Below are 288,358 nucleotides of genomic sequence, written 5' to 3' on the forward strand. Positions count from 1 at the left end.
AGACATGGGGGAAAGACATAATTGTTTTGTGGGTTGTCACAAACATGCTTACAAGGGAAAATAAAAATCAGGTCATCTTGCTTTCTTAAGAATGCTGATCTGAATGCAAAATTTGGATGCCACAGAATCACACTGCTTATTCAGATAGATGCCAAGAACAAAGCTTAACCCTTCTGAACTCAGGATGAATTTCTCTTGGCTAGAAAAGTGGTCTCTTCTCAAGCTCTGGAATATTTTCAGTGTCACACGAAGGAAAAATTAAGATCTTTGAAGAGGAGAGAGATGAGGGGGGCACTTAAGCTCTAAATTTTGAATGTGGTTAACACAATACTATGGCATCTTGAACGGTATAGCATCTCTATTCCAAAGTGGTAAGGATATTATGAGATTCAGCTTCCAGTTCTAGCCATTCCAGACTTTTAAAATACCCCCTTATTTCTGATCACATCCACCTAAATAAAGTAAAAAAAAAAAATTATTTTTAATGTAGCTAGGAATACTATTTGAACTTAGAATTTGCCATAGCCAGAGTATACAAACAGTTAAAACAAAGAGGGAGGGAGGAAGGAGGGAGGAAAGAAATGCAGCAGGATGGTGCTAGTCTCATGTTCAGAATTAAAGGACAAACCAAATCACCATATACAGAAAAATCAAGTCTAAATGAACAAAATGAGAAATAAATGAAAACTCACAGTCTTCAATATTACCTCTAAAAATATAGTTTCTGCAAATAAGAGGTATGAGAATGTTGCCCAAAACGTAAACCGTTCAAATCGTTTTCTTGGCTTCTGTTTCTTTCTAAGATGAGGGTAAAAATTACATCACAGGGTTGTTGAAAGAATGGAATGATGTAATGTATATACAGGGTCTGCCTTAGTACTTGGCACCTACTAAGCATTTCATCATTTTTTTAATGCTTTTCAAAGCCGAGTTCAAGAGGTCCTTTAGAACTCTCGTTCTTATTGTCCATCTGATTGAGGGAGCAGAGCTATTTATTGAGGACCAACTGTGCGTTCATTACTCTACAAGGCACTGTGTACAGTGGGGTGTGTGGGTGCTACCCATGTGTCATTAGGCATGAAATGGTAAGAGCAATGCTTCTCCTAACCTCCGATTATTGCCACCAGGGCTTATCTTTAATGGTGTGATACAGCAAACGTCATGGTGTCTACTTCTCCACCTGATCACAGAATCTGTTTCAGCTCAGATGCCAATAAGGAAGTGAATCTTGCTACCAAAGGGCATTCACAATGCCCTCCCTTTCTCCATGGAGAAGTGGAATTCAACACTGGAAGAGAAGAGGTGGGAAGCTAAGAACAGAAAGGGAAGCCATGCCAGCATTCACAAGAAGAGCGGGCAGCCAGCGCTTCTGGTTGAGTGTGGCAGAAGCTACCTCCTCAAAGCTACGTTAAAAATGACAGCACTTAAAGACAATGGAGCGAGTGTATGCAAACAAGACAGACACGGACCCCTGTACAGGAAGACGTCCACCAAGCCATGGGAACAGGTGTGGTAGTCACAGATGATGGGTACAGGGGTTGGTCCTCCCATATCAGTCTTACTGGTCACCAGTAATTCCACAAAGAGGGTTCTCAGTCCTGGGATGCCGTGCAATCACATGTGAAACCTGCTTGGTTGCACCCCCGCCCAACCTAATCTGGGTCTCTGGAGATGATGCCGTGCATTTCATAAGTTTCAAAGCCAGTATCCTGCCTTCTGACCACCACCTTCAAGTCTTCCACATCTTTCCTGCCTTCATTCTCCTTATATCTGTCTTTGAGCTTAAAGAGACCTCCAGGTCCTGGACCCTTCCATTTCCCCATACCCCCCGGTCTCTCTTCCTTTCTAGCCCAGCCTGAAGTCTATATTGGTCTGAGGTCTTCAGAGAAGCAGAAAAAAATTAAATAGAAGTTAGATAGATAGATAGATAGATAGATAGATAGATAGATAGATAGATAGATATGGATAAAGGATACATTGGCAAGTAGCAGGCAAGCTGGAGACTGGGGAGAGCCGGGGTGTTCTAGTGCGAGGACAGGAGAAGACTGATATTCCAGTTCAAGCTCTCCAGCAGGCACCGTTCCCTCTTACTCAGCCTTTTTGTTCTATTCAGGTCTTCAAATGATTGGATGAGGCCCACACACATCACGGAGGGCATCTGCTTTACATGGTCTATCACTCAAATGCTAATCTCATTCAAAAATACCTCACGGACACCAAAGTCAGATACTTAGGATTCATCTTCAATTTTTTCCCTCTCCTTCAGTCACCCATATCCCATCAGTCTTGCCAGATTTATACCCTATCTCTTGAATCCACACATTTTTCGTCATTCCCCATGGTTGTTTTTTTATGAGGTCATCATTTTTTTTTTCTTGACTGAAATTACTTCTTAATTTATCTACCTGCTTCCCATGGATTGATCTGCTATCCCCACTGCAACCAGAGAAATCAATCTACAGTGCAAATCTGACGATTCACTCCCCATGTCCAACCTGTCAGTGGCTTCCTGGATGAGACGGAGTAAGCTGCGTGGCTCACAGGACCCTCCATAATCTCATGCCTGCCTACCACTCACCCCCATCTGACCCCAGACCCTGTCTCAAGCTTTATGTACCATCAAGACCACAAACACCAAACTGTTCCTTGTCTCTGTGTCTTTTCTTCTTGTTGATTTCATATTCCTCCAATCCTCTTCTTAGAGTTGCTTTTCCCTCACGATTCCGAAATTCTAGCATCACCTCCTAAAGAGGACTTTTCCCGACTCTTCTAGGCTGAGTTAGGTTCCTTTCTTCCAGGCTCCCAGAATGTGCTGGCCAGCACTTGGCACAGTGCCCAATGCGCAGTTGGCATTTCCATCGACATTTGTTGAGTGCATAAATGAACACATAAACAATCCATTATGGCTAATAGCTGCACTGATTGAGGTGAGAAAAGGGTGTTACAGAAGCACAATGGAGGGCCCCTCACCCCCCTGGAGAGTCAAGGAGGCTCTGTGAGAAGGAGCAGCACATCTGAGCTTGGGAGGTGACCTCGAGGAAGGACAGGAATTTTGTACTGGGCACAAAAGTGGAGTCAGGTTCATCGGCATGTCACCTCTGCAGTCGCACAGGGAGCCTGCTTGCTTTCATGTTCTGCCGCCATTTTGAAATTCTTCATTGTGGAACATGGAGACCTGAGTTTTCATTTTGCACTGAGTCCCCCTCTTAGGTACCTGATAGTGCAGATAAGACTAGCTTGTCCAAAGGCAGCGGGGACATGAGAGCACAGGAACAAGAGCTCATCAGAAGATCAGAAAGTAGCTCCAGTCTGGCTGTGTTCCTCCAAGCCAGACACTTAACCACAGTAAGAATGCATGTTTTCTTCCCGGTGCATCTTGATCTATTTATAAATGTTTAGAGTTTAGGAGGGAAACACCAAATCCACATTTCCAAGCTTTTCTCTGCTTAATACTTAAACGTGCATATCATGGGGAAAATCAAATCCATATGGCTCAGATTCATTTACACTTTGTTCATCAGAATGGCCTCCTACTCCCTCCCCATGAGGGCTATCTCATGTCCAAGAAGCCATCTAAGTTTTCTTGGAGCTTTTGGGTTTAAAGAAAAGGATTTTGAAAAATCTGAATCTGACTCAAGAAAACTGTATTTAAACCTCAAAAGGTCCAATTACATTTGGCAACTCTAAATCTCCCAGTTCAAAGGGTCACTCAGCTTGGCTCCGTCAGTCCCAAGTCACCCCAATATCCCTGTGGCAGGCACAGCCCCCAAGGAGGGCCATTTCCTCCCGAGCAGGAGACAGTACCTGGATTGTACATTTAGAACTAGAAGCGCAGAGGAAATCAGATCGGTTGCTTCTTGAGAAAAAATAAGCCTCTCACTCACACTGCTGCAATTAGAATCACAAATCTTTAGGACTGAAAGGGATAACTGAGGCCATCTGCAATAATAACTACCATCTGGACAGCACTTTACACTTGCTAAATTGCTTTCACCCTCATTTTCTTATCTAATCCCTACAGCTATTTTCTAAGAGAGGTACTGTCATCATCACCCTCAATTCCATAGCTAGGAAAATATGGCTTAGAAAGGTTATGCGGATTACCCAATCTCACAGAGACAACAACAGGGATACCAGGACTCAGACTCGTGACCTTGACACTCCCTCTGGGACTGTCCCTTACCCCACTCTCCACTTCACAGGACGAAACGAGGTTAGCAAGGTCCAAGCCCTCCCAGTCTTGCCAGTGACCTTCAGCATGGAGAAGGTGACAGAGCTCTAACACCCGCCTCCCCACCTGGCATCCTTTCTACTTCTCTCGGAGCCTCTTTTCTCTCTTTATTGGAAGAAGTCAGGAAAGAAAGAAGCTTATCTCTTTTCATCCCTGTTCAAAAAAATGGTTTCATTGTTTCTGACATTGCAAACACCGCTCCCTTAGAAATAACAGAGCGATTTACTTAATGTTATTCTTCCAATTCTTACAACAACCTGGTAAAGTAGATATTCTATAAGCTATCCTCCTCAAAGAGGAAACTGAAGGTCAGAGAGGGTAAATAATAGCCCCCTGTGACATAAATGGTAAATAGCTAACAGTGCCAAGACTTAAATCGAAGTTTTCTGGAATCAAGCCTAAAGATCTTTTCTCTAAGCCACATTAATGGCATTTGGCTCTGATCCCATGAGGACAACCAGTGGCAAAAATGAAGCTGATAGAGGGAAAAAGGGAGAGGGGAAAGATACCGCCAAAGTCCTGCAAATGAGAGAGATTACTATTTGACTTGCCTGTTTGGCCAGGATTATTAAAAACTTCAGGAAAATCTTACACATAAGGAGTAAGACAGAGTCTGGTTTAGAGAAAAATTTGAGGAGTACACATGTGTCTGCATACCTAAGATACCATTTTCCTCTTTCAAGTATATGCAAACGAAGCTATAAATTAGTACTAATCAGTACCCATGAGGTGAATTAATTAAAAAGTTATAATTCACAAGAGGCCTACATTACGTGATAACATGTCACCAAAGCTTATGAATATGAAAATTAATTACTTGGCCCAGATGTTGAAGGAATGCTTACTTTCTTGAGCTCTTGGTCTGAAGCGTCCACTTTTTTTATACAGCATTGGAATCTAAGATTATTGTGTGTTTACTAAATTATTATCTTAAACAGCCACCATTTATTAATTTATAAATATTCAGTGCTTAGCTGTGCTAGCTGTTTTAGACACATCATTTCATTTAACCTTCACAACAACTATATAAGATGGACATAATTATCATTTTGTATGTACTAAAAAAAATAGGCTCTAAGATTTAAGAAGCCAAGGTCACACAAATTGAGTGAAAAACTGAATATACAAACTTGTGTTTGACCAGTTCTGCCCATGGCAATAGCCCTTATTTCAAATGAACCCCTATGACAATTATGGTTTACTAAACTTCTAATGACTGAGAATTTATTCCATTTGTAAACCATTTGGCTTTGCCTGTTTTTCATTCAAAGCTTAGGGATACACTTGAATCTCAAATCCACACAAGTCTATTTGTTTCCATTCTATGTATTCATTCCTAACTTATTTCTTAATTCCACTTTAACCAAAACCAAAATCAAATGTTTCTTCCTGGTGGGTAGTACAAATATAGAACCAAATTCCAGTCACCATGGTGAGGGCTGGGGGAGCAAAATGAGCATAAATAAGTCATATCCACATAGTCCCTTAACCTCACTGTGTACAGCTGCAGAAAAAAAGGAGGTAAAAAAATGGAATTTTAAAAATCTGCATGCCATGTGGTTTTGAGTTTTTAAGATGTTTAAACTTTTTAATAGTATGTTTTTATTTTCTACTATAAACATTTTGTAATAGAAAAATGCACTTTAAATTATAATGCACTTGTTAAAATTATGAATGATAAGTTGGCTGGGTATAGAACTTTTGAATCACAATCCTTCTCCCATATTTTGTAAATGTTGTTCTGTTAATTGCCTTCATCCAATGTTGCAGAGAGAAATTTGAGGTCTCCTTGACTTTTTTCCACTGTACTTGTTGGGATTTTTGTTCCCTTTCTGTCAGAAGTTTTCTAGGATTCTTTTGTTATCCATGGAATTCAATATTTTCACCTGGGTATGTCAAGATGTTTGTTAGATTATATTAAGTCTTTCTGAGAAAGTTCACATGATAGTTTCACAACTTACTTTATTTTCATAAAATTTTTACTCTGGACAATTTTGAATAATATTTCTGATTTGTTCTTTAGGCCCAATTGTTCATTTTTCTAGTCCATGTTTACATCATCTTTCCTCTGGTCTTTTATCTCTGTCATGTTTTTCTCCATTGAAGTTTCACTCGTGAATTTTGTCTTCTACCATTTAGTTCTGTCTGACTCTGAATTTCTACTTTGCTATTATTTATTTCCTTACCTTATTTTCTGGAGTCTCTTTTATCCCAATAAAGAAAAGGCAATTTCAGTCAAACTAGAATGTTATGTATTGGGAGACTTAACATCCTTAAGTTTATCTATAGAAATAAATCTAGAAAACTAAATGGAACATTACAGGGGAAGGAATGGGGAATAGTAGAAATCAAAAGAGGCAAGCCATGTAATAAAATATATTAAAATTAATTTAAAAACTAAAATTAATAGAAACAAAAAGGTGGTAGTCCGCTGCCAATATAGGCAGGTAAATCAATGGGACAGTATAATTTTTGCTTACTCTTCAGAATGTATTTCAGCTAGAAGGAAAACACCACGGCAATGACGATGAAACTCCTAGCTAACAATTTAGGGAGAAAATACCATGGCAGAACCCTTATATTTTATAACCTAACTTCTAGATGAAGTAAAGATTTTATTTTTTAAAATACATAAAAATGCTTAGATAACATTGATGAATTTTTACATAATCTTCATATACAAGGAGACGTTTTAAGTATTTCACAAAAGATAACAACCAAGCAAAATCTGACAAATTTAACTGTATGGAAATCAATTTGAAAAATAAACAGTCAAGGCAATGGGAAAAGATACAATGAGAAATTCACATACACACACACACACACACACACACACACACACACACACACACATACAACATGAGCAAGAAATACAAATGGCCAAAAATTTAAGAAAAACATTTACCTTCACTATAATCAGAGCATTATAAACCAAAGGAAACTCTTAACATGCTCTCAACTTTTATCTCTTGCTTCATAGTTTCTATTTCACACATTTGTAAAATGTAAAACCAAGATTTGATTGGAGAGCCCTGGAACACCTGAAGTTAGCAGAACTTGCTGAAGATCAGTTAGAGAGGATAAACGTGACATAGAAGAACATAACTGTGTCCCACACTAAAAACTACAACAGGCAGGACTAGGCTCAGAGGACAGAAAACTCACTGTGGACTGATGGAGTCAAAGAAGACATTCAGCAAAACGACCCTTGTATTTGACCTAGATAAAAGGAAACACCAACACAAAGGACTTGGGCGTACTCCAGACTCAGCAACCTGCTTCACGTGAACAAGATGGCTATGAATTAAGAAAAGGTAACTGGGCATTAGGAAATTAATTCAGTCTAGATTGCAAGAAAATGTGTTTGTGCATCATGTTTTACAGCTCAAGAAAAGTCCTTTGATACATTATTTTCACATAATCTTCCAATAACCCTTCTATTAGGCAATGAAGAGGCCATTACCCTCATTTTAAAGAGAGGAAACTGAGGCTTAGAGAGATAGGATACTTTACGAGCAGTGGCCTACTAGATACAACTGGAGGAGGTACTTAGCCCCATTTCACAGGAGAAACCTTCCTTTTTCTTCACCACCCCTGTTGCCATGTGGGATAAAAATAACCAGTTCCATGTTTCTACATGTCAAAGCTGCACTGGGTTCAAAGAGTAGATTCTCATCCAATTTTCAAGTAGTTGGGCTAAGGAACAACAACTCACATTAGATGTAAAATGTTAGCAGACAAGAATTTTCTTAAAGAATCCAGATGCTCTTGCAACCAAAGAAAACCCTTCGGTTATATCTGGATCCTGTTCTGGAAAGAGTAGGGAAACACTGTCATGACAGTATAAAAGTGGCTGCCACAAGGGCATCATAAATCAGAATACACTTACTGGGGGCATGTCCCCGAGCATGGCAGAACTTGCTGTATTAATAGTGCTTACATTGGGCCTCAGTTTCTCCAGGTACAAAACTAAAGGTGACATCCTGTCTAAATTCCCTTCCAGCTGTGACCCTCAGAGGTACCACAGTTTAAGCAGGAAGTAGGCACACACTCCGAGAAGAATAAAATGAGCAAAGGGGACTGGAAACAATGGAATGATAAGGAGTGGCCAAAGGAATCAGGAACTGGAAATGAGAAGATAGGAGGGGGCAGAACTGATATCTGCAGGACTGTCATAGAAAAGACTAACTCAATTCATATCATGTGGCCACAAACAGAGAAATTGAAACTGATGGGTGAAAGCCCAGGGAGTCAGGACTTGCTAACAAGTAGAGCCATCCAAAGATGAAACCAGCAGCTCTCAAGGAAGGGAAAGAGAAGGGGGAGAAGGAAAAGATTATCTGCACTTCTGTTTGGTCTTTGACATGCATGACCTCTGGCGCCTACCACACTCTTTTTCTCCTGGGCATTATCAACCCCTTTTTCCAGGTTAGAAAACTGTTACTCAGAAAGAACAGGGGTAGTGAGTTACTGAATGCCCCAGCAGGGAGGTGTTGAAACAGAGGATGAAATACCAATTTGAATGTATTTAGGCATCACATAGAGAAGGCTGGAGAAAGAGGTCTTTGTGGTCCCTTCCAGCCAGGAAATCCCATGATTCTACTGTGTTTGGGAGCTATTTCCCAATGAAAATACTGAATGGAAAGCAAAGCCCCACTGGTACTCAGCCACCAGCACCATGAATGACCACACCGTCGCAGCCGCCACCGCCATCAGCAGCAGCAGCAACAGCAGCAATATTTTCGGTACCAGCATCTATTACACACTGGGGACCAGCATAAGCTATAATGAGAGATACTGATGTTGTGAAATACAATGGCTGTCAAGGTAAGTATCTCTGTCACCATTTCGCAGATGAGAAAACTGACCTTCAAAGATGCAATTTATTTACAAAAAGTCATCCAGCAAGTAAATGGCACAGCTCAGGCTCAGGCCCACTCACATCTGATGCCAAAGCTGGTGCTGTGTGCAGCCTACTCCTGCTATCTCCCTAAGTCTTCCTGCATCTGCAGTGCCAATATCCCACCTGAGCATAGAATATGCCACATTAGGAAGGAGAGGATCTGGTGCTGGAGCTTTAAAAACGTGTTTCCAGAAATGTGCTCTTCTGCATGTAGCTATCACCACAGGTATTAATTACTTCAGTGGCTACTGCACTCCTTGGGAAACATCAAGACCTTGATGGCATGATGAGAATCAGCCTGGCTTCTCAGCCCACTGTAGCTCTGGAATGTGGCTCCAGGACACTGGCCATGCCATGGGAAAGCCCTACCCACAGAACCCCATGAAGGAAAGCTGCTATCTTGCAGAGTGTGGCACGTTTGAAAGTCTCATCCCCCCAATGCCATATTCCCCACTCGGGATGCTGACTTTGCTTGCCTTCCTTGCAAGGTACGAAGGCCATCAGTAACTTTCCCCAAGCTCAGCACTTTTTCCGACTCTCTGGCTCTTTCAGCTGAGGCTGCAACGTTGAACATGTAGTTTTGTAAATTAATTCTTTGAAGATTCACTCTTGTCAGCTAACTTTTCTCACTGCAATAAGCCAAGGAAGTCACTTACTAGCAACTGAATTTTCCACTTTCATGTCCTCCTGAGCCTTTTTAATTTAAGACAGTGTTCCAAAACCTTTATTCAGCAAAACTCACCAGTTATATACAGGAATCCCAAAAATGTTCACTTAAAATAAATGAGAAAAGTGATAATCCCATCTTGGCCTTTTTTTTTTTTTTTTTTTTTTGGATTAAAAAAAGAAAAGAAAAGAAAAGAAAAGTGGATAGATCATCTGGGCTGAGAAAGGAGGCAGAAGATGAGTAAGTCCTCAGGTAGCATACAACTCAAAACAATCTGTTTTTCAATTTTATTCTCCTCTCCAGCCTCAATTCAGCAGTCATTTATGCCCCGCAAACACTGTGCCAGGCTCAAAATGGGTGTCCCTACAGGTAAGAACTAAGAAGAAAGAGCCTCAGCCTTGGCCCTCCAAGAGTTCACAAAAATCCACCCAGGGGCAGAGCAGACAGTCTTATAAGTGCAGGGTTCCTGGGAGCAGCTCTGGGCTAGGAGGCTTCAGTCATGGGTTTTAATCTTGAGTGCATCTCTAACTTGCTCCCTAAATTCTGACAAGCCACTTCCTTTCTCTAAGTCTCCACTTACCCATCTATTAAAACAACTTCAGAAGAAATCATTTCCAGTCAAGATGGCAGAGTAGGTAAACACTAGGCTTACCTCCTCTAGCAACCACATCAAAATTACAACTAAACTACAGGAAAACCATCACTGAGAACGACCTGAAGTCTATCTGAAGCAAAGTCCTACAAATAGGGACATACAGAAGAAACCACCTCAAGACTCGTAGGAGGGACAGAGACACGGAACGGGCTGGTCCCACACCCATGTGTGACCATTTAAAATCCAGAGGACTTAGCAGCAGAGATCCCCCACAAAAGAGCAAGGGTTTCGATGCCAGGGAAAGAAGTCCCCATAACTTCTGTCTGTAAAAACCAGCAGAGATTGTGGCTGAATGAGACGGAGGGCGGCTGGAGTCCTAGGTGCACGGACTTACCGACAGAATCACTGGCTCTGAGCTCCAGGTCTGGGCAGCAGCAGGAAAGGCGGCAGACATATGGGAGCAGGGGGCACTGAGCTGTCTGGCTTCAGAAGCAGGCCTGGACGGGCAGCTTTCTCCTGGACGGAGGAGCAGGCGGAGGACGTTGTGACGTTGTTGAGCCGCCCCCTCCCTGCGTGCAGATGCACACATGCAGACGTCACATCTGAGTCTCCATCAAACTGGCGTTTGCCCCGCTCTGGTGATTCTGAGACCCCGCTTTCTGAGACCCAACTTTCGAGCACAGCCAAGCCCCTTCCAGTGGCTTTTCCACACAAACCACCCGCCTTGATTCACGCTGCAGACTTTCCTAAAATCTCTCAAAGGTTCACAAAACCCAAACAAGCAGCACCTGGCTTCAGTATATCCTGTGCCTCTGGCTGAGCAGCTCTAAACCCGGCTCTAGCGATAGCAGGCCTTTGTTCGTGGCTTGGTCTCTCAAGGCACCTCCAAGTACAGTGCTGGCAGCGGCCCTCTGTGAATTGCTTTGTGGCTCATGCCAAGTGGCCCCGGGCAGGGCACAGGCTGCAGCTAAACTTGACCTGCAGCAGGTCCCCTCCCAGGAGGCCCCAAGGCTGGCATGCCCAGCGGCCTCCTTCAGACTCAGTTGGAACATCACCAGGCTGCCTCCAAGGACAACACACCCAAAGAGCAGACTAGGCAGGCACCAAAGCCCCACCAAAGCAAACCCTGCTCTGTAGGCTCAGCTCCTGCATAACAGCTCCTCCACTGTAGTCATGGCCAGTCCTCACAACTAATCAGCCTGAGCGTCAATCCCTCCTATTTAGGGTTTCCAGGTGGGAATTCCCGCCCTTTCTCAGGAATTGTTTTCACTTCTCCGTTCCTGAATCCTGAGAAAAGTTGGTCAGGAAATCAGGAAAATCGGCTCCTTGAAGCCAGGTGGTTGGTAGTATTGGCCGCCACTTTGTGGAAACAATTCATTGTGGAGAACAGAAAGTTTATTCGGGAATGGGAAAGCGAAAAACATTCCTGAGAACGGGCAGGAACTCCCGCCTGGAAACCCTACTCCTGTTGATCTGCAAACAGCAACCAAGGCTCAACTACAACAGGAAGGCACACACAACCCGCACAGAGGGACACACCTGGAGCACCCAGCTCTGGTGACCAGGGAGACTGCACCACTGGGCCCCACAGGACACCTTCTAAATAAGTCCACTCTACTAAAACTGGGAGGCATAGCAGCCCGACCTAATACATAGAAACAAACATAGAGAGGCAGCCAACATGGGGAGAAAAAGAAACATGTCCCAAATAAAAGAACAGAAAAAGAACTAAACAAAATAGAGACAAGCAATCTACCAGACACAGAGTTCAAAACACTCGTTATAAGGATGCTCAATGATCTCAGGAAGAACTTCAACAAAGAGATAGGGAACATAAAAAAGAACCAGTCAGAAATAAAAAATACAATCACTGAAATGAAGAATAAATTGGAGGGAATCAATGAAGAATAAATTGGGTGGAATCAGTGATTTAGAAGATAAGGTAGCAGAAAAGACCTAATCAGAACAGCAAGAAGAAAAAAGAATCCAAAAAATGGGACAGTTTAAGAGACCTCTGGGACATTAAATGTACCAACATTCGTATCATAAGGGTACCACAAGGAGAAGAGAGAGACCAAGGAATTGAAAACCTATTTGAAGAAATAATGATGGAAAACTTCCCTAACCTGGCAAAGGAAATGGATATTCAAGCCCAGAAAGCAGAGTCCCAAACAAGATGAACCCAAAGAGGCCCACACCAAGACACATAATAATTACAATGACAAAGGTTAAAAACAAATCTTAAAAACATCAAGAGAAAGGCAGTTAGTTACCTATAAGGGAGCATCCATAAGACTGTCAGCTGATTTCTCAACAGAAACTTTGCAGACAAGAAGGGATTGGCAGGAAATACTCAAAGTGATGAAAAATAAGGACCTACAATCAAGATTACTCTAGCCAGCAAACCTATCTTTTAACATTGAAGGAGAGATAAAGAGCTTTCCAGACAAGAAAAAGCTAACATCACCAACTCAGTATTAGAAAAAAATCTCAGAGGGACTGCTCTAAGATGGAAATAAATAAATAAATAAATAAATAAATAAATAAATAAAATATATATGTGTGTATATATATATATGAGATAAAATGGCAATAACTACATATCTACGAACAATTACTTTAAATGTAAATAGACTAAATGCTCCAATCAAAAGACATAGAGTGGCTGAAAGGATAAGAAAACAAGACCCGTACATATGCTGCCTATAAGAGACTCACATCAGATCGAAAGACAGACAGACTAAAAGTAAAGGGTGGAAAAAAATATTCCATACAAATGGAAACAAACAAAAAGAAAAATGGGTAGCAATACTTATTCCAGACAAAATGGACTTTAAAACAAAGGCTATACCAAATGACAAAGAAAAGACCCAGTAATCCCACTTCTGGGTAATTATCCAAAGAAACCCAAACTGCTACTTAAAGGGGACGTGTGTATCAATATGTTCATTGCAGCATTACTTACAATAGACAAGATATGAAGGCAACCTGCATGTTCCTGACTGGATGAATGGATAAAAAATAGATGCTACATAATATACAATGGAATATTACCCAGCCATAAAAAATATTTGAAATTTTGCCATCTCCAACAACATGCATGGACCTAGAGGGCGTATTGTTAAGTGTAGTAAGTCAAAGACAAATGTCATATGATTTCACTTATAAGTGGAATCTAAAGAATAAAACAAACAAATGAAACAGAAACAAACTCATAGATACTGAAAACATTTTGATGGTTGCCAGATGGGAGGAGGATTGGGGAGGTGGGTGAGAAAGGGGAAGGGATTAAGAACTACAAAGTGGTTGTTACACAGCAGTCATGGGTATGTAGGGCATAGCATAAGGAATATAGTCAATAATATTGTAATAACTACGTATGGTGTCAGATGGGTACTAGGTTTATCAGGGTGATAGATAGGAGGGGGGTTGGGGACAGGGTGAAAAAAATGAAGGGATTAATAGAAATACATATTGGTAGTCACAAAATAGTCATGGGGATGTAAAGTAAAACATAAGGAATATAGTCAGTGATATGATAATAGCTATGTATAGTGCCAGGCGGGTACTAGACTAGTCGAGGGGGGTCCCTTCTTAAATTATACAAATGACTAACCACTATGCTGTATGCCTGAAATTAGTATGAAATAATATTGAATGTCAACTGTAATTGAAAAAATAAAACAGAGGGGAAAGGGGAATAAAGGGTTCAAATTTCCAGATACAAAACAAAGAAGTCTTGGGTATATAATGCACAGCATGGGGAATATAGTCAATAATATTCTGATAGCATGGTACAGTGCCAGATGGTTGCTGGACTTACCATGGTGGTCACCTCTTTAGGTGTATAAATGTTGACTCAGGATGGTGTACCCCTGATACTAATATAACATTGTACGTTAGCTATATTTTAATAAAAATCTTTAGAAATTAAAAAAAAAACCCTTCAGAAGAGCACCTTCTTCATCATCACAAGAAGTTTCACATTTGTTTACAAAATTTTCATCCATAATTTGCCCACAATCTCTCTAAAATGGGTAGCAAATTCCAAATAGGGAAGTAACTGACACGTAGTATGCAAACTTTATTAAACTCTAAGTTTTTTCCTCTTGTTTACCAAATAATAATATTAATCGGTTTCCCCCTCTTATTTACCAAGAGTTACACTATGATCACTACCAAGGTTAATTAAAATGTAGATTTGCTGATGCTTCCATTTCCTGAATTTCCAAACAAATACTTTAGAGAAGTTTAGCAATTGCATAATTACCCATAATGTACTTTATATACTAGAGGCATCTCATGTGGGCTTTGTATTAAGTGAATCATAGCAATGTTGTTTTGAAGGAATAATAGTTCAGTTAACTCCATTGTTACTGAGTAATTTACACTTAGTTAGAAAACCAAGAAGGTCATTTGCAATTGTGTGCATTGAAATCTCCCATATCTTGGTTGGTTGCACAATATGCTTTTCATTATTTCACAATGTCTTGAAGAATGGAACTAATAAAGCTGATATTTCATGGTGTAGGGTGCAGACTAGCAGTTTGCTGTAATGTTTCAGCTCACAATTCCATTTATACAAGGAACAGATTAATCTATTCAACTAGACAAAAAGCCCACCCAAGGTTTCACTGTGCAGGTGAGGGATAAAAAACTGCCTCACTGCTATTTTCTTCCAGAATTAATGCAACCAATTGACATATCTCCTAAGCAAGCATGACAGAGCCATAGGTTGATGGATTTAATTCCCATTCGAGGAAAACCATGAATTAATTCAGTTATGTTCAGTAAGCCAAAATATTGCAGCCATTAGGGAATCCTTTAGGAGAAATGGTTTGATTTCTTTGTTCCTACGCAGTCAGTAGTAAGTGGAAGGCTTGATCTCATGATCCACCCACTTTATGGCACGTTAGCAAAGAGCTATTTGTGCACAAGCATGCCCCACAAGACAGGCAAATGAACCCTGAGTGCTGGCAAAAATCACCAAAATCTGATTCGCAATGCCTTGTTTCCCCGAAAATAAGACCTAGCCAGACAATCAGCTCTCATGCGTCTTTTGGAGCAAAAATTAATATAAGACCGGTCTTATTTTACTATAATGTAAGACAGGGTCTTTAATATAATATAATATAATATAATATAATATAATATAATATAATATAATATAATATAATATAATATAATATAATATAATATGATACCGGGTCTTATATTAATTTTTGCTCCAAAAGACACATTAGAGCTGATTGTTCGGGTAGGTCTTATTTTTGGGAAAACACGGTGCCAGAATTTCACCTAATCACCAAGAAATTCTTGTCACATAATCTGTTCTACCCTCACCCCAGGATAAGCTTTTTAAGTCATAAACTCTGTGAAGGGGAGCAGACTTTGTCACCCAAAAATATGCCTCTTTGGGACACTGAACTGGTTATTTTTGAGAAACAAAAGACTCAGAAAGAATCTTTGACCTTCCCCTCACTGCCTAAAAGCATTTGGACAGAGGACCTCTCCAGGAAGAGAGCTATCACCATAGATAACTATAGTTTAATATGAACTATCTGTGACAGACAGGGAGGGACCTAGCAGGCCCGTTTGGTCAACGCCCTCTCTGTGCCACATTGTTTAGGATGGCCCAGCGAACATTTGTTTACCAAACATTGCTTTTCCATCCACTTGCGAATTGGCTTCCTCCACTTTGAAGTCCCGAACCACAACTCCCCGCTTCTTCCTTCTCCTTAGCTCAAGAAAGCATATAAGCCTCAACGGCCCATCTGTCCTTGGGGTTTCTGTTCTTATGGGACCCCCAGACACACATACATAATTCAATTTGATTCTTTTCTCCTGTTAATCTATCTTACGTCATTTTAATTGTTCGACCAGCTAGAAGAACTAAGAGGAAGAAATCCTCCACGCACACACACACACACACACACACACGCAACTAAAAGGGCAAAGCCTGTCTCTGCTCTGCATTCATTCAGCTAAATCCACCTTCTTTCATGCATTTCCTCAGACATCATTTACAAATATTTACAGGCACTTTTCCTGCACTCTGCAAGAGGTTTTCATAGACCAAACCTCATCTCTTCCACATACTCTACCTGCCCATGCAGGTGGAGTTTCTTGTTTTCATCATTAGTTTTTATATTTTCACTCCTTTCCAGCAATGTTGGGTCATGTGCTTGCTAACAAAGCAAAGCACAGCATAACTACAGCTGGAGAAAACAAACTCTGGGTGGGTGATGCTGTTGCCCAAATCACCGGGTGCCTTAGTCTATACTGGTGGCAATAACAAGAATACCAGACACTGGGTGGCTTATAAACAACAGAAATTTACTTCTCATAGTTTTGGAGGCTGAAGTTCAAGGTCAAAGTAATGACAGTTTTTCCTGGATCACCACCTTCTTCCAATGTGTCCTCAAATGGAAGGGAGAAGGGAGCTCTCTGGGGTCTCCGTTATAAGGGCACTGATCCGATTCATGAGGGCTCTATCCTCATGACCTAATCACCTCCAAAAGACCCAATTCCAAATACCGTCACATTGGAGATGAAGTTTCAACATATGGAGTTTGGGGGAACACAAATATTCAGTCTATTGTGCCTGGTTTAGTAGTTATAGAGCTAAGGTAGGATTCCAGGTACTGTACCAAATTATTTCAGGCACCATAGCCTTCCTGACATTATAGCATTCTTGTCTCATGGGCTCTAACAAGAGTATTATAGAAAACATACCCTGGACACTGTCCAGCACACTCACACATATAAATAAATGGGTAGTCCTCAATGAGCACGGACTATCTGCCAGGAACTGTTCTAAGTGCTTTATCATCCAGCCCTTACAACAATTGAGTTACATCGCTAGTATTACCCTCATTCAAGAGATGAGAACAGTGAGTCACAGAGGGGTTAAGTAATTTCCTCAAGGTCACACAGCTAGGAAATAGCAAAGTTGAGATTCAAACTCAAGTGGTCTGGCTCCAGAGTCTGTGCTTTAACCTTTACACTATCCTGCTTCAAGAATTCCTCCATCAACATGAAGGCCCTTTATTGGCATAAGCAACCCTTTACTAAATGTCTCTTGTGCACCAGCACTGAGCAGGGCCAGGGCACCCAAGAGTTAATGAGACAGTGTGATCCTTTCTGCGCTAGAATTTATAACACACTGGCAGAGGCATATATTAAACAAGAGCTATGAATGAAAAAAACAGTGAGAAAAAAATAATTTTTCGTTCAGAAAATGGTTCTTTGGATCTAATCTGATGAAATTCAGCACTAAAGAGAAATATAACTGCAGTGGGAATGACACAGATTCTCTGCTCATAGTTCACTTACTCAGCCTGGGTTTGCATCTCAACTTGGATCCTCACTAACTTTGTGGCTTTGAATGAGTTACTCCTTTGAAATACCATATTCTCATCTATAAAACGGAAGTAATGATAGCAGTAATAACGTCATGGGTTTCTGTGATCATTCAAGAGTGTACAGAAGACACCTAGCAGAGTCGTTGCTACACAGCACATACTGAACACAGGTCTGTCCTTTCTTTCTCATCATTAGCCCATCAGCCAAACCAGCCAAACCTGGTGTCAGCGGGAGCAGCTGCCAATGGGAGCATTACAGCTCAGTCACCCTCACCCAAATCAGCTCTGCCAGGCATGTGACCTTATCAATAATTCTCTGAAATAGAACAATCCCAGTGTTAACTGCGAATCCAGCATTGTCTGGGCAAAATAAAGCCATCTACCTTTCGGAATCCACCCTCGGGGAGTAGATGTCAGCATGAGCTTGGTTCAGCTGCAGTAACATCATGACCAACCGGGATATTCAGCTGTGTGGCATCCTCATTCAGGGACCCAGGCTGACAGAAGGTCCCTTCCATGTCCAGAATGTCTGAGACTGGATAAAGCAAAATGGCAACAAGAACACTGGCTCCAGGCTTCTGCTCAGAAGTGATACATATCACTTCTGCCCACATTGATTGCCCATAACAAGTCACATGGCCACAGCTAATTTCAAGGGGTCAGGGAAGTGTAATCCTACTGAGCGCCTGGAATAACAAGAAACAGTCTGTGTACAGCTGCAATGACCCCACAAACACACAGAGTTTATAAAGATACCGTGCCTGGAGTCTGCACAAGCCTGTTTCTCTTCCCGGAAGGTTCTCTTCCGGGAAGGCTAGGAGGAAGCTGCTCCCTTCTGAGCACGTCTGGTGGCTGCCCAGCAGCCGCCTCACCCTGGGGCAGCTCCCCAGGACGACCCAGAGCTTCTTAAACATTTCCTACCGGCAAGGAAGGCAGAGCTCAAACCTCTGCACATTTGAGCACCAAGAGGCCTCCACCAGTGGCCGATTTCTTTGAAGCCTTATGTTTACCCCAGAAGTCCATGGGACTTTTGCATCCTACTCCATTGCATACTACTGTGTGTTTTAATATCAAAATCAATGCTTATAGAAGTTGTGCAGTGCTTCTCCTGTGTTTTTACATCACCACTAACCCAGTACCTCATGCACCTGGAAAAGCTCAGTAACAGATCCCTGACATTCCAAAAAATTATTCTTGAAATGTTCACAAATTGCCAAGCTCCTTAAACTGTCACCTTCTCACTTGGATAGCTTTTCTTTTTCTGGATAAAAATTCTACACACCGTTTACTGAGAACTTACTTAGTGTCAACCAGGTGGCTCGCATTAGCTCTTTCCATACTAAGAGCAGTTCTCTGAGAAAGGCACAGCATGACTGTGGTTTCTACCAGCGATGGGAAGCAGAGGCTCAGGAAGGTCGGTGACTTGTCAGAGCCACAGAATTAGTGGCAGACAGGGCATGTGAATCCAGTTCTGAATGGCTCTGAATCACCCCATCGTTTTTCACTATAATCATATTTCCTCTTTGTTTCAGCTAAGAAATCAACCTCAGATCTCCATGAATGCAAAACAGAACCTGCGAGACCGATTGTATTTCCTCCCGTGTTTAGTGCATAATCTTGGGGACAACCTCATCAAGAACAAACCTCATCAAGGATCTCTTTGGGGGACAAACATCATCAAGAACCAAGTCTTTCTTACTTTGCAAGAATCACTATGAAGCTCCACTGAAATACAGGGGCTGGCCAGTGACAGCCCTGCTCATCAACCTGCTAAGTAATTCATTGTCATGGCCACTGGGATTGAAATCCACACCACGGGGACAATAGAAACTACTACATCATACGTATCTTTGGAGTGTGTGGGGATGAGTCCAACCAGGATTGTTTGTGAGAGGATGGTACCTGCTTCTGGTCAGGATGATGAGAGCAAAGGGCAGAGGGTCAGAAGAAAAGCCGGAGTCAAGTGCAGTTTTTCTGATGGGCTCAGCAACACCACAGGCTCCACAGGGCCTTTGCTGATCAGCTTTGTGTCAGTTAAACGGGGACCCTGAGGCAGGTCACCCAGGCTCAGCTGGAGGGGAGATGTCACTCTGGAGATCAGCTTCAGCTGTCAGTTCTGGTTCCAAAGACAGACAGCCTTTCTGAACATTGTTCTGCTAAGTGGCAAAGCTACACTGTCTCACATTTTTAAAGAGAAGGATCAAAAATGACATCGTAAACATAAAAGCAATAGTTGTTATAAAAACAAAAAGAAAAGAAAGATAGATTCAACAATAAAAAATTTTAAATCCCTCTATGTCAAAAAATAAAAACTTCCTGGGGCGGCCAGAGGCTCAGTTAGTTAGAGCACGAGCTCTCAGCAACAAGGTTGCCGGTTCAATTCCCTCATGGGATGGTGGGCTGCGGCCCCTGCAACTAAGATTGAGGACAGCAACTGGACCTGGAGCTGAGCTGAGCCCTCCACAAGTAGATTGAAGGACAATGACTTGGAGCTGATGGGCCCTGGAGAAACACACTGTTCCCCAATATTCCCCAATAAAAATTGTTTTTAAAAAATTTTAAAAAAATAAAAACTTCCTCAAACAAAATTAAAAGGCAAATAACACCCTAAAAGGGAAAATATTTGTATCTTAGATAATAGTATGTTGATAACATTAATATAGGGCAATTCATACAAATTGATTTAAATTGTGTGTCTTTTTTTAAGGAAAAAGACATTCATAGAAGAACTATCAATGGTCAACAAGCATTTCTAAAATGTATATTCTTGCTGGTCACCAGAAACACAAATTAACATAAGGTACCATTTTTTCTCTGATCTTTTTTCTCTTTTTAAGAGAATACTTAGGGCTTTCGAGTGTGCCACAATGCCGATCCTTTCCCACAGGGCCCTGGGAGAGTAAATGCCAGGAAAGCAATTTAGCAATATGTATTGAAAGCCCTACAAATGTTATCTTCTGTGATCCACTAATTCACTTCTGGGAATCTATTCTAGGAAAATCATCAGAAATGTGGATAAAGATTTATATTCCGGAATTTTCAACAAAATATTATTTATAGTAACAAAACAAAACAAGGAAGGAAGGAAGAAAGAAAGAAAGAAAGAAAGAAAGAAAGAAAGAAAGAAAGAAAGAAAGAAAGAAAGAAAGAAAGAAAGAAAGAGAAGCAACCTAAAACAACAGAAAGATAAATAAATAAAAGGCGGGGTAAGGTTAAATAAAATACGGTGGGGAGATATGACAATATGACAGAGTATTAAAAAGTATCACATTTTCAAGAATTATTTGATGACATGAGGAAGTGCTTATACTGTCAATAAAAATGGCAGGCTTTGATATTATTCTTTTAGTTTTTAAAAGAAAATAGTACACAAATATATATTCACACATAGTCACGCACTCATACATATGCTCATAAGACAGGAGGAAACATACTAAAATGTTAACAGTAATTATCCCTGAATGGTACATTACAGATGATTTTTTTCCTTCTTTAGACTTTTTTTATAGTTCCCAAATTTTCCAAACTAACATAATACATACATATACTGGGGGTGCCAAAAAAATGTACACGAGTGGACACTTTGGTCAACGTTGCTCAAGCAGTAGTTCGCCGTCATCAGAAGTGTCTGGAGGCTGATGGGCACTCTGAGCACCTCTTGTCATTGCAGAAGTCAAACGTGACTTGTGTTCATCTTTTGTTATCGGTCTATATTGAGTCTTACAATTTTAACACAGTTTCTTTCCTTTCTTAAAATGTATATACATTTTTTGGCACCCTCTGTGTATCTATCATACTCTATGCATTTTTATACATTTTTATAAAAAGTCTTTTGAAGACTGAATATGATAGATTTAAAAATTTGCCACAAACTATCTCCCTCCCAAAATCCATGCCTTTGGGCCGCGATGTACCACACAGATTCTGAGCTAGCCATCTGATTTAGCAAGTGAGTTGTTAGCTATTGTGATGTAAACAGAGATGTCAAAGGCATTTGCAGGCTGGAGCTTGTCTTAACTAGCTGCCTGGGAATTTTTCCACTGCATGAAGGAGCCTCAGGTAGTCTGTTGGAGGATGAAACATGTGGCCTTGTTACACCCATTGCTCCAGCAACAAATCAGCCTTAACCTCCAAAAACAGAGCTGCCTAGCCAATCAGCAGATGCATGGGTGAGCCCAGCACGCCTCGGCAGAAAAACCAGCCAGCTGAGCCTGGCCCAAGTTGCCAACCCATGGAATCATCACATAAATAAATTGTTGTTTTAATCCACGAAGATTTGGGGTGATTTGTTATTCAACAAAAACTAAATGACATAGGAGAAAAAAAATGTTCTCTGGTAATAGAGTTGAAAAATTCTGGGTTTCTCCACTGGGTACATCATTTGACCTCTCTGTGACTTCATTTTGTTATAGGAATAATACCACATGCTTCTCTGGATAGTTACAAGAATAAACAAATTAACATACATGAAAGCAGCTGACATACAAAGAGGCTAAAAAATATATATGAGATGCATCTGAATTATTATTAATTGTTGGGGATTAAGAAAGAAGCATTTAAGAACATGAAGAATAGATGAATTACGATACATCCTTTTCCACAGCTTAGGAGTGGGTAAAAAATATTATTTTAGTAGTCAGAGGATTTCATTATTATGAGCAATGGATAAACAAAGTCTTGGGCTGGAATTTGGGAGCATGAGTTTTATATACTAACTCTTCCATTGACTTGGAATATGACATAGGATGCCTTTTGCATCACAATTAATTCCTAAGAGATGGTCCCTCAGGTTGAGCCAATTACAGCAGGGCAAGGGAAGAGCTCAGCAAGGTTATTTCAGATCTAAAGCTTGAAGTCCAGTCTCCTTCCTTGGATGTTTCCTGATTGGGGTCAACTTCTCCTCCACTCACAGCCCAACTCACCCCGATACGCTTAACACTCCAGCCAAATAAAACAGCTCGATAGTGTCAGGACATGGTACAGGGCTGTTGTACCTTGCTTATGCTGTTCCTCTGCTTGGAATGTCTTTTCCTATAATCAAACTCCTGCCGTCCTTCAAGATGACCCCAGGAAGACTCTTCGGAGCTGCCAGCCAAAAGCACCTCCTGCCCTTGGGTTCCCACAGCGATTCATCTTAGGTCAGGTTCTCTAGAAGCAGAGGCTAAGACAGGGGTCTTTGTACAAGTGGTTTATTAAGGGACGGCTCTCAGGAGGACCCTTAAGGAGGAGAGAGAAACAGGACAGGGCCAAAAAAGCTAAGCAAAGTTGTGGGCTCAGCTGAAGTCTGTGTGGAACATGAATGAAGCCAGAGTTGTCCCACCTGGAAGCAAGGAATCTGTCTGGTCTTCTCTATCCCCATATCAGCCAACCATTGGCTGGAAGCCATCTTCAGGAAGAGAGCAGAAACCTCCCAGCAGTCCCAGGGGAGCATCTACTATCCAAGGCAATTCTCACGGGAAGCGAGCAGCCATAGCCAAGAAGGAACTATCAGGTAAAGAGACCTAGAAGGGTGGCAGTGCTCTCTACTGCAGTCCACCCCCTAAACCACCCAAATGCCCCTGCCTCTCACATGAAGTTCACTCCGTGGAGGCACAGCTCCTTCCGGGTTCTGACTGATCGTAATTCCTGGGGAAACTTACCAGAGAGAGCCTGCTTCACTGGTCCCAAGGGCATGTCTGAACCTCTCATCTCCGTCCTCCACCACCCACACTGAATGTCCCTCCACGTGAGCTAGGGTGGTGATCTATGTGGGTTTTCCTGAGGGAGAGGGAGACCCCGATCTTCACCTATGGGGCTCTGAGCCCTGGGCACCCTGCCCTTAGTAGGCCACAGCTGTGGAACCTGCCCCTTTACTGTTAAAATTGGGTGGATGCCCAAGGGATCATCTCAATGCCAAGCATACTTCTCCCTGCCCTCATTATGCAGCAGCAGCCCCCCCATTTCCTCATGATGATCAGAGGCCCTGCCCTACCAGTAGAGCACCTTTCTTTGCCTGAAGATGATTGGCACAAAGAGGCCAAAATGACTGGCAGCAGCAGTAGCACTGAGTTTACTGGGCTCTTGCTCTCGTCCCTGGTGGTAACATCTCCACTCTGAGACCCAAGACCTCTAGCCTCAGAGCGGGAAGCTGCAGCGGACCGGAAGCACGAACTCCCACGTCGGCCTCTGGGGGCGCTGCTGAGCAGAGCCACACCTGCCTTCCTTTCTCGGTGCTTGGACCCACGTATTCTAATTATTCCACAGCATGTCCCACTTCAAGGACTAGACTTGTGTTTGTCTTCTCATGCCCCCTTGGCCAAGGACTCCTTGAGGACAAGGACTATTTTTACTGGTTTCCGTACATATAATAACTCACGTTGGCTGGCATACAGTAAGGGTGACGAGTAGAGAAGAGTGCTTTCTTATACCATATAAATCTGGATGGTCTGACTCACATTCCTCCAACAAAATATCAAGGCTATGGTCCTAATACCTGATACAGAGACAATTGGTCCACATGTTAAATTGGGACCATTCCAGGATACCTGCAAAACAAAGAGTTAATTTGTTTTTTGTTTAGGGTAACTCATTAAAGAGCGGGCAAAGTTAAATATACCACCAGCAGTATTCATGTGGTCAGGAAGAGGGAGGGGGACACCACAGGCCAGGGGTTCAGGGGCCATGACCCTGGAGGAAATCAAACTTTGAAGATGAGACCCATCTCTGTGACAGGCAAGGCTCCCCTTCTGTGGGCATCAGGGCTGAGAGAGGGTCACCTGGGGTCACAGCAATGTCAGGTCTCCGTCCCCAGGACCACAATCTGTTGGAGCTCTGGAAGTGGGGGTAACTGCTGGACGAGAACCAGCTCCCTGGCCACCATCAACCCTGAGTATCCTGCCTCGGCCGGAGGGGCCTGGAAAGGAAGCAGAGGCAGAAGAATTGGGAAAGGTCTAAAAACCACAGGAGTCTGATGAATAAAGTCAAGAGGCTGCCCAGTGATGCAATACATGGGAGACAAAAAAAAAGAAAAAGAGAAAAAAGAACACTCCAATCCTACCCAGGAGTATTCATCATTCAGCGTGACCTTCCAGGAATCTGCTGACAGACACAAAGTGTTTTGTGTGACTTTCTGCCTGGGACCTGGAATGACTGAGAAGGGGAGGAAGGCAGGGAAGGGGGCTGGAGTGTGGCAGAGTGGGAGGGGGGCGGGGTGGCCTTGTTCCTGGCATGGGGTTCTTGGGCACCATCTGCTGGTAGCGTGGGGAACCACACCCATCTCCCTGACCAAACAAAGTAAAACCATGTTTTGAGAGAAGCTACGTGGCGGAGAGAGGAACACAACGCATTTCCACCTATGATGAGCCAGATGCTTCCACATGCCTTTCCTCTCCTTTGAAGGTTACATTCCTGTGTGGTGAGAATTGCTATGCTAGGTTTGCAGATGGGAAACTGAGGTTCAAGGAGAGGATTCATTTCACCGAGAGCAAAAATTGATAAATTCATTGTCATTAAAGAATCGTTCCTTCCTGAACTCAGAGGGGCTGAAACAGTTCTGGAGCATAAATGCTCGCTTGAGTGACTGACTGAATAAGGCTTGAGTAACTTATCTTTTTGTAATTTGTCTGTATGAGCCCAACTAAACAGCAAAAAGTAAATGCAAAAATGAGGGTGGCAGCTGTGTTTGTAGATGGCGTTCAGGAAATGCCCTGGGCATTTCCTGCCTCCAAGATTACAAACTACTTCAAAGCCTGGGCTGGGTTTTATCCCCTTTTGACCTCTTCCTAGCACCTAGCTGTCCTGCAGAGGCCACATAAGGAAGAGGGAAAGATCAAGCTTCATAGGCAGGTACCGGATTTTAAAGAGACTGGAACCAGTCCAAGGTGATAGGTAACAGGCCACCACTGAGGGTTCCGACACAACATTTGATATTGGGACAGTTTTTCTTCAGCTACCCCCTTGTTTCCTGTCCTAGACAAGGACCCTTCTTCCACTCAAATGTTCAGGCATGTCAAGTCTCTCCATGTTGGGCCCTATCGACTCCTCCAGCCGTTCCCTTCTAACCACCACACGCCCTCCACACACACCCTTCCCCTAAACACAGAAACACACCTACAAATCCGTACTCCTACACACAGGCAAAAATAGCACCAGTCACGGACTCTAGCACGGTGAGCCTTCACATCCCCAGACACACGGGCATCTGTCACTTCTCTGAACCTTTGCAATACTCTGATTCCTCTTGTTCTCTCTGGCTGGGATGACTATCTGCCTCAAACTCTTATTCAACCTTCAAGTCTCATTTCCAATACCCCCCTTGTGAAACCTCAACCCCAACCCCATTCACCCAGCGATTTTGTCTGTATTTTACTGCAACCCAGACAGCACTGTCTTAATCTGAGCATGCCCTAGATGTAGACACTCAGTAACTGTGTATGGAATGACTGAATGAATGAATGAGCACAAGCTTTTTATAAACCCTCTGAGAAAGAGAAAAGGAGTTGAAGCCAACTTGAAAGGGAACCTGCATGCCATCAGCCACGAGAATCCCAAATGCGGACACAGGCAGCTCTCAACACTTTGGTCTGATGTGAGGCCTCTCCACCGGTGTGACTGCCTTTCTGGAAGGGGAAGAAGGGACGTGGAACCACGCACAACGATGCGTAGTCAAAGAGGAAAGTGACCCTCACAGAACGGCAGCGTGTCAGAAGGACTGACACTCAGAAGCCTCAGTACCCAGCACACCTCCCGCATAGAACTGGTCCAGCACTGGGCACACATGTGTTGGGCTCAGACTCTGAGCTCTCTCGATATTTTACCTAGAAAAGTTTCCTGGGCCAGGAGAACAGGACCATAGCTGTTTACTAAATGAATGGTTTAAAAATCAGAGGATAAAAGTGACCAAAACCAATGGTAAATCCATTCATCTGAGATGTTCATTCCTGTCCCAAGACCCTACGTTCCAGATCGCAATGCCCCTCCCCCCCCACCCAGGGCAGACAGAAGGACGCCAACATGGAGTGACCGTCTACTGTGCACCAGCTGCCTGACGTGCACAACATGGCTTCAAGGTAGATGTCACCATGCTTTTCTGAGAGATGAGGACAGAGGCTCAGGGAAGCAAACGACCTTGGCCCAGGGCTCCTTCCAGCCTAGCCACTTTCTAGCCCTGTGATGGAGGGTGAATTAATTGACCCCCTCGAGCCTCGGTTTCCTCATCCATAAAATGCTGACCATAATACCTGTTTGAAGCATTCCTGTGAGGATTAGCATAAATAGCTATATTAGATAAAATAGATAGAATAAGTAGGTACAATAACGAGATACATAGAATAACTGTAAACAGAAACCCACTATAGAATGAGTATATTATTCGGCTGCATAGTGAGTACTCAATAAGCAAAACTAAATTTGTTAATAGTATCTTGACCCTAGACTTACTTTTTGTGTGACTTTGGTCAGGATGTTTATTTTCTGGGCCCTAGAGTTTTCGTCTGGAAATTAGAAATAACGCCTCCCTAGCAATCCTGTGAGACTATGACTCAAAGTCATAGATGGGAAACCCTCGAGCATGCCATGTGGCAAAATATGATTTCCTGCTATCACTTTTCTATTAGACAGGAGGAGCTTGGGAGAGCAAGAGTCTCATATGAGCTGTCGCTCCCTGTGGCACCAGGGAGCCAAGGAGCTGCCCCAAATAGATTCTGGGATTCCATTTGAGTCCCAAAGCAATTTTAAGAAATGACCCAACAGGTGATGTTCACCACACCTACTATGCGTCAGGCTCTGAGATAACTGTTCCCTGGCTTGGTCCCAGGCCAGCTCCGGAAAGCAGAACTTTCCATGAGGGAGCGACAAACCTGTCAGCAGGAGCTGGGGATGCCTCCCCAGAAACAGATCAGCCCTTCTCAGGCTGCGGGCACTCGTCCAGGGAGCGCTGGGCACACAGCTGCAGCTGGAGGCCGGCCGGGCCAGTGCACACTTGTCCATTGTGTCAGGAACCAGCGGGAGAAACAGTATCCGCTCTGAGATGCACGGAGCTGCTGCCAGCCTCCCTCTCCAGGTGCTGCCCACAGGGAACCTTTTCAGAGGCCTTTCAGGGACAACCAAGAGCTGTTCTTCATGTGTTCACTGCAGGGCATCAGACCTTCCCACGGGTCTCCTTTCAGCGTTTGCTTCAATAAATTCGCACATGGAATTCACATAAGGACAGTAATAGGCGATGCCTTGGGAGGAATGTATATAGCTGCCTATTTGAGTTCCATCTTCTTTGTGTGAGGCCGCCCATCCTGGCCCCAGGTGTCATCGGTAATAGGTGCAATCTGTCCCCTTCAGATAAGAGCAGACAATCATACACCATTAGAGCCAGAAGGAGACTTAAAATTCACCTAAACCAGCGATTCGCAAACTTCAGGTTCTGTTAGAACCACCCCCAAGGGCCTGGTACACAGAATCCTGCCCTTCGTGCTCCTCGGCTGACTCAACACGTCTGGGGGAAGGCCTGAGAATTTGCGTTTCTAGTGAGCTCCCAGGTGATGTGGAGGCTGACGCTGCCAGCCCAGAGACCGCACTTGGAGAAAGAGTGGTCCAGGCCAACCCACTCACTCCATGGTGGAGAAACAGAAGCCCAGAGAGGGGAAGAGACTTGCCCAAGGTGACACCAGGCGTGGGGAGCAGGTCTCCTGACATGCAGGGCAGTTCTTAGTCCACCAGCCCAGAGCCCTTCAAACTTGTCTTCGCTGTGCGTGTCCCAGTAGATGCTCACATCTCCACACGCTACCACCAGAGAATAATACCAGAAGGGAAAATAGGGATTGGCTGGGACCCATCTAGTGCGTCTTCAAAAAGTGGTCCCAGGGGCGTAAAAGGTGAAGGGGTGAAGAAATACAAATTGTAGTTACAAAATAGTCACAGGGATGTAAAGTCAAACATAGAGAATATCATCAATAATGTTGCTACAACTATGTGCAGTGCCAGGTGGGTGCTCGACTAATCAGGGAGTCCCTGCATAAATTACACAAATGTCTAACCACTATGCTGTACGCCTGAAACTAATACAAAATAATACTGAATGTCAACTGGAATGGAAAAAAATAAATAGTTGATTTTTAAAAAATGGTCGCCAGATATTTTGGCAGAGGAAACAGAGCATGCGATGGCACGGCCAGAGCCAGGCGATGGGAACAACACCGTGTCAGTGTGAGTGCGGGGGACAGGGAACAGTGAAAGACGGGTGAGCGAGCTCCACAGCAGCCCCGCCCCTGCAGCCCACCTGGCCGGGTCCTGATCCTTGTGAGAGATCCATCATGCCCAACTGCTGCTCCTGTCCATCTGTCCCTTCATTGACCATCAGCGGGTCTCTGGAAGCTGGCCCGACAGCTGGTGGATGCCAGTGGCAGGGCCTCACTATCTCGATGCAGAGAAACAGCCTGGCTCTGGCACCGAGTCCCAGGGTTTTACACCTACAGCCATCACTCTCCGTCCCTTGAGGGTGGTTTTGACCGTTAGATTGTAAGAAGCATGAAGCACCTATCACAGTGCCTGACATAGAAGAGGTGCTTAGGAAACCATGGTCACGGTAACTCATCACCTCACCCGGCCCAGGAACGGGGTCTCTTCCCTTGCGGTTCTCATCCTGGGCCAGATGCTGCCTCAGCAGATTTTTACTACATGCCCAAACAGAAAAATAGCAGAGAATTAGAGACCACCTCCTCTAATCAGATGAAAACTCAGGAAAGGGCCTTCTGAGGTTGTTCTGCAGATCTGAGGGGTCAGGCCCATGCAAGTAGAAGGAAGCGCAGAGTTGACACCTGGACTCTTCCTGCGGGTGGGTCAGTGTTTCCAAGGGCCTCTTCAGTCAAGCCTGCTGGAAACCTCTATCCTACGTCTGCTGCCTTCAGTACTGAGACACTGAGGCAGAGAGCCACCTGGTCTGTCTGTCCTCATGGCCAGAGCCAGGATGAGGGAACCTGCAGAGGTGTGGGGACCCCGCTGAGCGTAAGAGCCTCAAAAGTTTACAATGAGACCAAAGGAACTGTCTGTCTGAGAACACGGCGTTAAGGAATGGCATACAGCCTCCAACCTGAGGCTCAGTGAACAGGTGAGAGAGGGAGCATGAACTTTCAAGACAGGCTTTTCCCTGAAGCAGCCAGAAAACATGTCTCTTATCTTGGAAGAGCAGCGTCAAAAAGTTAGACCGAGGAGAAGGTAGGGGAGAGAAGCCCAATGAGCTCCTCAAACATCTCTGCATGGGTCAGCCTGGGGAAGGGATGGCTGGGAGCTGCGAAGCTGCTAAGAGAACACCGTAAAATCACATTTTTATGTAAGCATTGTTTTACAGTTCAGTTTATCAACAAGGACATGCGAGTGTTGTTTTATAATTTTTGTCTTTCCCTAACTTGGGTTTTTTTTTTTTTTAATGTAGAAACGACTCTGTTAAATCGATGCATATAATACTCATTAAATAAACAGCAAATACTTAGAATACACTTAGTAGGTGCCAGGCACTGCTTCTAATATTCATAAACAATAACTCATTTAACCTGCAAAACAACCTACAACAATCAGCCCTGTTTTGAAGATGAAGGAGCTGAGGCACATAGTGGTTAAGTCACGTGCCCAAGGACACAGCAATTACCCAGGCAGTCTGCCTCCGGAGTCACTGCTTTGAACCATGACTTACTTACGCCCTGGGGCGGTGGTGTATCCATCTGGTCTAACAGGCCTTCAGCAGATGCTGCATAGACAAGTACATAATGAAGAGATTTGGGGGGAACAAATCCACATATCAGTTTGAAAAAACACAGTGCAAGAAGAATCTAATATTGATTGAATACCTACTCTCTGTTGGATTATATATATCTATATATATCTATATATCTATATCTATATCTGTATATAGATGTATATATTACATATATACCAAGGGTGCCAAAAAATGCATATACATGACTTGTATTCATTTTTTATTATCAGTATATATTGCTACAAATTTAATATAGTTTCTTCCTTTCTTAAAATGTGTACACATTTTTTGGCACCCTCTGTGTGTGTGTGTGTGTGTGTGTGTGTGTGTAATATATATTAAATTACCTAATTATATATAATATATAATCTAATTTTTTTTATCTGCAGAACGACTCAATGAAGAAATACCAGCCTTATTTTACAGAAGCAGAAACTGAGACTCAGAGAGGCTTAATAACATGCCTGAAGCCATTCTCCCAGTATTCTCCAGTGTCAGAAGAAAAAATGAGAGTCTTTGAAATGGGGAAATGCAGATGACTAGATGTTCTTTCTAGACAAACTTCCAAGAGATCTACACCTTCTGTACACATTTGTGCTATTTTTACCACTCTGTAAATTGTAGAAAACTGATAGTAATGCAAATAATTATTGTCCGTGGAAATGCAAATGAATTTTGGTCCTTGGAGATGCGATTGATTATTGCTCTGTGGACTCTGAATTGTTTTGCATCTATTTGCAAATTCATTTTCTATTCCTGACTGCCTGTATTTGTATGTTCTTTGAATTCTCCATTGAACTTGTTTGTACATTTTACTAGTTTCCTCATTAATTAATGAGTTAAATAAAATCCTTGACATGTATTCATTAAATATTTCGGTGAGTCATGATTTTACCTTTATTTTAATTGTAGCACCAATTAGAATTCAAATCCAAGTTTGTTCATTCTTTTCAATTAATTATATACACACATACACACACACACATACACATACACATCACTGCTGATCACAAGTTCTTGATCATTAAGCTCTCTGTCAAAGGCAAACTAAGCTTGGTTAAAAGCAACACAAATTTAAATAGCTCTTTCAAAAATTGTGTTTTTTCAATATTGTCTATCATGGACTGAATTATTAATGTCTGATTTGAGTAATATGGCAGGTCATCCATCAGGCACAGCCCTGATTCCTATTACAGCATGTATCCCAGTCCTTTTTATTTCTGTGCTTGCCTGCCTCCATCTCCACCAGATCCACAGGTCACGAGCCATGTGTTTTCATGTTTCTCCCAGACTACGCTGTGGCCCAGTGTGAAGTGGCATATGGTCAGTGCCAAATAATGCAGGTTGGATGGAATCAAATTGAACTGAACTAGACCTGAGCTCAGCCTCCTACATCTATACAGCAATCCTTGTCTTCCCAGAGGAGAGATCCAAGATGGCGGGTAGATAAATACTGTGTCTGCTTCCTCCCAGGAACATATTAAAACTACAGCTAAATCATAGAACAATCAACCTGAAGAACCATCTGAAGTCTAGCTAAACTAGACTTAGTTTTATAACTAAGGATATAAAGAAGAACCCAAGTCAAGCCTGGTAGGAGGGGCAGAGATGCAAAACGGGCCAGTCCCAAAGCTTTGTGTGGCGATTGAGAATCAGGTGGGATATGTTTCCCACAAAAGTTCCCCTCCAGAGGACCGGAAGACCCGACCCACACACCAGGCTCCCCAGCCCAGAGTACTGGTGCTGGGAAGAGGAGATCCCACAACATGAGGAGCTCCCACAAAAGGAGCTCTAGCTGTGAAAAAAAGAGGATTCTGACCATCTGGGTGGGATGGAAGGCTACAGGAAACCAACGTCCTCTTCAATGGCCCAAGCACAGACTCACTCACTGGCAGGCACTCACCCTAGGCTCTGACAAAGGGATGGTGACGGGGGCATATTGGAGGCACATGAGGGCCACATGAGGTGTGTGCCTTCGAAGCAAGAACCAGAAGACAGTCGCCATTTTCCCTGTGTGGGTTCCTTTGCCTGAGCAGCCAATAGCCAGGCACCATCTTTCCTGTGTTGAACCCTCCCGCACATGACCAAATCTGAAACCCCACAGACAATCAGCCTGAGGGGCAATCCCACCCACTGACATGTCAATAGCAATCAATGCTCAACTGTAACAGGAAGGCACACACAACCCACATAAGGGACAATCCTGGAGCATCTGGAACAGGTGACCAGGGAGAGTGTGCCAGGGCCCCACAGGGCACCTAATACATAAGGCCACCCGACCAAGACTGGGAGACATAGCAGATCTATCTAATATTTAGAAACAAACACAGAGAAGCAGATAAAAGGAAGAAACAAAGAAAGACTTCCCAAATGAAAGAACAGGAGAAAACTCCAGAAAAAGAACTAAACAAAATGGAGGCAAGCAACCTAACAGAGACAGAATTCAAAACAATGGTTATAAGGATGCTCAAGGAACTTAGTGAGAACTTCAACAGAGAGATAACAAGCATAAAAAAGAACCAGTCAGAAGTGAAGAATACAATAACTAAAATGAAGAATGTACTAGAAGGAATCACCAGCAGAATGGATGAAGCAAAGGATCGAATCAGCAATTTAGAAGACAAGGTAGCAGATACCCAATCAGAACAGCAAAAGGCAAAAAGAATCCAGAGAAATGAATATAGTTTAAGAGACCTCTAGGACAACATCAAGTGTAACAACATTCGCATCATAAGGGCGCCAGAAGGAGAAAAGAGAAAGGGATCGAGAACCCATTTGAAGAAAGAATGACTGAAAACTTTCCTAACCTGTTGAAGGAAATAGACATAGAAGCCCAGGAAGTGCAGAGTCCCAAACAAGACACAAACTGGCCGACACCAAGACACATTATAATTAAAATGGTAAAGGTGAAAGACAAAAAAGAGAATCCTAAAAGCAGCAAGAGAAAGGCAACTAGTAACTCACTAAGGAGCTCCGATGAGATCGTCAGCTGATTTCTCAACAAAAACTTTGCAGATCAGAATGGATTGACACAAAATATTCAACGTGATGTAAAGTAAGAACCTACAACCAAGATTATCTACCTAGCCTGGCTATCATTTAAAATCTAAAGACAGGTAAAGAGCTTTCCAGACAAGAAAAAGCTGAAGGAGTTCACCACCGAACCAGTATTACAAGGAATATTACAGGGACTTCTTTAAGACAGAAAAAATATATATACGAGTAATAAAATGGCAATAGCTACATATCTATCAAAAACTATTTTTCAAATTTATTTTATTAAATGTATTGGGGTGACAATGGTTAGTAAAATTATGTGGGTTTCCAGTGAACAATTATTTTCAATGTAAATGGATTAAAGGCTCCAGTCAAAAGACATAGGAGGGCTGAATGGATAAGAAAAAAATCCCTTAACATATGCTGTCTATAAGAGACTCACTTCAGATTGAAAGACACACATACTGAAAATAAAGGGATGGAAACAACATGAAAATGGAAACAACAAAAAAACCTGGGTTAGCAATACTTACGCCAGACAAAATAGACTTTAAAACAAAAGCTATAACAAGAGACAAAGAAGAACCCAGTAATCCCACTTCTGGGTAATTATCCGGAGAAAATCAAAACACTACTTCAAGGGGACATGTGCATCCATATATTCATTGCAGCATTGCTTACAATGGCCAAGATGTGGAGGCAGCCTGGGTGTCCCTCGTTGAGTGAATGGATAAAGAGGAGGTGGTACATACATACAATTGAGTGTTGCTCAGCATGGAAGGGAAAGGGTTCTTGCCATCTGCAGTGGCATGGATGAACCTAGAGGGTACTGTGCTGAGTGGAGTATGCCAGACAGAGACAGATGCAATGTGATTTGCTTATATGTGGAATCTAAAGAACAAACTACACAAAACAGAAACAAACTCATAGATACAGAGAACATTTTGATGGCTGCCACAATGGAGGAGAGTTGGGAAGTTGGGTGAAAAAAGGGGAAGGGATTAAGAAGTACAAATTGGTTATTACAAAGTAGTTATGGGAATGTAGGATACAGCATAAGGAATATAGTCAATAATATTGTAATAATTATGTATGGTGTCAAGGGTACTAGATTTGTTGGGGTGACAGATGGGAGGGGGTTGGGAGGTAGTGTGAAAAAGGTGAAGGGATTAAGAAATACAAATTGATAGTGACAAAATAGTCAGCAGGATGTAAAGGGAATATAGTCAAAGATATGGTAATAAGTATGTATAGTGCCAGGTGGGTACTAGGCTAGTTAGTGGGATCACCTCTTAAATTATATAAATGTCTAACAACTATACACCTAAAATTAATATAATATTGAATGTCAACTATAATTGAAAAAATTTAAAAGCGGAGGGAAGGTGAAGGGGAATAAGAAGTCCAAATTTCCAGGTATAGAACAAATAAGTCAGAAGAATGTGATGTACAGCCTGGGGCATACGGCCAACACCACTGGGATAGCAGGCCATGTCAAGTCATTGCTGGGCTTCTCACGGTGATCACTTCTTTAAGTATGTAAATGTTGAATAACTATGGTGTACCTTGAAACAAATACAATACTGTATGTTAGCTATATTTTTAATAAAAATCTTTTAAAAAAAGAAAAAGAAATCCTTGTCTTCCCAGAATGCCAGGTTCTATAGAATGGTCATACAGAGATACTCTACTGAGAAATCTGGGGAAATACCAGGTTTTTTCCCTACACACACACACACACACACACACACACACACACACACACTAAATGATATAGTGTGGCTTTAATGGAACAAATTCTGGAGTCAGACAGCTCTCAACTCAAGTCCTAGCTATTCCATACTTCTCAGAGTTTCAGCCTTATCTGATAGTTAATTTTATGCATCAACTTGGCTAAACTGTGGTGCCCAGATATTTGGTCAAACACCAATCCACCAATGCTGTGAAGGTATTTAAATGTGATTCCTGTTTAAAACAGTCGACTTTGAGTCAAGCAGATGACCCTCCATAGTGTGGGTGGGCCTCACCCAATCAGTTGAAGGCCTTAAGAGAAAATAACTGAGGTCCCCTGAGCAAGAGGGTCTTCTGCCTCCAGACTGCTTTTGAATGCATTCTCCAGACTTGGGGCGAAACTTCAACTCCTCCCTGGGTCCTAGCCTGCCAGACTGCCCTGCAAATTTCAGACTTACAGTCCCAACAGCAGTATGAACCAATTCCTTTATCTCTCTTCCTCTCTCTTTCTTTGACAGTCTCTCTCCAGATAAAAGAGCATTAAATGACAGTCCAGCGATGAATTGTGCAGAACCGGGCTTTCTGGGATGTTGTGAAATGATAAGAAATTTACTTTTGCAGACATAGCGACAGCCTGGCTAGTGTCCTGCAGATAAATGAAGGGCCAAAGGAAACTAAAACGCATCACAGTGTATCTCCTGCCTTCTGCTGTGTGGCCCCCTCACTTCCAATAGGTGTCAGCATCTCTGACTAAATAAATAGAAAATACAATGCCACCACAGAGGGGATATTTACCTGGAGTAGGGGGGCTGTCAAAGCGATAACCCATCTGAAATGTTGCACAACTAAAAAAAAAAAAAATCAAAGATGATTTGCTGAAATGTATAGCTTTGGAGGACTACTTACCACCCCCAGAAAGTTAGTGGGTCGGTCGGAATAGCATCTGGAAATTTCAGGGCACCCACAGGTCCTCAGGCTGTTCCATCTGATCGACTGCTGTCGTCAGACCCTGGGATGCATTCCCTGACTGGACTGCATTCAATGATGCATGTGTGTCTATGACGGCAACTGTCCTCCTAAGGGTACATCACTCCCCGAGCTGTGACACCCCTCCTGCAACTCCTACTGCTATCCCATGTGTATCACCACAGGCTCTGAAATGGGAAAGAACAGGGTTATGTTATCTCCAAGTCGCATTTCTCCCTATCCTGGAAATTCACCCCATCCTATATCACTTTATAAACAAGCTCAGCCATGTTGTCTAACGTAGCCCTGGAGGGATTACACAGTGATGCCCAAATACACATTGAAGAATGTGTAAATTCTTTCCCTTTTTTAAATTTCCACATAGGAATTAAAGGCCAAAGAAATTGAAGTCTAAAATAATTCTCCTGTCAAATTTCTCCTTTCTGTTCAATGTTAGCAAGAGGGGTTCCTAATGGAAACGGATTTAGGATGGATTTCTTCTGAAGCCGCTGCTTCCCAAGCCCCTGCCAAGGAAAGGACGTAATTCTGTTAGCACCTGCAAAGCCAAAGAGATCCAGTGCCACGTCTCCTGCATGTCCCGTTTTTCCAAAGAGCCATTAAGAACCACAAGATTATCCCAACACCACCCCCACACGCACAACATTTAGAAACGCAGGCGAATTCCAGGCCCTTAGAAAACTCTGGGGGCAGGACCAGATCGCACTGCAGTTCCGATCTCAGCCAAACCCCATTACAGAGTCTTCGGAGAAGTAGAATAAATGGAAAATATACGAACAAGTGAAATATTCTTGGTTTCCGCCTCACCAGAATGCCAGTGAGTCTGGCCAGTCGTTGGATGTATTTCATCTATAAACACGAATTCAACAGGAAGATTTCACCTTTGAGAAGGTTGGTGGTGGTCGTTGCAAATCAACGGCTCCAGGCAGTCGCATTTAAGATCCTGCTGTCTTCCCGCAAACTTCAGAAACTCGAAGTCTCTGTATCTTATTAGCGGCTCCCTTCTGCTTCTACAAATCTCTTTATTTCTGATTCCCCAGATGTTGCTGGCAGCCCAGGGCTGAAGCATGTACCAGACCCGTGTCCACTCCCTCCTGTCAGCACAGCACACCAACTATGGTTAGCTTTTTGTTTCTTGATAATTCCATTTTGGTTCTTTTCTCTGAGTTACTCAAGAAGATGAATGGATACCCCTTGTAAAACAACTCCTTCCCCAGGCTCAAAAGGTCTTTATCTTTTTCTTGATAAAAGCCACCATCATTCTGCTGTGGTTGAACCCACAGTCTGGGTTTTTCAATTCTACTACAATCAGAGTATACGATGCAAGCACTTCCGAGCCAAGCTGCGCCTACTGGAGTGGGACATAGACATCAGTGGTTTTTAAAAATCCACCCCCTTATTAATTCTACTTCTACAACCAAGATTGACAATCCCTGTTTGTGAGACCAAGAAGGTTCTCTGCTCTAATACCTCACACAGCATCAGCCTCAGCTGTAAGAGGAAAGCAGGACGCGTTAGGGGATAGCTAGCCACCTCTGCCACACGTCCCCAAACTCGCTGTCCCTGCCCTATTTTCACAGGAAGCCCCAGGCCGATTCACATTTCCACCAGGATATTCTACATCAGGAGTTCAGCAGCTGCGCATGAGTGTCTCCACTGTATTGTTAACTATTGTGATTGTGCGAGAGAAACACAGAAAGCAAAGAACAGGAGGCAGGAGAAGGACACGATTCACTTAATCCTGGGCCCCACGTGCTGCTTCATCGGCTCACACTCTGCTGTGTCCACTTGGCGGGGAGGGTCCCACAGCACTTTGGCGAGTCTTCCAGTCCAGCCAGGAAACAGTGTGAGTATTTGACAGAAGCTGCCGTTGCTCATGTTCCATTCCCTCTCCCAAGCACAATTGAGTCCGTGCAGATATTTCTGAATTGAAAGATCAAGCTCTGCTTGGACAGAGGAACCAACCTGGTCTTGTTTGCATGGGTTCCTGGTCAAAACAGGAAGTACGTACCCCATTTTTCAAAATGAGTCAGCTTTTGAAAAAAGCGAAGGCACTATGTAGGACACAGCACAGTTCAGTCCTGGGGAAGACGTGGAAGCTGCTTCAAGTCTTTCTCAGGGCCTGTTCCCTGCTCTGTGTCCTGTCGTTGCTATCAGCTATCTGATGTGCAGGGTTCTGGAGGCTGGCTCATGCAGTGGGCACACAGTGTGGCGACAGTGCTGATCCTCGCCCACGTCCCCTACGTTGTCCCAGGGGCCACCCATACATTGCCATCCTTGGTGGACGCAGTGGGACAGAGGCTGAAGACTTAAAAGTATGCTGAATTTGGAGTCCTGAGTTCAGCACTGCCCTTGGCTTGTCAGGAGACCTTTGACAAATCACAATGTCTCTCAACATCAATTTTCTCCTCAATTAGACAGTGGATGACTGTAAAAGGTGACCTGAAACAGCAGTAACAATAATACTCAGGGCTGTGCCATATCTTCTAGTTTCCAAAGCACAGGCACACCCATTACTTTATGCCATTGTGTGCTTCGTGACAACCAGCAGACGATTTATGAAGGAGTCCCCATCCTGTTGTGTGAATCTGCACCAGTTCGTTAGCATTCAGTGTAGATGGAAATGTGTAATTAGGACGTTTTCATCACTGTGTTTTGTAGATGATGGAAACGGTGGCCCCTCGAGCTCAAAAAATCAGAAGAATCAAGTTAACAAATGAAACATAAAACACGAATACCTCTGTTATAAACCCAAATCCCACATCGTTTCACTGGCTTTAACACACCATTTTCCACTGCATAACATTCATGTTACTTTGCATTTTATCCACCCTATCGTTTTATGTGCACTGAATTGTAAATGCATTTTGGTTTTACTTAATGTATAAGGGTGATTGTTTTATGCTTGTACATACTTAAGTAAAATTATAGAAGAATAGTCTAGCTCAACACTAACATTCTGAAGATGACTATATCCTGCGAATGGGAGAAAAAGGGCTACATTGTTGTTTGTCCACGTAACACAGGCTGTCTCCTCCTGAGAAATTCACCTTTCCGGTACCATACACTGATTTCTGTGGAAAGTCCAGATGAAAACTATTTTACTGTATATACGTATCTCTTGTGTGCTGTATGAAAGTACACAAACTTTTGTCCAGAACTGTCTTAATAAATCAGAAGTGAACCGCCTCACTCAACCAGAAAATGCTATTTATTTTTAGGACAGCCCTGAAATATGGATCAAAAAGACAAAGAACAAAAGTGAAACGGTCCAGCCACTCTGGAAGGAAAAATATGAAGTTCCCAAATGAATGTGTTACTTGAAAATACAAACCATTTCTTCTTATGCTTGGCTCTGTCATCCATCTCGGAAAAGGATGTTTTTACAATCAGAGCAGAAATATGACTGGCTGCCTGCATTTACATTTCTTTGTTGCAAAATGAATGTAACTTGTTTGGATTCCAACAGTGGAGAAAGCAGCAGAAGTAGTGGTTACTTTCCAAAGTGAAACTTAAAACCACAATCTCCGGTGCACAAAAGGCAGAATGAGTCACCGGAAGAGGCCACTTGCTTGCAAAACTCATTAAAAGCAATGCAGGGCTGAATGGACTTCCTGCACCAGTGAAAAGATCGCTGGCATCAGGACAGCACCTCCAGGCTCTGACAATTTGGGGGAGAAAGGGAGCCATCAGGAATCTGGGCACAGCCCAGGTCTGCTGGTTCACATGCACTGAGCTGCTCCACCTGGTGACAGGCGGAATTTCTTCCCAGCCAGGACCCCGCTCACACTGAGATGCCCAGGAAGGTGGCTAGGGCCGGCAGCTGTGCATCGAAGGTTCAGGACATCTTGTGACTCAATCAAGCCCCTGTATTGGGTTTCCAGGCGCCTCCCTCCTTCAGCAGATCCTTTCTGTGGCTCTGGTCAGGCAAGATTCAAGTCAGACGTCAGCAGCCGCAATACAGAAGCAGCTTCCTGGGACCAGGACCCAGGCCTCAGGTGTACCACCTGGAACTTGCGTGTGCATTGGTATCTGGGAAGGATCCGTTAACACAGATATGGGCCGCACACCCCGTTTGATCCAGAAGGTCGCGGGCGGGGCCCAAGAACATGCTTTTCTAACAAGCGACGGGACGCTGGAGCTGCAGGCCCCAAGACTACACTCTGAGAACCACAAACCTAAACGGTTCTCAGACCTGAACAACAGCCACAAACTGCTCCCTCCTCCAAGCCAGTCAGTGATGTCTGACCTTGAGCTGTACCAATTGGAGGCACTTTGGTACCCGTTCAGTCAGTCCCTTAAGGAATCCTTCCCCCTCCCCACAAGCCCACAACACACCTGGCTTCTCTCCAAGGTAAGCTCTATGGGGAGAGGCCTTCATCAAGCCCAGACAATGTCTTTAAGAGCTGTGCCTCCAAACCAAAAAGGATTGTGCCCCCAGGTGGCCATTTGAGGCCTGCTGACTTTCAGAACTTCTGTCTGGTCCTATTCTAGATTCCTTCAGGCACCAAGCCTTCTTGCAGTAGTAATGTCATTTTACCACCTTCGATTGCAGCAGCAGCAGCAGCAGCAGCTGGCAAGGGGTCAGAAGCAAGGAGATCCTAATAGCATTTCAACCACCTTCTCTTCGTTTAGGCTAGAGATGGGAGGCCCACCCACCCTCCCTGCCCTGCTCAATGGGATGAGAACAGCACAGCTTAGAGGTACCCGTGGGAGAAAGGGGGGAAGTGGGAGCAGTTGGGGATCACCAGATCCAATACGACAGCTTATGCTAATTTTTATTTTACAGATAAGTTTACAATCTGAAATGGAGTTGGAATAAATCTGATATTCAACCAAACGAGAGGGTTCGTTTTGTTTTCAGAATACACAAGCATGAATTCTCCAGAGGCCCGGAGGTGAACTGTTTGGGTCTGGGCTTCACGGGGAGCTCAGCCTGGTATCCTGTGTGGCCATCTTTTAAGCATTTAGGGGCCAAGGCTCTTACAATTATTCCAAAAACACTTAGGCTGAAGCAGGTAAATCAATAGGACGTCTCAGGCATGTCGATAATGCACAAAATCAATAGGAATTATGACAGTTTTTAAGTGATCTGGGCGAAGCAGTCAAGGGTTTTGATGGGTTTGTTCAAAATGAAAAATGAATCAATATACCACAGAGAAGGAAGAGTCCAGAAACTGAGGACACCGAATGTGAGGCAAGGAAACTGAACTGTTTGTACTTTTATTTTCTGTATGTTACTCTAGGGACTTACATCTTAAAAAAGCCTTTCTTGCTGACGAGAGAGTGGCTAGCCTTTTCTTAAGAGGTAGCAAAGGGCCCGACTGGAGCATGCCTGGGATATGCATGACCCCCTTTCTGGCCTGTGCACCCCAGCAGGCAACATTCTCCTGCCTTCATCACCCCAGGACCAGGGCCAGGCAGCAGACACCAGCCCGATCGCTTAGAGGCCCCTGGAATTCGTCAGCCTAGCCAATCCCAAACTGCTCACCCTGCCCGGCCCTGCCTTTCCTGCACGAACCCCAATAAAGCCTCGGCTGTCCCCTCACTCCTGTCTTCTGCCTCCTGATCACCCTGGTGCTTCCCGACGCGGCCCTGCCTGGCATGGCGTGGCCTGCCTCCCGTTCCTCGGACCTGTGAGTATAAGAAACTTGGTTTTCCTGAGCCTCGCCTGTGTCGTCTCTCATGGCCACAGGTGATTAACCATCTCATAAAAGTACACAGAGCAGAACCCGCTTATGTAATAGACACGTGGGAAGCACTGATTTCGGGCCAGGCCCTGGAAGCACTCCATGTACAACGTGTAAGTGAAACCACCCCGTTCCCAAGTCAATCCCCTCAGGTGGGATGCACCTGGGGTGTAGCCCTCTCCTTTTCGTCTGTACCCTCCTTCCCTCCCAAGTGCACACGGAAGGCGGGTATTTTACCAAAGGCATCAGAAAAGACTGGCTCTTTTATTCCACGTATTCCAAACAGTTCATAGCCTTAACTTTTTTTGGTTTTTTTGAGAATAAAATAATCTGTTTGATATCACACACTAGAAAATCAGCAACTTAATCACTTACCAAAAACCATTTAAAATTCACACGCGTCATTTTCAGAGAAGTCTTTCATCGATCTCGTTTATTACAATATTTTCTAGCTTTGCAGCCAGCACAACACAATGAAGTAGTACAGTGATTTTTATCATTGCACCAGCATATACACATACAGACCAAGTGCTATAAATAAAAATATATTTAAAGTAGTGCTGCAAACCTAAAATTGAAAACGGAAATTCTCTTTGGAGATGCAATCATTTCTCTAAAGTACCAGGTACATATATTTTTCTCCATCACAATGTGGTGAACATTTGATGACCCGTCACTAGGAAGTGACTCGTTTCCTTAGCACAGCCTGGAAACGTGTGATCCAAGGACAGGGCTCCAGCACGTGACCATGAGTTGTTGGTTATAGTTGTGTAAACACAGATAAACCAACCCACATATGTGTGAGTGCTGCCCGTGGCCACATCTCGTTTTCCAAAGCCACAGGCAGGTGTGAATGTTACAGCCTCTCTGGGGGTCCCACTCTGAACTTGACACGGATGTGAGTCTGACTTTCTGGAAGGCAGGCGTGCTCTGGCTCAGCGTGCAGTGCTGTGGAAGCTTAGGGGGACTGCTCTCACAGCTGCATGGAGCGAGGACTACAGCCGCTTGTCCTGCCGAGGGCAAGGGCAGGAGGGATTCATGAGCCACTCGCAGCCAAACTCCTCCCAGCGTGAGAAGACACTCTGTCAGCCTCCGCAAACCTACTTACTTCCCAACAGTTCAAATTCACCCCCCAAACACCCCCGTGACAGAAAGAATCAATGCAGCCTCTAAAGCTCACTAATGAATAAGCCCAGAGTGGTGAAGGCAGGACTATTTTTCCTTATTTTTAGTGCCTCCAAAAGGGAAACTGCACATGCGTGTTTACATTTCCATGCAAATGTGCGATCGACTACACACGTATGTCTGCCATTCTCTGTGGGGCACACGGACCGTTCAGAAAAGGCATCCACTGCTAACAGCCCACCAACTAAACGGAGACAACACCTCTGCGTCTTCTTTCACAGAAAGAGTAGAATTTCGTTCAACTGTTCCATTGTTTTTTGCCTCCCTTGACTCTAACAAGGCCATTTAAATAGGAAAGCATTTCAATCATTGGAGCAAAATGCTCTTTAGAAAAATAATATTTCAAAAAGTAAAGCAAAAATCTTTTACCAAAATAATTCTTTCACTTTTCGAATTGTTCTCTCCACAAGCCAATTTAATAAACAAGTAAGAGAATCATCTTCTACCGGCTTAAAAAAGTGTCCCTCAAATTATTACTTGCACTCCCCCTTGGGTGGAGAAAGCTAAGGAAAATAAAGAGTGTCACTCATAAATCTCAAAAGAAGGTCAGTGTTGTAAGATATATAGAATAAGGCTCTTTGGATAGTCTAACGTATATCTTTTTAATGTATTAGTGACAGTTATAATAGAAAGAATATGGCTAAAATGCTTATAACAGTAACCCAGAGTAAAGTAATAAATAATAATATCTACAGAGAATATAATTTAACTTCTTGAAACTATTTCCTTAAAACCAACCAGTTTCCTTTGAGAGCCCTAATTACCATTTGGCATCAGCTCTGTTCAAGCCCACGTTCTCAGCACCACCTTGCTGATAAAAGGCTGCTGGCACAGTGTCTTAGTAATATTTACTACAGTCTCAACTTAAGGCATTGCAAAGTTACAGAGAGCTAGACAAAGCACATTCGAAACCAAATCTCTGCCACAGATGCATTAAGGCATCAAAAACTCCAGCCTTGAGCCACAAAAAAAAGGGGGGCAAGGAGGGAAGATCCCATTTACGTAGGTTATGTTCAACCAAAGGAATTAAAGAACTTATCACCTAAAAAATTAGACCAGTCGGCACATACTGCAAGGGAACATCCACGAGGCCAAAACCCAGGTTTGGAATCCCATCCGAGACCCCAGACTCACGTCACGTGACCCCGCACAGCCCCCTCACCGTGCACTGAACAGGTGGTACGAACTGCCATAGTGGAAACATGCCCCCTACTCTACCAAAAGTCATGCACATCTGGTGTTCCTCAGGTGCTGCTGTCATCAGCGGGCCCCGTAGCAGCCAGCTCTGCCCCGCTTGCACAGGCCACAGTGCCGTGAGCCAGTGACGCTGGGGCAGGCCAGAAGCGCAGGGTCGCCACTGGCTTTATGCCACACTGAGGAATGCCCTCCACACATAAATGCATCCGACTCCTGGCCTGTAAAGTACACCGTTCATATGTCACTCAGAAATGTCAGCCCCCGGGGCAGCGGGGAAGGACACAATGCATCTCAGCTCTCACTGCTGGTAAGCAAATGACTGCACACCAGGCTCCTGAGCTCTGCTCCTCGGCCCCCAAAACCTATCCTTTAATGGGGGGCCCGGTCTTCGTATGATAGCTGGAGGTTGCTTGGAACACATCATGCTGAGGCAGAACGAACATCCTGGTTTTCAAAAGGTGGCAGTGGCTCTCTCCAAAAGGTGAAATTACTGAAAGTGTCTGAGCAGGGGAAGTCCGAAGAATGGCTTCTTTTCAGCAATGGGAAAACGTGGTCAACCACTTCACAGAGTCTCACATACCTGGAAGGAAATGGACAACGTCACTGCCCTGAGGAACACCGGCCACGCTCCCCGGGCTGTGCCTGGAAGTCAGGAGACATCTACGACCCCGAGGAACAGACTTCAGGGGTTAACACAACAGAGGGTGTTCTACAATAATTCCTCACCAATTTATAGGAAATCAAAGAGGGTACCAAGCAGGAGTCAGAGAAGGCTCCAAGGGCGAGGCAGGTGGGACCTAACTTGGCACGAAGGACTGAGAAGAAGGGCAGAGCAGAAGCAAAGGGGGACAGGAATAAGTCAGTCAGCATGGCAGAGGGACAGCCACCTGCTGCAGAGCTCACATGTGGGCAGCTGCGGTACCAAGCTGAGACTGCTCCATGTGCCATGAAAAGACTCTGGGCCCTGGGGTTAAGAAGACACGGATTTGACCTTCGGCTCTGCCATTTACTAACTGTGTGACCTTGGGCAAATGGCTTTATCTCTCTAAGCCACAATATCCTCAGCTGTAAAGGGAAGGAAGCAAACACTATGCCAAAGTATACATAACGAGAGTCAAGTTAAATAATGTATGCAACAGTGAAATAAAGCATACTGGACGCTCAATAAATGTATTCAACAGTACATTGTTAACATTAGGAAAAAATTAGTCCTGGCTAATTATTGGCCTTAGGAAGTAAAGGCCTCATTGGCAGGAGGTTCAAGAGACCTGGGATCCACTCCTGCCTTACTGCTGTGGAACCTGGGGCAAGTGTCTCACCCTCTCTGGGCCTCAGGCCCTTCGTCTTTCTAGAGTATGGACTGGAACAGATCCGTGTTTCTCAATGCTCCCTGCAACTCCGTTCCTCTATTTTCTGTTTATTCCCAAGAAGTTGTTGCATATTAGTTTCTGTGGCCTATTCTACAAAAAGCAAGTTGCTGAACTGAATATGCATTTTCAGACCTCCAGGCGCCTCCAACCAGAAACTGTGACAAGCCCAGGCCTCTCCGCATGTCCCCCGAGTCCTCCCTCAGTCACTGGGTCCCTCTCCAGTTCCAGTTTGCTGAGAACCCAAAGGGGCTTTCTGCATATACAAACTCCAGGAATTAGAATGTTCTGAGGCACAAAATAACTTAGAAATAGGGAGGTATGTGTGTATTTAATAAAGGACCTCCAAAGGGCTTTTAAGAAACATGCTTGCACAAAATGGAAAATAAAACCATCTCTTAACAAGCAAGAATTATGTCTTTCCTGGGGATTGAAACAAATGTTTAAAATACCTCCTGGCTTTAAGACCTACTTGTCTGAGTTTTGTGGCTATGGGAGGTGGCTGTCCTCACAGGGAGCAGCTCAGCGCTCGCCACCAGGGTGTGGTGGCACGAGACCCAAACCCGCTGGGAGCTCCATCATGTGGCTCTGTTGGAGCCACCTTCCCCGCACAGGGCTCCTTTGGGGGCATAAATGCAAAGAAAGAGAGCAGGGGCACCCCACCCCGCAAGGGGGCCTACCCTCTCAAGATATTTCAGACGAATTCTCAGAAACAGTGTCCCAGGTTCTGAGGGGCAGAACCTTGGAAATGGCCGTACCAGGTTCAGTGCCAGACAAAAGCATGTGCTTTCCTGGGGAAGGAGAGTCACTCTCTCACAGGAATAGCCACCTCTCCCAGTCCAGCCGTAAGACAGTATGGAAGGTTTTCTCCCACTCAGAGATACACCCTGGGCCAAGGCCCAGGCGAGGTGTCATTTTAACTCCAGAGTCTGTGAATCGGAGAGGCTCAGCGACCTCCTGGGCAAACCCTCGTAGATGCTGGAGTCCCTCTTCCCAGGCCTCTTACGACAAGACCTGCCACTCACTCGACTGCTGCCTGGCAGAAACCTTCGTCGTTTCCGGGCAGTGTCTCATCGCTTGAGAGTTCTTTTGAACCCTAAATAAAAACCCACCAGCTCTTCCCCAGATGGAGGAAAGCCTGTCACATGGGAATGTGCTGGGCTGGGGAATGACAGTGGACGGGAACTGTGACATTGGCAGGGGTGACCACTTAGCACTTGGAGGAAGAAGAAACTACTAGGTCGGTCCCCTGCCGCTGCTCTTCTGGGGCTGCCCTGATTAACCTGGCTTAGACTCCAGCTCGTACCAGGAGCACCTTCAAAGTGAAAATCTGCTCTGGGGAACCTAGATCTCTAATCTACCTGAAGCCACAGGAGACACCTGGAGGAGACCCAGCCTCGCCCATTCCAACTCTTCCACCTGACGGAGGCTCCAGCAGGCCCCCTGGGGTCACTGGGGCCAGAAGCTGGTATCTGGGTCTGCACAGATCGGGCCAAAAGAGGGGCAGCCTCTGTAATGGACGAGGCAGGGGGACGCCTGTCTGCCTGATGTCACCCAGGGGGCAAAGCTCCCAACACATGGGATGAGGAAACACTCTCCCTTCTAAGAAGTTAGGAACCCAAAGTGAGATACATCAAGGTCAAAAAGAGATTCTACAGCCAACTAGGACACCTCATTACAAGCAGTCACCCACTGCCTCCAGGAAACTGGGCTGCAACCAAAACTATGGAAGGAATTCTTACAATTACACAGCAGCTTCTGGTGAGATTATTATTACAGGCCAGGATGTGAAGGGATGTACAGTTCCTCATCTTTAAATACAGCCTCACATGATATTTCAATTTAGATACATTTTTAATTCGCATTCTAGGCTTTCAAACCTAACTTGGCAAATCGAAACTACTAGTTTTCAAATTCATTCAATTCCAACTCTGTAGCAGAATGTAACCACTAGTTTAAATGTTTGACCCAGACCGGATCTGATTTAATCCAGATTGTCCAAAAACTAAATTTTGGACAAAGTAGAAGGAGTTAAAATATACTTTCCTTGTAAGAATTGAAAATTAAAATTTAGGCAACAGAGGACCAAGAGTTATACTGTAAACAGCAGAAGAAGAGCATTTCGAGATTAAGCTGGTGGTGACACGGTGGTGACAACGCAGTAATCACATGGAATGCAGGGATACTCACGAGGAGATGTTGGTCTTTGCGTGCTCCTGCACGAGCTCTCCTTTGGGATTGACAGTGAATATTCTGTTCAAAGACACTCCTACTTGCTTGTACGAATACACGTCCTGTGTTTGGTAAGGTGTTAGGAAAAAAAGAGCTTGTTGTAAATGCAAATCCATGATATTTTGGATTTGATATGATATTACAAAATTCTCATTAACCAGAACTAATTTTCATCAACCAGCTAGTGTAGAGAAAGTCTATCTCTGGATGTGAAACTATTAATATTAAATTAGTTTTCCCTCCTGGGCCCCAGTTTGTTTATCTATTCAGGAATGGAATTAAAAAATGGACCACCCGTCACACCCCCTGCAGTCCTAATAGTTTCTTACTGGGAAGAATTAGGAAAATTTTCTTACTGGGAAGTTAGCACCCAACCCTATTCTCCAGAACACTGAACTTTCCAGCAAATTGGGGCGGTACACACACAACCTCCAAGCGTTTCTTTGACCGTATGAAACAATACAGTGGTCCGCCCTTATCCACCGGGGATATGTTCCAAGAGCCCCTGTGGGTGCCTGAAATTGCAGATAGTATCAAACCCCTAGATATGCTATTTTTGTTCCTATACATACATAGCTATGATAAAGTTTAATTTGTAAATTTGTAAACAGTGAGAGATTAATAACAATAAGCAATAATAAAATAGAACAATTATAACAATATACTGTAATAAAAGTTACGTGAATGTGGCGTTATTAAGTAAAATAAGGGTGACTTGAACGCAAGCCCTGTGATACCTCAACAGTGACCTGATGACCCAGCGAGAGGGCGACTCAGTGACTAACCTAACAGGCGGGTGGCGTCCACAGTGAGGACGTCGGACAAAGGGATGACTGGTCCTGGGTGGGGCAGAGCGGGCCTTCGTGAGATTTCATCACACTACTCAGAACCACACACAAGTTAAAACGTATGAACTGTTTATTTCTGGAATTTTCCATTTAATATTTCCAGACTGTGGTTGACCAGAGGTAACTGAAACCACAGAAAGCGAAACTATGGATAAGTGGGTACGACTGTACTCTTAAAACTTGCAACACTCAATTCACCACTGTGCTAAGGATTGGCTTTGCGGATCCTTTCTGGTAGGGAGGGTATAATCCTATTTAGTGTTCTTGTTTTTTTACTAATTTAGCAAGTAATTTAGAATTTGACGTTCCTAGGCCCACATTTCATGCTTCAAACTGAAAGTCACTAACCAACCTTCAAAGAAAGCTAGAGTCCATGAAACGATTTACCATCTCCTTGCCTTTAGACGTAGGCAAACGGCCCTTCACCAGCTCTTTCTAGTAGGATTAAGAGTCTGGCTTCACATAACCCCAGGCCAGCCTTCCAGATGACTGCTGTCAAAAAAGACAGGACTTCCCAGAGCTCTCAGATCCCCCATCTACTACTTACAGCCGGTCGGTTTCCAAAAGCAGCATAAAAAGGTTCTGTATTGGGAAAAAACAGGTTCTTGATGTCTGTCAAACACTGTACTTTAAACTTTTCTGGCTTCTTTTCAATCACTTCTCTGTTAAAACAAACAAATAAATAATGGATCAGCATGAAAGGATAAGCTTCATTAGATTCAAACTATTTTTAACTGTCGAAGATGCCATGACACTAAAAACACTCATCTCTTCAGGGGTTAAATATACATCAGTCAGCTCAGCTGTCCCCGAAGAGCTCTAAACAGAAAGGGAATCGTACTTGCAAATCGTCGCACAAAGAAAACGCTGAAGTCAAGGGATTTCACCTGAGACGTGCCCCAGCCACCCAAAGAAGAAAGAACTCTAGAGCATAGAAAAAGAGAGAACAGCCCCAAGCTCGTTTTATGAGGCTAGCATAACCTCAAAATCAAAACATGAAGAAAAATATAAGCAAAGTCTTGTTCATGAACGTCAGTGTAAAATTCTAAATAATTTTTAAAAACTTCATTAAAATATAGTAGAGAAGACCTAAATAAATGAAGAAGCTTACCGTATAATTGAACTGGAAGATTCGATATTACAAGGAGATACTAATTCTCCCTAACTTGATCTATTGTAATTTCAATCAAATTCTGAACAGGTTTTTGTCTGTATATTTTCATGGAACTTGATTCTAATGGCTACACAGAAGAGCAAAGGCCAGAAGCAGAAGCACACATTTACGGACACTTGATGTATGACCACAGTGATAATTCAAAGCAGGGGGAAAGGGCAGTCTTTTCAGTGAATGGTGTTGGAACAACTGAATAGCCCTATAAGGAGAAAGAAAAAAAAGGAAACGGACCCCCTCCTGTACTTTATGTACAAAAATCAATTCCAGTGGATTATTGGTCTCATTGTGAAAAGCAACACCTTTAGAGAAAAGGTAGGAGACTATCTTTATGCCCACAGATCAGAGAAGACTTTTTTTTATTGGAGAATATTGGGAACAGTGTGATTTTCCAGGACTCATCAGCTCCAAGTCAAGTCGTTGTTTTCAATCTAGTTGTGGAGGGTGCAGCTCACTGGCCCATGTGGGAATCGAACTGGCCACCTTGGTGTTATGAGCACCGCACTCTAACCAACTGAGCCATCCAGCCGTCCCCAGGGAAGCCTTTTTTAATACACACACACACACACACACACACACACACACACACACACACAAAGCACAAACCACAGTGGTGATAATATGTTCAACTACACGAAACCAAGAATTTATGTTCATCAAAAGCCATAAACTGGGGAAAGACATTTGCAGCACTCCTAACAAAAGCTCCGTATATAGAATCTATAATGCACTCTTACAAATCAAAAAGAAAATGGAGGAAAGACCTGAGCAAGCACTTCACAGATGAAGCCCAAATGGCCAGCAAACGTATGAAGAGAGACATTTCATACCCACCAGACTAGCAAAAATGTAAATGGCTGACAACATGTTGGCAAGAAAGCAGAGCAAGTGGAACACTTGCACACGCTGTCGGGGCACAAAGCGGTTCAGCTTCTCTGGAAAACAGCTTGGAATGACCTAATAAAGCTGAATACGTGTATGCTCCGTGGCCTAGAAATTTCACTCCTAAGTGTGTACCTTGGAGCAACTATCACATGTGTCTCCAGAGGACACACACAGGAAGCACTGCTTTTAATAGCAAAAGACTAGAAATGATTCAAGTCCCCATTGACAGTACAAAGGACAAATGAACTGTGGAGGATTTGTATGTCAGGACACTACACAGAAGTCAAAACGAATGAGTTAACAGGGACACTCAGCAATCTTGGGAACATAATATTGAGTGAAAAGGGCAAGCTCCAGGAGAATATATGAATCGTCTATATAAAGTCCCCAAGTGTGCACAATTAAACATATTGGTTAGGATTACAAACATATGTGATAAAACTATTGAGAAAAACGAGGGATGATTAACACAAGATTCAGGGATAATGGTTACCATGACCCCGAGGGGGCAGGGATGAGAGCGACTGGGACTTCAGACGTAACGACATGTCCTTCAGCTCTAACGGGGTTATGGGTACGCGGGTGCTCGCTGTTTGCTTATCCTTTATACCTTGCATGTTTGAGAAACATTCTCTGTACCCACTCAGAACGTAATTTAGAAGGTGATGGTGATGGTGATGGTGAAGGTGACGGTGACGGTGACGGTGATGGTGACGATGACGACACAGCGCCAAACTGAGTGTTGAAAGACCCAAAGGCCTGTCCTGGCTCTGCACTGACTTCTGTGAACTCCAGAGCCCTCTTTAAGACCAAGGGCCTTACATTTTTATCTCAGGACTCTAATAAGTGTGCGAGTGACTGTATGATTTTTTTTACTGAGACATAATTGACATATAACATTAGTTTCAGGCAAACACCATCAATGACTTGCTAAATGTATATATTGCAAAATGATCACCACAGTGAGTCTAGCTTACATCCATCACCGCACACAGCTATCACTTGTTTTTCTTGTGATGAGAACATTTAAGATCGACTTTCTTAGCAACGATCGTATGATTTTTAAGTCTCAAAGTTCAGTCCACTGGGGGGAAATCATATAAAATCAACTTCCTGCTTCAATCTCTCTTTCTCTCGCTCTCGCTCTTGCTCTCTCTCTCTCTCTCTCTACACACACACACACACACACACACACACACACACACACATACACACACACACACTCACAGTTACTGCCTAACTAACTCCGGAAGCTCAAATCCGTCCAGTCACCCAGAGTCATGAGAATTAACAAAGGTTAATCTGTGTAACCCTGTCTGTCTATCTCTCCTCAGTGACACCCCTTCCTCATGAGAGGGGAGCCACACTTCTTAGGAATGTGCATTGTACTAATAGAGTGTTTGTCAAAATGATCTGAAGAGCTCTGTCACCACAACCACACAGGGCAGGTAACTAAAGAAAAATCACACGACTGAAAGCCAATTTCTACCTCAACAGGAGAAGCTCGTGAACCAAAAGATTAGGTGTGTGAAATAGTAGATTCTCTCAACCTCTTCAGACGTATTTCCTAGAATCACAGTACTTTAGTCCTGAAAGAACCATGGAGATCCTCTAACCCAACCGGGTCATCTAGCAGTTAAAGAAACAGACCCGGGAAGGGGTAGCACCTGCTTGTCACACCAGTAATTAGTCGCCAACAGCGTCAGCACGCGGGGCCCCGCGGGGCCCACAACAGAACTCTCTCTGTACCCCATGCTGAGAGCTTCTTTCTGCCGCCTGTGCTCCACGCACATCCACCCACCACACTTCTCGTTTGTTCCAATTTAAACCCAGGCAGTATAGTCAGAGCTGTACCCAGTTAAAGTCTCTCGCTCGGGAAGGTCACCCGTGCTCACGGCAGACTTACCCATCAATTCTAGAAAATCTGCAGGACAGCTGCACGCAGAATGGTGCTGGCTAGAATGCACTGCTAGGAAGGACCGGGCTGTGCCATGGCCATAGGAGCACCGCCGGCTCCCGAGAGCTTTAGCTTTCTTTTTTTAAATAATTCCTCACAAGGAAAAAGTAACAGATCTTGGACAAATATATTTAAATAAGGAAAAACCGAAAAGGATCACCTTCAATCATATTTAGTGGTGGGACAGTAAAAATGTCAACTTTTTACTTTGCCTAGCAGAGCCATAGTATGTAAAACATCCTACTCAGAAGCTTGTTGCAAACTGTAGACACAACTCAGGGACATCTCATTAAAATAGTAGGATTTCTCTTGAGATCTACAGTCATCACAGCTCTTAGGACTTGAAATACACTATGTTTTAATCTGTTTTAACCCATAGTTTTAACCTGAATTTTCTCCCCAGAATGTGTACGTTTCAATGTGAGATCTTTTTCTACAGGAAAACGAAAACAAAAACAAACCACTACTCACACAAAACAAAGCTGTGATGGAAAGTGTAGCTCTAGAGCTGAAGCAAAATACTCAAGAGCAATCAGCATGGTGTTTGGGCCCATCTGGATGTTTGCACTATTTGCATGGCTGGCAGCAACAAGCCGCTAATCTGGTCCTCCGCTGAGGCAAAATCACGACAAAGCTTTTCATTGGATGTTCAAGACACAACTACAGGAGACTTACCAGCCTCTGGCTGCACCGCCGTCCTGTTGTGACACAGTGCACTGTGCTCTGAGAGCGACGGGGGGGGGGGGGGGGGGGGGGGGGGCTGCCCTGGGCTCCACCTGCCCCACCCCTCACAGCCGCAGGGAAGCGCGGGGCTCCCCTCCCCCACTCCAGGAGGCCCGACTCTGGCTTGGCCACCTCAGTGCAGCCAAGCGGATGAAGGGGGCCTGTGATCGGACACTGGCTAGTGGCCTGTTAGTGGCCCCTTACAATCAACAGTGTGACCAGAACTCCCAGAATAGACGAGTATCATGGGAGTCCCAGGCCAGGTGGGCGGGGGCGGCTGGTAGAAGGGCTACTTCACCCAGCCTAGGTCCCCATTGGACGGAATGCAAGTTGATTCTTTCAGACCCAGCCAGGCAAGCGGCACGTGCTAAGCCTCAAAGGGGAGACTATCACTCTGGAGAGAGTTCGACACAACAGAGTTCTAGAGACTGGAGAGAAGTGACACTGGATGGGAGGGCAGGGCAGGTCGTGACGTCACGGGATGCGGAGCTGACCGATCTGGACACTGTCTGGAGAACCACAACGAGCCCGTGACGGGTGCGGACAGGGTCAGCCCCGCATTTTACGACACTTTTTCCGGTGCCCACTACGAAGCGGGGACATCGTGGGGAAGACCAGTTAAGAGGCTTCTTGCAAAACCTCCAGGTTGGAAGAGAGCGGGCCTGACCGGCGCAGATCCGGGGCGAGCGGGGACAGGCCGAGCGCCCTACCTGTGCAAGGCGGAGAACAGACTGCTGGGGCTCAGCAGCAGGGGCCCCTGCGGCAGCACGGTGCCCCGCTCGTTGACCCAGTGCAGGTAGCCCCTCGTCATGTCCGCCATCCCGATGGCACGCGCTGAACAGTAGAGAAACTTATATCCGTTTCTGAAAGAGACAAAGCGTTCACATTTAACGGCCTCACCAAAGGGGACCCGTGTGCATTCCCAAACCCTGATCTGTGTCTGCTTCCTGAAGAACAGAACTGGGGCAAGTTCCCTCGTAGGTGAGAGGCCACATTCCAGGAAATGCGATTGTGAATGCGTGTCCTCGTCATTTACCAAGCAGTTCACTGGGCTTCAGCCTCCGAATATGTTAGTCATGTTCCCCCTGTTTCACCACTAGGGAAACTACAGCTTTGACGCATCAAACCGGCCAGGCTGCCTGCACCTGTGCTGCTCAGACTCGCTGCCTGTGCCCCACTGTCACCTGCCAGTTCACAGACCTCGTGCCAGCTCTGAGCCCATCCCGACCCGCCCCCCCCCCACACACACACACACACTCACACTCACCATCAAATTCCCCCTCCATTCGATAATTCCCGTTGGCACATAAATGTACTCTGACCTCTCTCATCTCAGCCTAAAAACAACCCATGCAAAAACCACCATCAAAAAGCTCTCCTTTGGTTTTACCTCTCCAGGTCGAATCCCATTTCTCTGTTCCCCTTTCTAGCAAAATTCTTTCAAAGAGCTGTGAATCTGCGCTGACTGCCTCCTCACTGTGTTTTCTCTCTCTCGTTCCCATCTCACTGCCCCTGTTGTCAAGGTCACCTGTGATCTTGGCACTTTGCCAAATCCGGGCATGGCTTCTCAGTTCTCCCATGAACAGATTTCCCGGTAGCGTCTGACGCAGGCAGGTCATCAATATTCCTCCCTCTACAACCCCTTCTTCCCCTGGCTTCCAGGACCCCACAATCTCCTGGTTCACACCTCTTCACTAGCTGTTTCTTCCCAAACAAGTCTCTGTGGCTCTAAATGTGGCTCTTCCCAGCCTCTTAAATGTCCAAGTGTTCTGGGGTCCTAGGGCCTCATTGCTTCTCACCACACTCACTCCCGAGAGGACCTCACCCACTTCTGTGGCTTTAAATGCCATGTCTAAATGGAGGCAGTGGTAAACACTTGTGATACCATGACGTAATAAATGTATATTTGGTCTTCATCCCCGGTTCCTGGCACAGAGCTTCTAAAACCCTTGGAATTTCCTGATTGCGGGAATAAGAGCATCTCTCCATTATTTATAACAGGCCCCTTTCATCCACACCTGAGTTTATGCTAACGAGGTGCCTCAAGAAGGATGGGGGCTTGTTGCCAAACGAAAAAAAGCCATGAGATTAGAGGTCTACAACTTTCAGCCCCACCCCCCCAAATTCTGGGGAGGAAGGAAGGGTTGGAGACTTAGTTCAATCACCAGTGGCCAGTAATTGAATCAACCGTGCTTAAACAGTGAAGCCTCCATAAAACCCCTAAACACTGGGGTTCAGAGAGCTTCCGGCTTGGTGAATGGATCCACGTGCTGAGAAGGTCGTACACCCAACTCCAGCGGGGGCAGGACCCTTCCTGACCGCTCCCTATGTACCTCTTCACCTGGCCGTTCCTTTGTATCCTTTCTAACAAGCCAGTACATGTGTTTCCCTAAACTGAGCCATCAAAGCAAATTATCAAACCTGAGGAGGGGGTTGTGGGAACCGCGATCTGTAGCCACGTTGGGCAGAAGTGTGGGTAAGCGGGGGGCCTGCTACTTACGACTGGCGTCTGAAGTAGGGGCAGCCTTGTGGCGACTCTCACCTCCATTCCTGCCCCAGCCTGAACCTTCGCCCTGCCCCAAACCCCTCTAAAGTCTTGCCATCGCTCTCAGGGATAATCCAAATTCTTTGCCATGAGCTACGAGGAAGGCCAGTGAGACCTGGTCCCTGCGTTTCTCTCAACCTCATGGCACCCGGCTCCCCACCCCGTGTCCTCGCCGCTCCTCCTACTCCACGCTCGTTCCTGCACTGGGCAGCTGCACGTGCTGGTCCCGCTGCCTCAACACTCTTCCCCCAGACCATCAGGGCTCCCTCACGCCCTCCCCTCATGCAGGTCTCTGCTCAGACAGCACCTCCTCAGAGGGCCCTTCCATTGTCCCTCTATTTAATAAAACACACCCTCCCTCACCCTCACCCCAGGCACGGATCCCTCGCTCTGTTTCTTTCTCCCCATGGCACTAATCACTGATATTACCTCGTGGTCCCTTGTTTAAAGGTATGTCTCATTAATCTGCACACTCCCTGCGGGTGGGGACCCAATCTCATTCCTTGCTGGAACCCCTGTGTCCAAAACACTGTGTGTCGTGCAGTAGACACTCAGGAACTACTTGCTGAATGAGCGAGTACAAACTACCCTCTTCCCATCCGACTTCTTGCTTCTCTGTGAATATCTTATGCTGACCAAACGACTGGCTCAATAACATGTTCTTTAAAACAAGAACCAGGAAAGTTTTAAGACAAAGATAATCTAGAAATATCAGCTTGTATGGAATACAGGGCTGCATCTGAAAATCAAGCAATGTTTTTAATTAAACATCTTTGTATCTTAGCTGTCTAATTAATATAACCTTTAAAAAAAAAATCACTATTTTTGTATATAGCTCTTCACACCAAAGCCGAAAAGCTCCACCTGCAGGCTCTGCAATGCTGATTTTATTCAGAACTCGCTTTGCAAATACCTTTCCTGGTCTGACCATGCCACCGCGTTATTCTCACCACGCAAGTGTTCTGCTCCTAAGGCCATTACTAAACTCAACTGGAAAATCAGCTCTAGGACTATCTGAGGGGGACACGCTTGTTGGTGGCAGCTGGGGTTACCTTTCCGGACCTTTGACCCCATGAAAGCTGTCGGAAATACCAAGTGCTCCCATTAAATGCTCAGGTAGCACCAAGTTGCCACAGCTAACTCTCAGTGGTGTCCCTCGTGGTAAGAGGCCCCGCTCAGAAGGGCGGCAGTAGCAGGACACGCTCCGCCCACCAAGGCGCACGCCCTAGGCACTCCGCATCAGGCCCCGGGCTGGGTTGGCGGTGCACAGGGGATCAGCACAGACTGCCCTGTGGGGACAGAGAGCGCCGAGGGGAAACCAACGATGACACGTGACACAGCAAAGGTGGACACAAGGAATCCCACGGTGGGAAGGCTGCACCTGCCTGAGCAGGCACCCGAGAGCAGAGGTGCAACACACACGTGGATGGTGCTGGTCACTCTGCTGCGTCAGCCGTTGACGCGGGGCTCTGGGGAGACACCAAAAAATGAAGAGCCTTCCATGTCCAGGCTTGGGACAGATGGCTTCTCCTTCTGTCCGTCTCTACGTCCCTGCCCAAACACTTAGTCCAGAGAGATATTAAAACAGCTTGAAAAGATCACCTTTAGAAGTATATTCCAAGATACACTTCTAGATTGGAGTTTCTCAACTACTGATATTTTGGACACACGTATAGGTAGCTGCTGGGGGGCATCTCTATAACACTGCATCATAGGGTACTTAGCAGCCTCCGTGGACTCCACACACTAGGTGCCAGTGGCACGCCCCAGTCATGACACTCAAAAATGCCTCCAGACATTGCCACGTGTCCCAAGGGGGGGAAACTCGCCCTCAGCTGAGAGCCACTGTTGGATAGAAAAGGGACCTCTGTAGCCCCTGCTGCAGTCCTAGAAGGGTACTCGCCCGCTGCCCCAAGGAAGGAAAGCTCTGTGCCAGACTCAGGTTTGCTCTCAGCTGGCCTCACGGCCTCTGCCATCTGGTGCCAGCCAACTTTCCCGGTTCACCTACACCCGCCCCGTCCTCTGCACCTAAGCCTCCCTTTCCATGACCCCACCACACACTTGGTCATGTCCCAGGCCCCTCCTGTCACTCCTGCTTCCCCGCCCCACCCCCACCCCCGTGGTGACCTCGCCTCTCCCGAAACCCTACTCATTGGACAAGGCTCAGCTCAGGAGTACCGTCTCACTGAAACCTTCCTTGAATCCTCACCTCTCCAACCAGAATTCATCTCTCCTCCACGTATGTCTATGAAATCTGCGTTTCTCCTTACACCTCCCTCCACCGCCTTGTTTGGGGGACACAACTGCCCTCCTATGTGCCACAAACTCCATGAAAGGAGAGGCACCCAGCACGGACAGCCCTGCTGCACAGCAGGTGTGCAACCAGTCAGTGAAAGCCTGTGGTTCTGAGCGAGGCGAGGCTGGGAAAAGCCAACACCCAGCGAGCGACACACACACACACACACACATACACACACACACACACCCCAACCGCACAACCCGGAGCAGAGCATTTGGGGCGAGCAGTGCCTGAAGGGATCCAGCCTGATGTCCTCATTTTAGAGAAGAGGAAACCGCAGCTCCGACGGGGGAAGGAGGTCCCAGCGTCTGTGCTGAGCTAGCGGCTGTTGCCCCTCACGTAGGGGCCCTGACTCAATAACCTACCAGGACCTGCGGTGAAAGAAAGGAGTAACTGCTGTGGGAGGGAGAGGGAAAAAGATCCCAACCGTCTACTAATGACCATTTTCAGTGTCCTGGCTTCAAAGGGCACACAGCTTAGGCCACAGATGAGCTCATCCACCTATGGAAACACAGAGCACATTCATTCTCGCTAAGTCTCGGAGACGCTGATTTCTGGTTACATGAATACAAAAACACGAGGTGTGATCACAAAATACAGTGAATGTTTAAATAAACAAAATCATTACAGTAAAAGACACATTGCCGTTAATCCCCCTCAAAATACTCCCCCTTCACCTCAGACACACGTATCCCACCGTTCTTGCCACTTTCTGAAGCAGTTCTGGACGTCCTCTTCCGTGGGTGTCTTTAGTTGCGCTGTCATGGCTGCCTCGATGTCCTGAATCGTTTATTTTTCATGGTCATTCTGACTTGGGGGAAGAGCCAGAAGTCACACGGTGCCAGATCCGGTGAATAAGGTGGATGAGGACACACCGGATGTTTTTATTTGACAGAAATTGCTGTACCAGAAGCCATGTGTGACACAGAGCTTTGTCATGATGGAGGATGAAGTAAAGACACTCACGAAAGAGACTTCCAGAACTGCTTCAGAAAGTGGCAAGAATGGTGGGATTAGTGTGTTCAAAGCAAGGGGGAGTATTTTGAGGGGGGTTAACGGCAATGTGTCTTTTACCGTAATACATTTTTTTATTTAAAAATTCACCATGTTTTGTGATCACACCTCATATATATCATGTAAGGTAGAAAATCAGAGCAACTATTGTTCAAAGTTAGCCCCCAAAAGATCCACTGGCTCGATGTAGATATTTTAGGAAATGTCCTTCTTTCCTTTCCTTCTACTTACTGAATATAGTTGAGCATGAGGGAGTTTCATATATCTTCCATTTGTATCTGCTCTAGTTCTTTTTAGTCAATAACCAAGTAAGCTTTTTAAAATCAATAAACAAGCAAGCTTTACATCCTCTCTGCGAACAAGGTAATAATTGGCCTGACAGGTAATTTCTCACAGGCTGACCGCATTCAAACAAGTAATTACATTCGGCAAAATATGTAAATAAAATGGCCCTCATCTTCTGTTATTTCCAGGCAAGTGGCTATCTGCAAGCCTGCTTTTTCCATTAGCCAAATCCTGCAGCACATAAAATTCAAGAGGGACCCGAATTCAAGGAAAGCAGTATCAGCAAAGAGTGATCAGTCTCCAAATCCTAAATTAAGTGGCATCTTCTTCCTGGTACTCTGTCAGGCTAAACATTTTTCTAAATATGCCTCTGGGTAATCACAAATTTGACTTCCAAAGACATGACCTGGACTCATTTAGGAGCGAGTGACAAGCTTTACCAGTTCTTTGCCCCTGCACTTCTCCCATTCTTTGCCCGTAAGACCTTGGAGGAGATGGCATGTTGCACACTGCCAGGGCTGTGCCTCCAGCCAGCCGTCAGCTGCGGAAGCCTTTCACCGTGTCCAGCCTGGGCTAGGACTCCATGATGGGACCAAGGCCACCAAGCCAGGCAGAGCCCCTGGGTGTCAATAAAAGACTCAGGGAAGCCAGAGGAGAAAAGAGCTGCCCGGGTCGCCGATTCTGGACTGCAAAGGCTTCGTGAGGACTGCAGCATCTGAGCTGGACATTACAAGCTGACAAAAATGTGGAGGCAAACATCAGAGGTAAAGGCACGCCAAGCAGAGGCCATCATATGAGGAAAGGCGGGACGATGGGAACATGAGGCATGGAGTGGGGACCACCACCGGCCTGGATCAGAGCAGGAAGGTCTGGGAAGCAGCAGCAGAAAAGGAGGACCTAGCAGAAGGCGAAGACCTGAAACCGCCGGGTTTCCAAAGCCACAGCACGGAGCTCACACCTCCTCCTCCAGGTGCTCTGAGAGGAGCCGCGCTGGGTTAGAGCCGCTGCTCCAAGGGGCCCGAGCATCACTGGTCTGGCTGCTGGGTGTCACTGAGGACACACGTCGAATTCAGTAATCAAATAAGCATCCTTCCTCCCCACCAAAACAAAAACACAAGGGACTATTCTCAGAGCCTCGCCAACACATCTCCCTCATTCTAAACCAGCCGACCAAAGAAACGAAGGATCAGGTGTTCTCTGGTAAGCTACACATCTTTATTTTTCAAGAAGATATCTTTTCTGGGAAAATCCAGAAGAGACAAATCAAGAACCCCACCCGACCCCCCCTAAAAAAAAAGCAACTGTGCCTTTTTAAAATAAAGTTACAGTAAAGACAGGCATCGATTTATCTTCCCAAAATCAAAATGATTCAAGCTGTGAAGTACTCAGCAACCTGACCCAGGAGGGTTTCTTTCAACCAAAAATAGATCCAATTTTCAGTGTCATGCGAGTCACTGAAAAATTAGGGGATTAATCCTTCTGAACAAACGTCAGTCCATGGTTGTGTACAAAAGCGCAGGCGAGAGAGGGGACTGTGCAGAGGGCCATTTGGCAACACTGACCAAATCTAATCTTCAGATGTGCTCATGCTTGGCCCAGCAGTCCTACTTGACAGCAGCCCTTCCCACGTGTGTGCGCCTTCTTTATTTATTTATACGTTCATTATGCATAATAAACAGGATACGTAAACACTTAGTACATCACTGTTGGAAATTGTGGGAAACACTGCAGACTGCCTGCCACGGTCATCAGCAGAGGGCTGGTTACATACAGTAAGGTTTATCCGGACCATAGAGCTTGTGCAGCAGTCAAGAAGGGGGAAGCCTGACATGTAACAAAACATGAAGGATACATTATTTAATAATGTGAGCGCGTGTGTGTCGGGGCAGGGAGACTGTGTAAACGAACTTTAAGTACAGCAAGACAGACCCCAACTGTTCACAGTAGTTCCACTTGTAGGGAGTGGATTCGCTCGGCGCTCAAGTAGGAAGAAGATACGACCTTTGTACTTTTAAATTTCTCCAATTTTTCTTATTTCTCTCTCTCTTTTTCTTTTTTTAAAGAAGAATGTATTATTTGGTAATTTTTTAAAGATGAAATCTAGAAAACTAAGGTCACACAAATGATCTGGGCATCTGAGAAATCAGAAGCCTTTGATCCCACCAGGATATAAGGTCTGCCCCCAGCCATTTGTCTCCCACTGGAGCTTAAGATCCAGGCAGCCAGAGACTGTATCTACTTCATTGTCATCCCAAGCACCTGTCACAAGCCCAGCCACTCAACAGGCACTCCCTGCCGCCACCACCACCACTGACATGGGCCAGAGGTGAGTGCATCAGGCTGCGAGTCACGGGCCTGGGTTTCCATCCTGTCACTCAGCGGCTGGGTCACTTTCTCAGCTTCCTCCCCATGCAAAGAGGGGCTGTCCTGAGTCAGCCTGAGGCACCGCCCCGCTCCAGCTAGTGGAGAACAGGATGCACGGGAGGGCGAGCTTTCGCTCTAGTCCACAGTAAGATGAAGGCAGTGTGATGAAGCGCAAGCCAGTAAGGGGTGGGGCGGGGAGCCCCAGTGGGCTCTGAACCTGGAGCCAGACTAGAGCAGAAGCAATGGACTTGCACTTGGGTTTTCATGAGTTCTGCCTGTTAGCAGTTATGGGAATTTAGACAAATCACTGTAACTCTCTGAGTTCATTTCACTCATCTAATGATATTACTGATTACTTGCTTTTCAGAATTACTATAAGATGTAAGCGAAGTGACACACGTGCCCAACAGGAGGTCGCAGCTTAAGATCTACTGTCCCCACTGACGCGTGGGGTGTGGGCCCCAGAGCAGCTGCTGGCCTGTGTCTTGGCCGCTCAGCGGAGCGCCCCCCAGACCACAGGGCCGGCACCATAGCTAAAGCCTGCTTGAAATCTGCACCTTTTTTGCGTAAAATAAATCTCTTGGCGTATATCAGACTACAGTTTCTTCACCTGATTATCTTTGCCTTTCCTCTGTGTGAGATAAACCTCAGTCCCTCGCCTGACGCTGCCTCGTCCTTCTCTCTCCATCAACGTTTGATTCATTTATCACTTCCTTTCTTGTCTCTTGGCATTGAATTCCAATTTGCAGTTGGTGGGATTCACCGTGTGCTCAGGACGCCCCACTGCCACCCCTGCACCCCTCTCGTAAGTCACCCCAGCAGTCAAGATTCTGGGTGCAGAGTGCCGTGGGCACCAGCAGCGCGTGGGGGTGGGCACGCTGCACTGTACTTACTGGCTCACTTTGTGGTACAGCTTAGCTATGCCTTGGTGGGTCCAATCCTTCCCGAGGGTGGGCAAAATGTGGCCGAGAGTATCTGACCTAAACAAGGAGAGAGGGGGAAGGACAACATAAAGAGGGCATCACAAAAGCGGGGTGTGGGGGAGTCTAGTCCAATTCACGCATCATAAGTGCCTCATAAAAAAAAAAAATGCCAACAAGACCCACAACTTCCTTTCTGGACAGAAAGCTCGGAACTAAAGTCATCAGAGGAGAAGGCTCACAGAGGGATGTGTTAATACACGAATGGACTGAGCATGTGTCAAGTCCTTGACTTGCTAAATCAAAGTGAAGGGCCGTCCAGAAAGGCGCGCCCTTCAGAGGTGTCCACATGAGCACCAAGACCGGAAGCTGACACCCAGGTGGAAACAGCTAGCAAGCCCTAAGGGCGGCTGCCAGATTCAAGGAACGAAGACTCCTTGAGCAACCCCACTGCACAGAAACTGAACTGCACGAGCCCCACGATGCCATAGAAAGAGGACTGAAACGCTGGCTCCAGGCCCAGGGGTCCCACGGCCCCGAGTCAGCGGGACCTACCTGGTGATTGTCCCGTCGATATCAGAAATGATAACTTTATCGTCCCAGTTCCACAAATAGATGGTACCCTCGCAGCGACACGTGCCTTGATACTGTGTGGTGACGCTGAAAACCACGTCATTGGGGCCATTCTTCAACTTTAAGCTTTTCTGAAAAACATGAACTCAGTGTCCTCTTGAGGGGAAGGCCCAGGTGGAGAGATACTTGACTTCTATGAGGAACAGGATTAGGAGTTTTGTTTTTTTTTTCCAAATCACTGCCCTAGGCCACTGTGCGATTCTTTCTCTCCCTATCTTGCTCTCCGCGAGGAGGGTTTTTTCCAGGTTCTGGGCAAGCTGAGATCCAGCTCTCCTTGCAGACCCACTTGCAATGCAGCTCACACACTTTCCTCACCAGCCTCCTACTTCCAAGGGTAACGCTAATTTGACCCCATATTTCTGGATGAGAATCACCAGAAAGAGTTAAGTGACAGGCTAGCAGACTCAGCAAAATAAACCATAATTTCAGAATAGGTCACACTTACTACTCCGTGACTAAATATGAAGGGCCATGCCAGGGGAGACAAATTTAAGCCAAGTGTGGAAATATGTTTCCCTAAGTAGACACGTTTTTAATAGTTTTTATACTGACACAAATTGAAGGCAAACAGTCTCGGTTATCAGACACATCTCATGTCCAAACGCATGTAGTCTAGACCCAGGGAAATCGCACCAGATGCTGCCACACTTCAGCTCTCCCCCAGTGCCGCTGGTTGGAACCACTCGCCACACAGCTACACAGGGCTGCAGAGATGCATGCATGGCATACATGGGTGTCTGGGCTGTCTGGCATCTCTTCTCATTAAACACCATCACGACGAAGCCTGGGATCCTTGCTCACTGACTGCTCATGAAAAACAGGGTCCAGGGAACGAGGGTCATGCACCCACGCAAAAAGGTCATTGTGACCATCATGGGCCCTGCCACCTGCAATTCTCTAAATCCCATCACAAGTGTTTGATTTAGGAAATGCATTTGAGGAAATAACAAACTTATCTCTAAAAGTGGCAACACCCCTACAGGATTTTTGGTCTATCAGTCATTTACACCTCAGGATAAATTAGATCCATCAGGCTACCTTCCACTAACACTTGAAAACAGGAACCTCCAGGGCTGCATCAGAGAGGACAAAGGGGAAATGATACTGAGACAGCCTGGTCAGGTGCTGACGTCGGGGTGGAAACATGGGGTACCAAGGGGAGGGGGGAGGGTAGCCAGAGGGCAGCAGGCACTCCGGGATAGAAAAAGTGTCAGCAAGTACAAATGGGAGCCAGAGAGCAGGAGACCATCACACATTTGGGTGGCTGTGCCTTGGCCAGTGCCCAAAACAAGGGAAGAACAGGACACTCACCAGCTGCTCTGAGGTGAGCCGGAGGGTCTTCTTGTAGCTGACGTTGGACAACAGAGGGAGGTGGTTTGCACTTGATGGCTTGGCAGCTGCATGCTCTTCATCACTTGAGGATGATTCATGCTTTATTCTAGAACACACAGTGACGTAATCACCAATTAGGAAATGCATCTGGGTAGCCATTAAAAATGCATTAGGCCGGAATCAATGACGGAGCCAACGGGTTCTCTCCTTAGCACGGCCTCCTGGGTGGTCATTTACCATCTGCCCTTACATTTATCAATGAACTCGCACTAAATTCCCATTCATTCAGCTCTTGCATTATTCAGCTGGGGCTGCCTCTCCTCATTCACTTCCCTATTTACCAGCTATCATCACTATATTTTAAACGAAGAGGCTCCCCTTCCTGATGAGAAGGGTTGGAGTCCCTCCTTGCCTAGAAGGAGGCTCACAAACGTTCTCCTCCCCATCTGCAGGCCAAGCACAAGGAGCCCACATTTCTACGTGTCTGACAGATCAGCACCCTGGGTCTTCCTCTCCAAACACACAATTCCAAATAATGAGGGCACTCTAGGACTCGCTAGAGGGTGCCAGAGCACAGCAGGACGACGCGCCAACCCTCCCCCAGCCTGAGCAGGCTGCCCTGGGAGCAAGCGCTGCCTCCGACCAGCCGGCACAGAACCCAAGGCCAAGGCTTCAGGCTCCTCTAGCCTTTCCCGTTTGCTGGGGGGGGCTGAGAGGTGCAGGTGGGAAGTAGGCTCATTTTCTTTAAATAGCGCATATGGAGCGTATCAGTAATTAGTTGTTCCCTAGATTAAAATCCTGCTGTGGATTTTAACCCCCAACCCAACAATATCAGCTCTGCTTTCCAGGACCATTATCTTTAAAAATGCCTTAACTCGTACAAAGTGCTTACTAAATGTTTGTTAGGCTAAGTGGAAAAGGCTGAGTGGCCCCCAAGCAGGCATATTCTACCTCCTCGGGGACACGCCTTTCTGCAAAGCTTCCTTCCGGCACATCCCTCTATGCAAGACTTGTAGGCGCACACCGGAGCTGTCTTCTTATGAGCTCTTCTCTTAGTGCTAACGTCCTTACCCTCTGGCCTCCTGTGTTCCCCTTGCCTCCCTTCCCTTCTACTGCAAATTTATCAGCTACCTCCTCTGCAACCTGTTGCTATCGTCCTCCATGTGTGTTCCTACAATGCAATACTGCCCCAAAGTAGGGGAGACGTGAGCGAGGACTCCGTGACACTGCAGCCCTGCTTCTGTTATTTCTACCACCTCTCCCCATGTGGCGAATGAGCTGCCCCTCCGTAAGCACCCGCCCCCAGGGGCCCAGGAGAGGCAGCCTGTGGGCTGCGGGCTGGTGAACTGGAGCTCATTGAACCAACATTCATGTGCACTGTGCCGGGTGTTGTCCACACAGCAAAGAACCTGGCCCCGACTCTACCAGGGCTTCCGTCTACACTGTCACAACACAGCAGGACCAGTGCTATGAAAGGAAAGCAGAGGGCGCCACAGGAGCAGCTGGACTGAGGGCCTGGGAGCTACACAGAACGACTGAGCTGGATACACAGACTTGGCCATGCCCGGGACACAGCCCTGTGAATAAGCCGCAGGTTAGAATCCTGGTTGGTCCGCGGTAGGGCTAAGCCACACGTGGGTGAATCCACACCCGTGACATTGCCACTGATTTTATGGAGAATGAAAAACGGCATAGCAGTTAATCTGAGAAACCCAGGTTTGAAGGCCACAGGAACTTCAGGCTGTGTTACCTAGCACAAAGCACGTCTTTTCTTTCAGCCCTGATTTTCTTATTTTAAAATGCAGAAAAACAAACTGCATCCCACTCAGCAAAAAACTCCAGATGCGTGGATGCAGTCAGACAGCCTGTAGAGCCGGCCCGGGAGACACGAGTCCCAGGAAAGGCCTGGCAACCTGAGATTCCTCTCTGGGTCTCAGTGGCTCATCTGTAATATGACATGTTCCAACAAGAGTCCTGTCTAATTCCGACCCCCACGGATCCTATGAACAATGCTGCTCCTTCTGAAACAACAACCCAGAGGCTTTCAGACAGACGGGAAGACACAGTCCGGGAGCCCCTCGGCCTGACAAGCGCCTGGGTGGGAACCAGAAGGAGACGAGGCTCCAGGCCCCTCACTGAATCGGAAAATGTTTATGTTCCTTCCAAACAGTTTGGAGTGAAATGAGATCCAAATGTGAACTAGAGCTCTTAGTGACAACAGATTGATGTGTGCCTCTGCTGGTCGGGTGCGGGAGCAAGGAGGAATTGCTGTTATTCCATCTGCTGCTTAAAAAAAAAAAAATTCTAAAACCGTGCAGCATGCCATGTTTGCAGGAACACAGAAAGGAAAACACAGATACAAAAACTAAAATGAGACTGACACAGCCAGCTGCTGGTCGTTCCGGCTGAGGACGAGTATACGGTCATTTGTGGACTTGCCACCCCGTGTGGAACGGCCTGGCTCCCGCCCCAGCCCCCCTCCCAACCCACTCTCGCAATGGCTCATTAAATGTTGCTCACTTTACAGCATCTGCAAGAAGCCACAAAACAAAAGGGCTCATCTCGCTTGAAAGCCTATAGCTGTGAACGTCTAAGCTAGCACTTGTCACAGTGTACATTTTTCAAACGGTATTTTAATGATTTGTATGGTGACAAGCTGTTTGCTCAATTATGAGACTTCGGGGACTGTCCTGTCAATCAAGTCTGTCAATTAGGAAAGTACTCCTACACCTTTTTTTTTTTTTAGTCAACTGTATGAATCTAATTAGGAGACTAAAAGTCTAAGATGCCAGTAAAAATTAAAAGATTTACACTTCTCAACAAGAACTTTATGTTAAAACTTTTCAGAATCTCAATTCCTTTTCACAAGAGTCATTCTCCCTTTTTCAGGTTTAATAAAGAGGAGTCGTGTGACTAATTCAGCATGATGATTTAAACTATTTAACTGAGAAAAGCATTTTTGTCAACATTGAGTAGGATTGTATCAGGCAGTAAGAAAATCCAAAATGCTTCAAATAAACCACGCCAGCTGGTGTCCCAACTTGGGAAGAGCTGAAGTGTCTCGCTGTGCCCCCGCCTTGAGCCCACCCAGCGTCCTCGCGGGCCCTCCAGGCCGCTGCGGGAACAGGGAAGGGTAACAGTGGTGGCACCAGGCCCTCAGTGTGCCCGGCCTTGCAGCATCTGTCATCATGTTCCGTCCCCTTTCAACTTCTTCCCGCCTCAGGCCCATCTTCCTCTAGGACAAAGACGGGCAGATCGTGCGTGGAACTTGGCAGATGTCCCATGGTGGGCCACACCTCGGAGTGTATCTTAAAACATTTGAAACTGCTCGGTTAGGATGAGCACGGGCCCTCCAGGTCACCACAGAGCCAGTTTCCCGACTTCCCACACAGCCTCTGCAGGCACATCCCCTGGGGCCTGTCAGGCTTTGCATTCCAGATCTCTTTCCCCGTGAAGCTGTTGTGGGGGTTAAATGAGCCAACATCTGCAGTGTTGGGGTCCTTCTCATCCCCCTTTCACAAATGAAGGAAGACACACTGAGTGAGGGGTTGACGAAGTCGCCAAAGGTCACACACGAAGGTTGACAAAGTCCCTTCTCTTACGTCTTGCCTGTGCTACCTCTCGTGTTTGGAAATTACTGCCAGGACAGAGAGAGTTCTTAAAAAGAATTCCAGGAGAGCAGGACGTTCCTCATGCAGCTAAAGCGCTGGTTTAAACTGCTTCGGGCAGGTTTGCGACTTTGCTCATGTCCCCTCTCGTGACCTTGACGGTCTCCTGTGCAGCTTCCCCCCGCCCCCGGCTGCTCCGGGCAGGAATAGTCTCCTTGTTCCTTTGCTCAGACACGATAAGCAGCTTGCCTGAAGCCAGGATTCCCAACCAGGTCTTCCCGACTCTAAACCTGCTGCTTCCCTCTAGTAGCGGTAAACAGCCACTTACTGAAAATCTCATGCTTAATATATCGCTTCGAAGGACTGCAGGTTCTTATCCTGTCCTCCCATCTTGAACACACCTGCCATCTCCCTTCCAAGACCACTCAAAGCCAAACTCAAAATTCTTGCTGGGAAAGTATCCAAATAATCATGCTTGAGAGTCCTTCCCCAGACGTGAGCGTGCGATGCAGGAGGAAGGGAAAAGGGACCACAAGGTCTGTCAACCCTGCTCCCCTGTTGCGTGCAGATGGGCAGGGGGTCAGGGGCGTCCCCCAGGAGAACAGAAAGGGCGTCCCCCGCTAACATTCCCACCAGGAGTGGGCGGGACCACTTAGGGTCATCTTCAAAAACAGTTTTATCGGGACCTTCACACTCTTCTCCACAGAGAACAACAGAGAAATCAGATTGTTTCCTGCTTGCCACCTATCCCGGGTTCCTACACATATTTCCAACAGTGAATTCCAGAAACAAAATAGTTTACGATAGAGAGCTTTGGCCAGCAGTCTGAGGACTTGAAATGAAGGCCCCCCTCCTACAAATCCACAACATATTGGGACAATCTCCTCAGTTCAGTAATAGCTCAACAAGATACACGCACCACCTGCTGGGTCAGGCACTGGTTTGGCCTCCCAGGTACAAAAATGATCAAGATACACATCTTGCCTTCAATTAATTTGTTAGTATTTTCTGCCTGCTGAGTAAGAAACGCAATCCTGGGTTTCTTAAGCACAGAAACACTGTGAAGGAGAGGTAATATGTAAAAGGCAATATGCTCACTCAGGGTCCGTACATACCGCGTTTCCCCGAAAATAAGACCTCGCCGGACAACCAGCTCTAATGCGTCTTTTGGAGCAAAAATAATGTAAGACCCGGTATTATACTATATTATATATCATATCATATCGCATCATATCATATTATATCATATCATATTATATGAGACAAAGTCTTATATTATAGCAAAATAAGACCAGGTCTTATATTAACTTTTGCTCCAAAAGACGCATTAGAGCTGATTGTCCGGCGAGGTCTTATTTTCGGGGAAACACAGTAGCAGCAACGTCATAATTAGTGGGTGATGGCATTGCCTTCAGAGTATGGCTCCCCCCAAAATCCCATACAAATACATTAACCTGAAGACGAAACCCTGCAAATGTTGATCAGTGTTATCAAAACCTCATGTCTCCTATGCCGAGTTCATATGAGTCCATAGCAATACTTAGAAAAGTAGCAACGTAAGTCCCAGGAAGTATTTAAACTACAGAGAGGGGCAAGTTTCTTCAGAAGGAAAACTTATGTCCATTCTACTATTAACACTAGTGTTAATCATCACCGGTTTATTACCACTTCTCTATACTGACGGCTGTCACATGCCAACACCATGCGAAGCGTTCTGGTTACAGTATCTCACTTGAGTCTCATAATTACTTTGAAAATTCAATAGCTAAGGGAGCGACTGCCTCCATTTGATTAGTGGGAAACCAAGTTAAACTGCTCCAGGTCATTGAGTAAATGACAGAGCCAGGGCTAGAACCCAGGTCTGCCACCCAGGTGCACGCGGGTCCCGGTGAGTGCTGTTCGGTGAATCCTACTGGCATCTGCTGGGTCTGGGCCATGACCTTGGACACAGAAAGGAGCTGCCGCACCCCAGGTGGACTTGCACTGTACCTGGCGGCCATGCTGAGCTGTGACGGCTGCTCCCCCGTATTGTGACTTTTTCCAGCCAAGCACTGCTCCGGCTTACTTTCCTGGAGGAGAAGACGAAGAGTCAGGGGCACGCCACAGAGAAGCACCTGCACAACAGCTGGGGTTTCACGATGGGCTCCCCAAAGTCTACAGCAGGGCCCCAACTGCCTTCCCCAAAAGCACAACCCTCAGGGAAGGCAGGGCCCTGTCACTCCTTTGCTTAAAAGTATACAATTAAGCTGAGAAATATTTTGGACAGAAATGAGTCTGTTTTCCTTAAGTGTTTGTGGCACCAAACCAAACTTCATAATCACTGTAGCTTATGCAAATGCTTTATCAAGGGCTGCTTGGATACCCAAGGGCTTTCAAAATATTTTCTTATAGCTGCTGATAGAAATGCCTGAAAATATTTTCACACCATATTTTGCTTGGGAAAATGTGGACGCATTCTCTCTTTCTCAATACCGTATACTTTTAATAGAAAATGCTCCTCTGAGGTACTAGAAAGAGCTTCGGAATTCTAAGAGATCTGAGCTCAGTCCTGCTTCTCACTCTTGAGATCCTTGGGCAGGTCATGGAATCTTTCAGAGCCTTATTTCCTCACCTGTGAAACGGGGGTGATAATATCCATCTCCTAACGCTGCTGTGAGGGCTACAGAGGTGCTAACATGTTTCCCTGAAAATAAGACCTAACCAGACAATCAGCTCTAATGTGTCTTTTGGAGCAAAACTTAATATAAGGCCGGTCTTATCTTACTATAATATAAGACCGGGTCTTATATAATTAATATAATATAATATACCGGGTCTTATATTAATTTTTGCTCTAAAAGACACATTAGAGCTGATTGTCCAGCTAGGTCTTATTTTCGGGGAAATGGTACACGTCAGCACAGAGCCCAGCCCACAGTAGACAAGGGAGGAGGAAGACACCACCATCCCCAGGGGCCACGGGAAGCCATCAGAGGCCAGACACAAGTGTCAACGGACGAAGGATATACAATTAACCTCATTATTTATGGTCGTTTGGTCAGGAGGGAGGTAGGTCAGGAAGTTTTTCATATTAATAAAGAAAATGAGTGACATAAACAATATAACTGGGTGACCATCTTAACATACGATGAGGACAACTATTTTCAAATATTCTTTGGCTTTTTATAAGCACACAAGTAATTGATATGATAACATGCCTGGTAATTTTTAAGTTATTTATTGAGGCAGGTAACTTAGCCACCACTACTAACAATTTTTTATCAGACGAGTTAAAAATGCTAGTGTTAATCATCACCATTCATCACTCTGTCTAGTGCTCTTAAATATATATATATACACATATATCTGAAATAAGCGTATTTCAGGTTTTTTATGAAATATTTAATTTCATAACTGTTCCTTATTTCATGCTGGCATTCCCCTTAGTTCAAACTGGTGAGAATCTGAATATTCCACAATAAATAGGTCTTTGAAATAGCCTTCTGCCTAAATTCTAGAACATTCTGCTCCCTCATAAGGGAACCTGAAAAACTCAGGTAGGCTAACAGAAAATGTGACAGAACCATTTTATCTTGATAAAAACCTTCCAACAGACTTTTTCCCTTTGAACTAACGGAATGAATAAATAAATTGAGCTCACTGGGGTTTCTTCTACTATTATAATAACCAACTGGACTGTTGTCCTTGGGGTTTCTTCCTACTACATTCCAAAAGTAACCAGCATTCCCTCAACAAATATTCGCTGAACCCCTGCTCCGCATCCACTATGGACCTCAGGGAGAAGCCAGGGATCAAAGCCACACACGGTCTCAGCCTTCATGGAGCGTGGGGTCTGAAGGGAAAAGAGATATTACTCAAACAGTCAAACTAATATGTGTATAATTCCAAACTCTGGCAAAGTTCATGAAGGAAAAATTCCCAGGCAGAGCTATGAGAACAGAGAACAGCAGACCAGGCTAATCTGCAGAGAAAGGGACATTTGAGATGCTGGTTAATTAAATGAAGAGATATGAGAGGGATCCTAAGAGCACTAGACAGAAAATACCATATGCAAAGGTCCTGGGGTAGCATGTACTTTCAGCCAGTGAAGCTAAAGTACAGAGGGCAGGGGGAACATGGTAAAAGATGAGGCTAAAGAGGGAGGCGGGGACTAGGGTACACAAGGCCTGTGACCATGGTAAGGATACTGGTCTTGATTACAAGAACCCTGGGAACCCACTAAAACCCTTTAAGCAAGGAATAACATAAATTGGACCAGTATCCTAAATAGACCAATGTAACTACAGTATAGAGAATGAAGAAGAAAGGGAAGAACGGATACAAACAGTCCACTTGAAAGTGATCCTGGGAGAAATAATGGTAGGTTAGATTTGTGGGAGTGAAGCTGAAGAGAAAAGGAAAATCTGAGAAATATTTACGATGACAAATTGATAAGCCTCAGAGATGGATTGAATATGAGAAGCGAGGAATAAGGAAGTATCTAGCGTAAGGAAGTGTCTAGCCTATGGATGGACAGTGGTACCATTTTCTGATGATGGTCCAATGAAGGAATTCACAAGAATATTGTGAATTCAATTTTAGAAATGACAAGTGTGGATCCCTTGAAGTGAAGCAGACAAATGGAGATGTCTGTCTAGTTAACTATTTGATAAATGGACATAGAATACAAAAGAATGTCTGGCTTGGAAATAAAAATGGAGTTATCGCATAGGCATGGCTGAGCCTGCCGAGGGAAAAGTAGGCAAAAGGAAGAGAAGGCCCCAGGACAGCCCTCACAGAGCCCCTTGTGGAGCCTAAGCCAGAGGAGGAAAGCCAGGTGGACATAGTGGCATGGAAGTCAAGCAAAGAAAATGCTTCAAGAAATAGGTTGGGAGGTAGACAACGATCTGAAAAAAAGTATAGGCATTTATAGAAAATGGAAACCAGAGCCATGTATATTTAGACATGCCTCTTAAGTGAAATGACTAATGAGAATTAGTCTATGGTTGTAAGTGTACCTCACTAAAATTATCCTCACAAGCAGAAGGAAAATATTTAACTTAAAAAAATAATAATAATTTAAACTATCAGGTCGAATCCCTCCTTTTTACAGACGAAGAACCATTCCAGAGGAAGAGTGACTCGACCATGGTCTCTGAGCTAAGAGGTAACGGGGCAAGGAAAGGGAGCCCAGCTCTCTGCTCAGCTTTCCAGACCCTTCTTCTCTGCCTTCCTCACATACTGTGATGCCCTTCCCCATTTGGGGGCAGAGCTGGCTCCTGCAAACTCAGTGTTATGGCTTATGCTTATTTCTCTGACATTAACAGCTTGAAAAACTCCACTACACAATGCCAAAATTTACTGAGCTAAGTAGAAACACTCTATTGTTTTCCACGCTTACCTCCTTGATTGTGGTATTTCTTCCCCTCCATGAAAACCACCATCTTCCTCCCTTTCTGGGCATCTTATCCCTCATGATAGATTCCACTGTGGCCTGTTTTAAATGTATGGTAACATAAATAATGGAACAAAAAAAAAGATCAACTCAGCACATTCAAACCAAAAGACACACACATGCAAATTAAAGTAAGATTACAAAAAATAAAAATAAAAATAATAATAATAATCAAGAGAAAACTCAACATACTATTTGCGAATTAAAAATTTTTGAGAAGCAAAACCTAATGGCATCCAAAACTACACTAAGGTAACTTAAGCATGAAGACTTAAAAAGATGTTAAAGGAATAAACAAACAACAACAAAATAAAACATAACAACAAAAAAAGAAAGCATTGAAAGTCATTAGCGATTAGTAAGACCAGAAGGTTTCCAATTAAAGTGGCTTACTGGTTATGATATTGTTACTACCAATCTGATGATTATAAAATAAAAAATGAAATGATTAATATGGGCTATAGGGTAAAAGAGTCTTAAACAAAAGCTAAAATGCACAGGATGTTTTTAGTAAATGTAAATTCCCAAATTTTTGACAAACTGAACATTAATAGATGCATTTAAAAGCTCAAGTGTTAAAAAGAAAATTCAGACACTTGCCCTAAATAAATGGAAGTTTAATGGGGGGAAGATTAAATATTAACTAATAATTTTCTAAGTATTTTCCAAGAACAAAATATCTATCTTGAGGCTAATCCCAGTACCAAGGTAAATGCTATCTAATTTTCTCTCCTTGGTTTATAGCACTATCAGGGAGCTGATATATCAGCTAATAATGAAAGAAAGATCTGGGGTGGACAGTTAGCTCAGCTGGTTAGAGCGTGGTGCTAATAACACCAAGGTTGCTGGTTCAATCCCCGCATGGGCCACTGTGACCTGCACTCTCCTTAAAAAAAAAAAAAAAAAAAAAAGATTTAGTCTTTCAACCAAATAGGTTGCAGGTACGTGGAAAGATAAATAATTCACGTATTTAGCCTGCAGTGTGCTTTTTACCATTTAAAACATCCCCACCTGATACAAGAGAAATCCTGCGTACACTAAAATACAAACCACACATACCCTATTCACAAATAGAACAATCCATAAAGATCTCAATTACCTTGGTCCTCCTAATTCATCCATAAATGTAACAGAACTCCAATTTTGAAAAAACAAAACAAAACAAAAAAACCTAGACAAACTGATTCTGAAGTTCATTGGAAAACCAAACAAAAATAGCCAAGAAAATCCTCAGATAGAAGAGTAATAAGAAGGCACAAGCCTTACTAAATATTAAAATATATTTAAAACTACAGTAATTAAAAGAATGCAGAGTTCGTACATGAATAAACATATCAATGGAACAGAAGACAAAGTCCAAAAACAAATCCAAATGCATCGAGAAATATAAAAGATGATAAAGGTGCGAATGCCTGTCAGTGAGGCAAGAGTTATCTAATGAACGGTCTGGGATAATGAGGGAGCTGCCGTGTTTCCCCGAAAATAAGACCTCGCCGGACCATCAGCTCTAATGCGTCTTTTGGAGCAAAAATTAATATCAGACCCAGTCTCGTATTATATTATAAGGCTGGGTCTTATATTATATTAAAATAAGACCGGGTCTTATATTAATCTTTGCTCTAAAAGACGCATTAGAGCTGATGGTCCAGCTAGGTATTATTTTTGGGGAAACACGGTACGCCAACCTGCTAGTTGCCTCTATGGGTACATCATCTCCTTCCTTCCTTTCTTCTTTCCTTCCTTCCTTCCCAACACATCCAAAACTCTGTTTAAGAATCACACTACAATATATTCCGGGAAGGCAGGCTTAATTCCAGAGGCTGAACCTCAGGTGGTTTACACCATTCATAGTCATCCCACTGTTTTGCCAACAACTGGTTTGGGGGTGGTCATGTGACCAAGTTGTGACCAATGAAATGTGAGAAGTCTGTCTCCATCCTTCCTATTGTAGATGTGGTTGTATAAGGAGTTAATGTGTAGAATAGTCATCTTGTGATCATGAAGGGAAAGTCAAGAAAATCACAGAGAAGCTAACCCAAATTCACCACGCTGGGAACTATCAACTTCTAAGATTTTTATTAGGTACGATGATAAACTCCTAAAAACTCCTATTATTTAAGCTACTTGTAGTCACTATGTTTCCTGCAACCAAAGCATACTGATTCAATAACCAGCTAAGAAAAAATTGATTTGGTTCCGGATACCTCCCCCATTACTCTCAAAATACAATCTGGATAGATCAAAGATTTAAGAAAGTACTTGAAGAAGAGACAGGGCACATTTTCACAAGGTTTGGAAATGGGGAAGCAGGGCCATGTCAAGTGTGACACAAAACCCAACAGTTGTAAAAGACTGAAAATTTCTACACATAAAAATAATTACAAATTAGGTAAATACCATAAACAAAGTCAAAAAATTATTGACAACTTGTAAAAAGATTAGGATGGATTTCTTTATGTTTAGGAGCCGTGTGTATTTCCTTTTCTGTGAACTAATTCCTTTAACAGTATTTCCATTGCACTGGCCTTTTCTCTGATTTGTAAGAGTTGAAACATGTAATGCAAAAATGCGTCCCAGGCCATGGATACCAGGCAGCGAGCACGGGCAAAACAAAACCCATCTGGAAAAGCATGCCCTCCGCCCAGTGCAGAGAGAATACTTACAAATAAAGTACCCCCAAAATGAGGTCACAATCCCCAAATCCCAACACACACACACACACACACACACACACACACACACACAAGCAAGCATACACTACACACAATCAAATCAGACTTTCCAGAACCTCAGACATCAGGGTTCTCTGACAGACTACAACATCCAGAGCAGCACAAAGCACTTGCTAAGTGTGCAAAGGATACGTGTGTAAGACATGGACTCTGCAGCGCAAAGAACGTGTAGGAAGACACAGCATTGAAAAAACAAACAATTCCAGGCGAGTGTCTAGTGAGTCGTCAGGAGGAGGACGAGAGCAGTGGCTGCTGGGGAGCCTCGGCCAAGCCACCCTCCGCGTCGCACCCTCTCACCGGCTCTCACGTGCAGCCAGGAGCCGCCCAGGCCCGGCACTCATGGGCCTTGTTTCCTGGCTGAGCCACGCCTGACTAGGGCATCTGGCGTGCTGCGTCCCTGGCCCCGCCCCTCGTCATCCCTGGGCTCTGACACCTGGGCATCCATCTGCTCTGCCCGCACTTATGTCCCTAGCACGGCAGGTGTTGCGAAAGGAAGCCCAGAGGAGGCAGGACTTGGTGGCAGTGCCAGGACTGGGAGGTTTTGCCTTGATGAGCAGGAGGGGGACGGACATTCAAGGTGCAAGAGACGCAAGCGAAACAGATTTGAAACCCCTGACGTTTACACTCATGAACTTCCAAAGAGCACAGTGTAATTAACTTTGTGGTTCTTAAAAAAAAAAATGTGAAATTCCGAGCACCCAGATCCATCATTCTTCTTTCTCATGTTAGAGCTCACCTTTGGCAAAGGTTTCTGGAAGGCTTGCATTGCCAGGAGCAGCGGTGCTGCTGTTGTCCAATTATAGTATCTACATAAAACAATAAAACAAATGTCAAAACAGCAAGGCTCAGCCTGAAACCTCATGGAAAGCTCTGGAACTCCAGTCTGGTCCTTAACGAGCCCAATACTTTGCCAGCACCACTCGCCCCCCCGACATGTCCCACCCTTGCATGGGCCCCTCTCCAGCTAATCCGGCAGCGACCACACTGACGGGCCAAGCAGCTGTCCGGGCAGAGGTAGCGGGAGAGCCCTGCAGGCCACCAGAGAGCAGCCCAAGCTCCACGTGTCTGGAGCCACCGACGTGCCTGTGGCCTGTCTTGCCACACTTCAGGGAAAGGCAACGAGCTACCCTAAGGGAATACATAAACATCCATGACTGCCTCTTAGGAAGAAAAGTTTGCCGGCAGTCTACAAAAACACCTACACATCCCCTGAGCTCACACAAAGGAAGTTCCAAGGGCCGGATTCACCGTCTACTCTGTCACATCCGAGGGCAATCCGGGCCTAAGTCCTACAGGCCCGTGACGCGACCCGGTGGGTAGAAAATCCAGCACAATGAACATTAAAATCTCCAAGATGAATCATCACTGATGTCAGCTTACCAACCAATTATACAGCAATGCAGTCTTCTGTCAGTAGTGACAGTCGTCAATTTTTTAAAAGGCTTACAAAATATAAATATATATAAAATGATTTCTAAGGTCTCGTCTAGGTCTCTGTATTTGAAAAACTAAAACTGACAGGGTATCGTGCAACGGCCAAAATGACTTTCAAGAGAAACTTACTTATTCCCGATCTTTACCACAAGATTGGGGTCATCGATGAGGGCAGGGTTGTCCACAAACTGTTGGTATGACACGGCTTGTTCCAGAAATGCATCTGTGAAAGCAAGCGTGGGGGAGTGGGGAAACATAAAGAACATGTGGTTCAAAAACTAGGCCTATTTTCACTTGCTCACGTCTACAGGTAAATTTTCTTAAGAGTTTATACATTCCACCTGTGCAGCTAATTCTTAAAATGTATTTGTAAAGGGGGCTTCAGTTTGCTTGGGGGCCGTGTCTGTGCAGAAATGAAGGGAGGCGGGCATCTGCGGATGTGGGGAGCGTGTCCTTAGTCAGGGCACACACGTTTACGCAGGGGCAGGTGTGTGGGAAACACAGGTAACAGATGAACAGTAAGCAGGGCTTGGCAACCAGGAGACCCGGGTGGAAGTCACATTTACTGCTGTAACCTTGGGCGAGTGATTGATCTCCCCAAGCCTCCGTTCCATCCTCCGTCACATCTGGGGCTAACAGCCGTGCCCACTTTCTCGGTGGCTGTGGGGATGGATGAGGTTGTGAATGGAAGGTACAGTGTCCTGCCTGAAAAAGGGCCCACTCAGTGTCAGCAGGTGGGATTCTGACCACTGTCACCTACAGAAAGTGCGGAGGGCAGCATGAGGCCCAGCCGCTGACCCAGCCCCACCACACTCAGAGCGGGCAAGAAGGCCACAGGGTCAGGAGGCAGCCTTGCTTCAGTTCATCATCATCATCAGGGTGATGGATTAGCTGGTCCAGGCACCAGGATAAGGGCCCGAGTCTTTGCAAGTAAAGAAATTCACAAAGCCTCGCAGGGACTTCAGGGTGGAGACAGGAGTCCAGGATGGCATCTCGGGGCAGAAGGGGAGGTGGGGCTCATGAGTGGCAGGGGTAAGAAGGGCACGACCTTACCCCATTCCCTGCTAGAGATTCAGACCATTGCAGGGTGGGAGGGATGAAAAAGAGAGAACAGTGGAGGTGGGAGGGGTGGAAGAGGGACAGCCCGGTCTCCTCGGGGAGTCTGTGAGTTGGCAACGACTGGCTGCATTGACTAGGGGTCTTGGGCCACCTCGCCACGTGACCATCATGAGACACTGGGAAATCACGTTACAAACATGACGGTGCTATGGAGTCACTCTCCCCCAGGCCACCCCGCAGAGTGCCCTTCAGATCCAGTTGGAAAGCATCCCTGGACTCACAGACGTCCCTCCCTCCCCCAAGACCCCACAGCATTCTTGCACCCTTCCGATGCACTGTATTCTCAACATCCTACCGTCCCCACCGGGACGCGTGCTCCTACACATCTGCAGGACTGGCATGCGGCCAGGGCACACACACCGCGCTCAGCAAACATGCCTAACGACGAGCGGCCCTGATGGCCCTGATACTGCCTGAAGCCACGTGTGAACAACAGAACCCTGAGGTCAGCCAAGTGCAAGCCAGCAACATGTAGGTCATGAGCAATGATGAGTCACTTGTTCTGTCACTAACCACACAAGTGAAAGCGACTTCTGACATGAAGGAAGCACAGAAGCCCAAGCTTCTGGACGTTCCGACCAGCTGCCACAAGAGGGCGCTCTCGGCCTGAAAACCAGCTCCCATGCCTGGCGCAGTACCTTTGGTTATCTCCCTGTTGTCACTGAGGCCCCCGCAGAGCGAGATGGCGATGGATGGCAGGTCCCTCAGGCCATCTGAGGTGCTCTCCACGCCACTGTCAATGCCAGAGCTACCCATGGACTGTGGGGACTGGTTGGCTGACCGGGATCCGTTGTCTGCATGTTTGGGAATCCCAGAAGGATCTCCACTGAAAGGAGTAAGAGAGGAAGGTGTTCTGAGGATTCTCCTTGTCTGGGTCTCACACAGACATCACGTGACTCCAGCAATCTGCTACCCCTCAGAGTAGCAAATGACTTCATCCTAGTACAGACTGTTCATTAAAGCATCATGACAAACAGAGACAAGTTACATGAATTACGTTAGGAGAGAAAACTATCTTTTGCCTATTACATCCCCTGTAGCCCCTCCCAAACCCATGTGAAATGAACTGAAGACAAAACACACTGTCCTAAGAGGCCACAGTTCTGCGCTTTCACCCTCCAAAGAGCTGGCCCTCCCTACGAATCCCTGGAGAACCGAAAATGGAGACGCCTCTTGGAGAGGGAAAGAACCAAGCGGTGACCTGCTTTTTGCCTCTGGTTTTGGTTGTGGGCTAGTGACCCTGCGACATAACCTCAGTGTCATCAGGGGTGCTGGCCTTGTGCCTGCGTTCCTGTTCAGAACACGGAAAGCCAGCCACACAGAGATACCCACACACTGACGTCTACAGAGAAAGTTGCTTTTCACAGCAAAATGGCATCCTCCCACTGCCTTTTCTTACTTTCTAATCAAATAGAAGGAAAAAGTGGCTCCACACAGATAACAATTCAGACTGTAGAAAATGATATGAGGAAAGAAGGAAACGTTACTTTTTGGGAAAGTACAGGGCAGCCACTTCGGGATCCATGTCTGTGAGGTCATCCAGGTAGACGCCATCTGCACCAAGGTGTCTGCTCCGTTTGTCTGCAAGAGCAAGTGGGTCCAGTCAGAAACAACCCATGGGCTTCCGGGTGTCTCCAGAAAGAGCTGTTAAGCGTGGCGTGCAAATTTGCTCCGAAGTGCCCAAACTGGCCAAAGAACCCCACTGGCAGAAGTCGTCAGCAGCGCGTCAATACGGCAGAGGCAGGCACCGGGTCTGTATGTGGTGCCATCATTCACCAACTGCGTGACTTTGATCAAGTTACGTAACTGCTACGCCTCAGCCCCCATCTGTGAAGTGTCTGAATGCACTAAGCCATCATCACTACATTAAGGTGATCACCACGATTCTTACTATTACTATTATTACTAATGATAAAGCTTTCATTAAGCACGTCCCCATCAATACGCTGGAGCACAGCATCCTAAGCGGTGCCGTCAGTCACTGTGCACCATGGCTGCAGACTTCCTATTGACTTCTGGCCGAGAATGACGTCACTGGTTCACATAAATCGAGAAGACTGTGGCTAACAGATTAGGTTTGACATCATCACTGCTGACAGGCACACTGCTGTGTGCACTGAACTAGGGTTTAGGGAGCACCTACTATGTGTCGAGCACCATTGTAAGCACTGAGAAAACAATGGTAACCCAAACCAAAAAGACTCTTGATCTCCTGGAGAGCATATGTTCTAGCAGGGGAGTCAGGCAAAACAAAGAAACAAATGATCATTTGAAATGTGATCAACAGAAACTGAAACAGAGTCATGCGCCAGAGGGAAAGGGGGCCAGGACTGGCTTAATAATCAGCTTCTTATGGAGCCCCAGAGTGCGCTGTAAAGGACGTGACCCTTCTGGATCCCAGCACCACCGAGCCGCAAAAAGAGAGCTCACTGCACGACCCCAAAGCCCCCTTTACGTCTGATTTTCTAGGGCTACATTCTCGTAATGAACACATTCAGCAAAAGGGCACAGACTGAACATGACAGATGTCACGGTTCCGTTTCCACCTTGATTGCATTCTGAACTTTCGAAGGGACAACCATAATTTGCAGAGCACCACGTTTGCACAGCAGGAGGTGGGCCCCAGCCTCCGCACCTTTTCTCTTCGGAGACTCCGTCTTGCTTGCTGTGGAGCCCCCTCCCGCAGCGAGGGGTTTGGGTTCTTCCGTCGCGGGCACAGGTGGCGCTGCGGCTCCCAAGGCCTCGATCTCGTCTTCATTCACAAACTGCATGTCTGTCTGAGACTTGTTCGGCTCTAAAAGTGGCTGCACAGGAGGCCCCCCGGCCAATGTTGGCGACTGGTCACTACACCCATCGGAAGATTCACTGTGAATGGCATGGAAGTGCATTTTATCACAGATTTTTCTACTGCTCAACGGGCTGGGATCCTTCATCTTGTACGGCGATGACTAAATCAAAGGGGTGAGGTGTGGGGGAGAGAGAGACAGACAGAGAGTCAGAGCACGACAAACAGAAAAAGTTAACCAAAGAACTACAATTAGCCAGTTACGGATCCGCCAATCTGTCCACATTTTCCGGGGAGACACTCAAGCCTCAGGAGTCACTTGGTGATTTCCATTCCTGCCAAAGGCCCCAGAAGTCAAGAATAAAACTTCCAAAGGAAAGGAACTTGCAGATAAAACATCAACTGCCAAACAGCAGGGAGTGAGATCAGTAACGGCCAGCGAGTAGAAGTAACCCACCTGTCCATCAGGCGCATGGGGATTCACCCCGGGGGCATTTTGCAGTAATGAGAATAAATTGACCACAACTACATACAACAACAGGGTGAATACGGTAAAACTGATCTCTGCCGTTGGAGTCAAGATTGTGTCTATCCTTGTGGGGGGGGTCAGTTTGAGCAGTAACTGCAAAGACGGGCGGCTTCCTGGTTGCTGGTTAATTCCCGCTTCTGGGTCTGGGGCGCAAGTCGCACGGTCATGTTCACAGTGTGAGAATTTATAGATCTACACACTTATGATCTGGGTCTTTCTAGGTATGTGTGTTGTATTTCACCCCCAAACTGTCAGTAAATAAGTGAAGATTTGGTGGTTGGTTCACACGGGTGGGAAATTAGCATTTCTGATTCTCTCTCTCCAAGGAGTTTCCAGTTATGGAAAAGATTCATCCAAACAAAACCCAAAAAGCACTTTGTGCGTTAGAAATGGGGAAGAGGGTATTCATTTCTGTATCTGATTTCGCAGCTTCTAGCACAAATGAAAGCAACGCCCAGTAGGTCTCTGGTTGGAACTCTTTTTCCAGAAGAAGTGACGGGTCTACACTTTGATACCATTTCTCCAGCAACAGATGACATGAATTTGTAAAGATACTTGGCTGGGTCAGCATGATAGCTTGTGGGCAGAGAAATCAGCATTTTCTGTGAAAGCTAAATATAACCCAGAAAGGGCATGAATCCACAATTTCAGCCTCCACAGACCTACTCTCCAAAGAGCTGTCCATCTTGAGTCTTAATAGAAAGCTTTAGACCTTCACTCATTCATTCATTCATTTGTTCATATTATAAACATTTACTGGGGATACAAGAGGCTGTGGCATCTTCCAACGGCCTTACAACAAAAAAATAAGTAAAAATTAAAACAAACAAACAAACAAAAAAACAGCTTGAAATATAATAATATAATTCAAGGTTCTTGTAACACATTGGAATATGAAATAAAACTTCTTGAAAGCAAACATTGTGTCCATTTCACGTTTTTAGAAACTATCTTCAGTGTAATGTAGAATTGAAGGGGGAAAAACTTACTTTTGCAGCTTGTGGCAATTCTCCCCACAGCCAGAGCATTTCTAGGGTATTCTTCTGCATCGTCCTATCCACAGACTTACTGACCAATTCTGAATCACTTTTAGGTGTTGAAGGTCGGGAACCTGAAGGACTTAAGAAAACACAAATCTGTGATTAAAGTGGCAAGAAAAACTTTTTAAAAATACTTTTGGTCCAAAATTCTATGGTTCAAATAGCCCAGAAAATGCACGCAAGCCACCATTCCCTTATGAGTGGCTTCATGACATGTCTCGCCTGTGGCCACCAGGGGTCCACAGAAAGCCCATCCAGGAGGAAGGTGCTCCCAATGAGTAACCCAAGCTGCTGCCAAATTCCAAGTAGAGAAGGTGAGAAGTAGCACTACAGAGAGAAAATTGGGGGAGGGAAACAGAGAGGGAGAGAGAGAGACGAGGGGGAAAAAGAGTTTGCTTTTACCTTAAAACCACCCATCTTACGCCACCTCACCCTGAGCACACCTCTCCTGCATTCTCAATTTCCAAATCAAGTTTCCCAACAGCTGCCCAAGGGCCCTGGCCATCTCTGGCAGGCACGCATTATATTCTATATTTAAGACACTAGTGTGTATCCATCTGTACTGGCTTTAAAAACCGGGAAGTTGCATCATGGGCCAAGTTTACCACAAATGTCAGAAGCCACAAGTAAACTTGCTAACGTGGCAGGGGCCTCCGAATTGAAATTGTATGAAATACTATACCTTCCAGGAATGCCTCAAAGGCTCCTGCTTGCTAAGGCTCTTTCTGTAACAACACATCACAATGCTTAATTCTCAGGCCAGCGTTTAAGTGGTTGTAACTTGTGTTCTCACCCCTATGTGTTCTGCTTTTTAATCTTGAGACATGAACAAAGTCTTACTTCTGTCCAAAGTCAGCAGCCAAGAGTAATCAGCTGACCTACAAAATTCTCACAGTATTCTCAACAACACACAGATGAAGAAATATTTATATACCCCTGTAATTATTTAATGTATTTATTCTACCGCATCATTTCCTCTAGAACAAGATGACAGTTTTCAAATAAACTGAGAAACAAAGCTACCACAATTTTCCTTTTGCATCTTCTTTCAGAGACCACCTCTCACTGATGTGCGTGGTCCCATGTATCTATCTGTCCGAATCAGATGCAACTCCATTTGAATACAGCTTTCCTGTCAGGACAAGGAGAACTCACGGATGATACATAACTTCGATCAAATAGGGACCCCTAACGGCTGCATTCACCCTGGATCTCTTAATTCAAGCCATTTGGACCAAGCTGACCAGGCGTTCTCGCCTTCATCTCCCTCCCACTGAGGTGTATGTTAGCTGGTTCCTTCCCCGGTGGTGCCAGTGCCCACCAGCCCATCGACATGGTACTCAGTGCAGCCCCGAGGTCAGCCTGGAGGAGAGGATCCTGAGATGGCATGCTGTGAGAGCATATAAAGTGGGACACCCTCCCCCCAACACACTTCCCTGCCCTTGCGGAAGCAGCCCTTGAGAAGGAATATGGGGCACGCCTCATGTCTGCAGGTTAAGTGTCGTCACCTTCCAACCTCTCTCATTTCCTCTAGTTCTGTAATTACAGGCTTTTCTTCAAAAGGTCAATGCTTTTCTGACATGGAAGAGTCAGTGAGGGACCTTTGTACCCACAAGTGTAACCAGAATCCATTCTTCCTCGAGTCATCACGGAAGACGACTTCCTGCCCTCACCAGTGCTGCACCCAAACTTCAAATCATTTCTTTACAAAGCTCTGCCATGATATTTATCACAAATATAATCTATATTTGGTTATAAAATCATTGGAGCAAGAAACTGTCTCACCCACTGCCATTAAATTAAGTAAAGCCCTTTCAGCTGAGCTTGCTCGAGAGCAGGGAATCAGCAAACTCTTTCTGTAAAAGGCCAGAAAACAGGTATTTCAGGCTCTGTGGATTATGCATTCTTTGCATCGGGCTGTAGTCTGCCAACCCCAGCTCCAGAAGAATGCAAATGCTGAACACGGTGGGAGAGCAGCTCCCAGCTCCAGAATCCCTAACATTCTGACCCTCTCAGAAAGTTTCCACAGAGGCATTCAGGTCTGCAAATTCATACTCATCAAGAACCAAGCCCTTGTGAACGTCATAAGCTGAAGTCCCATCTCTCCCATTCGACATGCCACTCCAGTAGCTCTGGTCCCTTGGGCCGATCAGCCTTTGTCAAAGGAGTCGGGATACCAGACACATGTACACTCTGACTGCTCGTTGGGGGAATTCAGACTGAGGGAAGGGGAATTCGGGGAAAGATTCCCAACACTGACTGTGACCGATGAGAAAGATGATTCCAAAATTTCCCATTATCAAATATTAGGCTTTTAAGATCAAGGGTTGTTCAAAAAAGTAAGCTTACAAGGTCACTGATTTTCACAAATAATGCATTTATTAGTCATATAATAGTTAATAATTTCCAGTATTTTTGCCAGTCCCTATTAGGCAAACTGGTTATAGCTGTTCACAACTCAATTTGCCTCATTTTAAAATGGACTTTCTTCTGCACACGTGACATCTGAATGAAGTATGAGATTTGGTTCTTGAATCAAAAAGAAAACCAGCATCTCATGTAGAAATTAACCATAGCTTCATTCACTACAGTTTTCAAGTAAATCCCGTAAGTCCACCAGGTAGGCAGGTCAGGGTACGGACAACAATGAACAGGGCAGACCTCAGACCATTGCATCAAACGAAAACACAAACCTATGATCCTAGACCTTCAGATCGGTCCTATGCGATCTCCAAAACTCTGTTCTAGAAATGCTGTGGAAATATCTGACTCCATTGTTCCAAAAGCCTAAGAAGCTATGTAAATATTTATAATAATAATTTCCCTAAAGTGACATCTTAAAACATAGTCTTGTAAACTTATTTGTTGAACCACCCTGGGCACAAAACAAAAGATCATACTCCCAATTTTTATTTCATTATTCTGTTTTTCAAAGTACTGCAGAATGGAGAAGAATTATATGTTTAACTACAATTTCCAGAGTCCAATGTAGTACTTAAAAAAAAAAAAATCGGATACTCTACAAATGCTTAAAACAAAAGGAAAATAGTAATAATCTATATGCATTTTCCTCGTAAATAATTTGGTTAGTAAAATAGATTTGTAAGGGTTAGATCAAAATTTTCATTTCCTAGATTCTATATGCAGTTTCTGCATAAGTAATTTGGTTAATGGTAAAATAGATTTTTAAGAGTTAGATCAAGATAGTCATTATCGAAGACATCCAAGTGGGAAAAGTAATCCTGCTACCTTTCCGAAGCATGGAAGTGGGACGACTGTGGAGGGCAAGAGCTAGACAGCCCGCCCTCGGCCACGACTGCAACGGGAGGGGGAGTCCTTTTGCAATCTATCAGGCTACTGGATACCACGTGATACACATTAAAAAAAAAGAAGAAGAAGAAAAATCATAGGTCAATTAAATTAAATGAAATCTCATATAAGTTATAGGACCACTCTCAACAATGACATTTCTAAGAAAATCAACACACTTAGGCATTTGACGACAGCAGAGAACCGATATGTTGAAATCCCTGAGAAACCAACATGAATTTTCTTAACCACAAAAACAGGAAACTGCCAAAAGACTCATTTCACTTTCTATTTCCTCCATATGCCCATAAATGTTTTTCTCTGGTCAGAATTTCGTGTTTAATCAAACCACTTACTCCAAGGATTTGATAATTTGTGCTATCAGTTGTTTCTTTAAAGAAAATAAAGAGTCCAAAGATGGAAATGTATCTGTTTATCCTAACTTGTAATTGCGTTTGACAGTGGTCAGATCTTCAGAGTCTGATGCAGTCGTCGTTACTCTGCATGCACAGAGCAAACCACCAAAGACAGAGAAACCTAGTCAGGGTTGTGTTTAAAACATTTATTTTAATTCTTTCAATTAATGCAGGGTGTTTGAACAGATTTTTCCACCTATTAGTGGTTTCTAAACATTCCACCTATTTTCTTCCTGAAGTACTGTGTTTTCCCTCCTGAGGGTTTATCTCCACAGACCTCAGAGGAGAATGTGTGAGGTCCTAGAAAGGTCTTCCATCTGCACTGTCCGATAGGACAGCCACTAACTGATTGCCTGTGACCACTGAGCACGTGAACTGTGGCCAGTCCAAACTGACATGTTCTGTCCCCGTGAGATACACAATGGTTTTAAAGGCTTTGGATGAAAACGAGAACATGACATATCTCATTAATGATTTTTGAGGAAACGGTTTACTTGAAATGATATTTTGGATCTACTGGGTCAAATGAAATATAGCATCAAAGTCAATTTTATCAGTTTCTTGTTACTTTTTAAGGATGGGTGCTAGAACGTTTTAATTTACACAGGTAGCTAGTACGTGTTATGTTTCTGTTGGACAGCCCTGGTCTTTAGACAGACAGACCTCATTGAGGGGACTTCACAGGTCTCCAGAGCCACCCTGGTTGACTGACATTCATTGTCACAGGACTTCCGGGAAACTGGGCATGTGACCTATCTATTTTTCTCCAACCTTAAGCTCAGCACACACTGCTCACTGTGCTGTCTCATTACCTAGATTACTCTGGTCAAACTGGAACCAGGAGTGGCATTTGCAGGAGACCAGCTTTAGGCAGGAAGCCTCCACAGCACACGCCAGAATGCCTAGGGGCCTCCGACCCTTGCATTTTAAACCTGAAGTAAATCTAATGCATTCGGGAGAAGAATAACCCAAAGACATCACACTAACTTAGATCGCTGTTTCTCAACCTCTTTCTCACGGTCACCACGTCGCCGGAGCATTTTGAAGCCTTTTTCCCCTAAGAGCCCTCCCTCCACCAGAAAATGTCAGTGCTGTACATGTACGTGTACCTGTTTATGTGCCGTGGCTTAGTACAGGTCACAGTCCATTATCATCGCTAAGATTTTTGCCACCTGGTGAGGGTGGTAGCGTCCCCACTGAGAACGCACACTTTAGATCTGTCCCCTCCCCAGTTCTTCTGAAAGCTACCCAGAAGGGCTCCCGTATTCTCACGGGTTTCACTGATTCAAAGCCTCAGGACTCTGAGAATGGCATCTGCACCTGGAAGCCCTGCCTCTCCCAGCTCACACCGGAAGTCTAGGCCAACCCAAGAGTTCATTTCAGGGAACTAAATATCCTTGAATTCAGCAGAACGAGTAAGCACGGGAGAAGGATGTCATTCTAACAGCCCCGCATGTCCTCAGTGGCCCCTGCGGCAAACCTTTGTGTTTGAATCCTACTATAGAGACAAGTATCCAGAAAAGCTCAGTCACCTGTCATCTCTTGTTGACAGTTAGCACTGTGGGACTCAACAAGGGTCTTCCTTTCACTGCCACCTCAGGGAGCTAAGAGCCACATCTGCAGTTCAGTACTAAAAAGAGGTTGATGACCTGTACACGGTGTTTTTAATCCTGGTCTGTAATGTACCTCCTACTCTAAACTGCACTTTTTCTGTTCCTAACTAATTTCATATTTTATTTATGTTTCACTATTTTATTAAATATGCTTCCTATTATTGACTTCAAATCCTCTGGACCAGGACAGGCGAATAGACTAACACACACACAAACCAGCAACTTACGTGGAGTTGGGTGACCACTCTCTATCGGAATTAGGGTACGAGGCTGACTGAGGATAAGACATGACTGGGGAAAGGTTTTCCTTAGGAACGTCTTCTAAGAATGGAGGTATATCACTAGAAAGAGTTCTGGTTAAAAAAAAAAAAAAAATTAAAGTTAAAGAATTAGTAGTGATAAATTCATGATAAAGCCAAGTTTCCACTTTTTCCTAATTATCTCTAAGTCCTTTGGAGATTAACGTGAGCTCTTTTAAAACCACCCAGCCATATTCCAGGCAGCGGAGAGGAAAAATGCGTTTTGCATGTTCATGCTTTGGCCGAATTATAAATGTAAAATTACTTTGTTTAAGTATTTGGACTTTACGTTAACAAGATAATTGTTTTATTATCAAAAATTATACTGAATTATATAAAAAATCTGAGACATCAAATATTCTTTACAAATGAGTTTTCTTTTAAAACTGGCATTTTTCACCAAAAATGATAATACACAGAAACAGAATTTCACCACACTGCTAAAAGCAAAGAAAAACAAAACAGGGTGTCCATTCAACTCTGGGTCTAATCAAAACTGGAAAGGAAAAGATTGCGTGTAGAGAAAACTGGTCACGTTCTACATCGACTTGCTACCCTCAGCCTATCTATCACAGATCAGCTCCAAGCTACAAAATCAGCCAAGCGCCGTGCACGTAGTTGGTGCTCAAATAGGAATAAGGAGGTTCTGAAACTACGGTTTCGTGCAGGAAGTGTTAGTTTGGTCAGTTCCTGTTTCTCGCCTCTGTTCTGGAATGCTGACGTTAGCAGCCAGAGAGGTCTGGCATTCCCAACTGTCTCTTAGTTATAAGCTACATCCAACCTTGTTAATACTTTAAGATTGGGGCCACAGGATTCCAAAATTCAGTCTAAAATGTACTAACAGAAGAATAAGGAATTCTGGGGGAGAACATTTATAGAAACCTCTAGAAAAATTATGTCACTCAGTTCTCATAAGGGTCCTGCCTCTGATTCACATTTTCACCTGCTATTGCTGTCTGGCGGGTCCATCTCCTCATCGGAACTCATTTCTATGGGAAACATGTCTTCGTCTTCAGATGTGTTCACATTGTCATCTCTTTTCAGGCTGTCCAGCTGGGACTTTCTCCTCCTTTTTCTTCTTTTCTTCACTAAAGAGCCACTTGAAGGGGTCTCACTGGGAGGCAAGACTTGGGCTGCCGTGTTGGGGTCCAGACTTCTCATCCTGTCTGCGGAGTTCCTCTTCAGCTGGCTTTCCATTAGCGAGGCTCCTTCCGACAGGATCGGGGAGGTGGCCAGGTGCATGGGGATTACCTCCTAAAGGACAGAAAATATTTTCACAAAAGAGTCTCGTTAATTTGGGTTAAGGAGCAGGGTCGTGCCGAAGGCCTGCCATTGTTCATTCAGGAGCCCCAGCCTTTCTCAGGGAGGGCCATGCAGGCAGTGGGACTAAATGTCACAGTGACCTGGAGACGTGGCTGCCAGATTTGATACAAGATCACACAGTCAACAATTCATTAAACGCTATTTTGTACTGAATTCCACATTTTCATAATTATAACAAAGTAAAGTAATTATGAGTGATTTCAGGCCGCCAAAATTCAACTTTTTCTGAACTATCCAGAGTAAAGCCAAAAAAAAATGGGCTTTTTGAGTCGACACATTACCCTAGGAACTGGACTCAGTTTTGCATTTCAGTGTGGGTAACAGTGTGCGTGTAAGAGAGAGAATGTGTATGCGTTTTTTAATATGCACTGAATTAAGATACTAATTTTAAAAAGAAAAACACCGAACCGTCCCCTCCACTGTGCCCAAGTGCTTGCCTGTGCCAGAGCACAGCCAGGGACTGGTCGCCGAGTAACTACATATTGACCCTCTGCTTAAAAACAAAAGGAAAAACCCAGCCTGTCATTAGCTGTGTGATAAGGACTCACCAGGTTTTTAAAAACTAGAGCAATCATTTTATTAATGAACGACTCATTTGTTATGAGAAACCTAGAAACAAGAAGAATATATATAAAAAGAGAGGGGATAAATAGAAACATGCTTCTGATCGTGTAAAGGAGCTCAGGGAACATCAAAGGTGCGACAGATATAGGAAGTCGACATCTGAGAGTGGCAGCCTCCGCTGGAAGGGGCGTGAGAGGTCATCTCACTCAGGTGCTCAACTGGACCACCTGAAGAAGAAATGCTGAGAGTGCTGACACTGGGTCAAGAGCGGAAAAGAAGGTTCCAGCGACTGAAAAGGAAAGGGGTGGGCCTCTGCAGGTGGAGGAGAGACAGTATCCTGTAGCAATCTGGTGAGGAAGGACACAGGCTCCCCAATGTCCAGCAGCCTCTCAGGGACAGAAAGGGGCATCCGGATGGGACAGAACACACTCTGGCCTCCCAGATCCCCTCCCACCCATCAGCTCCCTGTAAGGCCAGCCCAGCAGGCCCTCTGCGGCCTACAGCTTCCGTGGCATCTCGCCCAGAATTCTTCCTCAGCTCTGACCGCATACAATCTGTCTAAAGCCAAGGGGCAAATGGAAGTTAAAAATGCAAGTGTCCACTTGGGTGGGAAGAGCTTCTGTCAAAGCACCATTAGGAACTAAGTAAGAATTTCCACAGCCTTCCCTTTGAATAGGAAGACGACGAGCAGACAGGCAGGGATTCCTGCTGGCCAGGCGGGTGATTACAGAAGACGGAAGGCACCGGGCAGGGATGCTGCCCTCCTCATAGGTCACACCTTTGCTCCAAATGGAAGCAGAATCTGAGATGAATTGCTTCCTGAAACTGCAAGTATGGACATTTGTTTTAGAGCCTAGAGCCATTCCTTTTTAATCAGGCTATCTGCCCCTACAGGAACTAATTCGAGTGGGATTTATAGAGAAATCACTATATCAGAGTGGCTTTCTCAGTGAGTGAGAGTTAAAAGAAGTGGTTTATCTAGAAGAAAACATAGGGATAAATCTTCATGACCTTGAATTTGGCAAAGAATTATTAAATATGACTCCAAAAGCATAAGCAACAAAAGAAAAAAGTAGATAAAATGGACTTCAAAATTTAAAAAGTTTTGTGCTTCAAAGGACACCATCAAGAAAGTGAAAAGGCCATTCATAATGGAAGAAAATATTTGTAAGTCATAGATCTGACTGAGGACTTGTACCTAGAATATATAATGAACTCTTAAAACTCAATTAAAAAAAGACAAATAACTCAATTAAAAAATAAGCAAACAATCTGCATAGACATTTCTCCAAAGAATGCATCCAAATGGCTAATGAGCACCTGAAAAGATGCTCGATATCATTAGTCAGTAGGGAAATGCAAATCGATAGCACCCTGAGATACCACTTCACGCCCACGAGAATGCCGACAATCACAAAGCCAGGTAACAAGTATTGGTGAAAGTGTGGACAAATGCAGACTCGAGCATGGCTGATGGGCTCGCAAATGGTGCCGCAGCCTTGGACAACCGTCTGGCAGTTCCTCAAATGTTCAACAGAGAGTTACCGTCTGACCCAGCAATTCCGCTCCCAGGTATGCACCCAAGACAAATGAAAACGTACGTCCGCATGAAAACTTGTACACAAAGGTTCACAGAGCATTATTCACAACAGCCAAAAGGTGGACACAACCTTTTGTCCACCAACACATGAAAAGACCAACAAAATGCGGTGTATGGATATAATGGAATGCCAGGCACCGTACAAAGGAATGAAGTACTGACACACGCGACAGCAGGGACGAACCTGGAAGACATTATGCTCAGTGAAAGAAGAGAGGCATGAAAGACCACATACTACACAATCCTGTTCATATCAAAGTTCAGAAGCAGGAAATCTACAGGGACAGAAAGTAGGTTAGTGGTTGCTTGGGGCTCAGGTGGGGTTGGTGACGGGGAGGTGACAGCTAAAGGGCGCAGCGTTTCTTTTTGGGGTGATGAACGTGATCCAAAACTGACTGTGGTAATAGTTGCACATATCTATCAAAATGCTAAAAACCACAAAATTATACACTTGAAATGGAGAAAGTCTATGGTACAAGAATTACCTCAACGAGGGTGTTAAAAGTTTTTAAATAATGAAAATAAAAGGGATCTGCTTACTCATTAAACAAAAATTAGAACACTCAGCCATTTGTGATGTGACGCCAGTATAGTGCGTGTGCTTCAGACAAGGGTGCAGACCAGTGTGATTCAGTTGCTCTGGCTCCTTGGAGATATAGGGAGCAAACTCAAACGCCAGGACTGCCGAGTCTTGTGTGGACACAGCACACAGCCCGCCTGTCTGGCTCAAACACCCAGGACAGGTAAACAGCTGCTTTTCTCTGCTGCCATCTTCACACAGCCAGACCCGGCATCGTCTCTCCACCCACACTTCTACTGTGTCTCCTACGTGAGCATTGCTCAAAGTCAAAACTTGGCAGGAACCTTGACCACCCGGCCTTCTTACCTGATCGTTATCAGCCTCTTGAACAAAAAACGCTTCTCCATTATCTCCCAGTTTCATGTGCAAATCCACAGATTCCCCGTTGATTTCTATGTCAACCTGAAAGGAAAACATGCTTCTTCGCAACAGGCCTCATGGGGGATGGCCGTGGGTCCACACCCACACTTTAATCACATACATCCACACAGAAAACTATCACACAGTTCTAAATTAGTCAGTCTGGTCCCCCCTGCTCTTCCTCATCAAGAGACAGAGTCCACTCCCCTGCCCACCCACCCCCCACCTTCAGCTTGGTCAGGCTTGTGATTGCCCCAACACATAGAGCACAAACCATAGTCATGACACTATGTGACTTCAGAGGCTAGGTCAGACAAAAAGGCAGCGTCTCTCTCTCTCTCTCTCTCTCTCTGAAGACGCCCACCCTTGTAGCCAGCCGCCATGTAGTGAGGACACCCAAGCGGCCTTCCAGCTGAGAATCCAGCCAAGAGCTGCCAGGCATGTGTCTTCAGAGGATGCCAGCCCCAGCCTTGAGCCTTCCAGCTGAGGCCCCAGACGGCAGAGACAAACACGGACCTGCTGCATTTGGTCTGAATTCCTGACCCACAGAACTCAGGAGCTCAATAAACAGTTGGTTTACGCCACTAAAATGTGGAGTACTTTACACAGCCATAGTAACCAGGACAATTTCAATGTGCAATTGTTAACTCAGTGAACAGCTCTTGCCAACAGAAAGCTAAAAATCTGGGTCTGCGACAAGCTCCGGAGATGTGAAGCCACAGAAATGTGATGATTTCGTCTAAGAAGAGAACCCGTCCCCCAGGTCCCTGGATCCTTGCAGTCTTACCACTTTCTCTCGGGAGCGCAGGACTCCCATCTTCCCAAAGCGGACGTGGAAAGGGGAGCACTGAAGGCTCCCGTTGGGTTGGCGGACAACAATGATGTCAATACACCCAGACAAGGTGGCGGGATTCAACCCCTTGTAGAGCTCCTTCACGGTGACAAACACCTGGCCCGCCAACTGCCCGACGTAATTCATGGTTTGAGCCTAAAAACAGAGATACAAACAAAACACACAGACACGCAAACAATTAATTCGGGGAAGGCCATTTATCCAGAGCCAGTTAAAATGAACTCCTCCTTTCAGCAACATGGATTCCACGTCTGATTTGGCACCTTGCCGGGATCATTCTGTTCCACGGGAATGGGCTCCACGACACCCACCCCTGCTGCCCATCTCCCCCACCTCAAACAGCACGCCCACCAACCTCCACCCTGGAGACCCCAGGAGGCCTCATTTCACTTAGCACTGGCCCTTCCTCGCTGAGGTCAGCAAGTACCCCTGTAGGGCACCAGGGTAGCTATGGCCACCTGTGCGTTCTCTCACTACACGCAGGTTTTACAGACTCAATCTCAAGACTCTTGAGAGAAAAGACTGTATTTGATACCTCTTAGTATCCTCCCACTGTGCCAAGGAAAGAAGGTACTTACTTAGTTGGAAGAAAAAAATGACTACCTTTACTTCAGGGAAAAAATGGTTATTATTTGACCAATTCCATCCTGGGTCCTTGCCTGCCTGCCTTCCTGCCTGGCTCCCATGCTCCAGGGCACAGCTATGCTCGGCTTTCATTTTTCTGACCAGCTAATCAATTGACATTCACTCAGCAAACATCCAGGGCGTCTACTCTACAAAAGGCCCTGGTGCTGGGGGCTCAGAGATAAATAAGACACAGCCCGATCCACTGAAAGGACTGGCCGTCTCATAATGGAGAGAGAGGTAAAACACCACTCACTAAAATATGTTGTGTCTGTGTGTTGTGTAAGGAAACGCTGAGGGAGTTAGGACCAAGGACAGTGGCAACTACATCACAGAGCAGCTGGCACTGGACGGCTTGGACGGGGGCTGGAAGGCTTTCAGGTAGGGAGGTGGACGAGGGCCCTGCAGAAGGACAGGTGTGTGCAAAGACACAAAGACGGGCTGTGTCTGCCCCAGAGAATGTGCAGGGGAAGGACAGAGAGTTGAAACCACGCTAAGAGAGTCTGACGTTGCTATGTAGCAGTGTGCAGCCACGATCACAGAGATTCACGAACAACAAAATGACAATTCAGACCAGGACTTAGGAAAAAATGTCGTCATAAAAACGTAAAGAAGTCTGGCAACAAAAGAAACTGAAGGCAGGAAGACCAGTTCGTGGCTGTTGATGGTGTAGACAAGAAATGATGCCAGCCTGAAAGAGGGCAGTGACAGAAGAAACAGAGGCAAAGGGATACCGCAAGAGACATCCAGGCCCAGAACTGAGGGAGTCTGAACGGGCGCTGCGCTCCGGCTCTGTCCACCACCCGGTGCTGATCCACACCCGACGACGGCCCACCTCAGCACTGCCACAGCTTCCAGTCCCAGGGCACTGCCCTGTCACCTGCCCTGATGTGACTCAGACACCTCAGCCCAGCCCAAAGCACTGAAGTCTCTCTCTGCGGTCTTGCTCTGGCCGCCCCCCTCACTCCTCTTCACGGGCCGCCCCACCACCCACCCTCCAGCCCCCATCAGGGATGGGGTGGCCCTCAGTGTCCTTCTCTCTCTGGGTCCCTTCCTCCCAGCCCACTTCAGGGCCACGTCCAGACCCTCTCCTCCCCTCCTCTCTGCCCACTGAACGCTGTGATGGGCCAGTGAGGCCACATGGTTCAAATGCCACCTGAGTAGGAAGGGTTTGCACATGTGACTTCCAATCGATGGATCCTAGGATGTCGCCCTTTCTCCCAGCCCACGTGCCTCAATTCCCCAAGGCGATGACCTGCCTGGGGGCACAGGGGACCCGCTGACCCCACCCACCTCAGGTTCCTTACAAGGATCCAGCAGCCACCACAGCCTGTGCTCACCTGTCCCTAACTAGCCTCACTCACATGGTTTGGTTCTGTGAACTTTCTTACTCTAATGTGTCTATTTTGCCACGTGCTTCTCCTGTCCCTTGGTGAAGCCAGATTCTCCTTGAGTCCAAAAATCAAGCCTTGTCCTTTCAAGTTTAAGAAACAAACAAACAAAAAGTACCTCTTGGAAGCCTCACCCCAACCTCTATAAGTAGAAGCGATATTAGCATCCCGATTTACGAATAAGGACACTGAGGCTCCAACGTGATGATCAGATGCCCTGCATGCACTGAGCAAACCAGAACCGTGGATGTCACTCTAATTTAGGACAGCTCAGAGAGCTGGAAGCCATGAACAAAACCTCCAAAGGAACGAGACTGAGAAAGCCGTCACTTCTCGTTTCAGGATTAAATGACGCCCTCTGGATTCACGACCGTCCTCCCTCAGATGAAGAAATGCGTTAACACATGCAATGAACACGTACGACATGCACACAGACCTGCTCCCCGTAAACGGAGTCACTGCCAGCTGTCCAGCCTCCACGCAAACACGAGTCACATGCACATAAATATATAAAATCACATGATTCCGAAGTGTGTTTAGTGGCCCAAGTTAACTAACTTCATGCAAAAAGGGGAGAGGGGGATAGTTCCTGAGAAGATGAACAACATAAAAAAGGATTCTTCGTAACCCTGATACTTTTTTGTAGGGAATCATTTTATAAAAGAAATCACCACCACAGGGTTCAAGCCCGATTGGAACACACTGCGCTTACGGAGAGGTAAACCTCTGACTCCACAGCTATGGGCAGGCAGGATCAACAGCATCCCGTACGGTTTCTTTCATGTAACTACCTCACGCTCACGTGATTCACAATACAGCCCCGTAGGTGTGAGGTCTGTCAGACGAGAAAACTGAAGGACAAGCAGCGCGCAATTAAGCAAACGGCCAGGATCACAGGCCTCTGCAGCCCCTGGCCTCCCCCACCCCCACGGCTTCTCCTAACTTCATGCACCTCACACAGGAGCTGTGCTCATCACTGAATGACACGTGGCCACTCCCCAGCACCGAGGCCCCAAACTCACACCAGTGCCACTGCTGTGGCTAACACGGCTCCTGAGAAGACCCCTGGACCCGCCAGGCAACACTTTTTATTCATAAGAAAGAGCAAGCTCATAACTGGATGGTATTACCACGTCTCCACGTCCCCGCTTCTCCTCTGTAAAATGAGGACTGTGGCCTAGATGGCTTGCGAGGTGCAATTCCAGCCCCAACCGATCTAAGATAAAGCCTGCGCTCCTTGATTCTTAGCAGCTCAAAGGGCATCTTTAATAATTTAAGCTCAATGTTCCCCTTCTTCTGTCCTCAAGAACAAAGCATCCCTCCCCCTGTCACTGAGCAAACTCAAGGTTATCGTCCAGAATCCAAGAGTTTTGAAGCTGGCAGGATCCTGATTGGGTGTTTGTTCCCATACCCTCATTTTAAAGATAAAAGCCCAGAATGGGAAGTGATTCAGGAAGAGCCAATCTGAAAATACCTCCATTTTAGAAGCAGGAAATCTGCTGCATAATTCTCAACAAATGACAGGGTCATGGTTCCACTTGGCAATAAGCTCCAGTCCTCAACATGTGCAGGCTGGGGCTGCCTTAGCTGAGCACTGAGAATTTTTTCAAAGGCAGAATACGACCACCTCACACCTATTAAGATGGCTACCATCCAAAAAAACAGATAAAAAGCAAGTGTTGGCGAGGACGTGCACTGTCGGCGGAAATGCAAAATGGTGCCGCCACTATATAACACTGTGGTAGTTGCTCAAAAAAAATTAAAACTATGAGTATCATATGGTCCAGCCATTCCACTTCTGAGAATATATTCAAAAGCATTGAAAGCAGGGACTCCAAGAGATATTCGCACACCCAAGTTCACAGCAGCATTATTCACAACAGCCAAAGGGTGGAAACGACCCAAGCGTCTAGCAACGGGTGAATGGATAAAATGTGATACATACACACAACAGAATATTATTCCGCCTTACAAAGGAAGGAAACTGCCACATGCTACATTGTGGATGAACCTTGAAGACATTATGCTAATAATAAATAAGCCAATCACAAAAGAGCAAATACTGTACTATGGCACGTACGTACATGAGGTAGCTAGAGTAGACAAACTCAAAGAAACAGAAAGTACAACAGCGACACAGGGCGGGGAGTAAGTGTCTAATGGGTACGGAGCTTCTTCCTGCAACATGAAAAGCGCTCTGCAGCTGGATGGTAGTGATGGCTGCCTCAACACGGAAGTATTTTGATGAAATGTACTGAACTACACACTTAAAAATGGTTACAACTGTAGATTGTATTTTACCACAACTTAAAAAAAAAATTTTTAAGGGGGTAAAGGAGACTACTGCATTAACCAGAACTCATTTCAGAAAGATGAACAGTATTTGGTCTAAAAATTTCTTTGGAAGACAGCTTGGGCCCAGGAGGCATGGGACGCCGCCTATCACGGGGAGAGACACTGAGGTGGCCCAGTTCACCTCAGACATCTGCTTGGCTTGGGGGGGGCGCAGGCCCGGGATGGGGAGGACCACGGCTCTTCTTTACCTGCTCCTCCTCCAGGATCTCCTCTAAATAAATGCTGGACAAATATTTAAGGAACACAAGAATAAACCAGCTGGGCACCAATTCCAAAGTCCCACTTCCTTCAGTTTGCTTTGAAGTAAAAGGCTCAAGAAAAGAAGCTAATTCGATTGACCTGAAGATAAGCAGCCAGACAAACCAGCCTGATAGACTCACCTCCCTACACTTGCAAAGTTAATCTCATTACTGTTATCGTTCTTCACGAAGTCACATGATCAGGCAGCGAGGGGAATATTTGTTTTGAAGGAGAAAGTATCCTAACTGCTGCAACTTAACCCAAGATAAGTAAACCCCATAGAGAACAAAACAAAATGGTTCAATTTCCAGTTGAACAGCTTTGAGACACCCGTTCTTCACTCACCCACACCGAAATTACTTTTCAATATATTGATTTTCATCGCAAAAATCTGGCAAGAAATAGCTAATTCACTTGACAGAGCTTCATTTACCACTTGAAACCGGATTCCCCAACCGCAGTTCAAAAGGTTTTCAAGGAGAGCTGAGACAAACCTCACAAAAACCCTTCGACCAAACTGGGGTTCTCTCAGCTGTGCTGTGGATTTTCAGAGCAACTGTGAGGTTAAGAAACAAATAAACATATATTTTTTTATTGCGACATTTTCTCGCTTGACCTTCTGGAAGAAAACTAGTTTCCTGAGGTTATCACATCCCATCGGAATGCCTCCTTTCCGGACAGTCTTCTGTAAGTTAGAAAGTATTATACTTACTACAGTACTTAAACTCAAAGAGATAATACACCGAGGAACATAAATATCCAACAGTGTGTTTCCACCTGGGATTCCATTTACAGCATTAATAAGAAAAAGCATGTTCAACTTGAATAGCAATTATTAAAACTAAATATGGGCATTCGAATTACTTTAGGCCACACCCCTTAGTCATCAACTCAAGAATCAGTAGTTTCACTCATTTATTACACAAGTGGGGAAAAAATGATTTCAATTCTCTTTCTAGTCCTCTCAACTGTAACGTTATCAGAGGCCCCTTATCTAGGAAATAACAGTTTCTCCACTTTAATATTGTGGGTTTGCTCCTTGAAAATGAAATGGTGACGTGGTGCAACATCTAACATGTCCCACTATTCTCCCTGAGAAGGCTGAAGATCAGGATTCAGTAGTGGAAAACCTCACCTCCGCCAGGGTCAAGACGAATGCAAAACTCTCAATCAACACAACTCTCAGAATCACCATTTTTGCTTCTCACCTCTTTTTTTCCCTTCTACCTTCCTCCGTTTGATACTTAAGTGTCCCGCAAGAGTTCTCTCTGATCACACCTCCGTCCGTATTTCCTGTTGCCTCCTTCATGCCCTCAACTGCTGTCCAGCACACCTCATTCATAAACACGCCCACAGCAACTCCTTCTTTTGTGACCTGAACCTCCTCTTCAGCCCTCGGGCTCGGTGAACAACCTCACTTCCCATCCAGGGCAGATGCTTGATGACTGTGGCCTGTCAGTTGTCAAGTGGCTGGACAGACCCATGTGCAGCAAGCCAGTCTGCTTTCCTGAGGACAGCGGGCGGCTTGCTCACACTCAAGTGGTACCTGGCCCAGCCCCAGGGACCTGGGAAATGTCTGCAATCATACACGGCCACGATTTCTTTAACGACTTCCCGCGCTTCCTTTGACTAGATCCGTCAATATTTGAAAGACAGGAGTCTAATCTTATTTTGTCTGTTAAGCTAGGTACCTCTGTTGTGACTGAATTAAATCCCGTGTTCCCCCGAAAATAAGACCTAACCGGACCATCAGCTCTAATGCGTCTTTTGGAGCAAAAATTAATAAGACCGGGTCTTATACATTATATAAGACCGGGTCTTACAGTAAAATAAGGGGTCTTATATTAATTTTTGCTCCGAAAGATGCATTAGAGCTGATGGTCCGGCTAGGTCTTATTTCCGGGGAATCACGGTCTATATGGTGATTACCTTCCAAAAGTGAAAGTGCTTTATTGGTTTAGAACACGTTTCCATGGAAGCAGAGGATGCACGATCAAAGCTGCCTCCCTCCTACTGTTAGCACATGAAAACAACTGCATGCCCCAGCATCAAGGACGAGGGCTCAGGTGAAATGGACTTACTCCTGGTGACCATGGTGACAGACCGGGATGGGAGCGGTGGTAGGCAGGAGGGTGTGAATTTGTGTTGTGGAGGGGGGCACACACGGCCTCAGGGTGTCACAGGGGTGCACCGTCCTGTATAGTGCTTGAATGAGGAATGAGTTGGTACACAAAGAGAAATGAGGAAATGTACTAGAAACAACTGGAGTAGAACTACTGGTAACAAATTACCCAACCGTACTCGAGTTTCAGCAGAAGTGAACCTTGATTCATCTTTGAAAGGACATCCAGCACGAAAGAGAATTCCAGGCTCTCTGAGAAAACAAATCCTACTGCCTGCCTGATGTTAAATTGTTGTCCGTCGGCACAGCCCTGAGCCCAACCCTTGTTTTCAAGCGGCTCTCGGGGGAGCTGCAGGTGCAGCCAGGACAGGCTGCCTCTTACCTGACAGCTCGGCCAGCAGCGACCGGGATAATTACCGGAGATGAGATGGATAATATGCTGGGAGAGACGTAAGTGGGCTTAGAAATCCAAGAAGGGAGTCTACTAACTTTGGAGAGAAAGTAGTCCTGTGAAGCCATCAGACCCAACGCGATCCCGTTTCCGCTGCAAACCCTTATTACATCACTTACCGAATGCCAGGAAAAAGCCCCCAAACCTCCCGCTACACCTGCAGGGCACTTCACAATGGCACAGCCCTGAGCCCAACCCTTGTTTTCAAGCGGCTCTCGGGGGAGCTGCAGGTGCAGCCAGGACAGGCTGCCTCTTACCTGACAGCTCGGCCAGCAGCGACCGGGATAATTACCGGAGATGAGATGGATAATATGCTGGGAGAGACGTAAGTGGGCTTAGAAATCCAAGAAGGGAGTCTACTAACTTTGGAGAGAAAGTAGTCCTGTGAAGCCATCAGACCCAACGCGATCCCGTTTCCGCTGCAAACCCTTATTACATCACTTACCGAATGCCAGGAAAAAGCCCCCAAACCTCCCGCTACACCTGCAGGGCACTTCACAATGTGCCAAACCCCTTCACATAGGCGAGGTCATCTGATGCAAATTTAAGCAAGGCCGAGCAGCACTCAGGCCCAGCTGCCTCATTTCTGGGGAGGAACCAGAGTACCAGGGTGTGTGGCGTTCGTTCAGAGCAGCATGACCAGGAAGGGGCAGAGTGGGGACGGGAGCCCAGGCTGGAGCCCTAGCCCACCCTGCTCTCCTTTGCATTGTGCTGCCTCCCTCATCGCCTGGACAAAACTGGTATCAATGGGTGAGGCCCAGTGAACGAAAAATCACTCGTGTGGCTTTAACAAAACAGATGGCAGTCATGTAGTTCTAACTGTCAAATAGTATTCAGCTCACGTTTACTGGGTATCTAGTGCTGTAGAGACGGTCATAGACTGGTAATTAATTACAGATGGTAATTAAAGTCAGAATTACAGAGAGGCCGGTCCAGAGTCAGGGTGGAAAGCATAATGTATGAGACCAAGCTTCTAAGAACTGATCGTTAGAGGGAGTGAGCTCACCATCGATGGAAGTATTCAGTGTCTAAACCACCATCTGGCAAAGAGGTTGTAGAGGGAATTCAAGAATGTGATAGGGCTTTAAGTGTATGATTCTATGACCTGGTCATAACAACATCACAAAACAAATCCTTCATCCCAAGCAAAAACCTGGCGGGGGCGGGGGAGGGGTGAGAAGGAGCAAAGGGCGGGGGTCCAAGAGGGAGAGGGGGGAAGGTGGTAAAGGATGTGTGTTGGGGGGAGCAGGGGATCGTTATTCAACCACAAAAATTTCCAGACATGATGCAGGTAGCCAGGTGCACCCTCCACCTCTGAAGTAGCTGGGCCAGTCTAGATATGAGGGGAAAGTGCTAGAATTTAAAAATTAGAAGAAATTTTAAAAAACAAACAAACAACAACAACAAAAAATACAGAAAATGTTCTCTCCCTGGAAGGTAAAACTCGTAAAGACAATGCCCCACACAAAATTCACTGCAAACATAGTTTAAATAACAGGCCCATAAGGCATCTCTTGCTAACAAACAGGCCATGAAATAAAACATAAGAGTCTGAAAAATAGGAACTGCACAAAATTTGGGGTCTGAAGGCCTGGAGGTGATGATGGTCTTCCTTCAACATGTTTACGCTGTGCGCATGGGAGTGAGGTGTTAGCACCACCTGTCTGGGGAAGAAGCCTCACCATCGGCTGCCAGGTCACTACCTCCCTGAGTAAGTGAGCAGCGAAATCTGATCAGTCCTTGGCTCCAGATGTGGTATTTTCACAAGTACTGAGACCCTCATCAGCCATATGTCCTCAGGGCCTCTTAGAAGGTAAATTCAAAACTCTCCCCAGGGGACAAGCGGGTCAAAAGCCCTTTCTTCCTTCAGTTTGCAATCTGAAGCCGTCTTTGGCACTTCCTTTGACCTTTCTTGTGCTCAGAATGATTCATCATTTCCTGAAGAGAGGTTTGCCACTAATCCTCGCCTGTGCACAAATACCTGTTGTGTTTGTCACCTCCACCCTCACAGCAGGTGCTTAAGGAACACCTGTGGAATGGGGGTTTAAGGCACATGCACGGAGCTGCTGGATTGGAAAACCAACCCCACATCTGCCCTGGACGAGGCCTGCTTTGTATTCCTGTTATCAGCAGCAGGATTACACATCCGGTACAGAACAGGCTGCTGCTGGCTACTGCTCTCTACTGAGCTCCTGGCCAAGGGACACTGTTCAATCTGTCATGTCCCAGCCAGCCGGCTACTTTGGTTAAATGAGCACATTGGAGAGACTTCTAAATATCCACTGAATTTACCAGCAACCCCAGGGAAAGAAAGTAACAGCAGCAAACCAGTGTGACACTAATCTTTAAATCCACTGTTCATTTTCACGTACTATTACGGTTGGTACATGGTCCAGATGGTGGTAATAATGAGTTAAAATTATTTACTTGTTTATCATAATGATGCAAAGGATATGATTTTCCCATTTTGCAGAGAAGGAAACTAAGATCTAGAGTTTACATAACTTGCTCTGCGTCCCAATGCAGATAAGGGGTGGCAGCCAGCAGTCAAATCCAGGTAAGTCTGTATCCAATACTCTGACAATCCTGCAAACCATCGGTGTGATTTCACAGTCCCAAGTACACATGTGGCAGCACACACATACCGCAGGAGGGTATAACACACAGTATGTGCAAATATAGTCGCTTCTCCAATGATGAAGCCAAAATTATCCACTGCAGGACACTTGAATAGTTGTTATTCCTTTTCCTAAGCTGGTGTCTGGTTTGGAAATAGGTCTGCTTGCTCCAGCGGTGTGCCTGTGCTTGCCAGTCGGTCTGGGAGCAGCAGACAGCCAGCCTCACACACACAGGTAAGGAAGAAGGTGTTCAGGTGAGGCACACAGACTCGGCTGCACCCTGCCACCAGCTCCAAGTCAGGGGGAGCCTATGGACCTTGCAGCTCTGAAAGGGGGCTTGTTACTTTTGTGTGAGTGAAGAAAAAGGGCAAAAAGATTTTACTAGGGAAGTCTAAGTACTCACAGATAAAAATCTCCCCACTCCTTCTTATTCTGATCTACCTGGAAGTCTAAAAGTTGTCTCTGGAGACAGGTGAGTGACTAGCCAATCCCCACCCCTTTCTACACACATCCATTCCCCACTCACGCAGCACAGATTACGTACACAGGTGCTTACCCTGTGCCCGGCTCAGGGTTTGGCCCAGGTAAGACTGATTCCTGTCCTTGAGAAGCTGAAAGTCTCACCACACCTTAACTGGCTCAGTTATGGAGCGACTGATTACTGGTGTCCATTTATAACCTTTCTGAAAACTGAAGACTTTGTTTTGGGAGAGTGAGCACCCCATCGCTAGGAGTATTTAAGCCATTTGGCTTTTAATTAGGACGGTTCCACCTCGAAGCCATGGCAGAATCTGCCTCCCTGGGGTTCTCCCTCCCCACAGGTCCTTGGAGCCCAGGGACATCTCCGTCTTTATTCTGCTGGTGGTCCTTGAGCCATCTGAGGTTGGCTACGTGACAGCCCTTGTGCCCTAACACGCTAGCCAGGCACTGTCAGCCCCCCAGCTGGGCCTCACAAGGATGGGGGTGCTGCAGTCATCACCCCACCCCACCCCTGCTCTCTAAGCACGTTAGTCTGCAGCTCCGTCTGGTGTGCAAGCCCAAGTCTAATCAGCTCTGAGTACAAGTACCAACGTACTGCTGCAGATCACACTCACCTGGGAGCTTATGAGATACACGTCGGTTTTCAACCAAAGCATTAAAAACAGACAGTTTCTAAGAAATCCCAAAAATGGTATAATGACTAATAAGACTTGCGTGAAAATTAAATTGGTTTACAAATAGCATATCTTCCTCCTGTGATTCATATTAATGGCAAGGAGGAAGCCTTTTTTCTGAGAATTGTGGATATTTATCAGCTGGCAAGGATGATAAATTACATGTAAATGACAAAAAAAAGGGGGGGGTGTATGACGTAAGTTAAGATGCAGCGTGATGCAGGGAACAGAACACCAGACCGAAAGTCAGGATACCTGGGCTTCATCCTGCCCCTGGCATCACACCTGTGGGCAAGCGACGACCCTCCTGGCCAGTTCTGGGCTGAGTGAGTCCATCAGCTGCTCCACGCAGTTAGTTCCACCATCCTGCACACGGTACTTAAGCTTCTTAAAAGGCAAAAGTTCCATGTCCATCAGTACCCTTGGGGGTTGCAGGAGGGGGATACCCTTGGCTTATGTCAGGGTTCTTCAGGAGACGCTCCAGTCCAAAATAAGAAAATTGACTAGAAAAGCTTGAAGAGCTTTTAAAAAGCCAGCAAGTCAGACTAATACTTCCTGTCAGAAATGACGAAGCAGCAAAAACAGCTGGCCCTAGGGTCCCCCAACCAAAGCCCTTTCTGAATTAAGCAGGGCAGACTGTTTTGTACTCCTGCTTTGGGACCAGGGGAGGGGGACAGCAAGCTCCAGGCGATCCTGTAGGAAGGAGGGGACGGGACGCAGGAGGTGTGCGGGGTCACTGTGCGGGGTCACTGTGAGGAAGTGAGCCAAGCAAGTGGGTGCCCAGAACAGTCCAGACGTACAGGGACAAGGGAGAGTGGACCCGGGAAGGTTCTCCTCCTTCCAGGACTCACAAGGGCGGGAGCACCCCACACAGACGCTAGTCTGTACAACTGCTGACACATAACAGATTTGCCAACGTAGGAGATACTCCGCTCTTGGAAGGTTCCAGACGGGTCGCACTGCTAACACTTTGTCAAGTTCTCGTGACTTCTCTCCTAGTTGTTACATCAGAAAAATCCGTATTTCATACCCAAATTGGCAGGATCCTTCTCCAGTCCAGGGTTCACAAACTATCAAGAAACACTGCTTCCTTGGAACTTGTGCCAAATTCAAAACCCCAGCTACAGCTTTCCTAACCCCACAGTTTCTGTTAACACCAGTCACCTATAGAATGTTAAGGTCAATTTAAGATGGCCTCAGACCAACCCAATAGAAAAATGGACAAAATATATAGAGTTCACAGAGAAGGAAGGAGGGAGAGAGAGAGAAGGGACGGAAGGAAGGAGGGACGAATTCATACAATCAATGATATATGAGAAGACATTCAACCCTACTCATAATTTAACGTATGCAAAGTAAAGGAGGCCTTTCTGATGGTCCAGGTCCAAAACCAGTCAATTTGTAAAACCCCAGGATTGATGAGAGTGGGGGAAACAAACTCATCACTCGCTGCTGGTGGGGTAATAAACGAGGTGAGCGCTGTGGCAATGCCTGGTCACTTTCTGCACACACTACAAACCCCAGCAATTCCACTGCTGTGAGACCCATGTACCAACGGTAATTACGGCATTGATTATAAGAGGGGACATGAGAAACAATTTAAGTTATCTATAGGACTCTAGTTAAGTAAGTTATGGACCAGCCACACCATATGATGGAGTATTATGAGACTGTTAGAAAAATGGAGAGGGAGAGGTAGCTCCACAAACTAACATGAAACGTTATACTTAGTGAAAAAAGTACAAAAATATTTACAACTTGAACCCATTTGTTCAGAATTACATTTATACATATTCTGATACACAGAAAAAAATTCCGTACTGATTCCCATCCCAAACAAGGTTCATTCACAGGCTCACCCTGGGACCAGGCCTGGGATGGGCGGAGACCTTCACATCTCATACGAGGTCTCACAATTAAGTTCACAAACTTGTTGCATGATGATGTTGCTAAACTTTTTTTATATCAGAGGGATTTCTCATTACGAATTTGTACCAGCTGGACAAACAGTTAACCAACCTTACTATTTGGAAGTGCTGAAAAGGCTGCATGAAAAAGTTAGAGGAAAACGACCTGACTTTATCGCCAACAATTCATGGCTCTTGCATCAAGACTATGCACCAGCTCACACGGCACTGTCTATGAGGGAGTTTTAGCCAGGCAACAAATAACTGTATTGGAACACCCTCCCTACTCTCCTGATCTGGCCCCCAATGACTTCTTTCTTTACTCAAAGATAAAAGAAATATTGAAAGGAAGACATTTTAATAACATTCAGGACATCGGGTGTAATACGATGACAGTTCTGATGGCTATTCCAGAAAAAGAGTTCCAAAATTGCTTTGAAGGGTGGACAAGGCGCTGGCATCGGTGCATAGCTTCACAAGGGGGAGTACTTCAAAGGTGACCATAGTGATATTCAGCAATGAGGTAAGTGGCACTTTTTCTAGGATGAGTTCATGAACTTAATTGTCCGACCTCATATATACTTCCAGTGTTGGTTTCTGAGCGTCGTTTTTTCACATGTGCATGTGTTACTTTAACATTAATTTGTAATGACCTCAGAGAACTGGACGCTCAGAGTCAGGGTCTCCTGTCACTGAAACTGCTGAGAAGGAAAGGTAAGGGGTGGGGGCTCCTGCTTTGATCCGAACGCTCAGAATGCTGACCGCTCAGCTCCTCTAGTGTTTTGCAATGCTCGATCTTACAATCCCATGTCATGAGTGTCCCCGGGTCCCTGCCAAGGAGCACCAAAGGTCTGGACAGTGGGGACGGAGACACCGACACTACAGGGAGGCCAACGTGCTAAAGCAGCCCAGGTCTAGGAACCCATCCTCTGGCTCTTAATTGACTCATCCGTCGAGCACAGGGGTTTGCATCCTCTGGCAGGTTTCACATACCTGCAAGAGCCGTCTGTCCACTTTGTGTCTTGGTCAAAAAGAATGCCCTGCTTTTGTGATTTCCCCTCCTGCGTGACAGCCGCCCACCCCACCCCAACAATTCATGGAGGGCTAAATACCACCTGGACGTTCAAGAGTGCTGCCTACGGTGCAGGGGGTAAGAATGTGGGCTCTGCAGGCAACGGTTGGTGTTCAGATCCCAGCTCCAGGACCAACCAACCTGTGACCATGAGCAAGTTACTAACCGCTCAGCACCTCAGGTTCGAATCTGCAAAATGGGATAATACACCGTCCACTACACAGGATTGTTGTGAGGTAGTATATGTAAAGTACTTTCAAAGGGCATGCACCAAATAACAGCCAGGTGCTAATCCTGTGGTTACAAATGGCTGCAAACAAAGGCTGTACTTTGAATTAAGGCCCTGGCCTGCACATCAAAGATTTAAACTGCACCTACCCAAAAAGACAGGGGCAAAGAATATTATTGGTTAAAAGAATACAGAAATATTAGGAGGGTATGTTTATATTCCAACAAAGTGGTAATGCATTTCCATTTGTCCAAAAATCTGAGCCCAAAGGCAACCCCAAGATTGCGCAGCACTTAGCAATTATGCAGAGTTCACTGGCAGGAAATTCTCTTGCCAAAGCAATTGCCAAGGAGAACGCCTTATTGGATAGTGGTGCCCCGTTACCCCATAACCTTTGTGGCTTGTATCTTTTGTAAACCAATGGTGTATGCGTAGTGAGACCCATGAACCCTGAGGAAGACTTCACCGAAAAGAGAAAGCACGTGCTCATCCCATCCCGGAAGCAGTTGGCAAACAGGTGTGTCTGGATCACAGGGTCTGCAGTCAGCTGTGGTCTGAGTCAGACACACACAGACAATCAATACAGAGCCGGGACTATCCGAATAGCCTGTAGCTTTTTTCTGGAAAGCCCCAGCATTCAGCAGAAAATTTTAAATTGTTGCAAGAATCACAAAATTTGGTCAGTAGGTTGAGAGATGGGGCCAGATCACCAGTGTGGAAAAGTTCCCTGCTCCTCTCCAGAATGAGCCCTGTCCGTTCACCTCCATCCGACCTCTGAGGAGGACAGCAGACCAGGAGATCCCTCAGTCCCTCCCCTAAACCCTCAAGTTCTCTCCCAGGCACTGTTTTCCAGAGTGATGAGATTTTTTGACAGGATGATGAGACCCCAGAATGAGGAGACCTGGGGTGGTGAATATTCTTGCACAGGGTCCCACAGCCAGCTAAGGCAGAAAAAACTAAGACTAAATGGAGCCCAGGCCTCCAGACCCACTAAGTTTGGGTCCAGCGCTCTGTCCAGGCCTGGCTCCACGACACCACGTGGCCCTACTACATACAAACAGAAATAAAAGCTCCAAAACACACACAAAAATGCTTGGTAATAAAACTAATGTTGGCAAATATGAAGCATTACCAAAATATAGAACCATAAAACAGGTCTTCCAACATTTCTAGGGGGAAAAAGTGTAAGTGTATGTTTACTTCTCGATTACTATACATTTTCGTCAATCACTTACTTTAATTCATAAGACCCAAATTATGGAACAAAAGATAAACACTAAATTTCACCATCATACCCCAATTTTAAAAAAAGAAAAACTGTTTCAAGTTCCTCTTTTCCAAAACACTCCTACCATCCCAAGAAAACTACTGGATTCTAAAAATTCTTGGAATTAACATTGCAGTTATTTTAGTTCAAGTTTCCTGTTTGGTGGTTAAAAATAGGGTTAACATCTGTTTTCTGCAATGATTACCTTCCACACAATTATCTGCCAGGTACCTACACTCTAGCACTTTGGCACTTAAAAGTTATTTCCAAAACACCACTTTTCATCCTACATTTCCCCATCCTTCCCCAAAATAAAATAATTTGCAGGGGTATTAGATGGAACTAACTAGGCCTAGCACCCACTAAACTGCAGGAAAGGTGCACAGAGGCCGGCAGGCGCGGAACCAAACTGTAATCTGAGAACCCAGCCAGATTCCTGGTTTCAGCCTGCCGCCCAGCAGCTGTGTGACCTTGGGCATGTAGGTCAACCTCCAGGCGCCTCAGTTTCCTAACTGCACATCAGGAATCCTAAATTTTTTTTTTTTTAATGCCCTCGGCTAACGGCAGGGGCTGCGTGCCGCACAGATAGGACCCACCCGTCCTCCTGGATCAAGCCAGTCCCGCCATTCCGGGGTCCAACCACCGACGCCGGCCCGCCAGACCGCTCAATGGCAGCCCTGCGGGCGCTCTGAAAGCAAAGGCCCGAGGGATGCTCGCCAGGCAGCCGGATCCCCGGGCCTGTTTCTCCGCCTCCCTCCCGTAACCACTTCCCCCGAAAGGGCCGCGGGGACAGAGCTCGGTCCTCGGGCGTCAGGTCGGCTGCAGCGCCCGGCCCGCCCCGGCCTCGGCGCACGCCCCTCGCCCAGAGCCGTGCTCCGCTCCGCCCGGCCCGGCCCAGGCAGCGGCTGGGCTCGGCTCGGGCCCCACGGCGGAGCGGAGGCTGCCACTCACCGTCGGCCGCCGCGTGCGCGCTCTCCTTTGTATGCAAACACCCAGCCCGCCTCACGCAGCTGTCAGGGCGACCCGGCCCCGGGGGCGGGGCTAAGGGGGGGCGGAGCCGTGCGAGCGGGTTGGCCACGAGGGGCTCCGCGAGGCGCGGGCCTCTGGGCCGCTTTCAGAGCCCGCGCGGCCCAAGGCGGTAGACTCCCTCCGAGGAAGGCCTGGGTGCGCCAGCCCCTCCTTCATCGCCTACCTGAGCTTTCCCGTGGGCCTGGAACCTTAGGCCATGTTTCTGATTTTCCTCCCCCAAGCCAAAGTCTTATATTTAAGACAACAGGCTAGATTGACGTTGACCGATGCTCAGGCTGGCAGTGAGCCTGCGAACCGGCAATCAGGGCAGCCTGGTAAACCGCAGGGAACCACCCGCCCAGGGCCTGGCTGGATGGCATGTGGGCCCTACTCTTCCTGAGCATTGGGACCTCGCATGTCCCTTAACCTTTCTGACCCCGGCCTTTATTTCTTCAACCATAACGGGGCAGCTGCGTTGGCCATATGGTAATTTACATTTCATTCATTCATTAAGCAAATACCTATCACTGGGCATTGTAGCTCCAAGGCCCTGCCCCCTTGGAGCCTCCATTCACCAGCAAGAGGCAAGGAACAAATACAGAGTAAAATAATCTCTGATGGCAAAATGATTTAGATCATGTGAACGAAAAAGGGGTTCTGTAATAATACCGACAAGTCCAGTGACCAAAAGTAACCTCACAGGGTGATCTAATTATAAATTCCTAACCGGGCAGGTCATGGTGGGTAGGCCTGCCCCAGACACGTAACGTTTTAGTGAAAGGCTTATGTTTGCCTTATGCAAGCCCTGTCCATTACTCCTTGGGCATCTAGGTTAACCCACTTTGAAATGACAAAGTAATCCTCTTTTTCAGAGCCCTCAGAGGTGTAACTACCCTCAAGGGAGCACAGAGTCTTGTTAACTGTCCTGCAATCCAATCCCCACCTTGCTTTCTCCCACCTTTACGTAATCCTCTTTTCATTCCCTCCTTAATTCCTAATGCATAAGAGAAATGGCAAAACTGTCACTCTAGGAGGCATTTTTCTCAATCTGTCGAGATCTTGCCTCTAGGAGTACCCCCTTTTGGCTCAAATAAACTCATAAAAATTCTCTACAGGTTTGGTTGTTCTTATGTCGACAGTCAGATGATCAGAGGTGGTCACATTTGAACTGACATCCTAAATGACAAGAAGCATTTGAGTCCTACGAAGATGGGGAGAGGAGACAGAGCTTTCTGGGGAGCAGAAACAGCAAGTGTAAAGGTCCTCTGTGGGGGCCTGGGGCCATGGCTCGGGTAGCCAGAGCGGTAGGTAGTAGGGACCAAAGCTGTAGGGCCTGTGGGCCAATTTAAGGAATTGAGCTATTCCAAGAAGGGCTTACAACTGGGAATTATAGAATCTAATTTACATTTTCAAAACACTTCTCTGCTATCTGAAAAAAAGACTGTAGGGGGCAGGAACGGGCGGCTACTGCAGGAAACCAGAGGAGATGATGGGGCCTCAGACTGGTGGCGGAGGACAGGAGGGGATGGTCGTGAGGAATGGAAAGACTCCAGGTATATTTTGGAGATAAACCCCATGGACCGGCTGACATACAGGGTGAGACACGATGAAAGGAAGGAGAATGAAGGGTGAAATCTCCATTCAGGGCTTGAACCCCTTGAGGGACCCCAGGGCTCCTTACTAAGATGCAGAAGGAAGAGGAAGGCAGTACACTGGAACGGAAATTCAGGCTCTAAGTTTGAGATGCCTTCCGGCCACCCCAGCGGAAATGTCGGAAAGGCTTCTGGAGCTCAATGGAGAAGCTCCAGGGCTGGCTGGAGTTTGGGGCTGCCTGCCTCGGGACTTTTGCCCAGGTGATGTACCTTCCATCCGACTGGCCATGTGTGGATGCCCCATTAGCTAGTCTTGGGGAAATTCCCATCTAGGCAGCCCCTGTCCCCCATGAAAGCAGGTGACCTCCTCCCATGCTGGCACTTCAGAGGAGGGAGCTACACAAGGCGATCAGCATTTATAAGTGAGATCCCTCCACAGCAGTTTCCCAGAGACCAGAGTTCAGAACGTAAATTGCAGGGCCCCAGAAGGAAGTCTTCTTATATTCTCCTCTCTACTCTCCTCCCTCCAGGGAGCACCTGGCCTTGATGTCAACAAGCAAGTCTACCCTACAAGGAAAGCCTTTCTGGAAGCAAAGTCCAACTTCAGGCCACTTAAGTGAAGCATTTGTTTAAAATAAATCTTGAGTTATTAAAACTTGGAGACTGTAAGTTTAAAAACAGAAAATCTAGCCCAAAGCACTCATCCTACAAATGACGAACATGGGGGCAGAGTGGGGTTGGGGTTCGCCCAAGTCGGCACATCTTAACAGGATCCAGCTAGACCCCAAGCTCGTGAGGTCTGATGGCTGCCCAGCTTAACCTGCCACCTCAGGGAAAGCACTTTCCCTGCCATCTCTGTTACTGCCACAACATCTAAACAGGGCCAGACTAGAAGGGGGGAATTTTTTCAAACAAGTAATTAGGAGAAAACACACACTAGGCTCATATTTCACCATAAACTGAATTGGATTCAACAAAGCCCTGGCACTTCTGATGGGCCTTGTCTGGAGTCCCCCTGGGAGGGCCCTTGCTGTGTTGTCAGCAACTGGGTAGTAAGAGCTGTGACTCAGCCACTGTGGCTGAGGTGATCCTCTTGGCCAATCCCAGGACCTGCAGTTTTCAGCCCAGTTCGGAAGAGAAGTAGGAAGACAAGAAGGAACAGGATGAATAAAACTTGCTCTAGCTGGCTAGAGGAGGAAGGAGGGGTGAGTGATGGCAGGGCAAAGCAATGCATGCATCCTTGATTCCATAGACTCAGTTTCACAATCTGGAAAGTGGGGGGCGGGAGGCAGATGCTCAATCCGTCGATCCATTTTAAGGCTGCAAAAGGCCACCATGTAAATTACATAGCATGAGTGCTGCTGACTTGAAAGAGTTTTAAATTCTAGAAGCCCATACATTGAGGAGTGGTGATTCCCAGAAGGATGTGTTCAGTGCTTAGCCCAGCTCACCGCCCTCCAGGACTCAGAAGGCTGCTGGCCGCCCTTTGAGGAGGGACACCCAGAGAACATGGTATTGCTAAGGAGGTGTAAGGCTAAACAAGGACTAGTCCTCTGCATATAAAAGCGACCAGAGTGGTGTAAGCAGCCCTGTTATCTGGAAACCTCCCCACTTTTAGCCAGTGACAATAACATCATTTTCCTGGGAGGGGAGGCAGGAGGAGGACCATCCCCACCAAATACTGTAGGTGGGTATACAATGGACTGGTCTCCTGACAAGTGAGGGGTGGCATCGGTGGTTAGCTCTGTAATTGCCCGGCAGAGAGGAACAGAGAAGTGTTCCTGCAGAGGGCCGTGTTCAGTGACGTGAACAACGACGCATTCATCTCTGGCAGCCCAGGGCTTCCAGGAAGGGAAGGGATCTCCTCAGGATCCAAGGCCAGTCTTTGGCTGGGGCCCTTGAGGAGGTGACTTCAGTGGGGACAGTGCCTTGCTGAAGCCTCAAGGTGGGAACCAGCGATCCCTGGTGCCACCTCACTTCTTCAGAGGGCAGAGGACAGAGAAGCCTGGAAATCAGGCAGAGGACCAGGCGCCTGGATGCCGATGGACTGGCCAACCGAAGTAAGTTTCATGGGAGAAGAGGTGGGTACGAGAGGCCCTGGGCTCCATGGGGAGAGGAGCAAGGGGGAGGGCAAACCAGGGGGAGCAAATGTCTAGAACCAAAGCACAGAGGGCCCACCCCCAAATTAGGGTGAGGATCGTAGATTAGGGCTGAGGCGTGCAGAGGGAAAGAAGTCACAGGAAGATAAAGGGGAGAGGCTGACAGTTGGCCATAGCTGGATCTTGGTGACCACACCACCCCAACTCACCCTAACAGATATATTAATTAGGAAGCCTTGAGTACCCTCCCTCGGCCATGCGCTGGGCACAGCCAAAGACTCATGGGACCCATGCACACAGTGCAGCAGGGAAGCAAGGAAACTCCCCAGGCTTGGGGCAGAGAGGGCTGCACCCACGGGACCCATTGTGCCCAGTGGGCCCACTTGGAGAGCAGCCACCACCCGTCCCCCTCGCTCAGTCACAAGCCCTTGGCTTCGTTCAACCCTCCTCTATTGAGTGTCTGCCCTGTGCCAGGCCCTGTGTGGAGTGCTGGGGGCTCCCCTTGGGGGAGCAAACCAGACAGGGCCTCTGTGCTCAGTGAGTGCATGGTTGGGGCAGTAATCACGGCCAATTACACAAATACATATAAAAACTGTCGACCGGCTCAGCACTGCTATGAGCCCAAGGGTTGTACACCTCTGCAGGATTTCATCTGCTCGACCCCTGAAGAGGAGAATTCAGCCAAATTCAGTGGCCTGAGCAGGCACTAATTTGGCCTAATCTAGGCCGGTCATGGAGGAGCAGAAGGATGGGAGAGGGAACAGCACCTGCAGAGCGGCCTGGTGTGTGCAGCGGCTGGAGGAAGGCCCTGGGTGGCCCCTGACGGGGGGAGGGAGGTACACAGCAAGTCCCATTCCTGCCCTACCAGTGGTTCCCAGCCTGTGTCCCCTGTGACCAAGAGGGGCTGGGACACCCTTTCTGCTCTGGCCAAACGCGGAAGATTCCTGATGAGCCAGACTAGGACAAGAAAGATATTTTTGCTACACTAATACTTGTCGCCTCTTCCGGGTCCGCAGGACCCAGTCTCCATAAAACAGCCCACGCGCCTTGGATGTTATGACCTTGGGTGTGGATTTCAGATCAGGGTGTGTAAGTTCAGCTATAAGGTCTTCACCCTTCCCAGCTTCCCCCAGCCTCACAGTGGACATTTGTCTCATCTCTGCCCGTCCAGGATTCATACATACACTGTTTGGTGTGGCACGAGCACTTGCCAACCAGAACAGACGCCAGGCACAGCAGAGCAGCGTCTTGCTGGATTATGGAGAAGGTGGGGAAGGGAAGGGAAGAGGAGAGATGAGATGAGATGGCAGGAATGAGATTTTCTGATGTTTTAATCATTGGCAAGGCCATATGTGAGTCCATACGAGATAAATCTACCCAAGAAGAAAACATATTTGGAATTCAACTGAGAAATGCATCTGCTATGGACTAAATTTTTATGTCCGTCACCCTTTCCAAGTTCATATATTGAAGCCGTACTTCCCAATGTGATGATGGCATGTGGAAATAGGGAGGTAAAGTAGCCTTAGATGAAGTCACGAAGGTGGAACCCCACCAGAAACCTGGACCACAAAGCTAAGCATAGTGACCCAGCCTCTGACCTCAGTAGGAGAAGCTGACTCCGGAATAAAATCAGGTTCCCACAAAGAAGGAGCTGTGCAACCTGTTACAGTGCTCTGAGCTGGGCCAGGTAATTGTTCAGCTACTAAACTTTTCAGCTGATAGATCTTTGTTTGCCCCCACTTAAGATAAAATCTAAGCTGCTAAATGATATAATTTTGTCTCAGCTCTAAGCAAACAGAAAGGCAAAAAAGGACATGCTTTGCCAACATACCATACTGTTAACGTGCAGAATTTAAACGCTGCTTGCCAAGAGCCGTCCACATTGACACCTACTTGTTGCCTGGAACCAAAATACAATGTCTTTAATCATTGACCTAAAACCTGGGGTTGGTGGTGGGAAGTAACTCTACACTCTGAGACCTCAAATCATGGATCTCATCATCTCTTGTTCTTACTGTGTTTCCCCAAAAATAAGACCTAGCCGGACAATCAGCTCTAATGCGTCTTTTGGAGCAAAAATTAATATAAGACCTGGTCTTATTTTACTACAACACCGGGTCTTATATAATATAATATAATATAATACATATAATATAATACAATATAATATAATGTAATATAATACTGGGTCTAATATAATATAATATATAATATAATATATATAATATATAATATACATAATATACCGTATATAATGTAATATAATATAATGTAATATAATATAATATAATATAATATAATATAATATAATATAATATAATATAATATAATATAATATAATATAATATAATACCGGGTCTAATATATAATATGATATAATATAAGACTGGATCTTATATTAATTTTTGCTCCAAAAGACGTATTAGAGCTGATTGTCCGGCTAGGTCTTATTTTCGGGGAAACACGGTAGAATAAATGAAATAATTCTAGAATTGAACATTCTCACCCACCCCTCACACTCTAAAGCAGTGTTTCCCGTGAAAACTTGTCCCATATAGAATCACCTGGGGAACTGTTAAAACGCTCAGTGCCCAGACCACAGTCTGCATCAACTAACCACAGTCCTTGGGGTGGGACCCAGGAAGCAGCATATTGCAGACTCCCCATGAGACAGTCACATCTAAGAGCCAGTGCTCTAAAGGTCCACTTCCCTTCATGCTCTACCTTCACTGACTGTCATTCTCTCTCTCAAAGCCCACCCTCCCCTCAACCAGCCCCTGATGCCAAGAGTCAACATATAATGTAGATTTTTTCTAAATATCCATATAACGGAACCCATACAAGCCAACTCAAGTAAAGTGAGTGAGTGTGTGTGTGCCTGTGCGTGTGCCTGTGCGTGCGTGTGCGTGTATGGAGTATGATACAGTGAAAGGAGCCCGGAATTCCAGAAATGGGCCTTGATCTATGGCGGCTTCCCTCTCACTCACTTTCTCTGCACTTGGTTCGCTCTGCCTCCTTTCTCTCTCCCACCTTGCTTCCTCTGCTTCCTCCCATGGTCTCCTCCCTCATCAAGCTGGCCACACACAGCTCATCATGTACCATTGCCCTTCACGTGACTTTTACATGACCCTTCCACTTCAGTCCCCTACCTCTGAAACTTTGAGAGAGAAACCGGACTGACCCAGGTCATCTTCTCAACCTACAATACACAAGTCTTAGACAGGCTGCTGACATCCGACGAATGGCTACCTTAAGGTCACTTGCCATGGGAACACTTTCTCTATTACCTTTTGGGCTCTCTCTCCATACCTTGTGCCTTCAGTCTTGCAAAAGGAACTGTACTGTTGTGACTCAACTGCCCCTTTCTGGTGTAGGGTCAATACTGATTGAGAAGAAATCTAATCTTCCCTGGTACAATAAAAGGAAGAAATTGTCTTCCTCCCTTTCTTAGAGCATTTATTATGTGGCACTTCTTATTATTAACTTATTTCTCTGGAACTCTGAGATGTAAATAAATCTTTTTAAAAGTGAAATAAGCCCCTAGACATCTGTACAACTCAGAAACGTCTGAAGGTCCTGGAAACCATCTGTGTGGAACGTGAACAATAAGGGAGGTAGTGGCCCTACTTCCCAATTTCTGGGAGGGTAGGCGCCAACCTTCGGCAGGTGCCATGCCTCCCTCCAAGGTGCAAAACGAGCTCCTGTCCTAAAAGTACCGGAAGTTTCTTTTTTTCCTTTGGATAAAAGCAATAAGCTAACACAGATGGCCACGCCACAACTCGGACAAATCATATGTGACACATGGTTCTGTCGAGTCCCAGACCCAAGGACCAGCAGTCGTTTAACTTGAGAAGATGTATGGAACGGGCTGAATCAGCCTGGCTACATAAGGGGGTGAGGTGTCGTTCTGTCTTTGCCATCTGGCCACGGTGGGCAGGCCATAATATGACAACAGGAAGACTGGGCAGCAAAGGCAACTCAGGTAGACGACGTCTACGATGGTCTAGATACCCAATTACCCAGGCGAGCAATGAGCAGGAGTTGGTTGCCATGGAGAATTAACAGAGGGACAAAATGTACAAATGTACCCATTTTTGAGAAGATGAAAATGGCAGCCCCAGCAGTAACACCACCCATCGCCACGCAGGCTCAAGGCAGGATGTGGGCGGCACCTTTTCTGTGGGCGTTAAATCCTGACCCCAGGCAGGGAAATGAGAGCCCTTGTTCTCCCCACATTGAAGTCCTTTTAGGGATGAGGAAAACTGGTTTGTTTCTTCAGTCAGCCATTCAAGAAAGGCAGAGATGGGGAGACAAAAGTGTTTGGGGAACAGTGCTCGCATTTCCTGGCCAGGGGTCCTAGTGTGAGTGTCTGTCTACACAAGCTGGCTGTTTAGAGAAATCTCGGACAACTCCCCGCTTCCAAGCCAGAAACCAAACCAAACAAAACCAAACAAAAAACCCATTATCTTAAAATCCCAATGAAATTGTACTTCCTATAAATACCCGTTTGCTGGTTCCTACTGTATTACCAATTGCTCTCAGTGTTACAAACACCTCAGCTCTCTGGAATAAATGAAGGGAGAAAGGACGGGTTGGGGGTGGACGAAGGCAAACCTCACCTACTTCACAAAGACGCTGTGGGCTCCTTGGGTCCCGGTTTGGGAATCGAAGTTCCTGTCCCTACTGCCTCTTGTCCTTCTAACAGGAATTAGACTCGGAGTTTCCTATCAGGCACCAATTTGGAGAACTCCCTGAAAATACATTCAGTATCACACACTGGGACCTAAATGACACTGCCTTTGCATTTCCCATGTTAATAAAATAAAACATTGGGAAAAAGTATTTGTATAAATTAGAATTTTACAGCTATGGACCATGGCTTATCATTCTTAAAAGAACTCCAGGAGGCCATCAATTACCCTTAGAAGATGAAGAGAGCTATATAGGAGCCCACAGCAAACCGGTTAGCAGAAGACAGAATCGAAACTCCCCAAGTCTTGTTATAGGGTTCTAGTGTCCCCAGATTTCAGTCACTGATATCATTCTTCGGGGAGTTCTGTGCCTGAGAAGCTGGCACGTAGGGAAGCGACTGAAAGCTCATTCCGCACCAGCCTGCCTGCCTGCCATTTACCTTAGCTGCTGAAGAAAGCCTGGGCTCTCCCTTTGGAGTGCATGTTGATAGGACCCCATCAAACTTCCGTCCGCTTCATATGGACATCACTGCTCATGGGAACTTTGGCCTCCTGGTTGATTTTCCTTTCTCCTCGTTGTCTAGTTCTCAGCAGCCTAGGCCACCACTGATTGGCTGTTGCCAGGATAGGCATGGTCTTACCCTTCTCTCTCTTGCCCCACCTCCTGCCCTACCATTTTCTCTCCCTCTCTATCGTCCTTTCATCTGTGCTCTCTGCAAAGACTTCAGGAAATGCTCAGGGTTGAGTGGCAGGATTGTGATGACGTCACTGGAGTTATGATGTCAGTATGTAGTGGTGCTCAGAGAAAGAGAGAGAGAGAAGAAGTTAGGAGTGAGGACTGAGTAAGGCTGCTGTGTGCAGCTGGTTTGAAACCAGCACTGAATTCAGAACAAAGCCTGGTCAACACTGGTGCCGGTAGAAAGCTTGGAGCACAGCATTACCAAACCCTTGCATGAAATTGGATTTTGCCTTGCTGATTTTTGAATTCACAACAAGCTAACTAGAAGAGACTTTTAATTCAGAAAGCTGCACTCCAACACATTGAAGAAATGTTGAGGGAATAAATTACCTTATCTATTTTTTACAAAGCATGAAAATTTGGTGTTATCTACTAAATGTACTGTTAAGAGATGTCAGTAATAAATGTCATTGCAGAAAAAGCATCAATTCCAAGAAATGTAAGCTATATATGAGCTCTTTGAAATGCCTAAGCCATAGGCAAAAATGACGACTAAGTACAGGATACAGTTATTGAATTATTGTCCAAGCAACTAAAAATAGTTCTAAATGGTGTTCAAAGTGGAAAGTTATGATACGGTCAGAACAGAATCCCATAAAGCACACAGAGTCTTGCTCAGGTGTGACTCTGGGAGCCCAGACTTCTGGCCGCACAGCAGGAGACATCCAGTGCCCTGCTCAGCCCAGTTTTTACACAAATGCTTCGGACCAGAGTGGGTCTCTCTTCTCATAAGCCATTTCCTTGGGCATGACCAGAATGCCTACTACCTAATGTTATACATCAGAGTGGAAGGTTCATGACCCATGGGTCTTCTCGCTCTGAGAAAATGCCAAGTCAGAGCCAGCTCTCCTGGTCTTCCAGACACCCAAAACCTGCTTACCACATCTTCTTTGGATGGTGCTTTTGAATCGTGATGACAAAGTCACATATGAAAGAAGCTCCTACAAAGAAGACAATTTTTTCTTTCATCTCCAGCTCATGGTACCTTGGATGGATTCGTGGTTACTGACGGTAAAAGGCTGGGCAGTGCGTTCTAGTAACTGCCTGGCATTTGTACATTGCTTTGTTCGCTTGTCATCATGTAACACAGCACCTTTCAGGGGATCGTGTGCGAACTTCGCATATTCAACTGTCCTGAGAGAATGCCATTGGAGGCAGCAGTACCTACCATAGCTACAGATCATTTCAGCTAAATACTAGGCGCTTCTATGGTCTCTATAGATCACGTCAACCCCTCCTCACCAAAATTTGGGGTCTAATAATTACTCGCTTCTTAAATCGTGATTCTCATCTTCAAAAATGTATAGTATTCTACTGAGACCGGGAGGGGTGTTCCTCAGGTTGGCATGTCCACTGGGCCACGAGGCACCCCGCCAGCCTCCATAGAGTGAGATCCCAGACCTTTGCATTTCCCTGTCGTGTTGGGCTGCACGGATACACTTCTGTTAGCCTGCAACCAAGGAAGTCATTTTTCCTGGTATTCTCTGCATGTTAGGCCACACTCACAAAGCTGTATTCAGTGCCGGCCATCAGACTTAAGAGCCATGAGGACAGCCGCACACCTCATTGGAAGGGAATGACCCAGCATGAAAGGCTGGCTCTGAGCACAATAACCAAAGCTATTTAACCTGCAAAAGAAAACCCAGTGTGGGGAGTGGGAGATGGGGAAACAGTGGCCTAGTAGCCAAGGGTGACATGCGAGGATTATGTTTATCTGTACATTCCCAAGGATCTAAAGAATGAAACGAGGTAGATTTGTGATCACTATAAAAGGACCTCAGGAGACAAGTCATGCCTGGGCAGGGACCATCTGGGCTGTGTCTGGAGCTTGGGAGCTCCCGACCGGACCCCTGGTTGAAAAAGGAGGTGAAGAGTTCTGATCACGAGGCAGCAAATTGAACTCGATTCCCTTCATGCTCGTCCCAGCCCTGACTCCATGAATCAGCTCTCTCTCTTCCTTTCTGTCTTCCAGAGTGAGCTGCAGTCTTTTGTGCAAAACCAGTTTGAGAATTCCGGGTTAAGCTCCACTGTGCCACCCATGTCCCCGACCCACAGAGGAACAGTGCTGGGTGGAGGCGGGCAGATCGGGCTCGGAACACTGCCACCTGCTCCTCCCGTGTGGGGATTGAATTAGCTGCTCTCCCCGCCGCCTCCAGGAGGAACTTGTTCTAGGGAAGCCCACGCTGCCCAGAAAAGGCAACCGAGGCTTTGGCCCCAAGAGGAGAGAAGGGACTAGAGAACTCTGAAGGGACTCTGAGAGAAAGCCGGTTCTGAAAGATTCTAGTGAGTTTCACGTTAGGCTGCATGGAGAAATAGCAAAGCCAGGGCAGCGGTGGCACCTGACATGTAGTCAGATGTTTGATACTGGAGAAGCCGAGGGTTGGGGGAGATGTCTGTCAGAGCGATGCTCCCTCGTTCTGATGCTCTCTGGCTGGTCCATCTGCCTCTGAGTCTCCCGAGGACCCTGTGGATGAGTTGAGCATTAACTGAGCTCTGTGGTCCTGGGGTGGATTGGCCAGGCCAGACCCCAGGGTCTATGCGTAAGTCCCCCAAGTCCCCCACGGGGAACATGGCTGTCCCTGATCTCTACACTAAATGTGACCTGGGCCTCAGCCAAACTCTGTGTTTTCTCCTCCCAGAAAAGGGAGGATACAAGCCCAGTAAAATATCCCTCAAGTCTTTCTGGAGTCTGGGGTGTCCTACACAGGGTTGGTTCTAAGGAACTGAAGACCTGGGTTCCGTCTGGGCTGTGCTCTGTCACCTGCGAGACCCTGTACGTGTCACCTCAAGACCTTGTTCTCCACATCGGAAAGTGAGGAAGCGGGGAACAGAGGATCACCAGCTCTGACCGATCACTTCCATTGTCTGAGATGTGACTTCCTGGGTGCAGACACCGTACATCATCATCCCTGCCCGCTGCCGCCCGCGCCAAACACACACACAGGATGGTAACTTTCAATCCTGGGTCCGTGACACCCTCGGCATGTCTCATCATTTCAAAATCTATTGAGATAGTTTCAGAATTAGGAATTAACATGAATTGACTTTAACTCGAAAATGGATAACATCCCACCCAATACTTTCTCTTCTCCCCTCTCCGTCCCCTGAGGAAGTCTCAGTGAAGGTTTGGGCACCACTAACCCAGAGGAAATTCTGGGCAGAGCGCAGCATACGCAAGACAAAGAATCAGTTGGGAGTTTCTTGAATTTCAAAGGGGAGGAAGGGATGGAGGCAGCATTTATCCTTGTCCCAACACTACTCAGTTTGAGTTCCCTTCTGTCGCTTTGTAATGGCGAATCCACCCCAGGATCACAGAGCTCAGGTAATGCTCAACTCATCCACAGGGTCCTCGGGAGACTCAGAGGCAGATGGACCAGCCAGAGAGCATCAGAACGAGGGAGCATCGCTCTGACAGACATCTCCCCCAACCCTCGGCTTCTCCAGTATCAAACATCTGACTACATGTCAGGTGCCACCGCTGCCCTGGCTTTGCTATTTCTCCATGCAGCCTAAGCTGAAGCCATACTGGATCGTTTTCATTTCTTTAAGCTTGCCCTGTTCCTTCCACCCCAGGGCCTTTGCACATGTTTCCGCTACAAAGAATCCCCTCCCTTCTTCACCTGGTTCACTGCTACTCATTCTTCGACCTCAGTTCAAGCATCACTAACCTCCCCAACTATGTCAATTCTCCTTGTTAGACACTCTCACTGTTCTACGTATCTTTCATTCAAAATATTTATTATAATCAAATGTTCCATTTGTGTGTGCAATTATTATAAAATCCCTCGCCAGCAGACAGACTCTGAAGGACAGACCATTTCTGTTTAGGTAACTTGCACAGTGCCTGGCACTTAGTAGGTACTCAATAAATATTTTTAAATGAATGCTCAAATACCATATCAAGGGCCATAATGGCTGGTTGCTAATATATATTTATAGTAGTAAGAATAACAAAAATAAACTCTAATAAAAATATACTCATGCTAATAAAAAGTAACTAGGCATATACTGCTGTTAAAAATATCAGCGTTCTTATCGTGAATGAAGCAGGAGGGACGTCCCGAAGAATGCACTCGTTTACACAAGCCATTTCTGAGTGCTTACTGTATGCAACGTACGTGGGGGTTGACCGATTAAGAGATGCCTCTGTCCTCAAAGAGGTCACCATCTGGTACATATACAGAGAAAACAAGGACATGCCACTCAGAACAAGACACCCACTGGGTGGGAGAAGGGATTGGTAAATGGAAGGATTAAGAAAACACATTAAAATGAGACATTCATACAATGTTTCTATGCACAAATGAGAAAGGGGCTTTGGGATGGCTCTACAAACCCTAAGAATTCACTGAACAGGAAATGACCATTCTCTAGAAGATTCTAACTAAATACATTATTGTTGGATCTGATTGTGCTGGTGCCTGTCACTAATCCACGCCAGATACGCGATGCAGAGGGACTATAATGATTCATGTGTTTTTTTAAGAAAAGCAATTGGGGAGGAGAGGCAGCACAGCACTGCTGGGTGGCAATTCAGTGACTGTCGTCAGACACTTGCGCAATAGCTCCACGAGCAGTGCTGGACAGGAAAGAACACCTGGGCAGACGGCAGGTGGAGCAGAACAGACAAGCAGGCGTTTATTTTCCCTTTACTGCCACGTATCTCATTGCATTTCAAGGAAACTTCAGACCTTGCATTTCAAGGAAACTTCAGACCGTACAATCTCACAACAATGAAGAGAACAGAAGGGGCACCTTCAATGGAAAAGATACTCAGGTACATTTGTAAGGTGACAGCAAAGGGAAGGGTTAACTGAAGAAATAATACGGAGCGAGCTACAACCTGGAACACCTGCAAAGGGGGGTACAGCCCCCTTCGTGTGTGTGTGTGTGTGTGTGTGTGTGTGTGTGTGTGTGTGCTGGGGGGTGGGGGGCGAAAGAGACAGGCAGGGAGTCAGGGAGCTGCTCCTCCTAACAAGTAAAAAGAAAGGCCAACATAAGTTCCAGGAAAAACCCACGGCCCCACAAGGAAAACTCCATACAGAGAAAGGCACACTCTGAACAAAACAAACTCAAACCAGGTGAGATTACACGTAAATGGCAGAGTAAAGAAAGGAGAAGGCTTTTGCACAGGACATTCTGTGAGAATCAGCGAGACTCTCCTCTGTCAGAGTGCGAGTCCATAGGATAATGTGCAAAGGAGCTACGTAGACTGGGGACAGGAAGAGGAAACCGGCTTTAACCGTGAGCTAGCATTTCCTAGCTGATTTTCTAGAGACCAGGCACCTGAAGCACTTTGATAAAATTCTTCAAAAATAAATTTAAATCTAGGCACATTTTCACTTCCTCCTCCTACAAAAATGGGCTCCCTCCAAGAAAACTACATTTTTAATCCAGTCCTTTGTCAAACCTAAAGACAACAAGAAATAAAAGGAATAAGCAAAATATGGTTTCATGTAACAGGGCCAAGATACTCTAGAATTCTGGGAATTGTTGCTCTTCTTAGAAATGTTGCAATCAAAGCACAGGGTGGCCAAGGAGGAGGTGTTTTCAAGTGTGAGCTGCTCCTTGTAAACACAACAGGAAGGATGAGGCAGGCTCAACGTAACAAATTGCAGCACAGCATCTGCCACCTGAGCAAGACCAGTTAAGTAGTCTGGGTGGACCTTTCGCTGCTCGACTGTCCCTCTAGAATGCAAGGCCCTTTGCCTTGGATGAATCTGCGCGCGTGCATGGGGATAGAAGGAGTAGGTGTCCCGGGGAGCATTTCTTTGTGTTTCTGCTTTGCAGGGCCAGAGTCTTCAAACTGAGAGCCAGACCTCTTACAGAAGCCTGTCCACAAATGTCCTCAAGTCCATGAAGATTTAATCACTGGCTGCTCTGTATGAATGAGCCCACATGTGACTCCATTGTGGTACATTTCACAAAGCGTTGTCACCATGTCATTGTAGATACTCTGTCTCCTCTACTGGTTGGTGAATGCTTGAAGGAAAAGACCAAGCATGGCACACTCATCACTGAATCCCGGTACCTAGCACAGCTGCAACGTAACTATGTGGAAGACAGTCAGAGACAGAGGGAGATTCTGAGTCTTCTGCCCCATGGTTCTTCCCCTTCATTTTTGGTTTTCTCATCACTAAGCACTTTTGGAAGTTATAAACTTACCTCCTAAGGTAACAGAATAAAAATTACCAATTACTTTGATAAGAAGACACTTTGATTGGAAACCCACCTACATGCCCTCACCCACCGCCCCATGCCATACACTCTCCCTGGGTGACTTTGCCCCCCTTAGAGACTTCAGTGACACTGCCCTACCAATGACCCAGGCACATTTCAGTGTTTCCGGTGCAGACCTTGCCCCTCAGCTCCAGGCCACACATCCGACTGCCTGCCTGCTGGACACCTCCACGTGGGTGGTCCGCAGGCACTTCAAACTCAGCCCGGCCAACAACGAACTCCTGTCTCCTGCCTCCAGCCAGGCGCCCTCCACCCCCCATGACTACCCTCTAATAGGGCTGCAGATCTGAAACAACTCTGCCTACGTAAGGCCCTTCAATGCCTCTACTACCTATAGGATCAAGTCCAAGGTCTTTAGAAAAGCAGATGAGGCCCCCTGGTCACCAGCACCCTGCTTCTCCTCCACGCTCCCCTCCCACTGCTCCCCTCCTCCCACCGCACGCTCCGGGCTCCTCCTTACCTCCATGCCTGGCCAACCTATGCCTCTTTCAAGGCCATACGTGGCTCACCTTGTCTTGGAAGCATTTTTTGAAATGCTGCATTACAAACCCCATTTCTCTTCTACACAATGCCTTGTGCTAAACAGCAAGCCCTTTATGTTTAGAACTGAATGATGTCCCAATGTACACAGAAGTTACTGAGGCTCAGAGAGGTTAGCTAACTTGCTCAATGTCACATGTGCCAGGACTTTGGACTCCTAAACCAGTGCCCCTGCTTAGATGGTAACAATTTTCTATAATTTCGCCCTTGAAGCAGAAACTTCCTATGTCGACTCTCCTGTCCGTTGCTTCCTGTCTTGTCACTAGATGAGCTCTGTGAAGGGCCCAGGACAGGGCGAGAAGTAGAGACCTAACGGATTCTTTTCCCTGCCCTCTTCTCTTTATGCCACAGCCACTGGGGCTTAGCCTGGGGCTGGAAACCTGCTGGCCGTGGGCTCCAGCCCCCTGGGCCTGGAAAATGGGGGTTTGGCCATGGGAAGCAGCCTCAGACCACCTCATGACTGGCAGCCTGCATGCCTATCCACAGGAGAGGGACACACTTACCGGGACTTCCTGCCCCTTCTCTCCTCCACAGAGGATGGTTCCCCTCACTCCAGGTTCAACTGCCACTAACTGCCCACAGGTCAGCATTCCTGGCCTCTGATTGGGCCCCGCCCCTGCCAATCCCCTCGGAAATAGAACTTCTCACAGAGTTCCCGGGGCCAGGCCTTCCTCAGCAGCCTTCTTCCTGCATTTACCTGGGGCCTCTGGTCTCATCTCAAGGAAGACTCTCTCGCTCTGGCCGGCATGGCACTAAGCCTCACGAGCCTCCTGCAAATCCCCTTTGTCCACACTCTAGAGAAGTCCCTCTCTAGACTGAGCTCTTTGGGAGCGAAGACTGTTCCTTTTATTCTATATCCCCATGGCTTAGGACAGGCCACAGAGGGACAAATAAGGGTTCAGGCTTTCTCACTTCTTCCCTGGACCGTCCGATAGCCCTTTCTGAAACCTCTCTACCTGCAAACTTATTACCTCACATCTATTCTCCACAGACAAGGATCTCAGCTTTAAGATCTATGGGGTATATAGCAAGTTGTATGATGTTGCTGAAGCTGAAAGTGTAGCTCCGGCCAGGTGAGTGCACAAGGAAGTAGGTTGGGACCACAACCCAAACAGCCAGGGCTTAGAGAGCCAGGTCAAGCAAGAGCATCTGGAAGCTGAAATGGGCGTGAGCGGTGGAGGTGGTGCTGGCCCTCAGCCTGCTGAACTTGGGGGTCTAGGGCGATCCCAAAAGACAGCCTCCATGGGCAGAACAGAGCACAAAGCACTAAGTACAGTCGCAGAGACAATCTGAAGGGCCTGGCTAAGGCTTTGGGACCAGGCATAGGTCACTGAGACGAGGCAGGAGGACAAAGGAAGCAACAGGTGCAGGAGGAAGGAGCAGAATCTGCAGAAGGGCCCTGAGGGGCTGGGGCAGCTGCAAGGGCTCTTATCAGATACATGTGGCAGCAATGGCAGGAGTACTGATATGAACCTTTCCTGTTGGCACAGGAAACTCCAGAATGCTGCGTAATCAGGGAGGTGACAAAATCAAATCGATGCCTAGGAGAAGATGGATGCAGGGAGAAGAGATTAGAAGCTAGCCAAAATGCTCTTAGTCCCTTGGGGCTTCTCCAGCCTTCGGAAAGTGCCCCAGGACAATGCGCCAGCCTCAGCTGAGCGGTGGGGTCCTGGTTTGGGGACTGCATCTGCCCACAGCACTCAGCCACCAAGAGTCTTTTCTCTCATCTCAAAATGTAACCGTATAATTAGGACATTCACAGTAACTTCACTCACGTTAATGTTTGAAGACCACACATTTCGAATCCATCCGGGGTCTCTCATGATTGGAATCTGAAAAACAAAAACATTAGAAATTATTTCATGGAAATGTTCTGGAATTACCGTATTTTGCCCAAATTTGTGAGGAAAAATTAAGGATGCACATTATACATAAGTACTGTGTTTCCCCAAAAATAAGACCTAGCCGGACAATCAGCTTTAACGCATCTGTTGGAGCAAAAATTAATATAAAACCCGGTCTTATATTATATAAGACCCAGTATTATATTATATTATATTATATTATATTATATTATATTATATTATATTATATTATACCCGGTCTTATAGTAAAATAAGACCAAGTCTCATATTAATTTTTGCTCCAAAAGATGCATTAGAGCTGATTGTCCGGCTAGATCTTATTTTCGGGAAAACATGATAGTACTAATTCTGTATCTATATAAATGTTTTTAATTCTTTTATTTATGTTTATGAGTTAGAAGTGTACCTCTAGAAATCAATAACGGTATCCGTGTGCAAAATAATACCCTGGCATATGATAATCAGTTTTGTTGAACTTACCACGAACTTGCAACGACAAAGAAGAGTTCTTGGCCTTCTATGATACATAAATATCATAAGCTTGTATCTATCTGTTCTTGTGTTTTGTAATTATTTGTTACGTAAAATTTCTTGTATCATAATATGCTAAAAATAAATGCTAAAATTCCTTTATAATACAAAAAACAAGTACCTAAGAGTAAACAAAGAAAAATTTGAGGGGCAGCCGATGGCTCAGTTGGTTAGAGCACGAGCTCTGAACAACAGGGTTGCTTGTTCGATTCCTACATGGGACGGTGGGCTGCGCCCCCTGCAACTAAAGATTGAAAGTGGTGACTGGACTCGGAGCTGAGCTGCACCCTCCACAACTAGATTGAAGGACAACAACTTGGAACTTATGGGCCCTGGAGAAACACACTGTTCCCCAATATTCCCCAATTAAAAAATTTTTTTAAATACATAAATAAAAACTTTTTTTCCCTGAAATTTTGGGCCAAAAACATGGGTGCACATTATACATGGGAGCACATTATACACAGCAAAATACAGTAGATAATGGTAGTAATCGCATACCTTGTGAATATACTACAAACCACCGAACTGTACACTTTCACATGGTAAATTTTATGGGGTGTGAACTCTATTTCAATAAGAAAGGAAATTAAAAAAGAAGGGTGTGGTAGCTTTTCTCTGTGCACGTTCAGTTAGTGTGAGGTCTGGGCAGAACGGGGTGCTCTATGAGGTCATAAATCTCTCCCCCCTCCTTCACGCCATCTTCTGGTCCTCCCTAAAGCTCATGTGACCTATCAGTGAAACTTCAGGAGATAAGACAACGTGGAAAAGTGAGGGGATGTGGAGCCAGGGGGCATGCCTTCAAGTGCTGCCTCTACTGTTCCTTAGCTGTCTGCCCACTCGGGCTTGTTTTCTCTTATGTAAAGTGGGCATAACAACAACCACGTTGCTGACAGGTGTGCTGTGACTAGTCCATGCAGGTGAAGGGCCAAGCCTCATACACCATGAGCTATGGTGACAATTGGGTGGCATTGTCTGAGCAAGTAGGACCTGCACAGTGCATGTGTTGGCAGGTGCCCCGATTAGAGCTTCCAAAGGGCCGTCACACTGGTGTCACCCAGCCTGCCCAAGGGCCGGGCTGAGCTTTCCTAGGCCTTCAGTTAGACTTGCGTGGTGCTCAGAAACATATGCTCTGACTTCAACTAAAACAGCCCCAAATCAACAACCCTCGAAGCCCCTCACTCCTATGTCCCTTGTCCTGGCACTCCCTCTCCCTGTCACCTGACCTGCTCTCCATCTGATGCATTGAGCCTTTCCAGCCCATATTGTTGATCGGCTGGTGGTTCGTGGCGCTGCTTTACATCGTTATTTATTGAGTTTCTTTCAGGGACCATGTACTTCGCTAGGTAGTGGGAATGCAGAGATGGGTAAAATACAAATCTTGTCCTCGAATCACTCATAATCTAGTTGGGGGGGGCAGGAATTCGTGTAGAAAATTTGTCGTGGCCAGGGGTGGTGTCAGGACATGCCCAGGGTGCAGTGGGAGCACAGGAGGGAGCCAACAACCTGCCAGTGGGGAACCCAGGGAAGGCTGTGTGCCATCCAGAGGTGACATCTAGCTGCTTCTGAAGGTTAAGTGGGGCTCTCGGAGAAGAGAGGAGGGAGAAAGGCCATGTCAAGCAAAGAAGAAAGCATGTGCAAAGAAACAGAGGCACCACACATGTGTTTGGGGAATGGCTAGGAGGGCACCGTGACTGGAGAGTAGTTGTGGCACATGCACCTGGGCATGGAGTAGCCCCAGGAGGTGCCTATGGTCAGGAGACAGGGCTCGAGTGGGGTCATTTGCAGGAGCCCATATGTAAATAGACAGAAGGGGCACTGCCATGGTCATATCAAGGAAGGGGCCTAGAGTCCGCATTCCGGGCTACAGAACCCCGAGGCTTCAGAGAACACACTTTGAGAACAACCACAGCACGAGAAGGGAGCCACAGAGAAGCAGGGGGCTCGGATCTGTGTTGTGCAAGAGTCACTCTGGCGTTTGTAATGGAGGCAGAGTAGGAAATTTAAAGGTGATTCCCGCAAAGGAAGGCCAGGCTGTGAGGGAAGGTGATAACAGTCGGGAGAAGGAAGGGGGCGCTGTGAGCGCCTCCTGCTTGGTGTAGTCTCCTGGGCTGGTGAGTGGCTTGGTTGGGGGTCGGGGTGGGGTGAAGAGGGAGATTTTTGAAGATGACTGAAGTTTCTGGCCGCGGGTGACCAGTTAGATGATGATGTCACTAACTCAATGAGGAAAGCTGGAAGGATCAATTTGGGGAGGACTGTTCTAGAATCCTGGAACCACAGCTGAAATAAAAAGGACAGATTTCCTATAAGACAGAATCTGGGAAGGAAGGCAGATATGAATCAAGATTCTACCCAAGTCTGGATCCTTGTTGGGAAAGTGGGGCAAGGCAACTGGTTTCTTCATCTATAAATTGCTTAATATGGCAATTAATTCAGTCCCGGTTTCAACGGAACAGTGCATTGGAAACACTTCTTGGAATCCAGTTACAACTTCTGTTTCAGCCCTTTGGAATATAACAGCATGCTGCAAAAAATCATGCAAGTTGGGCACAGACTTTCTGGACCATCCAACTCAAATTCCTCAGGGGGACAAGCACAGCCAGCTGCCTGCCAGCATGGCCTGGGTACAATAGTCACACTGATTACACGCCACGAGGTAGGCCGAAAGACTGGCAGCAGCTTTACTTAACAATGCTTGGGTTTGGTCCCAGTCAAAAACGAAGTTTCAAGTCAAATACCAAGTATATATTTTGACTGCCATGGGAGCAATGACTGTGACCCCCCAAGAGTTTGCTCTGATTTCAGAGATTAAAGATAAACACGAGAACACCAAAAATGGTGAGCCCGTGTATTTCAACAATAATTTCTCTCAAAGCCAACAAGATAATAATCTCATTCCACCCACAACCATCTGTTGGTCAATCAAAATTCTATCACACAATGGGAAGCCCAGGCTTTGGACCCTAGGCACCAAGCAGTTAGCAATCTTAGTGAAAACCGCATATGAACCTGGATTTGAAGCCCAGTTCTCCCACTGAGAGCTGCGTGGCCTTTAAGGAATTTAACATTTCCAAGCCTCAAAGGCTCCAGCTCCAAATAGCATCACGTTGGAGATTAGGGCTTCAACGGATGAATGAGGGGGCACACAACATTCAGGTTCAGGCCAAGGCAGTTCCTTCCATATGCTAAAACTTAAGTGAGGGACAGAAGGAAAAAAAGAGTCGAGAATGAGGCCAACGCAAGCATGCCTTTCACTGAGCCCTTCTTATTTAGAACAGAAAGGTGACTCTGGCCACCAACGCCTAAAGAAGAGCCCAAATAATTTGCAGTTCATGGTATGACTGAGGTCAAAGTGAGCCAGTTGTTCAGAAGCTGCTCACCAATTCCTGACATTGAGTCTTCCACTTTTGACGTCATCCGGGAAGGGCAACTAACATCTACCGTATGTAGTGCGTTACTGTTTTACTCAGTGTCATCTCTTTTGATTCTTACATCAGTTCTATGCAGTAACTATTTTACTGTCATCCTTTCTTTACAGGTGAGGAGACTGAGCCTTAGAAAGACTTCAGGGAAACTGCTCCGCTGTTGACCTACAGGTCAGTATTTCCGGTGCAGAACTTGCCCCTCAGCTCCAGGCCACACATCCGACTACCTACCTGCTAGATACCTCCACGTGGATGGTCCGCAGCCACTTCAAACTCAGCCAGGCCAACGGGCTGTAACCTGGGTCCCCCGGAGGTTGCCCAGAATAGTATAGAAATGGAAAGAGAGAATCTGTAGTCGGGGACTTGGATCTAAGCCCTGGTCATAATACTTTATAGGGCTTGGTCTTGGGCAGGTCACTTCATGTCTTAGAAATTCCTTTTCTTCAATTGCAAAGTGAGGTTACTGTTACTTCCTCCACATTCAAAGCTAGCTAGCCAGGGAAGGTGGAGTGCTTGTGATGTCCCATCTCTCGGAGGCACTCTCTGAGCCCATGGGATGACATTGGGCCCCCTGGATAATCCAAGATAGTCTCTCTATGTGAAGGTCAGTGTTGAGTAATCTTAATTCCGCCTGCAACTTTAATTCTTTTTGTGCATGTAATTAACAACTTTACAGGTTCCGAGGATTGGGACATGGACATGTTTGGGGAACCACTCTTCTTCCCGGCGCGGCCTCCTCCTGGGATCACGCACATCTCCTTTTGCCAGGCTGCAGCTCACTCTCCACGCTGCACTTAACATCATCTTTTTGAAACACAACCTGGTATGTCACCCCCATGATTAAAACCACTCCAGTAAAAATATAAAATATGTACAATTTTTAAACCCTTCCTTATCTTGGTGAACAAATTCCCCTCCACTTCCCAGTCTCAGTTCCCACTGCTCCTTTGATCCCTCTGACCCAGTCACACTGGCCTTTCATCCCCTTCTATTCCACTTTCTCTATCCAGTCTCGGGGCCTTGGCACATGCCATTCCCTCTGCCCAAGATACATTCCAGCTGCTTCCATACCACTCATCCCCTAGACCACAGCAAGTGTCACCTCCTCAGAGAAGCCTCCTCAGCTTGCTCACATCACAGCTACACCCTCCCTACACTTTTGTCACTCTTTCTTAACACAGTGTGCAAATGACATTTGTTTGTCTGACTATCCAGCTAACGACAGCCGACTCCATAAGGGACAGTGTCTGTGGTTCTATCACTGTGCCCCCCACAGGGTCCACCACATGGTAGATAGTCAATAAATAATCGTTGTATGGAAGAACGAAAGCATGGCGTTCTCAATATACCCCTCAGAGAACGCCGGGGGACGTGGCCAAGGTCACACAGCCAGCAAGTAGGGGTGGGGGAGCTGGGCCAGAGCTTAATGCCGTCTTTGCCTGTTTAAGAAAAGAACCCAGACAGACTGTAAATGTATGCGCGTGTGTGTTTCTGTGAGGAGAAGTTCTGATTGGAAAACAAGGACATAGCCCCTAATGAGTGGGTTCCAGTGAGGAAGTCATTCAATACAGGCCTTCACGATCCCCCACTGTTTGCCAGGCACTGTGCCAGGAGCCAGGAATTTGGAAAAGAAGACCTGATCCAGGAAGCTGGGCAAGGCCAAGGGCATAGCAGAGACTCTGTGAGGATCAGGCCAGGATTAGAGCCCAGGGTGTCGGCCAGTTATGTGGGCTCCTGGGCACCGTGAAGCCCTGGACTCCATGCCTGTAAGACTGGTCCCTCCAAGCCCATGAGTGGGCAGCTCAGAGTCAAGCCATGCCCCCTACTCCAGTCTCCCCTAAATATGGCAGCAGTTCCTGGGGCTTTCTCATGGGATAGTACCATGTGTCCCCGAAAATAAGACCTAGCCGGACAATCAGCTCTAATGCGTCTTTTGGAGCAAAAATTAATATAAGACCCGGTCTTATTTTACTATAAGACTGGGTTTTAATATAATATAATATCATACAATATAACATAATATAATAATATAATATAATATAATATAATATAATATAATACCGGGTCTTATATTAATTTTTGCTCCAAAAGACACATTAGAGCTGATCGTCCCACTAGGTCTTATTTTCAGGGAAACAGGGTAGTAAGTGTTCAACGAAACCCAGTTCCACAGTGAGTCAGGTACATTCGGGAACATCAGGTAAGACAAAGAGAAAGATTGTTTTTTCCTACATAGATTCTCAGTGCCCTCATTACATCATTGCACGCTGTCAGTTTCCCAGAAGGAATAAAAAGCCCAGTATTTCCCAAAACCACGTAAGCATGCAACCCCTTTTTCTCTGAGCAAATGATGGTCTTTGTATCTCAGGTAACTCATTCAGGAGAAATTCTGCTGCAGAAATAACAGGTATTGTATCGGACTCTGGGGGGTCAGTCATCCACATGTCCCCTCTCCACCCATCCCCCTGTGGAAGACAAGGTCATGGTTTCAAGAAATTCAAGTCTGAGGAGGGAGATTCATGGAAGAAGCCGCGTGAAGGCTGGGATGGAGGGAGGGCAGTAAAAATTAGTGGCTAAACAGGAGTGGGTGTTGGTGCCAGAGTGAGAAGAGAGACAGGGACAGAGAGACAGAGAGACAGAGACAGATTGAGGCCAGAGTGAGGGAGGCCGGGCCAGCCTGCTCTGCTAACATCTCAGCATACTCCTCCCACAGTTCTCATTGCTAAGATTTCCTTCTTAGCAAGGCCATGCCATGCAAGCCAAGGTTTGTCTTTCTTACGTATCCATGTTACGTGGTGTATTAACCATATCTTTTCTGTATTTTGATGCTTTAATATTTAGGGCCTTGCTGACCCTGGAAAGACCGCCCCTCCCAGGGCAAGCCAAGGAGAAAAACCAGTGTCATTACTGTGCCACAGGACACCTGCTCTTGTGATTAAGAAGAAGCAGCAATGTCTATGTATTTGTTTTCTTAAGAATACACCCTGTAGGGAGCGGGCTGTGAGCTGACGAGGGCCTTGCAGCTGCAAGCTCACCCCTGGGAAGCCTCGCCTCTGCAATCTTCCCAGGAAGAACAAGATAACACTAATGCAGCCACAGACATACAAACTGGCCAATACACAAAACAAAATGTTCTAATAATACCTGCTTGTTCTACTGATACTTGTTTGTATAGATAACTATTCTAAGACTGTATAAAAACTGTGTGTGAAATAAAGACTGCGCCACTGCTCCGCCATCCGTGGACGGTGGAACTCCTGGTCCCAGCTTTCCTGTCTCTTGTGTCTTTTTTCTATCTCCTCACCCTTCCCCCTCAGGTCAGCCCTCCTGGCCGCGCGGGCCGCGGCCGACACCTCTTACTAGTGACCCAGCTGAAATCCAGCGCTCTGCAATCAGTTTCTTCTTCGGGTCCCAGGGCTCAATGACATTTAAGAGCCTGCCTTTCATATGTAAGCCACCCAACCCAGAGCCCACAGCCAACCACCTTCCTGACCAGGCTCTCACACGCTGGGCCCTCATCACTGCAGGGCTAGGTCCCAGGCCCCTAGGGACAGTCCCTGAGCCCCAGACCCACTGAAATCGTGCACACTAGCCAGTCCTAAGCTGCTTCCCCTGCCTGTCCTTTCCTTCCCCATGGAAACCACAGTAAAGGCTCATGCCCACATCTTCTCCTGGCTCCCTCTGCCTCTCCATACGGCCCTGCGTGGAGTGCCATGCCTCCTGTTCACAGGGACCTGTGAGTACTTCAAACTCCTTCTTGCGTGTCAGTCATTTCTGTGGCTTACCACACCTAAATAAAACAAATCTCGGGTACCCTTAAAACACACGGCATCCTGAAGCCCCAAGACCAGGAGAGACACAACAATAACATGAAGACATTGATTTACATGGCAGTCGGGGGCGGGCAGTGTACAAAAGAGTTAAGGAACAAGTTTAGTACAGCCACCCCCAAACCAAACAAACACCAACCAACCAGAAAGGGCACAGCAGCCCTGGATACACCAATACGGAACACAAGTCCCTTCCTCTGTAAAATGGGTAAGGATGTATTGTTACTGTTAGGATTAAATATGAATGAATTTAAAACACTGAGCACAGAAACCGGTACCATAATGCATTCCATAAAAGTAATATTTTATTTGTATTATTACTATTATTATTACTACTACTACCATTACTATATATAACGAAGTGGCAACAGCTTGGTCCAGTTGCTCATTCTCATTGAGAGTCTACCGCCTGGGCCAGGGGCTGTGGACAAGCTCGAGTGTTGTTGTAATTCAGGGAGAGAGACCAGTGAGGATGGGATTAGTCCAAGCTAGTCATACATTAACGAAACATCTACTACGTGTCATGCCCTCTGCTAAGCACTGAGTTCATCACCGGGGCAATTACAAAAATGACTAAGCACTGATCACTTGCATTATTCATAGTCTAGCAGGAAAAACAGGTGCAGAAACAAATCTCTATAATCCCCCCTGACGTGTGCTATCACGGGGCATGAAGAAAGTGCTGGGGTAGCCCAGCAGGAGAGAAATCCCCCAGGGAACAATGAAGGAGGGTCAGGGAAGACATCCCAGAACATCTGGGTATTGACGATGACACAGGAGTTCTCCAGGCCCACAGGAGTTCATGGCCAGCAGACGCCAAAGCGCGTGCTTCAAGCAGACACCAATACCCTTGGCATTGTTGCAAGCCAGTGAGGAGACAAGAAGACAGAGTGAGTGTGGGCAGCAGAGCTAAGAAAGAGAGAGGACTCTGCAATTCAGGAAGAGGAGTTGAAGACCAAGATGGAAAGAATCAGGTGCCACCAAGGCATTTTGTGCAGGAGTTTTGTGACAATGATGCAAGCCATGATCCGGAGGAGGGCCGAGAAGCCCAGGTGGGCACAGTGGCTCTGGGGAGGTCTCAGCCACCACTAAGCACCAGCCGCATGCTGAGTACAATGCTGGCCATTTATGTGGGGGCCTCCAGGAGCCTCACTGCCTCCCAGTGCGGTCGTCTCACCAGCATTAACTTCGAAATGAAAAAGCTGAGGCTCAGAGCAGCTTTATACGACCTGACCGACGTCACCCACCGTGGAAGTGGCCGCACTGAGACCCAACCCAGGACTGTCTAACCCCAAAGTCTTTGCTCTTCCCTCTCTATGATGAGCCTTCAGAGGGGCAGGGAGGAGGTGCTGAGGTAGCCGCAGCAGCCCATGAGGAGGGAGCCAGGCGTCCAGCCAGGACAGGGAGAAGGCACAGTGGGGGGTGGTCAGGATGAGAGAGGCTGTGACGGCCACACGAGCCTGGCTTTGGCGCAGCCTTGATACTCAGCCTACCCACAATGCCCCGCGGGCACCTGGCTGAGGTTGGTCAAGCTGGGATGCAAAGCTGTGTTTTTGCACTTGGGCAGACTCTTGGGGCTACACTTGAGGAAGACTGAGTTCTTGAACTGCAGCTGACCATGAACTGTGGACACCATGCCCTCAGCCCCTAGTCACACCTGACACGTGGTGACCATTAGAGGCTGCACTTAGAGGGACTTCAATCTGTGGACCAAGGCAGACCGATGGCCAATTATGCATCTTCCTCTGGGAGGAACAATAATGCCCACCTACTACGTGCCAGGTGCTGTGCCAGGTGCTTTCTGTAGTAAATTCCTGTCATTCTGTCATTTTTCTCTATGCATTGTGGGTATTACCATCCAGTTTTTTATTGAAGCTGAATTTCACGAAGCTTGAGTAATTTTCCCGAGGCCATAGAGCAGACATTCTTTTTTCTCTCTAAATGGCGCTGCCCCCTTTGTCCAGATGGCCTGCTTCTCGTCATCCGCCGAGGTTCCCAAGTTTACAGGCACAGCATTGGGCAACTTAAAAACCCAGCTTTTAAAAACCAGGCCCTGATCCATCTACTCAAACGTAGGTGGGTTTCTCTGCAGAAGCAACAATGACAAACATGAAGAAACTGCCGCCTCTGAAGGCATCAGATCCACGTGATATTGTTCCTGCATTTTGTAGAAGTGGCGGCTGATCTGGGAGCCACTCACAATAGCCCTGATTCTGGGACTTTTAAAAAAAGAACTCAGAGCAAGGCCCTTGACCTTGGGTACATTCAGTCCCTTCTATGGAAGCACCAGGTCTCCTGAGACAGCTGCAGTGAAGCTGGTCCCCAGCCAGGCTGGAGATCAGACAGCGGGCAGAGGTGGCCTCAGACGAGCCAGGACACAGCAGGACATGATGTGCCCCCACTCCTCCAGGCTCCCGCCAGAGACAACAGACGTCCACGTCCCTGTGGATTCGGGACCTGCGGGGAGGGGCACTGGAGGAAAAGTCGTCTGTTGCTTCAGAGAAAATGACGTCACCGCCAGCACTGGACACACGGACACTCTCTGACCACCACTGGCCCACTTGCCATCCCAGCCAGGACCATAAGCACAGCCAGAACTGAAGTTGGGAAATCACCCAAGGCTGACGAAGGCAGGACCAGGTAGCCTGTTTTCTCCTTCCCCCGGCAAGTTGCTGCAGTGATCTCGGCCCTGATGGGATAGGAGGAGTGAGATGGGAAGACGGGGAGGGAACTATAAATGGGGGAGGGACACGGGGGAGGGGCTTGGTGCCCAGATTGTGTGGTGTCCACACCCAGCAAGGCGACTGATTAGGTGTGAGTCAGGTTTCAGCCACAACCAAGGTCTTTCGCACTCACCCCTCCCTGAATGGTGGCCTTTCCCTGTCCAGGGCCAGGACACATCACTATCCATGGTGGGCAAGGAAGGAGCCAGCAGGTCATCAGTTTCAGCAAACCCTGAGCATCCTCGTGCTGGGAGGCAGGCCGAATTCCTAAGTCGTGACACACAGACTCCCTCAGGCTGCCGGCAGGCCAAAGCCGGGAGAGACAGGAGCTAAAGCCCCAACTCCTGGCTTAGCCTGGAGTGGCTGGAGGGCGCTCCACACTGGAGGGCAGACAGACCGCAAGGCTGCCACAAATACATGACCTGGGCTAGGCTTCTAGAATACGCAGTTTTTTTCCCCAAGCAGCAGGGGGCACATCAGACTATGAGTCAACCGAATGCACGTTCTGATTCAATAGATTTGGGGTAGGGCCTGAGAGTCTGCATTTCTGATTAGCTCCAAGGGGATGCGGACGCCACTGCTGCCCTAAGGACCACACTTGGAATAACATGGAGCTCTAGATTCAGACGAGCTCAGAGTGCTGACCAGATCATTCAGCAGAATGCCTGGATCACCTTTACATCGTTCTAGAATCTCAAGATCCCAAACCTGGCTGCACGTCCGACCTACATGGGCAATTTGGTAAACGTGCCCAAGGCTCAGTGCCAGAAATTTAATTCCATAGGGATGGGATCAGGGATTCCATAGTCTTAAAAAACAAAACAAAACAAAACAAAACAGAAGTTGCTCATGGGTTTTGGCGCATAGCCCTTTCCAAACATAACGGTCCCACCTGACCCTCCTGAGACCCCAGGACCAGCTCTCTGCCTTTTCTATTTCTGACTCTCTAGCTCCACCTACCGTCTCCATGTTGTTGTTACAATGACCTTGAAGCTTCCACTCACAACTGGACCCAAGTACCGAGAAAGCCTCAGGGGTGTGATCTCAGCTATGCGAGGAAGGCCGGCCCCTGACCCAAAATAAGATTTCTCCCCCACTTCAGCTGTGTCAGCGCCTTCAATTTCTCAGATTGTAACATAATCCCAATTTCAGGGCCGGGGCCAGAATCCTATTTATCTCATTATCGTGGGTATAACAAAGGGTACCGATTATTGACCCAATAAATGGTGGTGAAATTTAAATGAAAACTTTGAATGAAGCATTGCCCTGTCTTCTATTTTTATCAAAGGAAGACATCTGGAGAAGAGCAATTTAAATGGGTTGCAACCTGTAGTTTTCCTCTGGGACACAAACTGGGTGTACCTCCAAGGAGAGAGGGGAGAAGGAAAGCGAGGTGGGGGCCTCTGCAGAGCATGTGCTAGGCTCCAAGTGCCATTTGCTAGGCGCTTTACAGACACTGCCGTTCAGGATCTAACCCTGCTTGCTTATCAAAACCGATGGAGAATTCACTAACATTTTACATTCTCAGGTCCTACTTCAACCTGCTGAGTCAAAATCTCTAGCAGCAGAACCCAGGGACTTTTCAGGCTCTTGGGTGATTCCGGCACATGGGAAGCACTGTGTTACATCGTGTAACCCTCACCGGAGCCCCTTTTACATATGAGTCACTCACATGCAGAGGGACCTACTGCATTTACACAGGGCCAGAGCCAAAGCCAGGAGAAGGAAATGGGACCAAACTTCCTACTGGAAGTAAAAATATTCAAAATTAGGGGGACGGGGGTACATAATAGGTGATGACTTTTTGCTTTGAATATGCCAGTGTTTCCCGAGCGTACATGGCAAAGCAAATTTCCATCTAGGGCATGGTCACCGAGTGGACTACACGCCACCAAGTGAGGAGTTCTTAGTGTGGGAAAGCCACAGACATTGACAACCTGTAAGAAAGTGGCAGCCATCGGAATGTAGAGGGAACAACTCTGGCAAAGAAAATGCTTCCATTTTTCATTGCATAGTTAGGTTTCCAGATCAGGGGACTATCACACACACACACACACACACAGACAGACACACACACAGAGGCAAGTAATGATTTCAGCAAGGCATTTGATAAAATCTTTCATGATGCCCTAAAGGATTGTTTGGATAACTTGGGTTGGGTGATATTATAACAGGGACAGCTAAATAAACTAGCATTCCTGAGGGATGAGAAATACCTTTGGATGGAGGCCTCAAATATCATGCCACTGCTTCTCTTCTAGCTCTTCCCTCCTTGAACATTTTATCAATATTGAGTTGGGATAGAAAACATGTTTGTGACTTATGGTCAAGACGGTGTAGTGAATTTGTACTTTGAAACACTCCCTCTGACCCCAATCCACAGTATATAAAACGATAAAACAAAATAACATAGGGAGGCTCAAAAAACAATGTAGGTGTTGTCACGAACCAAAGACAGATTAGAAATGTAAAGCCACTGGTCCAGAAGCAGAGGGTGCGGGCAGCACCTGCAAAGGGTCACGTGAGAATGGGCACCAGGTTCTACATTGAAGCCTGCCCCGGGACGGGGTCCCACCTCTAGCAAAGCAGACCTGACATTTTCTGCAGCGCTACTGCTTAGGGCTCAGGCTATAGAGAGCAGTGGGAGAACCATGACACAACCTACCAAACTGAACGGCGGTCTGGCTCAGCGTCTGTGTGTCGCTGAGCCAGTTCCCCAATATCACTATACAAAAGGAGCTCGGAAGTGCTGTTATAAGGCCTGGCTCTGGACTGTACTCCAGAAGAGGCAACTAACCTGGGGTGTCTCTCAAATCACCGGGGCTTAATGTTGGGGAACAAAGGACTGGTGTGGGGCTAGGGTAGGGGGAGGAGATGGATATCACAGGAGGGAAATAACAGCAACAAATAAAATATTCATTCAAAATGAGCCCAAAAGCAAAACTTCTTACACTTATGAATAACTATAATGCTAAGAAAGACAGCAAAAATAAATAAACAAACAAACACTTGGAATATGGATTCACACCAAAGTCATTTCATTGAACAGCCTGACAATGATTCTAAATAAGTATAATTAAGGTGCATAAAGATCTAGATTAAGGAACAGCATCCACTAAAAAAGAGAAATTACAAGACAGAAAGATAGAAAAATTGAACACTAGCCAGTAGCTAGGGAAAAGAACTAATTAGAAGTCTTAGAAATGAAAACTATAGTCACTGAAATTAAAACAAAAGTATCGGTCCAGCCCGGTGGCTCAGGCGGTTAGAGCTCCATGCTCCTAACTCCGAAGGCTGCCGGTTTGATTCCCACATGGGCCAGTGGGCTCTCAACCACAAGGTTGCCAGTTCAACTCCTCGAGTCCCACAAGGGATGGTGGGCTCCGCCCCCTGCAACTAAGATTGAACACGGCACCTTGAGCTGAGCTGCTGCTGAGCTCCCAGATGGCTCAGTTGGTTGGAGCGCATCCTCTCAACCACAAGGTTGCCGGTTCGATTCCTGCAAGGGATGGTGGGCTGTGCCCCCTGCAACTAGAAAACGGCAACTGGACCTGGAGCTGAGCTGCGCCCTCCACAACTAAGACTGAAAGGACAGCAACTTGAAGCTGAACTGCACCCTCCACAACTAAGACTGAAAGGACAACAACCTGACTTGGAAAAAAGGCCTGGAAGTACACACTGTTCCCCAATAAAGTCCTGTTCCCCACCAGCACTAGCAAGTCAAAGAGATAAAGAAATAAAGAGCATCTAGGAGACATGGAAGATACAGTGAGAGGCTAAAATTCCATGTTTCCCCAAAAATAAGACCTAGCCGGACCATCAGCTCTAATGCGTCTTTTGGAGCAAAAAATTAATATAAGAAGTGGTCTTATATTATATAAGACCTGGTCTTATTTTAATATAAGACCGGGCTTTTATTAATTTTTGCTCCAAAAGATGCGTTAGAGCTGATGGTCCATCCGGCTTAGTCTTATTTTCGGGGAAACATGGTTTGTGTCTGATAACTGTTCCAGAAAAGATAATTAAGGACATCACAGAGGAGAAACTCTTGAAAAGATGTCTGAAAATCGTCTAAAATTGATAAAACACATGACTAATGAGTGAAAGTAGACTGAGCATTGAGAAGTGTAAATAAAAAGAAATCCACGCACATTGTAGTGACATAGCAGAACAAACGAGGCAAAGGATAAAATTTAAGTCTCACAGAAGACTAATATTTTTTTAAATACTGAGGAAAAACAATTGACAATCTAGCAATCTAGAATGAGTGAAGGTCTAGGTGATGTTTAGCAGGAGTATATAAATAATAAATAAATTTAAAACCAAATTAGACATTAAACAAGTATATTTAAAAATTAAGGAGAACCTCTAAAAGAATGGGAATTCTACAGTCATAAAATCTGAAGAAAAACAACAACAAAAAAATTGGGAATGGAAAAATATATGTTTTCAATTGTCAATCGATAAAAGTCAGGAAAGGAAAGCAAATAAGTCAAATTTTCAGATGTAACAAAATCAGTACATTTGGTAATAGAATTAGAGGATCAAAGGGCTTTGACAGGTCTAAAACCAGTGACATGACATTTAACACAGATATACTAAGACTCAAAATTGAACTGTATAACTCCGAGCAGGGTCATGAACGCCGCCTGCATATCTTACATTATTTGGGAACTCCGTGATTGATGTTAGCGTCCAGGACGGAGAGCAACTGTAGGGCTCCCAAGAGGCCAGCTTTGAGTTCAAGGCCAGATTAGATGACCAACCCCAAGGCCCTTTCCAATCCAGCATAAAGGAGCCCCTATATCATTAAGTCTTCTTTCATCCAAAAAGTGTGTAAAGGCGGGATCCCTAGAGAAAGAACAGTGTCTCTCCTGCTGCTCCCCACCCCACCATCACCCTAAGAACAGGCATTGAGTACTGACATTAGTTGGAACATGACCGTCATTCAAGTGAGATCCTGCTGCAGAACCAAATCTCTAACCCTAAGCATCAGGGGTAAGCAGAGCCACGCAGGATGGGAGACCTGGACCCCAGGAGTTAGAGTTCATTCCTATAAATGCTCTGGGGAAGGCAACATTTCCAGTGGAGGGAGCATGGTCTTTCGAAGCAGGAGGACCACAGTGGAATTACGGTTTCACTGCGACTCACGAGACCTCAGTCCAGTGAAGTAATATCTCAAAGCTCCTCTGTGTATAAACTGAGGGTATTACCCCACTCATATGGTTCTCACGAGGACTGATAAAACAAAAAAGGAAAACGCCTCCTAGGGCACCTGGCATATAGAAAGCACTCAGTAGACAACAACAACAATAATAAACCTGGACATTTATCATTTTTGAAAGCACTTTAAATTATCCATAACCTGGGAATAACTCAGATGTTTGCAAAATACTATTATACAAGGTGGCTGCTCAATGTCCAGCGCGTAAGGCTGGTCTTTCTCTTTCTAGCTGGTGACCTCTCACCCATGAGGCAGTTCTAATTGGATAAAACCCAGAAAGCTGATCCCATGCTGCTTCACCATTAACAGTGAAGTGTCTATCAAATGGCTATTAATAAACTCAGCTTCTGCCTAGGTCAAATCAGGGAAGAAACCAACTAGCCACGTCCCCATTTCCTTTATTTTGAACAACTCTGAAGTTCAAATCACCTTGTCCTTAGATAAAAAGAATTCACTAAAACTCTCTTATTGTTGGCTGAAAACATTTTGTGTATTACCTCATTTTTCATTTGTCCCCCACTTGCATGGAGCAGAGGGGACTCATCCCTGCCCAAGGGTGCCTGCCCAGGACCCTGTACTGGGTCCTGGTGGGACAGCGCCCTCTAGGGTAACTTCTGAGCCAGGACACCCGGGCCAAATGACAGCCACTGGAGGCTGACTGCCTAGAACTCTATAGGGTAAAGGAGGAACAGGCTGGATCTGCAGGATGTAACAGGGCAGGGAGGCAGGGTCCTCCCAGCCCCAGCTGTGCAGAAAGGCTCAATTCACCAATCTAAGGTCTGCAGACTGTTACTCTATGTTGCTCCAAAAAGAATTCCTGCTTGTGATTCCAGAGCTGGACAGCCTACAGGAGGTTACCTCCTCCAGGGGTTTCAAACTTTGCTGAGTCGGGCCCTGGGTGACTGTGGAGAGGGAAGGTGGGGCTTGGCAGAGAGGTGGCTGATGTGAGAAAAGGACAGGAAGCTTGAGAAAGGAGGGCACCAAGTTCCCCATCTTTGCATCTTCACAAGTTGCCCCATTGTTATTTCATCTATACAATGGGGTCTAGATACTGTCATTGATAGCAAAGCTTCCACGCTGGGAGGTGCAGGTGCTGGACACCATGGTCAGGCCGCCTCCCGGGCCACAGCTGGCACACAGGGTGTGCAGAGTGAACAAGAAGGAGGCCTCTGCACAAACACACTTCAAAAAGGTGCCCCTTCCTCCAACTGTCCCAGCTGGCCTCAGTCCAAAGCTCAGCAGGCTGCTGAGCAGAGTGCAGGTTAAATTTCAGCCCTTAGTTGCCCCTGAGCCAGCACCCTGGGCAGACCACAAACTACAGAAGCCTACACGTCGGCCCTGCCATAGCCTCCTGTTACCGAAGCAGCTGTAAGGCTTGTCGCCAGTGCTACCTCCGCCATGACTAACAGCGAGCTTATTTCCCTCAGAGGGGCACGCTTGTTCTTGCAATTGCACATGCCAAGTCTCGTGGAGACAGCCTGTGGAGAGGTGTCACTGCTCCACAGTTACAGCGGGCCTGCTCAGAGCCACACCGTGAGCCTAGAACCAGAACTCTCGACGAGGCACTTTCTCTGTGCTCCTCCGTTAGTGAATACAAGTCTCCCCTCAGAAGAGCCTTGTTCCCTTCCTCCTAGTAGCAATGAACTCTTCAAAAGTTCAGAGGCAAGCCCCTCCTGGCCCCGCCTTGTCGTCCCTGCTGTGGGCACATCACGCCCTGAGCCCTGGGTAGAGATGACAGACCAGGAACGTCCCAGTCCCATTCCTACAACTGGCTCAGGGCTGCTACCTCTTGGAGGCATCCCTGATGCCTCTTCTCTTGCTCCTCACATCCAGTCTGTCATCGCATCCCTCAGCTCTACTTTCAGAATGTCTCCAGAAACGTCTCACCCCTCCACTGCCACTGCCATGGTCCAAACCACCTTCACCTCCCGCTGGGATTATTACGATGTCTTCTCAACCGGTCCCACTGCTCTGCCAAGGGCCCCGGAGACTGGTCCCCATAATGCACACCCTCCAAGGCAGTGTCCACCCCAAGTGCCCCCATGACTCCTTGTCTCACTCAGAGTCAAGGCCAAAGCCCTTGCGAAGCTCCGCCAGCCCACCCTCCCTTGTTCTGTGACATGACCCTCCTACCACCCTTGCAAGCTTCAACCCTGCACCTCGCACCAACCTCAGGGCCCAGATACCTACCGAGCCCTTCGCTCACTCCATCACGCTGTGCAAGTCTTTGCTCAAATGTCACCTCCTCAGCGAGACCTGCCCTGGCCTCCCCCTTGGAAACAGCATCAGCCTCCCGTCTGGTACTCCCTGTCACTCTCCCCGTGCTTTTGCTTTCTCCACAACCCCGTCTCCACCGGGCACATGTTTTACTTACTGATTTGCTTATTCTTTGCTCCTCCACCTAGAATGTAAGCTTCTGGATGACAGGGACTTTTGTGTGTTTTACTTGTGCCTGGAAGGAGGCCTGCCACATAGCTAAATGAGTTTGTACTGTAGAATGAATACACAAATGAAAAAACAATAGTGTTTTATTACTTTTGTTTGGGGGAGCGTGGGTGGTGACTGCTTTGTTTGGGGGAGCATGGGTTGTCAACTTTTTAATCTTAAATATAAAGGGAGGGAGGGAGAAAGGGAGGGAAGAAAGAAGGCAAGTACCATCTATTATTATCACTGTTTCATAAAAGAAAGCTACTTTGCCCTCCTCAAAATGGGAAGTCATTCTCTCAGAAAAAGTAATAATCTTTCCCCAGAAAGCTGAGCGGGTGAACTCACACCTGCATATATACCACACAGCACTGTGTAGTCTCTTTTTTCACCGTGGATCAATGACGCACCAACAGCAGCCCAACCTTCTAGCTCTATGTCACTATGATTCTTCCTTGGAGAAAAAAGACAAGGTGGCGCGTCCCCCTGTCCGGCCCTTGCTCCAGCTGACGTGCCTTCTTATGTCAGAATCATTCTTGCGGGGTTCCGGCTCCAGAGCCCAGCATGGATCCAGGGCTACAGAAGAGCTCAGAACAGCAAGAGCCAGCGTGACACCAGCCTCTGGTTCACGAGCTTTACATCTCACATTGAACGTTCAGTGAATTTATACTTTTTCCACAGCGCTGAGGAGGTGAAAGGGGAGGGACAGTGCAGGCGCAGGGCACACCTACAGGGGCAGCCCTGCCCCCTGCTCGCTCCTCTGCAGAGCCACAGGAGGCAAGCGTTGGGGCGAGGAAGTGTGTACTTGGGGCTTCTCAAATCAAAAGCCAGTGCAGACCTCTTTTCTTTTCCTTCCTTCTCAGCCACCCATTCCCAACCCTCAGGCTCAGCTCCAGGCCCACCGGCCACACAAGGCTGACTTCCTGACCTGTCCACTCCAGTGGCTCCCAGCCCCCAGAATGGCAGACCTCAGTGTCTGGACCTCAGCGTTTGAAGCATAACCAGCCCCGTCCATTCTCTCATGCTTTCTGCCACAGAATTTGGCACTTTAAAATATCAGAACACAAAATTAGACACGATGCGTGTTACACGATATATCTCATTTCATGTAGTTCTTAGCTATCACTGAAAGTCAAGACCATGTGTTCTTCCATAGTCCCCACTCCCACCCCACCACCCGGGGCCTAGAACAGGCAGAGCAGACACACGAGGTAAGCAGCATTTGTAGGGAGCGCCACGGTTTGCAAAGTGCTTTCACTCACATAACTCACTTGAGCCTCACAGTACTAGGCAGGGAACTGAGTCCCCCAGAGAAGTGACCTTGTCCAAGGTCATGGAATGTTGGGCCTGCAACCCCAGTTTCTAGACCCTGCATCTGCAACTTGAGGGCACATCAGCATGATGCTTCTCAATACCATGTACACATGTGCAAAAAATACATTTCTTGTTGGGAAAGAGTGAGTGTTCATCACTGACCTAATTTTAATTTAAATGCATCCAGCTACACGTATCCTTGGCGAAATAGACAGGAAGAGGAAAAATGTGAATAATAATTTCAACCGTGCGTGCCAACTTCTCTTGCTCTTTTTATTCCAGAGAGTAATTCCCAGAGGATCTTGGGATGAGAGAGGTAGATCTGCTATTTCCCCACTGTCTCACCTCCCAGGCAGAGCTTATGGAGCAAAAGTCTCACCGTGCTGCTGTGAATATAGTGCTCAAAGCAAGAGGTCTCGCGGTACCAAAAAGGCCAACCGTGCAAGGCTTACCAGGGGAAGGGCTGCCGAAAACAGGGTGCCGTGATAGATTTAATAATAGGAGGAATACTCGTTACATGCATTCTAGGTGCTTTATGGCTTTTTAACTCATTTAGTCCTCACAAAATCTGTTTGCAGATAAGGAAATGAGACTATGAAAGGTCTCAGGTAGCAAACCCGAGAGCTAGGCTTTGAGTCCAGACAGGTAATCTATGCAATCTACTCCCTTAACCATTAATGCAAACATGCCAAGGAAAGGTGTCTGCTGTGGGGACCGACATCCTAAGGGACCTTGACCGCACAGAAATTCTGCCTCTTGCACTGACTGTAGATCCTAATCTTTGCATGAAACACACCACGACCAAACAAAGCACCCCGCTCCACTCTAGCCCAGACCAGAGGGATGGGGCGGATGACTAGGACCCTAAAGTGGCAGTGAGAAAGGGTCTCTAGGAACAAGCTGTAGGTGAGGGGACAGCTCCAAAGCCAGGCACACGTGCAGCCTTACAGGTGTGAACTAGGCAGGGTGATCCTCCCATTCCAGAGCAAAAGGAGGCGCTACAAAGAATTACATCAGGACTCTAGGTGTTACTCCAACCGAGCCAGGCAAACACAGCTGTGTGTTAAGTGCTGTGGGGACACCTAGATGGAGAGACCCTGACTGCCCTCAGGAGCTCACAGCTCAGTGGGAGAGAAGAGACAGGCACGTAGGCACTGGAACATAACAGGCAGAGAGGGAGGACGCTAGCTGGTCAGAATTCAACCACACTGCTCGAAGCTTATCCCCTGCACTCCAGTTTCATAAAGGGAAACAAAATTGGTTTCCATCAGAAACGCGCAGAACACGAAACAAAGAAAATGTAGGCGACCCCAGCCTCCACCACTAATTGAAATTCTGCGGAGATGGTGGCATTTAAACTGGGCCTCGAAGGACGAATCGGACTGTGATCAGCTAAGAAACAGAAGGAACTGCACATGTTCAGCTTTTCTCTCTGCCCCCGCCCCCGTCCTCACATACCCAAGGGGCTGGTGGTTTCAGGCCCACCTGCGGCAGTAGCCTCTTGAGAGCCCTCCATGGACCAGGCAGGCAGACAGGTATTTCAAGTCAGCTGGGGCTCTTGGGAGAGGTGCGCTCTTTCCCTGAGTCTGTCTGTCCACACCCCACCACAGTCAGGGGCATGGGCCCCAGAGGTCCCTGAAGAAAGGGGCCTGGGAGGGTGTTGTCCAGCCTCTGTCCAGGCCTCTGGTCAGCGTGGCAGAAGGAGCCCAGGTGGAAAACATATGCTCTGAGTAGTTGGAGCCCAAATCCCAGCCCTTGAGCCTACAAGGCTGGAGGTGGCAGGAGGGGTCCTGATGGCCACCTCCCTAGAGACCCAGCTAACGGATTGGCTCAGCGCCTCTGAAGAAAGACAGCACATGGTCATGGTAGGAGAGAACAGAGCTGAGAGAAGGAAGGTGAGGCCAGCTATTGAGAGGCCTTGAATGCCGAGCTACAACGTCTAGTTGAAGATTACCCTCAGAATTCTGCTCTGTGTTAGCAGACAACGGGGTCTGGATTTGTGCATTTCCTTCTCACAGTACTAAGACCAACGGTCCAAGTGGAAATGTTCTGATTTCTTTTCGCCATTATATTTACAGGCCAACCTGTCACAAGAGGCTATCTTTTTTCAGGTTTACTGCCATTATTTACTAATAATAGCTACCATTTATCGAGTACCTGTGAGTATTATATTATTAAATATTGTAAGCCCCATTTTACAGATGAGAAAGTGAAGGCTCCACAAGATCAATACTTGAAAGTAACAAAACTGGGGCTTGAGCCCAGGCCACATGCTCCTGCCCTCTACCCCACCCTTACCCCCGCCTTCATTCTAGGTCCCACCTATTTGGCCCATCCATGACTGCTTGTTTTCTTTCTTTCACAGGCTGGGTGCCTGACCAAAATGAATGTCACCATGTACACCCCAGCTAAGGAGAAATAAAATCCCCAACGCCCTGAGAAACAAAACCTGCAGATTTAGCTTGAGGGGAACACCCTGTCCTCGCAAAGCCACCCTTTGCTCAGGCTGCGCCCTCAGCCTACAAGGCTCCGCCCCGTGGGCTCTGTTTATTGAAATCCTACTCTTCTCTAAGGCCTGGCTCCAATGCCAGCTTCTCAGAGATGCCTTCCCTGGCCCTGCCAGTAGAAATTCCTCCTGATCCGTGCCCCTGTGAACCTGGCAGCCGGCCGGGTGCAGGCCCACCCACTCCATTCTGCCTTGACCTCCTGAGGGAGGAGACCAGGTCTCCCACTCACTCCATTCCCCACGGGGCTCTGCACACATGCAGGGCCCAGAGATCAAGCCCAGAAGGCTCTGGGAATGATTGTGGCTAGTGTCGCAGGTGGACGGCGCCAACATAACAGGTGCCTTTGAGGGCTCAGCTGCCAGCTGCCCTTTGCCAGCCACAGGAATGACAGCACCCCACGATGGCTGAACCACCTTTACCCTTCCCAGAAGCAGCCAGCCCTGGCTTCTGGGGCTTCTGGCCATGGCACCTGCAGCCCCTGCCTCTCCGTCCTGCTCGAGCAGCTCTGCAGCAGCCTCCTCCTAAGCTGTCCTGCTTTGTGGTCAGTCCAGCTGAGTGTCTGCCTCAACTTCCTGCTTTGTGTTCCACTTCTGCTTTGCCGAAGTGCCCCTCGGAGCCTGGCCCTCCTCTGTCCTCCAAGGGCTAGTCAGGCACTCACCCCCCCGCAGCAGCTCTCTCACTGGAGCTGGTTAGGCTCCCAGTATCCCCTCTGCAGCCACCTTTCAGCACAACAGGTCAGACTCTTCCAGACATGAGCACAACCTGAGCCAAGCCTGAGTTTCTGGGTTCTTTCAGACCTTGTGCCTGGGGCAGACCCCCTGCAGGAGCCAGGGCTGCAGCTCCAGAGTCCAGTAACTGCCCCCACCCCCCCGCCATGGAAGCCTGCCTACCCTGGGGAAGAAAGTCACAGGTGCCACACAGCGAGGCATCCGGGCTGCATGGCACAGCACAGGGGTCTGGAGGGCTTCAGCATGGGGCTTAAAATCAAGCACACGGAGTGGTGTGGGGGTTGGAAGAGCTATGGAATTAAAGGGGACAGAGGTGGACCTGAAATCCTTTCTGTGGCTTAATTATAACGTAATGAGCCTTCAGGGAAATGGAGCGTGACCTCCGTTTACAAAGTCTTCGGCATTTACTAGCTGGTTTACACTTTGCTGTATATCCTACATCTTCTATAATGAACATGCTTTTATAATCAGGAAAAGCAAGTAGTCATCCAAAAATAGGAGCAAAACACAGATATTGCCAGAGCTTCCTCGGATGACAGTGTCTAAGGGCACCTGGGGCTGTGTGGGCTCCAGGAGACCTACCGCCTGTCTCCATCTTCCACCAGCCCCCTGAGCTGCTGTTGGCCAGTCCCAACTTCATAGCCTCAATTTCCTCAGCTGTCAAATGGGCAGGACAGCGTCTGCCTGCGTTTTACAAGATACCCACAATAATAAGACCCACGTCTCAGGGCTGCAGAGACTGTCCATCACTACAGCGGACGTGGGGGGCTTTATGGGAGTCCGATGCTGCCCGCGAAGGAGAAGTAGGCGCATTTCTCAGCCAGCACAGGGCTGCTCCGTGTATGAGCCACTCCAGGAATGGAAACAGGACGCAGCCATCTTAATTCCAGCCGAGCACAAATCCAGTCTGTTTAGTCAGAGTGTGGATGCTGTGCTCCTGGAGGGAGGTCTCATTCCTGTCCTCACACTGTCAAGGGAGAGTCATTGATCAGCCTGGGTAACTCTTCTACCTGCAAGCATTGTCCACTCAAGCAAATATTTGCCCAAAGGGCCAAGTGGCAAATGGTGTCAGAAGAGGAACAGAATCTGGGTCCCCTTTCTCCCCTGGGAGCCCCACTGCATTTCTGCCTGAGCACCAACAGCCAGACCCCTGCAGTGATTCCTGCCCCTGAAAGAAAACAAGCCGCCCTGAGGATGAACCTGGCTAACGCGGGAGACGACAGGAGCTTCAGGGAACCAGCAGCCTGGAGGCCCTCACTGCTTTGTGCACGGCCCCCATCACCCCATTTCCCTAGGCTGCAGAAAGCCCCGGGCTCTCTCTGCTTCCAGGTACCCTCAAGGGCCAGCCCAGCCTTCTGAAGATGAGGACGAGGTAGAGCGTCACTGGTGACCCTGATTTGGGGTGGGGTTTAACACCTTATCCTTACTGCCGCCAAACCCCTGGCCTTTGGAAGATACAGCAAAGGCTGAATTCTAGCTCAGCCTCCACCCTCAGCACCCACTTCCACACGGTGTTATCTGAGCACCCTCCTGCTTTGAGGCTTTAAAGGAAAACAACAACTTAATAAAAATCTTGTAAAAAATAAAGAAAATAACTAGTTTGGAACGACCTTCCCCCCAACCCCACCAAAGCGCCCCGGCATCTAGGATGAGCTCTAGAAAGGCCGGACGGTACAGCTATTGGTTTTGGAGCCCACAGCACACATGTCGTATTCTGAGACACGGAGGTTAAAGGGCTGCAGAGGACCAGTCACTTGAACACGTGGATCCCTTCCTCCTCGCACAGACACGAAAGACAACGTGAGGTCCCAGCACCGTGTGCGGCAAGTGGGAAGCCCTCGAAACACGCATCTTGAGGAGCAAAGCAATCACTATTTATTTTCCATCCAAGGCAAAGAAAAAGCATTTAATTCTTGAATAAGTTGTACAACTTCATCTATGAATGCATCTTCCATAACAGGAGCCCCTGGGGAGCAGCTGGTCCCACCACTTAATTGGACAAATGTGAATGCACGAATCCTAAATGACCCCGCGGGTCCCATCAGCATCCCTCTGCCAGGGATGGCATTTGCAATGGACACAAGAGGTCCTTACCCATGACCAAGGGGAATCCGGGGGGCTCTTATCCTCTGGACACTCCCAGGTGGATTCGCAGGCGTGGTCCTCCATGGCCCGGCCCTCGGGATGCTAGCTGCCTCCTCACCACCACCACCAAGGCCTGGAGAAAAATGTCATGCTGTGGCTGATTTCACTCTCTCAGGAGCAGAGGCTGGGCCTGCGACACTGAGCTCGGGCAGGCAGGCGGCTTCCCTTTACACCCCAGGAGCCCGGCCAAGTCACAAGGCTCAGGAAAAGAGCTGAGTGTTGAATTGCAAATCCTCTCCCACCTGGGGACTGGCTAACAAACACTGAGACACCTCCTGTCCCTGAAGGATGCAGGGTCCCAGCAGGTGCTAGTTTATATGAACCTTGTGAGCTGAGACGGGGGTGGGGGGTGGGGGGGACTGGCACTGACAGTCATTCTCTCTCCTCACCAGCTATCTGAGGTACTATGAGTAAGACTCAGAGATTGACTAAGTCCCCCAAGGTCACATAGCTCTAAAAGAGAGAATTGGGACTCAGACCCGAGTTCTGTCTCCAGAGGGATTTGACAGGAAGAGGCATGAGGGAGAGACCACCTCACGTTCTGGGTGCAGGGAACCTTGCAAAAGTCTGTCCGTTCACCTTCCACTCTATCCTACTAGTTCCCACAAAAGCTTTGGGGAATCCTTTCTCTTTGTTCCTCTGAGTTGCTTCTGCACCCCTCAGGAAGTCAGGAAAGCTGGATTCAGTGGGCCATTATCCTTGCCTCTGTCACACTCAGCAACATCAATCAGCACCAGCTCTCCGGTTTTCACTACTTTCCACACACCAGGAAGCTAAGCATTTAAGCTGCATTCTGGCATATAATTTGCACAGCAACCCTATAAGGTTACAGATCAAAAATAGGCGCTTGAAGAACTGGCCCAACATGGGAAGTGGCAAAGCAGGGCCAGGCTGACTTCAAAAGCAGTGCTGGAAATCCAGCTCTAATCCTGCCAGGAGTCTGGGATCTCGGGGATTGATGGGTTGGGCTCAGAGGAGTTCAGGTTTTAGAGGGACCTGCAGCTGGATGGGAGGGAGGGCACTAACTGGGGCAGTTTCTGGGCGAGGCCAAGGGCAGAGGGCACACTGCAAGAGTGGGTGCAGAAGCTTCGATCTAGTTTGACAGGGACGAAGGGGGACAGCTTTGCGACCTCACCTGGGGAGAGAAAGGGCAGTACCCTGAGTGCATGACAGGGTAAGGAAAGGGCCTTAGAATACCGCAATCTGAGCATGTCGGTGGCAGAAGCTGAGGCCTGTAGAAGGAAGAAGGATTAGAGAGATGACAGTTGGAGGCAAAAGGGCAGCGGAATGATAGATAAGTCAGGCTTCCTGACTCAGCTCTTACCACAAAGACCTCCCTCCTCGCCCCCCAGCTCCTCCCTGCAACCTGTGACCCCATGACTGCCTCCAGGAGTCTCTCAACTCTACCCAGGTGGCTCTTTGAAGCACCCTTTCTGGTTCTCCAATCCCTCCCGAGCCAGGTCTTCTTCAGTTTTCCTGCAGGTTCCTCCTTCCTTCTGGAGGGGGCCCTGATCACAATCCACCTGCGGCTGCAGTTAGAGGCGAGTGCAAGAATACATAGAAAGGTGCCCTTTCTAATGCAATGGGTATAACTGCCCTCCCTTTACAGGTTCAGGGTGGTGGTGGGGGGATGTCAGTGGCTTCCCCAGGTGCTGCTACTGGTAAGGAGCAGAGAGGTACTCAATCCTAGGCGTCTGTGTCCCCAGGTCACTGTGCCACTATCCTGGCCACCCTGGTGCCCCTGCCTTCCTCACCCTGGAAAAGCACAGAGAGCGCTGGAAGGGACCAGTGTGCACAGCCTCAGAGATGGGTGCCCCCTAGCCCAGCCCAGGAAAAGCCCCCACAGTCTGAACGCCCCGAATTGTCCTGAGGCAGGGAGAAAAGAACAAGTTTAAGACACTTCTGCTGAGCTGGGTCACCACCACTCTTACTATTTTTAATTCATCCTGTCAAGATATTTTAAGAACCTCATGACTAACGAATGATAAGATTGTAATTAAACCCGGTCATGTGTAGCCTTTCGCCAGAAATCTGATGGAAGCACAGTGAGTGCCCAGGAGGTGGTGAACACTGCAGAGCCTCCTCTGGAATAACCGAGAGGAGGCGTGGTGCTCGGTGCTCAGAGCCCAGGCGGGTGGCTTCGCAGCCCTGATGGCAGCAGGTGTTGGAGACAGGGTGACCGGGCTGACAATGTCCTGCTGCTATGAAGGGCTGCAAAGAGCCAGCACTGGTTAAGCTGATGTGCCTGGAAAAGGGCCGTGAGCAATGACAGGGCTCCCAGAAGCTCTGTGTAATGGTTCAGTCTCGCAATCTGAGCCACGCAGGTCTGGGCACTTGGTCTGACTCTGCCCTTTAGAAGCTGATCTGACTCAGGGCAAGTCACTCAGTCTCTAGGAGCCTTCGTTTCCTTATCTGGGAAACACAGGGATAAAAATAGAGTCTGTCTGTCACCGTGTTGTTGCGGGGATACTTGAGGCCATGCAGTGAGAGCCCTTGACACAGCGCCTGGCACGGATTAGATCTTCACGAAGCGGCAGCAACTACGAATCCTCACAATAACGCTGAGGTAGGCATTAATAGCTCATTTCACAGACAAAGAAACAGCCTCTGTTTTATTTGGGATTTCCATCCACTGCAGGCTCTCTAACACTTCCTACAATAGGACTCCTGAGGACTTCCATCATTGCCCCATGGGACCAAAGAAAGGACCAAGTTGAATTTCCCCCCAAAAGCCTTCCCTTGAGTGACCCTGGCTGTCAACAATCTACAGGATGCCCTCTCTCCCAGGCTGCCAGCCCAGAGTCTGGGAGTCACCTGTGAACCCAAGAGCACTTACAATTTTCCCCTTTCTGAATCACAGTTCATGCTATAACCTTTCCCGGAACCCTTTTCCCCTCCTCTCTTCTCAAATGCATCTACTTTCTAGTCCCAGGTCAAACCTCCTTCCTCCACGGAGCCCTCCCTGATCTCTCCACCCCATAATGACTTTTCTATCCTTTGACCTTTGAGGGAAAGGACGAGGTTGGGACTGACATTTCTGAGTTCCTTCCATGTGCCAAGTGTTTTTCTTACACATATCCTAATTCTCAAGGTGAGGCATTACCATGTTCCAGAAGATGAAACAGGCTCCGAGAGGCTCACCTGGCCACGAAAGGTGGAGCTCAGAGAGTCCTCACTGCCGAACCCCTTACCTGACACTGAGTGTGCCAGGGAGGTGAGTTACCTGCGAGTTCATGCCTCATCACTCCAACCACCTTAGGGGCCCTCAGGACACAGTCCAGGCCTTACTCATCCTTAGCTCCAACATACCTCACACAGTAGGGAGGACACAGCATGGGGAAAACTCAAAAAAGATTCCTTTTTTGATTAATAAACTTTTGTGTGTGGGGGGGCAGGGACAGTTTAGGTTCACAGCAAAACTGAGCTGAAGGTACAGAGTTCCCATATACTCCCTGTTCATCCATGGACCACCTACCCCACTACCACAGCCCCCACCAGAGTGGTCCATTTGTCACAACTAATAAATCTACATGACACATTGTCACCCAAAGCCCATAGTTTACATTAAGGTTCATTCCTGGCGCTGTATATTCTATGGTTTGGACAAACGTGTAATGACACATATCCACCCTTAGAGTATCATACAGGCTAGTTTCACTGCCCTAAACATCCTCTGTGCTCACTTTGTCATCTGTCCCTCCCTCCATGTCTTTTCATAGCTGGACAGCTGATTTCTTTTTAGTACTGAATACGATTCCATTGTCTGGATGGGCCCCAGATGGTTTATCCATCATCCATTGAAGGACATCTTTGTTGCTTCCAAGTCTTGGCGATTCCGAATAGCCAAGATTATGAATACCTAAGTTTTCATCTCCTTTGGGTAAATATCACGGAGCATGGTTGCTGGATCATATATGATCAAGAGTATATTCAGTTTTGTTAAGAAACTGCCAAGCCACGTTCCACAGTGGCTACACCATTTTCCATTCCCACCAGCAATGACGTAGAGTTCCTGTGGCTGCATATCCTAGCCAGCATTTGGTGGTATCAGTGTTCTAGATTTTGGCCATTCTCGCTGTTCATATTGGCATTTTCCTGATGACATGATGTGAAGCATCTTTTCATAGTCTTATTTGCCATCTGTATATCTTCTTTGGTGAGACGTCTGTTAAGGTTTTTGGCCCACTGTTTAATTTGGGTCGTTGGTTTTCTTATTGTTGAGCTTTCAGAGTTCTGTGCGTTTTAGCTAACAGTCCTTTATCTCACACATACACTAGGTCAGTTAAGGTCCCAGTAGAAAGCAGATGGGACACTTCCTCCCACTGCTCCATGAGAATGACATCCTTAAAGGACTGGGGACGCATGATACCACGAGGGTGCAACCGCCAGTGACCAAGGACTTCCTTGAGGATATTAGTACAGCACTGAAACAGCCCTTACCGAGAAGAGCAAGAGCTGCAAAATGTTAATGAGCTGGCAAGTTCCTGAGCGTCTGTCTGGGACTGCACAGCAGCCCAGCCCAGGGGACATGCTATGCTGCGGGTCCCGAGCTTTCACACTGATTCACTCATTTATTCTTCACAAGACTCCACAATGTAAATAGTTTTTAAATGCAGAGATAGGTTGAGAGAGGTTAAAAAACATGCCCAAGGTCACACAGCTGGAAAGCGGGGGCGAGCGGCCCCACTCATGTCTATCAGGTAGGTCCCAAAGGAACACTTTACACCGAGCATGTGCTTCTCTGGGTGGAAATGAACGGAGAAATGTGAATGCAGCTAACAGTCTTCCACTTGCGGTCTCACGTTTGCTCAGGGGCACCCATCCGGGGGCTTGTCTTCCCATTCTAGAGGTTCCCAGAGAGGAGGGGGTGCTCCCTACCCAGGCAGCTCACCCAGTTTCCCTGCAGTATGAGGGAAGGAGCGCAGGCTGCAGAAAGGGGATGAAAAATCAGCATCCGGCAGCCCCCCGAGGCTCTGTCCCAGCCCCGTGGCTTTGCCTCGATCCCGGCTGGGTGTGGACATGCGCCTCTGGGCCAACGTGTCACATTCACCTCGCTCAGCTTCTCACTCCGCGCGGCTGCCGATGCGCTGTCCGCGCCCGTGGTGCTGAAGGCGCAGGCGGGGTCTCCGGGCGCCTGTGCTACCCCGTGCTCAGCCTGGCACTCTCGGCCCTGCTGCTGCGGCTGCTCAGCGTACCCATGGAGCTCTACAATTTCGTGTGGTTCCACTCCCGAGTCTCCGATGACCTGGGCGCCTCCTACTTCGTGCAGGAGCTGTGCGCCTATGCCACGGTGTTCAGCATATTCAGCCTGAACACTGAGCACTGCCTGGCCCTGCGTGCTCGCCACCTGTTGACACTGCACATGACCCGCCGCCTCCTGTCGCTTGCCTGGGCTGCCTCGCTTGGCCTTGGCCTCTCCCTGCCCATGGCCATCACCATGGGGCAGAAGAAGGAGCTGGAGGTGGTGGGAGGGGGAGCGGGAGCCTGCCGCGCATGCGTGCTCTGTGCTGTGACCTGCCCCACGCTCCAGGTTTTCATCCAGGGAAGCGGGAGGGGGCACAAACCGCCTAAGTTTTCACCCCTAATACTCGTGATCACTAGAAAGGTGGGTTTCATTGCCCCATTTTACAGAGGACTTGGGGAGAGACTTGGCCAAGGTGAAGCATTAAGAAAAGTCCATATTTGAATACAAAATTAACTCTGAAAGTCTATGCTCTTCCCACTCTTGCAGGAGCGGTCGACTAAATGTTACTAGGTATAAGAATTACCTGGGGAGCCTGTAAAAAATATGTAGTTCATGATGTGCCCCAGGCTTCTGTTTTGTTTTTTGTTTTTATCATCCAAACTAGTCATCTTTAGCCCCATAACTATCTAGACAGAACAACCGGTGTAATGGGATTTTGTGCAGATATAGAAGAGAGACCCGAACATTCAACATTAATGAGGGATTTCAGAAGAAATACATTTACCAACTGCAGCCTTAACAAAATATGGAAAAACGTAAATTTGAACCTAGTAAGAAAACATTTCATTTGCTTCAGAAATTGCTGCTCATGGTCCCTATAAAGAGAATTACTCAAAACCAACTAGGTAGGAGCCCCAGCTTTTAAAAATCCACTTCCTAGATTAGACATTTTTACAGGTTGTCAAATTCTTTACCAAAAACAAACAAAATCCCCAAAACCCACCAGCAGCAGAGCAGTAACCATACTAACGGAACTGGTCACACAGGGACTGCACACCGCAGGGACCCCCTGACAATAGCGGGAGCTGCTTCACCGACCATTACACCAGATGAATTAATCACGACCTCAGGCCTCAGCAGTCCAGTCTGCATACTGCCGGCCCCAGTACTGGCCCAAGCACATCAGGGCCACAGAGCAACATGGGACACTCTACCTCCCAGCATTCTTCACAACGGTTCTGAGCTGCAGCACAATTATATAGTGGGATAGTCAGTGCACTGTGGCTCCTGCCTCCGGCCTAACTGTACAGCTCCGGGCTGTACCAGGTGTGACCTTGGCAATGAACCAGCGACCACATGCTCAAAATGCCTACTAGCCAAGTCCCACCACTTCTCACAGACTGGGGTAGTGGCATCTAGGCTGCCCCTATTTTGGAGTTAGGCTTGGGGTGGGGGGAGTGTCAAGCAAGGTATGTGTTGTGACTTTGCTACCTGCATAGTTTGCTTTGTGTGGTGCAGAGTGACCAATGCAATGCAAATTATGAAATGTGTTAGGGGCAAGCTTCTGATCATATATGTAGTGAATTCTTTCAGTGTAATAGCATTATTCAATAGATAGTACATTAGAAAACATTTAACTTGCAACATAGAGCCTATGTTAACACAACAAAATAACCAGACTCAAATTAAGATCATTGTGGCCCACCTTTCTTTTAGTGTCGCATCAATGAGTTGATTCATTGTCTATATTAATCAGTGTTTTTTGACCAAGACTATTACTCATGGTTTTTGAATGGGATTTTGTGCAGATATAAAAGGCCTGAACATTCAATATTAATGAAGGATTTCAGAGAAATACACATACCAACCACAGCCTTAAAAAGAATATGGAAAAACGCATACTTAAACCCAAAAAAGAAAACATTCCAGTTCCTTCCAAATTGCTTACCATGGTCCCTATAAAGAGAATTACTCAGAACCAGCTAGGAAGGAAAGTACAAAAGCTGTATAGTTTTTCCAGAAACATTTTAAAACTCCAAAGATTAATTACTAACTTATGCACATATTTTTACCTTCAATTTCTGTCTTGACTGGTTTTAAAGTTACAATTTAGTAATAAGTATGCTGTCGTTGATAAAAACCTGTTTGGTTTTATCATAAACTGATTGTCATGAACAGTGTTTAATTTTTCTCCTGATGTTGCTGATTTATGAGCATGCATTAAGATGAAAAAAGCATGAATAACAACTCCTTAAAAAGGTACAGCACCCAATTTAGATATTTTGTACTGATTTTAAAATGCTATTAAAATGTTCAGTTTTCTGAAATGTTTGCAAAGGGAAGGAACCGACAAGAAAAACCCTACGACACATATATTTTGAGTTTTAAAAATTACATTTAAAAAACAAGGTATATACACTTGTTTCTCACAAGTCAAAAACTATCAAACAACACTGCAAGGCTTTAATGGAAAACAGCTGTCTCCTCCCCACTCTGATTTACATTCTCTAGTCTAGAGGCAACCAGCATCCACTCTTAAGTCTCGCTACTCTTTGCCTACTGAGGTGGGTGGAATACCGTGAGTGCGGCAGCAAGAGCTGGGAGGAATCAAACAGCCTCGCTGCTCCAAACTACTTCCCCTGTTGATCATCCTAACGAGAGTCCCAGGTCCCCTTCGGCTTGTTTGGCCACAACAAAGCTCAGAATACCTATAAAACCATCTTCCAGCGTGGCAGGCTTCTTTGCACATTTTCAGCTGCGGTTTCCTCCATTTCTAATTCTGTCTTTTTCTTTTTCAGAAATTCCTCCACATGTTAACATACCCCTACTTATATAGATTTATGTATTCTTATTTCCTTCCCCAAACTGTCTTTTCTGTCATGCCATCAGATTTAAAGCAGGTAGCCCCTGGAGATCACTGGCCATACTAGTTCCTCTCAAAATGATGCAATTAATACCCACCAAAGAAACAACAGATGCATTATAAGTTTTATTTATAAGGCTGGAGCAAATAAGAATATTAGTTTGTTCGTTTTTTAAGTTTAAATTAACTAATAAAATGGGGAGAACAGCACAGAAGCCTCCTATTTACAAAAGACAAATATAACTAAAGAAGGTAAGTTTTTATTCCCAATTGGAATAATGACATATACAAAGTGATCATTTTATAAACATTGATCTAAATCTTTTATACTCATGGACTTTTTTCCTTAGGGGAGAAAAGACTGACATTAATTCTTTGGCATCATCTTTTAAAATAATGTCTTCTTGGATTGTTTTCCATGAGAGTGCTTACAAGTGTCTAAGATGGATGTACAAGAATGCATTCTGATGATTCATTTGGGGGAGGGATAAGAATGCATTCTGATGATTCATTTTTGAGTATTGTTAAACTTTTCCTTTGGTTATAGGCCACTCCAAAAGCAGTACGGTGTGGAGGGAAGAGAGACTCTGGAGTCCAGAATCCAGTAGCTTGACTTGTGCTTCTTCTCCTTTCCGGCTCTGTCACCTTGGTGAGGTGCACTCTCTGCGTCTCAACCTTCTCATCTTTCAAATGAGAGAGAATTCCACCAGCCACACCAGCTGTTGGAAGCATTAAGACCATCTGTGAAAGCACCTGTTCCAGGGCCTGGCCTGTAGGTGGCGCTCTAAAATGCTGGTTTTAAAAAAAACATTCTGGCAGGCAAGTAAAAGTGTGAGCATCGGGAAACATCCCTGCTGTCTTCTCTTGTCTGTCCCCTTCCTCTGGTCAGGGACCAAGCATTCATAAGACAAGACAAAGTATTTAAGGAACTGAAAACTGAGCTTCAATAAATTACAGTCAGAAATCTAGTTCTTACCATCACTTGGGTTGTTTTTATTGTTTGTTTGTTTCAAGTAAGTCGTTTGATTCTCTTTCCTTTGTAAGGCAACTTCTGTTTCTCAAGGTCAACCTCTGTATTCTGAATTTCCTTCCTGAAACCCTTTTAGCTTTAAAGAAAGTTTCTTTTCATGTTTGCCCTTTCTAAGAGGTAGGGTATTTACCCTATACTATTTTAATAGAATTGTATTTGCTCTGAACTAAAACAATTTGTTTTACTTTATTAAAGTTGACACCTTTGGCCTAGCTTTTTAAAAAGCAAACTTGTAGGCAATTACATTAATTCTCATTCAATGACCCACTTAGTTTTTTCTTGTCTCCAGCCTTTCCAGTTAAACTCTTCTTTTGGAATATTGCTTTGTAGTCAGTAACAGGGAAACCTACACAGCTCAAATCATACCCATTTTCTGAAATACTGGTACCTCTACAAGATAATCCAAGAATGATCCTTTAGAATTAAGAGAAAAGTCAAGTTTGTCCATGGAAGCATATGGATGACATGACAGTAGGCAAACCTTTGTTCTTTATCAAATGGAGTTTGAGATAGCCCAGAGCAATATGAGATGGCCCACAGCTCGGGAGGCCTGGTTTCAAGTTCCTGCCCACCAGCCATTCATCCTCATCACTCTCGGTTAGTCTCAATCCATCTCTGGGCCTTAGTGCCCTGGTACACACGAGGGGGTTGCACAACAGACAGTCTCTGGGGCCTCACGGTTCAAACACCCCATGGTTCTAATTTTTCCTTTCGCCTCAACAGCATGAGGTTCTGAAGGCTCCCCTCTTCCCCAAAGCCTGCTGCTATCTCCCTCAGATGTGCCGTCCAGTCAGGAAAAAGAGTGGTCGGTCTTCCTTGGCATTGGCGGTCTGGAATTCATCGCGCAATCGGAACTGCCACTCATCTTCCAGCTCCAGGCGGACAACCGTCTGGCGGAGGGAGTTCCGGTCCTGACAGATCACACACAAGGTCGCACCTGCACAGACAATGGCGGAGGTGGGTGAAGAAAACAGGTGACTTTATCCAAAGGAAGCCTGCTGCCTGGATTCTACTTGCAATAATGAAATATGAAGCTGCTTGGAAGGGAAGGACCAGCTATCCAAGTGACCTCTGTGTCCTTTGGAATGCTTCATAATCTTAGCAAGACAGACACTGCAACTGTGATTGGCAGGTGAAACAACATGGAGACAGAAGAAATGCTGACTTACAAAGAAGTGGACAGAGGAGGAGAACTGGAGGGAGAGACTGGTCGGTCCCACTGCAAACCAAGCTTTCTCAGCTCCAGTGTGAGCGCCTGCCCAACTCCACCTCACAGCCTCCCCGCACCTTCTCCCACCCGAGCTGCCCACCCATCCAAGCCCAATGCAGCTCCCACTTCTCCCCATCTGCCCAGCCATCTGCCCTCCCTGCTCTCGGCTCCTAGCACAGCCAAGACATCATTCATGTGTGTTTATTCATTCATCCTGTCGGTCTACCTACCTTACTACCTACCTATGTACCTACATGTCCTATCCTCCCCTGACACAAAATGTTTCCCAAGGGTCAGAGTGAAGACCAACCAAGGAAAAGTGTGATCAGTGAGGGATCCCAGCTGGCTTTGAATAATGTTTTACGTCATAGAGAATGAATGTGTGTCATTCTGAACCACACTAGCATGATAACAGCCACGGAAGGAGAAAAAGGACGAGAATAAAAGAAGCACACAGTACTCCAAGATGGGGGGGAGATCTCATCTGCCAGGAGGAGGAAACATCTGAGGAGACCGGGGGCTGAGGTTCAGAATTGGGACGGAAAAGGAACATACGTGGGAATGTTGAAAATAGCTGCTATTTGCCTAAAAGAAAAGGCATGTGTCCTGTCTCTACTCGGACAGGTATGGGAGCTCAAGAGCCACCCTGAGATCCCATCCCAGCTGTCTCGTACTTTCCTGGATGGTTGGGGCAGTCACGTTCCCTCTCTGAGCCTCAGTTTACTGACTGGCAAATGAGAACTGGGACCAGAAGTCACATCCTCAGAGGTGCCAGGTGACAACATTCAAGTCAAGGTGCAGGGTTAAGAGGACGGGAAGTTACCTTTCAGAAAATGAAACTTTTTCAAAAAGCTAGCTCCCACGAAAGAGTCACAGAGGTAGAGCAGGAGTCCACTAAACATGAAGTCAGAGCAGCTGATGTTTAAAGAGTGGGGTCTGGAGCTCACATAACACACAGAAATCTGAAAAAGAAGGACGCCAAGAGAAAATATCGTTTTCCATGAAATACTCAGCAACATCATGCTAGGGCTTTCCAGCCAATGACCACTAACTGCTTGGTCCAGCTCCAAGTTTTGGGGGCCAGAAACAATCGTTTCGTGTGATTTGCAAATCTATGGCCTAAAAATCAACTCCAAGAGATTTACCCAGATTTATCCATTCGTGCATTCATTTGAGAATCAGAAATGTTTTGGCATCAGAATTGCGTCTGATTCCTAACTTACGACATTGGGGCAAATGATTTAAATTCTCTGCAGCCTTTATGTTATCAACTATAAAGTCAGGTAAATACCTGAGATGAAGCAGTGGAGTTATAATTCCAAGTCCTGAATTCTAGAGCATCTGTTGGAGGAATTTCTCTCAGATTTATGGACTCGACAGTGCCCCCTCTGAAAGTTACCTGGGATCCCAGGTTAAGGTAGCAGTCGACCAACAGAACAGGGTGGCCGTGATTCTTCAGGGAGAGCGGGAAGAAGTGGTGGCTGTGGTGCTGGAGAAACTTCTCCAGCAGGAGCTGTGCGGGGGCCGCGAGGAACGTGTGCTTGCTGTCCGGGGCGCAGATGTACTGGGCTGGCACGATGGTCACCGGGCTGTCAGACACCTGCATGGGGAATGATGAGTGTCAGCCGCCCCCAGCCACCCCGAGCAGAGAAGTCCTTCGCAAGGCTGCACGGGGCCGCAGGGTGGGTGGCCCCGTCACGGAACGCTGTCAGGGTAGTGCCGTGGGTTGAGAACACATATGCAACAGTAAAATTCTCTGTTAAGAAGAAACATTAGGTTTTATCAAAGTGGGATATGTGAAAACTGACCAATGTAATCAGTAAGAATTGTAGACATTGATCATTCCACGCAGAAAACTGGCTGCCTGGCCTAGAAAGAAACAAGAGAACCGATGAACCTTGGGAAGGCTTCCCCAAATCCAGAGATGTAGACCTCTCGGCATGGTCTGCGCCCACCTACCCCCCAGAGCCTATCTACCACCCGCCCCCCCCCTTCCTCTTGCCCTTCCTCTGCCCTTCCTCTTGACTGCCCACCGGAACCCATGGTCCCTGCCTCGGTCACTGCCATATTTTCCCTGCTGTAGCCAGGGAGACATAAGAAAACTAACAAAGAAAATTAATGAAATCCTCTGCTGGACACCCTTCTGCGATTTCTCACCCTTCCTAGAGAGAAGTCTAGAACGTCCCCATGGCTGTTAAGTTCCTGCCTACTTCTCCAGCTCATCTCTGCCACGACGCCTGCCTCCCCACACCTAGTCCTTTCCGCTGCCTCCTGCCACCTCCCCGCTCCTACCCCCTGGGCACTGTCACTCACTCCTTCCTGGGCCTGGGTACATCGCTCTTCTCATCCTCCAAGTGTCTGCTTTCATGTCACTTCCTCAGGGACACACACAGAACCCCACCTCTACTGCCTAAGGCACACGTATCGCCCATGGGGTCCTGATCACAATGGTGCTTCGTTAGATGTTTTTATCTAACATCTGCCTCAGCTGCCCGGCTATGCACTCCTGAGTGAAGGGACTCGGTGTGCAGTAAACATTTAATGAATAAAGAAACAAAAACAATTGAGTCCTTTTATTCAGATGAAAGATTATCAAACATTACTAGCTTTCCTATAATCAATATGCAATGAAACCTAAAGGAAAAAATAAGATTATGCTCACATGGGAATAAAGACAAAATACCTAAGAGTTAAAAAATGTTACTGAGGAAACTAAAAAAAAAACTTAGTTTTAAAAGTACATCAGGAAAAAAAAAAAAAAAGCACATCAGGCTCTTTGGTAGAAAAACTTACTATGCGGTAAAGCTCAGAATTCTCCCCAAATTAAGCTGTAAAGCTAACACAATTTCAACAAGAAATCTCAATGGAATGGGGCAGAGATGGGGGCGGAGTTAATTAAATGATTCCAAGTTCTTCTGGAAGTACAGACCTTTCACTTAAGCGTCTTGCTACCTTGCAAGAGCAATGAGAATGGACTTTCATTCCCAGAGAAAGCTTCACTCCCTGCAGATGGGAAAAGGCAGATGGGGTTGGAACTGGCATCTGAATTCAGACCGGGCCCAGCTCAGGGAGGGTAACCACCAAAAGAGTTAGCGGCGACCAGGAAGGACAGAGGCTGGAAGAAGCAGCTGGGATTAGAACTGGCTGATGTGATCAGGGAACGATTCGAGGCAGATGGAGGTGAAAAGCAGGGAATGGGGCTATAGCCCATGGATGGGAGAGACCTTCAGGCAGGGACCTACCAGCTCTGCATCACCTCCTGGAAGACTTGGAGCTCAGGGCTTGCTGTGACTTCACATCTGAAATTGCCCAGACCTGCGCAGCCAGCACCGGCACAATCGGAATGTCTCTCCCCACCCAGAGGCTGCCTCGTGGACAGACAGCACAGCTATCAAGCTAGTGCCATTCAGAAAGTACTTGGCCAGGAGCTGTGCCAGGGGCCCAGGGAAGAGCATGCACCACACCTACCCCCCAGAGCTCTGTCCAGCAGCAAAGTCAGACAGGTGAGCACTGAGCGCAGTGATGGAGATGGAGAGCACAGGCGGGCAAGGGTGCCCAGGAAGGTGGGTGGTGGATGTGCGCCGAGCAGACTCAACTGAAAACCTTTACTACCATGACCCAGAGGTCAAGCCCACACCCCTGACTCAAAGACAACCATGTGGCCTCCCCAGCAGCTCCCACCCTTGGTTTTCACACCACGCACAGCAGCCCAGCGGCGACCCACCTTGGACGTGATGTGGAAGGACCGGTGCCCGCCCACAGCAATCTGCTTCTTCATCACGCTGAAGCGGTTGAAGCGGCAGAGCAAGAGGCCAGCGCTCTGCACCCGCAGGTTGAAATCCACATCGTCACACAGGAACCTGCTCGGGACCAGAGGAGGGGCAGATGGCACGGGACGCAGCTCACGCCCCCACCAGCACCACACACGAGTGAGCGCCCCTGTACTGGGCGCTGAGGAGGGGCAGTTGGCTCGCTGCTGCCCCACACACCTTCCTGTAGGAAGGCACAGGGCCAAAGCAAACAAGGAGAACAGGAGAAGCTGTGCTGTGTCGGCAGCAGGGATGGCAGGGTAACCCTCAGGCGTAAACTACAGACGGACTGCCATCTGTTGACCATACGCTCCATGCCAGGCATGGCGCAGGGACTTTACAAACACCCTTTCATCTGTCTGTTAAAAAGAAAACAACACACCTGCCAGGGTAAAAAATTAGCCACTTTTGACAGCTAAGGAAAACAAGGCTCAGAGACGGTAAGTCACCTGCCTAGAGTGCAAAGCTGGTAAGTGGCAGAACCCAGATTCCTAGCAGGTAGGTGGGTCTGGCTCTGAAATCCACACTCCTACGTGTGCCATCTCAGGTGTCTGCCCACTGCCTGGCACACAGGGACACTCGATGAGCATTAATGATTGAGTGAACACTCCTGTGGCTCAGTGCGTAGAGAGTGACATATGGAAATTACTTTACAGTTTTCTTCAGTGTTAACGCTCCTAAAAAGCCATGTGTTCAGAAAGGGAGCCAAAAAAAGCAAGAGAAACACATAAATACAAAGTATAATGTAAGTCACTAAATAAAGTACCGTGTGAATTGATGAAAGAAGTTGAACAATCTTATGCAAATCTCCCTTCCAGAAAATTATACAAACACACACACACACACACACACACACACACACACACACACACACACGTGAGGGCTGAAAGCAGGGGCCAGGCCAACTCCCTGGGCAGGAAGCCTCTAGTTCCCTTGGCCCCGCAGGGCAGAGGAGCAGCAGTTACTCGCCAGGCCTACGGCTGCCCCTCGCGGGGGCGCTGGGCCGCGGGCTGTGCCGACAGCCACAGTGGGGCTGGAGCTCACCGGTTCTGGTTGTACTGCACATTCTGGGTCAGGTCCACATTCAGGACGATGAAGTCGTGCACGTGGCAGCGGGAGAAGGGCTCGCGCACCTCACCACTCCCGGTCTTGCTGGACCACTTCCGCATGCCGATCAGGGCATAGTGGGTGATATTAGGGGATGCCTCGATGTGCTGCATGATGTACTTCAAAGAGACGTTCCTTTCTGACCAGGAAAATTCTCTGTGTGAAGGAGGGAGATTGACATCTCTAGGTTGACATGCAAACATGAGCCAGGCCCTCTGGACTAGACCCCTCAGGACACTGCTCTCCACTTGGCGGGCAGGGCTGGTACAGATGGGACCCATCACAACCACTACGACCACAGAGAGCCAGGCACCAGACTGTGCACCTCGAATTTATTATCACTTATCCTCACTGCAATCCTCTGACATAGGCACATCATCCCCATTTTACAGAGGAGGAAAAAGCAGCTCCAGGTAACTTGTCCTGTGTCACTCCACAGAGCTTGGATTCGAGGAGCTCTGTCCCCAAAGCCCACACTCTGCATCATGCCAAACCTCCTTACATTTCCAGTTTGCAGATCTGAAGGTAAAAGGTGGGAAAGAGTGAGGCTTTCTGCTGTGAATTCCAAATGAGAGAGTGGGAAGGAAGGGGGACACGTGTAGGCACCTCCCACCCCCAGGACCGCATTCGAGGTCTGTGAGGACAGAGAGGGAGAGCGGAAGAGTGACTCCAGGGCTAGGAGTCGGGGATGAGAGTCTGGGTCCAGGGGGCCCAGGCAAGTCGCTCAACTTTTCCGGACCTCAGCTTTCTTTTCCCCACCTGAGGGGCTTAAGCTAAACTCTCTAAGGACCCCACTGGCTCTGCCATTCCAGGGCATGAGCTGCTGCTGCAGAATAAAATTCTCCATTCTCGTCCGCATCTGGGCCCTCAGTCAAGCTTGTGCCCTCGGAAAAGTGACAGCGAGAATACTGAAAGCAAAGCAGATCACTGTTTTCATAAGCCATGTGCCGTCAACCTAATGTTGTCTCTCAAAAAACCAATCACACTACTCACACTAATCAGAAGTCATTCAGCAGCCCTCAGTGGAAACATCAACATGGCAAAATCACAAGGAAATATCGTGTGAATGATGCTCCATACAACTGCATCCACTGAGCCTGTGCTACATGGCGCTGCCCCATCGCCCACCTGCACCTGCAGGCACACCATGGCCACACCGCTCGAGACTGATGAACCCTCCCAACAAACCACCAGCGCCCCATTGAAAGGTATTAGCGCCCCTTTGAAAGACGAGGGAACTAGAAGCCAAAAAGAGTTAGTGCTCTCCCTACTGTCGCACAGCAAAAAAAAATAAAGCCAGGTGTTAGGAGTGAGGGTGTAGGGAGGGAGAACGGACTGGGAGTCAACAGGAGGGGGCTTCTGGGGAGCTGGTGGGGGCTCCTTTCTTCTTATGGGAGGTGGTTCAATGGGCGTGTTCAGTTTGTGAACATTTCTGTACATGTATTATATTTTCCTTTTTGTATGTATTTTATATTGGATATATATTGTGTGACTTTCTGTATTATACTTCAATAAAAACTTTAAACTCAAAGTAAAGCTAGGAGCGTGAGTCTGCCATATGCAGGGCTCTGTCCCCCACTCGCCGTGCTTTCCAACAGGAGGTGCCCCCTCCCCCGTCTTCACAGGGTGGATGAGAGCCCGCCCCTCCTCTGTCTTACTCGTAGGCTTGGGAGGCACCTCACCTGCTCCTTTCCCCGCCACAGTCGATGTCCACCACGTTCCACATCACACAGGAGTCATCAGAGATCACGATGAAAGGCCAGATGTCCTGCGGCTTGATGCCGAGCTCCTCCTGCCGGCTCCGCTCCAGCTCCAGGTTGTGGTAAGACAGCTCCTTGATCAGGAAGTGCGCGGCACCTGAAACAGGCAAACCCTCCCCTCAGGTCTGTCCACACAGGACAAAAGTTCCACTTAGAATGAGAACTGCTTATCGAGGCCCCACCCCCCCCAAACCGCCAACTCTGGGTAGCCCTACTCTATATCGCTCGTCCACCCACTTGTGGCCGTTGACGCGGGACAGAAAACTCTAGGGGAGAAAATACTCTCCAGTTTGCACACACATTTGTTTGCTTATCCTTTGCTTTTCTAACATGAACGGAGAACGAGTCAAATCAATCACCAAACCTCAAAAAGAATATTCAAACACATCAAAAGTGCCTTAAGGGATATGGGGAGGTTATCACTTTGTGAGGGGTATAAATGTCTAACTTGTACATTGTTTTATACACCTGAAACTAATAATAAAAAAATTAATTAAAAAAAAAAAGTCCCTTAAAAGTCCAAAAGCTTGATGACAAATGTTCAACTCTTTCATCACTAGAACATTCTCTCAAGTCTCCGTTCCCAAAACCTTAACCGAGTGGGCACGTTACAAGTCCCTACCGACTCCGGCGCTGTTGAAGATGCTTGGCAGCACCAGCATGATGTGGTTGGGCCAGTATTTCTTATAAATAGCCATCTCGTACTCCTTGACGACCAGCACATGCAAATGGCTGGCACCGTCCATCGCATGGTACAGGTTAAAGAGTCCGTGTTCGTGACGGCCAGTTGTTGGGGTGAATGTCGGACTTTTTATATATTCATGACTCTGGAAAGTAGAGGCATAAGGAGGGAAAGGGTAAACATAGCCACAATTATTCCCCTCCCTTTGAAATGTGACTTTGCAGCATCTTCCATCAAAAGACAGAGTCGATTTCCACACTCCTTGAATCCGGCTTAGCCTTGCAATTTGCTTTTACCGATAAAATGCCGTAAAAATGGTGGTGTGCCAGTTCTGAGCCCGGCTGCAAGAGGACTGACACATGCTGCCCTCTCTCAGAGCCCTCGCAGGAACAAGCCCGGCCTAGCGTGTTGGAGGAGGACAGCCCACACGGAGCAGAGATGGGCACCCCACTGAGGCCATCCTAGCCCAGCCAGCCCCAGACAACCCGGTAGCTAACCAGGTACAGGAATGCACGCAGCCATGCCCCTAACGGCCCAGCTGAATGGAGCCCAAACTGCTAGCCCACAGAATCAGAAGCTACGTAAATGTTTGTTTGGGAACGGTTGCTTAAGCAACCCAAACTAACTGGCATGTATCAATTACCCTGTCATGTTAGCATCTACCCCTGTTCTGAGTACACACTGCTCCTGTATGACTTAAATCACCCAGTCACTCACCCATATTGCCTAGCTATTTATGCACTCAGGCTGGGGATTTTTATGGAAAGAACTATGTTTTCTTCATCCTTTCCTCAACTATACATTCCTCGGGCTGAGCTAAGTCTTCCGGTCCCTCTGAATTCCTCAAAGCACCGGCCACAGAGCTGTGAGGCAGCTGGTGCTCAGAACCGGTTCCGATTGGAACTGGCTGGAAAAGGCAGGGATCCTTGATCACTGCAACACCCAAGCCCAGCCCATGGGGTAGGAGACACCAAATCCCAAAGGCTTCTCTGGTACTTTACAAATGGTTTCAGGGCTGGGTAAGAGGCTGCTGGGTCTGAAAGACTAGGTTCAACTTTACGGATGTCTGGCCCTCTGGAGAAGGAAAAGCAGCAGTTACACAAGGTTCCCAGTGACAGGGGCTGGTCAAAGGACAGACAGCGAGTTGGGTGAGACTGTCAGGCTGGCACCGTCCAACCAAATGCCCCTGTGAGGAGCATGTCTGTAGGGATGGTGGTCACAGAGAGGATGGATTATTAACGGTCTCCTCAAAAGAGGAAAGTGATCCTCTTTTGGAAGAGACACATTGAAATGTTTATGGGTGAAATGATACGATGTCTGAGATTCGCTTCCACATAATACAGCAAGGCAGAAAAGAAGAACAGATGACACAAAACCGGCCACAAGTTACTAATTGCTGAAGTTGGGTAACAGGCCCTCGGAAGTCATAGTACTCTACTGCCACAGCCTCTTTAAATGTCCCCTAACAGAGAGCATTAAAGAAAAGACAGTGGAAGCGAAGAAAGTCCTCCTAGCACTTGTTATCTTCCAGGCACTGTACTGGTTCCTCAAGTCAGTTACTCTAATAATTCTCCCCACGAGCTTCTATAACATTTATTATTGCCCAAGCTTACAGATGAGGAAACGCAGGCTCAGAGATATTAAGTGGCAAGTCCAAATAATACAGCTAGTAAAGGTTAGAGCAAGGCTCAAACTTGACTCTAAGTGACCCCAAAGCCCTTGTGTCCCCCAGTTTCCTCCAAGTTCCATCACCATATTGGTCTCTCCTTCCCGCCCCACGTGCCTTTGACTCATGGGGCAACTACAGTCTCTGGTTCTCCAGCTCAGTGGTCAGTTGCAGCCACTGATTTGACCCACTGGACTCCAAGCCAGTACCTTGTCTGTGACGAGGGGCAGCCGCATGCTCTCCAGCTGGCCTCCAGGTTGGCTGAAGACAAAGTGATGCTCCTTGGACTTGGGGATGATGAAATGGAGCTGGATTTCCTCTCCTAGCATGGAGTAAGAGAAGGCAAAGGCGTGCAGGGTGGACTCATAGAGCTGAGGTGCAAGGGGAAAGGACAGAGCTCGTCATCAGAGGCTGGTGTTTCTTCCAAGAAGAACCCAGGCCCATCGTGGCTGTGCCTACACACAGGTCACTGCCACCTCTGCCCCATAGCACGAGAAACCCACCGGCTGGTACCCGTACAAAGTGTGGACACCAGGTCTTGCTACTGGAGGCCACATCCACTCAGCTAGAGTTTGCTCCTGTCCCTGATTCTGAACACGCTTCACCTACCGTCGCCACTTCAGGTGCCAACCCCTCTGGATTTGGCCAGGAGAGGAAGGTTATCTACTAAAGCATTCATGCTGTAGATCACATTTCTCATTCTAATAAATGTGTTTTTCCATCCTACGTAACTACATGTGGAGCAGCACATTAATAAAACAATAAGAATTGCACACACTTACACACTTCTATCTTACTTACTATGTCCAGCACCTTTCTGTCCCCTTTGTGGTATAGTTAACAAGCATATGAAGCAGGCACTGCCACCATCCCCACTTTATGGATGTGGAAACTGGTATCCAGAAATCTTGGGCTCACTCCTGTCCTCAAGTCAAGCCTCACCTCTAGTCACTTCGTCTGAAGAGCCCCCCTTACGGCATATCTGTGCCAGCCTGGCTCTACCTAAATTATGTGACGCTCCTTCAGGCCTCAGCTCAGGTACCCAAAGGGGGCCTTCCCTGACCCCTCGCCCTTCCGGCTATGGAATGACTGAGGCCTGGAGAGGGTGGACACAGGCCAGGACACGCTGGCTTTAGACTCCTTCTCTAGAACCGCAAAGCCCTTTGGGAGCCGAGATGAGGGAGACATAGATTTTGACCTGGGAGGGAACACAGAGAGACACAACTGAGGTAATTTCATAAAAACGGTCCAGGGAGCCTTGAGAGTTGGGGAAAAGAGGACAGAATGAGCAGAGGCACGGGAATGCCAGCAGGGAGCTAGTGTACACCCCTCAGCTATCCTCATGTGGCCAGGTGTCCAGTCCCCTGCAGCTGTGGCCCCCAGACCTGAGGTAGTGGCCGGCCAGAGCACAAGATTACCTCCTCCTTCTTTCATGCTCCATCCTGCTATTCATTCACTGGTGACATTTACAGAAGCGACCAGAGACTAAAACCCCAAGTCTCTTTTAGTTCTCTAAATTTCAAAATCAAGAAAATGTTTTCACTTAAATTTTTCTCTGCCTGAAACAAAAACGATCTCCAAGGGTTGGAAAAAATGTCAAGAGAGTTTATCTGAAGCAAATTAGATTTCTGATGATTTTTAATCCTTTTAAAAAAATCATTCATATGTATTTTCTAATTTTGTCTACAATAAAATTGCATAGTTTTTAAAAATTAGTGCTAAAAGAAGACTGTGCTACTTCACTGGTAGCCAATCTCAAGGCCTGGCCAACTTTGGAAAATCAGAGCCACTGTCTTTTGCTCCCTCTGCAAAAGGGACAGACAGACAAGCCAGCTCTGGCCACCTCAGGCCTTTCTGGAAGCAGCCGAGGACAGGTGCTCTCCTGCACACATTTCCCGACCAGGTGTGTGACTAACTCGCACCTTTCCCTTGCTTGGGTCTGAAAGAAAAAGAAATGCTAGGTATAAAATCCTAGCCTCTATTTGTTTCTACATTACCAGATTCACAGGCCTTTTGGAAACCTCCTCGGGGCTATGACGAGACTATTCCAAACATAGCTTTGCCCACATCAGGCCCCTCCTTCGAATTCCCGCTGAAAAGTCCACATTTGCCCCACAGCACAGAGGTCTTTTGTGGTCTGGTCTCTGCCCACCTTCCCAGCTTCCTCTCCTCGAACCTCCCACTACTAGCACTTTATGCTCCTGCAATTCCTGACCAAAACCACTTCTAATTCCCCCAGAGACCCCAGATCTCCCCTGGTGCACATGCTGTTCCCTCTCCTTCTACCTGTCTTGGCCCCTTGGCAAAGTCTTATTGATTCTTCAGAATTCTCTCCTCTGCTCCAGCCCGACAGTATCTTCAATTACAAAACGGGGATAACACTATTGCCTCATGGGGTTTCAGTGAGAATCAAAAAAGAAACTAGACAGGACAATTTCCTAACCAATGCACCTTGAACAGATTACAGGTGTGGCTTGAACACAAACCTTCCCCGGGTGACCAGCCAGAGCCTGGGACAGCCAGAGCCCTGGGTCAGTAGCCTTATCCATTTACCCAGTGTCCAGGGCAAATGACACTGTCTACCACATAAAAAGGTGGGGAAGTACTGAGATATAAAAAGAGCCTAGCACACAGCCTGGCGCATAGTAGGTGCTCAATAAATGCAAACTCTTCTCCTTATCTACATAATTTCTATGTTTCAACCCTACTGCTCTTGCCGGCTTTACGTTGTTCTGAAGTTTTGCTTAGGTGCATCTCTCCGTCCCTAGACTGTTGAGTCGTGAGTATGCGGACAGTGTTCATTCATCTCTGGGTCTGCGTCTGGTACATAATAAGCACTCAGGATGTGCCTGCTGCACTGAACTTTTGAAATCGCTAGGACGTAAAGAAAAGCAAGACATCTGCAGTCAGGGAACGCTTGTCTCTCATAAATGTGAAACCGTGGCTAATCACTGCTCTGTAGTGCCAGCGGTAATCTCACAGGTTATTGAAGGGATCTGAGGATGCAAGTAGACCAGGAAGCAAGGGCTTCCAGAACGTTCCATCTCCCACTCCGGAAGGAAAACATGAAGATAGAACAGGGCAACAATAGCGTTGGCCAAGGGGAAACACGCGGCAGAGAGCTGCCGGAGCGCCCCAGAGGGCTGGGGGCGCGGGACGTGCGCCCGGCACCCTGCCGCCTACCTGGTAGCGCGGGTGGAAGCCCATGTACTGGTGGCACTGCTCACAGTGGTGGTACGTGTTGTACGCCGCGTACTTGGACAGCCGCATCCGCGCCGTCTGACGCCGCAGGTACAGGTCGTCCGGCTTCCGGGAGGTCCCTCTGTCTGCAGGAAATCCCCAGCGTTACAGGGCAGTGGGAGGCAGAACAAACGTCTACGCAAATGGAAACGACCGGAAATGCCGTCACGGGAGTTTGTGGGATCGCCGCTAGCCCGCCTGCGCCCTGGGGTGACTCAGCGGGTCAGAAGCGATGGTCTCAGTGGGGTAAGTAAGTAACGGGCTGTTCACACGGCGGCGTCTGACTCACGGGCCCACCCGTACGTTTTATCAACACACAGTCAAGGATTTGCTACGTGACAGTGTAAATCCATTGCTGGTGTAATATGCAAATACTGTAATGCAGGTGAATTGTCCCCATTTTCTCAGATGACTTGGCAGCATTAAGATTTTAGCACCAAACTTTCATTACAGACTAGCCTTTGTGAAGGACCCTGCAGTGCAAGTGATCTGTTCTGAGACCCATGAGGATAGAATTATCCTTTGAAATGGAGACTGCTGAGCACTTTCCTCGCACATTGCATCCACCAGACTTCCCTAGTCAGCATTTATAATCACACTGGCCACTGATAGTCTACGTTTGCTGATGGTGACCCTGAAACACTGCAGGGTCATAATACTGTGAAAGTCAGTGGTCCCCGAAGAAGGAGGGAGAAAACGAGGCCGAGGGAGGAGAGGGAAATACGTGCTTGTTGTTACCCCAATCCCAGGTCATAAATAAAGATCCATGTCTTTTATCCCCTATTAACCAGGACCTTCAGAATATTCTGACCATGACAAACACCAAGACTGCGCTCGTTATTCTCAGCACCTGCAGCGCAGCAAGTCTTCTTCCTCCATGAGTTTCATGAGGAGCCCTTCCTTGTCCTTTTCCAGTGAGGTGGTGACCTGAGATCTCTCCTGGGCACAGCTGGTTAATTCACCACCACCAGATAATTAAAGCCATCACCAACAAAATTTGGCAGTTCCTGTAAGAGGCTAGTCCCATGTACTTTGGAAGAAGATTACACATGACATTTAAACGTCTGACCTTCACTCTTTACAGCCTGATGGTGTGAACAAATCAGGCTGGCATCCTCATACTTGGGGTCGTGAATAATGTAGTCAAAAGGCAACGTCTTGAAGAGCTCCAGGTCCGGCCAGGGGTCACTGAGCTGGAGGTAGTGCCACTCTGATTCTTCTCTGAGGTCTACAAGATTGGGAGGAACACAGATATGTGACAAAACAGCGAGTGAGAATGATTTATTTTAAGTGTGCACAAGTGTTACTGAGTCTGTGGGTTACTAGGGGAACACCACTGGATCTTGAAGGCTCTTGGCACGGAGCCCATTTTCAGAATTGTTCTACAGAGGCGTTCATATCCACCTCTATCCAGAGGAACAGCCTCAGACTGCTTCCTGTGAGATGGATTTGTTCTTCTGCCCCTCACACTAACTTCAATCCTCCCAGCATACCTCCCCCTCCCCCGTGTGCTCTGTGCTTCTGCCCTGCACAATCCCCCAAATATACCACTCTGCTTCCCACCACCAGTGGAACCTAATGGAATTCTCTTTCTTGCTCTTCTATGTAAATGCTACCCAGCCAACACAGCCCAGTTCCTGTCACTGCATCTCTGGAAAGCCTCTTCTAGGTGCTCAAGCCCGCTGCTCTCTCCTTCCGGATGCCAACACCACTCGTGGCCCAAAGCACTTTTTTACGTTTGCCACGTTGTCACCTTACATTATGATTGGTGTGGTCTATGGTGCTCACTAAACGCTTTTTGGTCAAAACGTTAAAAAATCTAGTTGATCCAACCCCAATTATATAACATGTTGATAATACAGAGGGTGTCAAAGACATGTATACACATTTTAAGAAAGGAAAAAACTGTATTAAAATTGTTATACTCGGGCCAGCCGGTGGCTCAGGTGGTTAGAGCTCCGTGCTCTTAACTCCGAAGGCCACCAGTTCGATTCCCACATGGGCCAGTGGGCTCTCAACCACAAGGTTGCCGGTTCAACTCCTCGAGTCCCACAAGGGATGGTGAGCTCCACCCCCTGCAACTAAAATTGAACACGGCACCTTGAGCTGAGCTGCAGCTGAGCTCCCGGATGGCTCAGTTGGCTGGAGCGCGTCCTCTCAACCACAAGGTTGCCAGTTCAATTCCTCAAGTCCTGCAAGGGATGGTGGGCAGCGCCCCCTGCAACTAAGATTGAACACATCACCTTGAGCTGAGCTGCCACTGAGCTCCCAGATGGCTCAGTTGGCTGGAACACGGGCTCTCAACCACAAGGTTGCCGGTTTGACTCCCCCAAGGGATGGTGGACTGTGCCCCCTGCAACTAGAAAACAACGGCAACTGGACCTGGAGCTGAGCTGCACCCTCCAACACTAAGACTGAAAGGACAACAACTTGACTTGGAAAAAAGGCCTGGAAGTACACACTGTTCCCCAATAAAGTCCTGTTAAAAAAAAAAAAAGTTATACTCGAAATATACCGATAACAAAAGGTGAACCACAAGTCATGTTTGACTTCAGCAATTATACGAGGTGCTCAAAGTGGTTACCATCAGAGTAATTTTAATACAGCTTTTTCCTTTCTTAAAATGTGTATGCATTTTTTGGCACCCTCTGTATATTACACACATATACACATTTATCTACATGCATTTATCTTTCCTTCTATATTATATACCTGGGCAGAGTACATGTTCATAAGAAGGAGAAGAAAGAAGAAGGAAAGGAATGTTTATTGTGTATTTCTAGGTGCTCAGTGTTTCCTATGTGTAACATAATTTAATCTTCACAACACCCTGTAAAACAGGAATTATCCAGGTTTTACCAAAGAGAAAATCCGCAGTAAGAGAGCATTTAAGAAAATGGGCTTTGAAATTTAAGAAACTGGGTTCAAATTCAGTCTTTATCATTGGTGTATGCAAGAAAGTGAGGAGACAGAAACTCAACAGGCCTGTTTTCATCTGAAATAGTTAATTTTCATCTGAAATATAATCCCAAACTGTTAGGGGAAACCAAAGAAAACTCAGAGCTGGAAGAGCCTCTTTCCTTCAAAGGAAAGACCAAGGGCTGGGTGGGCTTCCTTGGTTCCAAATTTTCTCCAAAATTCCAGCACAGTCAAGAGCATCTGAAGAAGTGCTGTGTATGAACATGGCAGGATTTCCCTCTTTATTAAGGTTGACTAATATTCAATTGTATGTACATACTGCATTGCCTTTACCCATTCATCTGCTGGTGGGCGTTTATACCTCCAGGGACAACACACGGTTGTTGGCATATCTCAGCAGTTGAGAATAATGCTGCCGTGAACATGGAAACTGTGAGGTGATGGATATGCTAATTAGCTTGATCGTGGTGCTTATTTCATAGTGTACACGTATATCAAGTTGTACACCTTAAATGTATATCCCCAAAAAAGTGCTGTTTAGACGCCAGTGCAGCCTACTGGTTCCCTTTCTTTACAATACAAACAGGACCCCTTAACAAATTTTAATTCCCCAAACAACAACTGTATTTACCAGACCAAGCTTACAAGCCACTGGGAGGCACCTATGAAAAGGAAATGGAGGCGGTGTTCCACAGTTAGCATAAAACAGCTATTCGGAGTCTTACCTTAATCAGGGTAAATTCTGTTCCGTGAACAAGGAGAAAAGGCTGTTCCCCACATATCATCTATTTCCATTTTGCCCCAGGATATCGACCTCTATGCTACTTGCCTGAGTGGGGAACCTCCCCTGATGGATAACTCTGCTTTCTAGAGGCAGCAATCAAATCCAGGTTAGTGCCAGCTCTGCCGCCGCCCAGCTGGGCTCCTGAGCATGTTACCCGAGGAAATGGATACAATCTGTCCCTTACGAGGAATAACAACATCTACCTCGAATGCTGTGCAGAAAACTCAATGCGTTAGTTTGTGTAGCTTACCTAGCACAGTACTTGACACACGGGGGTACTCAGTCAAGAGTAGTTATTTTCAGTATGGTGATTTTATCCCACAAATGCCTTCCAGGCACTCTCCTGACATTGAGCAAAACAACCACAAGGGAAAGATCAGAGCACCCCACAAGGCCCTTGGGATGAGTCTGACTGTTAGCCTGAGAATTCCATCTAGAAAGTAAAAGACACAAAGTCGCTTGAGAAGCTGATTCCAAGCCCCAGGGTCACCAGTGGATAACTCACTGATATTGATCTCTTCCTCATCGTAAACATCCACTTCTGTCAGCCGAATGAGCATTCTGGATAAAATACTGAGGAACTGCAGGTAGGCGCCCGTCTTCCCGATCTGTGAAGACATTGAAATCGCGGCCAACCGTCAGGACGCCCTGCCTACATGCTGGCCCTGGCTGGAGCACCTGGCATGCCACAGCATCTACCTCTTTTAGACATCTCACCTAATTAAAATCAGAGCCTGGAGAGGGAATGTGGTCTAAAGAAATGTGGCAGGCGGACAGATGGACAGCCACAAGCAGGACACCTCCCGGCTTATAAGTCAAGGTAAATGGCCTCGTTTTAGCTGTCCACATTTTTTAAGCTGCTAGAAATCAGACTTTATCACAAGCTGAAGACAGTTTGCTTCAAAAAAGTAAACTGCCAATATAAAACAATTTCTTAAGAGTCTTGTATAAATTGCAACCCTCTGTTCTTATATTAATCAACCTGTCTACAGTAAGATAGCAAAATTCATTGTGCAAGACATAAAAAGTTTGCATCTCCTTTCTCTTCTCCTAAGTCCAGGAAAAGGAAGAAAATGATTTTTCTCTTCTTCCTTCTCTTTCTCATAGCGTCAGAGAGTCCCCGCTCCGGCAGCCCAGCACCAGGCAAGTATACTATTGGTTATAGGTTTATTTTGGTCACAATTGGATAAATGGGTGCCTGTCAGTTACCCTAGAATGCTTCCCTCCCGTTACTCTAGAAATGCACCTTCCAAGTTCCTATCTCAATGCCTGGTTCAGAGTAAGTATTCAAAAAATATTGATGAATGGAAATAACTTCTAAAAAATATGAAACAACCAGCAGAAGCTTCAGAGAAAATATTTGCAATACATATAACAGACAAAGGATTAAAACCCATAACCTCTAAAGAGCTCCTACAAAGCAAAAGGAAAAGGTAAAATGGCCGAAAGGAGAAAGAAACCAGAAAAAATCACTGTACAAGAAGTACCAATCACCAATAAATAAACAAAAGTATATTCAACCTTACTGATAATACAACCATAAAATACTATTTTCCCCCTATCAAATAGGCAAAATTTTTAAAAATTGATAACATCCAATAATGTGAGGGTATGGAGAAACTGGAATTCACTTTTTCAGAACATTTTTGTTTTTTCATATTTTAAAAATAATTACAAAAAGCACTATACGTTCACTTAAAAGTTCAAGAAATATAGATCAATAACGAAGTAGAATATTCACAAATCCCACTCCCCTTCCCAAGTAACAATTTAGTGGCTATTCTGTTAGGGATTTTTTTAAAGGCATTTTCACACACAGAGACACACACACACACACTGATTGTTTTTCCTATTGATATTACCCTATGTATACATTATTCTGCAACTTTTTTAAAAATTTCAATATCTTAGAGAAATTTTGGTGCCCGTCTATAGAGATCTCTCTCAAATTTTCTAAGGTTCAACAGCATGATCCAGTTGTACCCAAATTTATTCAACCAACCTTGACCGATGGAATTTGTTTCCAGTTTTTCACTATCGCAAACAATACTAAAATGAGCGTTCTTGTACACATTTTTGTAGGTTTGCATTTCTGGGGGTAGATCCCTGAAAATGAACACACTCAGTGCAAAGGTAGCACATCTCGAATTGTGCCAGTGACGTACTGATGATGGGGACAGTGAGTGACACTGCACGCTTTCTATGGTCAGGTCACGTTCTAGGTGCCCTATCATTATTCTCTTGTTTAATGCTCTCATCTGTGACATGGGTACCATCACTTTCCTCATTCTCAGATGAGGACCCTGATGCACGGGGAAGGCCGGGACCCACCCAGGGTATCAGGTGATGTTTGAGTCGTAATTCGACCCCAGGCAGCCCGCTCCAGGGCCCACCTTCCACCTCTGCACTGTTTGGGCAAAGCCCTTCCTCAGACCACACCAACCAACAATCCTCCTCACGAACTCACACTAGACACTCCGCAGATTTTTGCCAGGTGACAGGTGAAACGGCCTTTCGTTGTCAGGGAAACGCAATGAGTTGGGGTAGAGTTGGGATGCTGACAGCTCTCCTGCCTCCCTGTTATGTGTCACCAAAATCTTTTAGTGTTAGAGCCAGTAAATCACACAGACTGGCCGTGAGGACCAAACGAAATAACGTGGGACATGCAGCATCGCAGTCTGAAGAATCGAGGGGTACCCGTGGAGAACCCTTCCACCCCCCACATCACACAAACGAAGAAGCTGAGGTGAGAGGACAGCAATCACCCACCCAAGGGTGGCAGGCAGGTCCCAACCTCCGTCCACGTCGGGGGCCACCAGAGAAGATTCTGCCACGGGACTGGCAAGACTTGAATAAGGGGCCACTGTCTGTGCTAAACCTGCCCTGCGGCCTGAGCACAAGAACCCCCAGCGTCCAGGCCATGGCAGGACACACCCACCTGAGGGGGCCCACTGAGCAGCAGTCTGCGCGGGTGGAAGCTGTGCACTCGGCCTTCGGCACGGTTGCCGTAATCCATGTGGCTGGGCCGGGGCACTGTCCACTGCCGGTAGTACAGGGACTGCTCTGTGGACGTCATGGTCTTGCTGAGCAGGGGCCGGAAGGAGCTGGCCCACATGACCGAGTGGGAGGGCAGGAGTGAGGCGGCCTTGGGCAGGCCGCTGCTGTCGGTGGAAGTGACCACGTCATACACCAGCTTGGGCAGGAAGACAACGGGTGGCTGCTGGCAGGCTTTGGTCATGGAGCAGTGGGAGGCCTGCAGGACGAGCGTGCCAGCAGCGGGCACAGCGGACGAGGAAGACGAGCCAGAGGAGGAGAGCTGGGAGGACGACGAGGTGACCGACACCTGGACGCTCTTCTGGCTGGTCCTGAGGCCGGAGTCAGGCTGGGGGGCCAGCCCGGGGCTGTGCCTGTTGATGACTGCTGGACCCTGGCTCGCTCGGAGCCTCTGTTTGTCACCAGGGACCCTGCCCTCCTCTGAAGGGCTGCAGGGCTGTGGGGTTCTGGCCTGCTCCCCCTGCGAGGGCCCCCCAGGCTGAGCAGAGGACTCACCACAGAGCGCAGAGCCTGGGGAGAGAGGAACCAGTCAGTCGTGCCCCAGAAAAGACCCGTCCTAAAACATGACGCACGCCTGTTTCTGCAGCACAAACTACCTTCACTTGACAATTACTGGGAAGTTTTGTCAACAAAATTCCACCTCTGGTTAGATATAAACTCTTCTGTCCTATGACAAACCCAGGATCTGCTGTGCGCAGAGAGCTGGTGACACCTATATGGTATGACCTTGCCCCCCACCCCAAGGCCCGGCACACCACCTCAAAGCCCTCTCCTCTTCTCAACCCCTGCCCTAATCTGTTGCAGAATCTCTCCCCTTCGGCGCTCAACCTACGCCCATGCTTCTGGGCAGGTTGTTTCCTTTCTGTCACTCTTGCTGCTCTAGTCTCACATCTGCACCAGCACGGTGGTGGCAGCAAAACGCGCAGCACTCAGTCGGCTTTCCTCTAATGCTCTCATCACTTAGCTTTAGGAGAATTCAAGATAGGAAATGCAGCACGCACAGCAGCTACTCGAGTATGGAGTTTCTCTTGCTCCTCCCCACACAGACCACGTTGAGAGCCAAGGAGCGTGTGGGTCACCTGAACACACAGGAGCAGCACCCTAGCCCCCATCTTTTTATGGGCGTATATACACCTGAGGCTCCCCAGAAAGCAGGGCCGACAGGACACTGCACCTCTACTTTAGCTCTGTTGTTTCCCAGGATACGAGAGAGGCTGCTTCTCAGGCAGGCCGATGCCCTTTTCCCTTCCCCTTGGCAAGGCTTCCTGCCACCCTGCACACGTGGCTCAGCCTGCACCCCACCGGCCACACCTCAGGCAGCCTCCCCTCTGGACACGAGCTCCCCAGAGGGCTGCCCCACTCAACTCTGCAGCCTGCGTCTGCGCTGATGTCAAGGCCACAGCTCTGTCTCCTGCGTTCACCTGTGAGGGAGACCCTGCCCGCCTGGCTCACATTACCTGTGGGCTGCGTGAGGAAGGGGAAGAAGAAAGGAAACTGAAGCTGCCCGCAGGCCAAATCCTGTTGTGCCTGCAGGACACCCCCACTGCACGCACTCTCAGCCACACCCTGACCACAGTCAGTCCCCCACCTGCACCCTGACACCCCTCAGGGCCACTCACTGAGCCCAAGGACACCTGCACCTTCATGCCCTGAGCTTCCTTTGCCTGTGAAGTTTCCTCCCCCCCATATGCTCTCCTCCCCCCGATACCCTCCCCTCCCCCCGATACCCTCCCTTCCCCCCGATACCCTCTCCTCCAAGTCCCTGGCAAATGTCAGCTACTCTCTGAGACCTGCAATGACCACCCCCTCCCCCGAAACCCCCCACCTGAGATAAAATTCATTAGTTCTTTATATCTGTAACCATACCCCTCCTCATGTGAATACTTGTGCCCAAAAAACACTGCATCCCTATTGCAACATAACATGGTTTATGAGGAACCATGAATTCCCTGGGAGCTGGTCCATATCTTACCTGTCTTCAATGCCAGGATTCAGACATAAAGTAGATTCTGGATAAATGATTCTGATATTGTTTCATGTGTGTGGGTCCTGACTGCTCCCAGAGACCAAGGCGTCCCTGAGGGCACAGACTTGGGGCATCTACCCACGTTCCCTGCTCCCTCCAACAAGTGCAGTCCAGCTCATGGGGTCCGTGAGACTTGCTGCCCGTGATGCTTCCCCCTCAGTGGCGGCTTCTGGGTCTACTTCTCTCTGCCCTCAGACTCCATGACAACACCTCATTCAGCCCCTCTCCTGCTGATTCCCCAAAGCTGGGGAGCCCTGAAGGGGACGGCCCTCTGCCACCAAATGGACTGCAACCAAATGTCTCACACTGTCTGATTTACACATCCTATCCACCATGGGACAGAGACCACCATCTTCCCCCAGGAAAGGAGCCACTGACCCTCGCTGTCCTGCCAAACTCCTCACGTTCCCAGACCTAGTCCTGAAAAACGGTTACTATCTAGAAAATCCAGTTCTTCAAAGATTCCCTTCTCTTTCCAGTTCTGGGTGAAATGAAGGATCTCTGTTCATTCTCTGAACTCTCAAGAAAAAGGTCCAGCTGTGGGCTCTTTCCCACCTGCAGACTTACTGGACGCCTTAGAGGAGAGGGGTGAGGATGTTGAGTCGTGGGAGCAGGGCCTTTCCCTCTTCACGGGGCTCCTCTTCTCCGACGTGGAACCTGTTTCAAAACACACGCACCGAAAACACCTCGTAATCATTGGCCACACGTTCACCCAGCACTTTACAGTTTACAAAGTGTATGCACTCCTGTCATTCTCCCCACCCATCCATCCATCCATCCGCCATCTCCCAGGTGCTCCCCTCTGACAGAGCACTGACAGGACAGGGTAAAACGCTGGGTGGGCTAGTGAGGCCTCGCAGCTCAGTGGGGGCTCCCGCCCGTGAGCTGCAGCTGTAAGATGGTGTAAGGAGTGCAGAGAGAGGGGGGCCTGAGAGCCCAGAGGCCAGGCTTCCACCCAGCACAGGAGGGCAGGGTCAGAAAACTCTCTGGAGGTGACCCCGATCTGAGCTCCGAAGGGCCAGCCGGGGTTCCCAGGTGAAGCACAGCAGAGAGGGAACTCAAAGCAGTGGGGAAAGCGTCTGAGGGGCCCAAAGGTGACAAGAGCAGAGCACAGCCAGGGACCCACTCAAGTTGGGCATGGCCAGGAGCTGGAGAGTTGAGAGGAGAAAATGGTAAAGCTAAACAGGTGGGTCGTGGAATGCCAGCAGTGTGGGTCACCCACGGGCAGCAGGGAGGCTGAGGCATTTTAATGTCAGGGTCCCATTCAGTTTGTGACAGAGTGCCACAGTGCCAAGGCAGTCTGTCAGGCAGCTCTTTCAATCCCTGTTCTACAGCGAAGCACTTTGAGGCTGGGACAGGTGACATGATCTGTCCAACGTCACACAGGTAGCGGATGGAGGAGGAGGACTCAGTCATCTGACCCTACTTCCATCTCTGCACTACACCACACCCCACAAACACTTCGCATTTTGGTATTAAGAGCTTTTTGCTGCTTCTCGCTATGCTCTGGACTGCAACCAAATGTCTCACACTGTCTGATTTACACATCCTATTAAAAATATGATGTTGGATTTTCAAGTCTGCAAATGAACTGGCCTGTTTTCATAAATCAAAATAATGGACACATATTGTCAACTTGATTCACATAGAGGCAATAAGCCAGTGAATCTTACTGGGCAGTAATTCCACCAACAAGCAGAACAAAGCATGAACTTGAACCCTAAGAAATCTCCGTTTTTCTTCTTATTCATTAAGAATCCTAGAGCTGGGAAGAACTTACTGGGATTTTCATTTTTATACCATCAAAAAAAAGGGGGGGAAAAAAACAAAGTCTGAGCTGAATGAGATTTGTCATCTCCTCCAAAGACGTATCTAGATAGCTGTCACCCAGAGCTGCTGTCCAAGGCCACATTGAAGGGGGACAGCTGTCTAGACAAGCGCAGGCCGCCCCCAAGACTCGCAGCCCAGGCCGACCTTCCGTTGCCAGCTCCTCATCCTCGCTGTCCGTGCTGCTCAGCTTCTCTGTGTCGCTCTCCAAGGCCTCGCCGCAGACCCCTTTCTCCAGGGGAATCTGGTTGTTCACAAAGTAAGCAGCCAGGCCCAGCTCCTGCTCCAACGCTGTTCTCACCAAGCAGGAAGAGTTGATCAGCCGCAGGTCACAGTACCTCAAAGACCTAGAAGGAAACAGAAGAAGGTGTCCGTCAGGGGCTTTGTGCACACGAGCGCCGTGCCGGGCACTGAGGGAAACGGTGGGCAGGACCAACAGCCCCCCTTCCCCGTTAGGGCCCGAGGACTTGTGCCTACGGAGACGCAAACAGCATCACGGAGAGCCCTTCCCAACACAGTCGGTTTCACGGTGAGTCTCCCGGGGCACGCCCCCGTATTTAGTCTGTGCTGCGTGTAATCGAAAGAGCACCGACTTGAGATAAAAACGAGGCTCGAAGCCCAGCTCTAGGGACAGGACCGTCCACAAAGGTGCAACTCCTTGGAGGCTCAGGATTGTTTCCTCTGAATCATGGGAATGAATATCAACAACAATGTAAGTATATTGCTGTGAGGGTTACATGTGATAAGTGGATATTTACTTATCCAACCAACATTTAAAATGCGCCAGGGACTGTGCTGCTGGGGATAAGATGGCAAGCGAGTCATCAGCACATGGGAAATGAGGGCCCGTCTGGGAAGACAGACACCAGCAAGTGGTGCAACATCTGGAGGAGGTAAGCTGAGGACAGGCCCAGGCCGGGCTCAGGGGTGTGCAGTGGGAAGAGCAAAGGGCTTGGAGACAGGCACCCTGGGTTCCAACTGGTCCTGCAATGCCCTGTACGCAGTCTCAGGCAAATGGCCTTTCGTTTGCCCACCTATCCAACAGGATAGTAATACGACGGCTGCAAGGAGTAAATGCTACGTGAGAAGTCTAGCGCGGAGCCTAATACAAAGCAGGCATTCAGTAACTGCTTGCTCACATTTAAGATAAAGACGTTGTCTTAGGGCTTAAGGAGTTGAAGAATAGAACAATTAATCCATGTGAAATAGCAACAACCCAGGTCAAACCTTTGGAGACCCTTTTCCTGGCCTGTGCAGTGGCCTTGAGTGAGTGGCGTGTGGCCCAGTGGAAAGAAGCCAGGCTTTGGAATTGGGCAGCCCTGGAGTCCACTGTCAGCTCCACTGGCTTACCCTCTGCATGCCTCAGTTTCTTCATCAGTCATATGGGGCCACTGCAATAATACCCTTCCCCAGGGCGATGGCAAGAGTAAAATGAGATCAAGCACATACAAAGAATCTAGTAGAATAACAGCTCATAGCAGGAACTCAATGAATGCCAGCTCTCACTATTCTGTTACACAAGCAAAGACGTGCAAAGGCCATCAGCATGGCTGCCCGCTCCTCTCCATGGGTTTGAAGAAAATCTTTAAAAGCCAACCTGTCACCACCAATTCCAGCAACTGCCTTACTGGAGGCCCAGTAACCTCTGTGTCTGCAGATCTGTGCAGATCTGTGTGGAGACCCTGGGAGATACCAAGTGGGCTTGCAGCTGTCATCTGCTCGGCTGGGATGGCTCTGCAGAACACAGCCTTTGGGACAGTCAGCCCTGTGTGCTGGGACAGCTGGCTCTTCCTGAGAGGCATCAACCACCTGCCCTCTTCCCACCTCCTGCACCAGGAGGGACCAGCTATCACATCAGCTGAGACACCAGCAGGAAATGTAGCCCGACACCCCAAAATATTCTGATGCTTTCCTAAATGGAATGGCCATCCCTAACACACACAGCGACCCCCCCACACACATACTTGGGGAGAAAGTGAGAGGCATCAAACCTGTCTCCAGAGCAGGGAAGCCCTCCCCCCACAGAGCCTGGGAATAGCCCTCAGCACACCTTCATGAGCCCAAATGGTACCTGTCAGAGAATTAGGAAATGTGGCCCAGGCCTCGGACACATTTCACCGCCATCAGCTGGAAAACCCTCGTAATAAAGATACAAACCTATGGAGACCAAGATTGTGAATGCACCCCCTAGGGTCGTGCAGTGGAAGGCCGGCCTGGCAAACCCCCCAGCTGTGGGCCCGGCAGCTCAAAGACCCCGGGGTGTAGCACCTTCTACTCACCTTGGTAAAGATTCCCCATGCGGGTCCATCCCACTGAAGATTAGGATGCAAGGCAGGCCCTCCAACTCCAGGTAAGTCTGAGGTCTCCACTCTGCATCCTCAATTTTCTGCCACATCTGCAGATAATTAAGAAGAAATAAAACCGAAGGCCCCTGACTTCCCAACTAGCCCAGCTCTAGGGGGTCTCCTACTGATTTAAAGCCCTTACACCACATCCTTTGGGAAGAAGGAAGTTATCTGGACAGCAAATAAGAGGTCATCTGCTCACCACTGCTCCCAGCCACGCAGCACACTGCCTGGCGTGGATTGGCTGCTCAAGAAACACCTGCTAACTGACTGATCTTTGGGACATGGTACATATCCTAAATTGTGTCTAATGTTTTTGACTATGTTCCTCAATCATGGCGCTGTGCCTTTCAATCCTAGTTCCTACTCAATTATTGTTTCAATATTCTTTCTAACCCTTCTGCATTTTCCATCACTCATAGGTTTAGTGAGAAGCTGCTACGTGCCGGGTACTGTGCTAGGGTTTGGGGGGCTGAGATCTCTGGGGCCCGTTCCTGCCCTCTATCACCTGGAGAAGAGCCAGACGACAGATAGGGAACACCCAACCGGCCCCAGGTGTGGGGGAGGCCCCAAGTGTGGGAGAGGGGCAGCTCCTGAAAGAGGAAAAGACCCTGAGTCGAGTCCTGCAGGCTGGCAGGCACTAGCTAAACAGAGGAGGAGTACTGCACTGCCGGAAGAAAGAAAAGCATGCTACAGCCCAGCAGTTTCAAACAGCAAGATAGTGTGTTTGGGAAAACAGCAAGGGGGTAGCATTTATAATTTGGTACCTCTGGGCTGAAAGATGGCGGTAGGGATGTGGCAAGGGAGGTGGCTGGCGGGGTGGCGGGGTGGCGGGGTGTGGAGAGGCCATCATGGACGGCAATGCTAAGGACAGTGTCACCCTCCGCCTCCCCCATCCCTCTGGTCACCACGCCCCTCCAGTCCCTGACCACAGGGCTCACCTTGAGCTGCTTCACGAAGTGCTTCCCGACGGTGATGCCCGAGCTGGGGTTGCTCAGAATGATCTCAAAGTGCTGCTCCAGCGCCAGCCGCGCTCGCACGTGGGCCAGCCGCTCGTAGGCCACGGCCGCCAGCGGCGAGCAGGGCACCCGCAGCAGGACCATGAGCCCGTGGCCACAGGGGCACTGCTTCGGGGAGTTGATGAGGTTCTGGGTGATCTCCAGCGTCTCCACCGACGTGTGGTTCTTCATCTGCGAGAGGCCGCGCACGGCCATCATAGCGGCTGCGTAGTGCTGCACGAGAACAAACGTCCTGATCACCGCGCTGTGCAGGCGGGGGAACCTGCAACGAACAGACAGACCAGGCCGTGACCCCGGGCCCGGCCACGCCCAGGGACGTCCAGGGTGCTCGGCAGGAGAAGGGCCTTCCCTCGGCAAACCGGGAGCCCCAGTCCTCCGCCGCGCCAGGCAGGGCAACTCCCAGGTTACCAACAGGCGTGTGGCCTTTTGAAGCTGAAACAGAAGCCTTCCTTAGAAGTCAAATCATAAACCACTTTGTCATTTCCAGCTTGGGAACAAAAGGTTTGTCGTAGCTGTTGTTTCTCTGGCACATAGTGGCAGCTCAATAGATAAACTGTGCAGTGAATGAACAGATGAATGAATAAAATAAATGCCCAGTTAGTCAATCATCAGCTTAACTTACAGTTTCCTGAGGCAGGTAATTTGCCCCAGGTTCCCACTAGAAATAGGAGAGCCACCAGCGAACCACATGCCCCAGGTATGGGGGATTGTCCTAAAGGCACATCAGTGCATTCATGTCAAGTACGGTGACTTAAAAGAAACATAACTCAACATGATGTAATTCGACAGGGAATTACAAATCAGAACACACCCAGTCAAACCAGCAATCCCAGTTTTTGCTTGAGAAGCCATGGTGACCATATGTGTCTCCACACAAAGGTGGTAACCCCTCCCGTGACCACGGGCATGGCTGGGGCAGCTCTGACCCATGCGTCAGAATCACGCAGAGCACACAAATCACTGTTTGTCGGCAGGAATAGATAAACTGACACCCCATTTACACATGATGCTCTTGTGAGTTTATTTCGCTGTAACGAGTCCGCAGACTCAGTGCCTTTTGCAGCAAAGGTAATTTCTTGACCTCCAAAGACAGGAACCTTCCCATGGCCATGCCCCCCAGGCGTTCTACAGGGTGGCCAGCTCACCTTCCAACAGCATCTCTGAGGTCTCCTGCTAACCATCATTCTTCTCCTTTCCTCTGTCCTCTCTCCTTAGCACTGCAATGACTTTATAGGTTCTATAAACTGGAGCGTTAGCTTAATTCGCAAGTTGCCATCACCAGTGCTGTCTCAGTGGCCCAAAGACTGCTTTACTCTGTCCCTGGTGCACTGGCCAAGGAGTGCCCAGGAAGGAAGAAAGAGGGAAGCGTGGGGAATACAGGGTCTCCCCTCCTGTATATCACTGCCCCAGCTGTGCTGGCCCCTTGTCACCTTCGGCAAGGTGAGAAGGGAGGATGTCATGTCGGCAGAAGCACACTCTTTGACGTGGTGGGAGGCGCCTACACTCAACTCCGTTCAAAGGACAAGCAGAGGACCAGCCCAACGTCTACAGCTTACTCAGCACTCAACACGTTTGCCACAAGAGGAGAAACTGGGAGCAGAGAGCGGAGCACAGCAAAGGTCAGGTCTCGTAGCCTCCATGTCAATTCTTGGGGGCTTCTTCCCTTAGCATGTTCCCGAGAGCTCAGCTGCCAATCTGTGAGCTGGAGACGGGGCCTGATTAATCGCCATCAGCATCAAAGTGCTGAAAGGTATCGAAGGGATTGCGTTTCTCCAAGGGTGTGCTGGGGAACACGAACCCCAGGAGATACTGGAGACGTTGCACACACACTCTAACCATCTCCTCGAGACTTATAGCCTGCGTGGCACACGGAAAGCTCTGAGAACTCTCGTGGGAAAAGAAATCCTTTTGTTAAGCATAAAGTTTCTCAAGCACATTTGACCATGGAATCCCTTTTGGCAAACACCTATTAGTATCCAGCCAAAGCAGCATATGTTGGAACACAGTTTATGAAGCACATGTCTAAGTTAATCCCTTTGTTGGCAAGTGAGAATAATGAGGCGCCACAAGGGGAGGCAGCAGAGCCCAGCTCGACACCCACAGTTAGTGGCAGAGCCCCGTCTTGTTTTGGATTAGACTGTCTGTAAAGCTTGGCCTGGCTTTGCAACATACAGACTGTGTGATGTCGGCAATCCCCTCACCTCCCTGGGCCTCAGTGTTCTCACCTGTAAAATGGCAGCATTAATCTACCTTACAGGTGTGCTATGACAAGATAAAAAGCTGTAGAGTCAGACTGACTCTGCATTCATACCCAGGTCTGTCATTTGCAAGACGTGTGGCCCGAGAAAGTCATGGGATCTCTCTGAGTCTCATTTGATTTGCAAAATGAGGATAATAATAGCAACAGGCTCCAAGACGTGGTGAGGACTACATAATAAATAAGATCACGGAAGTAAGGCTCTTGGAACCGTGAATGGCACAAAATAAGTACTCGATAGATGATGCACAGAGGAAACAGAAAATGAAGCCGACCAGGATTGTCACTATCACTTCCTTTAGGCCTTTTGGTACCTTACTTCCCATTTTGTTGCCCTCCCCTGAGTTATAAACACGCAATCCCACATTCCAGCATATTTGTCCCCATTCTCAGCTCTAAAATGTTCTGGCGCAACAGCATGAGAGAGATATCACTGGCCCAAAACGCAGGGCGCGAAATGAACCAGGGTCCCTTTAACGGAGGGGCTGAGTCCCAGAGAGGGAGGGAGATGGATCGCGTCCTGAAATTGCCTGGCTGCACACACCTCAATTTGCACTTGACGACTGAGCACTTTTAATAACTTCAAAGACAGACGTGTACCTTTTTCCCAGGGCGGTGACCATGGCTTCAAAGGAGCTGTCGTATCTTAACAATGGGAGGCTGTGTCCCGACAGAGTGGACTCGATGAACTCTGACAGCCCAAAGTATTTCTTGTTCTCAGGATATAAGTCCGCTCCCTAAAACAGAAGAGCATCCGTCACTCAAATGCCACCTTTTCGGGGGTTGAGAGCATCACATGCTCAGCGCACAGACGACCTGGACGGGCCTCTTGATCTAAATTGTGTCGACTCTGCCGTCCGTTGGATGACATTTGATTAACTTCTTTCCTCTTGCAGACCCAGTGCACAGAGCACTCCGTACTAGGGCATGGTCCATCCCTGAAAGTCCAGACTTTTCCATTCATGTGACCCACCGTGTTCGCCAAGGAGAAAACCAGCCTTATCTTTTTGTAGCATACACCTCTCTTTGTTAAAACTGCTTCTTTCCAACAATGTTAAGCTGGCTTTAGGAATAGGAAAATCGACTCTCTTGCATTCAGCTGCTATTAAAAATCAACAGAAAAAATACATTTATCTAACCAATTTTACTCACATTGACATAAAATTACTCCCAAACTAACATCAGAGCTCAAATTTCAGAGCACAGCTAAGTTGGGAAGTTGTTAAAATTACAAACACATGAACTTCACCTTCAAATAGCACAGAGGTCAAGTGCGAGGGCCGGGAGCCCACTGGACAGGGTCGTATCGTGGTTCTACCCTTTTCCAGCCACATGGCTTTCGGCAGTGGCTCCACACACCACCCCCACCCCCGTCTCGTCTTCTCCATTTGTAGTTCTCTGATCCTAGCACCTCCGTCTTATATGAGTTCACACGCTAAAGCACTTAGGACAGTGCCCACCCTGCTCACGGTTAGCACTCCATAAACAAGGGTTACTACTGCCACTCATTCTGAATCTTTTGGACTGGAGCTCAGCAACAATGTGTTTTAAAAGTCCTTCACATGACTCTGAAGCTCTCCAAAGAAATCCAGAAATTGATGTTTGCTTATTGCTTGTATCATTAACTAGAATCCAACCACCCAGAATTCTCAAACCACAACAACCGTGTGGGGCGGCCGGTTAGCTCAGTTGCTTACAGCGCGGTGCTCTTAACAACAAGGTTCGATCCCCACATGGGCCACTGTGAGCTGCGCCCTCCATAACTAGACTGAAACAACTTGGAGCTGATGGATCAAGAACTGCTGTGATCTATTTTGATAAGAAAATGACAGGTGATAAATTAAACCCTCACCTGATTTTTTGGGTGTGTGTTCAGTTTGAGGAAGGAGATTTTGAACCTTGCTACTTAAGGATGCAGGAATAGGAAAAACAGGAACATTTCTAAGGCTTCTAGACAAAACCTTTTCCGTTCCAAGATTGGGGAAGCCAACTGATGTATTTCGGGAATGTTTTAAAGACCAACAAGGGTCTAAATCTAAGTCAAATTAATGATCCAAAGAGCTGGGCCCCATTTGGCCCCCAGCTATGCTAGTTAATCAAGATCTGTACTAAACAGGATTTCTCCGGACTCAGGGGCCACTGCCACACCAGGCGCAGCAGCCAGCGGCACTCACGCACATTATTGTAGGAGGCAGGCCAGTGGATCTCGTTGTACGGGCTGATGAGGGTGTGTTGCGTCTGCAGCGCATACGGGAAGGAAGTCACGTGCAGTGTCACGATGTTCGGGGCCTCCTTCACCTCCCTGCAGTTGAGCAGTCTGTCCACCAGTCCCACAGATGGGTCACTTTGGGAATAGAGATTATGAACAGTACTACTGAGGGAAGACAAGGGGGAGAGGTAACAGTAAGTGGGATGACTAATACTGATCCATAATTTTACAAGGATCAAGCAGTTGAATCCATTTATAACTAGCCCCACCCCCTCACGTTGCCAACACTCGAAGCTTATGGCTCTGCCCACGACCAGGAAAAGTACAAATCTTTTAAATGACTGTACTACAGGTGCTTGTCAGGGCCTCCCCGATACTCATTACTGATTAAAAACTCGGCCGGGACACAGTCTTTATCGATGATTGCCTGCAGAAAACACAACCCTCTCTTCCTCACGAGCAGCCATTCTCATCCTGCAGTGTTCATTGAGTGGCCCTTTCTCCCTGGGCCCAATCTCATTGTTGCCAGTGCCATTAATTTCTTTTCTCTAAAGTCCTACTGACTTTGGAATGATCCAAAGAAGATGTAGAACGGTAAATTCTACGTATACTAAGTTTCAACGTATAGGAACAGAACAGGAAGCACTTCGGACGAGGAGCCTGGGAGACAAGTAGCACTCAGCCTATCTCTACGGGACGATGGCCTCTGCGTCCTCGTCCGCAAATCTAGGGGAGTAAGAAAAACCAGCGCCTCACCTCATCTGGGAGGCAGGCAGCCACTCTGAGAAACCTACCCCAAAAACAAATATTCACCCAAGAGCTTTTGATATAATTCGGGACGTTTAAATTCCCCTTAGCCCCATACATGGACCCAAGATGGTAAACCCTTTATCTAGGTACCTTCAAGGCTCCGCAGGCCCTAAGCTTCTGCGTCTATGCTGAATCAAAGGCTTTCACCACGAGCTGACCCATGGTCTTCCTTCCTGCCTCAGCCACATCAGTGGCAGTGTCTAAATGCACACCTCCAAGGCCAGTCTCATGGACGCGACTGAGCCTCATAAACGACTGGGAGTCCTGCCAGACTCCACGCTCAATGCTGTCTGAAATTCACCTTGATTTACGTTCATTTAAATGGAGTAAGTAAAATCAACCCTGAAGAAGGGCAGTGCTAGCTGTGACCCATGGTACCGGAGCCAATGGGACATCCATCAAGAAGGGGCCTAGGCTGAGCTACTCCTGGCAGGGTCCCTTCCTGCATCAGCGCGGCGACTTGTTACTCTGTCACTAACACCCCCACCCAGCCCTGTGCGGTTGGGCAAGAGGCTTCCCTTCTCTAGCCTTAGTTTCCATAAGGGTACCTTTCAGAAGCTGCACTAGATGGTCCTCTGAGATAACATCCACCTATGAGGCCCTAAAATACATCCGTGGCATCTGCTTACAGATGCCAAACCCCACAGCGCTCATCTTTTTAAGGCCATGCCCACAGTCCCAAGTATCATCCACATACATTATTTCACAGAAGGCACATGTCAACCCTGCCATGTGCCAAAGTCGTTCTAACCTCACAAGATCCCAGTGGGCGTGGTCATGGATTAGGACGAAGAGGGTATGTGGATTCTGAAAGGAGTTTTGCAGAAAGGACTTAAATTTTGTCTGTGCCTCCGCATCCAGCTTCAGAACATACTGTTCCACCCTCTGCTTGGTCATGTGCTCCTTTTCCAAGCCAAGCTCCAGTAAGACACCTGCAACACAGTGACAACACATCAGTAGCTTTAACACCAACACTGCCACAGGTTGCGGTCACTCAGCAGACACCTGATGATCAATCGTCACTTACACTGCCGGCCTGTGCCAGGCCCCAAGGCTACCGGGATGCAGAAGACATGCGTGAGTCAGAAGGCAGGCTCCTGTGCAAATGCCTGCAGGGCGACCTTCAGGAGCTGGGCACAGTGACAGGCTTGCTGACAGCTTGTGTGTGCACAGCAGCCCACCCAGGGGACACAGAGCTGGCTTCGTGAAGCAGCTGATCCCACGCATGGTGACTGCTGGGAAGGGAAGAGAAGGTCCTACGCCCCTGGCAAAATCATCCCTCAGCCTGAATGCCCCCGAGCCAGAGGTTACACCACTCTAGACTGAATCCTTTAAGACACTGACTCTCCATGTATTTGATATTTAACCCCCTTGAGAACACAAGGAAAACACAGTAAGCTGGATATCAACATATGGGTTGCCGACCTGAGTAGGACAGAGTGAAAATTCAAGTCTACCTTTAACGGATTATAAAATCCTGGGCATCACATGCGTACTCTACAAAATGGGGGTGACAATTCTTGCCCTATGTACTTTAGAAGCAAAGCCTGGTGTTCCAATCCCAATCGGAATGTAAGTGGATCAAAGCGTTCCCCACGCAGACATCCCGAAATGCCCTGTACCTGAGTGCCAGACATGGAACAGAGTCTGCTGGTAAGTCACTTCTGAGGGTGGAATACAAATCAGAAAGTCCACCTTCTCGAAGGATCCTAAGTCCAGATTCTGGGTACTGGAATCCGCGATTGAGCACACGTGGGAGAGGAGCTTCTGGGCCACGGCCAGCTGGAAGGGCCGGATGTGGTGAGGCTCCAGAGTGTAACCTGGAACCAGAGTCCCCATAACAGTGAGGTGGCCCCGAGAGGGGATGGCCACAGCCCTGCACCTCTGCTTAGGAACTCCACTGTGGGCCCCGTCTATGCACAAGTGGCAGGGAAAGGGAAAATACACCACCACATATCGAGTGCCTGCCCTGGGCTGTGCACCGTGATAGTTTTCCCACACACCTGTCCTCATCTAATAATAAAAGGATGAACAGCGCTCGGAGGGCACAGAGGCAATGACCTATTCTACCTGAAAGGGATAAGGACAGCACCTCAGGGAAGCTGACACTGACTTTGGACTTTGAGAGAGGCTGCAAGTTCTCTAGAAGACACGATGTCACGACTCTTCAGGAACTTAGCATGAATAAAATATTTCAACAATGCATTGATAGGCTGGAAATCAACACAGAGAAAATGTGCCATCTCAGTAAAAGCGTACAGATGTACGTTTTAGGGTAAATGATCTTTATCGCTAAGGACCAAAATTGAAATTGGATACTAGGCCTAATTTGATGCTGAGGAGAAGCCCTGCCTCCTGGATGTGCTGCTGGCATCGCTCCTCGTAGCCCCGGCAGTCCTGGACTCGGCCTCACCAGCCCAGACCCCGACCGGCTCCCGCTCACCACTCACTCGTGCATGTCGGGGCCCCGCCCACATCCAGGGACGCTGATTTGGTGACAGAGGAGGCAGTAAGTGAGGAAGAAATGTGGCCTTGATTTTCCTGATGAAATTTGTCCAGCAAAATGTCAATGTCGCCCTCTGCCCAAAACAGAGAGAATAACAGAAATGGGTTTTCCTTCTTGTGAAATTCAGCAAATATCTATGGAACACACACTATGTATCAGGTACTGTCCTGGGCCGGGGGTAACGGAGGTAAAGAAGGCATGGGCCGTCCTGTGGAGAAGTCCACAGCCTACTAAGGAAATTACCTTGTGACCCAGTAGGTGCTGGGACAGAAGGAAGAGCAAGGTGCTAAAGGACAGGGGAAAACAGCCCAAACTCATCCCGGAGAAGGAGGAGCTGGCAAAGGTTTCTGGGGGGAAATGGGTGAGTCTTGAGGGGTGAGTACCCAGGCAAACGAGGGAGAAGGGACACTTAACACAGACCCCATGAAGCCAGGCACAGAGAACACATTCTCCAGCAAGAAGCTTCAAGCAATTCAGCGGGGGAGGTAGTGGTCAAGGCCTGAGAGGCAGAGAGGAACAGGCACAAGGCCCTCCTATGTCCCCAAAAAACAGAAACCACGAAGCCCCCACCTAGGACAGCCCACAGCCACTGCCGGAAGATGGCAGCCAGAGGAGACCACACCAGCCAGGCCCACAAATGCTCGTACACAGAACAGAGGGGCCCCCCTGCACATCTAAATCAAGGCCAGCCTCAGCAGGTCACGGGGTGATGGGGTCCGAGATGACATCCCCCTTTGTGTCTTTGTTTATTTCTGTCTTATCCATTTATGGATTTGTACCTGTCTCACTGCAATCCTACCTGGACAGAGGGTGCTAAAAAAGGCTCCCAAGGAGTCCACTTTCCCCGTAACCAGCTCATAATTGACTTCTTTCTGGTATTCCGCTGGTGTGAGAAGGCTCTCAGAAAGAATCCGGGCTTGGTATTTTCCTGGAAAACAGACAACTTTCACTGGGCCCCTCCACGTAGAATTAGCACAGGGGCACCTGGATGGCAGGGTGTGCGCCTGTATCTCTCCATCCCCCAAGCCAGGCACCATGCCTGGCTGAGAGCTGGTGTTCCTGTTGGTTAAATGAATGCATGGCATACACCATCCTGGCCCAGTGTACTAGGTAGGGAAATGAGAGGGAACATCTGGAGTATTGGCTTGGCTTTGGAGCCTGACTCTCCCCACTTACTAGCTGTGTAACCTGGGATTAGTGACTTAACCCTTCCAGACCCAGTTTTCTCATCTGGAATACGAGGCTAACAGTAGTATCTACTTCACATGACTGTTGTGAGGATAAACAAAACCATGTTTATAAAATGTTTACCCCAATGCCTGACACACAGCAGGGGCTCCAGGTTTATTACTGGACACACCACCAAATCAACACAAAACATTGATAAAAAACACAGAATGAGTTTAGAATCAAAGAATGCTAAAAGATAACTGGGACACTGCACAGTAACAACGTGAGTTTTTTAAAGTAAATTTCAAAAGGTAGAAAAAATTCAGATTTAAAATGTATAACACCTATGGTATCATTTTTTAAACTGGCCAAAAAATATGAGTGCATGGATTGGCCAAAAATGATCTGACATTTACAAGTTGACCCACACAGATCCACGAGTACTACGCAAAAGGGTCAAGAATGGTGTTTTAAAATCTTGAATAATTATCCTAAGTAGAGACATTGCTGTTTGTAATCATGACTCTTTAATGGAGACAATGCTAGAATTAAGAATTTGTGTGTGTGTGTTAACTAAAAGATGAAGTTGGGGACTAGGTATTCACACTGCTCTGACAGAATGAATTCATGAGGTCACCGTGCAGGATACCAAGACAAGACACACAAGGGACCAACCTGGCAAATAAAAGTTGCTTAATACATCTGATTTCTCCCAAGGATCTGTCCTCTACTTTCTGTCACCCACCTACGACCACAGGCATGCCTTGGGTTTTGTTACTGTTGATAACTGTGCCCCTCTACTAACCTTCACGTTCAGCGCCAGCTCTCCAACCACCTCTCACACCCCACACTAAGAATTCTGCTGCTCTTCTCAAATCTTGGAGCCTCCTGGACATTGCCCTGCCTTCATTCCCTTCCTGTCCTCACGCCCCTCTTCCCTGACTGAGATCCCATGTGCATCCATAGACACTGCCCGGCGTCCATCCTCAGCAGCCGTGCCCCACTCTCACTGGTCAAACCCTTCTCCTGCTCCAGACTGGTACCCAAGCGGCTGGACATGGCTGGAGAAAAGCCTCCCACCACGCCGAGTCATCTCCCATAAACTCAGAACCACCATACACCTGTCTAGGGTCAACACCTCCACCTGTGCACTGCAGCCCAGCCCCTCTCTCCTATTCATGGATATGTCCTCCTAACCATTGTCTCCGGTCGCCGTGTCATCCATTTCTCCCACTCTGCTGCATCATTCCTAGTATCCAACCTACTCTTCAATTTCCCAACATTAAAAAAAGAAACAAAAAACCTGATGCCATTTCCTCTCCAATTTTTATCTCATTTCTCTATTCCTTTTAAGGCAAAACCTCTCAAATAGTTGTCTATATCTATTACTTCCCTCATTCTCTCTTGAGACCAACCCAATGGCACCTTCATCCCCACCACCCCACGGAGACACTGTCAGTGTCACCGACGACTCTCCTGTTGACGGATGGAGTCAATTCTCAGACCTCAACTTACTTCATCAAACAGGAGCATCTGATCCATTCATCATCTCTTCCTTCTTGAAACACACTCTCCCTTTGGCCTCCTAACACCATTCTCTCCCTCTCCTTTTCTCAGGTCTCCTTTTCTGTTTTCTTCCATGTCTCACTAGTCCTCAGACCTCTTCTTTCCTTCTACACTTACTAGATGGATCATGGCATCCACCTCTTGGCTTCCAAACCCCACAAATACTGACAACATCCTTATCTTTCAACCCAACCTCTGCCCAGAACTTCAGATTTTTATATCCAATTGCCTGCCTACCATGGCCACTGGATATTTGAAACCTAGGCTAAGTTGGTCAAAGAGAACCCTTGATTCCATCCGGACCGCCACTGCCACCTCTTCCCTCCACATACAAACAATTTTTTTTTTAATTTTGTAAGCAAAACAAACACTTCTCCTGCACTTCTTCCCATATCAATAGATGGTAAGTGCGTTATTCCAGCTACACAGGCCAAACTCCACAGGGTGGTCCTTGAGTCCTCGCTTCCTCCCACACTCCACACGGGACCCATCAGCAAACCCTGAAGGTCCCAACTTCAAAATACACCCAGAATCAGGCCACTGCTCTCCGCTTCCACCAGCCTAGTCCAAGGCATGGCCAGGCCTGGACAAATCCAGCAGCCTCCTCCCTAGTCATGCCAATCTCCCCCATCTATTTTCCACACCCAAAAGGGATGGTCCGTCTAAAACAAAAGACAGATTACATGTCTTTTCTGGTCCAAACCTCCCAATGGTTTCCCAATTCGCACAGGGAAACATCCAAAGTTCTGACATGGCCTTCAGGGCCCTACATAATCCCCAGTCCTGCCCTCTGCCCTGACTTCCTGTGGTCCCTTCACCAGGCCAAGCACAGCATGCTGCCACATGGTCTTGGGGAGCCCTCAGCCGCTCCCAATGCTGGTATCATTTGCTTCCTCCTTTCTCTCAGACCCCTGCTCTGATGACACTCATGGCAAAGGTCCTACTGACTGATCCGCCTTAGAAGCCAGAACCCCTAACTACAATCCTCCATCCCTCCATCCCACCTGCGAGGCTTGGAGCTGGACTTGCTGTCTCCCAGACGAGAACTCCAGGAAAGCAGGGACTGCACTCCTGTATCCCCAGCCCCTGACTGTAGCTGCACACAGTAGGTTTTCCACTCAGTGTTTTCAAAATTAATTAGTTAATTGACTCATTAACCCACACAGCACAATAAGGTCATTGTTTTTATCTCCATTAGACTTGAAGAAATTGAGGGCCAGAGTCACTAAAAGACCAACCACACGGCTGGGTGCATGGGTGGGGTGGGGGTGCAGGTTTCCACCAGGACTGTCCAGACTCCAAAGTTGCCCCACTTTCTCTGGGGGGCAAATCAGAACTGCTCACCTTCCGTCACAGGAGGACTGGAATTTTAACCAAGCAGACTCCAGGGCATGAGTGGCTGGCACCAGGAGGGTTACTGGGCACTCACTGCAGTCACTACCCAAGTGCTGCTGCAAACCCGGGGCCACGAGAGGCAAAAAGGGCAGAAGTGAGTGCAAAGAGCGGAAGGCTGGGAGATCAGCACAGCTGCTTCTCCCCCAGCCAGGTGGCGCAGGCGCGGGCCTCACCAGTGACAGCGATGCAGGAGTCGATGGCGGCGTTCCGGCAGGCGCAGATGATCACCACGTAGTTGGTCTTGGCCAGCTTGCCCTCGATGAGCAGTCGGAACATCTCGGAGAGGCCCTCGGCCAGGGAGTAGGTGCACTCGATGATGTGCACGCTGTCATTGCAGGAGCTGGCAGCCAGGCCGGCCAGCCAGGGCAGCTGCGCGGAGGTGACGGGCGCCACCGCGCTGGGCGCCGGCGGGAAAGGCTGCGGAGGCGCCTGCTGGTACTGCCGGATCTCCGTCAGGTGCGACTCGCGCCAGGAGCGCAGGAAGATCTGCTCCAGGTCCTCCATCAGGGGCACCTGGTCCGCCGCTGGCAAGGACAAGGTGGGTGGAAGAGGCTTCAGCGCCTGCCCCATGCGCCCCACACGGTGGCTTTATACAAATTCTGGGGAAATGCATGCGAGCTGATTGAAAACCAACACAATCTAAGTTATTTATGCTACAGCGCATTAGAGACAGCTGAGAAATACAGGGAGGAAAGTGAAAGCAGCCATAACCTCACCGTCCTAACAGAATCACAGCTACTTTTTGTGTATTTCTCAGTCTTTTTTCTTTTCTTTCTCATGTGCAGGTTTAAACAGTAGTGAGGATTGTGGGCATACAACTCCAGGGCTGGCCTGCTTTCCTTCCCAAAAACACCATAATTGCATTTCCGTGCTGTTCATCTTCGCAAACAGCACTATGAATCGGCACATGGTGTCCCATGCGATGGAGGCACCATCATTTACTTAGCAACGTCTCTACTGGTCTTTTTATTGCTTTGTCAATACTTCTGCAATACACATCTTTATATCCAGAACATAACGTCCTCAGCCTAAATTCTCAAAAGTGGGCTTACAGAGCCAACTAATACATATCAGCAGACTGCTTCTGGATGGTCCAAATATGTCAACTTACCGTGACATTAATGGCACATAATAATACTGGTTTTATTGCACTCAGCTCCACTGGACACCATCATTTGGCTTCATATCAATAATTTAATTGAGAACACTTTTACGTGTTTGATTTCCTGATTTACACCACTTTGACGACTAGGAAGATTGAATACTATTTTCGATCCACGGCTGGGAATCCGCATATGCTATGCAGAGGGCCGACTCAAGTTACAGGCAGATTTTCGACTGCGCGGATGGACCGTGCCCCTAACCCTCCCACCCCCACCGTTTGTCCAAGGGTCAACTGTACTCTCAACATTTGTTTCCTATGGGTATTTTTTGGTTTATATGTCCAAATTTTGTATTCCTATCCAGCTCCACCCAGCACCAGCTTCGGAGCCTTGAGCTGTCTTATGATAAAGTTTTCTGGTGTGAAAAAATGGGGATCACACCATTCACTCATTGGGCTGTGTCAAAATTTGATTAGATTAGCGGTTACAGCTCCCATCTTTAAAATCTTTCCCCTGACCCCACATCCCCTTCCAGAACCACCACCACCCAGCAAAGCTCCCTGGGAGAGTTGTCCACACTTGTCTTCCCACCTCCGTTTTCTCTAACCCCCTCCGATACGGCTTTTGTCCCACATTCCTCATACACCAGGGTTGCCAGTCACTTCCATATGCCCACACCCAACAGTCAACAATCAGTCCCCACTCAACTCTTGGCAGGTAAATCATTTTTGAATTATCTCTAGAGATTTTGACTTCCTTCAAGCCCTTCCCAGCCCCTCCAGGAGGTGACCACTGCAGTGGCCTGATAACATCTGTTGGCATGGTCCCTGAATTTCATTTCCGCCTGCCAGAGCTGGTCTTCACAAGGGCTCTCGCTGATAGTCAATGATGAAGGTATGTGCACTTGGCACCTTAAGCGGTTATTCTACCAGAGGTTCCCATGAAAAGGGAGGGAGACTCACCCAGCTGGACAAGATAGTAGACGGTCAGCAAGAGCTGCGTCTCCTCCGAGATGGGCTGTATTGTGGACGCCCCGTATTGTTCATATGCTCGAGAGATGGACTGGGAGTTCTGGTAGCAGGTGTACAGGAGCGGGCTCACGACCACATCATTCAGGTTCCCACAGAGGTAAGGGAAGTTCCCGTGGCCTGTGCAGGAAGGAAAGCATCCACTTGGCAACTGGCCTTGGGCACAATGTGGGGCCCCACGAGTGTGGGTCTCTGAATGCGAGAGCGCTAAAGCATGCAGGCACGTGGCCTCTGGGAGCCTTAGTGCTCTTTTTCTAGGAAATCTCACCTTTCCAGCCCTTGCTGATCTAGTGCCCCTGCTGTGATAACTGACCGGGTCTACAGCATTTGCTTGTTCATTTAGTCCAATCCCTTGTTTTACAGGTGAGCAAACGAAGGCCCAGAGAGAAGTGCCCGAAGCTGAACAGCCAGCCCTTGGGCTGCTCCTTCAGCACTGACTCTAGAACACCGTGTGGGTGACGCCTCCTGGGTCTTTGCCGGACTGTCTGCCAGCCCGCGCCTCCCTGACGATTCCATGCTGCCTGGATCCTCCCAGAACTCTGACAAGCTGAGTCAGGAAAACGAATCACTATTCAGACCAGAGACCCCGCATACTGACAGGACGTGACAAATGCTTTAGCCAACGTGACACGATTAATACTGATTGACGACTTTCAGAGGCAGAAGAGCCAAGGCCACTTAGGTTCAAGTCTCTTCTCTGCCATTCGTTAGCTATGTGAGCCTAAGCAAGAAGCTTAACTTCTCTAAACCTCAGTCTCCACATTTGTAAAATGGGGTGAAGATATCAAATCCTCATGGGGTTGCGGAGATGAGCAAATGTGTGTGGCCTACCTCAGAAGGCCTCCAGTTCTCCACCAAACACACTGAATGCCTGCTGTGAGCTACGTGTAGACATCATGTCCAGCTCTGCGGAGAAATCTGGTGACTGAGACACGGCTCATGTCCTCACGGAAACTGCTCCTCAAATGTGGGGTGAGGAGGGTCCCCTGAGAGGCTTCCTAAAACACAGATTGCTGGACCCCACCACAGAGCTTCTGATTCAAAAATATGGGTCCTGATTCTGGGCTGGGCCTGGGGATTCACATCTCTGATAAGGTCCTGGGTGACCTGCTTCTGCTGGACCAGGGACCACAATTTGGGTAGCACTGCTTACAATTCTGGCTTACAAGAGGCAACATAAAGACTTACTATAAGAGGAAGCATGTGACATTTGTCGTAAAAGACGCAGGTCTGCCAGGACCCCGCCCCGACTTCTCTGAGGCTCCTGGGTCAGAGTGGGTGCAGGTGCAGCCCCCGTCCTCACCACCAAGCCTGCACCCTGCCGTGTACCCTTCTCTCCACACTGTTCTCAGGGCTGACCACAGACACGCAATGGCCGTGCGAAGAATACATGCAATGTATTGACTGAATGTTGACCTTCACTTCCGTTGGCGAACAGGGCCCAGTGGGATGATTGGCCCTGCTTCATGCCCACTTCAAAACCTGGCTGCGCAGTGCACCCTTCTTCCTGAATACCCTGTCCATGTTTTGGTTTGCCCTTTAATAAGAAAGGAGTGCCCTTTCTTATTTTTTAATTAAGAGTAAGATATCTTCCCCACTGTCCTACCACCGCCTCTCTATTCCTACAAACATGATCCCAAATACAGTATTAACTTCCTTAAGAAGGACCTTACTATGTGCACATGTGTGTGTGTGCACATGTGCTGTGTGTGTGTTACTATATGCCAGCACACGGTACCAGTAAGCACCATCATCAAACAAGTCCTGCCAAGTTCTCAAATATCTAGGTCTCTCACTTGATTAGAGAAAGGAATTTCTTTAGTTAAACCCAAAATCTACCTGCACGTAGCATACATTAATTAGCCCACTGACACAAAACAGAGATAAAATCTAGTTTTGTTTTATGCTTCTACATGGTGACCATGACTATCTTTACCCAACCAAAGTCAGATTTCATAGTAAAAAAGTACTGGTGGCATAGGGTGACAACAGGACAACCCACCAGACGAGGGCTCCTGGTCTGATGGATCAGCAGGTGAGCCAAGGACCTACTTCTAACCCTTGTTCTTAGCACTGGGCCTGTTACCACAGTGGGAACTCGATGAAGTGGACTAAATGAAGGACAGAAAAAATGAACAAGCAAATGGACGTCACGGAACAGAATTGTTGTGGGAAACTGTGACAAGCTCTATAACTCTTGGCATCGGATCAGGGGCTACCCCCATGATAGGTCTTCTTAGGTCTTTCACTGCCCTGAAAAAGGTTTTAGAGTTTGCTCAGACTAGAGTCAGCCTACAATGACGTCTGCGTGTTGCCTGTTTCTCGCACATTCCTTGAGGCTCCCCCCACTCCACAATTTCTTGCATGTACTTGCCTTTAAATATCACTGGCTTGGCCTTGCATATTTTCAGCAAGTTGTCGGGAACGGACACTGGTTCTCCGGAGGCCACAACGGGAAAGGTGACTGAAGCTGGTCCCACCAAGCCAACCTGGGGCATGTAGGACATGCTTGCGCTCTCTAGGGAAACGCCAAGAGTGTTAGGAAGACACAGAGATGAGGCATCCATCTCCAGCAGACCTGACGTCAGGCCGAGTAAACGAACCAGCTACAACTTGACCCTTACCCCTACCGACGGAGCATCCGTCTTGGAATCACATATTCCTGAGGTCAAAAGCATTTCTAATGGCACTCAGTCCAACCTTTCCCACCAAACGACCCAGTCTTCCCCTCTTTAATATCCCTGCCAAGTAATAGGCAAGTCCTTTTGTAATTCCTTTAGGATCAGGGAACTTACTACTGTACTGGGATCCTGGACGTTGTTAAGCAACTCTAATACAAGAGAAAGAGAGCCTTTCGTTGTATCAGAGTCGGCCTCCCTAGCACTTTCTCACCAACACACACAAAAGCCCCCCCCCACACACACACACCCCCACACCCCCACACCCCCACTAGTACCCAAGTCTTGGATTTTGGGCAAGGCTGTTGTCACTTACCATACTTAGCTCTGTTCCCACCACCTTGGGAGTAGCTACCATCTGTAGCCGATGGAGATTCTGGAGACCACCCTTTGTGGCGCTTTTTGGGGGGCCCGGAGTTTGTTAAGATACCTAGACAACATTCAGAGCGTGGTTTAGGTTGTCACTAGGGATGAGCTTCGATAAAACAGACCCCTGATTTGTAGAACACTTATTTGTTGTATTTTTAAAAAATCAGAGTTTACAATGGGTTTTAGCATCTAGTTTAGTATCTAAGCACAAGGAAACATCCCGTCAATCTTTGTAAATGTTTCATTCCAACGTTGTGCGGGTGTCAAGCTTCATCTCGGAGCCTTACCTCCTTCGTCTTTAAAATGGGACAATAAAACCTACACTGAAAGGGACTAAGGAGAATACATGTAAAGCAGAGTTTGGACCCAATAAATGGCAGCTACCAAGACTCCCATCATCATCATCGTCGTCGTCTCACATTCCAATATACGAGGTGTGATCAAAAAATATGGTGAATGTTTAAGTAAAAATAAATGTATTACAGTAAAAGACACATTGCAGGGCGGCTGGTTAGCTCAGTTGGTTGTTAGAGCGCTGTGTTCTTAACAAGGTCGCCAGTTCAACCCCCACATGGGCCAATGAGCTGCGCCCTCCACAACTAGATTGAAACAACTACTTAACTTGGAGCTGATGGATCCTGGAAAAACACACTTAAAAAATAAATAAATAAATGTTAAAAAAAGGGGGGGGGGGGCGGGCAGATGGCTCAGTTGGTTGGAGCACGAGCTCTGAACAACAGGGTTGCTGGTTCAACTCCCACATGGGCCAGTGAGCTGTGGCCTCCACAACTAGATTGAAAACGAGCTGCCATTGAGCTTCCAGAGGGGTAGCCGGATGGCTCAGTTGGTTAGAGCGAGAGCTCTCAACAAGGTTGCCAGTTCAATTCCCCCATGGGATGGTAGGCTGTGCCCCCTGCAACTAAAGATTGAAAAATGGCTACTGGACTTGGAGCTGATGGGCCCTGGAGAAACACACTGTTCCCCAATATTCCCTAATAAAATTTTTTTAAAAAGACACATTGCTATTAATCCCCCTCAAAATACTCCCCCTCACTTTGAATACACTTATCCCATCGTTCTTGCCACTTCCTGAAGCAGTTCTGGAAGTCTTCTTTCGTGAATGTTTTCAATTGCACTGTCATGGCTGCCTGAATGTCCTGAATAATTTTGACTTTGGGGAAGAGCCAGAAGTCACACAGGTCCAGATCCAGTGAATAAGGTGGATGAGGACACACCCTAATGTTTTTATTTGACAGAAATTGCCGTACCAGAAGTGATGTGTGACATGGAATGTTGTCATGATGGAGGATGATTTAGGGCACACTTTAAACACATCTTCTCTCAACCGTAGCTCACACCTGACTGACTGCACCAAAAAAGTTGAAACTTATCACAGACTATTACTAAGGTTCAACGCGCCACATCCCATATTGAATATCCCTGCCTTTCGGTTGGATGGCACTTGGCAGCAGCCTTCACCATATTTTGTGATCACACCGCTTATTCTCATATTAACGCGTGTTTCTGTAGACAAGGGGCCGAGGTGTTCAAGCCACCACCGCAGTTTCACCACTTGGGGGCAGTACTGACCCACCCGTGCTCCTGTCCCCACCACAGCCTTGAAAGCTACTTTTCAGACTAAAAAGTAAAGGGGAACAGAAGCTGGTACCCACAGCTGTTAATGAGTCATCCTGCCCACGCTAGATGACAGCATGCATATGACTCATCCTATGTTCCTGGGTTTTTCAAAATATCAAGAATTGGTTGCCATTTTTTTTTTAACCAATTTTTGACACAAAATTTCCCCTACATTTAGAACTAGATGTTCAACCCTTGACTGAGCACTAAACTCATCTGAGAAACTTCTGAAACCCTCTATGCCCCATCCCAAGGAAGCCAGAACTCCAGCATCTCGTGGTGGGGAAGGCGAGCAGGAAGGCTGATGACCCTGGGTTCCCTGGTGAGTCTAAGGCACCTCGTCTGATGCTCTCAGCTGCCCAGTCAGCAGGATGGAGAACCACCGTTCAGAGCAACGTTTCTCTAAGTTTGGCCTGAGAAGGAGCTGGACAGAACCAGCAGGGGCCTGTTCACACTGCCCGATCCTGGGCCCCACCTCGAACTACAGAATCAGATCTCTAGAAATGAGAGTGAGAAAACGCCACTACACAAGCACCGCAGTTATACCCAAGTAACTGCAGTTGGCAAAGGATTGTTTCAGCATCTCTTAAAACGGAATCCAAAATTCTTTTCACCTCTTCTTTAGACTGACTGAAAATGAATGAAATAAAGTGAATGAAGAGTTAAACACATACTTCGTTTACAGAGCTTTCAAACGAGGTGCCCCCTGCACAATCTCTGAGGCAACTCCTTCTGTTGCCACATTTAGACCATATCGCCGACTCCCCAAACCTCTGTCCTCAAGTGCCAACACAAGAGGTCCCACAAAGACTAAGATGCCAGCACCTCTAAAAACAGTATCAAACTGCCAAGGGGACTGGGCCTCGGGACTACGGATGGAAGGTCTACAGATATTTTCTTCCTTTGGGATGCTGACCCTAACTCTCTCCCAAAGTGATGTCACCAGACGCTGTCCCTGTGGCTCCAGGGTGGACCAACTATTTCTCGCAGTGTCTCCTGGTGGTGGGGAGGGGAAGTGCTTGGCATTTGGGGTGAGACAAACCTTCACCATGCAGCCCACTCACTGCAAAACACTGAACATCCTGACCTCCCTCCCACCCCCAGGGCTGGGACAACCAGAAAAGGATCCTGCACCCCCACCCCGCAGGGGGCAGCAATTCACCACTGAGAACCACTGGGTAACAGCCTTCCAGCCCTCCTTAAACACTTCCTGTCGTTTCAGAAGCAGTTTCTTCACATTGATTTCGGTTGTCCCCAGGGCAGGCGGGAAGGCACGGGACCTGCGACCCTTCTGTTGGGCGTTTCAACAAGGTAACTCCATTCAGCCGCATCCACTGAGCCCCTCCGTGCCAGGCTCCATAGGCACCGAGGGCTCCAAGCTGCGTATGACTGTGGCCCTTCTCTTCAGCAGCCCAACTGACGCAAATGGCCATGGAACTGAGACTGACACTTGGTGGTCCCAGGGAGGGAGCCCTCCTGCAGGAGGAGGTGACACCTGAGCTAAGCTCTGAAAAGCAGGTTTCGCAGGTAGGTGAGGAGAACCCTTCAGGTGCATGGATGTGTGACCAGGGTGTGGAGACAGAAGGATGCCTAACCGTCTCACGTAGACAGGGCAGGCTGGTTGGGGCCAGATTCCAAAAGGGTTTGAGGGCCACGCTAGGGACGCAGGGGCTCTCTGCTTCCCACACCCCTCCAAGGGACGCGCTCTCATCTGCCACAGAAGGAGGCTCCCAGAGCCAACCTTGTAGGGCCCAGGCTGAGGGAGGCCCTCGTTCCCTGCCGTGTGGGGTGAAGGCTGAATGTGCCCAGACCTCAGCGCAGGGAGGGGAGGCACCCACAGGGCAGGCTTCCCGTCACCGTCCCCGGGTCCCAGTCCTCAGCCACATGGCCACCTCAATTCAGCACCTCGCCGAGGAGAAACAGCCACAGGAAGAAAAGTGGGTGCCTCACCTGGGGCTAGTGACAAGGGCCGGGGCGCAGATTCCAGAAAGGACATGTGGGTCAGGACTGGGGTACCTCAGCTCCCATTCAGAAAAGACATTGTTCCTTCAACTCGGAGGGAGACAATACTGAAGATTCCCACCAGGGAAGCCCTCTGCCGGCACCGTAACGGGAGCAGGTAGCCCGGACTCCAAGCCTGGCCACCTCTCGGCCTCACCTGCTTCCTCTGCAAAACAGTGTTGGACCAGACGGTTTCTAAGGGTTCTCCCAGTGTCACAGTCTAGGATCCTAACATCCCGTGCATGAAGGACGGAGGACCTGGCCTCTGAAAGGCTCCTGGTGAGTATGGAGGGGAGAGCATGGAACTTAGAGGCAGAGAGCTGGGTCCCTGCTCTGCCTCCAACTCTTCCTCAACTCACAGCCTTTTCTCCAGCAGGAGGACTACTTAGCCCCTGCACTCACTTCCTTCTCACCTGGAGCATCACCTCCTCATCCCTCTTCCTCACTTCCATCTCCAAGTAATGCTCCCCCAACTGTCAGTTGCAGTTCATGTGTCACCTCCTCCAGGAAGCCCTCCCTGAACAGACTGGCTCATTGATGATGCTGATGTGGGCGGCAATAAGGTGTCCCTTAGTGAGGGGCCAGATGTGACCTGACTTTCCGTTCAGCACCTCGTCTGATCCTCTCAACTGCCCTCAGAGAGGAACTCTTATCTCCAGATGAAGGAACATTCAGCCAGAAGACTTGTCCAAGATCCCCCAACTCGTAAGAAACAGAGTCGGGTTTTGGATTCATATTTATCTGATGTTTTTCCCGTGATACCACATTGTCCCCTATTTCTCCAGAACTCTACAGCCCTCCTGGTACGGGGCCCACAGTGAGACAGGTCGTCTGCCTCAGGACAGGCTGCCACTGTGTCTTGGACGGCACACGTCACCGAGCGCCAGGACCTGGGCACAGCCCCACGGACTCACGAGGCATCTGCTGACCTGGCTGGACTCTCCTTCCAAGCAACACCAATTGCAGGAGGCTCGGTGGCCCCAGCACGACGGCTCCCGCCTCCCCCTCACCAACGCCTTGACCCAGAGAAGGGCCGGAGCCCCAGGACGGGTAACGCTACCTAGTGCCGAGGGCCGTGGCACGGCCGACAGCTTGCTCTTCACCAGCTGTTGGTGCTTCGGGGAATCTTTGCCGTTGAAAACAGCGGGGCCCGTTGCTGCTGCAGTTAGTGAGGGGTGGTCAGAAGCTGGTCCTGATCAAAGAGAAAGAGTGACAGAGCAGGGTCAGTTCACAGCACGCTCTGTGAGCCCGGCAAGCAGGAAATTACTTTTCTTCCCTTTTTACAAACTAGCCCCTCACTGACAAGTCCCACCGAAAGTCAGTGACACTACCCCACTGAGAAAACATACATGTGTACACACACGTGTGCATACATGCACACAAGCTCCCGCTGTGCCCCAGTGAGCACTTGCTGGTGACAGAAGGACCAGAGGGACCTGAGTGGCCGGTGGGCTCCCTGAACTCCAGGATGGCTCCTGAAACCCCACCTTCCTTCTACCTGCTCTTTCAACCTCCAGAGCTCAGGTTTGCATCAGACACACTCGGGAGAGCTGTCAGGGGTGCTGTCACACAGGTCCAGGCTGCTCCCAGGGACTGGGGCTCCCTAGGTCTAAGGATAATTCTGGGGGCCATTGTGGGTTCTGGTCTTCTAGGGCTCACTGCACTAGCTGTGTAACCTTCCTTAACCTCCCTCTGCTTCAACTTTCTCATCCACAAAACGAGGGTCATAACAGAGCCATTGTGAAGATGATACGACTTAACAGAAGTCACATCCGTAGAACAGTGCCTGGCAGGCAGTGAGCACTAAGTAAACATTTGCTGTTACCATAGTCTTACTCACTGAACTCCTACAACCACGCTGCAATTGGACAGAAAGATCTTCAACTGTACAGATGAGGAAATGGAGACTCAAAGAGTTTAAACGAGTGGCCCCAAATCACCCAGCTAGGAGGCAACAGTTCTGGGACATACACCCGCGTATGCTGATGGCAAAAACACTGGTCTCTCCAGATGCCATGGGGACAGAGGTCTCAAGTGGTCTAGTGCAGTGGGGACAACGGCAGATATAGCATGTGGGAAGGGAGGCCTGGTGCCTCTGGAGGACAGCATGTTCCTAGCCCAGGTGCAACTTCTTCATTGGATGTGATGAACCAGGCCGGGCCAAGGGCACTGCCCCCTCCCTGGGCCCATCTACAAACCCTGGGGGCAGGAGCAACGAAAGCCTGAGTCCCTGAGAAGTCTCCTAGCCATTGTGATAACAGCTACCACGCATGTCTGGTCTGCTCAGAATGGAAACCGCCAAGCACTTCAACCAGAAGTACCCGCTGTCAAATCTTGACTCGGACACCTGCCACCCGTGAGATCCTAGCCAAGGTCCTAGGCCAGCACCAGTGAGCCTCACTTTTCCAGTCAGGACAATGGGGAAATGAAAGCCTGCTCACAGGGGCCTACTAGGATTCGACAAGACACACACGCAGAGCTGGGGGTACTGAGCACATGACAAAGGGCCCTGTCTGGTCGTACTGCTCCGTCCAGGCGCTCAGGCCCAGCACTTGGTGCCCGTGACAGAGCAAGCTCTATGCTGCAAACTGGGGGTGCAGAAAGATCCTAACGCCCCATCCCACCAACCAACAGATCACGTGACATAGCAAACAGGAATGCAGAACACCTTTCCAAATAAAACACAGCGCTCTGTGTTGAAAACTATTCCCGATTTAAGATGAAAAGCAAAGTCATTGTAGAAAACGTGAACACACGAAGCACACCCCTATTTATGTTGAAGAAGGTTTGGCGGCTCGGTTGAGCAGCCATGCTGCTGGCACGCCAGGCCTGTGGGGTCAGCCTCTGGGCGGCTTCTCCGTCGCCTCACCTGCCTGCTGTGCTCCCATGGGGATGCTCGGGTTCGTGCCAGGAGTGGGCTCGCTGGAGCAGGCAGCCAGAGGCCCGGAGCTGTCCAGCGGCGGGAAGAGAGACCCGGAGCAGGAGCCGGCGGGGGTCTGCCGGCCTCTGAACTCTAGGGGGACAAGACATGAGCATGAAAACCCACCCACTGCTACTCCTGCCAGTTATGAGATGATGTTCTAGGCTGGGATTTGTCCTGCAGGAGAGATAGGTGTGCAGATAACCGTAATGGTGCCAGCCTGCTCTTTGCTCCAGTGTAGCCAGGGGAGGGAGATGTTACCCTGCCAAGGGCAGGGGCATTGCCTGAGGGACAGCTCTGACTGTCAGCAGTGGCAGCAACAGTGAGCATTTGGGGAAAAGAGAAAAACATGATACAAGTGGGACATCCAATCACTGTCCTTCAAGTCCAGGCAAAGAACAGAGCATCACTCAAAGGTAAAGGAAGACGCAATACCTTCCTCCACCCTGTGAGTCACCCTTTGTCCCAGTGACATATCTAACCTGGGAGGCCTTGGTCATACTTCGCAAGTGATCAAAGACTCTTAACTGGTCCCACCTGGGGAAGAACCACCTTCTCCCCAGGGCCTAGGAAATGGCTGGCACATAGTAGGAGCTCAAGAAATATTTATTGGGGCGGCCGGATGGCTCAGTTGGTTAGAGTGCGCAAGCTCTCAACAACAAGGCTGCCGGTTCAATTCCCGCTTGGGATGGTGGGCTGCACCCCTGCAGCTAAAGATTGAAAACAGCGACTGGACTTGGAGCTGAGCTGCGGCCTCCACAACTAGATTGAAGGACAACTACTTGGAGCTGATGGGCCCTGGAGAAACACACTGTCCCCCAATATTCCCCAATAAAGTTTATTTTTTTAAAAAAAGCACACAGACTTTAAGCTACATCTTGGTTTCCATCCTGCCTATGCTGCATTAAAAAAAGGAAAAAAAAAAGAAATATTTATTGAGTGATGTAAGAACGGGGGGGGGAGGAAGGAGAAGAGCCCGGGAGGGGTTGGGAGGGGGAATGCCCAAGGCCAGCCCTTCCCGAAGGCCCCTCCTCCTACTCACTGCAGCTGGCTGGGAGATTCTAGGTGACCAGAAGGGAACCAAAACAGACAAGGGAGGGACAAAAGGCTGCTTCTCCTGGTCATCTCACGGAGAGCCCCTCTTGAACACATCCCTGCACACCGGTTAAGTGGGAGTATCTCTGTGAGCAGCCGAGGCTGAGCCTCTTAAAATCCACCCCCTGCCTCCTCCCTCCGTAGCTGACTGTAGCCAGGCACCATACAGGGGAGACACAGCAGCGGGCAGTGGAGGCCAGTCATTGCTTCAAAGACCATCCTTGAAGCTGGTCTTTCCGCTCATGGGTTCAGGGTGGAGAGCAGGGCCGTTATTCTAGCCGAGCTTTCTCTAAAACAGGGTTCCTCAACCTCGCACCATTGACATCTTGGACTGGATAATTCCTCGTGGGGGGCCACCCTGTGTACCGTAGGATGTTTACAGCACCCCTGGCCCCCACCCACGGCTGCCAGCAGCACTCTCCCATCATAATGATCAAAAATGTCTCCAGACATTGCAAAATGTCCCCCGGGGGACAAAATCACCTTGGTTCAGAACCGCTGCCCCAAATACTTGCCACAAGAAGGCACAGTACAGTGTGGCCCTGTCAACTTTTAAATGGCCCCCACAATTCGGTGGACACTGTAAACTGAACACCTGTAATGCAAGTACCGTTTTAATTTCACAGGGCTGACCTCGCACCATGCCGGCTGTACGGTCATGTCTCCCCCAAAGTCCTGGCGACAGGCACCTTGGCTCACCTGGAGGACACGCCTTCATACACCCCACCCCCTTCGGAGCCGGATTGCTCACCTGAACCTTTCCAACAAATGAGAGGTCCTTTGGTTAGAGCCCCTTGTGCACTGCGGACCAGGTAATACTTCAAGTGTTTCTGCTTCTTGGGCTGAGTGGTCAACTTAAGATTTATGTGATTGGAGAATTCCGTGAAGTAACAGAAGCCTTTCTTTCCACAGCCAACACAATTCCCAGAGAAACCTGGAGGAGGAAACAAACCATGAGCGTCTCCAACTTACCTCCAAAGTCCTCTTCAGATAATACACAGGTCATCGAAAGTGACCATTCACATCCTCTACCACCAACCAGAGAGTTCCACAGGGCAAAGTTCCCCATCATCTTATGCTGGCCCGGGGGTCAAGATGCCTTGACACAGACAGAAGGACCGTTAGAGGTGGACCAAGCAAGCTTGGAAGACTGAACTTGCTCAGCGGCATATCTGAAAGCCTATACATAGAGCCAACTTTACAGGACAAGAACTGTCCCATTCAACTGTCTGCACTGACCAAGTACTTGCAATAATTTGGGATGCCCCCATTTTCTTTGGTGCTGGTCAGTTACAGAATCTCAACGCAATTAGACCACTGACACTGGATACAATACACGGGGAGACCTCTTGAGCGTCCAGGATTCCATCTTGGAGTCAAGTGATTTGATTCCATGAGTTGCTGAAAAGAAATGAAGACAGCGCCACAATGCGTACACAGCCAGGATGCTGGTGAGTGACTTCTGGGGACTTGGCCGCCAGTGGAGTGGAGACCGTGTGCTAGAATGAGGCTGTCACGGGGTGGGTGTCCTGCTACGTGAAGCCACAGGGAGCCACAGAGGCTCCCAGCAGCTCTGAGGCTGCAAGAAAGCTGTCTATGCAGTGACAATGCAAAACCACCTCCCACGAACTATTAAAATCCAGAGAACAAGCTTGAGAAGACCTTTACGACCTGTGAAGTCTATTCAAACGGGACTCACGAGAACTGTTGGCTAATCTGAGAGCATGTGGAGATGTGGCTTTGGTCTCTGATCACTGTCTTGACACTCACTGTCTCCAGGACACCTTCCTTAGGATCTGGATTTGTCCACTTGTACATCTGGTTTCCGTGGTACCAGGCCCTTTGGGCGGGGCAGCCCTGATGCTGAGACTAATTTATTTTATCATATTCTCTGGCCGACAGGTTTACAGTGGTCATTTCGACCTAAGCCACGCGGCCACATGGCTCTGTGCATATGCTCTGCTTTTAAATACAGGATTCCTCAGGCCTCTGGTCAGTGCTCAAAATAACATCAGTTGGTGAAGATTCAAAACATCTCCACAGGAAATAAGATATCAACATCACGAAACCTAGTGGATTCCCTGACCCATTTTATTTCAATCAAATTTAATATTCGTTAAAAGGCCTAGAAATAAAGACCAATTTCCTGGTCTAGCCACAGGACAGGTACAAGTTAGTTTAATGTCCCAGGATCCTCTTCCCTCTGCACCAAAACAAACAGATAAGGTACCAAAGAAACACTAAACATGGTGCTCTATATTTACTGGTTTTTAAAGGGACAGGAAGGCAACTAACATGCACAGAGAAGCAGTGACATTCTTGCCTATTCATTGTCATTCAGACAGGTCACTCAGCTTAACAATACCCAGTCCGTCAGGACTGCAAAACCTTCTTTTGGAAAACAAGAGAACCAGAGAGATGAATTTGTCCCAAGTAGAGACAGAAAGTGTGGCATTCGAGTCTAGCACGAGAACAAAGTCTAGACCCGCAGCACGGCGTTCAGGCTGGACCACACCCCCATCCCCAGCTTTAGTTCCGGGTCCTCATCTTGCTGTTCCAAATTCCTACCAGACTCCCCCTGCCCGCTCCCACCACCCTCCTGCCTCCAGGTTCATACTCTTTCTCACTTAAGCCCCACCTGCAAGCACCTGCTCGTCACTCACTGCCCAGCTCAAATGCCCACTCCCCCAGAGCCCTCCTTTTCCCGAACAGCTGGGCCTCACTGCTCTCCAACTCCTACAGCCTCTTTATACTGTTCAGAGGGTCCTTGTAACTTCTTCCTTCGTGTTACAGGTACTGAGATTCGTGCCTTTTTCCCCATAACTATCCCACGCTTCCAAAGGGCCGGGATCCTGGTATGAGTACGTACAGGTGTGAGCTGCCCCTGTGTACATAAGTGTATTGGACGGGAAGGAAGGAGAGAGGAAACAAGGTAGCTATAAGAGAGAACACTGAGAGATTTCTGCGTACACTCTCAAGTAACAATCTAACGTTTTTAGTGTTTCCTTTGCTTCCAACCTGGGAACCTTGAGATAAATACCTCAACTGCCATCTAGGTATAAGGCCCTGAGAAACCTTCCCAGCTCTCTAGAAGGGACTCTGGTCCGGAGTGTCAGAAAGATGGAGGAACAAGAAACAGAACTGCAAGACCAAGATGCTAAGAACAACTTGCCAAGGCTTGCACTGTCATCCCTTTCCAGAAACAGCTAACCAGCTTACAGGCCTTGGTCCCATGAGAAATGTGGGCTGTGGGACCATTTCAGAGGCAGAGATGGGGACCACAGGCGATAAGGAGCTCCTCTTTGTGGTTCAGAAATGACATGGAAACCCGGGACTTCCTGGTACAGTAGTAAGTCACTTAGGGAGCCAGCAAGCAAACCGCTCTCCTGCTTTGGCAAAATCTTTCTGGTCGGGAAAATCTGCTGCTCTTCTGAGAAGGCCAACCAAGAAAACCACAGAACGGCTTACCAACCAGCCCCAGGAAACAGGGAAATGGTTTACAACACCCCAGCTGAACATATGAGGTTATTCTAATTTCTCAAGAAATTGTCTGGATGGCAATAAAAGTTTTCATGAGGAAGAATAAACTAAGCCATTCTCTTTGGAAATCACCCTCAGGACGTGGGAGTCTATAACAATCTCTTTGGAAGACAAGCCTAGAAAGTAGGCCATACAGCCTGAGTCCTCACATTCCTGACAGGCAAAATACCCAGACTTAAGAGAAGTCATTTCTTCAATGTACTACTATCCCACGGGAAACGCCCCATAGAAATGAATCTCCGTGACCACACAGCAGCACTGCAATTTTCCTGCAGGTCCAGTTTAGCAGCTGTGAGTGTCATTTGTTTCACAAGCATATCCCTGAATGGGTGCTAGTGTGTGCCAGCCACTTAGCCAGGCTGTCCCTTCCGTTGGAAGGAAAGCACCTCTCCTCTCTCTCCACCTCCCTTCACTGCAGGGGAGCACGCACACACTTGCAAATCAGAGGGACTGGGTTCAAAGCCTGTCTTGCTACGTATGTGACATTGGGTAGGTTAATTCACATCTCTGAGCTTTTCTTTCCTCACCTGTAAACAAGATGATGGTAGAGAACATTTATTGCATACTGACCACATGCCAGGCACTGTACCAAGCACTTTACAAATGTCCTTGTTCAAACCTCCCGAAGCCCTATAAAACCATTTGTAGGCTCCTAATTTATAGATGATGGAATCAAGGCACAGAGAGGGAGTAACTCACTCACAGGTACAGGTTAGAAAATCTGGGAGTTGGCATTGAACCATTCTGCTATGCCATCTCCTCACAAAAATCCATCTTGAAGGAGCACGAGGATGGAAAGTGCCCACTATTTGTCTAGCACACAGTAGGTGCTCAGCAAGTGTCATTTCTCCTTCCTCTCCCTTGAACAGGCACAGCTGTATTGGGGGTGGGGGGTGCCGCAGACAGGAGAGACCCTAGTACCTAGGTCCCCACAGTGACAGAGGGAGATACAGGGGAAGTGGTGCGATCAATCTGGGTTTCAGTTTCCCAACCATAAAAGGGTAGGTGAGGACTAAATGGGCCCTACGCTTCCTTCCAGAACCAAAGGTACATGATTCATCTTTGAAGTGTCAACAGTGGCTTCCATCGGACACGGCAGGTTGTCTCTGAGTACACAGTTTATGACAGGCTGCAGGAGACCCATCTGGACAAACTCAGCAGGGGTTGATGGTCCAACGCTCCACGGTTTGAAACAGAACTACTGTGTTCCCCCGAAAATAAGACCTAGCCGGACCATCAGCTCTAATGCGTCTTTTGGAGCAAAAATTAATATAAGACCCGGTATTATATTACGTTATGTTATGTTATGTTATATAATATCACATTATATTATATTGACCCAGTCTTATATTAAAATAAAACCGGGTCTTATATTAATTTTTGCCCCAAAAGACACATTAGCGCTGATGGTCCGGCGAGGTCTTATTTTGGGGGAAACACAGTATCAGGACACCGTAATTATCTGGAATCAGTTCTCTCTTTTAATAAAAATCAATTATTCACAGGACCTACAAGAGATCTTTTTAAAATGCAAATTAGAACATGGTAATTGCCTTATTTGAACACTTCCGATGTTTCTTTAAAATATAAACTATAAGGAAAAAGCTAGGAAAGAAGGACATCTGAATGAAGAGAGACAATAAATAAAAGAGACTTAAGAGACATAGGAAGCAAATGCTTTGGGAGAATCTCATTTGGATCTTGATTCAAAAAGTCACCTGTAATAAAGTTATCAAACAAAATTTGAACACACTGGAGATTTGAGAATATTAAGGAATTATTGTTAAATTTTTTAGGTATGATGATTGCATTGGATTTCCAACAAAAAGCCCTTATCTTTTAGAGATACGCACTGACTCATTTACACATGAAATGACATGATGTCTGGGATTTGCTTCAAAATAATTTGGAAGGTTGCGAAGAATGAAGAGTTATAAGTGAAACAGGCCTAGCCATGTGTTACTAACCGTCAAAGACGAAAGACAGAGACATTAGACTATTACACTTTTCCCTCTACTCCTAGAGTTTGAAAATGGTTTCCTGGTACCACAGGCTTTTGCAAGGGGGACCCAACTGAGCCCATCCCAGCAGCCTCCGCTCCAGCCACAGAAAGATCTCACCATCCCCCCCCCCCCCCCACCGCATGCTGACTTCCTTCACGCACAAGTTTCCCTGGGCCTGAGAGGCCCTTCGTCCCCTAGGATGTGACACCCGGGCCAGGTCACCTGGGTTCAAATTCGGGACCTGCCATTTACTAGCTGGGTGACCCTGAGCAAGTCAGTTACCCTCTCTGTGCCTTTGCTTCTTCCTATATAAATGTCAGACAATAAGGTGCTCACCTCTCCAGGTTCTTTTAACTTAGGACAGTTTCTGGCGCATGACAAGTCTCTATAAAGTAGCTGCTTCTAGTATTCTCCAACCGGCAAGACGCCACGCGTTGTCCCAGGTCCCGTTTGAATACCGCCTCCTCTGAGATGTTTCTCCCATCACTGGGAGTTGTATGCAGCACTTTAAACCCTCGGTTACCACATGCTACACAGAGAATTAAATAAACTTTATTTCTGTGGTTATTTGGTGTGGATCTCTGAGTCTCTGCCTGTGTTCTCCCAGGGAAGGACCACATCTGACTTGGCTTTGCGGCTGCAGGCTCAACTTAAGGTCTACCTTCAGTTTGGGGTTCTACATTCCAAAACTATTAGGTTGGTGCAAAAGTAATGGCGGTTTAAAAGGTTAAAAATAATTGCAAAAACTGCCATTACTTTTGCACCAACCTAACACTTAAATTATTTGCCTGCTGAATGAACAAAAAACTCCCACCTAAGGAATGAACGTTCTACTTAGATGTTTTCTTCTCCTATGTCGTAGCTATCAGACGATTTAGATGAATTACCGTCAAAAAATTGAAATATACACCTGGATTCTAATCTTTCAACTTTCTCAGACAAAAATCCCTCGGTTGATTAAAGTCACTAAAACGACTCTCTTCATTGTAAATTATGGGGGTTTGGGGGCGCCTAAAGCCATTACTTTCCCCAAGATAATCCACAGCTTCCATTTTATAGGCCACTAAAAAGCACTGAGCCCCAGTCCCTGGAGGCCTGCAGGGCCACCGTGTCCTGTGCAGCCATCGGGGTTAATTGCAGGAAACCTAAACAGTGTTAAGTGTGCAAGCTGAGAGCATAAAGTTATTTTAAAAGAAGAAAGCTTCGGTTATTACCAACTGGCCCTTGTTACCCACCTCCGATGGCTTTTTGGCGAGCAATTAACAAAGACACCACTTCCTCTGCACTGAGGAGTTGAAGCTGTTGCCGAGCTGGTGGTGAATGAACTGAGTCTTGTCTCCACATTTCAAGACACAGAAGCATCTCGATTTACTACCCTGGCAATTCTCTTAGTCACAAAGTGGTGGAATTCAGGCAAACCCCTGCCACCGGCAGATGAAACACTAACCAAGCCACCAGGCCGTCTTCCCAATGGGGTTCATCCTGAGGCCTTCAAGCATTAATCTGAGCTGGAATGACTGAAAGCTTCTTTGGGAGAGTGGATTTTCTGGCATTTTTCTCATCTGCAAGATCTAGTTACAATAAGCCCATGAACCTGCCTTAAAAGAGAGTCTGTGTAGACTTTTTCTCTCCCGAGTCATTGTCCCAGAGCCACATCTCTCCCTCCAGGCAGCGTCCCTCTGCCTTGGTTCAGAATTTACATGTGGCCATGTCCCAGCCTGGCCCCTGGGTGGCAGGACCTATTTCATTTCCTTCTCTGGTCAATCCTTGCTCTCTCCCCTTTCCACCCTTCTGTCCTACGCACCGTGCTTCAGACATAAAATGTTCTCAACAAATATCCATGAGGCGGAAGGGAAGGGAGGTTGACCTACAAGTTTTCCCCATAAACTCTCACAATCAAACTCACTTCTACAATGAAGATTGTTCCTGAGGCTACGTCTAAAATAGACAGATCATTACCAATCCTGCCTGCCCAGTTCTCCTCCAAAGGAGACACCCAGTCAGGGTAAAGGGGCCAGACTTTGGAAGGGCCAGGAGCACGTGTGGACATCACCTCCCCACTTTATGGATGAGTATTCTGAGGCCCAGACACCACAAGCACCCTGAGGTCAGACGCAGGACTGGAAGCCAGCTCTCGAGCTCTCGAGCTCTCGGGTTCAAACCTCACATCTTCCCTGATTTTGTTCCACTAACGAGGGACTATATTGTGCACAGGGCCTGGTACACAGTAAGAGCTCAATAAATGTCTGAACAAATCGGAGCCAGGCTTGGTACGGCTTGGCCTCCACTCTGCACTGACATCGGGGTCTCTGGGGACCAGTGGTTGTTTGCAAAGATCAAGCCTGCATTTCCACCATGCTGACCGTAACCATGCTGACCGTAACCATGGCTGTTACAGGGTAGAATTTGGAGCCCGGAAGACCTGAGTTTGAATCCTGGCCTTGTGCCTTTACCATGTACCCTTGGGCAAGTTCATTAACAGGTCCAAGCTCACCTATAAAACCAGGATAAGAATAACACCTCTTGCAAGGTGAGAAGTAAACCAAAGGAGAGATGGTTGGAGGGTGCCGGCCAGTTACTGCGGTTATGAACATTCTAGAGGCAAGAAAACATACTCAGCCTTATTCTCCTTCTGCCTCACATCTGATGACTTCCAGGAGGGTCTAGGACAGGGTTTGGATCCCATGCCTGACACGGTAAGCACTTAGGGAAGGCTTGATGAATATGGGTACAAAAAAATAAACACTGCATGATGGGCTTTCTGCAGGAAAGTAGTCACATTTTCAAATAGATCTCATTTGCATTCCATTTCCCAAAGAAACAGTCTGCCAAAAGACAAAAACGGGGCGGGGGTGGGACATGTCCCTGGAGAGGCCCCAAAGGAGGCCTGTCTCGACCAAGGGCCTCCCTTGGCCCCGCCCACACGCAGACAAAGAGCAAAGGAGAAGCTTACCAAGAAGAGCGTTGTGCCCGCTATCGTCCGGCAAGAACCTTTTGTCGACGGCGCACACCAGGAGATGGTCGGGCAGGCTGGGGGACTTGGCACCCACGAGGAGGAAACCTGCAGGGACTTCGATGGGCTCATTGGAGATGGAGGCAAGACGCAGGTCCTTCCCCGCCTGGCAGAACCCTAGGAGGAATGGACAGGGCTCACGCACGCAGCCGAGAGGCTTCCAGAACCAGGATCCACATGGGCAAAGAAAGGAATGAGAACATTCTGGATCTTGTCGGGACCAACCCTTACCTCTGGATGTGGTTGACTTTAAAATTAATTCTGAGAGATAAAATTATAACCATGGTTAGTAATGATACTTAATCCCACGTTTTTATGATTATCGGTGTCACATATGTAATACTCGTACATATTAATATACCAATGAAGCTCAATAGGTAAAAACTGTAGACAAATGATGATAAATTAAAATGAATACAAGATAAATCCATTAGAAAATGTGAGTGATTTGATATTTTTTACATCTCGCATTTTACGTGTGTGAGGACAGGCGAGGGTCAGGAATAAGGGGTGAGAACCTGGTGACATTGGTTGCTGCTGGGAGGGGCTTCGGTGACCAGGACACAGAGGAGACTCACCAGCATAGGGAGATGTTCACTCTATACCCTTTTGAGCCCTTTGTATTTAAGAGCTTTTAAATATATTTCCCATTCAAAAAATTTGTGTCCAAAATATCAGGGAAAAAAAGGAGGAAGGAGGAAACAGCTGAGTTTACTTGGATCAGCCCTTTCCAGGTGTTTTCTCAATGAGGCACGTTCGGCCAGATCCCTGTGCGCCTTCCATCCTTGGGTACCAACTGAGACGATGAGAGCTAACGTGAACCCCGGTGAGCCCAAGGCCTTCCCTCCAAAACTGTGCAGGACGCTACAGAGATGCTCCTCCCGTGAGCACCTGCTTTACCACTGACAAGCTCTGTCTCCAAGTCCTCCCCTCTGCCCAGGCTGGAAGGCAGGAAGAGGGGAGACTGTGCACCCACTGTACAGCACCTGGCCAGGTACACTCTGTAGAGCCCCCATGGATCTCCTGTGGGGATGGAGCTGGTCTGACGCTCAAACTTGGGGGATTCCCCTTCACCGTCTCGGGGAAGTTCAGCAAATTCTCTGCGGTTGAGTTCAGACACCCCACAGGTCGTCAACCTCCAGGCCCCGGACCCCTCCCGGTCTGCAGGGCGGCCCCTGCCTTCTAAAGAGCTGGGGGAAAACAGGCTGTGGGCAGTCAGAGTGCTCACTGCGCTTACTTGGAAATTCTTTGAAAATCCCTGTAGTGACCACTGGAGAGTTTACCATTCCCTTATTTAATTAAGTGGCCTTTTACTACTTGGACACTGGAAGGCCTACCTCATGAAGATCCACTGTGCTGACTTCCGTTTCCCGGGACACTGGAAGGCCTACCTCATGAAGATCCACTGTGCTGACTTCCGTTTCCCGGGCTAATTCCCTCCTCTGCTGGCCATCCTGCACAAGGTCAAGTCCAGAGAGCAGGGTGGCCGGGGCCTCCACAACCCATCTGATCGCTTCTCCAAGCCCTGCCCTGCCCCAACTCAGGCCCCTATCTAACTAAACTGCTAGCAGTCCCCCGAATGGACTCTATTCTCATCCTGCTAAGCCTTTGCACATGCTGTTCATCTGTCTGGAATGTCCCAGCTTTCCCCAACCCTCTTACCATCTCCCAACTCCTGCTAATCCTCCAAAATTCAGATGAAGGACCACCTCCTCCAGGAAGCCTTCCCCAAACTCTCTATCTGTGTTAGGAACCTCTCCGGTGCTCCTATGCACCACTGCTTGCCTTCCCCACCCTGCTAGCACTTTCTACATCGTGTGCCAAGTGTCTGCTTGCCTATGAAGCTCCAGTAACCTGGGAGCTCTTGTACCTTTTATTTCCATATTTCCACAGCTGGGGCTCAGTGATCTTAATTAACTGACTAAATCACTAACTAGTGACACCTCTTGACTGATATGGTGACAGGACGGGTGAACTTGGCCACCACTCAGAAGCTGTCCGGCCAGAGAGCAGCAGAGCCAAGAGTTCATCCGTCTCCCTGAGGGCTGACCACAGCTCTTATCACTAGACCGAGCTGCCACCCCAGCAGCCCTCCCCCCGAACCTCGGTTCTCCAACAGCAAGATGGAAAGAACATTACTGATTTCACAGGGTCCCTGCTTTTCCAACAGTAAAGTACCGACAGACGTGAAAGATTCTTCCCGCTGATAAGTTCTGAGTTACATACATGATGCAAGCATGCCTGAGTTGGGGACATGTATTTTAGTTTTCAAACAACTAATGTAGAAAAATGAACTTTTAGATCCGAATTCACTCGGAAAGTTGAGCCTGTCCAAAGGGTGGCTGAGGAGCTGTGAGCCTGGCTGGTGGATCCAACCCTGCAGGTATGGAAGGGCAGGCCCGGCCACTGTCTGCTAGCGGCCGTGGGCACAGGGAACCCCCGCAGCACACAGCCGCAGACTCCGGGCAGCGGGCACGGCCTGGCATGGGCTGGCAGGCTCACCGTCCGTGGTGCAGCATCCTTCAGGTGGAGGGAGCATCTGGTAGGGGTTTGGGGGACAGTTCGGCTCCAGCCCCCCTTCCCCCTCTTCTTCTTCTTCCTCATTGTCCACTCGGCTGCCGCCTAGAAGGGGGAAAAAGGAGTGAGGCAGAAGGCAGAGGTAGGTAAGTACTCAGCAAGTCTCAGCCACTGAGTCATTAATCAGGCCTTACAGGCACCATACGTCGGGCATTGTCACCTAGCTTTACCAGAGGGAAAGCGAAGGCTCACTCAGGTCGCTGACTTTCTCAAGGTCACAGACTCAGGCTCTGAGCCTGGCCTCGTGACTTCAAATTCAAGGTCACTTCTCCTCCCATCCAACGCAGTGGCACATGTCTGCACATGCAGCAGGGTTCACTCTGTATATAATTGGTTGGAGGACTGAGCATGAAGCCTATACACAGTGAGCACTCTGAAAATATTTGTGTGGGGAGGGCAGGTACCACGGTGTAATAGATAGACCATTTCACAGGTAAGGAAACTGAGGCTCAGAGAGACCCACAAGTGGCCCACTGCCCTTTAATGAACTGCTAAGTAGCACAGCTGGCATGTTCCCAGTCGTGTGTGATGCCCAAGTGGATATTCTCACCGCCAAGCGCACTGCTCAGCTTCGAATACAAGATACAGTGCGAACCGCCTTTACTGAATACAAGACGCGGTGACACAGCACCTCACCCTTTACTCCTGAGGGAAGAATGGCGGCATCATTACTAGAAACACAAACACACCCAAATCTGTCACACCCACACACAAAAAGCCATTCCAGAACAGGACCAGGCATGTTACGACTTTAGGAAACTAGTTTTTCAGTGAAATAGTATTTCAGGAGTAATGTCAAATGAGGAACTGGCCAGGAGAGCCAGGAATTGGCCATGGAAACCCCACTGCTCCCTGCACCTGAGCTGTCACGGCAGCTTCTTGTCACTCCCCGCCTGGAGAGCCATACCCCGTCCTTACTCATATCTGTCATCCGGGTGTCCAGCAAAATGCCTCCTCCAGAGGAAGGGCTCAGGTGACACAGGCCCACCGGATCTGAGCACACACAGTTACACCTTGTGCACCCAGCCTCACTACAGAAAGGGCGCAGCTCACATCAATCAATTTTCAAAGCTGTTGGAAGTAGAGTCCTAACTTCTTTTAACAGACATTTTGGGTAAAAAAAAAATAAAAAATCTTTCTTAGCTTGTCTTTAAATGCCATTTAAAAAATAGCACGCAGAATTCTTCCTGGAATAGCATCCCTGTGAACACCTTTAAATACACTAGGCCAGGAGAAAGCTGTTTCTTCTTTGTCTCTCTGTCTCCTCTTTCAGTGTTGGCTTCTTTGTTGCCATCTCTCCTGCTCTCATCTTACTTGGCTCCCACACGTCCTCCATCCATCTAGTGGGTTAAGTGATTTTAGGTTAATAATGCAATCGTGTGCAGTGGAGAGCTGGGACTGGGAATCAGGGGACTTCAGTTTTAGGAATTGGGTCTGCCACCGTCTGTGTGGCTGCAGGAAAGTTACTTAACCTCTCTGTGCATCAGATCCTGCATCTGTAAAATGAGATGGTTATATAAGGTCACTTTGAGTTGTGACAGTCTACGGGGGGAAATATGGCCTCAGAGTGGCACAGAATACTCCAGGCACGATTCAACTTGTATAGGGGACTGCAAACAACCTCACAGTGGCCACCATTTTAAAGGTACCTGATGAACAAGAGGCAGAAGAAGAAACTGGACATTTCAAGTCAGCTCAGGCCTGTGACCTTGCAAAGGAACAAAGCAAGAATTCCTGGTGTCTCTGTCCTTCTGGGCCTAGAGGACACAGAGGTGGCAAGAAGACTGTAAAAAGATTACCCAGGAAGAACACAAGGGGGGCGGGAGATAACTACACAGCCTCCTTTAGAAGCTTCCTTCCTGCCATTAAATGCAGGCATGGAGGGTTTGGGCTGAAGGTACAGAGTCATGCCCTGACCCCAGGCGCCAGCAATGCAGCACTGGTCCCCATGGTCACGCAAACTGTCCTTTAGCCACCTATGGAGTGGGCGGCTAGAAGGCTCTGCGGCGGAATGGAGACTACTCTGAGCCAGTACTACAGAGGCGCAGAGGGATGGCAAACGGAGCTCTGAGGGCACACCCAGGAATGTCTGCACATTATTCTGCTAAGCTGAAGAGAACAGGAATTCAGACTCCCAGAAAGAATGAAAGAGGAAGGTCTTAAATCAAAGAAAGAGCTCAAAATCCAGTCGGGCTAAGAAAGCAGGATTAAAGGTCAAAGGTCTCCATCAGACATTCCAGGGCCTTTGATGGGATCAGTCAGCCAGCAACAATCCTGGAGCCCGCCTGACTGGGAGCAAATGAAACCAGACTGTTTACCAAGGTCTCGGGGCAGGAGGGGCGCTTTCAAATGGCCACAGACACAGCCGACCAGCCTGGGAGCCAGGACCTTGCAGGTCCATTACAGCACTTCATTCCAAGGAGTAGGAGGCGGTTCATGGTTCATTTTTACAGTACACTTTGTGTTCTTCCCATGAGAAGAAACTGTATGACATCCCGAGTGGGTGGGATTATAGAAATTTACCTGCATCTTGTTTCATGCATAAATACCTCAGAATGCTGGGGTGGCATGTTTTTGTTTGGTTGGTCTTTCTTTTGTAAAATTAATATCAAATGAAACGTTTTTCCCCTAGAAGGAGGCGGTAAGACCCCCTGAGTCGGAGAACAAAGTAATCAGGCCCCTGCTGAGTCACCCTCCCTGATAGAGAAAATGTTAACTGACCCAGGGGTGGTTAGTACACCAGCATCCTGGTCATAAAAATCATCTCTAACGTTATTGTCTAAGGAAGGACGGCGATAAGATAAGAGACCCTGACAGGGAGACAGGCAGACAAAACAAGACGTGGCCTGTGCAAGCCGTCTGCCTCAGGGTTTATGAGGCAGGAACCAGGGGCTGGGGCAGACTGCTCCGTTTATGGTGACATTTAGCAAACTGAAAAGAGTCCCCCCTGCCCGCCAACGTCCACCCGCTAGAAAAACCAAATCTCAAAGGATGTCTGTATTCTGTTTGCTGGACAAATGGGAAAAGCGTAGAGGGCAGCTCTGGTTTCCATACCAATAGGAGGGCAGCACAAGGTGGCCATCCAGGAGGCAGGGAGCCTTCCGCACTCAGCACCGGAGGCACCAGGAGTGGAGGCCTGAAAACGGTCCCTGGAAAGTGTCACTTGCCCAGCACCCTACTGGCAGATGAGGGCATCCCAAGAAATCGGAAGGTTCGGGATGCAGCCTCCCAATTAGAGGCCAGAAAAGGTTGCCTATGGAGAACTTAGACATCAGGAAAAGCAGAGCGGGACCCTCCTGGGGAGAGACCCAGCTCTCTCTCCCCAGGTGAGCATGTTTCAAAACGTCAAGCGCACCAGTCTTCCATCTTCCCAAATCACGGGATTCAGTTTCTTTAGTTGGTGGAACTGAGGCCCCTTTTAGATTTTAAGGTGCCATCCAAATGTACTAAATTAGGCATCATTGTTATTATCATTCATTTATCATTAGACATAAAGCCTTTCAAGACGGTGAGAACTTAGGGATGACTATTTACTTCGTATTTCACAAGTCTTTCCGCTAATCAAAAACAGTCTATAAAACATTCTCCAGTTATTTCTCTTCTCCCCACAATGTGTCAGTACTGTTTCCTCTGCCGGAAAATGCTAGCACTGTAGATGTGAATCCAAGAGAACTCTCAGTCTTCCTAACTCGTGCTTTTGTCCACAATCTAGTTTCTCTCAGGCCCAGATCCAGGTACTGCTGCTGTCTGCAAGGTTAAGTTGGTAAGGATATTTAAACGAGTGACACCAGAATGCCTCCCTGCTAGAATAAGGAACTCTCAGATATCCCACAAGCACATCCTGCCTCCTTTTTCCTGATGTGCAGCCCTCCCTGGCCCACCGTGCCCACCCCCAACCCCTACACACGCACATTCACACACACACACGCCATGACTACCCCCATACAGGCATACTGCACGCTTTCTTATTTAATTAAAGTTTGTTCTAAACCACAGCCCTCTTTCACTTCAATAGCTAAGTGAAGTCTGTAGGCAACTTCAAGTGAAAGACACAAACTGACAAAAAGAACTCTCATTGCAGGAACAGTCTCATACCCTGGATTGCTGGGGAGTAACTTTCGACATGAAATCATCCAGCTATAAAAATTACAAACTAAAGATTGAAAAATACAATCATTGCATTCTCTGGATAATTAAGTAAACTCCAAAGTGGTCCCCAGGCCTGAAGATAATGTGTTTCTTTATTCCTGGCACATGTGAAATTCAGAAGGGTTTGCTCTTGGTTTTTAGAAGTTCCTTATTCTAGCAGGGAGGCATTCCAGTATCACTCTTTAAAAAGGCTCTTGTACCTGCTATCCCAAGAGAAACTATTGAGACTACTTTGCAAAGATACGGTCACGGATCAGAGGACAAAGAGGGAAAAAAAAGTAGCTGAGGGTCAAAAGCATGTTCAAATTCTTACTTATCCAAGTGAAAACAAACCTTTTAATAAGTATGAGTAACAACCAATTCAGAACAAGCTACCACGACCCTCTTCCTTTCTCCTTTTCGCCCAATGAATAATTTTATTCCTTGCAACTTTATGGCCGAAACTTATTTTAATTTTAGCCGAGTAAGAATTTACATGCAACTTTCTTTTTCTAGCAATTCTTCTCTAGTGGACTCAACATTTCCTACATAGAGCAGAAGAGGACAGAGTTTCACGTTCTGCTGCCAATATTAACTGCACACACGAAAAAAAATACACCAACGCGTCTCCTACCTTCTAAAGCGGAGAGGTGCCGCTCAGCTTCCAGGTACAGCTGGGAGAAGATGGGCCTGGGCACCAGGCTGTTGGACCGCAGGGAGGCCTCAATGGAGTTGTGCAAAACCTCTTCAAAGCGCGTCGTCTTCAGCTGTCCAGCGTAAGAGTTCCCCATCTTCAAAAGAGACGATGGAGTCTCCTGTTTAAAATGGCATTTCCATTTCGGTTAAGAAGACTGACCTGGCACATGAGACCCAAAGGCAGTAGACAAACCCTCTGCAAGAAGGGAAGGGCCGGGTATCCCCCAGCTCAGCAAAGGGGGGGCGGGAAACAGCCAGTGCCGGGCAATTACAGGAAGTTATATAAGAAACAGCTCTCTCTAATTTACCGCTCGGACAGCGGTGTCTGACACCTCTTAGAATATTTTACTGGAAATTGGCTCCTAGTCACCCCCAGGTTTCACAGACCCTCAGTTTTTCCCTGAGATGTGATTCTGCCCCTGAGAGACCCCAGACCAATGAGGCTTTACTTTTCCTTGACTTGCAGAAGAATAGCTCTGAGCCACTTTATATAGGTGACGGCAGCTGACAATTCAGTGATCCATGACGAGTCCCCAGATTTTAGGATTACGGAACTCAGCCTCCTCCCCTTTCCTTCTCAGGAGATAGGCTCGCAGACTTCCCATCATTGTCCTTGCTGTGAAAAGGCCAATTATTAACATTCTTCCTTTAAAATGTTTTCTGGTTTATTATGTTTTCATTATACAAGTAACGCAGATTTATATCTGGGAATCTGGAAACTACAAAAGACAGTGGAAAAGCAAGGAAAATCACGGCCATTTCCATTCCCAGATAACCACTGTGATTTTTTTTTTGTAGCAGCTTAATAAGATATAATTCACATACCATTCACCCCTGAAAGTGTACAATCAAAGGTTTATAGCATAGTCACAGTGTTGTGCAGCCGTCACGCGATCAATTGTAGGATATGGCATCACCCCAAAAAGACACCTGATACCCTTTACCTGTCACTCCCCCATTCCCCCAGCCCCCAGCCCTAGGCAACTACTAATTTACTATCTGTGTAGATTCGCCTACTCTGGGGATTTCATATGAACGGAATCAGTAGTACGTGGTCTTCTCTGCCTGGCTTCGTACAATCACCACAATGCATTCAAGGCTGACCCACACTGTACTACATGTTAGTACTTCCTGCCCACCGTGATATTTGGATTATTCTTCCCAGACTTAATTTCCTTCAGAGTTTGGGGATAGAAGGGAGATGGGAGATGGTAGTCACATGGTTATAATCATTCGATAATACAATTTTTGATTCTGCTCTTTTTACTTGACCTATGTATTTCCCCCAATCCTCGTACAACTGCTTTTCAAACACTTCTAATGGCTGCATCATATTACATTGAGAGAAGGGACAGCTCTTTGCTCAGCCGTTTCTCTTGGATCATGCGTATGGTTAAATCTCTACATTTCGGCCTTCCCAAGAACATCCACTTAAATTTATATTCCTTCCTAATGTTTTCTATTTATTTTCGAGTTCATTAAATTTAGCTATTTGTTTCTATTTCCCTTTTTTCCTTTTGGTTTAATTTCTTGTACTTTTTCCAAACTTCTCAAAATAATTACGTACTTTATCGTCTTTACTTTCCACCTTACGTCTTTAATAATGAAGACATTTATAGCGATACGTTTTCCTCTATGCACCTCTTTTGCTATGGCACATATGTTTATGGTCTCCCTTCTGATTCTCTCTTCAATCTGATAATAATCCAGTGTGTACATTTAATTTCTGAATAGTCAAGACTTGGGGAGCAGGGGGTCAGCCTTATATTATTTCTTTCTGATTAGTACTGGACTATAACCATGACTGTGGCCTTAGAAACTCTTTTTAAATTTGTGAAGGGTTTCTTTTTGGTAGACGCCTGATGGATTTTTACAAATATACAATCGATATGAGAAAAGAGATGTATAAACTTTCTTCAAGGGATGAAAGGAGATAGCTTAGTCATTTCTCCTATATCCTTGTATATTTCTTGTCTACTATACTGTTGATTTTCAAAGTAGCATTTGACTTAAAAATAGAACAAGATGTGCGCTCCAATGTGACCAGAGGACAGTAGCTTCCTGCTTCATTACGGTGACGTGACGCACACTCAGCCATACTAGTTGTCAGACTGGTTTCACAAGCCAGGCACAGTCTTAGACTTCTACTCAAGACATAGGTAAGAAATTGTTCCCCTTGTCCTTGTTCTGTTGGTGGCAGAGCAATTTCAAGACGGGACCGCTGGTGCCCTTAGGGAGCTCTTGTTCCCTCCAAAGGTAAAATGTGCTCATGTCCTCTCTTGATTTTCTGCCTCTATTGTAAAGAAGCCTTTCCTCTTCCAACGAAAGTAAATGGAAACCATTAGACACTTCCTGCTTATGGCAGTAATTCCCGACCACAGGGCCCATTGGTCGAAGCTGCTGACAGCCTGGGGAACAGAGCTGTTGGGAGGATTGCTTCAGGAATTAGCCCCAACAAAAAGCCAGCGCTCCTGAAAGAGAGAGGTCAGCTGCTGGAGCCACCTAATACCCCAACTCAGAAAAGGCTCCGGGGCCCTCTCACCCGCCTTTTCTCTTGACCTGCTGCATACCTCAATGCATGAATGAGGGGTTACTGGCCCCCACATCTGGGGACACTTGCATTATATTCAATTCAGGGTGGTCTATTTAAAGCCGCCACCAATTAATAAGATCAGAAATGTCTTCTATTTCTATAGAGCTTTGTCTGAAGAACTTAACTCCCCCAGAAAGAAGCTCTGAGTTCACCCATTTTACATGGAGCCCCTGCAGAATCATGCTAGATGACGGATTGGGGCATCCACACCCTACCTTCCCAAAATCCTGTTCAGCTCACCTGACAGCTGATTGGCACCCTGAGTCCAGAGGACTCCGGCCATTAAAGCAGATTAGTGTCTAATGTGGATGGAGCCGTAAAGAGGAAAAATACTGGCCAGCCACTGTGCAAGGCACTGAGCACGCTCCCTCTCTTGGCACGCCTGGCAGCCAAGTGAGGACATTAAGAAGCCCATTATAAAGATGACAAACTCCAATCTTGGAGACGATAAGAAACTGGAAGGAACTCTTGTTTAAAGGAACGAACCAGAATTGGGGGTGGGTGTTGAAGGAGAAGGGGGCGGGGAGGGAAGGGGAGAAACATGAAAGGGACAATGGCACAGAGACGTTTTCACACTCAAAAAATGGAAGTTTTATTTCACAACCCTAAGCAAACATCCAAGCTTTAATGTCTAGAAGCAAAAAGTGGTAGAGAAAATGGAGCCCACTCCCTTTCAAATGAAGATCTACGATTGTATAAGTAAATACTGTGAATTAGGACGGGGAGGGAGCACTGAGAACCCTGTGAACCGGTTCTGGCCCTTCTGGTTGGTCCCCATTGGACCCCAATGGACCACAATCAAAGGGTGTGGGAGCTTCCTCCGTACACACGGCAGTCTCTATCTTACAGACAAGACACCTGCCAGGTGAAGAGGGTTAGGGGACCAGAGGGCCCAGCAGGCTGAGGTGGAAGCACAGCTGGAGCTCTCTGGTGTGTTAGAATCACCCACCTGACATGGGGAACCCCAGGGCCAGAGAGAGGAGAGAGCCTCGCTCAGGGTCAGACACGCAAGCCTGAGCCCCCCAAATGCCCAAGGAATGCAAGGCTGTCTGTCATCCCCACGTGGCTCTGACACTTACTCCCTAAGCACCGTCTCTGTTTGGACCCCCGCTGCACTTACCCCGACTGGGAATTGCACCCCGACACGTCAGGAAGACAAGGGAACAGACTCCATTATCAGATGTGCTAAACTATGTTGAAAGGAGTTTTGCAGGTTCTATCAGACTATGGGGATGAGTTATCGATAGTCAAAAATTTAAGCAAACAACAAAGCAACCATTAGCTGCAGGAAAAATAAGACGAGTACAGGAACTGAAAATTTCCTTAGAGCACACTGCAGGTGTAGGCTGCGTGCTGACTGAACCAGAGTTTGTGACACAGCTATTTTGGAAGGACAGGGACAGGGCAGGGGTGTGTGTATGTGAGGGTGTGTTTGTGTATGTGAGGTAGGAAGAAAGAGGTATAAGAAAGCTAAACTCTCATATTCCACAGTGAGAGTGAAAAAAATGGTCTAGAAACAAATAAGAAATTGTAGCACTAGTTATTATTTGTAAATAAAGGAATAAATTCCAGAAAACAAAAGAAAACAAACTGAAGAGTTAAAAGATGGTTGCTTGTAGGGAGCAGGAATTGGAGTGGAAACAGGTGAGAAGGAAACATTTGTTTTTCATTTTGAAGCTTACAGTATAATAATACAATAATAACTTTTTAGACTATGTGTATGTTCACACTTATTAAAAACTGAAGGTTGCATGTTAAAAATAAATGAAATGCAGGCATGAAAATGAACGATGGACAAATGAAATCTCAGGGGCATAGCAACTGAAGGTCATGGTGAGCTACAGACAAAGCAAAGGCAGGCCACCCCGCTGAGAATTGCCACAGCATTATGTAATTTAATCCAGCCACAATTCTGTCTGGTCATTATTTCTATCCCTATTTTATAAATGAAGAAACTAAGGTTCAGAGAGGTTGGGAGACCTGTCTAATGACACACAGCTAGTGCCTGGTCTGGAACCGAAAGCCCATGTCCGAAGAATCTCTTCCATGAAAAGCAGTAGTAAGAAGTTTAAACCAGCAGCATATAAAATCTCAGACGTCCTCAGCTGAAGGGTCACCATGACCTTCTTGTGCCTCTTCTAGTAGTGACAAGACATTGCCCAATTTCACAGAAAGTTATGGCATTCCTCTAAACTTCTAAAGGACGGTGTCAGGAAGTCAGCCTCATGAAATTAAGCACACACAGCCGACACCAGACTTCCTCCTGGGCTAAGCATTCTTGTCGTTACTCTAGGAACCTATAAAATCCTGCAATTATTCATAGGAGAAGGTTCTGCCTATACTCACAGAAGCACACAACAGACCTACTTTAGTTCCTATATAGCCATAGTGAACACGAAAAAGAAAACATCAAAATGTCAGTTTATATCTATTTTACTTAATCATTTTAATTATTTTTTAGTCTATGTTTTATAATGTAAATAATACATAATGTACCCTGTAATCCATGTATGCAATTTGTAAATCAATAAACATATATATATATATATACATATACATGTATGTGTGTGTGTGTGTATATATATATATTCATTTATTTTTAACATGCAACCTTCAGTTTTTAATAAGTGTGAACATACACATATACACATATACATATTATGTTTCCCCAAAAATAAGACCTAGCTGGACAATCAGCTCTAACATGTCTTTTGAAGCAAAAATTAATATAAGACCCGGTCTCATTTTGCTATAAGACCAGATCCAATATAATATAATATAATATAATATAATATAATATAATATAATATAATACTGGGTCTTGTCTTATATTAATTTTTGCTCCAAAAGACACATTAGAGCTGATTATCCAGCTAGGTCTTATTTTCAGGGAAACATGGTGCATATATGTGTGTGTGTGTGTGTGTGTGTGTACATATAGATATAGATATAGATATAGATATAGAGAGAAGACCAAAGTTTGAATGAAAGACTAAGAAAACCAATATTTGCTTAGAATCTACTATGTGCCAACAGCTCTGTGACACAAGTATTATCTTCATTTTGCAGATAAAGAGACTGAGTCTGGAATTTCAAAGCATTTATTGTTTTCACATCTTTACTATTTCCTTTAGCAACATAAACCCCAAAAACATCTTAAGTAAGAATTAAAATAATAGCTAACATTTATTAGGGCCACTTTGTGCACTTTTCTTGGTTTACATTTGTAATTTTATTGCATCTTCATCACAGCCCGTACACATATGTAGTATGGTTCTCATTTTACACATTAAGAAACTGAGAGATTAAGTGACTTGCCTAAGGTCACACATTTGGGACAATTTTAGCATGTCCAATAATGGCCCTACGCAGGAGAATCTTTGCTTTCAATGAAGCGGTTGACTTCAGAAAAGGGAGCATTTTTTTAAAGTTGTTGTTTTGTTTTGTTTTGTTTTATTTTTTAAATGACGTTCACTTGTCCAGCCAGGCTAAAACTTTTGGTTAAAAAACAGGTTGCCTTATGGAAGGTCTGACATGACAAGAAAATAAAGCCTCAGTAAATGAAAAGCACCATTTAAAAAAAAAAAAAAAAAACAGGTTCCTAGCTAGACAAAGAAAACCAAGAGCATTCTAAGAATGCTGCCTGCAGACCAGTCTGCAAGAAAGGGAGGAGAGCAAGCGGCAAAATAAACAATCGGGGGAGGGGCCGTGGCCTGGACAGTGTCGATCTGTCAGCCCGACTGGCCCTTCCCTGGAGATTAAAGTAGGAGACTGCAGACCCCAGCCCACTCTAAGAAAAATATTTCACCTCCAGCCTCTCCTTCAAGTGACTTCCTCCCCGCCTCACCCCCCCCCACTTTTTTCTTTCTTTTTTTAAGAATAGAATATCAAAAGGTTTGTCCAAGAGGCAGAAAATCCATTTATCTTAAAAGGCTCACAGAGACGTACTGGGGTACCTGCAGAGTTGTGTGTTCAGCTCAAATCTGAGCCCACAATTATTTTCCGGTTCCTTTTATCAGTCAAGTAAGGAGGCACCTCTGTCTAAACCCAGAGCCCCCGTCTGTCAACAACAGTTATTGAGTTCCTGGAATGGGCCAGAACTCACTTCCTAAGATAACACCAGCTCTGTGTACCCCTGGATGCTGTACACTCGTCATTTTGCTCATAAAAATAAAGCCATCACCTCCCTCTGCTGCTCACGCCTCAGATCCAGCGTCTCCTTCCCCAGAGCCCACAGAGATCCCATTTAATTAATAGACCGTCACCGACGTCCCATTTCCTCCATAACTTGCCTGCCAGATGATAAAAAAGCCTGTACTAAGGGGTAATAAGCAAAGCTCAATGTATGGCCATGCTTCTTTCAAGCTGTGTGGCCTTGAGCAAGTTACCTAACCTCTCTGTACCTCCATTTCCCCAATTGTAAAAGGAGGACAATCAGAACCACCTTCCAGAGTTGTGCTGAGGGCTAGATGAACTCACATGTGGAGGGCGGCTGGCATGTAGTAGATGTTAATAAATTTTAGTTTTCTCTCTAAAATTGGAATTCACTACTCGTAATTCTAATTTCTAGAGCGAACTAGAGATCTTGACTTAATTTGATTCATTGCACTCCAGTGGAAATAAACTTGTGGCTTCCTGTCGGAGAACACCAGAAAGGGAAGTACACCAGAAAGCATATTAGTTAATGCCCCGGCCCCGGGCCCCAGGTATCACCTGAACTCACCTATTGTTTTCTGTTCCAAACAAGGTCAGAGGAGAGCCCTTCCTACGAACATCAAAGTACAAGCCGGGTTCTTTCCTCGTGATCACAGAGCTGCTCCACGGCTCTGTTTGTACCTGTCCTTCTTCTGCTCACCCTTAAGCCGAAATTCATTGCTCCCTCTTCCTCACCACGCCCCCGCTCCCTCCCACCCCACACTTTGCTGGCACCTCCCTGAGCTCTGGGTTGTTCCCCCTAAGGCCACCGAGAGAGTGCCTGTGTCTCCCACCTCCTGGGGGTGTGAGCTGCTGGGTGCAGCCACCAAGCCCATCACCTCTCCTTTCCCCACAACGGTTTCTTACAGAGAGCGATTCTGGCCAGGGAATGGCCACGACTCCGCTAATGACCCCAACTGCCAGACATCCTTCTCAACGCCACCTGGGGCTACAGGTTGGAAGAGAAGACGCATTTGGGTCTCAGGGCCAAGTTCAGACAGCTGAGTCTGTCCTAAGTCACAAATCGTGTTAACTTCTGACCTGCTCTGTGCCTCCTCTGCGTGAAACAGGAAACTTGTCCTCTTCCAGAGTCGTGGCTTTGCTTCAAACAAAGTTTCAAAATCTAATTTGGGTACAAGGCAGAAATATTTCATTCCCACTTGGAGCTAAGGGTGAAAGTGAAATAGACAGGGTCCCTGACCTGAAGAAACTCGCAGATAGGCAAAAATGCAGGTAAACGCCGCAGCGTACCTTATAGTGTGACCGTTGGCTAAGCAGGCAAGGAGATAGCTTCAGAGGAAATAGAGACAGGAGTGGAGAGTTCTATCTCAGGTCAATCTCAGAGGGCCTCCAGGAAATGCTGAACCTGGAAGGATGAGTACAGGTTTGCTAGCTGAAAAGAAGGTGGACAATGCACCCAGGCTTGACCCAGGGGTGACACCCATTGTGTGGCTGGAGAACACAGGTCCTTCCAGATGCTGAAGCATAAGGTGGCTATGAGACAGGAGGGGTAGGAGAGTGACGAGGGGTCTGTTCAGACTCAGTCCTGCTAACGTGTTTAGAACTAGCCCTGTGGAGCCAGGAGAGGACTTGCAGCAGACCAGATGAGAGCGTAGGTGACAGATGACCTACTGTGGCTTCCTAAAGAAGGCCTACAAGAGAACATCGCAATATATTGTGACCAAGAAGGGCACACAGACTGGCTGTATGTGGAGGACAAAGGAGAGGAGAGACGGGCTTTAGAAAGAGGAGAAAGTCGGTGGTGTTGTCATCACCGTGCAGAACGAAGGCAAATCTGAGGAGCTCAGTGAACCAAGTGTTTGGTCCCCTCCAGCCATTCCCTTGCTGGCTGAGCCCTCCTCTGTGCAAAGCCTCGTTCGGTCTGGTACCCATTTGTCTTTGTGCTCTGTCTCCTCTCACCCTCTCCTGGAGAAGTGACCATGGCAGAAAAGAAAGAGGGCAAGAATCAAAGGCTGGAGTTAGAGTCCACGAGAGAGAAAACCTTTCCACAGCGGCCTGCGAGAACTGTCTTTCCCTCCCTTTTGCCATCTGCCTCCCTTCTGAATCACATCCAAAACACACCTGTGGTCCCCAGACCCTCCAGCCTGAATGGAGGCTCCCTCTCTTTCTAGAAGTCAGCCTTCCCCTAGAATCCCTGTTCACCTTTCCCAGGGCCTCTCGGGAAGGTAACCGACCCGACCCCAGCTGGCCACAGTGACAGCCCCACACAGCCTTACCAGAAAGCCCCACAAACTCCAGCTCGGATCTGAGCTGCCACAAACCCCTGTTTCTTTCTCCTCCAATGTCCCTACAGCAAAACTGAAGAATCCTTCTGCCAAAACACAATATGGTGACTTACTTCCGATGAGTCCAAAGTTTCAGAAAACAAAAGCAAAGCCCTCTCAAGCCTGCGTTTTCAACCTCATTCCATAATTTCCAACAGCCGGTGGGGCCCTCCCTGATGCAGAGCGAGAATGGTGGTGCTCTAGGCCCGTAGGCACGGGCAGCCCTGAATATATGATATGGCCATAAACGCATTCAGACTGCAGAATGGTCTCCTATAAACCCTTTGACAGCCCTCCTGGCAGGAAACGGCATTCTAATGTAGATTCCTCCCGGTTTCCCTGCAGGACCTCATAAACTCCACAGGTGTTGCTGAAGGAGGGAAAGCCAGGCTGAGCGCTGGACTTCTGTCTAATGCATTTGTCTCTCCAACTGAGACTGTCCTGCCTGCGCTGCCGCCCAGACATCTGTGCAGAGAATGTGAGAGAGTGCTTCCTCTGAGAGTGTGCTCAGGCTCTCCGAGGGGAACACAGAGAAGCGCCTTCAGAATAAAGCTAGCAGGGAAGATTTTCAGGGAAGAAAAACAATGACTGCAAAACTCCTCTCCAGAACCAACCAGGCAGGATCAGAAATCTGTTATACATCTCCTTAGCATATCACTAATAATTACACTGCTGCTGCATTTATTTGTGTCCACCTTGTGAGAAACGCATTACTTACACCCACTTCAGATACCATTTCCAACAACAAAAATAAGGGAACTAATTCATTAAGTGGATTTACTCTGCACCTTACTTACTAAGAGCAAAAGCTTTGCCATTCGTTATTCTGCTTAGCACAGGACAACACTGTCCTTATCATAAGCAAAAAGCCACGACAAACCTGTCCAACCCCCAAAGCGAGGGCCCCAGTCCCAAAGTCAAATGCACCATACCTGGTCATTTCAGGCAGCCCATCAGCCAGCCAGCCAAGAGCAATGGCTACACTTGCAGAGGCTGTGTCTTTTATCACGTGGGGGCCCTGATGGCCCTGAGAAGGGTGCCGAGTGCTTGGTTGGCCTGCCACCCTGGCTCCCAGGCCCCTTGCCCGGGGAAGCAAAGGCAGCCCAGCCAGCCAGGGGAAAGGCTTCAAAGCCAGTATCTGCTGCTAGGGCTACAACAACAACAAGGAAAAAAAAAAAAAAAGAAAATCAACAGCAGACCTGCCAAGTTGAGCTCCATGTGCCTCAGGCTCCTGCTGGGTCAGATGACAAATGCCACAGTTTTCCGTCTTCTTAGCACTGAAGTGTTTTGCTGGGTCAGAATGCTCTCCACGCAGGTACATACCAATCTGTCAGTCTAACCACCAGCAGTTAAATTGAGTCTTTTTAAACAACATGAAAGTTCTGTACTTGGAATGGAACCACGTCCTCTTGCGCAGAGAACAAAGGGTCAGTGAAGAGCATGGCTTTGCCACAGGAAACGGGCAGGCTGATTGGCTGCCACTAGAGGACCACAGGTGTGGCAATGGCCCAGGGGAGCACATGGCCCTTAAAATAACCACGGCTGTGCATGCCAAAGAAAACGCCCCTGATGGTCACAGAGGCACATTCTTACACTTCTTTCATTTAAATCATTTCCACCTCGATGGAAACCAAGAAAACACCAGCAGTCCTCCACAGCTTCCTACACACTCCTGCTGCAATGAACTCTTCTAAATGCGGGAAACCTGCTCAAATCCTAATTTAAAAAGGAAAGAAAATCACAGGAGCCCACTCCATTGGTGCTGAACACCGTTAGCTTTGACTTTTATCTTCTCGCCAGGGTCTTTTGTCTGCCTGCAAAGATGAGCTGGATAGGACCCAGAGAGCTTTCCATGTCATCTACCCTTTGTGACAAAGGCCAACGAGCTGCACCATTCATGTTGCTGCCGCAGTCAGCAAAGAGACTTCTCGGCTGTTTCAGGCCCGGTCCCCAAAAGCACCAGGCGCTAAAGGGTGGAAGGAAGTGCCCCACATCGCAGACCTAATCTTGACTGGGCTTAGCTGCGTCTGCCTAGAAAAAGAGGATGGGGATCCCACGGCCCTCACACCTTCACAGCAAGGGCAGGGCAGCGCCCCCTGCTGGTTTTGCTTCAGCGAGACTCCAGGAGGCAAACAAACCCCGGGGCCCCTGGCTTCACTCACTGGGGAGGCAAATGAGGTGCGAGGAAGGCCGGTGGGGGCTGGAGAGGAGGTGACTGCGCTTGGAGTACCTAGGGCTTTCTGCCACTCAGAGCACTGTCGGGGAATGGCAGGGACCTGACACCACAGAAAGGGTATAGTCTCCCGTATCCGTGTGCACAAAGCTATGCGCATGAAAAGCTTTTACCGGAGCGGATATACTTAGCACACAACATTCACCAAGAAAAAGATTTTCAATTGTTATAGAAATACATGGAGAAAAATGCACATATATGGCTATCTGTAATATATGATATTTTATTATAGAGGTATAGAGACAGAGCAGGAGAGAGAGTTTGTTAAGAGGATGGATTCTGGGTCCAGGCTTGGGATTGAATCCTGACTGACTGGATGTTAGACCTTGAGCCACTTAATCTTGATGTGCCTCAGTTTCCCCAATCTGAAAAAAGGGTTAAAAGTACTTGTTTCTCAGGGTTGCTGTGTGGATTTTATGAGCTAATATACGCAGGGTACTCAGACCAGCGAATGGTACATATACAGTATTTACTACATAGGCCATGGTAACAACGTGTTTCCCCGAAAATAAGACCTAGCCAGACCATCAGCTCTCATGCGTCTATTGGCGCAAAGATTAATATAAGACCTGGTCTTATTTTACTATAATATAAGATCAGGTATGATGTGATATGATATGATGTGATATGATACCAGGTCTTATATTAATCTTTGCTCCAATAGACGCATGAGAGAGAGCTGATGGTCCGATTAGGTCTTATTTTCAGGGAAACACGGCAGTAACAATTATCATTACTAAGCTTTCAACCTGTAAATAAATAAAATGCATAAAAGAGATTGAAAAAAAATGTCAGTGGTGGTTGCCTTTAAGTCAAAGAACTCAAGATTTTGTTTATGTTTCTTTAATCGCTTCTATAATTTGCTAACTTTTTAAATCGACGTAAGTTGTCTTCATCATGAGGAGAAAATTAGGAAAGAAGGATTTGCCTTCATCAGGTCTGTATTACAATACCTTTGAGCCCGAATGCTCTCCCAGTACTGTCACAATAGGCTTTTGATGTGAACACAACATTGAGGTGCCTAAAGAGGAGTGAGCTCACCCCAACGTCAGCTCTGATGGGTGTTTCTGACGTGGGGCTTCCTTCTGAATTTAGATCTGCAATTCTATGCTAGACACCAATATAGCTCCTTGCCATAAAGTTCTTGCTTCTATTCCATATCAAATGCTGGTCTCCAGCCAACTCCCTTCCACATTAAACATGACAAGCAGAGACAGTCACCGTATCAGCAGCCAACACTGCATTTGAGACTGTGATATATTGGCTTTATTTTATTTTGTGACCACAAAGGCTAGAAATGCTGACCTGCAAGGCAGAAAAGTCTCTACCCGTCCAACAGTGTCCTGGAGACCATGATAACCACCATTACCAAAGAAATAGGCCTTGGCTTTTATGAAACATTTCCCTGAGAGCTTTTCGGATCACTTTCAGTCTGCTTTCCATGTAAAGCCGAGAGGGGCTGACACGGCCCCGGCTGCCAGATGCTAACGGCTCAAGGTGCCTGCTCATCTCGGGTCTTAGCACACCTCCTGCCTCGTGCGAGCTGTGTGCTCCCGCTGCCTGGACTCCTATTCATCCTTCAAAACCTAGTTCGAGCATCTCTGCTATTGTGTGGTGAACCTGACCTCCCTCAACAGACCTGAGAATTTTGTCTTTGCTTAGGTTTAACAAACTTCCAGAAGCCAGACTAGAGAGAGGACGTCTGGCTGATGCAGGTAAAGTACCTCGAGGAAGCAGATGGGCCCAATAGCTCATTACTCCGGGTATCCCCAAATGTTCATGTCCTGCTTTGCCTTCTCCATGCCTGGTGAGCCGGAACCTCTTTCTGGGATGGGGCCCTTGGGTTTCGTTAGCATATGTGAAATCTGTATATCATCTGGGTTTTTTTTCCTCCATCAGATAAAGAATAAAATTCAAACATCAATAATGCAATCTCCATTCCTGGGTTTTGTTTACAGGGAAGCTGTGGAGTTGGTGCCTGGGTTCACATCCTGGCCCTGCAGCTGCCTGTAACTGTGGGATAGGGGGAGGGGGGTCGCTCTCTGAACCCATTTCCTGTACCATAAAGGGAGATAACAAGGCTCACTTCAAAGGGGTTTTGTGAGGATTAAATAAGATCACGTAGTAAAGTATTTAGCACAGCAGCTAGCAGTGAGTGTTTTCCATTCACTCATTTTTCCTTTTTTTTTTTAAAGACTAATCAGGCTGATCTCTTTGCTGGTCACAAATCTGTTCTCTCATTCATGTCTTGTGTTATTTGCCTACATGGAAATCCCTTCCCCTCCCCATTGCTATTCACATTTGGAGCTTAAAAATGGAAAGAAAAAAGAAAAAGAAAAAGAAACAAAAGAATAACTGGGAGGTACAAAGCCTCTTAACTTTTGGGACCAACTCTTTCAGCTCATATTGGCCAGGTTCTCTCCTGTTGCCTTCCCCTTCCAATAGCTTGGAGTTGTCATTCATTCATTCATTCATTCATTCACTCACTCACTCAACATTTGTTGATGCCCACTACCCACTGGGTATTGAGTGACTTAACTTCTCAGAGCCTCAATTTTCTCAGCATAATGTGGATAATACTGATATCACAAGGTTGTTGGAAGGCTCAAATGACACCAGGACCATAAAGCACCTTTTACCCACCCAGCACATAGTAGGTAGTTTTTATCAGTAGCATGATGATGAAAAAAGAATAAGCCACAGCCCATCTCTCAGGAAGCTTAACCCTGAGAACATGACGATTCCCTTCTCACAGATCCTACACTAAGACCCACAGACCCCTCTCCTCCCACCGACCAAACCTGCTGGAGCCGGTGCCCCCTTGGCGACAGCACAATGAGTCTGGGAACACATGACTGAAAAGGCAGCGAGCTTGCTCGAGTATGATTCATTGCTGTCTGCTGCAGTAATTAGAAGTATTTTGCTTGGTTCTAGGTCAGAATGACCCAGTTACTGCACTTTTTTTTTTTCACTGTTAAAGTTTGTGGTGAACCTTAAAACAAAAACAAAAGGCTTAGGAAAAGATAATGACTTTGTGGCTTTTGCTCAGAATAAGGACGCTATCAGCTCTGCCCTTCGGAAGCAAGTCCTGATCTCGGAAGCCATTAATGCTCAGTCTTTTATTTCAGGTCTTTTTATTTTACGAGACACAAGTGTAATTTTCACGCCTACCCCCAAGACTGAGCTTCTAGAAACCTAGATAAGAACCATGAGAGTGTTTATCGATGAAGTGCTCCCAGAGGCAGGTTAATTTTCAAGAAGTAAGAAAAAAGAGAATTAATGACCCCAAATAACTGATCTTTGCTAAACTCTCCAGGAATAAACGAACATTTCCCACTTTATTCTTGATATTAGCAAGGATAGTTTCTACATATTTAATATGACATTCAATGACAAAAAGCATGAAATAATCATGGAAAGCAAAGAAAGTATACATAAGGATAGAAAGTTACATCACTCATATCCTCAGCACCAAATATAATTGTAATTTTTTTAAATGCATAGGAAAAAAGACTGGAAGGAAATACATTAAAATGTTGACAGTGGATGTTTGGGGCAATGGGATTATGGACAAATTTTTTTTTCGTTCTAATTTTCTGTGTTGTCTATATTTTAAACAGTCACGTGCATTTTGTATAAATAACTTTTTAGGGGAAAATGATCATCGTGACATACCATCGACTTGAGTCCATTTTGAGGCAGCACAATATGGAATAGATGAAAGAAGGACCCGAGCGCCCGAGTCACAGATCTGACTCTGCCACTTCCCCGGCAGTAGGCAGGTCCTTTAACCCAGCTATCAGGGCTACAGAGTCTCTTTAGCAGCTTACACACAGCTCCACCTCACTTGTGCACGTCAGGTGACAATACTCCCAGGGTGACCTGGGAACCCTACTGGAGGCTGAATGGGAGCAAATGGCCCCAGAGCTGTCCTCCAGTTCAGGGCCTGAGTTACTGTCGGGAAGTTGGGAGGCAGCACCAGGGGTACCTACCCCATTAACACCAGCCCACCGCCTGTGGATTCCTCCTCCTTGGAACTGGACTGAGTGCAGGACCCGACAGAGATCCGGGCTGACATGGATGAACGTGTACACAGCTCCTCAGACCCAAGAGAGACCTGGATGACCTCTCCTCCACAAATGCTAAGTTTCCTCATCCTTTAGGGGACTTTCCCAGAGGGGTCCAACCCTCACTTGGACCCCTTTCCTTTTTCAAGTTGTGCTTATTATATTTGAGCAGATACAAGGAATATTCGTAAAATACTCGTGTTATAAAGAGTCATCAGACAACGAAAAACCATGCGTCCACCTCCAGTTTAAGAACAAGAGTATCACATTAGGCCTGACGTCCCTTGTGTACACCTCATTTATCCCCGTATCCCCAGGTAACTTGGATCCTGAATTATGTTTATCATTCCCTTCGTTTTCTTTATAATTTCAACAAAATTCTCAATTTAAATTTACTTCATTTTAACCTAAAATTTAACATAGATTTACTTAAGTTTACTTTATTTTATTTTATTTTTCCTATTTGGCAAAGATCAACTTCAGTGTGCATACGAATTCCCAGGGCTCTTGTTAAAATGCAGATTCTGTCTCAGTAGGTCTGGCTGAGAGCCTGAAAGTTGGCATTTCTGGCAAACTAATTTAACTTAATTTTAATTTGTTTCAACACAAGCAACATATTGCTCCGTTTTACATTTTTAATTCTGTCTGAACAGACTCACACTGTATAATTTTTCTATGACTTCTGTTTTAGCTCAATACAATGTCCCTGAGATTCGTCCACGACCTTGCCTACATCTGTGAGTCACTTTCACTACTGTATAGCTAGCACTCGATTGAATAAATATACCACCATGTATTTTTCCACTTTATAGTTCATGGCTAGTTACTTCTAGTTTTCATTTGCTTGTGTGTCATTACAAGTAACACTAGTATAAATGTGATCGTATATGTCTCCTGTTACACACACAGGTCTCAAGGCTGCCACACAACTCTAGGGGGCACCATTCACATTGAAGGCTATGTAAATAGCGCCTTCTGTAGCGAAAGAGTTGTACCCATTTAGGTTCCCGTGGCCAGTGAATAAGGGTCTGGTTGCTCCACATCCTTACCCACCCTTGACATGGTCAGACTTAAATTTTTGCTAATCTAATGGCTGTGAATGGTGTCTCATTGTGGTTTTAGTATGCATTTCCCTCTTAACTAGTGAAGTCGAGCATCTTCTCATATGTTATCTGTTTCTCTTGATCCTTTCTAAATTCCTAAGTTTCCCTTCTGTTTATCTTAGCAAACCAAAATGAAATTTCTTTGAATATTAATATCTCACTTTTATTTTATAGTTTTAGTCACTGCCCTACAATATAGTTTGGTTTCTCTTTTTACTGTTTTATAGGTTTTTGGTTTTTTGGTGTGTTTTTTTCCCCTGATGGGACTGAGTGGAACCCCCCACCTTCACAGGTTTAATACAGCTTTGGCAATTACATTATTTTCAATATTTTTAGAGTTTCTTACCATTATTTTCAAATAAGGAAGAGCCTCTGAATCTTGGCTAATGGGGATTTTCAAAGTCATTGTAGGAAACAAACATACAAACTAGGAGAAAATAAAAATAGTCTTCTGATTATTTTTGTAAAGATGTTATCTATACTGCAATACAATTCTGTACTTCTAGTGACCAAAGTCACATTTTAACAATGTTAAGAATTGCCTTTGCCTGAGCCCGTTGAAAACACTTGCCAAAGGCTAATTCCTTGTCCAATCTAATTACTAAATGACTTCCAGTCTAACCAAGCTATCTGGTCATTCTGTTAGGACAAATAGGTATAGCTAGCAGAGAAAAAAAGTGAAATTTGACAAACGTATATCATTTCATAATAATATTGGTACTAAGGATTTCCCCCAAGATACACAGACTTGGACCACATAATGCGTACAGACAGAGCATAGCTTGGCAAACGGCTTTATAAAATATTCCACAACCATAGGTTTTAAAGCTGAAACAGGACACAAAACTATCACCTGGTCCAACCCTCTGCCTTATATTAAGAAATTGTTATATCCTTTAAAGACAAGGAATAGAACAATTAACCCAAGTAAATAATTCTGCTAATTTCAACGAGGGGTTTGCACTTAATAAATTTTTGTCTTTTGTGAATTCAGTTGAAAGAGATTTCTGCCGCCAATTAACCTGGATGTAAATGTGAATTTGGAGTAGAAGTAAAGTGACAGAAAGATCTCCATCCTTCAAAAGTTATCATTCTTCTGTTCCAGCAGAAGAGTGACCCCTGGGTTTTTGTGATCTGTCCCTCAGACATGGCAGCCAACACGTGAATTCGGGCCCTTTCCCACGAGGACAGCCGGGAATGGAGCTGTGCCAGCCAATGTCTGGTGCGCCGTCCCCCGAGCAAGGTTCATACTTGACAGAATTTGATTTTACAACCTGAGAAAGACCGATTCTGAGATCTTGTGTGTTTACCCTATTCAACAGCTGTTTGAGTGACAATGCAGAAAAGAGATAAGCCTTCAAAAAAGTTAAAGGAAAGGGAAATGACGGGATTTAGGGTTATCCATAGGTCTGAAAACATTTTGGGAATCCGTATCAGCAGAACAATCGAAATGGCAGACTTTGTTAAACTCTTGGTGGAAGCAGGATTAGGTGACACACCCTCCCAGGCCAGCCTGCCTTTGTCCTCCATAACACGTGCCACATCAACAATTCCTGCTTCAAAGTCTGTCTTCCCACAAGACCGTGAACTCCATGAGGGCAAAGACCACATCTGTTTTGTTGATTATAGGCTCTTCAGAGCCCAGCCCAGGCCTGTCTGTCTCCCTGTCTGCTTCCTAATTGAATGAATGAGTGCAGTCCTGCTATTTAGAGCGCTGACCCACAGAAAAGGCAATCCAGGAGACATGCCATTCTTCCAGTGCACCAGGTGCCCAAGTTTACTCTTGGATCAAGTTTCACCCCAAGACATTTTCAATCCCACTAGCTTCCCCGCTCGTGGAGTCAGCATCCCAGAGTTGCGCTGTAAAATTACAACCTTGGCTTTTTTCCAACACCATCATGGAAAACAGCCATATGGAACAGGTTTGACATTTGCTAATAAATTAATCCACTGTGTCAAAGATCATTTATATGAGGTCCCACAGTAGAAATTATTTTGATAATTTAATGTGGGTGGTGGTGAGGGGGCGGGAGGTCTATCTCCCAAAGAACTGGCACGTTTCTCCCTTTCTGATAATACACCTACTAGCACTCATCACTTCCCTGTTTTGTTCTGACCACCAGCTTAACAGTGATAAATGCATATAAAAAAATAAGCAATTGTTAATTTCAGGGCAAACAAAAAGCTATATGGGAAAAAGGAAAACTACCATGTTTCCCTGAAAATAAAACCTAGCTGGACAATCCGCTCTAATGGGTCTTTCGGAGCAAAAAATCAATATAAGGCCCGGTATTGTATTTTATATTATATTACATTACATTACATTGTATTATATTATATTATATTATATTAAAGACCGCTGATTGTCTGGCTAGGTCTTATTTTCGGGGAAACACGGTAGTACATACCTGTCTCAGCTGTCAGTGTTTGCATCACCATGATCACATATACACTGAGCTGAGCTACCCAAAACCATAAATAAGTATATTGTAAGTATGGACGGTAGGATGTACGAGTATGTATCTGTATGGGGAGAATGGGGCAGGTGTGAAAGAGAGAAAAATCCTTACCTTCTACATTAGGGAGTTAATAAATATTACCTAAAATTCAAAACCAATAAGTAGCAAAATAGGTTCTTTAAAAATGTCAAGATAATTACCAAAAAAAAAGAACCAGTTAAAAGGATTGAAGTTGTTGCCTCCCAAGAACAAGAAAAGAGAGGAAGGGGTGAGTAGCTAGTATTTAACAAATAATAGTTTACTTAACCTATACTAAAATTCTTATCTTACTAGTGAGAAAACCAAGGCTCATAGACATTAAGTAACCAAGATCATATAGCTCGTAAGTGAAGCTAAGATTTTAATGCAGGTTGAGCGAAAGCCGAAGCTCATGGTCTTTCCACTACATTATACTCCCTCTTGTATTCTCCTACATTAAGGGAAGTAGTGACATAAAGGAAGACAGCTCAGAGTCATGCGGTCCCATCAAATGCCATACGATGTGAAGAAAGAAAAAGAAGTGGCACAGATGAAGCGTGAACGACAATGTTTAAGCCCATTCATCATGCTAGAGTTATATTAGTAATTCATTCACATGAACTCAAGCCCTCAATGGATTTTTTTTTTTTTTTTGCCAGAACAAACTAAGTTGGCATTAGAAAAACCTTTACTAAAGCCTTTACTAAAACCTTGCCAAGTGTCTCGTCCCTCTATGCAAAGCTGGGGTAAGCCTTTGGAAGCACCACCCACCACAGGGACTAGTAGTCACTGGGTCCCAGGGCAAGCTAAACTCAGAAGAGCACTGAACTCCATGCAGTGTGAAGCTCTGCAACCAAGGATGGCTCAGGAGGACCTCGGAGCACCGTGAAAGAACGGATGCTGAGCGCCAAGGTGGAAGGGAAGATACGCAGCAAGATGGAGTCAGGGGTGGGAAAATCCAGGTGAGGGGTTCAGAACCAAGTCTAGGAATTGTGCCCGGGTGCCGGCCTCCCTCTCATGACACATTCTACAGGGCTGCTTTGTGCCCGGATGGGCAGTCCTGGCCTGATGCGGCTGGCTGTAATCCCCAGCAGGTGCTTCCCCCTCCCCACTAGAGGCAGAATTTCTGTAAGAACACAGTCTCCTGGGTGTCGGCCAAATGCCTAATGAAAGAGGCCCAAGTAAATCTATCAAGTGTGTCATTCTGGATGAAAACAGGCACAAGAAAAGGATGTGCCCAAAGCACCTTTAAAAAGGCCACATGAAACACATTTAAATTGATAGCGTCATGTCTGTGTGAGCTCGGTAAAGCACCTGACACACTGATAATCATATTTGGCTGCATGGTACAGAAACCCAACCACAGTGGTTCAACCCAAAAGGGACTCACTGTTCCCATGTAACAAGCCCACAGGGAGCAGTCCAAAGCCATGATGGCATCTTGACAATGACATCCAGGATGGCAACTGTAGTCCACACTCCAGGCTGGAAGACGGGGAAAGGCAAAGGTTGAAAGGAATATGGCCTCTTTACCAGGAATGCTTGTTTTCCCAGAAGTCCCACCCAATAGATTTCTGCTTATGAAACACTGGTTTAATGGAGACCCATGCTCCAAAGGAGCCTGGGAAATGGAGTTTTCAGCCTGGCACTTTGCTACCCTGAACAAAATCAGGGTCCTGTCAGTCAGGGATAAGGAAGGGAGGCGATGGACAGAGCTGTCTGCCATGGGCTGCAGAGCCCAACGTCCGTTCAGCCAGTGCCAAGATGAGTGTTGTGTTTTGGAAAGCACAGTATGAAAAGTAATGATAAGACCAAAACAGATCAAGGCCAAATCTGTCCCAGACAATGAGGTCATGCTGACCTTCTGGGGAGAAGAAGATGTTCAGACAGCACATGGCATGGCAAATGCAAAAATATCACACCGCTATTTTGTAATCCTGCAGAGGTGGTTATTTTGAGTGCTGTTACCCACCGGATAAGGATGGCACACAAACACCCCTAGAGAACGCCTCTGCTAGGCATTTCACATGTCACTTCATTTCATCCTCACACAGTCCTGTGAGCTCTACAGGGGCAGAAACATGAGGGCCAGACAGACAGGGTGTCTTCTTGCCCAAGGACACACAACTTGTAAGAGGCAGAGATGGGATCTGAACACAAACCTATCATGGTCCCAAGCCTGTGACCTCGCCACTTTTCCTCTCATCCAATTTAGTCTTCTGAACAGTGGCCGCTGGCCTGAGAAAATGGGCAAAACGGCCTCTGTTTTGCCCAACCCGGACCTCTGGCTACTGAGCCAAACCAGGGCTTCCTCTCACACCCACCTCCGCAGACAGGTCTGACGGTCCCACACTCTAACCTTGGCTTTGTCAGAACCTTCCCTCTGCCTGTCCTGCCCCCCCAGCCTCCTGGCTGTGATCCCTGGTTGACGCTGCTCAAGCTGTGGAGCTGGGCAACCTGCCTCCAGTCCTGGCCAGTCTGGTCCAGCCTTACGCAGCCCAGCCCCTACAGACTCGGGAACAGCTTTTTCCTTTGGTGGGTCATCACCAAGCCTTCTGAGTAATGCCCAAATTGTCTTCTGCAACTAACGTCTGCTACTGAGAGGAAAGAGAAAAAAAAGAAAAGGGGTGAATTTCATGTTTCGGCATTAATTGATTAGGAGTACAAGCTTCCACTGGTAAATTTAAATGCAATGCTACAGGTGTATGCAGGGGTTTGCCCTCAGATGCACTAAATTGTGATACTCTTCTGTGAATAAAGAGTTCTTAGACTGAGCGTGTAAGAATCCCAAGAAAAGACTTGCCCAAGTATGTACTCAGAGTGCACCCATTCTGTGCCACGCACTTTGAACCAGTCTAAGTGGGAAGACAGTGGTGCTTGACAGAGACCCCAAAACCGTGAGCTACACAGGCCACCAAGCTCGGCCTGCAGGCAGCGAAGAAGCAGTCAAGGCCCCCTGTGACCCGTCTGAAAGGTGATGCACCTGCCGGTCATCTGGAACGGGAAGCAGGAAGGAGCCCACCGGAGACTGAAAACCCCTGGGCTATTTCCAGGTCTTCCTGTCTTTCTGGTTTGAGTTTGAATCACAACCTTGGGACTCCTGCCTAGGACACCAGACATCTACCCAAAGGGATGTCCCTTAGGGCCCGAGGATGGTAACATCTCTGCAGTTCTCAGAGCCAAGGAGAAGACGCCCATTTACTGTGTCCAAGGAAAGATACACATTCCAGAAGCCTCCATTTGTGGGGAGGTTGCCATCAACACTTTCTTATGGAGTACCCACTATGGCACCCCAAGACCAAACAGCAATTTGTTTTCAAAATAACATGGCCTGGGAAACTTCTACAGACAGTACAATGCAGCAAACAAGAAATGGTATGTCATTTGCAGTTCATAAGATTGTCCAATAAATTTGCAGGGAGGGCCGGCCCGGTGGCTCAGGTGGTTAGAGCTCCATGCTCCTAACTCCGAAGGCTGCCGGTTCGATTCCCACCTGGCCAGGGGGCTCTCAACCACAAAGTTGCCAGTTCAATTTCCTTGAGTCTCCCAAGGGATGGTGGGCAGCGTCCCCTGCAACTAAGATTGAACACAGCACCTTGAGCTGAGCTGCCTCCCGGATGGCTCAGTTGGTTGGAGCACGTGCTCTCAACCACAAGGTTGCTGGTTCGACTCCCGCAAGGGATGGTGGGCTGTGCCACCTGCAACTAGAAACGGCAACTGTACCTGGAGCTGAGCTGTGCCCTCCACAACTAAGACTGAAAGGATAACAACTTGAAGCTGAATGGCACCCTCCACAACTAAGAAAAAAGTCCTGGAAGTACACACTGTTCCCCAATAAAGTCCTGTTCCCCTTCCCCAATAAAATCTTTAAAAAAAAAAAAATTGCAGGGAGACTGTTGGCATATTAACATTAATTTTGAATGTGAACAAGTTCCATGATGACAAGGAAAGCAGAGGCTTTTGTCCCTGATGTTGCTTTTTCGCCCTCAATATTTTAAGGAGAAACCTGACTGGGGTGAAGGGACATGAGAGGAATGGAAGTGAAATACTTTAGTTCATAGCAAGGGAGACTTTCAAATCAAGGTAAATTTGCAAAGGCAGATGTCTGCAGGGACACATATTGTTTCATCTTTCAAAACTGTAGGAACTCATTATTGCAAACTTTTCCTCCCCTTGAATATTGATCGGTTCTCTTCCAAGAACGAATGAATTCATCCCTCACTGGGTAATTACTGGGGCTCTGCTTGGCTGCTGAGTACACAAAGGAGATGACAGAGCTGAATGCCTAAGAAGGCAGGTGCCAGGGTCCAAGTGCCTGTATTCAGAACCAAGATCGCCCATAACTGTGTCGCCTTGAAAAATCTACTTAATCTCTCTGCACCTCAGTTTCCTTATCCGTGAAATAAAGATAACAACAGTACCTACCGGTGGCAGGCAGGATAATGTGCCCCCAAGAAACACTACCTTCCAAGGCAAATGGACTTTGTAGACGTGATTAAGGTTACAGACTTTGAGGTTGGGAGGTTATCCTGGATTATCTGGTGAGTCCAAGATCCTGTGTCTGTGGTCAGAGTGAGATGAGGGAGAGGGGAGGGGGAGGAGGGCGGGCGGGAGGGAAGGGGATGAGGGGACAGGAAGGAGGGGAGGGAGGGAAAGGAGGAGGTGAAGGGGGAGGCGGGGAGGGGAGGGATTCAAAGTGCAAGAAGGACTTGACCCATTGTTGCTGGCTTTGTAGATGGAGGAAGGAATGAGCCAGGAAATGTGGGCAGCTTCTAGAAATGGGAATAAGCATCAGCTGACGGCCTACAACTGAGTTATGCCAACAACCCAAATGAGCAATGAAACAGCGTCCTCCTTGAGCAGCCAGAAGAGGAGACAGCCCTTGCTGACACCTTGCTTTTAGCCCACTGAAACCCAATACCAAACCGCTGGTCTCCAGAACTGTAAAATAACAAATCTGTGTTGTTTTAAGCCACTAAATTCATGGTAATTTGTTCCAAGAGCAATTAGAAATTCATGCTCTATCTCAAAGGGTTGTTGTGACAATGAAATCAGTTTAATCTCTAAAAAGAGCTTGGAACAGGACTTGGCATATAAGGAGTAATTAAATAATCATTTAATTTTTTAAGTCGTGAACAAGATAAATACAGCTCGTTCTCACAGACCTTCAGTCTTGTGGGGGAGGGGGCTAAATGATTAAACAAGTAATTATAATAAAATGTGAGAGGGCGAAGTCAGGGAGAAAGGATCTTCAGAGGATAGCTGACAGGGCTTCCTAACTTCATATAGACCTAATAAAGACCTTCAAACATAGTCAATTTCTATGTTCATAATGCCCTCCTTTAATGAGCCAACAAATGGTAACTTTCAGTAACCCTTATTGCAAACAATATAGGGAACTATATCTATCCACACTAGTCCAAATTGCATTAAACAACCAGCCTGATTAAAAGAGAAAACAAATAATGAATGCCTGTCAGTCAAAATTTTCTGGAAGAGCTCTTTCAGTGAGATAGATAAGATTTGTTTCAATTAAAAGAATCACATGTTTATATTTTATGCGTTCGCTTTTGCTTTTCCTACTTCACTCTATTTACCTACTGTTAGACCTCGATGAGTTCTCTGAGTCCTACTCAAACTGCCACCAAAATGTCGTCAGAGGCCAGTGCAAGTCGTGTTTGAAGCTTTTAGCCTTGGCCACTGGATACGTGACCACGTGAGTGAACACCCACCCCTAGGTCACTGCAGCAGACCACCCCAGACCCGCGTGTCTTTTGATGATGCCCTGACTGTGGAATTCTGAAACTCTAAACTCAGTGTCTGAAACACAACCTCCGAGAAGTCCCAGAAAAACCAGCGACTTTTTCTACTGAAAAGGAAGAAAAACATAGTCACCTTACCCAGACAATCCAAATTCACCTATAAAGGAGCATGACTTTCTCCTAAATTTTTAAAAACGTGTTCATTTCCAACTTTCAGCAATTGCTAAGTCATAAAGTCCTACCTGCACGTAACCTTGACATTAGACATTGATCTGGAAAAGAGGCCCTGCTTTCTCAGCAGGCCGTCCACCCCTGATTGCAGGGGATAAAAGGGAGCTCGGTGCAGTAATTAAATATGCAGTTCCCGCTTTGTTCCAGCCGTTGCTTTCTTTTCTCCTTGCTCTTCAAGAAAGGCACTAAATCACCTTCTCTAGTAAAATGCCCACACACGAGGGAAAACCAACAAGAGTGACTCCTAGGAAAACTCTCTGGGTCCTGAGATGTTACCAGCACCTTTTAATTCCTCCTAAATGTCTCACTACCAGTTGTTAAATGTAAGAGAAGCAGGAATTACATTCTCACGTTACAACAGGAGCATCGTAAGCCTGTGGTGAAGTCAGACCAACACATAAAACATGATGAGCGAGCGGGAAGATCCCTTTAAACAATGCTACAGGGCAGAAAGCCAGCTTTCACTGGGTGACAATAAAATACCGAGCTCTTTACTTCCACCTTCAATAACTGAGGGGGTCAGATGGCTATGGTCATCTTTTGTACAGATAAAGAAACTGAGGCTGGTCACACAGGAAATGATAGTAGAACCAAAGGTTTGACTGACTCCAAACTCGGGCATACCTGCTCCACCATCAGTATATGGAAACCAGTCCCAAAGTGGGAATGTCAAGGAATGTTCATTTACAATGGCATATTTTCCAAATGCCTGAAAGTTTCCAATAAAATGCTACGGTATGATGGATATTTTATAAGAGTTTCAGGGAACCACGACCTTCTGGGATTTCCAAATTAAGAAGCAAGTGGGAAAATATCTGCAAACATAATAAAGAAGTGTCAAAAAAGCTACTCACCGCTGGACTAAGGCAGTCAACACCTACGCCAGAAACAAAGTATTCACGCAAAGATTTTTGTGCATAGGATCAATTCTTGCAGAAAGAACAGACTTTAAAAAATGACTAGCAAATATGCTGTAATTCCTTACAACGTCGTCCGTCCGTTGTAGCAGAGGGGTCCCTGCTGTTCCAAAGCTCAGGTTGCCTTGGTGATTCCTGTGACAGTAGGAGCGGGTGTTTTAGGAGTGGTGCCGGCATAGTTGGGAGAATCTGCCTGAATGGATGTGTGGAGGTCAGAGCTCACTGTGCAGCGTGGACAGACACGGCGAGCCCCACCCCGCCCCACCCCTCAGCGGGGACAGCACGTGGCTCTGGGATGGCTTCTCCCTGGCTCCTGTGGACACAGCATCTGCTGTCCTCCCAGCACCCCAGCTCCGTCAGTCACACCGCAGTCCCTTCACTTCATCTTCCTGGTGACCAGACACACTCATCTCTCAGCCCCTTCACTGGTGCTTCCTCATGGCAGTTTCCGTGTCCTGGGCTTGACGTGGGCTCAGACAAACCTGGGTTCTCCTGTCAATGCACCACTGGGGGGGGCGGGGCTTCGTACCTTTCTGAGCCTTGGTTCCTTACCTGTAAAATAAGCCCCATTGTGACACTTTCCTCAGGCCGTGAGGAAGGGCTGAGGAAAACTACAGAAGTTGCTGCTCTGAAATTGCTCAATAAATGTGCGTATGGCCCCTTTACCCACCCCAGCAGGCCCCAGGCAACTGCTGCATGTGTTACCAAGGATCACCACGGCAACACGGGCTTTGGAACCAAAAGGAGCCCTTCACTCTGATGTTGTAAGGAATGACAGCATATTTGCTAGGCCACTTTTCAAAGTCTGTTCTTTCTGCAAGAATTGATCCTAATAACAAAAATCCATGCATTAATCCTTTTTTCTGAGCAAGTTATGACTGTCTTTGTTCAGCGGGTTGATTTGTGTGCCCCCAAAATTCCTATGTTGAAGGTAACTCCCAGACCTCAGAATGTGACCTTATTTGGAAATTGGGCTGTTGCAAATGTCATTAGTTAAGATGAGAGCATACTGGGGGAGGGGGCCTCATCTAATATGACCGGGGTCCCTATAAAGGGGGCAAATTTGGACACAGACACGCACACAGGGAGGGCACCAAATGAAGGGAGCTTGGCTTTCACAAGCCAGGGAACCACCTGAAGCTGGGAGAGAGGCCTGGAACAGATCCTTCCCTACGGTTTCAGCACAAGTGTGGCCCAGCTGCCACCTTGACCTTGGGCTTTGAGCCTCCAGACTGTGAGAGAATACAATTCTGTGGTTTAAGCTACTCAGTGCACGGTGCCGGGTTATGGCAGCCCAAGGAAACTACTGTAATACAATGATTGTCTTAGTCTGTTCAGGCTCCTATAACAAAATACCACAGGCTGGGAGGCTTATAAACAACACATTGATTTCTCGTAGTTCTAAAGGCTGGAAGTCCCCAAGATCAAGGTGCCAGCAGATTTGGCATCTGGTGGAGCCCTCTGCCAGGTTGCAGACAGCCACCTTCTCAGTGGCTCTGGGGTCTCCGTGATAAGGGCGCTGATCCCATCCTGAGGGCTTCACCCTCATGACCTAATCAGCTCTCAAGGCCCCACCTCCCAACACCATCACATGGAGGGTCCAGTTGAACGTTGGGAGGGGGGGGCCTTTGAATTTGGGGGGGACACATTCAGCCTAGAGAAGTGGCTTACACCTTATCTTCACCAAGAGGACTTTTCAGATTCTACTGACCAAGCTCTTCCCCTAAGGGAGGGGTGGGGGGTGGGGTTCCTGTCTTGCCCTTAGTTACAGAGCCCCCTTTCAAACAAGAGACACTGCAGCTCCCCCAGAGAGGGGAGGAGGCACTTGCACAGAACGACTCAAAAGGAGAAACTAGGCCAAATCCCTCTGTTGTAAGTTTGAACCCAAAAGATGCAGAGGGGAGCAGAGCAGGAAGAAGATGCAGAGCCACACGCGGTGTCACACGTGGTGACACGGCACAGGACAGAGTCGCACAAGCTCCTGCGCCAAGGACCCAGAGCAGCCCCAATCCAGACGCACTCTCAGCCTCAGCCTGGGTGCAGCCCCGCCCACAACAGCAGCTGTCCTGAAACGTGGGGACCCTCTCATGCCCCTCACAGCAGAATCCTTCACTCAGCTGACTTCAGGGCTCTCTGTTCCCAACCTTAAGTGAGGCAACATGGAAACACCTGGTCTCTCCCCGCGCTCACAGGTACCATGTTTCCCCGAAAATAAGACTGAGTCTTATATTAAGGATTGCTCCAAAAGACGCATTATGTTCAGGGGCTGTCATCCTGAAAAATGATGCTAGAGCTTATTTTCCGGTTGGTTATGTCTTATTTTGGGGGAAACACGGTATCTCCATCGAGTGCCTACAGCTGTCTTGCCAGCCTCCCAGCAAACCCTGGGGAATAGAGACTGCATGTAATTCATCAGTCCATTTCAACAGTGGCTGACCAAAGAGCATGGCTCCAAACAGTGGTCAGCAAATGCTGCTCAAAATTCGTCTCCGCACAATCATGCAGAGTGGTCACCCACCAAGCTGCCATCCAGCGCTTTGTAAAGGTGTGGCAGCCTGCAGGAACTCAGACAGCTCAGGCTGCAGTAGCATAGGGACTGGTACAAACACCTGTCAAGACACCCCCTGAACCGTGCTCTGCAGTCAGGGTCCGCTCTGCCCAGGGAGGGAAAGGTACCCAGACTTTGCACTGGAGTAGTCGCCATATACTCATGACACATCAAGGAGACAAGAGCAGCACATCTGGCGGACAAGACCACACAGTAAATAGCTGAATGCTAAAATGGGAGGAACAGACTAGGTAGTGCTGGAATTGATAGAAAACGGACAGCCAGAAGAGCTGGAGGCGTTTGGAAGGCTGGTACCAGCATCCTGAAGCTTCTCCCAGCATGGCCCCTAACTTCTGGTCAGGAAGCATGTCCCTATAAGGTCTTCTTTCACAATCTTTCTGGCTCACACGCTTCATATCTAAGAACTTGTTCTGAATGGCTAACCTCCACCCATCTTCCAATCAAGCCCATTTCTTTCCAAATTTGGATGCTTACAGACATGTGATCAATTCATTTGTTCAACATTTGCTTGGAGCCTTCTACGTGCCAAGCACCGCATTAGGCATATTACCTAATGTGCTTGAAGAACTCCAACTCCAGTGGGAGACACTCTGTCATGCAAGGTCTCTGGTCCCGCTCCCCACATAAGAACGCAGGATATGGTGAGGCTAAAAAGGAACACCCACGGAGCATAGACAGGGGAGTCATACCACTATTTCTCGCTGACGGCTGGGTTGGAGACACAGGAAGCAGGAGCCACATGATCTACAATCACAGTCCGCTTCTCTGCCAACCAACCAACCCCCTAGCTCAACCACGGCAGTTATATCAGTGGCTAATGGCTAACCGGTAACAGCGGATGGCCATGTGATCACAGCTGATGGCCATCTACTAACCGAGCCAGCACCTTTCCACGTGAGGCCGAGAGCCTGGAAACTGCTCTCTGGGGCTCTGTCCCCACACACACGAAAAGCAGCACGATAGTGAGTGAGGAAAGGCACCCGACTCGGCTGGGAGGGAGGAGGTCACACAAAGCAGGATAAAGAGCTGGTGCCTGCATCAGGGAGGAGCGAGCCAGATGATGCAATGCGGGACCTCCAGGTGAGTGAGAGCAGAGCACCCCTGGAGAAGGGGCAGAGACTGGTGCTGAAGGCAGGCCAGGGTGTGGTGGGCCAGGGGAGCAGGAGGAAGAGAGGCGGGCCTGGCCATGGGGGGAGGGGGCTCCAGGACACGAGCCCTGCCTCACCCCCACAGCCTCACTCAGGCAGGTAACCCTGGGCCACTGCACCCACCACAGAACCCTCCAGCAGAGGAGGGAACTGGAAAAACAAGCAGGGTCAGGTGGTGAAAGCCCCATGTTAAGGAGCTTGGACTCGACCCTACAGGTGATGTTAGGAAAAGGCGTGTGCTCGCTTCCCGGCGTCCCCAGGTGGAAGGGCTTCACAGAGCACCGCTCCCAGCCTCGTGGCGCTCACTGCACGACACAGGTGATGGCAGCAGCCACCGCTCTTTACTCCCCTCGGCGGAACTCATCCAGGAAAAGCCTGTTCACACTGATGACTTTGTCCCTTTTCCTCCTTGAGGGAGGCAGCTTCTTGGTAAAATCAATGTGAAATCTTCCCTTAAATGAACCCCCCCCGACCCCCTCCGTGGTCTAGCCTGGGGTCGGGGGCCAGGAGAATTTGGCCCTCACACCTTAACCACGCATCCTTAGCAGACATAAAGGTGAAACTCTGGTCCCCGCTGACTCCTCCACCAACTGCAGCTGGGACTTGGGTCAGGAGGAAAGGAGAGTGCCTTATCAACCCCTGAGCCCCAGTGGGAGGCACAGCAGGACTGAGACACAGGAGCGACACAACACGACTTAGGTTTTAGAAGACACGAGGATGCAGTGGTGGGACGGTGACCCACCGCGGAGACCTGCCAGGAGCCCGTTACAACGTCCAGGGAAAAGAAGCCAAGGACCTGCCCCACAGCTGTCAAAGAGAGAAAGAAGAGAACACCCCGACCCCAAACACACGCACAGAGCATTACAGGAAAACCGACAGCACTTGGCCATTACCTGGTTGCAGAGGCAAAGAAAGATGTCCACGTTTACAATCAAAGCATTCAGGAGAAGCTGGAGCAGGTTGAAGATGGTGAGTTCACTCGGGATGCAATGTGTTTGAGACGACTTCCAACAGGCACATGGGACATCCAAGTCTGAAAATCAGGTGTGAGAGACGGACGGCACTTTTTCCTGTCATTCATGTGAAATACACTATGCCCTGCCAGATGGGCCACCTCCACGTTTCCACTTTAAATGCTCAGATTATGCATTTGCCAAGACAGTTTGAAAATAATAGAATATTGAGCACTAAGGAGGTTTCTTTAGGAGTGTGTTCCAATGTGTGCCCAGTGGGCTTACTGGCGTGGCTAAGTCAGACTTCCGAAGCATCTCCACATGGGCCTCTCAGTCACAAAGGCTGGAGAAGGTGAATGAATTAACTCTGCCCCTCAGGAGTCTGACATGTGTCACAAAACGCCAGTAGGCTGAGTGAAGAACAGTGCCAAAGGAATTAGCCTCTGCTCTCAAATAAATATGCTGTCATCTCCTGTTCCCAGAGGAGCGCTGATGAATGATCACTCTGCCCAGAGAACATCTGCTCTGTCCTTTTAGGCAGCGTTCCTCTTGGGGAGACACAGGAGGGGACGGTGACGTGGCCACCTTGAAGCTGCCAGGTCAGTGCCCCCTGCCCTCTGCCCGCACACAGCCTCCTACGGAAAGCCTCATGTCTCAAAAGGTTTCCAGCAGAGTAAGGAGCCAGATGGTGCCAGCGAAACCTCAGAGGGGCCGCGATACAAGGGGAAAGGCACAGAGTGAGGTGGCTTCGTTCACATCTATGTCATTTAAGATAAAGAAAAAAACCTAATATTCTTGGAGAGTCATAGGCTTGGGAATAGTAATATCTTCATTCAGTCATTTTTTTCTGCTTACCACATTCTCCCTCTCGTTACCCTTAGACTCTGAACTCTTTTAAAGCCTGGTCTGTATCTGACTCAATCTCTGTTACTTCAGTGCTGGCCATAAAACTAGGCACACAGTACTGTTTGGAGAACACCTAATGAAGGACTGAGTGAGAAGATGGGCAGAAGGATGGAGTGTGGGCGGGTGGTTGAATGGATGGATGGATGGATGGACGGATGGTTGGTGGATAAATGGATGGATGAAGGGTTCAATGGTGTGGTGGGTGGATGGCGGGTGGATGGATGGATACTTTGGTAGATGGTTGGACAGATAAATAAATGGATTCCACAAACAGTTCTTAAGTACCTACTCTGTGCCAAACACAGTGCTGGGCACTGGGGATATAGAGATGGATGGCAACTTCTCTCAATTTCAGAGGAACTCACAACCTAACAGGGTAAAATGCCATATTACTAAATCAATACATGATAAGGGCTGTAACAAAGGGAAGGGAGCAATGGTCTCAGCATAAAGTGACGTTGTACAGATTGAGTCATGAAAGGTGGACAAGTGTCTCTCAGTCACTGGACTCAGTACATGGCTTCCCAAACCTTCAGTGACTTTCTAAGAGTTCATTCTAGTTCTTTCCCTGTGATGAGCTGTCTGCAATCAATATCGCTCCCCTTTTCCTTGACAAGATTTGCTGTGGGCCCAATCCCTCACCCCCAAAAGCAGTTAAATAGCACATGCATCTAAAGACACAACACTAATAGTTGATAACAGAAATATGGAGGTGGTATTGTGGTGGATGTTAACGAAGGGGTAGAGTGGGGTGGGGGGTAATTTCTGGGATCAGTCTCCAGCTGGTGAACTCCCAGTTCAACAAAGCAGTAGCTAACCTGGGAAATAACTTATTTTCTCTACGCCTCAGTTTTTCCCATATGTAAAATCAGTCTTATGATAATGTCTACGCAATAGGACTGTTCGAAGGATGCAGTGAGCACTGTATGTGAATAAGTCTTGCACAGCCTCTGGCGCACACATATTTGGTCCTCAACGGTAATCACTTCCCTCCTGCTCCCTGGGGGCTGGGGACAATCATCCATGTGCCAGTATCTTTTGTTGTACAGATGCAACTCTATACCCTTGGGCCCAGGCTCCCAATCAAAAATATTCCTTCCTGTCCCCACCTGCAGCCACTGCACACTGATCCAGCTCCTATTCTGTCACAGCGAGTAGGACATTCCTCCTTCCCTCTCTGGTCTGAGCTCATGAGGGCCGACACCAGGACCTCTACAAACCTGGCACAGACGATTATTCAAGACAAGACAAATTGGCTGAATGAAACCATGCAGGATGCTACAGCCCGCGTGAGTGCAACTGGACTCGCCAAGCCAGGGCACCCAGTCAACATGTCACAAAGAAAGGCGAGGCCTGGGAAAGCACTTCATCAGCACAAGGTGCTATATAAGTGTGAATTATTACAAGGTAGCCACTGCTCGCGTTTTTTGTAAAGCAAGACTGCGAACCCTCAATTAACTAGAATGATCCAGAGATGGAATGTTCCCATCAACTTAAGTTTCTGGTGAGTCAGAATAAAACTCCAACGCAGAGTTACAGACGTTCAGAAAAGGGAGAAACTTCTATTGGCTAAGACGATCAGGGAAGGCTTCCTGAAGGAAGTGGGACTTGAAGGATGAAAGTGAGGTCTCCCGGGGCCCCGGAACTGAGCCAGAGACTCAGAGAGCGCCATTCCCGGCAAAGATCTTGGATGCAGCTCCTGGGCAAATGAATTACTATACAATGGCTGAGTTGCTTAAAACGTTTGAGAACCGTCCTTCAATTCCCGGATTAAAACCCCTCAAGGATGACATGGGGGCCCTTACTCCTCCCACACTGGGACCAAGTTAAAGACACCCACCCTCTCTGTCAGGGAGATGAGCTGTAGGTCCCTAACAGACGCCCAGGACAGGTGAAGCAAATGTCCCTCCTTGGGAAAATAGAGAATAGATTTGATTCACCCACAGAGCTTTCTGGAACCAACAAACAGGAAAACAACCAGATGCAATTGAGCCTATCATTTTTTAAACTTTTCAGCTCAACAAGAGAGAAGCTCTGACTTCATCCAGTTCTCCATTCGCAGGCAGACGGTGTGTTGAAAGAATCCAGAACCATCTTCCCACAGTCCCAGGGTTCTACTCTACCAAGCTCCTCCAGCAACGGGCGGGTCACTGTGACCTGATTATCTTTGTCTATAAATCATAAATCGTGTTCACTTAAGTAAAACATAAAACACGCTAAGCTGCATAAAACGTCTCCTGAGTTGTGGGGAAGAAAGAAGCCTTTCGTTCATTCTTTGCTTGAGAAGACTCTTGAGATCCAGCGTAGGGTCGTGAAGGACCTACCACATGCCAGGCACGGCTTTGCTTTTTATGAGCCTGCAGACAGCCAGCCTTGTGAGATCAGGGGTCTGAGCGCTTCTGTCACATGGGGAAAAGGGCTCACGGGGTGGGGACCTGGCTCCTGTGACAGCTGATGGAGCAGATTGCGCAACCCAGCTACTGACCCCAAACCCACTACGCCTCCTACCCACCCAGGATGCTTCTCAACAATCCTCGGCCCTAGAAGTTCAAGATTAATTCTTTTCCTAAAGCTTTAGAAAACATGCAAATCTCCCCTTGTCTCAATGTTGCCAAGAAAATTCTGGCAGGAATTGCATCTGATTAATGCATTAGTAAATACCCAGGGCATACATAGCACATACGCGTGGGAAACGCTCAATAAATATTTGTACGTGAATTAATTTTTATTTATAGGAAAAGAGTTGCTTCTTTGAATTTTTAAATTTTCCTATGCCGTCCCCATAAAAATTATAATTTCTTCAAGTTTCACTAAATGAAATGTTGGTTTCAAAAAATGAGGTCTTCTACAGGAGCCAGAAGCCTGGGGGGCCGGGGAGAGGGTCAGGAGCAAGGACCAAAGGCCCTGTAATGTGGCCGGAATGTCATCTGTCACAGTGGTGGCAAAGCAGGTTATGGTCAGCCACCTTGGGTAGAAAAAGAAGTGGTGAGAACAAATATAAAACAGATAGCTGCTACTTTTTAATTCTGATCCATAGAAAGTGAGTACATGTGCCTTTCCAAACTTATTGAAGTAAAAATAAAAGAATGTAAAGACAACTTTGTTAGAGGTGGCACTGGCACAAAATGGTGAATACACTAACTGCCACGACATTTTTTCACTTTGAAATGGTTAATTTTATACTGTGTAAATTTCACCTCAATTTAAAAAAAAAAAAAGTTTCCAACTGTCACTGCATTTATTGCCTTGTGCTATGGATTCCACCCACTGCAGGCTAGACATCAGCTGGTAACAGGAAGCACGTGAGACTGAACCACGGTTTTTTTCTAGGAACACGAAGGGCAAAGTGACGGGCAGGGGGCAGCAGTAACAATCGCCACGTTGGCAGAGGTCTGACTGTGGGCCAAGCGCTGGCCCAGGAACGGGAGGCGTATTATCTCATTTAATCTCCATGACGGCAGTAGGAGACAGAGACTGTTGTTACTGCAGCTTACAGCTGGAAATACATACCTAAGAAACTCTGTGCATCTAAGCAGAGTGTCTGTTTTGAGCCAGACGCGGGCACAGTTTAATTAGGAAGGGTCCTTGTTCCCAGGAAGCTCGGAGCCTCTGGGTGGAAGGGAGCAGACAAGTCAGTGGGTAAGAAGGAAGCAACCACAGAGGGGGTGTAAGGAACAAAGGCAGCGCTGAGAAGTGAGTGCTGCTTACCCGTGTAAAACCTCCAGCTGCCTCCCCTCACCCCGCCCCTATCCGGGTGGCCTTCAGGTTTCATCTGATTCCAAGTTCTCCAAGATCTAGTCCCTCTTGCCTTCCCCACCCCACCTGTAAGGTGCCCTGGCTCTAGCTGTCCTTGCCGAGTTCACCTCTTATCTTACGTCGGCACCCCTGGCCAAGCTTTTCCCTCCACCTGGAATGCCACCCCTGCCGTGTTCTCACTCCCTCATTGAGTCTCAGGATATGAGCCCAAGGGCCTGGGTTGGTTTCCCAGTTCTGCCTTTACTGGGTGTGTCATCTCAGAGAAAACCTCCGAACCTCAGCTCCAATGGGGATGATGATGTACGACCAAAAATGTGATGACCCCTGGGAAAATGCTGGATGGAAATGGGAGTGGTCTGCTGCCCTTCCATCAGAGTCTGGCTCACCGAGGCCATTTACCACGGAAAAGCTTGTTCTCTAAGAGACTGAGGGTCGGCGGTGAGCCCCACACGCTGAGCCTGGGGCCCTCGCCAAGCCTGGTCTGCAGGAGCCGCCTGGAAGGGCTGCCCTTGGCCAGAGACGGGCACTTTGAGCACCAAAAAGAATAATCACTTCACTGAATTGACCACACTGAATATGTTAAAAATCCATATGTTCATTAAAAGAAAAAGAAAACACACTCATTGGTCAGCTTTGGAGGATGCTGGGAACCACCTCATTATTCTGAAAACTGAATAAAGGGGAAGAGCCACGCCCTCTGCCTTTCCTGTGTGAACTGTATTTTAGGATAGTCAGATAGTTGATAATGAAAAGTCCTTTGTAAGAGAATTCCAGCAAATACATGAAGAAGGAACTGTCAATTAAGATATCATCATATAAATTAGGAAGTCAGGACCTTGGCAGTGACTTCCAGTTAAACCCAGGGCTGAAAGGCTGATGGGGAATTTCTAAATGGATAGATCAGGCCGACAACTTCTGAACCCACTTTCTGAATCGTAAGGGGGACAAGCAGACAGGATGCGCCTCCCAGGGTGATGCCACAGAAAGTACACATCATCACTGGACAACTCTAGCCACATATTGAATCTCATCAAGACTCTACACCCAACTACCAATTTACTGAATATACAGGGACAAAAGTACACGAGACAACAGCTCAGTGATGTAATCAGTGGAATCTGGAAGGTAGGGAGTTGCAAGAGACCAAACAACCCAGTGTTTTTCAACAGATAAATGGCAAAAAGAATAAAAGGCGGGGACTGTTACAGATCAAAAGAACCCTAAGAAACTTGCAAATAAATTGCAATACACAGACCTTGTTTGCATACTGACTCCAACAAACAGATCCACTGCAAAAACACGTTAATGAAACATTGGGCGAAACTGAACACTAACTGGATATTTGGGATAAAAAGGAATTGCTATTCATGTTTTGTTTAGATGTGATGATGGTTATATTTCTTACAAAGGGAATCCCCGTGGAGATACACACAAAAGTATTTGGATAAACCAATATATCTGGGATTTGCTTTAAAGTAATCCAGCAGGGAAAAGAAAAATGTTTAGGTGGGGGTGGGTGTAATAGGTAAAACAAAATTGTCCTCTTATTGCTAATATTTTAAGATGGGAAATACATGTATGAAGGCTTATTATAATAGTCTATTTTCTTTTGTTATGTTTGTTTAAATATATCCATAAGAAAAGATTGAAAAGGAGAAAAAGCAGCTTTGGCCCTGGAACCTGTTTTATTTCGGGAGACATGGTCATTTCTGGCAAATCAATAACAGTAAAGGGAAAAAAACTGGATTCACCTTTCAGGCAGGGCGTCTCTGTGTCCCTGGGGAGATCAAGGACATTTGTGGTAGGCCGTGTACGTGGAGATGCCGTCCTGGCAAACAGTGATTTGCAGTGGTGTGCGTGCAGAAAAAAAAGTCTTCAACGTGGTTGAGGCCAAATCGCCATGGTTTATGTTGGCTTTAAAAGAATGTTTTGTTTTATTTCATTTTGTTTTTTTTTTTCATTCTAAATATGGGTTTAGACTACTCTGTCCTGGAAAATGACTGTTTGTTCCTGGATTGTGTGTGTTCTTGTTCAGGCAGCTACCCACATAAAAGTGGGAGTGGCAGCTCAGAGATGTCAGGCACGATGTGAAAACAAGCCTCCCCGCGCCGGGTGAGGGACAGAGGGAACCACACTGGGAAAGCCCGCTCGCTCGGGGTGCTACTGTTTCCTGGAAATGAACACGCTGGGAACTGTCCCAGTGCCACACTCCTGTGTCCTGGATGCATGGCGGGGGCGGGGGGGGGGGGGCAGAGCAAGGCCAACCCTGGGTGTAAGGAGTGGGGTTTTCCTGAAGGACACAGAAATTCCAACTGCCAAGAATCCCTGGAGAAGGAAGATCTAGAGATAGAAAGCAGACGAGCGGAGCAGGCCTGGGACACGGGATTGGGGCCACAGTGTGAACAGCCTGGGGACTGCTCCCTCCCTCTCTCTCTCTCTCCCTGTCTCTAAAGAAGAGAGCAGAGCTCCAGCACTGGTGAAATGGGCTAAAAGCTGTCTAGGAGCCTCCAAAACCAATCATATCTTGTACATAATTTTGTGTTTTCCAGGCTACAAAACCTCCTGGGATAGCGTCTTCAATAGGTTATTGTACAGCAACGCAGCCCAGGTTTAGATGAGTTGATGGAACCGAATAAGGAAAGGCCAGAATCCCCCCTTAGAGTAATTCAGGACAGGAGACAATAGCCTTCTTCCCACCCACTCCCAGCCCAGCATGGTGCAGCAGCAACAGCTGACAAGATCCGTGGTCTCAGGACTCCAGCCTAGAGGCTCGGTGTGGACCACGGCTGATGTGGGTGCCACCCGAGCCTCAAGGGAGGAGCGGCTCTGAGAAGCAGGAGGCTGGTCCTGTACAGGTGGGAGCTCCATGCCAGGGGCTCCTGTGTCAGTGATAATAACATCTACGTCACACACCTGCAAGTTCTTTGAAATAGAAAGGTTTGCATGTTCACTATGACTGTTCCCTGATATCAGACATAAAGCACCTAGTCTATTTTCCTGGAACAGGGGAGGCAGTCACCAGAGGGTCAGTTTTATTGCTATTATTATTATTACCATAGTATTGTTTGCTGTTACTATGGACACATGAGAAAATGTCAACGCTTGTTATATTACCTCCTCAGCAAAACCGGGGTATTTAAGAGATTGTCTTTACAGACGGCAAACAGACATGAAAAAATGCTCAACCTCACTAATCATTAGAGAAATGCAAATAAAAACCACAATGAAATACCACCTCACCCCAGTCAGAATGGCTATCATCAATAAATGAACAAACAATAAGTAGCGGGGAGGATGTGGGGAAAAGGGAACCTTTGTGCACTGTTGGTGGGATTGCAGACTGGTGCAGCCACTATGGAAATCAGTATGGAGGTGTCTCAAAAAACTGGAAATGGAACTACGTTATGATCCAGCAATTCCACTCCTAGGTATCTATCTAGAGAAATCCAAAACACTAATTCGAAAAAATTTGTGCATCCCTGTTTATTTCAACACTATACACAATAGCCAAGACATGGAAACAACCGAAATGTCCATCAGTAGATGATTAGATTAAGAAACCTGGTACATTTATTCAATGGAGTATTACGCAGCCATAAAGAAGAAAGAAATCTTACCATTTGCAATGATATGGATGGACCTAGAGAACATTATGCTAAGTGAAATAAGTCAGACAGAGAAAGATAAATACCATATGATCTCACATGTGGACTCTAAAGAAAAGAATAAATGAATAAACTAATTGGAAACAGTCTCAGAGACATAGAGGAAAAACTGAGGGTTGCTAGATGGGAGGGGGGGCGGGGATAAGGGGGAAGGTGAGGGGATGAGAAAGCACAATCGGTAACTGCAAGATGGCCACGGGGATATGAAAATCAGTTCGGGGAATGTAATCAATAATATTGTAAAGATTTTGTAGGGTATCCGATGGACACTTGTCTTATTAGGGAGACCATCTCAGGGATGGTGTAGATACCTGACCTCTGCACTGTACACCTGAAGCTGAAGCTAAAGAATAATGAATGTCAACTATAATTTTATATATATATATATATATAGTCACAAGAAGTGGAGTTCAGCATTAGGAATAGAGACAATGGAAACGTAATGGCTGTGCGATGTCAGAGGGGTAGCAGATGGGGGAGGGGGTTATCACTGTGTGAGGGGTATAAACGATAAATGTCTAACTATTACATTGTTTTGTGCACCTGAAACTAATTAAATAAATAAATCAACAATCAAATAAAATAAAAGAGAGATTGTCTTTTAAGTTTCTTGGTTAAATGAGTTATTAATTACTGTGTAATTCTGTGTCAAAATCAGCATACTCTTTGATTGAGTCATGCAAAACATAAGAAGTGACATAAATCCTTCTCACATAAGACAATGGCTACTATGGGTGAATCAGACCCTGAGAGTTCCAAAACCCGGAGGGTTTGTCTCCCACATTCTGCCAGAGGGCATGGCAGTGTCTGGGATACTGGTAACTGGGGCGTCCACACCTATGGAAGGGGGTGGGGTGGGGACAGTCAGGAGCCCTGGGCCCAAACCTGCTGTACACACTCTGTGTTCTTCACCCAGTTACTGAACCCCCCAGGCTCCCCTTACCTCATCCGTAAAATAGGACGGATGCCGTCCTGTGTACGATTTTTGTCAGGAGTAGAAACAACACATAGTAAATACTTAGCGAGATACCTGGCACAGGTCCAGACCAAACACCCAGGAGCTGGAAGTGACAGGGCAGCAGTGGGGCTGGCCTCCTCTCCTGTTCTCCCTGCTCTGTCTCAACTTGTCATCTGAGACCTGACACCTGCCCTGGGATGACAGCTTTGTAATCACTGAATCCAACCACCTCATCTGCATGGGAAACTGAGGGCCCAGAGGACTCCACCACTTAACACTGTCTATAAAGAGAAGCTGGAAATAGTAATGTATCATTTTAGACAAAACATTTTGACCTTCAGATTTGTGCTTATACTGACAGCTTCCTCTATCGGGAATGTCCTTTCCTCTTTGCATGTCCCATCACTGCATCCCTTTAAAAGTGTTAACTCCGATGGCCCACCTCCGTGAAGATCTGCCAGTTTCCACCCAGGGGCTCCTTCTCGCCCCCGCATTTGCATAACACCTTTATGGAACATGCACACCCTTCCAAGGCCAAGCAAGCTGCAAGCCCCAGGCCTTCTTCTTTTTTGATCCCCAGCACATATCACAACATTTAAACTCCACAAGTTTTAAATAAATAAATGAAGGGAGGACTAGATCTCCTTTGGGGAAAGCCATCTCCCATTCCTAACCAATTGCAAAGGCATCCAGGCTAATGGAAAAATTACAAATACACCAACTAAACCCCTCATGCTCTCCATCTGCCGCAGGAGGTTTCTCATCTAACTAACAAACCACCACTGGCCTGGGGAGGGGGGCAGAAAGGCCTGCCAAGGAGATCAATCGTAGGAAGAGAAGCTTTGATGCATGGGCCTGCGGGGCTCCCATAATTGGCCTCACTGATGAGAAAGCGTGGCGGGTTCCCCTTTGGCCGTTAACACAGGCTCAATCCCTAGAGAAACAGAGAAACGTCTGCACACAGCACGGCCAGTTCCTGCCCTGGCTCAGTGGTGTGTTAACTATCTGCTTATACATCCATCTCCCTTCCCAAACCCCACTTCTCAAGGACAGGAAACCCCAGCGTCTACACCCAAGCAGGGACTGTGGGAAGAGTACACTAGATACCCACCGTGGCTAGAAACATTACTGCTGGGCCACAGAGAATGGCATCGCTGAACGGAAGCTAGCTCGCCAGTCTCATCCCCTTGTTCTCCCGGTGAGGACGGGCCCATCCAAAGAGGTTCCCTGGGCACCCCAAGGAAGTTGGTGACTACATCCTGCCTAACTCCTGATTCTATTCCTGCCATCTCAAGGAATCAAATCTCTAAGAAATCCACAGCACACACGTTCATGTTATATTTTCACATAACATTTCCTTACGTGTAAATGATGGACATTGCACATGTTCATGTCCACAGGGAAATTTTTATTTATTTCTAAACACACCTCAGGCAACCCAGTCTCGTGGAGAAAGTTGGACCCTCACATGTGAGCACACACGCCTCTCCTACTTGACCTTTCAGGATTAAATGAATTTAATCTCCCAAGTGATCCTAAAGGTGAGGACACAGGCAGATCCCTTCTAATTACGCATCCACTTGACAGACTCGGGAAGACGTCTGTACCCACAGGTCCAGCCCCTATAATGCACCTGGGAACAGGATTCAGGACGTGATTGATGAGGAGCCCCTGCTCCACACACCTCTGCTCGTGGAAGGGGAGCCAAGCCTGCCCTCTCTTGGGTACTGAATAGATGGCCCCCACCTCCTTCCACCACCCCTAACACAGCCAACAGAGGGAAAGAAGAAGACAGGGAGGAAAGGGGTCCTCTCTCCCCCCCCACAACTGGGGGCTGGTGAACTGGATGGAGAATCAGAACATCTGAATCGAGTTTCAGCATTTATGAATGTCAGACCCTCTGATTTGGCTCCTTGACTTGTCAAAGAAACTAGAGTCAGGAGACATGCAGTTCAGGAAAGCAAAGGAAGAAGCGGCACTGGCGTCTCTCCCGTTGGGTACGTAAAACAGGTGCTTGCCAGGTGCTTTGGGTGACAAGTGTGCAGAGTGGGGGAGTGGAGTGGATTCTCCCTGCTCTGCCATCAGGACTTCAGGCTCACCTGTCAATGTTGTTGCACTTAATACTATCTTCCCCCCAAATTGTGGACTGTGGACAATAAGCTTCCAACAGAAAAGGGAGATCGGAGGAATCTGCAAACAGGGAAGGTTTCTTAGAAGTCTAGGACTCTGCTGGACTTTCAAGTGGGGACGGTGTGGATGAGCAGGAGGAGGGATGTCACCCATCGGGTCCTCGGCACTCAAATTCTTCAATACAATGAGTCCTGCTTTAGAGGAAAGGGACGATGGTAATACCAATCAGGCTTTTCAATCAAGCCACAAAAGCGCACAACTGACTCCTAATCCGTGTGGCCACAGCTGGACTGGAGGTACCCAGAAGGGCCACCTGACTGGCAGCTTAGAAAACTAGAGGCCAGGGCCCCCGGCCCACTTCAGTTCCATCTGCTTTTGCATTTAAAGGCCTGGAAGAAAGCTTCTCAGAGAGCATCCAGTTTTCAGAGGCAGCTTGAAAAATTCAGACCCAGAGTTGGGGGGCAGCCCAATGACCTGAGCACCTCACCCCACTCCCACCCCATCCCCATAAGCCCTTGCAGCAGCTTCTCAATGCTCTACAGTTAAATTCTCTCATCTTGAACAGGCCCTAAAAAGTCAGCCTGGGAAGGCGCCCACCTGCCCACCTGGCTGCACACCTCCGGCCTGCGGACCTCCACCTCCTCCCACAGGCACATGCAACCTGGGCCGGGCCCTCCGCGGTCACACCGTTGCCTGGGTCAGGACAAACCTCCCTCCCCCACAACTTCAGTTACTACCAACTCGTCTTCAGATCAAGTTCCAGGCTAAGTCAGGGTTCTTTGCTTTCTGCCCCCCTGGAACTTTCTTCTCCATCCAAGCACATCCCTGCTCGTCCATTCAGGAATTGTTACGTCCAAGTCTGTCTCCCCCACGCATCTGAACACCCACTCACATGGGGGCCTCACCCCTCTGTCCCCCGTGCCTGACACACTACAGGTGCTCAGAATATACTTGTTGCAGCATAAGCAGACACAAGGGCCTCGATGCCAGCCTATCACTTCTTCGCTGAAGAGCTGTCAGTTGGTCTGTCTCTCGGTGCCCCTGCACCATGCTGAAGGCTTGCCAACACTAACGAGGACCATTTTCCCTCATTCAACAGTGACGACCGCACACCTTACTACTACTGCTTCCCTTACTGTTTACAAGTGAGTTCAAACTCATTCGTCATTTCTTATACCTTATTGATTTGTTATTATTGGATTTCCTCAGGGACAGTAATCGCTCTGCTGGTGCTCTATTTTTCATCATCATCAAGATGTATGTATATCTTTCTCAAAACTCACTCTATAAAATACAGAGATTTGGAAATGTTTTCGATCAATCATTGCAAAAATAATACTGTAGCGAAATTAAAAGTTGGAAGGAAATATCATTCCATTCAAGAATATCAAGATTTAAAGAGAGTTTTAAGATAACAAGTGGCGGCTGCTGATACGCTGACCTTTCCCGGCTTACTGGTGAGTCTCTGGTTGTTTCTAGCACCTCAGGAATTACTGGGGAAAGAAAGCAGCTCCTGCCACTGGTTTGCAGGAGCTCTTTTCCCAAAGTGACCCCAAACACCACCATCCTTTTTTTCAAAAACCTTTCCCCACACACACACAAGTTGGCCACCAGAATTTCTGAGCAAACCCATAAACGAGTAAATGACATCTTCCAGGAACCCTGAAACCACAACCCTGTGTCTGGGTTGGAGACATCATCTCTGTCCTAAGTTAGCTGCGAATCCGCGGCCCACGCTGGGAGCTGAGACAAGGAAAGCAGTATTTTCTAAGCCCACACAGTTAGAACATGGTCCCTTAATCCTTCGAAAATTGTGCCTTTTTATCAGCCGGCTCCGCTGTGGCTCCATTTTCCCCAGCACTGGCAATGAAGCACAGCTGGACAGCTGGACAGCTGGACAGCCCAGCAGCACCAACATAGCCTTGAGGCTGGATGGACTTGGGATTGAATCCCAGTGGCGCCCCTTTGTAGCTGCACGTCCTGTCCTGGAAGCTTTCTCAGCCTCCGTTCCTCAACTACGAAATGGGGGTTATGAACTGACCTCGTGGGCTTGTTATAATTAAAGTATACATTCATTCAACCTCCCATGTGCCTTCACTATATGAAGTGCTACCGATACAATAATGACACAGATGGAGCTACAGATGAAGTACTTGGTACAATGTTCATGGTCAATAAATATTTTCATCATATTTGTAATTATTGCCTTCCTTCAGATAAACTATTGAAGGAGCAAACAGATGAACTGAGGAAGGCCCCAACTTGTACTGGTTCTGTAAAGTTAAAGGGAAATCCAGGCTCTAAAACTCAGTAAAAACTCAGCTCAGTCCAAAGATAGATAAGAAGGGAACCCTAAGAGTGTGGTTCCCGAAAATAAAACGAAGCAAGCCTGGCAGGCAGTAGGCACTTCACATGTTGGTGGTTGGACACAGCTCAAAATTGTCCTCCTAAAAAGTGTGATACAAAATAGAATCTAAAAGCACCTTCCATCTTAAAGAACAGAGTCACAGTAACACAGAGAAAATAGGAAACATGTCTAAAATACTTCACATCCCATCACGGAAAGAATCCCAGCATGAAACAAAACGCCCTCCTCTCAGTCCCAGCCTTTTGCCTCGGCTCCCCACACACTGCGGTAATTTACTAAAAAAAAATTAGGACGTAAGTGAATACATGCCAAGTCTGAATTAAATGTCCCTTCATGAAAAACTGAACATGTTCATTGGCCGATCCCAGGAGGCTGCCACTCTGTGCTGGGTTCCAGAGGGTGCCCGGAAGCAGGAGCCCTGGTTTCTGCCTTCAAGGAGCTGGGCAAGCAGTGGGAGGAAGGTGCGGGTGAACAAGCAATGACAATGCAGGGTGCTCAGCACAGAGACAAAGCTCGGCACTGCGTGAGCTAAGCCTCAAACCTGAGCTCCGAATCACAGTCACATCATAGCTGAAGACGGGGAGTGAAATGGTACCTCGTGAACTGTTAAGTTGTCTTACATCTCAGGCTAACGTTGACATCAAACTGTAGGTTGCCAGTTCCCTCTGCCTTTCTCTCTTCTTCGTTTCTTAACCCTAAAGTTGGCCTAGGAAATTGCACCACGGACCTAAGACTTTCTCCCACAGAGGTGCCCGGTGGGGTCAGTAGTCTTACTAGTATCCATTCCCTGCTGTAAAGATGTCAAGTACAGTTCCCAAAAGGGAACTTTCTGGGAGTTGGTTTTTTTCCCACATACTGTCAATCTGCAATTGGTTGAATCTGCAGATGTGAAACATGCAGACGTGGAGGATGGACTGTAGCCACTATTTGCTTATCAAAACTGAGTCTCAGTGGTTCCCTTTCCCAAGTAGCCAGAACCATTCTAAGTACAAAGTAACAATCTGTTACTTGAATAGGAACTTTTTAAAAGTTCCTATTAGCAAAGCAGGTAATTTTATTTGCAATGTTTTAATTGCTACAATAAGACTTCTTTAGTAATCAAAAAAGGCAACAGTACTGGTTTAGTATTTTTTGTAAGGCAACAATTCCGTATTGTAAAGAAATTATGTAACAAGGATATAAGAATACTCTGCAAATATCAAAATTTGTGTAGTAGAATATTTAGAGTAGGGACATAGATAAAGGTTCTTAGCACACCTCCAGGGAAATTGTGTGTCCACACGATAGTATTTTTATAAAATTTATATTATTGTATATATGTATGTTAAAAAGACTAAAAGAACTCCCCAAATGCTACAATGGAATTACAGTTTTTCGTTTTGTATTTTTCTGTGTTTCTTTTAAGTTTCTGCAATTAACACATGTAATGTTTTAAATTTGAAGAACATGTTTTAAATCTTTAAATTAGATAAATAAAACTTTCCTCAGAACAAAACAGAGACTGATATAAATGGTTAATGCAAATATTATTGATCAGCTCTTGCTCGGAATGAATAGCATGATGGAAAGTCTGCTCTCCAGGGTTCCCTGGGGAGACCCCTTACACAGTCAGGGCAAAGGACAGGGCCAGATAACAGTGTTTAGACATGTCTTTGATGTCCTCGGCCATCATCCTGTACAGATGAGCAGTGGAAACAAAGGATGCTCCTGGCAGGACTGGCCGCAGCGGCCCCCTGGCTCCCACCTTTTGGTCCTGCTGGCTCAGCGCTGACCGCTGCACTCACACACGGGCCTCATTTGCAGTGTGATCAGCTGGGCCAAAACATCGCTCCACATTCAGCCAACGAGAGAACAACGTTTTTGTTCCCAAAACCGGCTTGGTGTTTTCATGGCCCAGCTAAAGTGAGAATGGAGTATTTACTGGGATTATCTCAGGGTATGGGAATTACAGATACATTTTGTTTAATGGCCATCTATGTTTTCTCCAATGAACACGCCTGTGTAAAATAAATCATTTTAAAATAATAACGATACTTTTTAAAATGCAAACCCACAGTTCCAAAATTGCGCTTGAGTGGTGTGTGTTCTAGACACAGGTTGTTAAACAGCCCGTTGCTGGAAGCCACACAGCGGGGGCTGGTGCAAGACCTCACAGGAGCCGACAGCTGAAATCAGTCAGACATCAGGCAGGGCTGCAGCTGACGAAGGAGGCGAAGGGAGAGCCCCACGCTGTCATGCCTATGCCTACCACAAGGTCGTCTCCACCCCGCAGGTCAGCGTGCCCCAGATTGACCCAGGACACCCAGCGGCATCGCCCCTGCCTGGAGAGGAAGGCTGCCCAGCCGCACGGCAGCAGCAAAACTTCACAGCAACTCAGCCTCCCACCACCCGCCACCCACCAGATTCCCCGAGCTCTGACCGCCATCAAGTCCTGACATACAGTGTCCCTAAACCGAACTGTCCTCACAGATCTCTGGAAGCCTAGAATTAGCTATATGAGCGTCTCAAGTTTATTGCGCAAACTTCAGGCACTTTATGACCCAACATATTTGACTTGATTATAAAAAGCACCGATTCTTAAAATCTTATAAGATACCAATGCAAAAGCAATTCGATGAAGGACAGATAGCCTTTTCAATAACCGGTGCTGGAACAATGGGACACCCACAGGCAAAGCATTGAGCCCTGACCTAAACCTTGACACCTTATACAAAAATCATCTCCAAATGGATCATGGAAAACATAAAACTGTAAAACTTTCAAAAAGTAAAACACAGTTGAAAATCTTCATGACCTAGAGTAAGACTAAGAGTGTTTAGATTTCACACCAAAAGCACAATCCCTAAAATGATAAATTGATACACTGAACTTCGTCAAAATTGAAAAGTTTTGCTCATGCAAAAAGATCCTGTTAAGTAGATGAAAAGATAAGCTATAGAATGGAAAATATGTGCAAATGACATTTCCAACAAAAGACTAATACCTAATATGTTTTAACTCCCAAAACTCAACAGTTAAAAAAACTCCAATTAGAAAACAGGCAACAGACATGAAGAGACAGACATTTTACCAAAGAGGATATACAGACGGCAAATAAGTCGTGAAAAGAAGTTCAACATCATTAGCCAATGGGGAAACAAATTAAACCCACAATAAGATATCACTACATACCTATCAGAGTAGCTAAAATAAAAAATAATGACAACACCGAACGTCAAGTATGCAGAGAAATTAGATCCTCATACACGGCCGGGGGGACTGTAACATGGGGTCGCCACTCTGGAGCACTGTTTGGCAGTTCCTTATAAAATGACACATGCAACTACCATGAGACTCAGCAGTTGCATTCTTGGATATTTACCCCAAAGAAATTAAAACTCATACTTACACAAAAACCTGTACACAAATGTTAATACCAGCTTTATTCATAATACTCCAACACTGGAAACAACTCAGGTATTCATCAATGGGCTCATGGCTAATATGGTACCTCCATAGCTCGGAATACAACTCAACAATAAAAAGGAATGAACTGTTGATACTGAAAACAACGTGGGTCAATCTCCAGGGAATTATGCTCAGTGGGGAGGACAAAATGGCAATCTCAAGAGCTCCCATAATGTATGATTCCATTTATATGACGTTCTTGAATCAACGAAATGATAGGACTTGACATCAGTGATTGCCAGGGGTCAGGCATGACGGACAGCGCAACGCGAGCGAGCCAGCGCTGTGGTGATGGAACAACCCTGTGTCCTGACTGTGTCAGTGTCGCGATAATCATCCTATAGCTTTGCAACAAGTTACCACTGAGAGAAACTGAGTAGACGGTGGATGAGAGCTCGACGTTATTTCTTACAACTGCACGTGAACCTATGATTATCTCAAAATAAAAATGTTCATTAAAAATAAATAATATCAATCAGCATTTTTTTTAAAAAATATTCTTCTTGCCAGCAACCTGAGCAGGAGCGAATGCTTCGCCCACACTCCCTGCTTTGTTCATCAGGCATGTGAGTGTGGCAACAGGCTGGGGAAGATTCACTGCTGCTCCATGCCACTGACTCCAGGCTAGAACTCTCCTTGGGAATCTGCAAGTTTTATACAATATTAATGGGTATGAGGAGGGAGTACCCAAAGGCCAGGTGTGAGCCTGTTCCGGTCACCCATGTAAATGACCTCAGATAAATATAAATGGAGAGATTTTAAAGACCCCAACAAGGCATTTTTATTCCCTTCCACACGTGATCAAATCATTGACAGAAGACCCTGTTGGTGACGCCAGCACCAACCTAAGAGGCATTTGCATCCATGTGCGTTGAGAGCAGTGCACAGAGGCAAGTGCCTGGTCTCAACAGAGGGAGAGCAAGAGTTTCTGGAAGGATTCCTGAGAATAGCCACAGTGGCACTCCACCGCAGGACAAGTGACGGGACAGGGAAGAAGCACCCAGGCTAAGGAGAGACACCGAGAGACACGGGGAGGCATGAAGTCCAGCTGTGCCAGGTTCGGGAGCTGTAACTTCCCTCTGGGAGACTGGCTTTGCTTACCTGTAAAATGGGGCCATTGTTCCATACATCACGGGGCTGCTGTGACAACGAGATGAGAGGGTGCACAGAGCACCTAGCACAGGTTCACGGAGATGACTGGAGACGCCTGTGCCCTTCCTGTCCCCTCTCGTCCAAATTCCACAGCACCCCAAGTCCTGCGTACCTTATCCTAAGAGACTCGAGATAAATGCACACACAGCTAAAAGCTCGCACTGCTGTGGCCCAATTGTGTTTCTGCCACTTCCTGTGGCCTTGGACAAGCTATGTAACTTCTTGGTGCCTCGGTTTCCCCATCTATAAAACGAGGATGATGATAATAACATCTACTTCTTAAGGCAGTTGTGAGGACGGAGCGAAGAAGAGCTTGGGAAAGTGCACGACCCAAAGCTTTTTCAATGTGTTCTTCTGGATAATATTGCTGTTAGGGGAAATAAGAATATTTCCTTGGGACCATTTTTTTAAAGTTTGTGAAAAACAATTCACTTGTGTGATAAAAGTATTAGGTTAAACCATATGAAATTGCCAATATTATACCAGTTTGACCTACAAAAAATAGGGTGTTTCCCTGAAAATAAGACCTAGCCGGACAATCAGCTCTAATGCGTCTTTTGGAGCAAAAATTAATATAAGACCAGGTATTGTATTATGTTATTATATTGTAATATAATATAATAATATAATATAATAATATACTATTATATTATTATATTGTAATACAATATATTGTATTACAATATAATAATATAATATAATATAATGTAATACCGGGTTTTATATAATATAGTATAATACTGGGTCTTATATTAATTTTTGCTCAAAAAGACGCATTAGAGCTGAAGGTCCGGCTAGGTCTTATTTTCGGGGAAACACGGTAGCAGTTTCACATGGTTTTGTCTAGCAGGTAAACCTCTGGGCCTCGGTTTACACGTCTGTAGAACGTGTATCCTAGTCCCTATGTTCTGAGGCAGTGGTGAGGCTTAGGGATACTGTAAAGTGCTGGTACAAAGTGGGAGCTTAGTGAATGACACAAGTCAGTTGTCAAAACCACCAATCTGCTTCCCAGTTGTCATGCTCGAAAAACATAACTTAAGAGCAACGTCTCTAAAAAGGTAAAAAAAAAAAAAAAAAAAAAAAAGGTGCAGTAACCGGATGATGTTATAGGCGAAACTCCCCAAGCAAACCAATTGATGTCTCATGGGGGGACCCTCCTCCTAAGAGGTCATAGAATGACCCAGCACAATTACCATAGAAACTGAGCAAGAGGTGTGGAGAGCAGTAAAAACCGAACACCCCTGTGGGAAAGCAGCTTTAAAGCCAGGGCAGAAGACAGGGTATGAGTTATAATGTAATAATAAGAACACGTGTGGGGTTCTTTCTGTGCATGAGGCAATGTTCTCAGCCCCTCACACGCAGCACATTGAATTCCTGCCACCAGCCTAGGAGGTATTTATTATTACTGACCTCATTTTATAGATGAAGAAACAGAACTGGAGACGATTCGGTAGCTTGTCCAAGTGCACATGTGTGCACGACTCCAGATGACGGCTGTCTGCTACACTCCCATTAGCTTAACCAGATCACCCCATTTAAACGGATGTAGGACTCTCATCTTCCAAAGGCGAGGCTGACCAGGGAAGCCAGAAGAAGCTGTGTCAGGAAGGGACTCCAGATTTTCGGACCAAAGATCCCTTCCATTGATGTCTTGCCAGAGCAGTTCTAGAGTAATGCCTCTCAACCTTCAGCCTGCACAAGACTCACTTGGAAGGATTCTGAAAACTCAGACTACTGGGCTCCAACATCAGGGATTCTGATTCAGAAGGTGTGAGTGGGGGGAAACTGAGAATTTAGATTTCTAACAAGTTCCCAGGATGTTGACACAGCTGGTCCATGGACCACACTACAGAACGTATCTTGCAATTCCAAAGTCTCATGAGTCTGTGTGATAAGAAGTCAGGGGAAGTGGTTTTAATGTTCAGGGTACCCTCGGTCCAGACTGCCCCCATCAGCCCATCTTCTCAGCCTATCTCTGCCCAGCGCTCACTTCCACTTTGGAGTCAGACAAAAATGGGTTCCCACCATTTGCTGTCCATGTAACCTTGGGTGAGTCCATTGGCTTTTCTGTACCTCCATTTCCTCATCTTTACAATGGGTACAATACTCCACCTTACCAAGTAAGGATTAAGTGAGGTGGCACATGCAAAGTTCTCAGGCTTGGGACAAAGTCAGTAACTATTTCTTCTCTCACCTTTTCTCAGTCAGATCCATTTCTCCTACATCCCCAAACACACAGGCCCAAATTCTACCTTTTTTAAACGTGTATCATGTCTGCAGACATTAGTAAGAATAGCAACAACCCTTCATATTTCTATACTTTACAAACTGCCCTTGAGGACCGGGTCCGCGGCTTACACCTGGTGAGTCCCTCGGCACACATAATGCAGTATCTGGCTCAGTAAGCATCCAAGATGATTTATTGATCAAACAACCAGACTGAATTTGCTCTCAAACTAACATTTTGAGAAGAAAAATTTAACTTTCAAAGATGTGAGCTTACAGTAGTTCTGGCCTTTTGCTCAAGCAAAAACCTCTCTCCTCTGCTCACTTCTAGCAGCTGCTAAAGACAGCAAAGGACAAGCAGAAGAAAGATTGTGATTAGAAGACAAAGGTAAAATGAAGTTGGCGTCCTGGATACAGTCAGGCAAAGGCATCTCTCTGGAGCTACAGAAACCAGAAAGCCTCGTTCTCTAGGCAAAACCAACAAACATATCTCAGTAAAAGACGGGGCCCAAAGAAGATCTTTAGGCTCAGCCCCCATAATAGCCAGGGAGAAAATGCAGGCTGTCAGGAGAAATGGGGAAGAGATAGAAAAGGATAAGGCAGAATGTTTATCCTGAGATATGGCTGTTATCTGACCAGCCCAGGGGCCAAGAGAAAGGGAGACTGAGTGGCAAATGAGAAGTTCATGTAGAAATTAACTTGAAACAGATAAAAGTTTGGGAAGCTAAAGCAATGGACACTTTTTTTTTTTATGCTAAGATTTGGCTTCACAGTTATATAGCTTTGTGGTCAGACAGACGTATGTTCAAATCCCGTTACATTATCTTACCACTATATGACCTTGAGCAAGAAGACCTTGAACTTCCCTGAACTTCACTTGTTCTGTGTATTAAACAGGAATGACAGTACCTATACTTCATAGGGTAGTTGTGAGGACTGAATGAGACCAGATATGTACAATCCTACCTGGAACCTGGCCCGGAGCAGCTACCTAATTGTCGGTTCCCGTCAGCCTTGCCCCACTTGTAATCTCTGAGAGAAGAGGAACTGGGTTCTACTCAGCCTGACAGCCTAGAAATCTATAGTTACTACAAATTACTTCCATGTATCTAACTAAATAACTGCCAAGTTCTATTTCCATCACAACTGAACCAATTTACACTATTAAAATGAAAACTTTGTGAAATTCTTGGAATTTTATAACACCACCAAACTCTATGGAGCCCATACTGAAAATATTTAAGTATGCAGGACCCTGTTTCTGTTATTTAAATACTTTCAAGTAATTAAATGGCACTGAATTTTTCGTCTTATTAACAGTGCCAGAATTAGCTATGCAAATCCGTTCCCAGCCTTCTTCTTTGGCTTCTCTTTTCTCCTTTCTAAGTCCTGACTCACAGGATCACCCTTGGGTGGCAAAACTGAAAAGGCAACGCAGCAGAATGTCCACCTGCGTGATCACCTTCAGAGGGAATGAGGGGTGAAGAGAAATGAGTGGAAACCCACACAGCTCACCCCTCACCACATAGGTGGTATAGTTTGAGGACCGTCCCAGTTTTGCAGTTGACCAGTTTTGTGATAGCTTCTCAATCTAAGGCATGAGGATGATGGATTCTAAAGAGTAAGGGGGCCCTGGTACATCCAAGACCCCTGCATTGAGCCACAGTGAAGTCTAACAGAAGACAAGAACATCTGGCCTGAAGCAGAGGCATGGGGAATGAAGACGAGCTTTTGTCAAACCAGAAGCAGAGACCATGAATCATAACCATTTTTAAAGGGTAGTCTGCGTATATGTTTTCAACATCAAAATAAACCAGTACATTTGAGAAATGTATGAAGAATGGTGGTAGGTCTTATCAGTAGGGCAGAAAATCCATCTGATTGCCCATATCCAGAAGTGCTAGCAATTTTTACGTGCTGTTCACAGTCCACAATTGTCCACCAACAACCAAGCACCTGTAGATAAGTACCTCGTCTTGCACTGCCCTGGGCTGGCACAGATGTGTGTACACTCGGCCTCTGCATCAGGCACAAAAGGATCACTGACAGCATAGCTGTCACTTTTGTGTGTTCCAGCCTTACCCACTGTGGGAGAAGAGTCCCACACCTCCCCGGTGCTCCCCAAACCAGTGCTGGGAGCCCCTGTGCACTTTTACTGCAGGTTCCAACCAACCCTCTAACTGCAGGTTCCCAAACCGAGTGTGCTCAGCTCAGGGGGCAATCTCGAGTGTGTCATGGACTGAAGACTCATGTCCCAAAATTCATATGTTGAAGCCCTAACACCCGGTGTGGCTGTATTTAGAGACCAAGCCTAAACGGAGGTAATTAAGGTAAAGAAAAGTCCTAAGAGTGGGGCTCTGATAGGGTTAGCATTCTTATAAGAAGAGACGGCAAAGGTCTGTCTCTCTCTCTCTCTCTCTCTCTCTCTCTCTCTCTCTCTCTCCATGGCCATGTGAGGACACAGGAAGAAGGTGGCCATCTTGCAAGCCAGGAAGAGAGCTCTCACCAGAAACCGAATCAGCCAGAGCCTTGATCTTGGACTCCCAACCTCCAGAACTATGAAAAATCAATTTCTGTTGTTTAAGCCACTCGATTTGTGGCATTTTGTTATGGCAGCCTGAGCCTATACAGGGCAGTACAAGAAGGAATATTGGATTTTTGTTATTATGTATCCCTACTTTAGAAACCATAAATACATTAAGCCTTGGTAATGCCTCAATACCCCCCACAATGCACATGTCACATATGGCAGGGAAGGTATCATGAAAAAACAGTGGGCGTCCCACACAGCTCAAGGGTTTGGCAGAATGCCCGTACCTGTCCACCTGCTCTCCATAGACTGCAACACATTACAGCTTATATGTAACAGAATCATCATATTTCCTATAGAGACAAGGAAAGATAATGAAATCGCTTACAGCAGAGAGGTTCACTGGTGATCTTAACGATAGAATATAAACTCCATGACAGCAGAGATTATCTGTTTGCTTTCAATGCTGTATCTGTAGCGCTGAGACTAGCACTTGGCACATAGTATGTACTCAATAAACATTTATGTACTAAATAAATGATAGGATTTTGTTGTTAAAACATGTGCTACCTTAACCAATCCTCATGTCTGCAGATTTTTAAATTTTGGAAGCAACTTTGTAAGTCTGCTTTAAATTTTTGCACATGAATATTTCAATGGGTTTTTAAATTATTTTCTTAAAATGTAGGAATGCAAACTTTACTGATTACTCCCTAGTAGGGAACAGATATTTACACAATTTGCGTAAAATATTTTCCTGGGGTAGATGCTCAAGAAGCGATGGCTATAATGATTATTAATTGCCCAACTCTTGTGTCTGAAAGCAGTGGAATGAAAGGTAGTTATGGATCAGTGAAATACTCTTATACGCATGAGCTCCTGGTTTATTCCCCTTTTGTATTGCGCTCCATACTTCTCCCCAGAGTCTAAGGCATTGCTAAGTGTATATTAGACACGTTTATTTGACAAATATGAAACTAACTGATCTTTTGGCTCAAACTCTCCTACATCTGGAGTCAAGACTTCAAAGTAGAACCCTAAATTGTTTTCTAATTGTTTCCACCAGTAGTAGGCTTGGCTTTCTACCCAAAGTTCCATGAGTTCCCAAAAGAACAAAAGCTCATTCGTTCCTCAACTATTTACTGAGCACATGCTATGGACCAGCCATCGTGCTGGATGCTAGAGCACAACAGTGAACAGAGGAGATGTGATCCTTCATGGCCCTAGCGTGTACGAAGGGGAGCTAAGACATCAAACAAGCACGTAGCTAATTACAAAGGTGGTGTGTCACGTGAAATGGTTCTCAACCTTATTTTTTAATGAAAATTGCCTACATAGACCCCCAAGTCAGAAAGATTTTATCTCATAATTTCTTTCCCCAAACTTTTCAAGTCCAGAACATGTACCTATCAGTCAGAGGTCCTGATGAACAAAAGATCTCATAGTCACTCCACCGTGAGTATCATTCTGCACAAAGGGAAGGAGCCTGACATTGACTGAATTATAGACTGGATGACCGGTAAATGCACAATTTCCAGCAGGTTTTTGTTTCTAGTTTTTCATTTGTTGTTTTGCTTTGTTTTGTTTTTTAATTAAAAGAGCTTATAGACCTCTCAGCTACCCTCACAAATTAGTGGCTCTCAAGCTTGGCTGTTCATCAGAATTACCCGGAAAGCTGGTTAAACCACAAACTGTTGGCCATCGCCCCCGAGTTTGTGATTAGGGCTAGTGAGGGGCCTGAGAATCTGCATTTTTACAAGGTTTCTGGTGAAGTTAAAGCGGCTGGTCCAGGAACTACCATTTGAGAACTACCATGCTAGTCTAAAAGGCAGACCTTATGCTTGAACAAAGTTAAAGCTAGAGGGAAGCTTCCAGTTTACCTTGGCCAAGCTCCTCAGGTGATAGGCGAGATCCTGGCCCAGAAAGGAGAACCTACCCAATGAAGGTCAAAACCCAACAGATTAGGCAGGTTTCCTAACTTTCAGGTCACTGGCCTTTCTGTCACACAGTCTCCCGGCAAACCCACCTCCTGCTGAGCCCCCCAAAACATGCCTTTCTTATTGGATTCTGAGGTAAACTCAAAAACAGGGGTACAAAATGTTATAATGCCTTAGATTTACTTCCAAGTAATCCAGGAGGGTTGCAGCGTGGAAAGGGAGAAAATAGAAGAAATAAAACTGACCAAATGTTGACAATTGTTGAAGCTAGACGATGAAGTTCATTATACCACTTTTCTATGTTGGTAGATGTTTGAAGTTTTCCGGAATAAAAAAGGCAATAGAAATCAGCTGGATCAAGATTCGTCATTGAACAGCTCAGAGAGGAGTTGGCTTTCCAACACAGTCCCTGAAATACACTGCCCCCAAAAGAATATTTTGACCATGTGTGACATGCCAAGACTTAATTGGGCACTAGAGGGATTCAGACAAAATTAAGACACAAATTTCTGTCCTCAAGAAGCCTGTAATTTGGTGGAGTAATGCAAATTATTGTGTTATGCCATCGCAATAAACGGTGCAAGAGAAATTAAGAGTAAGCTAAGAGATTAAGAAGACTGAGGAAAGACTGCATCCTTTCCCACTTCATATCCCTGAAGTCAATTTTTTTTTTGCCACTAAGAGTTTTAGTTAAGTTTTAGAAATGTATATTACCATCCATCAGTGAAGGTTTATCAAAATGGAAATAATATCAAAAGTACAAATAATAGGAAAATTCCAAGAATCTGCTAGAGAAATAGTTAAATTACAATTTACCCATATAACAGAACATAAAATTATTATTTAAAATGCCAACATCAAAGAGGAGAGTTCTGGTCAAGATGGTGCAGTAGGTAAATGCTGTGCTTACCTTCTCTCATGACCACATCAAAATTTCAACTAAACTGCAAAACAACCATCACTGAGAATCGCCTGAAATCTAGCAGAACCGAAGCCCTACAACTAAGGACACACAGAAGAAGCCACCTCGAGACTGGTAAGAGGGGCAGAGACACGGAACAGGCTGGTCCTACACTCGTGTGTGACCATTAAAAATTGGGAGGGATACCTTGGCTGTGGAGGACTCCCCACACCAGAGGAGGGAGAGGTCCCAGCCTCACCCCCGCCCAAGGTTCCAGTACCAGGGAGAGAAGTCCCCATAATTTCTGGTTGTGAAAAACAGCAGATATTGTGACTGAGTGAGACCAAAGGCGGCTGAACTCCCAGGCGCTCCTCTTAAAGGGACCGCACAAGGACTTACCAACGGAATCACTAGCTTTGAGCTCCAGCACTGGGGCAGCAGCAGGAAAGGTGGCAGGGACATATGGTGGGAATTGAGTTGTCTGGCTGCAGGACAGGGACTGGAGGGGCAGCTTTCTCCTGGACGGAGGAGCGGGTGGAGGTGTTTCTTCCTTGAGCCCACCCCCACCCTTCATTCAGACACAGGTGGCCACCATATCTGAGTCTCCATCAAGCTGCCCAACACCATTCATTCATCATGCCCTGGCAATTCGAGACCCCATCCTGTCCAACTTTCGGACACACTCAAGCCGCTTCCAGTGGCCTTTTTGTATAAACAGCCTGCCTTAACTCATGCTGCAGACTTTCCTAAAGTCTCTCAAAGGTTCATGGAACTCAGACAATCAGCATCTAGCGTGAGCATGTCCTCTGCCTCTGGCTGAGCAGCTCTAAGCCCGGCAGCTGGCCTTGGTTCACAGCTTGGCCTCTCAAGGCACTTTCAAGCACAGCACAGGTGGCAGCCATCAGCAGATTTCTTTGTGGCTCCTGCTGTGATTACAGGGAATCAACAGTAATTAGATGAAGCAGACGATCAAACCAGCAATGTAGAAGAAAAGGTAGCAAAAAACACCCAATCAGAACAGCAAAAAGAAATAAGAATCCAAAACATTGAGGAGAGTTTAAGGGGCCTCTGGGACAATATCAAGCACATCAATATTCAGATCATAGGAATCCCAAAAGGAGAAGAG

At 47.1% G+C, this 288,358-nt stretch overlaps 3 protein-coding genes and 1 long non-coding RNA gene across 10 annotated transcripts; 2 read left to right on the plus strand and 2 right to left on the minus strand.

Annotated features, from left to right (window-relative positions):
* Nucleotides 1–41,082: 41,082 nt before the first annotated feature.
* Nucleotides 41,083–153,661, minus strand: LPIN1 (lipin 1). Of its 7 annotated transcripts, XM_033124703.1 has the most exons (23): nt 153,446–153,660; nt 128,556–128,612; nt 94,373–94,573; nt 93,532–93,627; nt 90,102–90,412; nt 89,087–89,212; nt 86,771–86,878; nt 83,471–83,600; nt 81,803–82,115; nt 80,655–80,748; nt 79,806–79,993; nt 78,178–78,271; nt 77,351–77,420; nt 74,075–74,152; nt 73,829–73,921; nt 70,438–70,517; nt 64,820–64,946; nt 63,431–63,579; nt 62,849–62,935; nt 54,159–54,311; nt 49,260–49,374; nt 47,823–47,926; nt 41,083–44,845 (listed from the first exon to the last, which is right to left on the minus strand). In XM_033124703.1, the coding sequence occupies exons 1-23, from the start codon at nt 153,518–153,520 to the stop codon at nt 44,686–44,688; spliced, it is 3,009 nt and encodes a 1,002-aa protein (XP_032980594.1). In that variant the 5' UTR covers nt 153,521–153,660; the 3' UTR covers nt 41,083–44,685. The 7 variants fall into 7 exon arrangements, with proteins under 7 accessions (XP_032980594.1, XP_032980596.1, XP_032980598.1 ...); XM_033124705.1 differs by lacking the exon at nt 86,771–86,878 and having other exon boundaries at nt 153,446–153,661; XM_033124707.1 differs by lacking the exons at nt 128,556–128,612; nt 153,446–153,660 and adding an exon at nt 110,820–110,908.
* On the plus strand, nt 113,959–126,125 carry LOC117032951 (uncharacterized). Its single transcript, XR_004424817.1, has 3 exons — nt 113,959–114,549; nt 124,680–124,777; nt 125,791–126,125. It is a non-coding gene; the product is annotated as an uncharacterized LOC117032951 (long non-coding RNA).
* Nucleotides 153,662–156,600: 2,939 nt separating the features above from the next.
* Nucleotides 156,601–160,013, plus strand: NTSR2 (neurotensin receptor 2). The gene is given in 5 exon segments (XM_033124446.1): nt 156,601–156,710; nt 158,479–158,530; nt 158,533–158,617; nt 158,620–158,960; nt 160,008–160,013. Coding segments are annotated over 5 exon segments (594 nt in total).
* Nucleotides 160,014–162,527: 2,514 nt separating this feature from the next.
* On the minus strand, nt 162,528–240,897 carry GREB1 (growth regulating estrogen receptor binding 1). The gene is made up of 33 exons (XM_033124235.1): nt 240,729–240,897; nt 230,663–230,843; nt 225,826–225,945; nt 223,264–223,440; nt 215,519–215,701; nt 213,622–213,765; nt 211,813–211,944; nt 207,061–207,174; nt 206,441–206,584; nt 204,001–204,186; nt 202,109–202,459; nt 198,604–198,732; nt 197,749–197,877; nt 196,921–197,118; nt 196,050–196,230; nt 194,458–194,653; nt 192,880–193,016; nt 189,945–190,284; nt 188,938–189,053; nt 186,806–187,005; nt 185,399–185,488; nt 182,690–183,315; nt 180,257–180,359; nt 177,118–177,276; nt 175,992–176,134; nt 173,018–173,179; nt 171,083–171,287; nt 170,383–170,557; nt 168,638–168,856; nt 167,509–167,644; nt 165,184–165,384; nt 164,608–164,746; nt 162,528–163,511 (listed from the first exon to the last, which is right to left on the minus strand). The coding sequence occupies exons 2-33, from the start codon at nt 230,817–230,819 to the stop codon at nt 163,348–163,350; spliced, it is 5,856 nt and encodes a 1,951-aa protein (XP_032980126.1). The 5' UTR covers nt 230,820–230,843; nt 240,729–240,897; the 3' UTR covers nt 162,528–163,347.
* Nucleotides 240,898–288,358: the final 47,461 nt, after the last annotated feature.

Source organism: Rhinolophus ferrumequinum, chromosome 13, assembly GCF_004115265.2.
Source record: "Rhinolophus ferrumequinum isolate MPI-CBG mRhiFer1 chromosome 13, mRhiFer1_v1.p, whole genome shotgun sequence".
Lineage (NCBI taxonomy): Eukaryota > Metazoa > Chordata > Mammalia > Chiroptera > Rhinolophidae > Rhinolophus > Rhinolophus ferrumequinum.

What these genes read in the sequence shown, in the direction of transcription:
- GREB1 (XM_033124235.1), bottom strand. Translation starts at nt 230,819, where the DNA reads ATGGGGAACTCTTACGCTGGACAGCTGAAGACGACGCGCTTTGAAGAG. An exon ending in AGGATGCTGCACCACGGACG is followed by an intron (nt 223,441 to 225,825) that starts GTGAGCCTGCCA and finishes CATTCCTCCTAG; the next exon opens with GGTTCTGCCAGGCGGGGAAG. An exon ending in GGCCTGCCTCCTACAATAAT is followed by an intron (nt 193,017 to 194,457) that starts GTGCGTGAGTGC and finishes CTTCTGTTTTAG; the next exon opens with GGAGCGGACTTATATCCTGA.
- LPIN1 (XM_033124703.1), bottom strand. Translation starts at nt 153,520, where the DNA reads ATGGAGGACCACGCCTGCGAATCCACCTGGGAGTGTCCAGAGGATAAG. An exon ending in TGCGCTCCCGAGAGAAAGTG is followed by an intron (nt 93,628 to 94,372) that starts GTAAGACTGCAA and finishes TTTTCCTTTCAG; the next exon opens with GTTGACATAGAAATCAACGG. An exon ending in CAACAGGGAGATAACCAAAG is followed by an intron (nt 78,272 to 79,805) that starts GTACTGCGCCAG and finishes TTGCTTTCACAG; the next exon opens with ATGCATTTCTGGAACAAGCC.